This window comes from Oryctolagus cuniculus, chromosome 15, assembly GCF_051225735.1.
Source record: "Oryctolagus cuniculus isolate XC-2025 breed Fujian yellow rabbit chromosome 15, ASM5122573v1, whole genome shotgun sequence".
Lineage (NCBI taxonomy): Eukaryota > Metazoa > Chordata > Mammalia > Lagomorpha > Leporidae > Oryctolagus > Oryctolagus cuniculus.
In genome coordinates this window covers 39,310,987-39,586,190 of record NC_142881.1, presented here as the reverse complement: position 1 = coordinate 39,586,190, position 275,204 = coordinate 39,310,987, and the positions used below count along the sequence as shown (strand labels likewise).

The following is a 275,204-nucleotide window of genomic DNA, read 5'->3' as shown; positions in this document are numbered from 1 at the left end:
CATTCTCAGGTCAGATGTCCAATACTATGTCAGCACAAAACATGTAATTGGAATTGAAACAACATTGCTAAAATCAACACACACACACACACACACACACACAGCACATACCATACCAGAGTGAAAGTAGTTCTTCCTTAAGGGTATTTTTTCCTTTTACAGGAAAGAGAAATACAACTTTCTCAAGAGTTCTCATTCTTTGTAATTGCTTTGGTTTCCAGGAAATAATGGCAAGGAAAAATGGAAGTGTTTTATTATTGCCCAAAATTCTACAATAAGTAGAGAAAATGTGAAATCGATTTATTTTATGTTTACCACAAATTGAACATCTCATTGTTCTAAAAGTTCATTTCATTTATTCATTAATGTTGTTATTCAACATTATTGCAGGCAAGCTATGTCCCAAGTTATTTCCTATGTACTGGCAAAACATTGATTCCCAACACTGAAGCAGTTGGTTGTGTTTATATAACTATGAGGTAGAGAGATAACATTTTTCTCTGTGTATAAATGTAAAAACATTGCCGTAATGGCTACCACCACCTGTCAGACAGGTGCATCAGCAAAGCTGAGACAATGTGTGTGTTGAGTCACATTCCTTTTGGAAATATGCCTATCTCCCTAAACACTCATCACCCACACTCTCAAATCCATCTTTTCTTTTCCTTTTGGTACTTAAAAAAAGTTTTTTCTTCAACACAGCACTCTTCATCACTTATTTCTTGGTATCTGTTCCTGCCTCACCAATATATGCCCTCCTCTTGGCACAATTACTAGAACAGGACGAGAGATTCTTTTAAAGCTATGTTTTGGAATGAGTGAATGGTAATTCACAATCTCTGACTATCAGCACCTACCCTGGCAGGCAGTCTGGAGGTTGAGAAAAGCCTACCCTACCCCTTGATCAAGCAAGCAGCCTGTTGGCTGTATCAGTACCAAGAACAATGTCCACCTTTTCTTAACCTGAGAAAACTGACCTCTAACAGCCATTTTTAAGGCATCTATTGTCAAGGCATTTATTGGGTGTCATAAGTTAGCTTATCTATTATGCATGTAGTGTGTCTGTGTCATTCTCAGGGAAACTGAGAAAATGGCGAACCAAATCCATTCTTGTGTTTTGTGATTCAAAAGAGGAAGCCCACTGAGAAAGGCTGAGTGGACATATCTGCCCATGGCTTTGTGGCCAGCCTTCAGTACCATACATGCAAGGATGCTGAGGACTCTTCACTCTTAGCTGGTTCCCTCCACTTCCTTCCACCTGGTTTAAGCTCGACCAGGTTCATTCTGCTGTGTTAAATTAGAGTCTGCACTGCAACACTGCCACTTGACTGCATCTCCAGGAGGTAGCAGTTCTTCCCTCATTAAGTGTCGCTCCCCCTCTTCATGGAGGAACGACACTAAACCCTGCCTAGGCTTCATATCCGAGTCACGGCACCATTATGTCGCTCCCCCTCTTCGTGGAGGAACGACACAGGACCCTGCGCTGTTCTATTGTCTGCTCGGCCCTCCCCAGGTTTGCTGCTGGTTCTTCCCGGGTTGGCTACCAACCCTTCCACCTCCGTGGAAGGGCGGTTCCCCCTGGCCACTTTTCCCACTTCTGCAGGGGAGCGGCACACCGCCGGCCGGCTCTCTCGGGGGCTGCACAGGTGTTCCTTCAGATAGATGTTCCTCTTAGATGTTCCTTGTGCATGTTGTCTCTCTCCTCCTTTATAGTCCTCTTCACCAATCCCAACTCTGCTACCCACACGCCGAGTACGCTGCTCTCCTCCAATCAGGAGCAGGTCCTACAGTTTATTGGTTGAACTGGAGGCAGCTGTGTAGAAGCTGTTTCCTCCTCTCCCAGCACCATATTGTGGGAGAGCAGATGCATAGAATAAGTCTTAATTCCAGTAACTTAGTCTAGTCCGAGTTGCTCCCCACAATTAAGCCCAAACCCACTTTGTCAACTTCCCTACTGCATCACCATGGGTTCTATGCAGCAGTAGTTCCATGCTTCCAGCAAGTTCCTCACCTACCTTCTGAGATTTCTCAGTTGGCCATGAGGACAAGCAATGCCAACGACATCACAAGTCTGAGCGCGAGAGGAGCAGTGAAGCCTGTTGGAGGGCATGCTATAGACACTACTGTATGGAAGCTATGCGCGGCATTGACAGTGCTACAGAAGCTCACCTATGCAGCCAGAATATGAGGGGAAGGAGGAAATGAGGGATGTCAAGTGTTCCCCAGACTTGAGTGCCTGCTGGCTGGTTGACTCACCATCTTTTTCTCCTTTCATTAATCTCCGGGAAAAACAGGACTTCCTCTCCCTATGTGATGCTGCTTCTAGTGGGAGGTCAAACCTCAAAGTAGCTGGGACAAGAAAGAGGAAGCAAGGATGTCTGATCACTTTCGATAAATCCCTGATAGAAAGAGAACAGAGCCTTGTTCCTTCTGTTGCCATTAAACAAAATCTGGCTCAGCGGTTTGCTTAATCAGAATGCATCATCGCTGTTCTCTGTGCTAGTTCCTCATTTTAGTCTGCCAACCATTCTTTCAAGACAGATGTGACAGGAACACTGCAAACTGGGCCTCTCTCCAGGACCAATAAGTAGAGAATCATTATAGCTATGGCAGTGGTACATTTCCCATAGAACTTTGTTGGGCTAGTGAATTTCTAGAGTTAAGGTCTGTATCTAACATTCCAAACAGTATATGGAGCAGCCTCGAAACATTTTCTAATGCCACTCCAAATTCTTGTGGGCACAAGAGACACTGATAACTAAAAGGAATCATTCAGTTAGAGTTCCTCATTGTGCATGAAATACTTCCCAGTTTCACAGCTTTCAAAATAAAACCTCAGCCCTGCACTGACTGCTCCCTTCCTCAAAGGCCTGAGTTTGTTGAGAGCATGTAGAGCAGATAAAATTTTTCCCCACTTAGTGTGGGTTACTGAGATCAAATGTGCTTCCATAGTTCTTGATTACTGTGCTCTCTAGGTGAATAATTAGAATAAATTAACATGGTATAGTCCACTGTGCCCATGGGTTCTCTCTGCATCCACGAATTTAAACAACTCAAGATCAAAGATATAGTTAGGCCTAGAATTACATCTGAACTGAACATGTGCAGATGTCTAAAAATGTGTTGTCATTCTGTTAGGTAGTAAGTCAGAAATGAGCTTATGTGTGTGTGACAAAGGCCTAAGGAATTGATATCTATAGCAGTCCAGCAACCGCATCTCAAAGTCATCCCGATAACCTTCCAGGTGCAGCCCAGTATCTGCACCTCAAAGTCCCGCCCAGATCCTGATGACCTTCCAGGGGGTCCTGCCCCTTCTACCCGGCCTGATAACCATCCTTCCTCTAAGGCAGGGCAATGCCAGCCAGGTTTCCCCTGTCTGGTAACTTCAATGGGAAAAACTCAGAAAGGAATTTTTTGTATTGCAACAAGTCCTTTGTTCAGGAGGAGAAGAAGGAGAGGGGGAGGGAAGGCAAGACCCATCCCCTTAAAGACCCCAGCCTAAATGTGAACTGAGCATTCTCTCTCAGGTCCTGTCTGGAGTAGTGCCCATCCGTTCTTATGGATGCCTCTACCCTAATAAACTTTGCTATTTTCCTTTCCACTACTCTCTATCTCATGCCTGAATTCTTTCTTGCATGAAGACAAGAACCCTTTGCTTCTCCAGTAACATTTCCCTAAATAATAATTCTAGGCATAACCATTTACTTAGCACTTACAATGCATTGGGTACTACACATAATCTAGAGACAATTTAAAGGATGCAGGAGGATTGCAATAGGTTATATACTGCATTTTTGTAATATACGGGACTGGAACACGTGCAGCTTTTCATATTTTCAGGAGGTCCTAGAGATAATGCTCTCTAGGGATCAAGGGAAAACTATATTTATTACACATGGAATAGTCATAAAAGCAAATTCCTCTACATTCCTTACTATAAGCCGGCAAGTTCTAGTCCAAGCCTTTACTTATTTTAATTCCCTTCATGTTCACAAAATTCCGGGCCATACACGCCAAGGTTAACCTCATATTACACATCAGGAAACTGGGGCACAAAGAGCTAAAGTCCAGGCTCACACAGTGAATAAGTTCATCATGCAGACAATTAAAAGGTAGAGAAAGAGGAAAGTATCAGCCCCAAGTAGTCTCTTTGACAGACTTACTTTTTTTTTTTTTTTTTTTTTTTTTGACAGTGAGAGAGAGAGACAGAGAGAAAGGTCTTCCTTTGCCGTTGGTTCACCCTCCAATGGCTGCCGCGGCCGGCGCGCTGCGGCCTGCGCACCGCGCTCATCTGATGGCAGGAGCCAGGAGCCAGGTGCTTTTCCTGGTCTCCCATGGGGTGCAGGGCCCAAGCACCTGGGCCATCCTCCACTGCACTCCCTGGCCACAGCAGAGAGCTGGCCTGGAAGAGGGGCAACCGGGACAGAATCCGGCGCCCCGACCCGGACTAGAACCCGGTGTGCTGGCGCCGCTAGGCGGAGGATTAGCCTAGTGAGCCGGCCTCAGACTTACTTTTGAGTTACAGGCAACAGAGCAGCAGCAAACAGAGGACAAAGGATGGGAGGGGCTCTTGTCCTGCCTGCCTTTCCACCTGAGGGCAGGCTAGAAATTCTCCTTTCCTGGAGACAGTTCTTATCAGCACAGAGGACACAGAGGAATTTGCACACTGGCCCTATCTACTATTCATTTGCCCTTCTAGTTCCCTTCTCACAGTCTCCCACCCTGCAGGCCTAAAATAGCTCTTCTCTTCCCTATCACTCCTCTAAAATGTATTGCTCCATGTAGAAGTTCCCATATCAGAGTTTTAGGCCACTGCCTTGAGTTGCCTTACATTTAGATGTCTCTCCCATCTTGTGCACTGCATGGCTGAATAAACTGGCCTGTTTTTCTCTTGTAAATCCATCTTCTGTTACAGGGCTCCATCCACCTGCAAACCTGCAAGAGTTAAAGTAAAAACAGATATTCTGTCTGAAAAGGTAATGTTCTTGCATAAAGAATAATACCTTTGGTGACCAAAGTTTGTTTCCATTAATTCAACCTTGGCTCAGGAAATGATTTAACTTTCTCAAAAAAAAAAAAAAAAATCCCTTGCCTTAGGCGAGGCCCTCCGTCCTAGCTATTTGCAGTTTGTATATTATAACACATGGTGTGTCCTCCTGCTGACAAAATTAAATTGAGGCCAGTTCTCACTAAACAGCCTCACTGCGAGTAAAGAGAACTGCTGTCTGCTCATGTGGACTGTGTTATCTGCAGTGCTTCCAACTTCTCTTGCTGCATCAGAACAAAAAATAACCCGCAGATGGTTGTAGTACCCAAGAATTTCCCCCAAAACAGTCATTCTAGAAATTATCATCTCCCAAATAAAAGACTTATTAAGGAGCCGAGTTGTGGGCTTGGTCAAATAGGCATCCTCCCCTTGGCCAAGAGGTTCCTAGCTACAGCAGGCGACCATTTCCAGTCAGACTGAGCTTAACAAAGCTGATTCCTTACTGGGGCTTTGCCCTTGGGACACTGAAAGGCACAATTTAGAAAGAGAAGTAGCTTTTAAAATATGTTAGGAAACTGGTGCAGTTTTATCTATGGTACGATCTACACTATGATTTACATCCTATGCCCTGGTTCCACAGCCACTGCTGAAAGCCAGGTGGCCACATGGCCCAACTACCTGTGCCAAGCTCCATCCCCATCCTAATGGGATTCGCTGCTCCTGCTTCCCTGCCCGCCCTCCATCAAAGTTCTAAAAGGACCTGTTCCTGAACACGTGGCTCTCTTGGCTCCTCTCCTCTGCTCTCCTCTCCTCCTCTCGTCTCTCTTCTGTCTGCTCTCTCTTCTCTCCTTGCTCTCTCCTGCTCACTCTCTTTAGCCTCCTCTTCTCCTTTTTCACTCCCCTCCCTCCTCTCCTTTCTCCTCTTTCTCTCTTACTCTCCTTTTCCCTCTTTGCCCCTTCCCTCTGGTCTGCTGGCTTTTCCCAATAAACCCTTTTCCTTGCTATGGTGTTTGGTGTGTTTTATGACGGCCTAACAGAAATGCATAACAAAATACACTTATCACTGCTTCCCTTACCAGGTGTCTTGTGAATTCTCAAATCAGATTTGCTGTATTTAAAATCCCAGGCAACTTCAAGGCAACAAATAGCCTCAGGTCCCACGATGTACAACAAGGAAAATCTATAGCTCTTTTTGTTAGCCATCACAAAACACACCAAACACCAGAGCAAAAACTCAGTAGACAGGAGGGAAGGGGTGAAGAGGGAAAAAGAGAGGAGACTGTAAGAGAGAGAGACAGAGAGTAGCCAAGAGAGAGCCAAGAGAGAAGAGCCAAGAGAGCCACGTGTTCAGGAACAGGTCCTTTTAGAACTTTGCCGGAGAGCGGGCAGGGAAGCAGGAGCAGCGAATCCCATTAGGATGGGGGTGGAGCTTGACTACAGAGGTTGGGCCATGTGGCCACCTGGCTTTCAGCAATGGCGGCAGGGGCTAGGGCATAGGATGTAAATCAGGGTGTAGATCACACCATAGATAAAACTGCGCCAGTTTCCTAACAATTTTGCTTCTGTTTCAGTTCCTAAATTCCTCTGCCAAACAATGAGGCTATTTTAATCAAGAATTGAGGCTCCCTAGCTTTCAAAGCAATGGTCCATGTCATGATGGAAGGGGGGAGCAGCACACACCATTTCTCCTCTCTTCTCCCACCCCCCATCTGGGAGCCTCTCACAGACAATGTACAGAAGCGTTACAGAATGGAGCAAGTCACGGAATTTTCAGACTAATCATAAATACCCAGTTCTCTGTAGGGACCTACACATATTTGTCTGGGAGGATGCACTGAAGATAAAATTCAGGAAGATCAGAAGCACACACTGCACCATGGATGCATGCTCAACAGTATCCAACTTTGATTTAACATTTACAGTATTCCAGGAAGTTTTCTGAAAGATTTACATGTCTTAAATCACTTAGTCTTCAGGGGGAAACTATGAGGTAGGTATTATTCCTATCATCCTGTTTGTACAGGTTGGAAAGTTGAAGCACACAGAGTTTAAGTAACTGCCAAGGTCGCATTGCTAGCTAAAGGCAGGGCCAGGTGTTTGAAAGTAGCCATTCAGCTCCAACACCCATGCTCAACTGCCATCTCATAGCTTCCTCCAGGGGCAGCTTTGTGCTGTCTTGCTCTTCCTGGCCTCAAAGGTGAAAGAACAATTAGTTCCTGGCTTGAGGGTTTCTGCAGAGGACATATTTCAGAAATTCTCTGATTTGTTGCTGTGGGGAAGAGGAAGAAAGTAACTGATTGATTCTGATACCCTCCCGTAAACATCTAGCAATTAAGAAAAACTCACACTTTTCATATTTATCCAGCAGAGAATCTTGGGACACATCTCTCTGACCTTCCAAGACAGAAGTGAACAGTACTCGTAGTTAATGACTCCCACTTGTACTTATATGGATGACACTTTAAGAAACCAATGAAAAACAAAAGCGCCAGCGGAGTTCACAAACAGTGTAAGCAGAGCGGCATAACTGGAGAGTGATATCTGAGGCGATTTTATTCCTCTGTATCCAACGAGTGTGGATTTGTTGATAGAAACGTGTCAGTTTCAAGGCTGTCTCAGTATTCCTGACATTTATTTGGACTCAAGGAACAAAGAGAAAATTTCACCGTAGGCTACAAAAGCAATCAAGTCATTGAACCATCTCTACTTCAGAATTTCAAACTAGCAAACTCCACTCCCCTCCGAGAATTCAGGATGAATATGGAGCTTTCAGGGTATAGAATACAGACTAGATTATAAGGAGAGTTTGGCTTATTTTGCTCACCTGTATGATCTTAGTTGATCCACGTCACAGGTGTCTAGAAGTGAAACTAGAGAATGAATGTGTTGGAACAAAAACATTCACTTTCAGTCTGCTTCCCTTTCTAGTTTGAGGGAACCAATTACAACTTTTTAATCCAAATTTATTCGAGGACTCCTTCTGGAGAATTTGTAGCCTAAAATATAGCAGGAAGGGAAATCTTTGTTCACATTTACACACCAAGGCTTATCTTAGTTGCCCCATGTCTCGTGAACTACAATATCAAACTTTGGTGACAGTTTGAAGGGAAAGGCCAGCATCTACCCAAGACACATACTCCAAGCTCACAGGGAATGTGCTAGTACAATATCAGTGATGAAGAACTTGGTCTTTGGGATCACACCAATGTTTAAACCAGAACTCTATCTCTTGTAAACAGCATTTCAAACCTCCTATAACCTCAGCTTTCCCAACTTTAAAATCAAGTAATAATGCATACCAGAGTTATTATAAGAATAAAATTAGGTAATTTATCAAAAGGGCTAGCACACTGCCTGGACTATGAGATTTGCCTAATAAATGCACAGAAAATATGGAGCGGGAACTTGCTGAACACTCATTCTGAGACTCATTCTCCATGTAAAGTTTTTAAATCTTTGCTTTTATCACTAAAAACACATTAGACAGAAACCAATTTTTTCCTTCAAAAATTCTATCTGTGTCCCTTCAGGTCACTGAACCTCTCAAAGAAGAACTGTGATATCCTCTAGTGACTTGCCACAGGGGCTTGGCTGGAGAGTATCTCATCACAGTGGCATTAGGAAGTCTTGCCCTCATAATAAGAATACATTTCACCAAATGAAAGAAATGCTTAACTTACTTTCAGGCCACAGGGTCCTCATTTAAATGAATTTCAAGCTGTATTCCCTAACAAGTTCAGTGAAAAGAGCCCTAGACTGTTCCATGCCCTGAAGACAGCCACCTAAAGTGTTACTCTGAGTACAACACAAGGAGGAACCTCTCTGATTATCTTGGTATCATTAAAGAATTCTGTTGCCTGTATTAAGGGAATCTGACTTTGTCACAAAAGTATTTGTGTTTATTGGGTAATACGAGCTATAAAAGACAAGACACATGTTGGTTATAAAAACATTTAATTATCCCAAAATGATCATGGTTATCACCAGTAATATGGTTCCAAGACAAGGATACTGTTGGACTCAAGGCAGAAAGAAGAGAAATCGGGCTAATGTTTTTAAATCCAGTCAATGCTTCAGAAACTAGGATATTCAACTACCAGCATTTATGGACCTTAACACATGCCAAGTTCTGTGTTTAATACCTTTATATGTTCTCCCATTTAATCATCACACCTCCTCTGTGAGGTGGTTAAAACAGATGCTAATTAGGAAAACTGTAGCACAAAAGGGATAACTTCCCCCAGGTCCTTTATCTAAGAAGTGCTGATAGTTCAGAATGTAAACCCTGAATTCTGGATTCTAAGTCTAAGATTTCTTACATTACAATCCTTACTGTCCACATCAGATGGTAAAATCTTGAGCCTGATAGATGGAACAAATATTAGTACAGGATCAAAGTTTATGATTAGTATGCAGCATCAGATACTGTCAAATAGGAGGGCCGCTTCACAGGCACTCTATCCATACCAACAAGCAGAAAAAGATGCATTCAGAATCCTCTGTCAACTGAGAAACAAATGAGATCTCTCTGGAGATCAACTGGTTCTAACTGACCTCTGCAATTCCAGAGTTTTCATTTATAAGGATTTTGTTGTTTGTATTGTGGTCCAATTTCACATCAACTTGTTTCGTGTGGTTATTTCCTTACTCACTCTCCAACTTCTCCCAGCTTATAGCTCTTCTCAAACCTTTTCTAGATGTTGTCATAACTACGTTTCATGATCAGAAACAAATAAAGAAATACAACAATTCCAATGCTACCCGCTGTGACCAGCTGCCAAGGGAAAGCTACGGACCTTCACTTGCTTTTCAGATAAGAGTGGAAATAATTGGGTGACACTAGGTCTATTTTTATGAAATTACTCTGCAGAACAGTCTTTATATTGGGGAGATCCTATCTTACCCACCTCCAAGGGCTTACTAAATGAGGACAGAGATTTGTGGAAAGGCAATCATAAGCTTTCAAAGCCACCACGTTTAATACAGTTTGGTGTCCTACATACTTCAATGGGCCTGGACATCAAGTCCAAACTTAATACCTATCAGTATCTCTATTCTAATAACAATTGTTCACTATGATGTTTATGACCGTATGACATGTTCAGAAAAAAAAGTCCTTTTTAACACATAATTCACATATTGTACAATGAATGTCAGGAATATAAAATTATGAGATATCATATCCATTTGTGGACATGTATTTTTTATTAAATGTGTTCCAGACCGGAGGATAAACCTGTGCAGCATGTTTCCCAACACATTCTTTTATGTCCTAAGAGTTGCAGTTACCTCTGCAGCTTTCACATATGCAAGTGATTTAGAGTGACTGGAAGAATTTCCAGGTCAAAGACCTTGGCTCTAATCCTGGCTGTGCTGGTAGAATTACTTCATTTAGATAAATATCCCCATCTGCAAAATGTGTGAATTGAATTAGGTGATTCCAAAGATCTCCTGGAAGCCTTAAGAGGAAAAGTTCTAGAGCCTCCTTTTACTCCCTCCCATGCACACCCCACACTCGCAACACTGTGGAAACAGGAGTGAGTATTGGAATTAGTCTGTCAGACTCCACAGCACCCTTGGGGCCATTTTCACTCCTGGGTGGGGTCCTGGTGCAGTGGAATGCACGGGAGATGGCAGTGCTGCAGGAGTGAGGGGTGGGTTGGTCCAACCCTTCTTTTTTGCACCGCTCTGCCCCCTCTCTTCTCTGTCACAACCAAGCCTGAAGTCCTGGCTCCAGTTGCAAGCTAGGACATCTTAGTCCTTGGATTGGAAACAACTACATCCTTTCATGTGGTCTCCCTCTCCCCCGCCCTGCAGCTCCACTCCCCTACAGCTGGGAGACCTGATGGATTGGCTACCTGGCAGAAAATAAGAATTATTTTCATACAGTCCACTAGGCTTCACCAGAGTTCTATGAACTGGGACCTCAAGTCCAAAGCCAACTGTCAAACATGTAGCTTTGTCACTTTATACTCAGTATGTTTCACAGAGTCTACCTTCCTACAGAATTCTCCATGGAGGGCAGGAGGATAGGCCTAGCTGCGGGACACACATTCTGAATTCCTTGGCCCTAGCATTCTATTGTTTTCAACAATACCATATTAATGAGATGGTTTGGAGAATATTCTGATTTCAAAAATAACTATGAACCGTAACTTTATCAGAAACTAGTGTATGTTTTAATTAACGGATAAGCTCTTGCCTGACAAATGTATGGCAAAAGGTCCTTTGTATGAATCAGTTTGCTCAAACCTCTCTGTCTTTCTCAGAGTATCTTTCTCTCTCCTTTTCTCTCTCACACACATATACCCTATGTATGAACACGTAGGTGTTCATAGCAGCATACTAAAAGGGACTGACGGATTAGGTATAACTGGATCCCTTCTGGCCCAGCTATCTGAATCCAGGAGCCTTGTTTAATGGCCCAAAGAATAAATAATAGAACTAGCCCCAATTTTTTTTCTGGCTCCCAGATCTCTCTCTCTCTGTCTCTAACACACACACTAGCATTTTCCCAACCTCTGGGGTCCATGTACGTTATATAAAAGTTAGTAGAGCTGTGGAGCTGAGTTCACAAGGAGAGTCAGGACATATCCCCGGATGGACAAAACCTGCAGGCAAAGGGCAGCTGCCCTCCATGCCTAATGGAACTCAGTGAGCCCCTCCACCAGCAGCCAAGTCCCACGGAGCGCCCTTCTGCTTCTCTCTCAGGGCAGTGATTTATCAATAATGAAACTTTTCCAGGTCCTCAGCCTCCCATCCTGTCATAAGAATCCTATCATTTCCACACCATTGACTGGAGCCTAAATGCCGCTTCTGGTATAGAAGAAAAGGAAATAAACTTGAAAGAATAGTCAGCTGCCAACTCCCTCGGTGGTTAGAACACTCAGCCTAAAGGATAATGCCTGGCTTCCCAGAGAAGAGAAAGAGAAAAGAGAAACACTCAAGAGTTGTCAAAGTCCAGAGTTTCCTCTGGCAGTACTTCTCTCCCCGGTGCTAACAAATGCAGGCTATGAAAAGACTCTATGCTCTTCCTTAACACTCCCCGAGCAATTCAAGTGGTGCATGAAGCACCTTTAATGGTTTCTAATGTACAAGAGCATTTTAGCAACTAGACATGGGAAGTTTCCTACTGTTTCGAAACTGCCACGTGGGAAGCCTAATGTAGAAAGCTTTGGCTGAGTCTTCTGGGTTACAGCGGCTATTCTATAAGAAACCATCCATTTCCCTAAGGGAAGGGAAGTCCTGGGGCATAATGACAGGCTGGTTCCAAAACCAGGGCAGAGCTGACTTCCCAGAGTGGAGAGAGGGGGGATGTGCCAGGCGCACTGTTTGCACTGCTGAAGAGCAAGGAAAGGTGGGCGAGAAGAGGAAGTTGGGAGGATCAGGCATGTCCAAAGATGCAGGGAGAAGCAGTTAGAAGATGTGATGTGGCGAGACGCTGGTCCCTTCCCTCCTGGAGCAAGGAAGGAAATATGCAGAAAGGTGCTTGGTGACTCCATCTTCCCTGGGGTGGTGGGAGGGAAGGAGAAATGGGGTCAGCATCCTGGAGGGGTCACAAGCGCTCCTTACCCCACCTGGCTCCCTCTACCTCCAGAAAAAAATGTGAGTGCCTGCTTTTCCAGCACTAATATGCTGTCCTGGCCCACTGGGCCCAAATATTGAATATGTTTACTGTAAACATCTATGTACTAACAGTAACATCTTTGATCATGCAGAAAGGTATGTGATGGCAGGCAAAATTTCTCTCCCTCTCACCTGAGTCCTACCACGTGCCCTTGCCACAGGAAACCACACTGAACAGCTTATTCTAAATCCATGGGAAAATGATTTACACACATGCAACAGCATCTATATATAATGCTTTTTAAAAAAAATTCAAATGGGAATCACACAAAGCATACCATTTTGTCACCTGCTTTTTTAACTCAGTGTATTTGGACATTTTTTCCATATCAGTGCACTCAGACCTTATTCATTTTCTTTCAAGGACTAAACATTGTTTGGGCAGAACGTGAATTAATGAGTCTTCTCCAAAGGGAGCATTAGATGATTTACAGTTGCGGCATTACAACCCAGGCTGCACTGAACTGACTTGTACACATGTTCTGTGAACCTCTACAAGTGCATCTTAGAAGTGGAATCCTTGGACTAAAAATAGGCCCACTGTAAATGTGGATGCAGAATGTCAGATTGCTCTCAAAAAAAGGTCAGCTAGTAAAGTGTTTGCCTTCCCACATCCTTGCCAACACTCGGTATCCCCGCATAGGTAAACACTGTACTTCATGGTTGCAATTCACTTTTCTTTAAGTATGAATAAAATTGGAAATATATCTACTCATTACATATCCTAAGTATGGATTTGTAATGCCCTATTTTTACACATGTACAAACACATACATGGCAACTTCTTTACTCTATGAATGACCTATTTATATGCTTTACTTATTTTCTTTTGCATTACTCTTTTATTCTTAATTTGTAAGTATGCATGTAAATGTAATGACTGTGTCTTTATCGTACATTTTTATATTTCTCCTCTGACTTTTATTACTTGATGTACAGAATTATTATAACATTGAAATTTTACATATTTTAATGTAGCATAATTCATCAACCTTGTGACTGATAACTTCTGAGTGCTAGGTCAGGTACCAAGGGCTTACCCACTCCAGAATTACTTTTTAATCACTGTTATTTTCTTCTAGTACATTTATTAGCTAATTCTTTAAGTAAGAAATGACTGTTTTAATTGTTTGGAATTTATTTTGGTGCAAGACATATAGTAAGGATCCAGTTATCTATTCTTCCCAGATTTTCAGTTGTCTGAATATTTCTTACTAATTCAGTTTTTGTCCAACTGATTTCAAATACTATCTTGCGTGTCAAATTCCAAAACATATACAGGTCTATTTTGAGCCTCTATAATCTGTTTCACTGTTTTTTCTCTCTCTACCTGAGTTATAAACTGATTTAATTACTTTAACTTTATTATGCAGTTTGATGTCTGCTGAGACTAGCCGAAAACATTGCAAGCAAACTCTCTGCAAGGGTGGAAACTCTGGTTTGCTTTGAAGGATGACTGTGGCTTAGTTCTGTGAAAAGACACTTGAGTGGGTCCTCTGGTTATGTAATTCCCACCCACAACCCTGGGGAAGACCAAAATGCAAATTCTGAAGCAATCTGTTCTATCCAAAGCCAAGGTGCTTTTAGGAGTGTGACTTGGACAGATCTCCCAGCAGCTCCACGTTTCTACAGAGTATTTGTCAATAGAGAAGTCTTCCTTCCCTGCGTTTGGATTGATGATGTCCTGTTCTTGGGCAGGAATGCATGGCCAAGCAATGTGTCCCTGTGTCCATGTGTGTGTCCAGGAGTTTCAGAGGTGGAGGAGCCAGTGTGAGAGAGAGAGAGGCCTCGGTGGCATTCTGATTCTCTCTTCTGCCTACCCTGCAGAAGGGAGTGTAGAAAGAGCAGGCCAGGACGGGGGCAGCCCATCCTGGGTGGGACCTGTTATTCCATACCAGTGTCATCAAAAATTGAACAGGCTGAATTAGGAACGGGTATATTGTTAACCTGCAGACTCCTGATTTACTTAGGATCCTTTAGAGAAAACCTTATTCCTCTGGCCTTTTCCCTTCTGGGAAGGACTATTCTCAGTCATCCTAGTTGGAGAGTGGGGAAGCATGGAGATCTAGAGGCCTTTTAGGGTTTGGGGGCCTACGGTCCCAGGTAAGAAAGAGATGCTCCCGGGCTCTCCACAGTGAGTGAAGAAGCAGTGGACGGTGGCTACACGGAAAGGAGGATCAGGTGCACCCAGTAGCTGGCCTCACAGGAGAGCTTTAAAAGCCGCCGTTTCTGGCCTCCCCTGTGCACCCTCTGTGCAGTGACTCCTTTCTGCACAGGCGTGGAGGAGGTGGTCACATGGCCTTGGGGAAAGCGTTCAGGAAGCAGCTGCTGGGTGAAGAAAGGAGGGGAAGCGGAGGGCGGAGCCACAGCAAGATATCCGAGGTGGCCACAGCCACAACCCGAGATTTCTGTAACCACAGCCCATTTCCCCAGGGCATCTAAGAAACAGTCATACAGGGAAACCTGGGATATACAGGAATTTCCACAGCCTGGCGGATTTCAGCACCAAGGGGAAGTGTGACTTCCCCTCTGCTGAACAAGGATCGCTCCTCTAACAAATGCTTCGTTTGCTGTAAACTGCGCTTTTGCTGCCTCAAAGGAAATCTCCTTTTACTCATTACACTATTTGAGGTTTTCCAATAGGCCGACTTCTAGGCTTCACGCAACAGGCACGGTTTTCATACCATTCGAGAAATCCCATCAAGGCAGAAAGGTTCTGGACCCTAAACAACAGAGCCACCACAATGTCGTTCTCTAGGAGCTCACTCAGCTCCTTTCTCAGCAGACAGGGCCCTCAGCTTGCTCTTGGCTGCAATCTGCTGGTGAGCAGGAAAATTCTCCAGGCATGCATGGTCCTGGCATCCTTGTGAAGTGACCTACGGAGGAGGATCTTGCTCTTCCAGGAATCACCAAATGCAAATGACTAAAGAAGTGAGGCTCAGGGCTGGCAGCGTGGCTCACTTGGTTAATCTTCTACCTGCAGCACTGGCATCGCATATGGGCACCAGGTTCTAGTCCCGGTTGGGGTGCCAGATTCTGTCCCAGTTGCTCCTCTTCCAGTCCAGCTCTCTGCTGCGGCCTGGGAAGGCAGTGGAGGATGGCCCAAGTGCTTAGGCCCCTGCACCCATGTGGGAGGCCAGGAATAAGCACCTGGCTCCTGGCTTCGGATCTGCGCAGCACCGGCCATGGCAGCCATTTGGGGAGTGAACCAACAGAAGGAAGACCTTTCTCTCTGTCTCTCTCTCTCACTGTCTAACTCTGCCGAAGAAAAAAAAAAAAAGAAAAAAAATAAGTGAGGCCATATGAAGCCACACTCTCAGTCTCTAGCCCATCGCTCCTGTCCATCGGTGACCTGGGTGAGCACAGCTCATCCCCCACACCTGCCACACTGCCCTCTATCCCGTCTCTTGGGCCCTCTTTGCAGTACAAGCCACTTTTGAGATTCTCTTGAACTTTATTTAAACCAGACATACATTTGGATTTGAGGAAAGCCATGAATTCCACTACAGACAACTTTGTAATGGGATTTTCACTTAAGGTCACCCAGGCTTCAAGCAGTCATGAAAAGCCACCATTTGACTAATACTATTCGTTCTTAGGAGTTCATTCATCTTTTAATAAGCATCTACAGAGCATGAATCTTTCGTACTCACAACCCTCTACCATGCATAATAGAGAGGTGAAAGACAATATTAGCTTTGATTTATACAATATTATTCTAAAAATAATTTCCAAATTCATAACCTCATCTAATCCTATGAAAAATTAACACATGTGATTTAAAAGAAAATTAGTCTCCTTCGGGGTAACAATATGTCCCATACCAATATAAGAACAGAATGAACTTTATGCTGTTACATTTTACAAAATAAGAAAAATTAAATATGAAGTCAGCTCTATCCAAGGATTCTTGGAGGGGGTTGACATTTAGAGTAATTTTGTTTTTAATTTGGAAATGAATGTAAGTGAATTTTTCAAAACTGATTTTCATGTCATCACGGCTTGGAAATTTTGAAAGAAAAATACTGCCCTTATTAATATTAGCATACATAAAAACAGTGGAATAGGGAATATACTGAAATATTTCATTAATTTTCCCTTTATGTGCTATAGTTTTATATATATATTTATAATTTCATATTCTTATTTCAACTAACATTAGGGCATCAATATTTGTTATAGTGCTTATAAACATCATTTTAATGCTGTAACTACTATATGATTATATCATAAAACCATTGCCTTATTATTAGACACACAATCTTCTTTTTTTGACAGGCAGAGTTAGTGAGAGAGACAGAGAGAAAGGTCTTCCTTCTGTTGGTTCACTCCCCAAATGGCTGCTGCGGCCAGTGCGCTGTGCCGATCTGAAGCCAGGAGCCACGTGCTTCTTGCTGGTCTCCCATGCAGGTGCAGGGCCCAAGCACCTGGGCCATCCTCCACTGCCTTCCTGGGCCACAGCAGAGAGCTGGACTGGAAGAGGAGCAACAGGGACAGAATCCGGCGCCCCAACCAGGACTAGAATCCAGGGTGCTGGCACCGCAGGCGGAGGATTAGCCAAGTGAGCCACGGCACCAGCCTAGACACACAATCTTCTAACTTTTCAATCATTTTGTGTGAAATAGGTTTTTCATACTCTACTGTTTTTCCATAGGGTAGACACCTATAGGAAACCAATTTTTAATAACATCTTTCATTTTCAGTTGGGTTTTTGTTGAAGTTATAGTTCATTTTTGCAAAATTAAGAGGATCACAATTTTTAAGATTTTTTGCTGCAATTTTACCTCCAGTAAATCAATTCTTACTAGTCTTCCACAATGTTTTTCTGACTGCTATGTTCCTTTTAAAGTTAAATAACATATTTTCCTGTCAACTTTTTTTTGTTGGGTGTTAGTGGTAACACCAATAAAGTTGCAGTGTCTTTAAGAACTAAACATAAAAAGTGAATCAGTAATGAATGACACTAAGTATTTTTGCTATATTGAATTAAACAGTAAAATATCATGGGCCTCTGGAATTACCCCTGTGTATTGAAGACAGATTTAGCAACATGCTTTCTTGAATAATAGTCAGTTTGCACTGCCTCAATTTATTTTGTCTGTTTTCTCAAGGTCGGATTGTTCCCGGTTCCCACCTGCATAATGCCGCTCTGATGCTCCTTAATTAATCAGTCCCCTTGAAATCACCTCTCATGCTCCTGCCATCTGGGCCCAAATCCATCCATAGATCCCACTATTGAAGCATTCACAGTGCTTGCTAGCATCCCATTGGTGGTGGATTTTGTAAGAGAAAACAAATCTAGACTTCTATTGTATTTAAAGTTTCACACCCAAAAATGTTTCCTATGGGCTCTGGGCAATGACTCTCAGACTTTCAGTGAATTTCAGTACAGAGTATTTGAAAAGTGGAAAGCTGTACAATTTTTGGAGAAAAAAAATTGTAAGACCAAATCCCTCAATAAATAAATAGTTCTACAAGTCATATGCACTTCAAAATGTCTCTATATAAATGCAGGATGCTGGGGCAGGTAGTTGGGACAGCAAATGAGACACAGCTTGAAACACCTGCATCCAGCATCAGAGTGTTCAAGTCCAGGCTCTGCTTTTATTGCAGCCTCCTACCAGAGAGATCACATGCGGTGATCATATGTAGCGCCAGATTCTGTCCCGGTTGCTCCTCTTCCAGTCCAGCTCTCTGGTGCACCACTGCAGCTATGATCAACTCTATGGTCCCTGTGCTGTGCAGCAGATATCCAGAACTTACTTATATTATAACAAAACAACTTTGCACCTTTGACTAATATCTCCTCTTTCCCCAAGCCCCAGAGTCCTAAGGACCACATTTCTGTATCTAGGAACACAGCGTTGGTGTATTTCTTTCCATTCCGATCGATTTCTCTTCAGGATCATCCATACTGTCACAAATAACAGGATTGCCTGTTAAGACTGACTAATATTTTACTACATGTGTGAGGTCATCAAACACTTCATGGAAATGCAGATTATTAAAAAAAAGCTATGCATGGATTTCAAAATGCATTTGCACCAAAATAAATTCTTACTAAGTTTCTATAATATGTCCGAACAGGACCTAGTTTGAGGCGCCACAAAAAGTAAGACATCGAGGGGCCTGCGTGGTGACCTCTTTGCCTCCTCTCCTGACCCCACAGCAACCACTGAGACTCCATTTCTAACTTTGCCTTGCCCCAGATGTCATGGAGTTGAAATTATACAGCGGGTAATCTTTTCAAAGTGGCTTCTTACACTTAGTGCTGTGTACTAAGGTTCCTCCCATCTCTTCATGTCTTGATTGCTTATTTCTCCTTATCATTGAGCACTATTACATCGAATGATTACACAATTGGTCTATCCATTCATCTATTAATGGACACATTGCTTGTGTCTGAGTTTTGGCAATAACTTAGGCTATTATAATCATTTGCGTGCAGGGTTTTTGTGTGGATGTGTGTTTTCAACTAGTTTGGGTAAATGCCAAGGAGTGTGATTTCTGAATGATAGGGTTAGGATATGTTTCATTTTATAAGAAACCACCAAACTCCTGCAAAGTAGGTGTGCCATTTTGTATCCCCACCAGCAATGAATAAAAGTTTCTGTTGTCCCAAGTCATTGCCCGCATTTGGTATTGTCACTGTTTCCACTGTAGCCATTCTAACAAGCTTGTAATTGTATCTCCTTATTTTAATTATATCTCCTAATTTTCATGCAATTGTATCTCCTTATTTTCATTTGCAATTCCTTAGTGACAGATCGGATCATTCACATTTAAATGGCATCTATACAACTTCTTTGATGAGGTGTTTGTCCAGATCTTTTCTGCCTTCTAATTGGATTGCTTGTTTTTTTTTCTGCTGTGTTTTAAGAATTCAAAAAGAAAAATCTTTCTAGAACATAGAAACTCATCATTCAGGTTGAATACCAAATTAGAGAATATAAAAAGAGAATTAATGATGTGAAATAATTAGCCAGAATGCAGCACAGAGAGATAACAAAATAAAGAATAACGAACGAGGAAGGGTAGCAGGAGTTTTAAAACTTATCTATTTAGAGTTCAAGTACAAGAAAAAAGAGGCAATGAGGGACAAATTCTATTTTATGGATACAATGTTTAAGAATTTTCCATGGGAAATGAAATACCCCAATCCTTATAGTCAAGAAGTCTGGCAAACAGCGTGATAAACACAACTGTATATAACATAGATAAGATACAGTTTTGCAAAGATGAAGCTATCCCAAAACAGCAAGAGGAAAAGGCAAAATTGCCCGTAAAACACTAATTAGATTAATAAATAACACTAATAATTGAATTAATATTGTTTCACAACAGCAATTTTGATCGAGGTCAGATGGCTAAAATGACTTTAAAGTGCTGCAAGACCTATCCACCTAGACCGTCATCCCCAGAAATTCCTTTCAGTAATGAGAATGCAAGCAAAATATTTCTAGACAAAAACAGAATGTTCCACTAATTGGCAGTCACATGTACAAAATGTTTAGAATGGCAAGAAGAAAAATAACTAAAATAGACTATCTCCTTCCATTCCCATCTTTTTGTTGTTTAGGTCAATTGCACATCAGCGGTTGCAATATTTTTAAATAGGCTAGAATAAATAACAGACTCCAAATCATTCAAACACAAATCTTGTGGTTGATTTTCCAGAGTTTGGCTTTCATATGTGGCGTGTGACTACTTTTGCACTGAAAACATTCAGAGCCAGAACTGGGATTGGAGGCCTGTCTGCTCAGCATGGAATTAATTGGGTTTATTTGCATGGAAATTATCTGTTGCCTTTTCCTTGCTTTTAAATGGTACCTAAGCAGAAAGACTTGGGAAATAGAGCCACAGTACTGTATCACTCCTTTTTTATTTTTATTTTTTAAGATTTCATTGATTTATTTGAGAGGCAAAGTCACAGATAGAGAGGCTTAGCCTACTATGCCACAGTGGCAGCCCCACAATATCTCTCTTAGATCTGGTCCTCTTTAGCCTGGGCAGTGTCTGCACAGGGGCTGAGGGTGTTTGACAACTACTTCGGGAAATCTGCTTGTCATTATTACTTGCACAAAGGTAATGAAAGCAGCAGCTAATGGGGTGGGGGATGGGGGTGGAGGAAGTTCCTCCTTGCAGGGGTTTCTTGGGAATCAAACACTAAGGAGGGGCCAGAACAGAGGAATGGTGGGGCGGAGGTGGGGTTTGTCATGAACACATGTGTTAACATGCCCCCTGGGAAAAACACAGAAAAGAGGATTCTGTCAACAGCATACTGAGATCTTGATTAAATGCAGAAAGCAGAATTCAGTGAAGTATGGTAATGCCTCTGCAAATCCGCGGGGCCGTTTCCAAAGTTCGTGGAAAAATTGAATTAAGCAATAATGCACATTTTCCATGATTTTTGTAAGACACTTGGTACTTGCACATGGTGAGCATATATGAGATTAAGGACTTACTGAGCACTGCGTCATCAGTGGGCACTAGACCAGCTCACAGATATCCTTCACCATGGGTATCCCCTGTAGTTTCTACCAAAGATGCTTTCAATTCTTCCTGGAAACCAGGACAGAGAGTGTTTTTAAGAGGACACCAACTATTTTAGCATTTCCTGGGAAAAATAGATTAAAATTAAATTTATAATGAATTTTAAAAATAGAGTACAGGGGCCAGTGATGTGGCTCAGGTTGAAGCCGCTGCCTGGAACAACGGCATCCCATATGGGTGCCAGAGCGAGTCCTAGCTGCTGTGCTTCCAATCCAGCACCCTGCTAATGCACCTGGGAAAGCAGTGGAAGAAGGCCTAAGTACTTGTACCCTGGCACTCATGTGGGAAACCCAGATGGAGTTCAGGCTCCTGTCATTGGCCTGGCCCACCCCATTCCAGCCTTTTCAGCCATTTGGAGAGTGAACTAGAGGCTGAGAGATATTCTCTCTCTCCCTCTCTCCGCCTTTCAAATAAATAAAATAATTATTTTCTTAAAAAATTAACAGTATGGTTGAGTATCTTAGCACAGAGATCAAGATGTCTCCTGGGATATGCGCATCTCATATTGGGCTGTCTGGGTTCTAGCCTCAGCTCTGCTTCTATTCCAGCATCCTACTAATGCACACTCTGGGATGCAACAGATGATGGCCTTTGTATGTGGGTCCCTGCCACCCACATGGGAGACCCAGATGGAGTTCTGAGTCCCTGGCTTCAACCTGGCCCAGCCTCAACTGAACATGTGGAGAATCAACCAGCTGATAGAAGATCTCTCTCTGTCTCTCTGCCTTTCAAATAAGTCAAAAAAAAAAAAAGAAAGAAAAAAAAAAAAAGAAAGAAAGAAAGAAAGAAAGAAAGAAAGAAAGAAAGAAAGAAAACAAAAGCTCCCTAAGCTCCTAGAAGTACACAGTTATCCATAGCATCAAAACACTTTAGAAGAAAAGCACCCCAGAAAGAGCAGAGAGAAGTAGAAGGAGAGCAAGGAAGAAACAGAAGCAGCATTAATACGGAGAGGAAGTGGAGCACAAGGAAACAAGGAGAGCAAAGGATCAGGATGTCGACAGACCCTGTGTGATGGTCACCATCCACGACCACAGCTGGAGGAACTAGAAGAACAGCAACGGTGAGGCTGTGGGAGATGATAACCAGCCCGACGGGAGAGGTAGCAGCAGTGTGTGAGAGAGGAGATGAGAGACGCTTACACGTGTGCAGAGAAAGAAAGACCAAGATGGAGCCACTCCTCTGGCTCATCAGCGCTTGCCAGCTCCCTAATGGTTGAAACACAAAATACAGCATTTGTGCAGGTCTGCCTGTAGCTACAATGGCATAACACACTAGGAATTCGTTTTCTATCATCTTTTATGTGTGAGGTGTAGAAAAGAATGACTTATCTTTACAAAATTATACATTCTCATTAAACAATTCTAGCAGTACTCAATAAAGTTTTTAAAAGGAGGTTTTAGAAAGTACCCAAATTTCACCTGCTGGAAATAAGTATTAACACTTAAAAGACTCCATTTCAAATCGAGTCAATCAATCCCTCTGTGGATACAAACATGTGTAAAGTGTGTGTGAATGGATAAATAGAAGAATCTAAGGATAAACAGACTTTTGCAAAAATAAACTTGTGCTACATGCTATCTTAATTAAAATATTTAAGCATTTATTTCACATCCATATATACAACGGGCATTAGACTGCCCTTTTACCCACTTTCTCTTTATTGCCCCCAGTATAAAAGTCTCTTGTCATGCTTCCTTTGAAAGTGTCCTCTTTTGTGTCTTAACAGTGGATCTGGGTCTGATCATACCATTTTTTAGTCCCTACTTTGAGGGTGTGGCTACTCAAGTGCAAAGGAAGCCCAGAGCAGAGAACTAGGCACATACATCCTAATCACGCACAGAAGACAGACAATCTTACTGGCAGAACCAGAGAAGCCAGAGCAACACCAGAGCTGAGCCCTGTAGGAAGTGAGAGGCACCGGAAACATGGAAATCTGGAATGAAAAGTCCATCCACGCCATCCTGGCCTGATGACGAGCCTCTCCAGACAAGATGTGTCTTGCGGGCCACTTCCACATACGCACTTTCTCCTATCTCATTTATGAAGTTTTTCCCATCCCCCCGTTGGAGAGACAGACTTGAGACATATGGCTCCTGCTTCCTTACTGCCAGTAACAATACAGAAGCCTTTCTCTCCTCCAAAGAATGGCCCTAAGGAGCATGAAGGGAACCCTATAGCACAATCATTATACGAAGATACACACAGAGAGACAGAGAGGGAAAATGAAAGTTTATACTCTCATAGTGAGACAATTCAATTCACATGCTACTCACTCAATGATCTTGAGAGAGATTTCCATCTATTGCTGTTCATTCACTTTCACTGACAATGCGCCTCTTACAGTGTAAGCCCCTCACTGCACAGAATTTGAGTTTGGGTGTTTACAAAGAGGATATGTTTTGCATATATGGCTCCAAGGATAAACTTAACCACTTTACCTAGTTCTCCAGTGAGGAAACAAGGATCTCCTCCAAAGCTGGAGGCTGGATTGGCTGTGTTGAATTTACTATGTAAAAGTGGCCCTGCTCTTCATATACTTTCTTGTTTTCTTTAAAATTTTTTATTTATATAAGGTGAACAAATTTCATGTAATTCATATATACAGATTTTAAGAGTATAATGATACTTCCTACCCCATCCTCCCTCCAGCCAATACCACCACCCTCCCTCTTCCGTTATTTTTTCTTTTAATTTTTACAATGACATACTTTCAGTTTATTTTATAATCACAGTTCAACCCTCCATTGAAATAAAGAATTCAACCAGCAATAAGTAAAAAAACCACTGCTCCTCAAGAGTATAAACAATTTTGCCTACCTACGTATATTAAATTTTTTGTACTCCATCTATTAGTTATCACAAATCATGGAAAACATATGATGTTTGTCTTTTTGGAATGGCTCATTTCACTAAGCATCATGGTTTCCAGTTGAATCCATTTTGTTGCAAAAGACAGGACTTCACTCTTTTTTATGGCTGAGTAGTATTCCATAGTGTATATATACCATAATTTCTTTATCCAGTCATTAGTTGGTGGACATATGATTCCATATCTTAGGTATTGTGAATTGGGCTGCAATAAACATAGGGATACAGATAATTCTTTCATATGCTGATGTCATGTCATTTCCCGCCATATACTTTCTTAGGAGATTTTCAAAGAAAATTTTGGCTTGATGCAATGTTCACATACTAGAATCACTACAAAGCTTAGGTCTTGAGCAAGAAGAAGGTTTTCACTACAGATTTTCTCTTAATTTGCCAGAAGGTATTGAAACATTACTAGATCTCAGATCAATATTCATTTATAAGAGATTTTGTTTATGAAAAGTTCACCACAAAAAAAAAAAACCATGGGTTTGTTTTATAAAACTGCATGTGAATTTTAATTACCTATTTTAAGGTTGGTTATAATAGGTGCTTTGAAAGATATGGAAACTAACCCATATTTCCTTCCACATCATTCCTTCTTCAAGTTCCACTTTCTATTAGCTAAATAATTATTCTACATTGCCAGGGTTTATATTGCCCTGCTCTGTTATACAGTCATGCTGCCCATTGTCTGGTGGTCTCTGTTTCTGTGGGTTCTGCCAGTACTCCACATGTTATGACATGATTGATGTCTGGATTTTACCATCAGGTAGGTTTTTCAAGATTAGCTCTCAGAGAAAATGAATGGAGCCAATGAATGAAAGATTAGAATGGCTGTTTTTAACTTCTCACTTGAACGACCAAGCTACTTAGATATTAGCAGAAATTGCTTGTTGTCTTCAGGCTCTGCCTAGCGATATTAAGAAGAATGAAGCCAAATATATTTCTCATGGTTTATAGTTCTTTTTTTTTTTTGATCATTGAATTTTTCTCCCTAAAATTCAGTCATTTAGCCTAGATATAGCTTGATGTCAATTACTTTGCAACAAGGTTGTTCTTCTTTCTAGGATAAAATTTTTTTCTGCAATTTTGCACATTGATTTAGTTCAGGAAAGTTGTCTTCTACTTTATTTTTTTCATTAATTTTCCCTCTATGTCTAGAATTACATAACAGGCATGCAATAAATATTCCTTGAATGCATGGATGATATATTTGAATACTTTTTCCGCTCTATTTATTCTATTCTCTTCTTTAGGAAATCAGTTACCCTTCTACTGATTATGCTTCCTCTGTCTTCCAGTTTGATCACTCTGTATTTATAATTGTGAAAGTCAGAATTACAGGGGGCAGGGGAGAGGGAAATGTTGATCTTCCATCAACTGGTTCCCTCCCCAGATGGCCACAACAGCCAGGGCTGAGCCAGGCCAAAACCAGCAGACATGAGCTTCTTTCATGTCTCCCACATGGGTGGCAAAGGCCCATGCACTTGGGTCATCTTCCAGTACTTTCCCCAGGCCATTAGGAGAGAGTTGGATTGGAAATGGAGCAACTAGGACTCGAACCAGCATCACAGGTGGAGCCTTTAACCAACTGTGCCACAACAGCAGCCCCATAGTCTTTAGAAGAAATTGCCTCTAAAAAGCCTGCAAAACATTTGAGAGATACACCTGCTGAAACTTGTCTGAGGCGTGTCCCCAGAGATCTTTTCATCTTATTTACCATTGGGCTTGGGTGATGCACACATAGGGTTTGTTTTGTCTTAGCCATCTGAAGCAACCTTGTGCAATCCTTGCTGTTCACCTATACATCCCTTATCCATTTCCAGAAATGTCCTTCTTAAAATTAATCAGTATCCTTTTTTCAGTAACTTCTTTTTAGCGACAATACCATTTCTCTGAAGATGTTTGCAAGCAGTCATGTTCTAAAGAAAGCAATCTCCAACCTGAGAGGAATTCACCACCACCTACCTAAAGCCTACCTTTTCAGGCCAAGCCAACGTATGCTCACTGTGTAAAGATCAATGAGAATTACTGTTGAGGAATATGTAAATTCTGACTAGAATGTGACCATTTTAGAACATTTCCAAAACTTGTTAAAAGACACTTGTGTCTCCTGATTACTCAAATTCTGTCCTAAGTAAAGCTTATGTTAACCTTTTTATAGAGCCAGATTATTTCCATTGACAATCTTACATGTCCTTGCACTATCCATTTTGTGTTTGTGGCTGCTGAAGCCTGGCCATACTCATAGCTCTGGCTATGTTGCTCCTACAGTGTCCCCATCCATGTCATGGTTTTATTTTTTTGCAGTTCTTCCCCCCAGGTCTCCTGACACACTCTTCACTTACTACCTAATGCAATATATTTTCTTCTCAGAATCTTTTAAACTGTCTTTTAGATAAAATATTATAATTCCTTTTTTTTTTTCATTTGAAAATCAGAGTTACAGCAAGAGAAGCAGAGAGAGAAAGAGATAGATCTCCCATCTGCTGGTTCACTCTTGAAATGGCAGCAACATCCAAGTCTGGACCAGACCAAAGCCAGGAACCAGGAGCTTCATCTGGGTCTCCCACATTGGCGCAGGGCAGAGGCCCAAGCATTTGAGCCATCCTCTGCTGCTTTCCCAGGCACATTAGAAGGGAGCTGCAGGGGTGGGGGCGTCGCCATGGCTCACTTTGTTAATTCTCCGCCTGTAGCGCCGGCATCCCATATGGGCACCGGTTCTAGTCCCGGTTGCTCCTCTTCCAGTCCAGCTCTCTGCTGTGGCCCGGGAGGGCAGTGGAGGATGGCCCAACTGCTTGGACCCTGCACCTGCATGGGAAACCGAGAGGAAGCACCTGGCTCCTGGCTTCAGATTGGCACAGCGCTGGCCGTGGTGGCCATTTGAAGAGTGACCAACAGAAGGAAGACCTTTCTCTTTGTCTCTCTCTCTCTCACTGTCTATAACTCTACCTGTCAAATAAAAAAAAAGAAGGGAGCTGGATAGAAAGTGGAGCATCCAGGACTAGAATCAGTGCCCATATGGGATGCTGGTGCTGCAGGTGGTAGCTTAACCTGTTGTCACACAGAGCCAGTCCCCTAATTTCTTTGAAAATATACAGAGTTATTTATCAACTCCTCTTATGTTTTAGGGTAATTGCTTTCATGATGTATTTTTTAATCTACTTCTAAAATGAAAACAATGATTCTGCTTTAAACAGGGCCAACTAGGAGCTAAGGAACAACATAGGAAGGGAGACGATCTAGGGCCACTCACAGTGTAAATTCAGGTTTATCGTTGTGGGCACCATGTCACCCAGTCTGCCCCTACCTACACTGATGGGCTAGCAGCTATTGTGTAGTTTGTTAAGCTATCAGTTCTCATCACAATAAAAGGAAACAGCCATCTGGATGCCTTCATCCATGGCATCAGCAGTGCCCATCTCTAACATCCCTTGTTGATAAAACATATAGATAAAAACATATTGGACTATATGCAGTCCCTGTTGTGGACCCATCACTGCCAAATGGGTCCAAGTAAAACACTAAATGAAGACAGTTGGTGAATAATAAATCCAGGGATAACAGGAGCAAGGTTAGAACCATAAACTGGGTAACTGAAATGAATGCCTGAGAAACTGAGAAAGGAGATGACTCTTAAGAAAAATCATGCAGGAGAAAGAAGTGAGAGGGTAAGAAATTCTAAGTTGCGAGTATGGCAGAATTTCAGAACTTATCTGTGCCTCAAGTCACACAACCAGTTCAACTCTGATTACCCACGTGCATCCTCTGGACTCAGGTTTCCAGTACCTGCATGGAAAATCCCAAAGCAGAACAAGGATTCAAGTCACAGCCTTGATTACACCACGCTTTCCCCCCAGTACTTCCTCTTGCTGTTCCTGCAAAGCTAGGGATTGGGAAACCACCGTGGATTCAGATCAGGATCTGAGAAGCCCGGCGAAGGCAGCATGGAAGGAGAGCAGGTGTGCATGGCTGCTGCAATCTGCCTGAGGGCAAGTTCACACTTGAGGGAGCCCCTGCTTTGCTCCTGGAGGCTTAGTGTGGCTGACATAATCAAGCCATCTCCACACTGTGAGTAGATGAACACGGCTTCCCTGCCGTCCTTCACCCTGCGCTTGCCACATGGATCCTGGGGCATACACTCAGTCCGTGAGGATTCTCTCGTGATTCTCTCGTACGTATGCAGTGAGAGCCATTGAGAACGATGTCACCGGGCCTCTGGGGAGACATTGCTCACCTGGTGACCTGGGCCCTGCCTGTCGCTCCCCCTCTTCGTGGAGGAACGACACAGGACCCTGCGCTGTTCTTTCGTCTGCTCGGCCCTCCCCGGGTTTGCTGCTGGTTCTTCCCGGGTTGGCTACTATCCCTTCCACCTCCGTGGAAGGGCAGTTCCCCCTGGCCACATTCCCCACTTCCACAGGGGAGCGGCACACCGCCGGCCGGCTTTTCTCGGGGGCTGCACGGGTGTTCCTTCAGCTAGATGTTCCCCTTAGATGTTCCTGGTGCATGCCGTCTCTCTCCTCCTTTATAGTCCTCCTCCGCCAATCCCAGCTCGGCTGCCCACACGCCGAGTACGCTGCTCTCCAATCAGGAGCAAGTCCTACAGTTTATTGGTTGAACTGGAGGCAGCTGTGCGGAAGCTGTTTACTTCTCTCCCAGCGCCATATTGTGGGAGAGCAGATGCATAGAATAAGTCTTAATTCCAGTAACTCAGTCTAGTCCGGGCTGCTCCCCACACTGCCCAACCATGGACAGCTGACAAACCCTGACAATTGTAGGATGTGTCTGCAGGTTTCAGCGAAACTTGTGTCCTCTGCTACTGTTCCTTTCATTTCGAGTTGAGAATAGAGGTTGGGGCTGGAATGCCTCCCAGACTATAGATTACAGTTGGGCCATTTTATTGTCTTTCTGAATATGAAGAAGTGTTTCTTTTCCCTGTTTTTTTTATATGCTGGTTCCTTCTCCAAATGCCTGCAATAGCTGGGCTCCCAGGCCAAAGCTGGGAGACAAGAATTCAACCCAGGTCTTCCGTGTGAGTAGCAGGGACCTAAAAACGTGAGTCATCATCTGCTGCCTCTCAGCATGTGCATTGGCAGGCAGCTGGAATCAGAAGCGGAGCCAGGACTCAAACCTAGGCACTGCAACATGGGATGCAGTGTCTCAAGAAATGTTTTAACAATTGTGCCAACCCCCTGATCTTTAGTACATTTTTTGATACAATTCACAGTGTATATGCAAATGAAGTTTGGTGACTTAGAGTTTGGAGTTTCTAATCAGTGTAATTCCTGCCTCTATCACTTGTGAGATTTTCAGTTTCCCCATCAAAAAAAAATAATGATGGGATGTGCGAGCCAAGCCGGGGAGCCCGTGAGCCGGCGAGCCGGCGAGCCAGAGGAGGACGCTGCCGGGGGCTCTAGCTTCCCTCAGAGAATGTTTGTGCAGCCCAGGGGCGCCCGCAGGTGTGCTCCTGAGGCCGGCCGCTGCCTCTAGCTAGCACCTGGGGCCAGTTGGCAGCGCCGGCTGGGCAGCCTCCTAGTGCCAGGGCTCCAGCAGGCATAAAAAAAAAATGATGGAAATAATAGTATCTTACTGATAAATTATTTCCAGGCTTAAGCAAAAATGATACATTTTTAACACTAAGCAAAAAAAATACCACTTATTATAAATACTCCTCAACCATTTCCTTCTGTTAGAAAGTGCTTAACATAGCAATGGAGTTTTGATTGACTTGTCATACCTAAATCTAGGTAGACTGTACATCATCCAGTAATCATACTTAGGTCCAAGTAAGAAAAGAATGCATCCTTTTTCCTAGAAGGAAAGACACAATACTTCTCTGTAGTACTGTGCCCTAAATGTTATCAGTGGGATATAGTCCCAACCCTTTATAAAAATGTGGCACTTGGCAAGATATTTGCATATTCCTTACCAACTCCAATACTTCAGCATCACAGAGAAGCAGACATCCATGGTTCCCGGCCTGTTGATAGGAAACAGATGAGACCGGCCTGACATCTCATAGCAACAGTCTACACCTAGACCTTCTCTGCATCCTTACTCTGATGCATGCAGCCACCCACGGGGAGCACACAGATGCTGACGTAACATCAGTCGTCATCTGTCTTGCTAAGGTACCAGACGACCTAAAACATCAAAGTAGAACAGCAGACCTCTCTCCTTATAATTGGACAGCCTAGGAAGACTGAGAAGGAATTAAGGCAAATGTTCTCAAATCAGATATGGAATAAAGTGAAGTTGGAAAGAAGAAGGGAAGATAAAGCCTACCTCTGCCCTAAACAACCCAATGGCCAATCTTAGACTCCCACAGATCAGAATGATATAATTTAAGAATTTTCTTTCCTATTATCTCTGTGGAACCAACCTACGGTATCTGTTGGTTGACAGTATCTGGCTTTCAAATTAACTTCCTCAGGCATCTGAAAACAAAGATGAAGCTCAAATAGACTACAAGAAGAGACACTAGAAATGTAAGCTTACAAACTGCTCAAAGTCAGGCATTCCCTGGCACTTAAGAGCTGTTTTTGCTAATGGGTAGCAACTGAAACTGGCTAGGATGGTACCATTCCTGAGCTCAAGAAATAGCTTTGTAACTGAACTCTCATCCTTGGACTCCAAAATTCTTGACACCTATAGCAAGTAGGTTGAGTATCCAGATGTGTCTGCCCCAACAGATGGATGGGTTCTTTAACACATGACATTATGAAGATGCCATCCATTTTATGACAATGACTCATTCAGTTTCATAATAGTTAGCTGAAATACAGAGACATGTAGAACATATTTGAATGGGTTTCTCCAGAAACGATCTTCTCTCTAGCTCTTTACTTCTTCTTGGTGCATGTTCCTGTTCTGATGCATTTAACAGCAGAGAGGAAGGTACCATTTCTTAGCATTCAGCCAAGAAGTACAATTCCCAGTTGAGTCTGGGTTGAAAATGGTGTATTATAATTAAACATTTTCCAAGGAGGTCAACATTTTAAATGTGTGACTGTCCACTAATCATGTTTATTAATCAAGGAGGTTAACTGTAGAACTGTTTAAGAGATGAAAATGAAATAATGGTTCCTAGTAAGGAGAAAAGATGCTTTATTTATCCAGGTCTCAAGAATAGAACAGATTAGACTGGCTGGTGAAGAGGTAGCTTGGGGGCCACAGTAGCCTACTTGCTCTCAGCCCAGGCCGCAGTCCCTGGAAAGAAATACCAACCACACTTCCACCCAGCACAAGGTCCTTACAGCTGAGCAAAATCCCTTGTACAGCCACAGCATTGCTTCAAACAGCCCTTTTGGGACCCTCCTAACAGTCCCAGTTCTTCCAGGACCTTATGGAAAACACACTGAATCAGTCACTGAAAAGAACAAGACAGGACCCTCTACCAGCTGTTGAGGATTGCTCATAGATCCACCTTGAGGCATCTCATATTAGAACTTTGAGGTTGCCACTATTTTGCTCTTGTTCTGATTTTTTTAATGAGTGTGTTATTTTCTTTACATCCATTTATTTGAAAAGCACAGGTTGAGAGAGAGAGAGAGAGAGAGAGAGAGAAGAAAGTTCACCTATATGCTGGTTCACTATCCAAGTGCTCATAATGGCTCCAGCGGTATCTACCCTGCTACATCCAGATCTCCTCTATGGATAACAGGAACCCAGCTACTTGGGTCCTCACCACTGGCTCCCAGCATTTGCATTAGCAGGAAGCTAGAGTCAGGAACAGGAGATGGGTGTCAAACTGAGGCACTCCACCATGGAATGTGGGCACCTTGACTTCTAGGCCAAATCCCTGCCCTTTCTGCTCTATGCTTATTCCCTGGCATGAGGGTAGTGTACCCTTAAAACTCCTGAAATTGACACTGATGCCTCTACCATCCCATGATCTATCCTCCATCATTGTCTCATGCACTGCCCAGTCCACCCTAATCCTGGTTTTGCAGGCACAAAGCTCTATGAGAAACCAATACAGATTCCACCTTGCACCAAAGCTGAGGAACACTGGGCTAGAAATTAAAAATAAGAGTTCCCTTTTATACCAAAAGTGGATTCTAGAAATCACTTTCTTCATCCTACCTGTCCTGAGAGTACCTATCACCAGATGATAGTTATTTAAAATAATGTAATAAAAAAATGATGAGTTTGGGAAAGTCACCAAGTTAATCAAGGTCTGATGCAATGGGATGTGGCAACATGATGCTCAAAGAGTCGGGAAGAAGCTTGGGTTTAGAATCTAAGGAGTAGCCTTTGACTTGCTCCTCCTCCACTTCCAAGTTACATCTCCTTGGGAATTCCCATAACTACTCAGCGCCTTAACTTTCTTAAGTAAAAGGAGAATTCACTAGAATCACATCCTGCCTTTCCTTTCCAAGACTGAATCCATTGTTTACATGTAAGAGGACAAGAAGAGCAGGCAGAAGTAATTTGAGTTGTGCTTCTGCTACACTGAATGAGCACATACCTGGGATAGGTAATTCTCCTCTTTGGTGCATGCTCATTCTCTCACTCTCTCCCTCTCCCTGAGTTATTATTTCTCTGCACATAAACTCTTTATTCTGGAATGTACATTGTGAAACAGAGTTACTAAACCAGATGTAGTTCAGTATCTGAAGCCACGTTTATTTTACAGGCAATTTAAAGGATTTTCAAGAGTAGTTCATACTGAGAATGGTTTTAACTTTATATACTGCCACTAAAACCTAATCTTTATGTAAAGTGGGATTCCTCTACACAATGAGTTCATAGGGTTCTTGTGAAGATTACTTGAGGTAACTCCCATAAAACACTGAGCACGGTGCCTAGCACTCAAAAGGTACTGTTTTCTCTGTCAATATCCCAATTCTAACGCATGGACTAAATTCTGTCTTGTCATTGGGAATTACAAGTTTGAGATCAAATGAATCAATAGGAACACAGGTCACGTTTCCTTTTCTGAGATCTGTGTAGGGAACTTGGTAACAGCTTTGCTGTGAGTCTTCTCTCAAAACAGCTGAGGAAACGGGCCAGAAAGACTTTGCCAAGAACATCCAACTGGCCAAAATTCTCAGGAGTTGAATTTTTATCTTTAAATTCTATCTCAAAAAATAATTAAGGCCTATTTCTATATTCATGGCATCATAGATATCATGAAATTATTCATTTTCAAAGCTTCTGTCAATTTGATACAATGTCAAGACAATTTCAGCTTCTTAATTTTCTTCATATAGCAATCACTTAACTAATTGAAACAGATTTTCTAAGTGATATTCTTCCCTATTTATTCATAATTATCCAATCAGTTGAAGTACTTTCCTCTAACTTTAATCATAATAGAATAACTGTTTTAATCAGATAAGTTTAAAGTTTAATCAACTCAGACTTCTATGCTTATGGAAATGTTTTAATAATCTAAATTAAAATCCCCTACAATAATTCACGCACTCCTCTCAATGGCATTTCATAGTTCAAGGAGGGGCACATGCCATGGGCTTAGCCTTGATTGTATCAAGCAAAAGTCATTTTCCTTAAACACAGCATAAATTGCATCTTAATATCTATAGATTTCCATACTGACAAGAAATTTACTAAGCAAATTTTATAACTGTCTAATGTTATTAATCATTTTACCTCCATATTTTAAGGAGCTGAACTTGCATGTTTAAAAACCATCTGAGGAAATCTTAGACTTCTATATTGAAGGAATGGGAGAGCCTAGTTTCTGCAAGGTCCATAGTGAACAGCCAAGGGAAGCACATGCAAATTTTTTGCACTTAGAGAATAATCTACTCTGCTGTATTAATCCAATTAGATGATGCCATGTGGAAGTGATAGATAACCTTGAAAATGTTACAGAACAACAAACTATTACCACTGAGTAGGCAAGTAATTATAAGTAGGTAAATTCAGGTTCATGGGGTAATTGGAAGCAAAAATTTACTAAGTTCTCCCTCAAATAGTCTTTTGGTTCACAGTGATCTCAAATATTGTGAATTGATTGGTGTTTTTTCCAATTCTACATTCTACAAATATTTGTAAATTGCAGAAAACAATAATGAGAATAACTTGGAAATTGCACTATTAAATGTATTTGCTTTTTTTTTTGTTTTTGTTTTTGTTTTTTTTTTTTTTTTTTGACAGGCAGAGTGGATAGTGAGAGAGAGACTGAGAGAAAGGTCTTCCTTTTGCCGTTGGTTCACCCTCCAATGGCCGCCACGGCAAGTGCACTGCGGCCGGTGCACCGCGCTGATCCGAAGGCAGGAGCCAGGTGCTTCTCCTGGTCTCCCATGGGGTGCAGGGCCCAAGCATTTGGGCCATCCTCCACTGCCTTCCCGGGCTACAGCAGAGAGCTGGCCTGGAAGAGGGGCAACCGGGACAGAATCCGGCGCCCCGACTGGGACTAGAACCCCGTGTACTGGCGCCGCTAGGTGGAGGATTAGCCTATTGAGCCACGGCACCAGCAAAATGTATTTACTATTAACATTTTAAAAATCTATAATAGTCTAGAAAACTATAAAAAAGGAAACTCACCCCCTAATATTAATCTCCAGGGATAATCTCTTCTGAAAGTCTGATTAACACACGTGCATATATATCTACATATAAAGATTTAAATCGAGATTACACAGTGTAAGCAACTTCTTACCTGGAGTTTTTTCATTGGAAATTGTGCCATTTTTTCTTTGGATGTTATTAACCACACTAATATTTTCAAAGCATATTTATTGATGACTATAATAAAATATTCCTGTAATACTATAAGCTCCATGAGTATAGGAATGAAATCTGTTATTTTCATATATCCAGGTACAAAGTATTCCATCATTTATTTAATAACCTTCCTACTGTTTGATATTTTGGAAGTTTCCAAATTTCCACTGCCATAAATGTTAGAATTATTAATGTACAAATTTCTCCAAACTGCCCCCTTTCTCTAATAGCTATTCTCTCTCTCTCTCTCTCCCTCCCTCTCTCCCTCCTCTCTCTCCCCCTCCCTCCCTCCCTTTCAGCCTCAGAGGAAAGTCCTATTTTGCCTGATGAGTTTTGGAGTCTTTGTGATAATGACTCAGAAGGAAAGAGACAAAAATTGAAGAGGTCTGTGGACTAGGACTATAAGAATGTCAGAACACTGGAGGATAAGATGTGAGAGTACTTGTGTGTAGGGATAACATTGGAGGTTAAAAAAGACTGCAGTGGTCTATGTGAACTCCTCACTGAGTTTTTAAAATTCAAGTACAGAAATTGAAGTGGGATTTTTTTTTTGCCTAACATCCATTTGTGATTATTAGAGTAACCTGGCTTCTGAAACAAAGAACCCCCAAATCTCAGTGACTTCATCATTAAAGTTTGCTTCTTAGGGCTGTCTGTGCAGCAGGTAGGCATACAGTGCTGGACCTCATGTGATGATGTAGGGAACTCTGCTCCTTCTGTATGGTGGATTTTACATCCTACAGGGCCTGAGTCCTGCCCTGGTTCTCCCACATCCTGCCTGGAGGTGAGGAAGCAGAGAACACAGACGATTCTGTGGGAGTTCTAATGGCCAGACCTAGAGAAAACATACATCACTTATTCTCTTGAGACAGTTTTCCTCTTTCTTCCTAAGCTTATTTACTTACTTGAAAGGCAGAGCAATAGAGAAAGATAGAGAAAGATGTCTTCAATCACTGGTTCACTCCCTTAAATGCCTACAATAGCTGGATCTGGGGCAGGCCAATGCTGGGAACTCAATCTGGGTCTCCCATGTGGGTGGCAGGGACTCGAGTGCTTGAGCCATCATCTGTTGCCTCGCAGCATGCACACTAGCAGGAAGGTAGATGAGAAGGCGAGAAGTGCCTGAAACCAGGCATTCTGATATAGAATGCAGGAGTCCCAAGCGTGGCCTAAGCTAAGGCATCACAAAATCCATCCCGTGTATGCCTCATTCCATTGCCCGGAACTCAGCCATATAGCCCCCACCTAACTGCAAGAGAAATTAAAAAGATGCTTTGTTGTGTCCCTGCCTCTGCTATCAATCCCTACTCTATGACATCTTGGTAAAACTGTTACTCCAGGTAAACGTGCTCCCCTGGCCAAATGGTGGGTGCAGGGCCTGGGTGGAATGTCCTTCCTGGGTATAGTCATGAGCCACTGAACAACAGGCATAGGTTATGGGACATGCAGTGTGAGACAGTGTCATTGTGGGAATATCAGAAAGTGCGCTTACACCAAGTGAGATGGCTCTGACATCACCATGTATGTTGAGCAGAGGGTCTATTTGTGGCACATGACCAGATCTGAATCTTGAGAACAGCGACAGATGGCTGAATAGATGTGGAGCTGCTTTATCCTGATGGCAGTTCCCTATGAAAAGCCTTCATTTATTGCTATAACTTGGACTCCCACCTAGCCTCGGACCTGTCATTTCCAACAGCCTTCGGTTTTTCCTTCCTACCCATGATCTACCCACGTCTTTCCACCTGTTTTGCGCAAGCTTGCCACAAGGATTTTTTGTTCTTATGACCAAGGGATTCCCTAATACAGAACTGGGCTTATTTTGAAATTATCTTTTATCTCTATTGGTCTGTGTGTCTCTGCTGATAATACTTTAATGATGGTTTTTTAGATGCACACAAATAATATTGAGATCAATCCATGTATACATAAATCTTTACCCTATTCCTAATTATGCTCTTAGGTCAAATGCCCAGATAAAATATGCTTTTAAAAATATTGTAATATAATCTAGTCCCAGTTGCTCCTCTTCAAGTCCAGCTCTCTGCTGTGGCCCAGGAGTGCAGTGGAGGATGGCCCAGGTCCTTGGGCCCTGCGCCCTCATGGGAGACCGGCGGGGGGTGGGGGGAGAGGGCACCTGGCTCCTGGCTTCGGATCAGTGCAGCGCACCGGCCGCCACACGCCAGCCTTAGCGGCCACTTGGGGGATAAACCAACAGAAAAAGGAAGACCTTTCTCTCTGTCTCTCTCTCTAACTCTGCCTGTCAAAAAAAATTATAATACTAATTATCTATTTCAGTCACTCAAATATCAATATAAAATCTTTTCATAAGGATTCCATTTCAGCTTTAGAAAATGGTGCTTTCAGCACTATAGGTAACAGTGAACAAGAAAGCGCTCACTGCACAGTCCAGTGTTAATATTAAAGTTCAATCAACATACCTACTCACGCATCAAGTCCCTACAAAAATGCAAGACAGAGTATGAGCTCCCAGGAGAGTGGTGTCCTCACTTGCAAAAGGAGGAAAGGAGGGGAGGATGCAGCTGTATCATCCGCAGCCGTCAGCTTCCTAGTCAGTTTGGAGGACTTGGGTTTCATCAGAGGCCATCCTTCCCCCACCCAGCCCCTCCAGGAATATATTTGCCTCTGCACTGTGAGGTCTCTGGGCCTCCACAGGGCACCAAACAATTATCGGTAAGATCACTTTGTGAGCACATTTTTAAATAAATAAGTAACATTCCCTTACATGAATAAACTTCATTACCAATCCATGGAACAGTTTAGAGATTTTTAAAAAAGAAATAATTCAAATACATATCATAAGCATATGACACTATTGCCAAGTACTATTAAAGGAAAAGGCAGCTATGGACCAAGATTTTAAAAATCCTAAACACAGTTTTCAGAAACAGAATTAAGTGAGACAATGAATCATGGATAAATGTCAATCACTCTGCATTGCAAGGACAACTTTATGTTAGCAAGCGAACTAACATAATATACCCTCTTAACTGCCAAAACATTTGTTTAATTATAAGTCTATTTCTGATTTTAAAACAAATTGCAAAATAGGATGGGATGGATGCTTCTTGAATATTATCAAAAAATAACATAAGGCATATCTAAGACCAGCATTTTCATTAGTGGAGAAATAATGGAAGTAGTTCCATTAAAATCAGAAAAAAAGGGATGTCTTAGATCCTCACAATTACTTAATATTGATCTCAACATTCAAGCCAAAGCCATTAAGAAAATGTAATAAGAAGTATGCATACTTGAAGGAAGGAGGTAAAATTATTTCCAGCTAACAACATTTTATGTAATTCATAATGTCCTGCAAAGTCCAAGAAAAGAAACTAGAAAACTTTCCAAAGTATTAAGAGAAACGGTAAGATAGTTTCAAAATGCATGTATGAAAATACAATGGCTTTTTCACAAACCAGAGATAACCTATGGGAAAAAAAACCTGTGAGTTTTGCAATTAGAACAAATAACAAATAGAAAAATAGAAAATTAATTTGCAGCAATAAAAATTATAGAACTCTACCTAGAAATACAAAAGAATTATTCAATAGTGAAAATACACACCTAGGTTTCAGACAAAAAGATCTTGTGTTGTAAAAATTTCAGTTCTCAGGGGCCAGCGCCGTGGCGCTGTAGGTTAATCCTCCGCCTGCAGCACCAGCATCCCGTATGGATGCCAGTTCTAGTCTCGGCTGCTCCTCTTCCAGTCCAGCTCTCTGCTATGGCCCAGGAGGGCAGTGGAGGATGGCCCAAGTGCTTGGGTCCCTGTACCCGCATAGAAGACCAGGAAGATGCACCTGGCTCCTGGCTTTGGATCTGTGCAGCGCCAGCCGTGGCGGCCATTTGGGGAGTGAACCAACAGAAGGAAGACCTTTCTCTCTGTCTCTCCCTCTCACTGTCTGTAACTCTCTCTCTCAAATAAAATAAATTAAAAAAAAAATTTCAGTTCTCAGAATGGGTGTTCAGCCTTGTAAGACACCTGCATCCCACATCGGAGGGCCTGGATTCAATATTCAGGTCCAGCTTTCACTCCAGCTCCCTGCAGTTATGGCTCAAGCAACTGCATCCCTGCTACCCATGGGGAGAACTAGAAGCCATTTTCTGCTTGGCCCAGCCAAGCATTGTAGGCATTTGGGGACCTGTCTCTGTCTGTCCTCCCACCTAGGAAAAACAAGGTAAATTTTCTCTAAAATATGTATTCTCTAAAATATGTAATTCCAACCAAAATGCCAACAGGAATATTTAGTATTTAATAAAAATTATCTTAAAATTCATCTGCAAACACCATAACAAAAATTATGAAAAGAGTTGGGGAGGTACACACACTTCCCCTACTCAACAGCAACACCTTGTCACAAGCAAGAATAGTAATAACAACAGCAGTAAGACTGATGGCATTGGCCCAAAAAAAGACATACTGCCAAGGGACACAGTAGAGAACCTGAAAAACAGACTCAAGTACTATGAGAATTTAGTGTGTGACAAATGTGGCATTTCAAATCACAAGAGAAATGTTGATTATTCACTGAAGAATCTGGGGCAGCTGACTACTGTGTTAGGAGAAAAATTAAACTGCATAAATTAAACTCCAGTTAGATTAAAATGTATAATAAATGGAACACTTGAAACAAAAGTATGAGTAAACACTTTTAATAACAATAGAGTGAAACAAATCTTTCTTGACACCAAAGCCAGAAACCATAGAAGAAAAATGAATTTACATAGAATTTAAATATTGTTGGGCAACAAAAAACAGAAACACCAAAATGTATAGAAGTTTGAAAGACTCGGGAAAAACAATGTAGTAACACACAGGGTAAAGAGTTACCACTCCTCCTACCGCTATGCAAGGAGCTCTTGTGAATCAACTGTAAAAGGAAAGTGGTCAAAGACTATGAACAATCGATTCACGAAAGATGAAATTAAAATGGCCAAAACAGAAAAAGATGCTCAGTTGCATTATTTCCAAAATACAAATAGAAACAATAAAAAAGAACTTGCTTTAAACCATAACATTGGCATTAGATAAATAACAAAAAAGCAAATACAGTCAAAGGAGGAAAATACTGGCATTATCAAAAGTTGTTGATGGCATATAAATGAACACAACCTTTTCTGAGAGGAATTTTGTCAACTCATGTCACAATTATAATTGTAGTGATGCTTATAATCAATTATAAGTAAATCTCATTAAATCCAATACTCTTATGTTTGCAAATTCTCCACAAAGAGATAATCACACACTAGGGAAAGCATAGATGCACAAATATGCCTTCTCTGTTACCATCCACAATAGCAAAGTTGGAAAGACAAAAAAAAAAAAAAAAAGTCCATCATCAGATAACTGGTTAAGCAAATGAGATACTCATAGGATGTCATTATCTATTATGCAGAAACATGATGTCAGCATGTTTCTGAATAGGGAAAAAACAGCCTGCAGTGTAGGATGATATTTATATGTGTGTGCAAATACATTTAAAATCCTGGATATTTATTTCTAGATGGTAAAATTTTAGTGGCTTTTATTGTCTTTTCAGTTTTTTGCATTTCACATTTCTTGCCAATGAACATAAGCCAATGTCATTTTAACTAAAAAATACTCAGTTCTTTCAAAACAAATTGGTTTACCAACAAGTCCACTAATGCTTTTCACTATCTTTGTCCCACCCTCTACATCCATATTACAAAATTTCATCAATCCTACATGGCACATTTTTCCCCCAGATTTTCCTTCACTAGGTTGGGTCTTAAAATAGATGTATCTCACAACTGCTATTGGCTATGACATGACATAGCTGTCGTTGCCTATGTGTGTGCAAACTTGGCCATAGGTCTTCGGATTGTCATCACTTCAATTAATTGAATGCATTATTGGAACTACACTTGTTGAATATACATATTCCAACACGCAGATATACATTTACTTTGGTTACTGTTGCTGTATCATCGATCACCTCAAACCTTGGTGGCTTACAAGAATCATTTTATCTTGCACAGTTTCTGTGAGCTGAGTATTCAGGAAGGGTTTGGCAGGGTGGTTCTGGTTAGGAAATCTCCCCTAGACAGCACTCCATTTGTGGCTGGCACAGCACCAGCAGACGTGGAGGGAAACACAGCGACTGGAAACCAGCAAAGCCTCTTTCTTCACGAAGTCTCCAGGCTTGGCCACGTGACCCTTCTTCAGTTGGACCAGTCTGATCTTTCTCACAGTGTGGCAGCCACAAGGTAGTCAGACTTGTAGACACGGAGGCTCTGGGCTCCACAGAGACTGGAACCAGCAGGCAAGGTCAAAGTCACATCTGCTTTTCCAATCTGGTTTCAGAAGCCATTCAGCAGCACCTCTGCTGGGTTCTTCCAATTTACGTGCGAGTCCGGCTCACGTGAGGCGAAATCAGCCTGCCCCTCTCAGTGTGGAAAGGAGTGACATTCTAGAAACACGTGAGGAACAAGAGCCATTATTCACAGTCATCTCTGGGGGAAAAAAAGTCTGCCACACAAGGTTTTCAAAAGATTATGCCATTGTTTACACTGAAGTGCAATTGTAAACCCAGAAAGGGACATGATAAAAAATAATCCATTTCTCTGGGTAACAGAGTTCTTTCAGCAAGTGAAAAACGAAAATTGCAAATGAGGAGAGCAGCATCCCGCAGTCGAATTGCAACTATTCTTCCTTCGTAGCTATACCAGACACATCTTCTACTTGGCCTTGCGGGCCTGCTGGCCTCACTTCTTGTGGAGCTGAGGTGCTCCTGGACCCTTTGGCTTCAGGATGGCTGGGACCAGTGGACAGGCCTGGCAGGAGATGGTAGGGAGAGGGGAGAGTGAGAGCAGAGCGTTCACCCCCGGCTCCCCACCCCCCAGTTTCCTCCCTGGCTCAAGGATCCTCCTCCCCTCATCCTTCAGGGGTGAGGAGAGAGCTCCTTGGCTGCTAGCCCCTGGCTCCCTCACTTTGCTTTTTGGTTCCCCTACCACTTTGAAAAAAATAAATCCCCGTGATAAAGAGGTGCATAAAACGATGCCACGTCTTACAACCAGTGGCCTCTTAGAATAGATGAGGGGCAACTTCAGAACTGACCCACTCCCCTTCACTTCATGTGGTAGCAGAACAGATGAGCCTGCTTGAGGCCTTCCCACGGTGGGCAGGTGTGCTGGGGGGAGCCAACAGACACGTCAGGAAGCTTCCCTCCCAGAGGGGCTGGTGGCCGGACTCTGAGGAAGGCACCCCCTAATGGATTCTATGTCGATGCCCTTGTGCACACCTTCAGTGATGTCTGCTCCACGTGCAGCCTGACCTTATCTAGGACTTACGCAAGCCCCCAGACTTACCCTCGTGTAGTAGAAACAGAAGCGCAGCAAGGAGAAACTGGTTATCAGACAGCAAGGACTGTCCTACAGAGTGGGGAGAGTACCTACATGGAAAGAGTGGGTTGAGATGACAAGGAACAGAAGGAATGGGACGAGGAATCGCAACAACAAGAACCATAATCATACTCATAAAAGATGCCCTTGTGCCTCCTGTGACTCACAGGGTCCAAAGAGGGAGGTGCATCTGTGAAGCCTGGGGCAGCTGGGTTCCATACAGCATCCAATTTCGGAGAATTTATTTCATGAACACTTCCGTGCACGAGCCCAGTCCTAGCCACAGCTATGCATTTCAGTGGTGACAGCAGCCAGAACTTCCCAAATCATAGTGAAACCTGCACACACGATACTAGCTTGTACGTCAGATGTTCATTGCACTGAAAATCCAGCATATTCTTTTCAAGTAGAACTGGGTTAAGAGACACTGTCTTGTTTTCATTGGGTAAGTCACTGATTCATTTAAGTTACTGAGAAAAGGGTGCACCGGCTTTGATTGGATATAGGAAATCATTTTGTGAAAATTAAATTTTTGGTATAAAAATATTTTAAAAATGACTCGAATTAATTTCAATGAGTTCCAAAAATTTGTTATTAACATCTGACAAGAAAACAGATTTCTGCTCTCTGTTTTGCAGATCCTGGGAGGCAGTGGTGATGGCTCAAGTAATTGGGTCCCTGTCACCCACATGACAGACATGGACTGAGTTCCCAGTTCCTGGCCTTTGCAGGCATTTGGGGGAATGAAACAGAGGATGGAAGTTCACGCTTGTTCTCTCTCTCTCTCTCTCTCTCTCTCTCTCTCTGCCTTCCTCCTCCTCTTCTTTCTCTCTCTCAAATAAATAAGTAAATAAAATTGGAGGCACAAAGCATCACGAGGAGAGCCAGAGCTGTGTCACACCACACTGGGAAGCTCGGGGACTCTTTCCTTCTCTACTCTCTTCTCTCTTCTTGCCCAGACCTTGAGAACGATGAGAACTTCTACGCACAAAGACCCTCTGACTCGGCACTTCTTGCACTGGGGTATTGGCAGTGTCTCCTACATTAACGCAGCATCAGAGCTAGTCTTTCAGGATGCTGTGTGCTGCCAGAAGTGCCCACTCCCCTACACCATGAACTTCTCCAGCATACAAATCCCTTAGTATTTCAGACATAAAAATTCAGTGTATTCAAAATGAGGGTGATCTGATAATCCCATTCTGAGGATTTTCTGCTTTCAGCTGTTAATAGATTAGTAAACTCTGTGTGGAAGATAAGAAAGTAGATTTATCTTCATATTATTTGGCCCCAACCTAAAAATCACGCAGGTCTAGAAAATCCCACATGCCTACAGCTGCAAACCTGGGCAAACACTCCCAGGAATTCCAACTGTCCCCACGTGCAATGTTAGAGGCACACACCATATGGCATAATTTGTAGCTATAGAGGTATAAAATGTTGTATGACAGAGCTGGAGAGGGAAAATGGTCTTTCTTAAAAATGGGAACTTGGCGATATCAGAAACAGGAAGACAAGAGTCTTTGCAATGTTCCTTTCAATTCAGGTGCTCTATTCAGGATTCTCTCGATGGCTGGTGTCAGAAAGCCAATTTAAACTAACTTCAGGCTCTAATTTACTAGCTTGTACAACTGGAAAAGGTCAGGGTGAAGGGGGCCTCAGGCACTATAGCATTCAAGAACTTAAGTGGTTTTATTAGAACTCTGCTCATCTCCTGGCTCTGTTCCTCTATACAGACAGCTGACAGCTTCCCTGACAGAGTTACCACAAACTTTCCTTTTCCAAGCCTTTGCCATTCAAAGGCTTTGGAGAAACTCATTAACATCCAATTGGCAATAACAGATGCTCTTAATTTGGAAGGCAAATTAAAGGTTTATAGAGAATGGTCATGCATTGATGTTTAAAATATAAATAGGTCTAACCACTTTCTACAACTGTTAGGCAGTTTACTAAAGCTAACTACACATAGCATCTGTGGGCCAACAATTCCACTTCAGGGTATTCTTTCATAAGAGTTGATTGGTTGTGTTTTCAGCAAAACATGTACGAAAATGATCATAACAGCATTATGGTCTCCACGTGGAAGCAGCCCAATCATCTGTCAAGAATACAACAGATAAATTGTGCAGTATCCACAAAATGGAATATACAGCTTTGAGAGATAAAAGGCAAATGCTATATACACAGCAATAGGGATGACTATCACAAACGGAACACTGATTGAAAGAAACCAGATATTCTAAAAGTACATATTATATGTCTCTACCTGTATATAGCCCAAAAATGGGCAAAACTAACCGAGCAAGAGAACACTGCTCCCCGGTGTGGGTGGTTGAATGGTAGAGGTGTGATCTGTCGGGGTGCTATAAACACTCAACTGTGAAGGGGATGGCAGTTGCCTGGTATGCATACATGTAAAACTTCTTCTGCACCTTACCAAACATAAAATGTTTCACTAAAAAGTTTTCAAAAGGAAAAGTGCTCGGAGCATTAACAGAATTTGTATGCTCATGCTGGGCTCTTCTTCTGGCCATTCGTACAGTAATCAGAAGAGTACCTAGGCAATCACAGAGCAAAAATCCTTTCCTTTGAAGCCACTTTTAATGTACTTCATATATAAAACATTAGGCTGCATTTGCCAAAAAAATCAAAGTTCATATAATTTAGTATTTATTTTTTTGCTTCTCTCCATGTTTTATATTTGAATTTTTATTTATTCATAAAATATTTAGTTTTATATTGTTATTTCTTCTTTAGAATCTATCTAAAATTTTAATACCTGTAGTTTACAAACAGTCTGTTTCTGCTGTCAGTGTTTTTCTGCTGGTTCTTACTTATCTCCTGACATATTTATTTGTTTACTATGTACAGCTCATTGTCCCTGGAAAATTTTAAAGGGGATCTGTGAAGACTAGACTTAATATGTCTTTCTCCAGAGGGGATTTGATGTGAGAGTTCCAGGTGTCCAGAAGCATGACCAGCTCACCCTGACCCACATCAAACCAAACTGAGAAGCTTATGGTCCCCAAGATGATGCAAATCCAGGCTGTAAAACTGCATTAGGTTAGCTCCAGTGCCAACCTGCCAGGACAGATTCACCCTCTTATTCCCTGCCACTAATTCCAGGTAACTGTATTGGAAAACACCTTGGGCCAAAAAGGGGAGATGAGACTGAGGGTCAGATGGGCTTAGTTTTATGCACATGTACTATGGGGATATCTCAGCCCTCTGATATCAGAGACTAATAGGGGGAGGGTCTCCTATGACAGTACCCATCTTAGGAAATCCCTTCCTTCCTGTACCTCAAGTCCAACAGAAGTGAACCCTGTTGTACCCTACAGGCAGTCTGCTTATAGCAAAGCAGCTTAGGACTCACTGTACCTTTCCACATCTGTTTAATTCTCTGTTCCTCAGCCCCTTCCAATCCAACCCTTGCCTACCTCTTCCAGGCAAAAGGCTGGCATTAGTTAAGAGAGTTAGAGAGGACCCAGACACGAGTCCCCTGGTGTTTAGTGGTTAACCTGAATACATACGTCAGGATTTTCAAAGGCTAACGTGCCTAAGAATCACCTGGTGTGTCAGTCAGCTTTTCATCACTATAATGAAATGTCTTACACAGACTGCTTATGAAGAAGAGGTGCTTGTTTTCACTCAGTTTTGGAGGTGCAAGGGCATGCAGCTTGCATGAGCTCAGCCCTGGTGAGGGCCATCTCTCTTGACTGCAGCTCCATGGAGGGTCACAAGGGCAGAGTGAATGGGTCGGGGCAGGCGAGTATTTACATATCCAATCAGCGAAAGGCTGAGTGGGGCCCAGTCCAGGCTCTTTCTAACAACCCTCCTGCAAGAACTACCGAGGAGGCACAGGAGAACCACCTCCTGAGAGTACACCCCCAGTGACCCCACCTTCTAAAGCTTCCACAGCACTTTCCAACACCAACACTCAGTGGATGAAGCTGCCAATCACAGTGACTCTTGGGGGACACTCAGACTTCAGCCAACCATAGCACCTGCGGATGATGGTTGGAAGATTCCAATTCAGTTGTCAGGGGTTGGAACATGTGGTTCTGCTTTTCTAACAAAGTTCCACAGGATGCTGCTGATCCCTGGACCACACTTTGAGTAGCCATGGCCTAGGAGATCCTGAATGTGGGGGCCTGGCTGTAACAGACCTCCACAGCAAAGGGAGGAGAAAGTCCTAGTAACAGCACCTGCACTGGTAATGTTTGATGTGCCTGAGACTTGTGAGATTGCCCTGGAGCAAAACTGCTGTCACAGAAGGAGCTGGGCTGGAGCTGCCTAGAAGAAGACACCCAGCAGTAGTACTGCCTGCTAGAACCAGAAGATACAGCAGCAAGAGGGTGTGGTGTGGCCACTGGCACAAGCAATGGGAGTTTCACAGAAAAGTTATATGGAGAGCACAGAACCCACATAAAAAAAATATTTACAAAACCACCTTAAACTACCAGCACCAAGGACAAGTGCCATATCGCGGAACCATAAATGTCACCAACTAAGTAAAACTAATTTGTCTCTTTCTCTCATGCCTTTGTCTCCCCTAATCCCCACTTCTTTTCCAACCAGAGAGGAAAAGAGAAGATAGTTACAGACAGCAGGTCAGCATGGAGCTAGGGAATAGAACACTGTAACTGGCTTTGGAACTGAAGTTTTCTCTAGTTCACACTGGACTACTGAATCCTCAAAAGTGAATCTTCATCAAAGAAATTTTTCTGACCTCTACAACACAAGAAAGTTTTGAGCTTTCTCCAAGGTAGCATCCAAGGTCCAGAAAGGGAACCTGATAATCAAAGGGAAATTAGTACCATTTCCTGTGTGCCCCTTGAGGTTCAGCCCATTCCACAAACCAGTTTCATTCCCGTGACTCAGTTTTTGACCATTGCTTCGACCAGTTCAAATAATCACTGAATGACTCGGGAGGAGACCCTATATTTTTTTTGAGGACTTTCTTCTTGAATGTATTCTTGGTTGCTTTATGTTTCCAATAATTGTGAGCTGGTTCTTTAATTTTTTTTTTTAACTTTACTTGAAATGCAGAGTGACAGAGACAGGAGGAGAAAGAGAGTGTGTGTAGTGTCTTCCATTCTCTGGTTCACTCCCCAATGGCTGCAACCATCAGAGCTGGGCCATGCTGAAGCCAGGAGCCAGGAGCTCCCACATGGGTGCAGGGGCCCTGAGCACTTGGTCCATCCTCCCTCCACTGCTTTCCCAGGTGCATTAGCAGGGAGCTGGATTGGAAGCGGAGCAGCCAGGAATTGAACCACAGCCCATATAAGATGCTGACACTGCAGACAGCTGTATAACACTGGCCCTGAGGAGACCCTATTTCTACACAAATTTGGGTCAAAAAAAAATTCAGATCTTATTAAACTAATCAATATGACCCTAGGTTTTTATTCCGCTGACTAGTTGCTTTTATAATTTTTATGAACTTGCATTGAGTTACCTGTATATCTAGCCATATAGAAATATGTAGTTGTCATCATGTACTCAGAAGCGTCCAGATGGTTTGATGCCTTATATGCAAAAATAAAATCAGCAATTAACTCCTACAAAGGAAACCCTCTGGGGACAAATTAAAAATAAGAATGCTTTGTCAAGGGAAATATTTCTAGCTAATTAGGGACTACATTGAGAATTAGAACAGTAAAGGAAATTTAAAGGTGCTTTCCCCCAAAAATAAGCTGTAAAAGTCAACGTTATAAAACTAGCTTCTTACATTAAAAATGTGTCCATTAATCACAGGCAATTTACAGAAGGGGACATCCAAATGTCCAATAAACACATGAAATGTTCAACCTCACTGGTAATCAGGGAAGAGCAAACTTAAAATCACAAAGATATAGCCTTTACATCCTCAGGTGGACAACAGATTAAAGCTTTGAGAAAATCCAAAAAAGGGAACTCTCATACACTCTTGACGGGTGTAAAATGGGATAACCACTTGGAATCTGGCAAGATCTATTAAGGATACACATACCTTCCTACATAGCAATTCCACTTTGGACATACTGAAGAGTCATTGGGTATCTACATTTTTTTCATTTGTACTCCATAAAAGAATTTCAGAAAACTATGCATTCACTTACAAATTTTAAAGGTTTATGTATGTACATATTTATTTATTTACCTGAAAGGCAGAGCAACACAGAGAGAAAAAGACAGAGAAGCTAGGAACTCGATCTGGGTCCCCAATGTGGTGGCAAGAATTCAAGTATTTGAGCCATAATTTGCTGATTCCCAAGCATTTTAGCAGTGAGCTGGATCAGAAGCCAAGTAGCCTGGACTCAAACCAGCACTCCAATGCAGGATGCCGGCATCTTAGCAGCTTAAGCCACTGTACCTCAATGTCTACCCCACTTACAAACTTTTAAATAGATGTGTAAATGTTCAATCTTAAATTTTAAATACTTGCAAAAGATGTAATTTTCAAATTTTTATAAATACAATTATCATTGGTATCATTGGGAGTTGGGCCCAGGATCCCCAGAAAGTACTAAAATCTGAGGGTGCTCAAGTCCCTTATAATATGGCACAGTATTTGCCCAGAACCTCCCTTATCCTTTAAATCATAGCTAGATTAGTTACAATACATAATACCATATAAGCGCTATGTAAATACCTGTTATACTGTATTGTTTAGGGAATAATGACAAGAAAAGAAGCCAGTACACATCCAGGATAGACACATTTTTTTCCCAAGTATTTTCAATCTGTGGATGATTGAATCTGATAATGCAGATCCCTTAGATAGAGAGGATGAGCTGTCCTGACATTTTAAAATAAAACTGCAGTGTCATTCGTTTAAATCTGTTTAAAAGTGGTAACAGGTACTCATTACCAACTATTTTTTAAAAGTACAGAAAGCAGCTCTTTTTTCACATCCAAAAATTTTTCATTTTTTCCTATTTTTTACTTATATTTCCATTACACTTTACTATTGAGGCTTATCTTAACAATACATAGTTTTAGAGTTGAATGTCTCTTGTTGATCACTGTACATTTCTGTTACAGAAATGTGTATATAATGAAATATAGCAAAACTTTTTCTTATGACTTTAATAAGACTATGAGAATGAAAACATTTTTCTTGATTTAAAATTATCATCAATTCTATTTTAAGCATTTATTAAATTCACTTAATTACTACTAAATTACTATTAATCAAAAGCTAAACATGATATATTGTGATAATTGCTAAATATAAAAATGTAGTATTTTAATTTTTCTTTTAAGAGGTGGAGACAGACAGACAGAAGAGAGCTCCCATGTACTAGTTCAGGTTCCAAATTCCTGTAATAGCCAAGGCTGAACCAGGACCAAACCTGGGAGCCAGGAACTCAATCCAGGTAAGCACTCAGCAAATTGAGCCATTGCCTTCTGCTTCCCAGGGTCCGTATTAGCAGAAAGCTGGAGTTGGAAGTTGGATCCAGGAAGTCAGCTTCCAAGTACTCTGATAATAGGATGTGGGCATCTTAATCATTAGGCTAAATACCCACCCTGGAAATGTATCTTTTAATGAAATTAATAGATTTTTTTTGCTTTGTTGATGTATCTAAGAGACGAATACTAGTTACTGCCAAAATGTAAAATGGTTCGCTGTAAATTAACAGCAAAATAAAAGGAAGGAAGCTATTAGCAGTGCAAGGCATACTGATAGTATATTAATGACTAAGGGCACATTTTACAGCTAGATTCCCTACAGATGCCTGTCAAGTTGCCTAAGTCACAATAAGTAGGTAAGAATCAACAAATGAGCCAAGAAGTAGTTGATGAGTAACAATGAGCAGGAAACTTCAATCCAAATGAAAAGTGGACATGGATTCATAGTACACAACAGTCATCTGGCAAAGGTACAAGTCTGAGTAAATGTTGAAGGAACTAAAAAACACAAACCTATTTCCAACCTATGTTTATTTTGCTCCAACGGTGATGCTGTTCTGTAAGAAATGAATATGGACTTGGTCACCACCTCCAAATTGTGCAGGTGGGCAAAGGCAGAATCTCTGTAAGAAAGAGTCTCCCAGCTTTTTCTCCTTTCTCAGGGTGAAAAATCCAGAGGGTGCTTCTCAACAGAATTGTGCTTCTCAGTCTGAATATTCCCAAGTGGGTAAAGTCCAAGGCGCTGGCCTGAGTTCTGTGTTCCCATGACAAAAGACACCAATGCCTTCTATGTTTCTTACTCCTCCCTCCCAGGACTCCCTCTCCAGAGCAGCATGTTCCCAGACAATCAGGAGAAGGAACAGGAGAGATCATTCAACAAAAAATATCCTCCCCCCACTCTACTTGACTTGTGTATCTGAATTCAGATGATCCCAGCATGCGTCAAAATACCATTTCTAACTCTACTAGGGTTGCCATATTTAGCAAACTCACACACACACACACACACCTGCACACATGATGCCAAGTTAAAGTCAAATTTCAGTAAACAACAAACAATGTTTACTGTAGGTATGGGAGAAGATGACAGTGAGTGAGGCAGTGGCCACTTGCACATCAATTACAGGCTATGGAAATTGCTTAAGCAGCCACTCATACAGGAGAAGACCCTCAGCCTGTGTATGAGCATGCACAATGTGTGTAGGCAGTACTCAGATGCATGTGTGTGCACGTGAGTAGGTGGAGGTGGGGGCTAGTTCAGTGCACACACCCTAATTTGAAGAACAGTGCCCTGGGGCAGAGCATCCCAACAGGTTTGTATTAAAAGGAGAAAGGGGCTATGGCTGTGCCACAAGAAGTTAACTTCTTCAGCCCTTAGGGTAATCCTAATTTGAAGGCATGATGACATCCGGCAGGGTGATCTCAGAAAGGCTGGGATACCTTCTTACAGAAACAGAGGAAGGAAGGAAGGAAGGGAGGGAGGGAAGGAAGGAAGGAAGGGAGGGAGGGAGGGAGGGAGGGAGGGAGGGAGGGAGGGAGGGAGGGAGGGAGGGAGGGAGGGAGGGAGGGAGGGAGGGAGGGAGGGAGGGAAGGAGGGAAGGAGAGAAGGAGAGAAGGAGAGAGAGAGGGGGGAGGGAGGGAGAGAAGGAGAGGGAGGGAGGGAAGGAGAGAAGGAGAGGGAGGGAGGGAGGGAGGGAGGAAGGAGAGGAGGGAGGGAGGGAGGGAGGAAGGGAGAGAGGGAGAGGAGAGAAGGAAGGAAGGAAGGATGGAAGGATGGAAGGACGGAAGGAAGGAAGGAAGGAAGAGGGAGAGGGAGAAAGAGAGAGGGGGGGGAGAGAGGGAGGAAGGGAGGGAGGAAGGGAGGGAGGGAGGGAGGGAGGGAGGGGCAGGCAGGCCCATGGGAGAAAAACAAGTAAATGAACACAGTAGATCCAATTAGCCAAATACCATACTGGAATTGAAATAAATGGACTTGTTCTATATCCCCCAGTATAAAGAGATCTCAAACAACCTAGCACTGAGAAGAAAAGGTAGCAGAAGTATGTGCAGAGTATGTGAAAAAATTTGTACAATGATGCAAATTTTTGAAAGACATATTATAATTATGTATTAAAAAATATAAGCAGGAAAGTGCCTGTCTTTAGAGAAAGAAAGGAGGAGAACGGGTTGAGGAGGAGGAATATGAGAGATGGCAGCAATCATCAACTGGGCATCAGTGCATCAGGCTCTGTCCTCAGTTCTTGGCATTGCTAGTCATGAATCCTCTCAGTACACCTATGAGTACTGGATAGTGCTATCCCCATTTTGCAGGTGGAAGAACCCAGAAAATGAGACATTAGGGAATCTGTCCAAAGACATATGGCTTAAAAGGAGGGGGGGTGCATAAAAGAGGCTCTCAGCTGTGTATTTAAATTTCTCTTATTACAAAAGATTTGAGGGCCGGCGCCGTGGCAGAGTAGGTTAATCCTCTGCCTGCAGCACCAGCATCCCATATGGATGCCAGTTTGAGTCTCAGTTATTCCTCTTCTGATCCAGCTCTCTGCTATGGCCTGGGAAAGCAGTAGAAGATGGCCCACATCCTTGGGCCCCTGCACCCACGTAGGAGATGGGGAAGAAGCTCTTGGATCCTGGCTTCAGATCAGCGCAGCTCAGGACTTTGCGGCCATTTGGGGAGTGAACCAACAGATGAAAGACCTTCCTCTCTGTCTTCCCCCTCTCACTGTCTGTAACTCTACCTCTCAGATAAATAAATTTTTTTTAAAAAATCAAGATTTTGGTCACTTCTGTCCATGTCAGAACCCAAAATGGCTGCATTCTTGCTGAGACATGTTGGCCACCATTGCCTCCAAGCTCACCTTATTCCTAAACTTGGTATCAGAAATGCTGTTCCTTTGGGAACCACAGCCAAAGAAGAGATGGAGCATTTCTGGAATAAGAACACAAGGTCAAACCATCCTTTATCCCCCAATATCACTATCTTTTTTTTAAAGATTTATTTCTTTATTTGAAAGAGTTACACAGAGAGAGGAGAGGCAGAGGGAGAGAGGTCTTCCATCTGCTGGTTCACTCCCCAGTTGGCCACAACGGCTGGAGCTGCACCGATCCGAAGCCAGGAGCCAGGAGCTTCTTCCGGGTCTCCCACATGGGTGCAGGGGCCCAAGCACTTGGGCCATCTTCTACTGCTTTCCCAGGCCATAGCACAGAGCTGGATCAGAAGAGGAGCAGCCGGTACTAGAACTGACACCCATATAGGATGCCGACGCTTCAGGCCAGTGCGTTAACCCACTGAGCCACAATGCCGTCCCCCCAACACCACTATCTACAGTTGGTTTCTTTGCACGACAATATCCATTTGCCACTGTGGCACTGGTATTACCTTGAGGGCAGGGGTCTCTCTTTTTCACTTCTCTACCCTTTTGCTCCATAGGAGCTTTGAGTCCTATTAGGAACTTGTGAAGTCCCTGTGCACTAATCCATACAGCTAAGTTTGCACGTCTTTTCTCTCACGTGTCACACGTGGAATGGTATCCGCCACTTCTGGAACGGGAGTTAGGAGAAGACCTGAAGATTCAGCAGCCATACCAATCTGGAGTGATTATCTTGATTCTTACTGCGCTGTCCTCTGGAGGGCTGGCAGCTATGTGAAGAGTTGAAGTTCCTGACATCATCCTCCTACAAAGTATTGCATTGATTTATATGCTTGTTTGGCACTCATCTGAAGCCAGGGCAGAGTTCTCTTGATTTGCTAGATCCTTCTGTGCTTGCAGATCCCCTTGGAGCTCTGTAGTGGTAGAGAAGCTTATAGAATCACAGCACTGGAAAAGGATCCAGTTTTCCCCTTGTTTCTAAAGATGGAGTAGCTGCAAAAACTTGCTTTTCCCTCCCACAGCTTGCAGCCTACTCTGAACCTAAGAGACCTTAATCTCTCTCCATATCAGGTTTTGATATTTATTGAGGGTCAAGCTTTGGCTCCTTCTTCCTAGGACAATGGAAACAATGCCAGCTCTGTCTGTGACCTCTGCTCTGGGGACTGGGGTTGAGGTTGTAGGTACCATTGCCTTGGGTTGCTGGCTTAAAGGACAATTCTGTTCATTGGTCAGAGCCCAGGGCCTTTTGTATCCACATATAGTGTCTGAAAGGAAATGGGAGGTGGAGGGGAATTAGCCTGTCCCAACATGATGAAGACAAAATGGGTGAGTTCATTCTTGAGAGAGATGCTTTGGGAAGAAGACATATACCTTTGATGCAAGAGGAAAACCCAGAAAATTACTGTTGAATGTATTAAAGATTATTTCTTTGTCTTGCATTTCCAGAAAAACAAAACACTTAATGTTTTCTAATCCAAGTTCATGTACTATCTTTTTCTAAAGCTGAATTAAAATACTCATTTAAAAAAATAAAAATTAAAAAAGATGTGAATATGCCAAAATGACAGCAAAATACATGAGTGGGATTTATGACATTTTATTCTCATGTATTTGAAGTAACAAATTTAAAAGTTTTACTTTATTCTTTCAGAAGTTCAAATTTGTCTAATAAGATTATAAAAATTTGGTTATGATTTCTTTTTCTCAACAGCCCTCCCCAGTAGATAAATTAAACACATCAGTACCCTTCTCGTACATATTTGTCATGGTGAAATATAAATAACAAAAACATTTGTCTTGATTAGATGATTTTCTTGTAGAACTGCATGCTGTACTAGAATGCATGTTTCAATATTTAAGAACTGGTTTCCATCCAAAAGTCTGTGCCTTGTATGATGCACATGGATGAATGGGAATTAAGCCAAATTTCTCTTAATTGGTTTAATTAGGTAAATATATTACTTTTGAAGATAAGTTAAAAACCAGTTTATAAAAGCTTGCTGCAATTAAAATTGTAAGCACCACAAGAATAAGCAGTATGAAGATTCAGGCACCCAGAAATAGTTGCAGGTGCTACTTTTATCTCCACTTCCAAACTACAGTCTAGAATGTCAAACAAAGCCATTGATGAGGATGTTGATGGAATAATGAGGATGACTGTAAACATTCTTTCCTGGAATTGCTCTCTGGGGCCGGGAGAGCAGCTGAAGCTGTCTTGTACAAGCAGACCTCCACAAAGACCAAGAGCTGGGGGCAACTCGCCAAGTCTCCCTGACAAATCTCAGCTGTTACCTAATTACCCTCATTCTGTTTTTGTTTTAAAAAGCCAGGGAATTCCCTACGTTCTCCGCTCCAATGTTGGCAGGAAAGAGACCTGGCCCAAGTCATGCAGACTGGTTTGGATAACAGCATGCTTCCAGCTTCAGCGTCTCCTGGGAGGGTAAGTAATTAAATGACTGTAGGATTTGCAGAATCGTCTAAAAGGAAAGAAGTACACACAGTGCAGTTGGAGCTGCTATTTTACCACCAACTTGTCATGCTGTTGTGTAAATCTCCATCAACACTCATTAGGGATCAGCGGTTGATCCAAGAAGGTGCTTGCCTTGATGCAACTATATGCCTTTTAAGAAGATGATATCATCCCTGAGTGGATAAGTGTATTCCATTCACTGGCTGACAGTTAAAAGAAGGGAGAAGATGAGAGTGGGAATCATTAAAAAGTTTCTATGAGAAACACAGAGAAAGGCATACATTGCAGCACTGAGGGCAGAATACGGTTTTCCAAACAGAACAAACAGGGAACATACACACGTACACAAACACAGACATTTCAAAAAGTTCATGGAAAAAATGAAATTAAAAATGTTTATTGTGGTGTACAAAAATTTTTTAAATAGACAGACTTTCATAACGTGCATTTTCCATGAACTTTTTGAGGACCTGTCACACGTACATTTTGTGTGTGTGTGTTTATGCGTGTGTTTATGTGTTTATGCGTGGGTTTATGTGTATGGAGAGAGGGGGTATGTGTGAGATTGAGATTTACCATGAGGAATTGGCTCACATGACTGTGGCGGTCTGCAAGTCCCATGATCTGCTTCTGTGTAACTAGAAGACCCAGGAGAGCCGGTGCTGTAGTTCAGCAGGAGTCCAAAAGCCTGAGAACCAGAGGGCTGACCGTCCCCATCTGAGGTCAGAAGAGAACTTATATCCCAGTTCTAGTGGCACAGTCACTCAGAGAGAGAGCAAATCCTCCCTTCTATTACCCTATTATCTATTCAGGGGAAAGGAAGACTGAACAAATTAGAGGAGGTCCATGCACGTAGAGGATAACCTGCTTTATGCAATGTACTGGTTCAAATGGTAACCTTATCCAGAAACACTCTCACATACACACCCAGAAAGAACACGTGGGCAAGTATCTCAGTCCCACGGTCCAGTCAAGCTGATGCACACAATTAACCATCACCAGCACAGCCAGAAGAGAGCACTGGGACACCAGGAACTTGGAAACAGAGATGAGGAAGCAGGAATGATAACCTTCCTTCACAATTAGCTGGAATGTAACCTTGAATTTGCGGGATCTGCAGTCCTTGGTGTACGATAAGAGATATTTACAGATGCAAGAGTGAATGCCTCAGAGTTCAGCTGCCTACAAAACCAGTCAGTCACCACTGAGATGTGTTTTGTGGAATGGAAGACGTAATAAGATGCAACTCTGAGAGCTTGATTTTTCCACCTCGAGTTAATGCCACTGAGCTCCCTTAGTGTCAGTTCCTTCACCCATACAGGGGAGATGACAATAACCTTTTAGGGTTGCTGTGCAGATTATCAGAATAACAGATGAGTAAGAAATACTTACTAAATGTGAGCCGTTATTAACCAGTGCCATTATGTGTGTGTGTGTGTGTGTGTGTGTATGTATATATCCACAAATAATGGTGAAAATGTGCACTATGGCCAATGTCAACATCTCACACTTGGTAATGGTCCACAGATGTTTCACAAATATCTATTGTTTTATTGAACATTTGATCAGCTGTTTGGCTGTAAGAACAGATAGGTGATGTACTGATTCTCACCTGATCTGTGCTGGTGGCAATACTAATCATCTCATGTAAAGAGTCAGTCAATGATGTGGAAATTTTCCAGCTCTGCACTTGTCGTAATCTGTCTACTATAGTTGCCGTTCAGCATCCATGTTTAGGCCAGACACGTTATTTGAAACCCAGTTGTATCCCATCACCTTCATCTAGTTGAAACTTCCCTTTGGGGCCTGCACTGTGGCATAGCAGGTAAAGCCACAGCCTGTAGCACCGCATCCAATATGCGTGCCAGTTTGAGTCCCAGCTGCTCCACTTCTGATCCAGCTCTCTGCTATGGCCTGACAAAGCAGTGGAAGATGGCCCGACAAAGCAGTGGAAGATGGCCCAAGTTCTTGGTACCCTGAACACACGTGGGAGACCTGGAGGAAGCTCCTGGCTCCCAGCTTTGGATCAGCCCAGCTCCAGCCACTGCAGCCATCTGGAGAGTGAACCAGCAGATGGAAGACCTCTCTCTTTCTTTTTCTCTCTCTCTCTCTTTCTATCTCTCTGCCTCTCTGTAACTCTGCCTTTCAAATAAATAAATCTTTAAAAAAAATTTTAAAAAAACTTCCTATCCCTACATAGTTGCTTTCAGTAGAGCCCACTTGTTCCTCATCTCATGACCCCAAACCCAACACATCCCACAAAAAAAGTAATGGTCAACACTAAAGTCATGTAAGTAAACATCCTGCCTGTCTCAGGTATTTTCTTTAAACCAGCCAATCCACAACCCCAGGGGGAGAGCCTAATAAATAACCCTCACAGAACCTAATGAAAGCACAATCCTACAAATCCTCGCTCTCGCTCTCCACCCCTATGTGAGCTCCTAGCTGCCTCTGCCAGCACTGCCAACCTCTCCAGGACCTGTGAGTAATAATTTCTTGTTCCAGGTATTTTGGTTTCACTTCCTGTGTGTCTCACCTGACTGAGTCACTTGAACTTAACCTTCCTCTGGTCAGGGTCTCCTGGAGAGTGGCTTCTTTGGCTAATGGCCATTCTCAATAGAGAGATCTCAAGAGAAAAAAAAAAAGAAAGAAAGAAAGAAACCAAAAAAATAGAAATGACTTAAACATACACATCTACATTTACATGTCTTTAAATATCATATTTGCAAAATAAAATGATCTGTGTTTTAACTTCCTCTACAAAAAATGCTGGAGTTTTGGTGCCAACAATAAGTACTAATTCCTATTAATTCCTATCAAGGGTGGAGAACATCTGGCCCACGGGCTGCGGAAGGCCTGTGAAATCATTTGGTCTGGCCCTGTCAAGGCAAACACAGGTGAAACTTGAAATTCAATAAACCTATAGTCACTTAATTTCTAAGGTGATAATTTTGTATGCCCCGCAAAAGATGCTGCAAGTATCCGAACAGCCTTTGGCAGGAAAAAAAAGGTTCCCCATCCCTCCAAAGGTATGAAAGAGACAACTTGTGAGCAACTTGTATATTTCTTTGACAAAGATTCTATAACCACATAAAATGATTTTTATGTCATTTCCCATTCATCATACTTTTCCTCAGTAATAACACACAGAATTGGCTACAGAACTCTATCTTCCAGAATGTTTTGGAGCAACCATTCTCAACAATGGAATCCAGAAAAGCTATACTAGAATCAGCCAGTAGGCACTCTGCATCCCCAGCCTGGTCTCAAGGACAAAACAGATCTCTTGCAATGGGGCCCAAGAATCTTCCCACTTAACAAGCTGCCTAGGTCATTCTTACACCAAGAGGGACTTGGAAAATATTGGGTAGGCCACGATTGGACCCGGCCAAGGCCAGAAGCCAGGAGCTTTGTCTGGGCCTCCCACCTGAGCCATCTTCCATTGCTTTTCCCAGGCCATTGATGGACTAGCAGGATCAGAAGTGGAGTGGCCAGGAGCAGGGTCGGTACCCATATGGGATGCTGGCATTGCAGGTGGTGGCTTTACCTGCTATGCCACAACACTGGTCCCAAGAGGCTTTCATTTTTTTTTTTTTTTTTTGACAGGCAGAGTGGACAGTGAGAGAGAGAGACAGAGAGAAAGGTCTTCCTTTGCCGTTGGTTCACCCTCCAATGGCCACCGCGGCCAGCGCACTGTGGCCGGCACACCGTACTCCGATGGCAGGAGCCAGGTACTTATCCTGGTCTCCCACGGGGTGCAGGGCCCAAGTACTTGGGCCATCCTCCACGGCACTCCTGGGCCACAGCAGAGAGCTGGCCTGGAAGAGGGGCAACCGGGACAGGATCTGGTGCCCCAACCGGGACTAGAACCCGGTGTGCCAGCGCCGCAAGGCAGAGGATTAGCCTAGTGAGCCGCAGCGCCGGCCAAGAGGCTTTCATTTTAAATAGAAACTCAAATTTTTCTTCTGTAACCCATGAAATATCAATGTCATCACACCAGCCCAATGTTGCTAAGCTTTTCCCACATTTTCCCCCTAAACATTTTAAATTCACAATTATAGCTTCATATCATAACACAAAATATGAAGTGTTATTTTCAGAAACTGATGTTCAACATAAATAGAACATGTTTCCAGATAGGGTACTACCCTTTGTCCCTAATACCTTGACCAGTGCTCTAAATGTGCTACTATGTTAGCTAAGCCAGTTGCCAAGTCCAGCCTACATTTAAGGGGAACTAGTTTCCATTTTCAAGGTGGCAATAGAATGAAAATTTTGGCCACCTTTAACTACTGCGTATGTAATGGCTGTGATATACTTCCTCCAATAAACACCCTAATTTACCTGGAGATTTTTTTTCTCACACATTAATTATCCAGAAGTGTGTGACAATTTAAATATTAATGTTTTTGCTGATATTCCTTTTTCTTATTGATTTCAAACTTACATCCATTTGGTCAGTTAGGATCTCTAAGATCTCAGGCCTGAGACTTGCTAGCATAGGTTATGTCATGATGAGTATTCCCCAGAGTCTGTACATATTAACTAGATAAACAGAGTATCTTTGTGTTCATATTTGACTGAATTTTATGTTTGCTCCATCCATTACTTGGGCCCTGCACTCGCCTGGGAGACCAGGAGGAAGCACCTGGCTCCTGGCTTCGGATCGGCACAGCACACCGGCCGCAACGCGCCTACCATAGCAGCCACTTAGGGGATGGACCAACGGAAAAAGGAAGACCTTTCTCTCTTTCTCTCTGCCTCTCTCTCTCACTGTCTAACTCTGACTGTCAAAAAAAAAGGAGCATTAAGAAACTAACTATAAACATTTTTTAGTTTCTTGTTTAAAAAGAAAAGAAAATATTGGGTTTACAATAAAGGTGTTGTGGTTACTTGAAAATAACCTTTTAACATTACAATCTTTTGCCTACAAATTCTGTTGGTGATACCTCATTAAATTTATTCTTTGTTTGTTTGTTTTTGCCTTAAGAACAAGCTAGTTAATCATTCAAAAATTTTTATACTATCTTTATTCATTAGCTACCACCACAAATATTTGTCTTTCAGGGTCTGGCTTATTTCACTTAGCATAATGATCTCCAGTGGCATGCATTTGTTGCAAAGTCAGGATTTCATTCTTTTTTTAATGGCTGAGTAATCATTTAAAATTTTAAAACCTTTCAAGGTTTCCTGATCAGCAGGCAGGTAACTGGAAAGGAAAAACACAGGGCAAAAAATGGCAGTTGTCTCAAGACTCTGACTCTCATCTCAGGGCACATCTCCGTCAGGTTCGGTTCCCAGAGGCCAGCTGTTCCTTGCAGCTCCCCACCCCTCCTGTGCGGACACCCTCCCCACATCAGCTCCTCACAACGTGCTGTAGAAGAGCCTTGCAAAACTAGGGCCCCGTGTGCAACAGGGACGCCGGAATTTCTCACCTGGGTAACTACCTGCTAGGTTTTCACTGCGTGAGCCATTACTCATTTTTCATGAACAACGGTCAAGTTTTGCAATTTTTTGCTTACGTTGCATTTATTCTGATCATAATTCTTGAAATGTAATTTTTTGTCTGAACCTAATTAAAAACTGGACTTATATTTTGTATGCTTTTTCATTTTTATTATGATTTTTATTATATTTCTTAAATGCATAGCCATGTGACAGATTTAAAAAATAATTCCTTCACCTGATAGTTTGCAAATCCTTGCTATATACCACACTCCTTTAAACATACTGAAACATAACACAACTCTAGTTCAGTGTCTGAGTTTTTTCCCCTGCAAAACAGTAGAGCGTTGTATCAGACCACCCATTTGCCTCTCCAGCTCCGAGATTCTCTGTGCATCTTTTACTTACATTTTCCTACAGGCAGAAGACTGACTTTGTGAACTATCCATGACACATTTTGTATTTACAGCTGACTTCCTGCTGCCTCTCATAGCGGATCTGAACCACCTCTCCTACGGTGATACCGTATGAGTTTAAAGAATGAAGAGTGTTCTAATAATAACCTAATCGAAAGACAATACAGAAAAGGAATTTGGCACCAAAAATATTACATAATCCACCTCCAGGATAAATTCCAGATACTTCTTCCCATCTGCTACTTTGGATTACCACTGTTCGCCTCCACTAGGACAGGCACAACCCCTTCATCTTAGCAGGCTTTAAAGTGCCACAGTTCAACAGAACTGCTCCCTGGAGATCCGCATCTGATGCTCATCAACCTCTCCTACTTTCTGTTTCACATTAACCACAGAAAATTTTGGTCTTGCATTTTTACTGATGATCACATCATATCTCTGCCAGCTTCCACACAATTATTTTTATTATTTATCTCAGCAGGAACTTAAAAAAGCAAAGTGTTTTATGTTAAGGCAGGACTTTCCTTCTCCAGAAAAAGTATAGACAAAGCAAGTTTAAAAAGTCATCCAATTAGATAAACTTCCATCTCTAGATGTCCTGAGTTGGTTCTCAAAGTCTACACGTTTCATCATAGTATCTAACAAGGTTTTCCTTGCTGCGAGTTCAGAGTAAGTAACGCCATCACATTATGCATTTCTCAGGATGTTTTTAAAATGCACTGACCCCCCGAAAGTTTCCAGTGGCTTCTTTGTGTACAGCTAAGGACCATCTGGCTCTCTGCAGATAAACAGTTTCAACATATGGGCCATCGCACATACACGGCTCTGCTCTACTAGTGCAGAAAATTAAGAAAAGGTCGCTCTCTTGATATAATTCATGCAAAAGAAGCAGCTTTATGGAGTAAAGGGCCTGCCCCAAGCGCACACAGAAGCTTAATTCCAATTCCTTTTCCCACAATTACTGAGCATGCCAAGTCTCCTCAATTTCCTCATATGCAAACTTAAAAGGACGCCTAGTGAACTCTGGGCCCTCTGTCTCCTCCGCCCTCTTTCCTTCCCATTCAGAAATAGTTAGTACCTGCCTCCATTCACATGTCCCCAGCACAGCGCTGGGGAATGGGCATACTGATGTGGAACATGGAACTATGAACAATGATGAAGACATAATGAAGTAGCCACTGAGAGCAGGAAGAACACCCCAGACAGAGGCAGAAAGCATATGTAATGGTCCAGAGATGAGAAGGCGCATGGGCAGTTTAAAATAATCCAAGATTTGTAAACATTTACATCTATTACATTGAGGACCTTGTCAACAATTAAAACGCTGAAAGGAAAATTCCCACCATCTCCAGATGGTGATTAGTAACATAAAATACCTGAAAATTGCCAGCATTTTAAATTCATATTGTTGGTCTCATGCCTGCAGTTGACGAATCTAACAAAGCTGTACAAAAATATCATCACCAAACACATAGAGAAGCATTGCCAGCCCATGACATTGTGGTAAACGCTACAAGAGTTACGAAGCGGTTTCCAGAAAACCTAGGAACTGCGTGAGTGCCTCCTGTTTCCTATTTACAGAATAGCACTAAACACTAAAGCAACAGTGATTCAATTATCTCTTCCAAGCACCATCTCCCAGCACCCAGCCTTGTCAAAGGATGACAGCTGATACCCTAAAGTGAGAAGAGAGATTAGTCATAATAGGCATTCTTGCCTGAGCAATCATAACACATATATACATACACACACACACACACATAATATGTTTCTTTCAAAGATTTTCTCATCTTAGTTCAAAGCTGTACTGTTGGCACAGACTGTGTCACATGGGAAACCTATTAATTGACTGCTACTTTTCTCATTTCCTTTCAGTTTCTACTTTTTCCTTTCATTTGGCTGCAATACATTTCAAGCACAGCATACACATGAAGCTATAGCCAGAATGAAGCAGAGAATTCAATACTCAGCCATTCAAGTCAGGAAAAAAAAAAAGTCAATTTGAATAACTAAAGTCTTAATAAAAAATTAAACACATTTTAAAACCTAAATCAGTCCAACTCATCTTAACACCCTGTGTCAGACTACAGAAAAGAAAACTGTCACTCCCTGCAACCTACCCCAGCACTCGCTATCTTGCATTGTGACAGTTGGAGGGAGATGTACCTGCCTTCTGCCTGATGGCAAATTCCTGAACAGTAAAGCCTACACCAGACCATCTCTGTTGATGTTTCCAGTGCTGAACATAAAAGGAGCCCAGTAAATGCCCACTCATCAGAACCAGAAATGAACACTGCTTAAAAAATAAAAACTTACTATATGGACGACTCCTCATGGCAAGATGTCATTAAGTACAGAACCATCAGCTACCTGTTAGGATTTGGGCAGACTGGGAAACTGTGCCCTTGTGCAGTTCTGGGAAGAGCAACATGTAGGACATCAGACCTTTAACTGGAAAGCATTACTTAAGTTCCTTTATTACAGCTACAAATAAACTTTATTTGATGTAATGTAGTAAAACATTTTCAAATTTAACAACATGTATCTGACCATAATTCATCATTTAAATTATGAATATAAGTTTACACACAGTCACTTTAGCAAATCTGTGGTTTGGGAATTTGCACAAGCTTTGTCTGAAAGGACAGTGCCCACCGCCCCTCTTGGAAAGCAGCTCTTCCCTGCCTCTGGCACGAAGCAATGTCAGTAACAGCTGGAAGAAGTCCATAATCCAGGCTGGAATTGCACCGATTCCCATGAGAGGACCACTTCCTTTATTGTAGGAAAATAATATTCTCTTCCAGTTCTCTTTTATCAAATGAAGATTGTCATTCATTTCTCCCCTTACACTTATAGGTACTCTTCTGACCTCCTGTCTTTCTGCCGCCTTTGCTGCTATTTACTACACAGAACCATTTTGTAAAAAATACACTACCCGTGTGGGACCATTCCCATTTCCTTACCCGTTCTTAATGTCGGCCACTTTTTCTTTTTTGGTGGTAGTGGTGGTTGGGGTAGAGGGGTGTCAGGGGACAGAATTACCCAGACACAAACTTGATATAAGATACAAGGAACACAAAAAACAGATTCTTCAGAAGAAACAAAATGGGATTCTGGAGCTCTTCCCAGGAGACTCCAGATGCCCAACAATTCACACGATGGAGGCAACGCAGGCTGCCCAGTGAGGATGAGCGGGTGCCCGCTCCATCGCCGGGAGCACCACAGCCACTCGTGGACACCCCATTACTTTCTCACAAGAGGGAGCCGTGGGCCAGCCTGGGGGTCCGCAGCTCCCTTGTATGAACTGGAGTCACAAATATGCCAACAATCATGTTACCATACAGTGCAGTGAGGTCGCAATCGCTCTCCATTTGACAAAACAAATCCTCAAAGAAGGAATCCCCTTCACCTCTCAGGAACCCCTCCAAGTGTGAGCCCAGGAAAAGCTTTTCTCGAGTTTTATCCTTCTCTCCATCCCGAGGTCTGTTCCTGAGTTACACCATAACATGAAAGGAGGTTGCTGGGAGATCACAGGTACCCTGCAGAAAAGCCAAACTATTTGACAGAAGCTTTAAACAAACACTGCTCTGGGAAGTCGTTTGTATTAGCTGATGACTGCATTCTGTTTTCTAACATGGACATGCAACATGTTCAACACTATGCTTACTGGGGTTTGCTTGGAGAAACGCCCTTCTGTCATACAACTAAATACATTCTGTCTCATGAATGATGCCTGACTCGGAAGCAGGGGGCGTGTGCACTGGCACTTTCTCCCACTGGCATGGGTGTGGACATGACACAAAGCACCAGAAACCGCTTCCCTTCTGGAACTCAGTTCTGCTAGTGTGCTTAGTGCTGAGATGAACTGGCTGCCTGGCACAGAGAACTGTTTGCATTTGCACACAAGAGCACTGATCCACAACAAAAGGAGAGCTCACCATCTCCCTCGTAAAAGACTTTGTACAACAGATCACCCTGCTTGTCACATCTTAACCATCCCCAGAAAGGACGGGAGCCGCTTTCCATTCTGCAGTCTTGGCAAATGATTTCCTTCTGTTTCCACCTGTTTTGCCTTGTTTATTTCATCTCCATGATTCCGCTTTGATCATGAATCATGACCTTTTTTTCTACAGTAGTCAGAGTTTTGTCTATAAAGAAAGAGAGAAGACAAAGAGAAGAGAAAGAGAGAGAGAGAGAGGAAAATGATTTAGCAGAACCATAAATGTGAGTTTTCATTTTGTGGTGGGTGGATTTAATTTTTTACAGCAGTCAGTAATTTGAATCATTTGTGGCTTCTAAGGGTTTACGAGCACCTCCAGAGGGAAAGAAAAAGTGCTGTAGCTCTTTTCATAAATTTTATGATGTCTACATGTTGCCAAGCCCTTACTTAATATATTTGCAAATCAGCCCCAAATCACCCATTTAGAAATTTACTTTCATAATACAGCTGAAGCCAAAAATGACTTTGCTCCCAAAAATCCTTGCAAAATACTACAGCACTTACCCTCCTGGAAAAGAAGAATGACTACTACTGAGAAGCAGTCTCCTCTTCACCAAGGAAGGAGTATGATAGTAAACTCCCTGTGCAGAGACCAGTTCTCCTCCCCACACTTCCCCCTGCAGAGTCCTTTCTCTTGGTGTGAGTCATGAGTCTGATCTCTGCACCTGTGTGGTCCTTGACTTACCACACTGCCCAGACCTGGGACTATGCTCCCAGTCTCAGCCTTGCCAACCCCGGTCCTGTTCCTCCTCATCTGGTGTCCCCCTCCAAAGACAGCCTGGCTGGCTCTTCAGATGGGTGATTCAACAGAAGGATCTCCTTGGAGAAAGGGCCTATTTCCCCGAAAGACGCAGCCTCTGTTCCCCAACCTCATACAATAGTGCCTAAGGTCAGCTGCTACTCTTCAGCCCAGACCCAGCACTGCAGGCTCCTGGGTATCTGGGAGTGAGAATGGAACCAGGCGGTGTCCCAGCTGTGCTCCATCAACACCGACTCCTGGCCCAGGGCCTCCACAAGCTCTCCTGATCTCCAGGCCTCTGCCACAGCTCCACCTCCCTCTCCTTTCCACCTACCTTCCAGCTGGCTGCAGTGGTCTGGGGATTCCAACTCCCACACATCTCAGACACTTTTTTCCTAGTCTGAATGCTACCCTCCTAGTGCAGGCCCCCCTGACCTGAGACCGCTCTCTGAGGTTCTCCACCTAACCCATCTCCCATCTCCTGCAGCGAGGCCCTCCATATACCATGCATGCAGCAGCCTGGCCTCACTCCTGCTCAGAAACCCTCATCTCCCTGCCTACCCCAGTGTCCATGTGGCCCTGCAGCTGCCCCCCAATCTTTCCAATTTCCCCATATTCCTAAAGACATGCCCCAGGATCCTCAGCCTCACCCCTTCCTCAGCTATGACCCCTCTACCACAAGCAGTCCCCACTCCACCTCCACCCCCATCCCTTCCTGTAAAAATTCTACTGGTTATTCAGCACCCACCTCACATACCACCTCCTTCATGATTTCCACCTTGGACATTTTCATCCTTAGAATTATACCCCTTACAAACCTCCTCTTTCTTCTACATTCCTCTGTACTGCTTGGTTTTATATTGTGCGATGCATAGTTATTATCTATCTCTATTAGAAAAAGCAAAAGAGGGCAATCACCTACCTTTCCTACTTTAAAGAGACACCACAAAGTTAAAATGTAGGTCATTGTAAAGCAAGAAGAAAATTAGCTCTTACTATTATCAGTTAATGATTTCATAAGAATAAAGTGCTGAGTTCCAGCTAGTTAATGATGAGGGCCATACCACTGTGGGGAAAAAAAAACATCAATGAAAAAATGGCAAACATTTGTTTCTGTCTTTAAGACAATGTCCTCTGCAGCCACTCCGGGTTTCAAGGGCTTGTTGTTTCTTCCTAATTTCCTGTGAGATCAATCTCATTTCATTTTTTTCCCAAAACATTATTGGTTTCCATTTAAAAAGGATGAAATTCGCCCTGAACTCCAAAGGTTCAGCACAAACCCTGGAGCTGCATATCGACAGAATCCATGGCAGAAATCCAAGGTTACTCTGCTACGAGTCGCTGCTATGAACGGCTGCAATCGACAGGGATTGTAAAAGGCACTTTGAAAACAAAGACAATTCAGTCACCAAGGAGAAAAGAGGAAGAGGAAAGGAAGAGCTACTTCAAAACTATTTCATGCAATTCTTTCAATGTGGTAGTATTTTAAAATTGCTTTTCAACAGGAGTCATAAATGGTGTCAAAGACCCTGAAGCATCAAAATGTCATACTTAAAATTTATGGCAATTGAAAGCAAATCTACAGGTTAAGTCACCAAATTCCAAAAGAAAAAGACTGTCTGCTTATATCAGTTTATCACATTTAGTTTGGTATTGCCAGTATTTGTATTCTTGTGAAAAGGTAAAAAAGATTAAAATTGATACTAATGAATTACAATTACCAGTGCAAAAGTACTCATAGCATCCCCCCACCCCCATTTACTCTGTTGTCCTCAAGGAAAATTCTCAAGTGCCTGCTGGACTCCTGCAGCTCCGTTTATGCTGATCAAGAAAATGAGAGGAGGCCAGCATCCTGGCACAGTGGGTTGAGCTGCCCACTAGGATGCCAGCATCCCACATGGGCTCTGATTTATGACTTGGCTGCTGCTCCATTTCTGCTTCTGCTCCAGCTCCCTACTAATGCTCCTGGGAAGATGGCCCAAGTGCTTGGACCCCTTCCACCCACTTGGGAGATGCAGATGAAGCTCCTGGCTCCTGTCTTTCCTGATCCAGTGTGTGGCCATATGGGGAGTGAATCAATGGATGGAAGATTCTCTCTCTCTCTCCCTCTCCCTCCCTCTCTCTCTCTCTCTCTCTCTCTCTCTCTCGGGTGTGTGTCTCCCTCTCTCTGTAACTCTGCCTTTCAAATAAAAATCTTTAAAAAAAAAAAAGAAAATGAAAATGGGAAGAAACAGGTAAATGTTTGGAAGCAGCATACATGGTCTAGTAGAGTGTTTACATGGGGAAGAAAGCAAGCTTCTTTGTAGGACAAAGAGTAGAGTCAAGAAGGCAGATCCAAGAGCAAAAGACAAAAGGACTAGAACGCAAGCAGCCAGGGGGAATAAAGGGCTGGAGCAACTACAGGGAGGAGCCCAGAGACTTGAGGGTGGCCATGAGATAAGCAAAAGCTAGACAGACAGGTAGAGGCGCAAAGGACTCAGACTTGCTGTGAGCTCTGAATTAGACACCCTTTGTAATTCTTCCAGAGACTGGTTATGTCTTTCACACCCAGTAGTTATGGTAGTTATGAGTTTTTTAGGGTACCCAACTTGCATTTATTTGAATGAAACTGCAGAGTGAGGATTATGGAGGTTCTTATTCTGCTTTCAAATCCTTTACTCACTACCGCCAACACCTGTATAGCTACCCCAGCCCACTGAGTTACGAGTTTCCAGAGCTGAGGACTGTCACTCATCTTTATACCCTTACTATGCCTGGCACTTTGCCTGGTACTTAGTAGATCCACAAAAGATCTCGAAAAAGCCAGTGAAGACCATCTACCTCCATTCTCTACCTTCTGGTCCATCCCACAACACCACTCAGTCTTCACCATGTTGATGACTCCATTCCTCTGCATGTACTGACTCACTGATGACGTCCTATTGCCTAGACCAAGGTTTTTCAGATGTAGCATTGTGGCCTGGGTAATTCTTTGTCGTAAATGGCTGACCTGTGCACCGTAGGTCTTCAGAGGCAACCCTGACCTCCACCTAGCAGGTGCCAGCAGCACGATTCCCTCCCAGTTGTGACAAGAAAAATGCCTCCAGAATTACCAAATTCTCAGGGTAGGAAGAAGGCAAAATTACTCCTGGCTGAGAATCACCTGTCTCCAAATTCTTGGAGCTAGCATTAAGGGTTCTTCATAATTTTGTCTCAATCTACCTTTCTACCCTGGTCTCAAACTCTCCCCTCACTCCAGTGTTTAGCTTCGTGTAGGCTGTCCATTTTATAGGCTCCAACATTGGTGTCTTTACATAAAATGATGCCCTTCACACGGGATACCACTTCTGCTGCCACTCAGCTATAAACACCTTGACCACCTTCCTAGACATTTCAAGCCCATAGCCTCAGGATCTGCTGCTCATCACAGAGCATTAGCGTCAACTCTGAGTAATTTTCCTCTCCTTCAAATCCTATAGCTTTTCCTGCTTTCATTTTTACATTTTACCAAAAGGGTAGGTGTTCATACATCCCAGTCCATTTAGGCTGTCATAACAAAATACCTTAAACAGGGTAGCTTATAAACAAGAGAAATGCAGAGGCTGGGAAATCCAAGATCAACACATCACAAGATTTCAGGTTTGGTGAGGGGTCTTTCTCTGCTTCATAGATGGTACCTACTAGTTGTATCCTCACATAGCAGAAGGCATGAACAAGCTCCCTTGGGCCTCTTCCATTAAGGGCACTAATCCCATTCATGAGGGCCCTGCCCTCATGACCTAATCTCCTCCTAAGGCCCCATCTCCTAATGCTACTGCACTGGGGATTAGCTTGCAATATGTGATGTTTCCTACCCTTGTGGCATGTGTACATGTTTATGTATGGTTTCTCCTAAAGACATGTATGTACAAGGCCAGAAAAGACATCATATATTTTCTATATCCTTGTCAATGCACAACAGTTATACAAATGGCGATGAAAGATAACTCTTCCAATATTGGTACTGATGCAAAAACTGCCTGATACAGAGTTAGAAAAACAGCAGCTATTTCAATTTAATAGAATAGCTTTATCATTAGAAATTTCCTAAAGTTGATGGATATTTTAAGTCACCCTAAAAGATTTGAACATTTTATCATTATAAATTAAAACTGAAAAAGATATGAGAGGGATAGTAATATTCTTAGATCAGAGAACAGCAGAGTATAGCCTGTAGGCCAGATCCAGCTGCCTGCCTCTTTTTGTAAACAAAGTTGTATTGGTATAGTCATATCCATCTTTTTAATGTCAAAGAAAAGGGCAGAGATGAGCACTATCAACAGATGACTATGCAAACTGGAAACAGTTAACTATGTGGCCCTTCACAGTAAGCTTGCTGATCTCCAAGTTCGACTCACAGGGGAAAAAAAAATCCAAACCTCTGTACTAAGGAAAGATACAAAGGCAATGCCCTTGGACTTTATGTTAGCTGATTTATTTTTCTAAAAAGCACAGTAGAACGGAAGTTAAAAGCACTTTGGAACACAGACATCTTGAGCTTAAATGCAGCCCTAACCTTCTTTATCTGTATGACTGTGGGAAAATTATTCAACCTCACCAAACCTGTGTTCTTATCTTTGGAATGAAGATAAAGAAAAACAACCAATCATAAAGAACTGGGTGTTCAGTAATATAATTTGCACACGGTGCTTGTGTAGGATCTGACAGTGAACACTCAGTAAATATGATCAATATTGTTTTGAACTGAAAAGACTATTAGGGTTATATTTTAAAAATTATAATTTTGCAAGCTGAACAATTTGTGAATTAACTAAGATAATCAGTGAAGTTGTTCTCAAGTGCTTAGAGTAGAATGCATGCAAGTACAGTGATGGTTTCTGGTGCAAGATTTTCTGCCCTGGTTTATATGTTGGCTGCATAACTAGACTCCTTGCCACCTGTCTTTCCCTTATGTCTGCCCTTCTCACTAGTGCCAGAGACTTTCCTCCAACCCAGCCCTCAGCACGCTACTCCTAAAACCAGCATGCCTCTTTTTTCCTATGCTACACATTCCTGAGTCCTAGCAAAATAATCTGCTTGCTTCGTCCAGCAAACAGTTGCTTCCCAAAGGTAAGACTGTGTATCAACTCAAAGGACTCATTTATCAAGACTAATAGCTAGCTCATCAATGCTTGCTTCAAAGCCCTCAACATGCTGTACCCATTGATCTAAAGCTATTATGTCATAAGCTCTGCCCAGTCTTCACAAGTACTACAACATAAAAGTGCCCAGCCCATGCCCTAAAACTCTATCAATATCCTGGCCTTATGTCCTGCATCTGAGAAACTACTAAGACTGCCTAGGAGGTGTCCTCCCATAGTGCAGTTAAGTCTATAAACGAAACTGACAGAGTTTATGGGTCATCCCAGTTGTCTTCTTGGAGAGCTAATGGCTTCAGTCCCCAGCTCAAACATGTTCAGCAGCTCCTCATTGTGTGCAGACTGAAATCATTTGAAAAGTAGCAAAATGATAAGGGTAACAGCAGGTGCATCAGGGTAATTCACATCACATCTACCAATTAGGGGCCATGTGATCTCAGGTCACTTACTTTTATGTTCCTGTGCTTCAGGTTATTCTCCAGGAAACCAGAACTGCTAGACTCACCTATATCGTAGGTGGCATGTAGTAAGTAGTCAATCATTATTAGCAATCATCTCTATTATTTATCATCTATTAGGGGTCAGGCACTCTATTAGAGTCCCCCAAATACATATCTGACATGGTTCATTCCCTGAAGGAATTCACAATCTCATAGTCAGATACTAGTGGTCAATGCAGTAGAATATTATGGAAAGATTTCTGTGGTAGCTCATAGTATATATTCTAGAATTACATTTTTAAATGCTACTCTTTTTAGGATTTTATTTATTTATTTGAGAGGTAGAGTTACAGAAAGTGAGCAGGAGAGACAGAGAGAAAGGTCTTCCATCTGCTGGTTTACTCCCCAAGTGGCCACAATGGCCAGAGCTATACCAATCCAAAGCCAGGAGCCAGGAGCCCCTCCCGTGTCTCCCATATGAGTGCAGGGTCCCAAGCATTTGGGCCATCTTCCACTGCTTTTCCAGGCCATAGCAGACAGCTGGATTGGAAGAGGAGCAGCCGGCACCCATATGGGATGCCGGCATCGCAGGCAGAGAATTAACCTACTGTGCCACAGCACTGGCCCCTAAATGCTACTTTTTATACTGTGAACAATTACACTTGTATAAAACAGCATAGATGATAACAGAAGTAAAAATGAATACCTATGAAGCCACATCCCACTCAAGAATAAGTGTAGCTGTAGTCTTACAACTTGGGTTGTACATTAAAGGCACTCCAGTATATGAAACAGTATATATAACATTATATATACAGTATATATAACATTATATATACAACATAATATATATTATATATATATATATATAACAGTGTATTAAATGTGCACTGCTAGGATTCAGCTCACACAGGGCTGAGGCTTAGGGGTGACACCAGCTAAGTGTGGGATATCTCGCTCCCCAAGTCTCAGTAGCTTCCTCAATCCGGAGAGGGAGGGGCCCTCTCATCCAGGGTGGTCCCTGCTTCTCTGGCCCATTCTTTCCTGCCAGGGCCAGTGAGGCACACCTCCCTTCTCTGGCTCATGCCCAGCACCAACCTGCTCTCTCACACAGTACCTTCCATCTTCTCACTCTGACTTTTCTTTTCCCTCGACTTTCAAACACACAGCTCTAAGGACCATTCTATATCCTTCCCTCTTGACGATGCCAGATTTGTTAATGTGCGGGTTATTTATCGAGCTTCCATGTCCTTATCACTACCATGGCTTTACAGATCCCAACACTCCACTGCAATTGCTTCCTGGAAAGTCACCAAGACCCAGACACGCTAAACAATTTTGGACCTGTTCTCAATTGCCAGGAAGGTGGGCAGCACTACTCAAATGCTCCCGTGCCTTTGAAGACCTTGTCCAACTCTAGCATCTCCCCAGAGCAACCCTGCCATTCGCCCATGCTGCTCCTATTTAGCCTGCGTGAATACAAATGCACACTGGAAAGACCAGTTCTGCTTCCTCCTATCAAAGAAGGTCAAGGCCATCAAGAGTTTTGCTGCATAGAAGAACAACAGCAAGTGATAACGCTGCAGGAATTTGGCTATGAGGACCGATTTGTATACTTTTTACAGAAAATGGATGGAAGGTGTCACCACCCTCCTTGTTTCACTTACAACTACTGCAATTCATCAGCAAATCAGTCTGGTCTTCCAATCCATCTAAGCACGTTGGCTGTTGAAACTTACTGACTGGGGAACAGGAGACTATGCTATCCTGAATTCAAATTCAAATCAGATGTGCTTCTAGCTACTGGTTCGGGAATGTCCTACGATGTGCCCCCGAGGAGCTGCATAAAGGGGGTGAGGGGGCGAGAGGGATAAATAACAGTAAGGGACCTTACAGCGCAAACTCGGATCTCTCCGGCCTCTCGGCAAGCTTCAGGGCCTCGTGCATGCCTGCGGCCGAGAGCTTCCGGTTGATATTCCGGTACTGGCACTGGAGCAGGCTGCGATAGGTGGTCCTCAGGTCCCGGTTGAAGAAGGCATATATAAAAGGGTTAATGAGAGAGTTTGCATAGCCCAGCCACAGGCATGTCCTCTCCACCCAGAGCGGGATGCAGCTGCAGGCAGTGCCGCAGATGAAGGGTCTGGCTGTGGAGAGGAGGAAGAAGGGCAGCCAGCACACGGTGAAGGCCCCCACGATGATCCCCAACGTGGTGGCCGCCTTCTGCTCCCGCTTGAAGATGGAGATGTTTTTCCTTTCGTGTTTGAGGAGTCTCGAAAGGTTCGCACACTCTTCCACCTCCTTTTGCAGCTTCACCATGCCGTTCAGGGAGAGGAGGCTGCCGGGCTGCGCACGGGGGAAGCCGGGGAACTTGTGCTTGGCGGCGCTCTTCCTGGCGGCCTTGTAGATGCGGTAGTACATGAAGAGCATGACGGACATGGGGATGTAGAAGGCCACGGCCGTGGAGTAAATCGTGTAGCCGAAATCCTGGCTGATCAGGCACACTTTGTCGTCGTTCACGTTCTGAGCCCAGCCGAAGAGCGGGGGCAACGTGATGGAGGCCGAGAGAAGCCACACGGACAGAATCATTTTTGCCATGCATTTCCCATTCTGCCTCACGGGGTAGGTGAGGGGCCTCGTGATGCCAAGGTACCTAAGGAGAGAGACGCAGAGAACAGTGGATACCGGGACCATAATGAACACCTGAGGAATTAACACCGGCCGGGCACTACCGCCAGGCCTCACCACTGCCCTTCCAGGCCCATCTTTATTTCCACTTTGCAGAAAGGTAAGCTCGGGTTCTGAGACGTTGCTTCTTTTTTTCCAAGTCACCCTGTCAGTCCGAGACTCTGCCAGGACTCAGCCTGAGGACCCTCTGGCTCTAAGGCTGAGCCATGCTTTTCCCATCCCTAGCAGCCTGTCAGTCCATGGGGCCGATGAACAGATTACACACCTGCCTTCCCACCCCCAGAAGCCACCAAAATCATGAGGAGCAAGACATCTTGCTGCTGATGTGGAATGCTGTGCCACACCCTCACCAACTAACCTTGGTCTATTACACCATCACAGTAGAACACCCACTGATCACGGTGGCTGTCTTACTTCAAGCTCACTCGTAATTCATTTTACTTTTGCCTTGGCACTGATGTGAGGAAAAAAAAAAAATTTCTTTAAGATCACAGAGATATGTGAGATACTTTGGAAATTCTCAACTTTGAGAAAGGAAAGTAGGAAGAAAAAAATTTTTTTTAATCTCCAGAAAATTCTCACATGACAGCACTGAGAAACCATAGGGGAAAAAAGCCTGCCTCATCTCCAGATCTGGGGAGGATCATGAGTAAGGGCACATTTCTGAAAGGGATTAAGCAAGTCTAACATTTTCTCTCCACTGAGTTCCATACAGGGAATAAATATTTCTCCATTGTTACCGAGAATTTGTCATGCAAAAGAGATTCAGCAAACAGAGAAAAACAAAGAGAGTAAAATCCTTGTCCAAAAACTGAATAGTTTCCAAATTGCTTTTTTTCCACAATATTTAACTGCCTTAACTTCTCTTTTGGGGAAAAGCATTTGAGATGCAAAAACAGGTAAAAGCTGGCTACTATGTTTTTGGTACTGCTGCCTTTAAGTATATAAAAGACACGAGCTTGAAACATAAAAAGGACAGTTACAGAGAGTATCTGGCTCACCAATCTCTGATTTTTCTGAAAGACTGTCCATTGGGAGGTTAAAACATAAAAGAATAATAATAGTAATTCCTGCTGGAAACACGCTTGATGTTTAAATTATCCCATGGAATAAAAAGGCACAAGCGTACTCACTGGGCTCACTGGATCTGCTTACTCACTGAGAATACCCATTTATTCCCTCAACAGATATTAACAAAGCTGCTTCTGCGTGCCAGGCAGTGTTTACATGTTGGGAGCCTGGCAGTGATTTAAAGAGACCGACATCTTGAATGCAGACCCATGAAGAAATTGTGCGGAGGTAAGGACTGAGCCAGGGAGCAGTGGAAGGGGACTCTGATCCCTGCCAGGTGCCTCACTTCCCTGACCCTGCCTTCCCTGTTCCACAGGAAGCAAACCCACAAGCACTCTCCAGGGTTGATCTGCAGCCATGAGGATGTCTTGGCTCCCAAACAGAACAAAGGAAGGGAAAGATAGAAGTGTTCCTGATAATGCAAAAACAAAAATTTGAGACAGAGAGACAGAGAGAGAGAGAGAGAGAGAGAGAAGGAACTAGAAGGAAGAGAAGGAGATAAGGAATGAGGTGTGAGGGAAAGAGAAAGAAAAGAAAAAGGAAATATGAATTAGTGTTTGCTTTATGTGGAATTCTCCGAGTTTCAAGCCACGGAAATGAAATTTTTTTAAAAATTGAGAGAAAAAAAAGGCAGATGAGGAACCCTCTGAAGATGATGTTAAAACTGACCAGATGTCCACAGTTAAGCAGATCCTTGCCGGAAGCAGAATGCAAACCAGTTTTCCTATTAAGAATGTCTCCCTTCCAGACCAACATTGTGGCATTGTCCAGTTAAGGGACCATTTGTGATGCTGGCATCCCACATCAGAGTACCAGTTTGAGTCCTGGCCATTCCACTTCCCATCCAGCTCCCTGCTAACATAACTGGGAAAGCAGCAGAGGATGACACAAGTGCTGGGGCCCCTGACACGCATGTGGGAGGCCCAGAGGGAGTTCCAGGCTCCTGGCTTAGGACTGGTCCAGATTTAGCTATTGCAGCCAACAGCTAAGTCTCTTTCTTTCTCTCTCTCTCTCCCTCTTTCTGTTGTTCTATCTTTCAAATAAATAAATGATTTTAAATTCATGAGAAAATATAATTAAAACACATTTATTTAAGAAAAACAAAAATGTGTCCCTTCCCTTGCTTTGCTTTGCTTTGCTTTGCTTTAGGAGTATTCTCTAAATATTTCCCGGTGGAAGTCCCTTGTAGATTTGTCTCCTTGGATCTGTTCCTTGCTCTCTACCTGCTCTTGTTCCCAGCTCCTCCCAGCAGCCTTTCCCGGAACGTGGATGTTGATCCCCCTTCCATCTCTGTCGACACTGCAGGCATAAACTACCTGTTCCCCAACCTGGATCGGGCATCTAAGACATCAGGCCAGGCTGATGCCCATGGTCTGCCAGAGCAGAGGTCCAACACACAGAGCTTAGGTCACAAAGTTCCCCAGGTGGCCACCAGATGGCATCATCAGGCCACCTTACACACACCCACTGGGTGGGACAGAGGTTGGTATGGTAGATGGTTGGAGCAAGATAGTTGGAAGAACAAAGTAAGATTATTTACACCAATAAAAGAAGTTATATTTTATTTGTGGAGTATTAGAAAAAATTAGCAAGCCTGGAACTCACAACGTGGCACATGACTATTCTTGGAGTCAGTTTAGTCCTCCTCCCTTTCCCTCCCATTTTGCTTACTGGAAGGAGGTACTACTTCAAGTTTACTTAAAAACTCAAGGGTAGGTCTTCAGCCTAGTGGTTAAGATGCCCACAACCCATATCAGAGTGCCCAGGTATGATACCTGCCTCTGGCTAATGCAGACCTTGGGAGGCAGTGGCGATGGCTCAAGTAAGTGGGTTCCTAATAAACGTGTGGGAGACCTGGATTGAGTTTCCAGCTTCAGCCCTGGCCATGGGGGACATCCGAGAAGTTTTATCCTGCCTACACAAGTAATACAGAATTCCCAAAGATTAATCACAGGAGAGTATTAGTGGAATACCAAAGGATATCTCAGAATATTAGCTAACCTCATAACAACAGCATCTTCACTCATTCTAGTATTAATAACCTAACATATTTCAGTGATATGGATTGGCCCATATTCACTCTTCCCTGGATGTTCATATTCCATAAACTTTGTCCTATTTAAAGTTCCATTCTCTACTGATTTCAAATTACATCCTACAGTAAAGTAGTTCCTTAGTCTTCTGGGCACCACTTTATAAAAATTTAGGAGGCCAAAATGAACCAAAAGATTACTAGGAAAAAAATTGGCATGCTCACTAAAGAGTCTGGATGTAACAAGAAAAATAAACAAAAGTCAATAGCTTATGTGTTCACAATTAAGGAATATTTGGAGGAGTAAAATTCCATTAACAACAACCATAATTTCAAATATCTAGGAAAAAGCTTTAAGAATGACCAGAGTTCATTTGAAGAAAACATGAAATCTTATCAACATACATAAAAGAATACTTAAATCCTGAAATAAACCTTTTTCTTCAATACAAATATTCATTATTATAAAGGTGCCAATTTTCCCTCAATCTATAACAACCCCAATTGAATAACCTAGCAGTACCTTTAACAGTTTAATTAGACAATTTTAAGATTCATTAAGTCAAAATGCAAAAATGGATATTCTGAAAAAGAATAAAGAAAGGACATTTACTGTATTAAAGATAATGTAAAACCACAGAAATAAAATCTCAGTAACAATTATTCAAAAGTAGACAGATCATTATAATGGAATAGCTCACTTAAAAGGGATTCAAATATAAAAGAGAATTTAATATAAAGGGAGTCATTTTAAATCAGTAGTAAGAGATTAGAAATTGCAGAAGTCTGACAACTAGCTACCCCTAGGGTAAAAACTGCATTGCCTTCTGACCTTTCTGCTTCTTAAACATAAATCCCACAATGGAGTAAAGATTATCATGTAAAAAATGTAAATCCAGGGCAACTGTTTAATGGCTAAGATGCTGGCATCCCACATCAGAGTACCTGGGTTCAGTGGCTGGCTCTGGCTCCTAACTCCAGCTCCCTACAACTACAGACCTGGGAAGCAGCAGAGATGGTTTGAGTAGCGGGATTTCCATTACCCATGTGGGAGATCTGGATTGAGTTCCTGGTTCCCTGCTTTTGCCCTATCCAGTCCCAGCCCCTATAGGCATTTGAAGAATGAACCAGTAGAGTTGGTAGTTCTCCCTCCACCTTTCTGCCTCCCAAAAAATAGATGAAAGTTTTGAAGAATACCATAAGGAAATATAGGTATTTCTGCAAGCTTGTGATGACAAAGGCCATTCTTAACTATGACAGAAAAGCTTACAATTATAAAATGATACATCAAAAAATTTTAGTGACAAAAATTTAAGAAAACCAAATAAATATCATTTCATTTAAAAATCACTATGTGCAGAGGTAAAATCAAATAAATCAGGAATATAAATGACAATATCCCAATATTCACAGATCTCTTATAGGACAATTTTTTAAAAACCACAGGACTGGCGCTGTGGCGTAACGGGTAAAGCCTGCAGTGCTGGCATCCCACATGGGCACCGGTTAGAGTCTCGGCTGCTCTACTTCCAATCCAGCTCTCTGCTATGGCCTGGGATAGCAGTGGAAGATGGCCCAAGACCTTGGACCCCTGACCCACATGGGATACCCGGAAGAAACTCCTGGCTCCTGGCTTCGGATTGGCGCTGCTCCAGCCATTGCAGCCAACTGGGGAGTGAACCAGTGGATGGAACACCTCTCTCTCTGTTTCTACCTCTCTCTGTAACTCTGTCTTTCAAATAAATAAAATAAATCTTTAAAAAAAAAGATTAAAGCAATTAACCAAGAAGTAATACTCACAGCCAATAAACACTTGCCAATAGGTAGAACTTCATTAATAATAAAAAAGATAAAAATTTTTAAATGATGACATATATTTTGAACACCAGCCAATTTTTAAGATAAAACCCAATATTGGACACTTGTGAAAAAAAAATGCACTCTTATAATTCGCTAATGAGGCTGCCAACTGGGACAAAAATTCCAAAAGCCAGCTTTGCAATTATACATTAAAAATTATCCCTTGGCTCAGCAATCAGATGAAGGGATTTGTCTTACTAAGATAATTGTGCAAATCTGAGATAACTAATCTGCCAAGATGTTAACTACCTAAACAACAGAGGAAAAAAAGGTATAATCTAAGTACCCATCAAAAAGAGAGTAGATAAATAAATTATGGGGTGTGTGTGCTTGTTTGCATATACCATAATGTGCAAATGTGTAAACATGCAATCATAAAAATGATTACAAATATCTGTATTTATTAACATAGAAACAGAAGAGTAAATAGAAAAAAAATTGAGCATCATATAATATATTCATATCCTTATGTAAAAGTTGGCATGTGCTTGTGTATGTGTAGATGTTCTGGTATGTCTACAAGAATATCCACCAAAATATCAACAGAAGTTTTATCTAAGTTGTAGGGATTTTATTCATTTAAAATGTCATTGGATTTTTTATGCTTGATTTTTTAATAGTGTAAATGTAAAAAACATGCTATTGTATTTTTAAGAACAGAATAAAACATTTGAGAGAATTCTGTACTTTCTAAATTACATAAATGATTCTGGCAATAGAGACAATTTGTTTCATAAAATGCCTAAAAATCTAATAATTAAATTTTATATTGCTTTATTTGATCAGATTGTCAAAAGTACTTTATTACATTCATAAATTCACATAAAAAGAAAACTCACTGACATTTAAAATCCTATAATTACTATAGAAAGTAATACTGCTATTCAAGGAAGCAATTCATTCTACCAAATCTTATATGGGATAAATCTTACCTCAAGGCAAAAAAAGTAAAAAAACCCTTCATTGATTCTAACTATTCCTTAATAGTTATAGCTAATATTTATCACACTAACACTTATTTTATTCCAACTGTTAATCAGAAACCAGAGAGTTTATAAAGCTTCAAAATTTAACTTCATACAAATGTCAAAATACATCAAATTTTGGCGACAAAGACACCAAAGTACTATATAATTGAAAATGTATGCAATTCTCATTAGGGGTTCCATTGAAGTGGGGTTCCATTCAAGTAGAGGTTCAGAGAAACAGAGGATTAGGGAGTTATAATCTGCATACAGAGGATTAGAAGCAGATTAACTCTGCTGCCTGATTTCCATTCTAACTACTTAAAATTGTATTGAATAGTTCCTTAATTAAATGGTTTCGCCTGAGTTTTTCATTGCTATAGAATAATAATTTATGGAGTAAAAGAAACTAGGTGAAATTATGCTGAAATACAATGAGTTTTAGAGTGTCCAGGTTAAAAAAAATTTCACACACTTAGAAAAACTCTTCCAAAAGACTTTCCCTTACGCTAAGCAAAATCCACTAGAATCTCCACTCTCAATAAGTGGTTCCCAAAATTGCCACATTACTGGCATTCCCTGAGGAGCTTTTGAAATATGCAAATTTCCAATGAAGTCTTCCCTTTCAAGAAGGTCTGGAGATCCAGGACCTTGAATATAAGATTGACTGCCCTCCAGCTCTCTGCTATGGCCTGGGAAAGCAGTAAGAAGATGGCTCAAGTCCTTGGGCCCCTGCATACTTGTGGGAGACCAGAGGAAGCTCCTGGCTCCTGGCTTTGGATCGGCATAGCTCCGGCTGTTGCAGCCATTTGGGGAGTGAACAAATGGACAGAAGACCTTGCTCTCTGTCTCTCCCTCTCACTGTCTGTAACTACCTCTCAAATAAATAAATAAAATCTTAAAAAAAAAAAAAAAAAAAGATTGACTGCCCCGTGTACTGCTGTCAAGACAGCCTTCTCTAATTTGGTTACAAGGATGTTGCAATTATTCTATGAAGAGCTTTAGTTAGACTTTACACATTTCATGTTAATGGTTTGCTTCCAGCTTCCCAGGATGACAAAAGCATCATGAACAATATTTCCATTATCTCGGCTTTTAGTTTTGTCTCCTAACACTCTGCTCAATGAGGTAGGAATGGCTTTTAAGTCTTAATCAAGTTTTTTTTTAAGTGCCTAATATGAGGTTCTATGAGCTTTTTGGTTTATAGCTTGCAATAAGAGATATGTATTATGTACATAAATAAAAAATTGATGGTGCTTATATATTTATAAAAACAAAATTGACATAAAACTTTCACAAAATCATATTTATAACCATTATTTACTTTTTTTTTTTGACAGGCAGAGTGGACAGTGAGAGAGAGAGACAGAGAGAAAGGTCTTCCTTTTGCCGTTGGTTCACCCTCCAATGGCCACCGCAGCCAGAGCACTGCGGCTGGCGCACCGCGCTGATCCGATGGCAGGAGCCAGGCTCTTATCCTAGTCTCCCATGGGGTGCAGGGCCCAAGGACCTGGGCCATCCTCCACTGCACTCCTTGGCCACAGCAGAGAGCTGGCCTGGAAGAGGGGCAACCAGGACAGAATCTGGCACCCCAACCAGGACTAGAACCCAGTGTGCCAGCGCCGCAAGGTGGAGGATTAGCCTAGTGAGCCACGGCGCCGGCCCATTATTTACTTTCTTCTAAGCTATTCAATTTCAGGCTTTCCAAATACTGGTCTTCCACAAAACTGATCTCATAACACAACACTGTACCATGGTCCAAAGTATGAAAATTACTGGCCTTCAGTAAACAAATGAAAAGATGTTTAACATCATAGGTCATGAAGGACCTGAAATTTAAAAGCACAATGAGATACCCTAGCCATCATAATGGTTAAAATTTTAAACAATGATGTTAGTGATGAAAACTTTAATGACAAGTGTTCTGTAAGGATATGGAGCAACCAGAAGTTTATTACACTACTTAAGGAAATATACATTGATGCAATAACTTTGGAAAACTATTCTAATTCTTATGGAAGCTGAATAATATGTACTCCATGGCTAAGCAATTCTTCTAAGTATGTGACAAATATTAACCAAAATATAATGTATACAGGGAATGTTCATAGCACTATTGATAATAGTCACAACTGAAACAGGCCCCCATCCTAATAAAGAAAATCCGAGGACTGGATGGCTTCACTGCTGAATTCTACCAGACATTTAAAGAAGAACTCACTTCAATTCATCTCAGGTTATTCACAACAATTGAAAAGGAGGGGGGAATCCTCCCAAATTCTTTCTATGAAGCCAGCACCACCTTAATTCCTAAACCTAGAAAAGACACAACAGAGAAAAAGAACTACAGACCAAGTTCCCCGAAGAACATAGACACAAAAATCCTGAACAAAGTGCTAGTCAATTAATTTCAACAACACATCAGAAAGATCATTCACCCAGATCAACTGGGACTTACCTACCCCTGATATGCAGGTATGGTTCAACATTCACAAATAAATCAATGTGATACATCATATTAACAAACTGAAGAACAAAAACCATATGATTATCTCAATAGATGCGGAGAAAGCATGTGATAAAATAAAACACCCTTTCATGATGAAAACTATAAGCAAATTGGGTATAGAAGGAACATTCCTCAACACAATCAAGGCAATTTTATGACAAATCCATGGCCAGCGTCCTATTGAATGGGAAAAAGTTGGAAGCATTCCCACTGAAATCCGGAACCAGATACAGATGCCCACTATCACCATTGCTATTCAATATATTCCTGGAAGCTTTAGAGCCATTAGGCAAGAAAAAGAAATAAAAGGGATACAAATTGAAATGGAGGAAGTTAAACTATACCTAATTGCAGATGACATAATTCTATATATAGAGGATCCAAAAGACACCACCAAGAGACTATTGGAACTCATTAAAGAGTTTAGTAAATTAGCAGAATATAAAATTAACACACAAAAATCAACAGCCTTTGTATATACGGACAATGCCACAGCTGAGAAAGAACTTCTTAGATCAATCCATTCACAACAGCTACAAAAAAATCAAATTCCTTGGAATAAATTTAACCTAGTATGTCAAAGATTTCGACAATAAGAATTACAAAACATTAAAGAAAGAAATAGAACAAGATACGTAAAAATGGGAAAATCTTCCATATTTGTGGATTGGGAAAATCAATATCATCAAAATCTCCATACTATCAAAAGAAATCTACAGACTCAATGCAATTGCAATCAAAATACCAAAGACAATATTCTCAGATATAGAAAAATGATGCTGAAATTCATATGGAAACACAGGAGACCTCAAATAGCTAAAGCAATCTTATACAACAACAACAAAAAAAGCAGAGGTATCACAATACCAGATTCCAAGACATACCACAAGGCAGTTATAATCTAAACAGCCTGGTACTTGTACAGAAACAGATGGATAGACCAGTGGAACAGAATAGAAATGCCAGAAATCAATCTAAGTATCTAAAACCAACTTATATTTGACCAAGGAGCTAAAACCAATCCCTGAAGGAAGGATAATCTCTTCAACAAATGAAGCTGGGGAAACTGGATTTCCACATGCAGAAGTATGAAGCAAGACCCCTACCTTACATCTTACACACAAAAAAAATCCATTCAAAATGGATTAAAGATCTAAATCTACGACCTGAAACCATCAAATTATTAGAGAACATTTGGGAAACCCTGCAAGATGCTGGCACAGGCAAAGAGTTCTTGGACAAGACCCCAGAGGCACAGGCAATCAAAGCCAAAATTAACAAATAGGATTACAACAAATTGAGAAGCTTCTGTACTGCAAAAGAAACCCTCAAAAAGTGAAAAAGCAAATGACAGAATGGGAGAAATTATTTGCAAACTGTGCAACTGATAAAGGATTAATAACCAGAATATATAAAAATCGAGAAACTCCATAACAACAAAAAAACAACCCAGTAAGAAATGGACAAAGGACTTAAACAGACATTTTTCAAAAGCAGAAAATCAAATGGCCAAAAAACACATGAAAAAATGTTCAGGATCACTAGCTGTCAGAGAAATGCAAATCAAAACCACAATGAGGTTTCACCTCACCCCAGTTAGAATGGCTTTCATACAGAAATCAAAACAACAAATGCTGGTGACTCCACTATGGAAGACAGTATGGAGATACCTCAGAAATCTGAATATAGACCTACCATATGACCCGTCCATCCCACTCCTGGGAACTTACCCAAGGGAAATGAAATCAGCAAATAAAAGAGTTATCTGCACCCCCAAGTTTACTGCAGCTCAATTCACAATAGCTAAGACATAGAATCAACCTGAATGTCATTCAATGGAAGACTGGATAAAAAAATTACAAGTACTATATGGAATACTACACAGCGGTAAAAAAAAAATGAAATCTGGTCATTAGCAACAAAATGGATGAATCTGGAAAACATCATACTTAGTGAAATAAGCCAGTTGCAAAGGGACAAATACCATATGTTCTCCCTGATCTGTGATAACTAACAGAGCACCTAAAATGAAATCTGTAGAAATGAAATTGACACTTTGGGAAGCAATGACTTGAACAGCCTTTGTCTTGACTGTCGAGAAATACGCTTTTTTCTCTTCTTTGTACTATTTGTTGAACTCTTTACTTAACACAGAATTATCATATGTGTATAAAGTCAACTGAAACTAGATCTCAGTAAAAATAAGAGTAGGAATTAGAGAGAAAGGAGGAAGTTTGTACCTATAAAGCTGTATAGTTCTGCATACATTCCTACAGACTTACTTCTAAGAGTACAGTTTAAAAACTTGCCATGGGCCAGCTCTCTGCTGTGGCCAGGGAATGCAGTGGAGGATGGCCCAAGTCCTTGGGCCCTGCACCCCATGAGAGACTAGGATAAGTACCTGGCTCCTGGCTGTGGATCAGTGCGGTGCGCCGGCTGCAGCGCGCTGGCCGCGGTGGCCATTGGAGGGTGAACCAACGGCAAAGGAAGACCTTTCTCTCTGTCTCTCTCTCTCTCACTGTCCACTCTGCCTGTCAAAAAATAAATAAATAAATAAATAAATAAATAAAATTAAAAAAACTTGCCATGGGACCCCAATTCCCATTAGGCTGGGTGGTAAAAGCGTCATCTTAAGTGTTCAAGTGACCATATTAAGTGCTAGTGATCATATAAATAGGAAAAAGTGTTAAAGGAATCATATAAATAAGATCAAATGTCTGGTAATAATAATAGAATTAAAAAAGAGAGAAAGTTCCAACATGGGCAGCAGTCTACACAGCAGACTCAGAATGACAACCGCTTTAAATAGCACACTGACCTTAGAATCAGCCCTTAAGGCATTCTGGTCTGGCTGAAAAGCACACAAAAGCATCTCAGGCATGGAAAGCCAAGACATTGTGGCAAAAAAAAAAAATGTCCTACATTGTGGGGAGCAGGGCCTGTCTCCCGCAACATGGCGAAATAAGTACTGAGACTACCGAGACTAGACTAGACCACTGAGACTAGTAAGACTAACTCTATGCATCTGATCTCCCATCATATGGCGCTGAGAGAGAGTAAACAAATCTTACACAGCTGCTTTGTTAATTATCTGATTCCTGACCCAACCCCTGTTTGGAAGAAAACGGTGTGCTCAGCACGTGGGCAGTGGAGCACGGATTGGTGGGAGAGGACTATAAAAGGGAGAGAGAGACAACATGCGGAGGCCCCCTGAGAGAGTCGGTCAGAGAGCTCTTTGGTGCCGCTCCTCTGTGAAGGCGGGGGAGCGGCAGCAAATCCGGGAAGGACCGGGGAAAGAAAACAGCATCCGGTGTTGTTCCTCCGCAAGTAGGGGAGCGACACTACATAAAGGATCTCTGTGAAAGAGACCCCAGTGGAAAGAAGTGGCCACCAGAGAAGGATGTACTTTTCTTTGAAGGGAGGATGGTCTTCTCTAAATACTGATGGAGTTTACAGATTCAAAAGGCTTCCATAGCCTTGGCAGCTCATGTCAAGAACCTTGGGTGATCACTGATGTCACAGATAAAAGTGTTAATTGTTTTCAACAAGAATCACTGTGTACTAACTTCCCATGCAGGACCTCTGTCCTCAATGAGTTATATTATGAGAATTAATTGTAAAACTTATTCTCAGGTTTTTTTGTGTGTGTGTACAAATTTTTGAAATCTTTACTTAGTATAGAGTTGGTCTTCTATGTGCAAAGTTAATTGAAAATTAATCTTAATGGAGAATGGGACTGGGAATGGCAAAAAGAGGAGGTTGGATGGGAGTGGGGGTTGGAGGGTAGGTATGGTGGGAAGAACCACTATATTCCTAAAGTTGTACTTATGAAATTTGTACTCATTAAATAAAAGGTTTATTTGGAAAAATAAAAAGAAAATAGCCCATTCTACAAGAGTAAAGTACAGGGGCGAATACTGTGGGGCAGCTGTTTAAGCTGACACCTGCAATACCAGCATCCTATATAGGTGCTTGTTTGAGTCCCAGATGCTCCACTTCCACTCCAGCTCCCTGATAATGCACCTGGGACAGCAGCAGCAGATACCCCAGATCCTTGGGTCCCTACCATCCACATGGGAGACCTGGAAGAAGCTCCAAGTTCCTGGTGTCAGCCTGGTCTAGCCCTAGATGTTGCAGACATTTGGGGAGTAAACCAGCAGATCAAAGATTCTCATTCTCATTCTTTTTCTCTCTCTCTCCCTCCCTCTCCCTCTCCATCTCCCTCTCCCTCTCTCTCCTCTATCATTTTACCTTTCAAACAAGTAAAATAAAATCTAAAACAAAAAAATTCTGCCTGCAGCACCAGCATCCCATAGAGCTGCCAGTTCATGTCCCATCTGATCCACTCATGTAGGAGACCCAGAAGAAGCTCCTGGCTCCTGGTTTCAGATCAGCTCAGATCCAGCCATCACGGCCATTTGAGCAGTGAACCAGCAGATGTCTGTAACTCTACCTCTCAAATAAATAAATAAATAATTTTTAAAAAGAAGAAGAAATTACATTTCTACAATGGTAGAATGGGTACCTAGATTGTGATATATCAGGATGACAGACTTCTTTTTTTTTTTTTGGTGTCTTTTATAAATTTTTATTTCTTTTTTATTTTTATTTTTTATTTAGTAAATATAAATTTCCAAAGTACAGTTTATGGATTACAATGGCTTCTCCCCCCCATAATTTCCCTCCCATTCGTACCCCTCCCATCTCCTGCTCCCTCTCCCATTCCATTCACATCAAGATTCATTTTCAATTCTCTTTATATACAGAAGATCAGTTTACCACATATTAAGTAAAGATTTCAACAGTTTGCACCCACACAGAAAAACAAAGTGTAAAATACTGTTACAGTACTAGCTATAGCATTACTTCACTTTGGACAACACATTAAGGACAGATCCCACATGAGAAGTAAGTACACAGTGACTCCTGTTGTTGACTTAACAAATTGACACTCTTGTTTATGGCGTCAGTAATCTCCCTAGGCTCTTGTCATGAGTTTCCAAGGCTATGGAAGCCTTTTGAGTTCGCCAACTTCGATCTTATTCCAACAGGGTCATAGTCAAAGTGGAAGTTCTCTCCTCCCTTCAGAGAAAGGTACCTCCTTCTTTGATGGCCCCGTTCTTTCCACTGGGATCTCCCTCGCAGAGATCTTCTTCCATTTAGGTTTTTTTTTTTTTCCAGAGTGTCTTGACTTTCCATGCCTAAAATACTCTCATGGGCTCTTCAGCCATATCCGAATGCCTTAAGGGCTGATTCTGAGGCCAGAGTGCTGTTTGGGACATCTGCCATTCTATGAGTCTGCTGTGTATCCTGCTTCCCATGATGGATCGTTCTTTCCCTTTTTGATTCTATCAGTTAGTATTAGCAGACACTACACTTGTTTGTGTGATCCCTTTGACTCTTAGACCTATCAGTGTGATCAATTGTGAACTGAAATTGATCACTTGGATTAGTGAGATGGCATTGGTACATGCAATCTTGATGGGATTGTATTGGAATCCCCTGGCACATTTCTAACTCCACCCTTTGGGGCAAGTCCAATTGAGCATGTCCCAGATTGTACATCTCCTCCCTCTTATTCCCACTCTTATATTTAACAGGGATCACTTTTCAGTTAAAATTTAAACACCTCAGAATAATTGTGTGTTAATTACAGAGTTCAACCAATAGTACTAGAAAACAAAAAAAAATACTAAAATGGATAAAGTATTACATTGTACATAAACAGTCAGGACAAGAGCTGATCAAGTCATTGTTTCTCATAGTGTCCATTTCACTTCAACACTTCTATAAAACAAGAATGAAGCAAGTACTTCTTAATCATAAATATGGATAATTTTTACAAACATAATGTTGAGCTATAGAAACCTAAAACAAAAGAGAAAATAATGTCCAAAGCAGGCAAACCAACCAACCAATGGTGATAGAAGCCAGAACAGCAATTATTTTCAATAGCAGGGGCACCAATGAGTAAGAGCACAGGAGAGAAATGTGAACTTCTATAAAGTTCCATTTCTTTTCTGGATGTGTTAGAGGGCTAAGTTGACTTTGGAGAAATTAAGTGAGAATTTCTGCAGTGCTCTGGATGTATGTAAATGAGCTTATATATTAAAAGTAAAGTTTAAAAACACAATAGACTTATTAGCCATTAATCTAGATGCTGATCTGTTCTCTAAAACCATTATCATAATGGACTCTACTACACTTTTAAGCCATTTTCATCAGTGTTTCCAAGTTGCAATTAAAGTTAGGAACACTATATAATTTAAACTCATTCTGATCTCAATATTGAGAGAGAGAAGTGAGCAAAATGAGAAAAAAAGAAACAAAATTCAACAAAATTTTGAAAACAGAATAACAAAAGCCTGCATTTTACAAAGTATATTATTAAAAAACAAGAAATGAGAGTATCTCTTTAGAGAGACAAGTAGACACGATTAAAATAATGCAAATCGTTTAAATCTAAAAATTCATATACAGTATTACATTGTACATCAACAGTCAGGACAAGAGCTGATCAAGTCACTGTTTCTCATAGTGTCAATTTCACTTCAACAAGTTTGATCAGCTTTTGTCCTGACTGTTGATGTACAGTGTAATACTTTATCCATTTTAGTATTTTTTTTGTTTTCTAGTACTATTGGTTGAACTCTGTAATTAACACACAATTATTCTGAGGTGTTTAAATTTTAACTGAAAAGTGATCCCTGTTAGCAATTTGGAAAGCATTATGCTGAGTGAAATAAGCCAGTCCCAAAGGGACAAATAACATATGTTCTCCCTGATTGGTGACAACTAACTGAGCACCAAAAAGGAAACCTGTTAAAGTGAAATGAACACTATGAGAAACGGTGACTTGATCAGCCCTTGCCCTGACTGTTGATGAACAACTTAATACGTTATCCCTCTTAGTATTTTTTATGTTTGTTCTACTTAATACTTTTGGTTGAATACTGTAATCAATACACAGTTATTCTCAAGTGTTGAAACTTAACTGAAAAGTGATTGCTGTTATATATAAGAGTGGGAATAAGAGAGGGAAGAAATGTGCAATTTGGGACATGCTCAAGCTGACTTACCCCAAACGGTAGAGTTAGAGACATACCAGGGGATTCCAATTCAATCCCATCAAGGTGGCATGTCACTAGTCCCGGTGATCAATTTCTGTTCACAATTGATCATAATGATAGGACTAAGAGCCAAAGGGAGCACATAAACAAGACTAGTGTCTGCAAATACTAGCTGATAGAATAAAAAAGGGAGAGAACCATCCAACATGGGAAGCAAGATACACAGCAGACCCATAGAATGGCAGATGTCTTAAAAGCACTCTGGCCTCAGAATCAGCCCTTAAGGCATGCGGATCTGGCTGAAGAGCCCATGAGAGTATTACAGGCATGGAAAGCCAAGACACTCTAGAAAAAAAAAAAGACCTAAATGAAAGATCTCTGTGAGTGAGATCACAGTGAAAAGAACAGGTTATCAAAGAAGGAGGTACCCTTCTCTGAAGGGAGGAGAGAACTTCCACTTTGACTATAACCCTGTTGGAATAAGATCGAAGTTGGCGAACTCAAAAGGCTTCCATAGCCTTGGAAACTCATGACAAGAGCCTAGGGAGATTACTGACGCCATAAACAAGAGTGTCAATTTGTTAAGTCAACAACAGGAGTCACTGTGCACTTACTCCTCATGTAGGATCTCTGTCCTTAATGTGCTGTACATTGTGATTTAATGCTATAACTAGTACTCAAACAGTATTTTTCACTTTGCGTTTCTATGTGGGTGCAAACTGTTGAAATCTTTACTTAATATATGGTAAACTGATCTTCTGTATATAAAGAGAATTGAAAATGAATCTTGATGTGAATGGAAGGGGGGAGGGAGAGGGAAAGGGGAAGGTTGCGGGTGGGAGGGAAGTTATGAGCAGGGGGGAAGCCATTGTAATCCATAAGCTGTACTTTGGAAATTTATATTCATTAAATAAAAGTTAAAAAAAATTCATATACAGTAAGGAGGGTGCTTCAAAAAGTTCATAGAAAATTTAAAGTGTGAGTTTATTTTGATGCCAAAAAATGTAAATACATGCATAGATTTTTATAATATGCATTTTCCACATATTATGACAAAAGTACAAAAATAAAGTTTATTTCTGAATTCCAGTTTTCCAGGAATTCTTTGAAGTATCCCTCTTGTATTAGTTTATTATTGCTGCATACCTAGTAACCACACTTTCATGACATAAAACACCACCAGTTTATTATCTCCCAGTTCTCCAAGTCAAAAGCCTGGGCATGGCTCAACTGACTTCTCTGCTCCTTGTCTCCTTACCAGGCTGAAATCAAGGTGTTGGCAGAGCCTAGGCTATGATGAGGCCCACAGTCCTCCTCCAGGTGCACGTGGGTGTCAGCAGAATTCACCTCAGTGTAGCAGTAGAACTCACGGAGGCCAGGAGGAGAGCACCTGCTGCAGCTCTGAATCCCCGACTTTTAGATCTTCTCCTAAAGGGCTCAGGGGATTAGGTCATGCCCACCAACATTCAAGGGGAAGGCGTGACACAGGCCATGCAGAAGGGGTGCCACCTTAAAAATCTACCTACCACAGGCCCTACGTAATAACAGAAGCTAAGGACACAATTTTCCATCAAGGGGAGCTAAACAAAGACCTTCTTGCTGCCCACATGCATTCAGACAAGTCTCCAAGGAGATTATTCTGTCTGTGTCCTGCCATAAAGCAGTTATTTTATGCTATTTTTTATCATCCAATATTTCTCTGCCAACTCAAGCTTCTTGCCCACTGAATAGGTAAAAAATCTAAATGTCTAAGAAAAACCACAAAAACATTTTTAGATGATTACAGAAAGCCATGAAGGTTAATAGTTTAGGAGATTATATACACACAATAAATTCTGATTTTTCCACCAAAGAATTTGGCATTTTATTTCTCAGAAAAAAAAATACAAGAAATTAAAAAGGCAAAGACAGAGTCAAAGATTTTCCAGCAGTAATAAAAAAGGAATGACACAAAACCTTAGCTAAAAACTCCAGAAGTCATAGGCAGGATCAGAAAAAGAAGAAAGAAAGTCGTCTACTTTATGATGGCACCAAGTGGCTTCTACACCACCTGACACAAGCAGTGGGTAAACAGAATACTTAAAATTCTGAATAATGCTCTTATAGTTAGGGAGGAAAAGTAGCAAGAAAGCATCAAGATCAGAAGCCCTGAAAGACGATTTTGTCATTGTTAAGAAGGGCCACCAGAATTTGTCATCTTTCAGGACACTGGACTAAACTGGAGGGTGTACCAAGCACAGAAGATGAGAGAACCCTTAGCTCAGTGGAATGTGCTCTGGTCCAGGACATTTAATGAGCACTTGAATATGGAACAGTCCTCCAAGAAGAAATTTCCCCAGCTTCAGTGGGGCCTGGCCCCTTCCCTTCCTCCAACCCCCTCACACTCTAACACAACACACTCCAACATCAGTGAAAGTGTAACTCACAGTATGGAGTTTGGGCAAGAAGCAGGCACAGGAACAAAGGCCAGCGAGTCAGAAAGACTGTACTTGCTCGAGCTTGCTTTTCACGGGATGCTTCAGGAAGGCTTATCTTGCAGTACTGTACTAAAAGGGGGCCCAGACCATCACCACAAACGAGGAGAGCTGCCCGAAACTGATCTGAGTCAGAACTGTTTAAAAGATGTATTTCTCTGTTTGAAAGGCAGAGTTACAGAGAGACAGGGTGACCTCCCATTTGCTGGTTCATTCCCCAAATGGCCACAGTGGCCAAGGCTGGGCCAGGCTGAAACCAGGAGCCTGGAACTCCATCAGAGTCTCCCACATGGATGGCAGGGTGTGTGAGGTATGAGCAAGAAGGGCCCCACTCTCCCCCTCTTCTCCAAACCTAAGGCCTCTAACCCCTGCTATAAAAACCCTTGCAAACTGCTTCTCAGAAAGGCACTTTCTTTAGCTAACTATGCTCACCACTGTGTCCTTCACCTGTCCTAAGTACACAAAAGCTTTCCCCGGAGCAACTCCTGCTTGAGGTTGATGGTGTGGTGACACCCCAAGTACACAGATGCCTTGTGTCCATTGACAAAAGGCAAGAAGAGAACTGAATTAAACCACTGAAGAACAAAATCAAGGAGTAAACACAACCCTTGGAATTGAAGTAGTTTTCTTACAAACACCTTTCACTGTAACAGAACTTGACAAGGATATGTAATCACTAAGGCAAGAGTCAAAAGAGGTTAAAACAGCAGGATAAGACCAAAAGAGAGACAGAGAGACTATTTGAATTAAGGAAATAAATTGAGGCCAAAATACTATCAGTCCAGAGCTAATAAAACTAGAAGCAGCTAGGAATGAAAAGACACAGCTGAAAAGCAACCCTGTGAAGTGAAATAAAGTCTCCAGGCCATCATAAACAATTCATATGGAAAAATTTATCCAAGCAATTTGAGAAGCTGATAGATAAGGAAAACATATGAAGACAAGACAATGCAAACACAACTGATGTTCCTGAAGGAAAGAAAGGATTAAATGGAGAAAAAAAAAAAAAACATGTAAATAAGTAGAGGTGCAATGTGTGAAAAGTATATAGAAGCATTTTTTAACACAGGACATTTTTCTTGAAGCGATGAAAGAGCTCAATCTTTTGATCAAAGGGATGCATAACACAGTTGGGAAAATAATACAGAATTATTATCTACAAGGCTTATCCTGGTGAACTTACTGAACTTCAAGACATAGAAACACTCTGCAAGTGTTCAGAATGAAAAAGAAAAATCAAGAAATATACAAGGTAGGAAAATATCAGGCAGATTCCCAGCATTACATCATGCCAAAACATAATGGGAAATCTCTAGAAAGATCTGAGGGTATACAAATGCAAAATAATAATATGCTAGTTGCATAAGATTATAACGTTAGTAAATAAATATTCTCAAACATGAAAGAATCTGGGAAATATATTATCTATAAATCCTTTCTCTGGGGACAGCAGAATAAAATCCATTTGCCCAAGAGATGAACTGAATTTAAAACCAGAGAAACCATGGTTATCAATAAACCTACATAAATGTAGAACTAACACCTGTGAGAATCTTATTAGCAAAACAGGATGTAAATTTTCCTAAGTAAAAATAATGTAAGCCATAAGACTCAAGAGCTACAAGAATAGTGTAGAATACAGTGTAAGAACACTAATCACTTCAACTTTCAGAGAAGATATAAACTGATAATGTCTAAAATTTTAACATGTAATTCACATAAATCCAACCTCTTGGTGTTTTCCTATCTTGGCTATAATCTTTATACAATCTCTCAGGAGCAAATATCTCTTAAAATTAATAGCTTTTACTCAAAGTCCTTCCTTCAATTTCACTTTATTTTTCTCATTGTAACTTCAAGTAAACGCACTAAAACTATGTATATTGCAATCTCATTCTTATAATTTTATAATCTATCAACTTTCTACATATCTCACTGTTGAATCAACCAACCAGAAACCAGCCATCCTTCTAAGCAGACATAAGCATGAATTACACCAAATATTAACTCTCATTTTATTTTCAGCATTGAGCACTTAGATGCTTTGTTGCTTGCTTGTATTTTTTATCATCTCTTGAATTTTTATAATAACCACATATGCTCTCCAAAAATTAAATTATTACTTGAAAATATTATGAAGCTTTCTGAATTTTATCTTAGGGGCTGCTCCCACTTTATTACTTTTCATTTTGAAACATACATAAGCATAGTAAGATGGTAATCATAATCAAGTTAGCTAACACATCCATCACCTCACATAGTTACTATTGTGTATATGCAACTGTGTGTACAAAATGTAAGGTCTACTCTCTAAGAAAATTTCAAGTAATAATACAGCATTGTTTCTCAGCATACCTCTGCTCACAGCTCAGTGACAAGAAAGATCCATACTTAAGCCAATCAGGCAGCAATATTGACAACACTGAATAGCTGAGTGGGTCAGAACCACAGGCATAAAACACCGCTTGAACAAAATTAGGTCTTTAAGTGAAGAAGAGAGTGTGCTGTTGGTAGAAAGGAAAAGAAAATCAAAATTTCCAGTACTCAAAGAAGTCCACATAGCCGACTCATAGAATGACAACTTCTTTAAGTAGCACTCTGACCTCAGAATTATCCCTTAAGGCATCCTGGTCTGGCTGAAGAGCCAACAAAGGCATTTCAGGCATGGAAATCCAAGACACTGTGGCAAAAAATGTCCTACATGAAGGATCTTTGTGGGTGAGACACCAGTGGAAAGAAGTGGCCATCAAAGAAGGATGTACTTTTCTCTGAGGGGAGGAGAGAACTTCCATTTTGCTTATGGCTTTCTCGAAATACTTACATAGTCTGTGGATTCAAAAGGCTTCCGTTGCCTAGGCAGCTCATGTCAAGAGCTTCAGGTAGTCACCGACATCATACATAAGAGTGTTAATTGTTAAATTAACAACAGGAGTCACTGTGTAGTAACTTCCCATGCAGGACCTCTGTCGTCAATGAGTTGTATTATGAGAGTTAACTGTAAAACTTGTTCTCAGTTGTGTGTGTGTGTGTGTGTGTGTGTGTGTGTAAATTGCTGAAACCTTTCCTTAGTATAGAGTTGATCCTCTGTGTATAAAGTTAATTGAAAATGAATCTTAGTGGAGAGTGGGACTGGGAATGGGAGATGGAAGAGGAGGAGGGATGGGAGTATGGGTGGGAGGGCAGGTATGATGGGAAGAATCACTATATTCCTAAAGTTATACTTATGAAATGCATGAAGTTTGTATTCCTTAAAAAAAAAGGTTTCTTTGTGGGAAAAATGGTAAATGTATTGCACATGTCAAAAAAATTTCCCATACTCTCATGGCTCATAAGTAGGCCTTATTAATATTTTTGTGTATGTTCTTCCAATTTTCCCCCTTTTATGACTGCCTCACTTGAAGTCATTATGTCCACTCATTCATTTGTGTATTGAAGGGCTTACTACATTCCATTAGTGTTCCAGCTAATGGAGCTAGATGGGAAATGGAGCAGCCAGGACATGAGCCAGCACCTATATGGGATGCCAGCATCACAAGCAGAGGCTTAACCTGCTAAGCCACATCTCGGACCCCTTCACGCTTCTACATCTGCTAGGAAATACAACCTGAAGTGATTGTGAGAAGTGGTCTGTGTTTTGTACCAGAAAGGCACATCAGGAAGGACAGGACCCTCCCTGACTCAGCCCTTGCCTTTTGCTTCAACTTTATGGCAGGCCACTCCCTGGCTCTTGTTTCTCACATATTGTATTGAGCCAAAAACTTCAGGTTATGTGGCTGGTCATAAGAAATTCCAAAATGATAACATGATTCCACACCAAAGGAACACTTGCCTCTTTCCCTCTCCCCCTACTTCCTTTAAAGGCTTACTCCACAGCCTTGCCTAAGCACGAGAAGGTAGGGAAATGCAATTTGTCATGGGTTCAAAAGGAGAACCAACAGAAATCTGTGAGTAACAGCAATCCCTACCATATATTCCATGTTATTTTTCACTTCCATACTTCGGGGTAGTTGGTTCCCTGTTTAGGAAACCCCACTCCCCTACTCTTTCCTTGGTGAACTCCTACTCCTGTCAATCTTTCCTCACCCTCCAGCCCTCTATCCTGGGCAATGTTAGAGCTCTGTCCATATCATTGTGCTGGCCACATCATGTTATTAGTCACCTATTTCACTCGCAAAAGTTACAAGTTTCTCAAGGCGCATCATTCATCTTTTAATTTTTTTTAGGATTTATTTTATTTATTTGAAAGACAGAGTTACAGAGAGGTAGAGACAGAGAGAAGTCTTCCATCCACTGGTTCACTCCCCAGATGGCTGCAATAGCCAGAACTGAACCGATCCAAAGCAAGGAGCCAGGAGCTTCTTCCAGGTCTCCCACGTGGGTGGAGGGGCCCAAGCACTTGGGCCATCTTCCACTGCTTTCCCAGGCCACAGAAGAGAGCTGCATTGGAAGAGGAGCAGCCGGGTCTAGAATCAGCACCCATATGGGATACTGGCGCTTCAGGCCAGGGCTTTAACCCACTGTGCCACAGCACTGGCCCCATCATTCATCTTTTCAAAACTCAAGGATGAAGCTCAGTGCATGGAATGTGGTTAAAGCTTCACATATATATGTGATAAATGTTATAAAAGAGTACACACAGAGCTGCCCTGGGAGCCACGGAACAGTGAGAGGAACAATGTCACAGGGCAAAGGGGTATTACACATGAAGGGCAACTAATATCAACGGTGTATTATCCCATATTTTTGTTGCTGACAACTCAATATTATAGACCAGGTGAATTACTTCTTCAAAAGAGGTAAGTTTATTTGGGCTCACAGTTCTAAAGGTCCAAGATCAAGAGGCCATGTCTGGTGATAGCCTTTTGCTGGCAGAGTCCTAAGATGGCACAAGATGGCAAGAGGCAGGGAACACTCTGCATAAATGAGCATTCTTCAGACAGTACATGGAAAATGGAATTAAAAGTTTAGTTTTGTGCAAAAAAAAATTTTGAAATCCATGCAATTTTTTTTACAGGCAGAGTGGACAATGAGAGACAGACAGAAAGGTCTTCCTTTTCCGTTGATTCATCCCCCAATGGCCATTGCAGCTGGTGTGCTGCGGCGGCGCACCGCACTGATCCGCAGCCAGGAGCCAGGTGCTTCTCCTGGTCTCCCATGGGGTGCAGGGCCCAAGGACTTGGGCCATCCTCCACTGCACTCCCTGGCCACAGCAGAGAGCTGGACTGGAAGAGGAGCAACCAGGACAGAATCTGGCACCCCGACAAGGACTAGAACCTGGGGTGCCAGTGCCACAGGCAGAGGATTAGCTTAGTGAACCGTGGCACTGGCTGCAATTGTTTTTAAAATACACATTTGTCATGAACTTTTTGAAGCTCTCTGGTATGTATGCATTCCAAAATGTTTTGCATCAAAATAGACTCATTGTTTAATTCCATTTTTCCACCACCTGAAGCATCCTTGTATGTATCCTCTGGCCTTTCTCCCTCTTCTTGTAAAGCCACCAGGATTCAGTCATGGAGGCTCCTCCCTAATGACCTTCTCCAATTCCAATCCCTTCCAGAGGATCTCCTCGAGGTAACACAGTTGAATCAAGCTTCTACTCCCTGAATACCATATACAGGGACACACTCAAATTATATCCAAACACAGCAATCAGATATGACACAAATTCCCTACCTCTGTACATCTGCCAAAAAGTAAAACCTGATGGGGCTATGGATGGTGGTCTGTTCTTCTGTCCCAGCAAGAGGCAGATGTAGACAGTTCCCAATGCTTCAAACACTGTGGAGTTCCCTACGGTTTAGTCTCCTGATGCTCTGTTGGTTTGGGGGTAGGGGAAGGCAACAGACAAGCAAAACTCTTTTGCAAGGAATAAATGTTTACATCTACAGTAGATATGGCTTGAAGTTTTAAATTTCAATTACTTTCTCACTTCTTATAATAAAGAACAAGACATGACCACAGCAAAAACTTCAAATGATTTAAAATTGTATGACTCAAGAAAGTCAAAGTCCTCTTCCATCTGTAGATTTCCAACACTGCTCTTAGAAGTAGTGACCACTGGGGAGTCCAAGGTGGCAGAATATGTAGTGATGTACTATGTTAGGCTAGGAATAAATAGCGAGGAAAAAAGTGTAGGCAGTGCACTCTCTGGGGAGAATTAGAGAAAACCAGAGTGGAATTCTATGGAAGGAAGCAGAACACCATGGACCTGTGGAAGGTGAAGATGCACAGCATGAACAAGGACACAACCCAGGATCCCAGCAGCTGAGAGCTGGAGAGGGGGCCAGCTTGGAAACAGAGGTGAGATCAGACTGCAGCAACCTGTGCTGATATAGCTGGAGGGATAGAGTGGTATGAGTCGGGCCTGGAGCCCTAGGGACCAGAGGGTACACACGGACCCAGTGGAAGTAAAAGGGGCATGTTTCTCTCACCCCATCCTCCCCACAATGGCACATGGCACCTGGCTGAAAGAGGGCACAAGCGGCAGCTGCAGAAGCCCTGGTGCACCTGCACAGCAACTGGCTGAGACAGGACACCATCTTCTCAACAGTATGAGCGGCAGCAGCAGGGAGAGGCAACATTTGGCCAGTGGCTCTTGTGTATGCATGTGATCCAGAGATTCTAGCACAGAGAAAAATCCACAGTCCTCACTGACTTTGACCCTGGAGGGGAGGACTGACAGGGGGCTGGGCACTCACTTGACTGTGAGGTGCCCCCAGCCTCCCAACACACCACAGGCTCCTGGACTCAAGCTGCCTACGCAGAGCACTCACAGACAGCTGGCTGGGGGAATGTCTGCCCCTTTGTGGATCAGACAGGCTGGCAGGGGGGAGTGGACTCTCTGTATCCAGTGACTGTGGGAGGCTTGTGTGCTGAGACTGTGGAGACTCTGTGGCTGCATGAGAGGGTGCAGGGTATAGCTGGGTCTCTGTGCTATCACTGTGTGTAGCTCTCCTGCTTGGAAGTCTCTGATGTCTAGGGTGGGTCACTGAAGCAGGATCTATACCCAGAGTGACGACTGCACAGATCCTTTGTGTAGCTCATACAGTGGGGCAGACAAGTATAGCACACATTGGGAAATAACACCCAGGCATTGATCACCTTGGAGGAGAGGAGGTCAGGGTGTGATCACACCAATAGAGGTGACCACACACCTGCCTTCTGTTAACAGGAGATCTCCCATGCCCTACTTGGGTGTTAACCTGGATATATGCCCCATCCTGGAGCACTATCCAGAACTACCTGGCCACACCTAGCACACACCTCTTGGTATTCACTGAAAGTGCAGACATTCCACAAAGCCACAGAGACATAGTTCAAAGATAAAAGCCATCAGAGGAAAAAATCAACAAGGATCTCCATAAATGCTGAAAAATAAATACAGAAATTCAAGAAACAAGAATAAGGAAGACAACATGACCCAGCAAAACAAACACAAGATTTCAATATTAGAATGTGAAGATGAAGAAAACGAAAAAATGTCGGAAACAGAATTCCAAAGATTAATTACAGGATTACTCAGAAGAAATCCACAAAATTAAAGAAATCCATGGGGCCGGCACCGTGTTACAGTTAGGTTAACCCTCCACCTGTGGTGCCGGCATCCCATGGGCACTGGTTCTAGTCCCGGCTACTCCAATTCCAATCCAGCTCTCTGCTATGGCCTGGGAAAGCAGTAGAAGATAGCCCAAGTCCTTGGGCCCCTGCACCCATGTGGGAGACTGGTAGGAAGTGCCTGGCTCCTGGCTTCAGATTGGTGCAGCTCAAGCCCTTGCAGCCATTTAGGTAGTGACCAACAGAAGGAAGACCTTTCTCTCTGTCTCTCCCTCTCACTGTCTGTAACTCTACCTCTCAAAGAAAATAAATATTAAAAAAAAAAGAAATCCATACATGACATGAATGAAAATGTTTCCCGTGAAACTGAGATTTTAAAGAGAAACCAAATGAAATATTATAAATTAATAATTCAATGGACTGGTGCTGTGGCACAGTGGGTTAACACCCTGGCTTGAAACGCAGGCATCCCATATGGGTGCCAGTTCTAGTCCTGGCTGCTCCTCTTCCAATCCACCTCTCTGCTATGGCCTGGGAAAGCAGTGGAAGATAGCCCAAGTCCTTGGGCCCCTGAACCTGCGTGGGAGACCTGGAAGAAGCTCCTGGCTCCTGGCTTCAGATCGGCACAGCTCCGGCCGTTACAGCCATCTAGGAAGTGAACCAGTGGATGTAAGACCTCTCTCTCTGTCTCTACTTCTCTCTATAACTCTGTCTTTCAAATAAATAAAATAAATCTTTAATAAAAAGAAATGAAATGACTAATTTAATAGGTCAAATAAAATATGTGGTAGAAAGCCTAAACAACAGACTTGGTGAGGTAGAAGATAGAATTTCCAAGCTAGAAGACAAATCTTTGAAAATCTTTTAATCAGACCAAAAAATGAAGAAGAAATTAGAAAAATTAAAAACAAAGTTGGAAGTATGGAGATGCCTCAGAAAATAGAATATAGACTGACCATATGACCCAGCCATCCTACTCCTGGGAAGTTACCCAAAGGAAATTAAATCAGGATATGAGTTATCTGCACCCCCATGTTCACTGCAGCTCAATTTACAATAGCTAAGATATGGAATCAACCCAGATGTCCATCAACTGAAGGCTGGATAAGGAAATTATGGTATATATACACTATGGAATACTACACAGTGGTAAAAAAATGAAATCCTGTCATTTACAACAAAATAGATGTAACTGGAAACCATTATACTTAGTGAAATAAGCCAGTTACAAAAAGACAGATACCATATGTTCTCTCTGACATGTGGTAACTAATAGATTACTTAAAAGATAATCCATAGGAGCACATTGACATTTTGAGATATGATGATTTTGAACAACCCTTGTCTTGACCATTGAGGAATTTTTTTTGTTGTTTTTGGTTTGTTTGTTTTTGTTTTCTTTTTTCTTCATACTATTTGTTGAACTCTCTGCTTAGTGTAGGGTTAATCTTATGAACATAAAGTTAACTGAAAATAGATCTTTGTGAAAAATAAGTATGGGAATGGGAGAGGGAAGAGGAAGAATGGTGGGAGTATGGATAGGAGGAAGGTAGATTAGGAAGAATCACCATGTTCTGGCCAGTGTCGTGGCTCAACAGGCTAACCCTCCACCTTGTGGTGCCGGCACACCGGGTTCTAGACCCGGTCGGGGCACCAGATTCTGTCCCGGTTGCCCCTCTTCCAGGCCATCTCTCTGCTATGGCCTGGGAGTGCAGTGGAGGATGGCCCAAGTGCTTGGGCCCTGCACCCGCATGGGATACCAGGAAAAGCACCTGGCTCCTGGCTTCGGATCAGCACAATGCGCCTGGCTGCAGCACGCCGGCGCGGCGGCCATTGGAGGGTGAACCAACAGCAAAAGGAAGACCTTTCTCTCTGTCTCTCTCTCTCTCACAGTCCACTCTGCCTGTCAAAAAAAAAAAAAAAGAATCACCATGTTCCCAAATTTGTATATATGAAATGTGTGAAGTTTGTATTCCCTAAATAAGTTTAAAAAAAAAAGTGTTGGAGATTTATGGGATACTATCAAAAGGCCCAGCATACAGGTCTTAGAAATTCCTGAAGGTGTGATTAGAGAGAATGAACCAGAAGGCCTATTTAGGGAAATAATCTCAGAAAACCTCCCCAATTTGAAGAAAGGGACATCCAAGTACCAGAAGCACAAAGAACTCCTAATAGACATGATCAGAAAAGAGCTTCACCAAAACACATTGTACTCAAACTTTCAACAGTAAAACATACAGGAAAGATTCTGAAATGTGCATGATAAAAATGTTGTATTAATCACAGAAGATCTCCAGTTAGACTCACAGCTGAAACTCTACAGGTTAGGAGAAAATGGAGAGAAACAGTCTAACTCTCAAGAAAAAAAAAAAACTGTCAACCCAGGATACTGTATCCTGCAAAGATCTCATTTTTCAAAAGAGGTGAAATAAAGAACTCCATAACAAACAGAAATTCAAATAATTTTTCACCACTTGTCAAACCTTACAAAAGATGCTTAAGGATGTGCTACACACAGAAACACAGAAATTTGGTCATCACTACGAAAGAAGGTGAAGGCAGAAAATCTCCCAGTAAAAGTACAAAGGAAATCCAAAGTAAATAATAGGAATATTTATGGAAAAATGTCAGGGCCAAGTCGTTACTTATCAATAGTCACCTTGAAAGTAAATGGCCTCAAATCTCCAGCGAAAAGATACAGACTGGCGGAATGGATTAAAAAACAAAACCCACCTATTTGCTACCTACAAGAAACGTATCTCACCAACAAAGATACATGCAGACTGAAGGTGAAAGAGTGGAAAAAGATATTCCATGTTAACAGAAAACAAAAAAGAGCTGGTGTACCATCCTAATATCAGACAAAATAGGCTTTAACATAAAAACACAAAGGCCTGTTGGGTTTACCCCACCCAACAATAAACATTTCCTTAAAAAAAAAAAAGATACAAAGAAAGGCACTATGTAACGATTAAAGGATCAATTCAATAGGAAAATATGACTACTGTAAAAGTATATACACCTAATTACAGGTTACCTAACTATTTAAAAGAAATGTTAATGCATCTAAAGGGAGACATAGACTCCAGTACAATAGTAACAGGGGACTCCAACACTCCACTTTCATCAATGGACAGATCCACCAGACAGAAAATAAACAAAAAAAACAGAGCTAGTCAACCCTATGGACCAAACTGACCTAACTGATATCTACAAAATTATTCACCCCACAGTTGCAGAATATATATTCTTCTCATCAGTGCTTGAAACTTTCTCTAGGATAAACCAAATTCTAGGCCATATAGCAAGTCTCAGCAAATTTTAAAAAATCAAAAATCATACCATAAATCTTCTCTGATCACAATGGAATGAAGCTTGAAATCAACAACTCAAAAATAGAACATATGCAAATACATGCAGAATGAACAACATGCTCCTGAATGAATACAGGAAAAATTTAAAAATTTCTGTAAACAAATGAAGATGACAATACACCATATTAAAACTTATGCAAAAGCAAAAGCAGTGTTAAGAGAGCAGTTTATAGTAATTGGTGCCTACATGAAGAAATTGGAAAGGTACCAAATAAATGGGTTATCAATGCATTTCAAGGACCAAGAAAAACATCCAAACCCAAAATTATTAGGAAGAAAAAATAATTAAAGAAAAATAAACAAAGTTGAAACAAAAAATCAATACAAAAGATCAGTGAAATGAGGAGTTGGTTTTTTGAAAAAAATAAACAAAATTGATAGACAGCTCAATTAATCACAAAAAAAGAGGGAGAAGACTGAAATCAATAAAATCAGAGACTTAAAATGGAAATGCAACAACAGATACTGCAGAAATAAAAAGAATCATCAGGAATTACTACAACGAGCTGTATACCAACAAGTTGGAAAACCAAGAAGAAATATTTAGATTCCTGGACACATACAATCTACCAAAATTGAGTCATGAAGGCACAGAAAACCTAAACAGACTACCAACCAAGACAGAATTTGAATCAGCAATAAAGACCCTACCTACAAAGAAAAGCCCAGGTCCAGATGGCTTCACTGCTGAATCCTACCAGACATTTAAAGAAAAACTAATTCCAGCCGGAGCCGCGCCTCACTAGGCTAATCCTCCACCTTGCGGCGCCAAAACACCAGGTTCTAGTCCCGGTCGGGGCGCCAGATTCTGTCCTGGTTGCCCCTCTTCCAGGCCAGCTCTCTGCTGTGGCCAGGGAGTACAGTGGAGGATGGCCCAAGCACTTGGGCCCTGCACCCCATGGGAGACAGAATAAGTACCTGGCTCCTGCCATCGGATCAGCACGGCGCGCCGGCCGTGGCAGCCATTGGAGGGTGAACCAACGGCAAAAGGAAGACCTTTCTCTCTCTCTCACTGTCCACTCTGCCTGTCAAAAAAAAAAAAAACTAATTCCAATTATTCTCAAGCTATTCAAAACAACTGAAAGGATGGAAATTCTTCCAAAAATCCTTCTATGAAAGTCACATCACTTTAATTCCTCAACCAGAAAGATACAACAGAGAAAGAGAAATATACACCAATATCCCTGATGAATATAGATAGTAAAAACCTCAACAAAATGTTAACTAATTGAAGCCAAACACATCAGAAAGATCATGCAACCAGACCAAATGAGATTTCTCTCTGATAAGCAGGGGTGATTCAACATTCTCAAATCAATCAATTTGATACATCATATTAACAAACTAAAGAACAAAAACCATGTGATTATCTCAGTAGATGCAGAGAAAGCATGTGATAAAATAAAACACCCTTTCATGATGAAAGCCATAAGCAAATTGGGTATAGAAGGAACATTCCTCAACACAATCAAGGCAATTTTATGACAAATCCATGTCCAGCGTCCTATTGAATGGGGAAAAGTTAGAAGCATCCCCCCTAGAATCTGGAACCAGACAAGGATGCCCACTATCACCATTGCTATTCAATATACTCCTGGAAGTTTTAGCCAGAGCCATTAGGAAGGAAAAAGAAATCAAATGGATACAAATTGAGATGGAAGAAGTCAAACTAACCCTATTTGCAGATGACATGATTCTATATAGAGGGGATTCAAAAGACTCCACAGAGAAACTATTGGAACTCATAATAAAAGACTTTAGTAGCATGACAGAATATAAAATTAACACACAAAAATCAATAGCCTTTGTATACAGACAATACCACGGCTGAGAAAGAATCTTTAAGATCAATCCCATTCACAATGGTTACAAAAAAATTAAATAGCTTGGAATAAGTTTAATGATGTCAAAGATCTCTGTGATGAAAATTACAAAACATTAAAGAAAGAATTAGAAGACATTAAAAAATGGAAAAATCTTCCATATTCATGGATTGGAAGAATCAATATCATCAAAATGTTCACACTACCAAAAGAAATTTACAGATTCAATGTGATTCCAATCAAAATACCAGTGACATTCTTTGCAAATCTATAATAAATGATGTTAAAATTCATATGCAAACACAAGAGACTTCGAATAGCTAAACAAAAACAAAGCAGGAGTTATAACAATACCAGATTTCAGATATACTACAGGTCAGTTATATTCAAAACAAGAGAGGACATTCAAATAGGCAACAGATATTTGAAGAAAGGCTCAGGATCACCAGCCATCAGGGAAATGCAAATCAAAACCACAATAAGGTTCACTCTACCCCATTCAGAATGGCTCTTACACAGAAATCAACAAACAGCTAATGCTGGTAGGATGTGGGGGAAAACTGGTCCAGCCACTGTGGAAGACAGTATGGAGATACTTAAGAAATATGAATATAAACCTAAAATATGATCCAGCCATCCCACTCCTAGGAGTTCACCCAAACCAAAAGAAATCAGCATATTAAAGAGTTGTCTATATTCCCATGTTCATTACAACTCAATTAACAATAGCTAAGATATGTATATATGAAATACATAAAACTTGTATAACAAATAAAATTTTTAAAAAAGAATTTAGAAAATGCAACAAAAGTAAAACAAATTTATAGCCTACACATGCATGAAAAAAAAGTAATGACAAAAATAGTATATTCTTTCAGAAATTCTTTATGGATATTATATTCATATATGTCAATATAGAATGTTTTCCTGGATTTCACATAATGTACAATTTGCTCTTTTCTTTTCACAGTATATTTTGGCCACTTCACTGTCAGTACATATAAATATAACCTATTTATTTTAAGGCTGACCAGTAAGATAAAGAATTTAGGCTAGTTGACAAACTAATAATCAATAAAGGAGTTTTTTTAATGTTTTCGGTGTTTTTTGGTTTTTTTTTCTTGGCTTTTGGTTATAGTTCAAAGAGGAAGACTCTTTAGGACACTCCCCTCCAGAAACAGTGAGAACACTGACTTCATGTTATCCAGAAAACTCAGATGTCACTAGAAGGTAATGCATGGTCAACACAATGCCACAGTTTATCTCTGAAATGAAAATAACAGTCTGAGTAAAAAAATGTGTTCCCTAAAAAATGCTGTGTATCTGAGGAAAAATATGACTTCAAATGTCCTTATTTTAAACACTGTTTTGTTATATAACAAGATTTCTCCCTTTGCTACTCATAAACTGAGAATCAGAAAGCCTCTTCCCTAGCAACTTTAAGAAATACTCACACTCCAGATTATCTGATTCAAATATGGATTTAACTGGGAGAAGCCCACTTTCCACTGTTCTTTAACTATCGCAAGTTAGTTCCTGACACAACCTTGCCTGTGGACATAGGAAACACCGGCAGCAGTCATACCTCAACCTGCACCTTACCCAAGAACTTACCCCCAGCCCTGCTTCCTTGCTTTGGGCCCTTTCTCCTTTGGCTCCAGACCTTGGTTCGCTCACTCCCTTGCCTGGGTTGGATCAGGTTGAACTCTAGGACAAGCAATGACCTCTGACTGTGCTCTGATCCCACCTTGGGAGGCTGATTCCTGTCATTAATGAGACACAGAATACAGGTGAGGGCACAAAGCACAGAGCCACATCCTGAGAGACTCCTGGATACAACTCCAGCTGGGTCCCAGCAACTCTAATCCCACAGTTACGTGCCCAGACAGTACACCCAATGTGCCAGCCTCCCTGGGGTACCACACTGCGCCCTGCTTCTCAGAGAGGACATACAGCAGCATCCACAGGCAGCAGAGCTCAGGGACTTAAGCTCACAAGTCAGGCTCACTGATCACATCTGACTTCTCATTCTTATGCTTCAGGAGTCATTTAACCTAAGACTCCATTATCCAATCTGTAACACAGGGTTAGTAACAGTGCTTATGCAATAAAGCTATAATGAGGTTAAAGAGAAACAGTCCAAATTAAGCACACAGTGCAATGCATTACACACAGTGCCTGATTAACAGTGGATATATTGTGGCTGGTGCCACGGCTCTCTAGGCTAATCCTCCACCTTGCGGCGCCGGCACACCGGGTTCTAGTCCCAGTCGGGGTGCCAGATTCTGTCCCGGTTGCCCCTCTTCCAGGCCAGCTCTCTGCTGTGGCCCGGGAGTGCAGTGGAGGATGGCCCAAGTGCTCAGGCCCTGCACCCCGTGGGAGACCAGGATAAGTACCTGGCTCCTGCCATCGGATCAGTGCAGTGCGCCAGCCTCAGCACGTCGGCCGCAGCGGCCACTGGAGGGTGAACCAGTGGCAAAGGAAGACCTTTCTCTCTGTCTCTCTCTCTCACTGTCCACTCTGCCTGCCAAAAAAAAATAAAATAAAAATAAAAAAATAAGTGTATATATTGTGATGACAGCAATGATGAAACTAAAAGTATCCCAAAATGTCTTTTTTAAATATTATTTTTAAGCCGGCGCCGCGGCTCACTAGGCTAATCCTCCGCCTAGCGGCGCCGGCACACAGGGTTCTAGTCCTGGTCGGGGCGCCAGATTCTGTCCCGGTTGCCCCTCTTCCAGGCCAGCCCTCTGCTGTGGCCAGGGAGTGCAGTGGAGGATGGCTCAAGTGCTTGAGCCCCTGCACCCACATGGGAGACCAGGAAAAGCACCTGGCTCCTGGCTCCTGCCATCGGATCAGCGCGGTGCGCCGGGCGCAGCGTGCCGGCCGCGGCGGCCATTGGAGGGTGAACCAGTGGCAAAGGAAGACCTTTCTCTCTGTCTCTCTCTCTCACTGTCCACTCTGCCTGCCAAAAAAAAATAAAATAAAAATAAAAAAATAAGTGTATATATTGTGATGACAGCAATGATGAAACTAAAAGTATCCCAAAATGTCTTTTTTAAATATTATTTTTAAGCCGGCGCCGCGGCTCACTAGGCTAATCCTCCGCCTAGCGGCGCCGGCACACAGGGTTCTAGTCCTGGTCGGGGCGCCAGATTCTGTCCCGGTTGCCCCTCTTCCAGGCCAGCCCTCTGCTGTGGCCAGGGAGTGCAGTGGAGGATGGCCCAGGTGCTTGGGCCCTGCACCCCATGGGAGACCAGGAAAAGCACCTGGCTCCTGGCTCCTGCCATCGGATCAGCGCGGTGCGCCGGGCGCAGCGTGCCGGCCGCGGCGGCCATTGGAGGGTGAACCAATGGCAAAGGAAGACCTTTCTCGCTGTCTCTCTCTCTCACTGTCCACTCTGCCTGTCAAAAAAAAAATAAAAATAAAAAAAAATAAAAAAATAAATATTATTTTTAAGATTTACTTATTTATTATTAATTTGACAGGCAGAGTAACAGAGAGAGAGAGGGAAATAGAGGAATCTTCTATCTGATGGTTTACTCCCCAAATGGCCACAATGGCAAGGGCTGGAAGCCAAAAGCTCAGAACTCCATCCAGGTCTCCCAGGTGGGTCACAGTGGCCCAAGCACTTGGGCCATCACCTGTTGCTCTCCCAGGCACACTAGCAGGGAGCTAGATTGGAAGTGGAGCCAGACTTGAACCAAAGCTCCAATATAGGATGCTGGCATTGCAAGCAGTGACTCACCCACTGCACCAATCCTTTCAAAATTCCTGACTTCCTAGGCCAATCCAGTCCCTAGAATCATGTACCATACCTTCCCTACATCACAAGGAATGAGACAGTTTAGATCCTTCCAGGGCAAGGGCATTTTGAAAAACCTTTGACATATTCAAACAGACTCAAACAAAATCTTCCAAAACAAGCTAAACCCTCACCCCCTGAAGATGCTTCTGGAATACTGTTCATTTAAGTCTTGTACAATTTTCTAACATACACCATGGATTCTCTTTTTTCTCTTTTCCACAAATCTGCCCAGCCATGTTTGAGTTCTTTCATTCCTTGCTCATTCTTCTGATTCCATCTTTTATTCATTTAAGCACAATAAACATTCTTATTTTATATTCACCATTTGATATTTCTAATATCTAAGGTGATGCAAATCCAGACTCCGCTGTATGTAGTTTCTGCTGTTAGTACCTTGTAGCAGAAGAATCAACTGAGTTGGTGACTGCAAGCTCACATGGACTAGAACGGGAGCTACAGAAATCCTCTGGGGCCTGTGTTTCCCCAGTGACCACCTGCCTACAATTCAGACAGGCTGGGCAGTGCTGTCAACCCAGGACCCCTTTAAACCAAACTTGGATTTGAGGTTATTTGTTTTGTTTTGTTTTGTTTCTCCAGGGCCTTAGGGGTACTATGAACTCGACTCCAAGCCCCATGAGCACCTGCTGGGGTTACAGATTCTTAAGAAAAGCTTCCTACCATCCAGTGCCAGGATTAACAAAGGCAAATTTCTCCCATGAGGTCTCCTTCCCCAAGGGTCTAGAATCTGGGGGACAGCTGCAGCCTCACTCACCACTGTGTAAAACCCTGTGCTGATTTCCTGTCCGGGGAAGGCAGCCTGTACAGTCAAGGCTCTAGGTCACTAGCATCAACCTCTGTGCCCAACGGAAGCTGCCAGCTTCCAGCACTGGCTTACTCTGCCTGCTGCTTGCCTTTTATGTTTCAGCACTCTGCAGATTCCTCTGATTTTCTTGCCAATTCAGCTATGCAGTTAATATGATATATATATATATATATGTATGTGTGTGTGTGTGTGTGTGTATATATATATATTTTTTTTTTTAAATTGTATCCAGTATTTTTAGTGCTTTGCATCAGTCTGGCTTTTTAGGAGATCTAGACCATCCGTAATCCTACCAGAAATAGCCTGGATTTTAATTTGATGTTAAAATTGGCTCCATATTTTCTTTACCCAATTATCTGAATGGTTAAGTTCTCTCCCATGTCATCTGCTTAAATGGCTGTGATGTTCCTGCTGTACTTTGGAGGCCCCTGTAACTCAAAACAAGTCACCTCTACCTGAGTTTCCTCCTGTCAAATGCCATTAAGCTGGGGCTCCTCACCATGAATTTTGTCAACTAGATCTGCCCCTAGGAGAAAGGTTACTGTATAATTATTATTTTTATTCTATCGCCTCAAGCAAGATTTCTAGAAAATTTAGTTCCTGACAGGCACAACACAATTATATAAAGAAGATAGGGAGTAATTACATTCTCAACAAGTCACATTAAGCAGACGATATGCAACAGTACAGCATTTTATATGTTACCTGTCATAAAACACACCACACAGAAAGCCCTTTATTCATGAATTCCACCAGTTCTGGAGATACAACCAGGTACTCCTCTAAAATCCTTGCACTGCCTAAAAATTCATCACACAGGACTCTGAAAAGATCTGATAGTGACCCCTCCATTGAGTGCTAAATACCTGCAGATGATAGTCTTTTCTTTGAAGCTCAAGCTTTGGTGCTCCAGGTCCAGCCTCTGAGACAGACTGGGTTGACCTCCTTGCTCCAAGCCTTCAGAGGTAGAAGGCCAACAGCCATCATGATTCTCAGAGCTTCTGGGCCTCACTGACACCACAGGAATAGCAGCTCCTCCTTTACAGGACTGCAGCAGGGTCTAAATATGTAATTCCTAAAATCCTTGGTCCAGTGCCTGGCACAAAGGCCATCCTCAATACGTGGCAATTATAAGCACTACTACTGCCTAGTTTAAAAACATTAACCCAGCAATATCACAGAAGGAAAAGTATACATAAAATACATGATCCACAATTAAGCTGCTATCAGTAGAGTGACATGAAGCCAAAAGACTTGTTCATGGAATGAGATTAATGCATGAGGGCCTGACCCCCTTCTCTCACTTGACCCTCTATCGAGCCAACCACCCTCCAAGACAGTCAGTGAGAAGACAGCCTGAGATTTTCACCTTGATCAGGCAGTGGCTGACCATACAAGACAGCACCATCAGCAGTAGTACATACACTTCCATTCTGCTCCCAGCTCACTCAACAACCATTCATGCTGTCGCCCACTCTGGGAAAGTCTTGAACTCCCGCCACCGCACAGGCAGCTCTTCTGCCTGCAACATCCATCGTCTTCTTCAAGCTAAGACCCATTTATCCTCTGGATATCAGTTTGGATGCTGCTTCTTCCAGAAAGACTCTCTGGCCCCAGTGAGTCCCCACTCAGAATTCTCAGGACACCTCTTCATCACTTGTCCACTTACTGTCTATAGATGCATTAGGACAGAAACCATGTCTCCCTTGTTCAGTACTAAATCTGAATCCTTGCAGAATGGTTGATGTGACAAAGGCATTAAATAAATTAGTTGACCGGATGAATAAGCAAAGCATGCAGAGAATGTAACAAAAGACTTCTTTACCCTGTAGACATCAGTTAGAAGCTACTGGAAACATCAGACATGCCTGATTACTCAGATCAACCTAAATACCTCCTTGACATAATCTAACTAAACAAGTAGTGGAGACATACACTTTAAACCCTGTCTTCTCAGGGAAAGCCAAGTAGAGTCTAGGTGATCCTTAAATCCTAGCTCCAAATTCCTTTGTTATGTTCATAATGTCCCCTCTGTTCATCAGCCTCCCCACCACTCACTACATACATACATACATATACACACACACACACACACACTTCCCCCTATAACACATAACATGCAATTCAGCACATGTCACCCAAACCCTAAATAGACATGAGCTGCGCAGCACCACTGCATTTCACCCCATCATTGAATCCCCTCATGTTGCCTGGGGAAGCAGCCATTGCAGCCAAGGAGCAGCGCTGGATTTCCACCAATCCAGCTCCAGCCTCCACTTTCTGATAGATCTTTAACACTAAGGCTCATTCTTATTCTTCACTCGGTCTGTACACCATGTTCATTGTCTCCAACACGTCTCTCTGCTCCTCAGACTGCACCATAATCCTTGATGAGCACTGAGCCCAAATGCAGCAATACAAAGATCCTGCACCCCTTGGCGCCGCTTCTTGGGCCATCTGGAAAGCAGTGGCTGTGCTGCCTGCTAGGCAACCTGACACCAGAATGCATCTGCCCTGGAGTCTTGCCTACATTCACCTGACCACAGGGACCTGCTCTTTCCACAAGGCGCTTTCGCACCACCTGGCTCCCATCTTCAATACCGCTCGTTCCAGGCCCTTCTGAGGGGGGCCTTCCTCAGCACAGATGCCCAGGCTTCTCTCTGACCTGCACCAAACTGTTTTCATGACCAACAGATTTTGACAGAGCAGACAGATTAACACTTGACCTTCACCTAGCATTCTAAACCCCACACGTCTTGGCTAGCAGGATAACTACCACAGGGGTTTTAACACTCTGCACATGCCAAATGGCCAAGGGCAAGCAGAGGTCACCCACGTCACCAGCAGCAAGATGCCTGAGGTGCTTGCGCACATGTTTCTCCATGCAGGTCAGTACCTTGGTTTTCTTTTATTCCTCCAACCAAACACATTCTCTTTCTTTTTTTAAAGATTTGTTTATTTATTTGAAAAGCAGAGTTATAGAGAGGCAGAAGTAGAGAGACAGAGAGAGAGAGGTCTTCCATCCGCTGGTTCACTCGTCAGATGGCTGCAATGGCCAGAGCTGAGCCAATCCAAAGCCAGGAGCCAGGAGCTTATTCCGGGTCTCCCACGCAGATGCAGGGGCCCAAGGCCTTGGGCCATCTTCTACTGCTTTCCAGGCCATAGCAGAGAGCTGGATCAGAAGTGGAACAGACAGGACTCAAACCAGCACCCGTAGGGGATGCCAGCACTGCAGGCACCGGCTTTACCCACTACACCACAGCACTGACCCCCAAACACATTCTCTTTTGAATTTGAAAGCTAATGAGGAAACCAGATGTGGTGCCTTAACATTTCCATGCATGTGTTCTCCTGATATCCAAGTACATAAAACAGGAATGGGCTACAGAATACTCAAACAGATGGACAAGTGAAAAGACCAGGCAAGAATGAGAAAACCTGCAGGAGTTTAACCTCCCTTATTCTTGGTTATTACCTGAACTTTTATTTTTTAAGCTACAAAGTTTTGAGATTCATGAATAATACAGGAAATCTGTAAAATGCCAGTTTTCTGGAATAAGCAGGACATTAAAATGCAAATTGCAGTTCCACACACAGCTGTACCCAATGTGACAAATTAAGCTCTTCTTATTCCTAGTCTTGACATTTGCCTTCAAGATTCTGGTTCAATGCAGAGAGAGCAAGGAGAGGCAGACAGGAGTGGCGACAAGGAGCACTAGGAGGCCAGGCCCCTTAGGCGGTCCCCAGGGCGAGACAGGTCTTGGCGAGAACTCTCCTCTCCAGCAGAATACATGGGGAAGACCAGGCTCTGCATCAGTGCACTCTCTCGGGAAGACTTCTGATGAAAATAGCACTCTCTGGTGATAGAGACACCCCTTTAGAACGAGCAGGACAGGGATCTAGCAGAAGCTGAGCAAAATTAGAACTTCCACACCTCACTCTCTCAGCTAGACCCACAAAACCATCTGCCAGTCCTCCCTGCCTCACTCAACCTAGCTCCTCAAGAGCAGAGCGTGCCCCAGCGGTGCCAGGCACATCTGGGAAATGTTAGTAAACCACACGGACAAAGCTCACTGCCACCCCTGGGCTCACATGCAGGCAGCCAGGGTCTGGAGGGTGCGGGGGCAACAGTCAACACTTACCTGAGCTGCAGTGCCAAGTGCTCTGCGTATTTCATTCACATAAACCCTCTCAGTAGCCTCAAGCAGGAGGTAGCACTATTATTCACACTTTACAGATGAGGAAGCTGAGGCTCAGAGAGATTACGTCACCTGAACCAGTAAGTGGATGCGCTGGGATGTGAGCCCAGACACTCAGTTCCAGAATCACTTTACATCAGGTTGTCTCTCTTTGACAGCCTCCTCATTTTGCTCCCCTTCCTCGCTGGTTGTGTATAATAAGAGGAAATCCTCCCAAGGGCAAAGTCTGCTACCTAGTTATCTTTGTAACTCGCTATTCACAACTCCCATAGGGTCTGCTTCATGAGCGCCCAATAAATATTTACTTAATAAATGATTCACCTTTTATTACTACATCCCCCCTACCCTGGGCTACTACAGCAGCAACAGCAGGTATGAGCGCCATCTAGTGGAGAGAGGCTTAGCACGGGGGGAAGACTGCTAGGCAAGTGGTTGACCACACAGCCAAATACAGCCAGAGGTTACAGCAGGTATCTGGATTCAGGTGAACGTCCTCTTGTAGGTACTTTGCCATCATTCTGCAGACTCTGACAGCTGTGATAACCCCTAAAGGATTACCAAAAGCGAGTCACCTCACATATAAAGTAAATAATACTCCAAATCCCAAACAGATCAAGCTTTGGTGTTTTTAAGGGATCAACAAGCAGAACATTGATACAGAGCTCCTCTGGGGAATCCAAGGTTATGGTCACAATTAAAAAGGGGAGATCTCAGATTCTGACAGGAAAGAATAATGTTCTGTCATGCTTTGCATAGCAATGTTTCCGTCAACGAGAGACTGCATGTGTACCCCTGGCTATACGGGATAGCCTAGGTATTCGGTAGGTTTGTGTAAGAATTCTCTATGATGTTGGCACAATGATGGAATAGCAACGAATTTCACTCAACCTGGCCCCATAGTTAAGCTACATATGAATATATATGTGTGTGTGTGTGTGTGTGTGTGTGTACACTTTCAAAAGTTCATGGAAACTGAATTAAAAGGTAAGTTTACTTCCATGCAATTTGTTCATAATATTAATTTTCCAGGACCTTTTCACATACCCTTGTATGCATCTGCAAATAACTTCACCAGATTTGTGAAGGCAAATAAAACCAACTATTCGGATACTAGAATCAAAGCTGAATGAAAATGACTGCCCTTGATACCCACTTGTACATGAACTCAGCTCTCTTTCACTGAATACCAGCTAATCATGACATCACTATATTAGTATAAGATTAAATAAAGGCTCTATCTGCACTTCAGTTAGAATAAAACAAAACAAAACAAAGATTGTACTTTAAGACATCTTATCAGACATAACAGGAAAAACAGAAGAGTATTTTATTTTTTAATTAATTTTTGTTGCTTTTCCCCTTTGATATAAACAAATAAAAAAAAATAAAAGTAAATGAAAGGTACCCTAATAGACTGTTGGTGGGAATGTAAACAAGTAGAACCATTATAGGAGATAGTATGAAGACTCTGCCAAAATCTAAAAACAGATTTACCATACGACCCAGTCATCCCACTCCTAGAAATACACCCAAGGAAATGAAATCCGCATATGGAAGAGTGATCTGTAACCCCATGTTTATAGCAGCTCAATTCACAGTAGCGAAGATATGGAATCAACCCAGAGGCCCAGCAACTGCTGACTGCATAAAGAAAATGTAGTATATACACACTATGGAATACTACTTGGCCATAAAATAGAGTGAAATCCTGTCTTTTGAAACAAATGGATGCCACTGAAGAGCATTATGCTTAGTGAAATAGGCCAGACACAAAAGAGGCAAATATCGTGTTTTCCCTGATTCACATAGCTAATATATACAGTACAAAATATGTAAACGTACATATTACATATGTAAACTGACAACGTGAGATTTGATTATTGCTTGCAGTTCTTTCTATACTCCTGCAGAACAGCTGTCTTTCTACTTTCTACTTGGTAAACTTTTTATTTAGTAGAGGATTAAACCTGTGACTACAAAGTAAACCGAAAGCATGTTAATGTAAAAATTAAAAGAAAAAAGGAAGGAAGGAAAGAGAAGGGAGGGGTATGTGGGAGGGAAGTATCATTATGGGCTTGAAACTGTGTACATGAAATACACGAAATCTGTTCTCTTTACATAAATAAAAATGTGAAGACTTTACTTTTTCCCATTTAAGAAAGAAAGAAATGAAAACTGCAGAGAAACACAGTAATGGGCCAGACTGAAGTCAGGAAGAGTTTGTACTTAGTCTCCACTCACAACCTGGCAAACTCCCATTTATCCTTCAAGACCTTGCTCAGGTGTCACTTCCACTGTGAAGTTCTTCGCATCTGGGTTCCACCCCCAGACGCTTACTGCTGAGATGCTACAGCGCGTGACACAAACACTAGGCTACAACAGAATACCCTATTATACTTGTGCATGACTCGTGCTTCTAACCAGAGGCCATGAGGCCCCTCTTTAGTTTCTCAGCACATCTGCCACCTAAATGACTACTGGGAACTGACTGCAAGTATGATCTTTTGGAACAAATCTCATTTCCTTCTTCCTAAGCTACCCTTTGAATGGTTAAACAACAAAAATCTCTTGAAAGTACCATAAAGACCCAGCGATTCTCAAGGCCTTTGTTTTAACTCTTCCTTTTGTGTTTTTTCCCCCTATATGGTCTTCAAGATTAGACTTCCCAAGCCACAAAATCAATGGTCATGGAAATGTAAAGTAGAAGGGCCAGCATTGTGGCATAAAGGGAAGTGTAAAGTAGAGGGGCCAGCATTGTGGCATAAAGGGTTAAGTCATGTGGCATATGGGATGCAATGCCGGCATCCCATATGGGCAGTGGTTCAAGTCCCGACTGATCTACTTCCAACCCAGCTCACTGCACCTGAGAAAGCAGTGGAAGACAGCCCAAATGCTTAGGCCCCTGCACCCACATGGGAGACCTGGAAGAAGCTCCTGGATCCTGGCTTCAGCCTGGCCCAGCTCTGGCTGTTGCAGCCATTTGGGGAGTAGAAAAAATAACCAGTGGCTCTGGTTTTAAATATGGCTTTCTTCTCTTCCACCCACGATAAAACTAAGGCAAGAGGGAGGTTCCACGAACATCGCGCACCTGCCTGAGCCACAAAGAAGAGGAAAGGTTCCCAGGGGTAACAGCAGAGGCACTTCACAAATGCACACGCCCAGACACGATCTGAATCTTCAAATGCTGTTGGCAAATGTACAGCTGCAAGGTAACAGACAAGTAAGAATCATGGGAGTTCCGTGGAAATGACAAATGAAACAGAAAGCTAAGCCCATCATGACTGCACAGGACAGTTAAACAAAAATAAATCTCTAGGGAAAGCACTGTATTTGCTAATTGCATTTTGTTGATACACTGTGGTGGTTTAAACATTTGCATTTGGGAAGATCACAGAACCAGAATTCAAACCCATGTCGTGCAATGTATCAACCAGGTGACTTCATCTCTCTATGCTTGCTTTCTTATCGTAAAATGGAAATCATGAGCATGCAATCCTGAATTTGTCATGACCTCATAGCAGAGTGCCAGGCATATAGCAAGCATTCAATAAACATGAACAGTTACTACTCTTTCTCCTTTCTGAAGCACTTGTTATCCCAAGAAAATACATATTTAGTACACACACATTAGATACCATGCTGGAGACTTCCTCTTTCTTTAAGATTTTATTTATTTATTTGAAAGGCAGAATTGCGGACAGAGAAGCAGAGGCAGAGAGAGAGAGAGATCTTCCATCCGCTGGTTCACTCCCCAGATGGCCGCAACCGCTAGAGCCGCACTGATCCAAAGCCAGGAGCCAGGAGCTTCTTCCAGGTCTCCCACGCAGATGCAGGGGCCCAAGGACTTGGACTACTGCTTTTCCAGGCCATAGCAGAAAAGTGGAAGTGGAACAGCCAGGACATGAACCAGTGCCCATATGGGATACCGGCACTGCAGGCAGCAGCTTTACTTGCTATGCCACAGCACCGGCCCCATGGAGGCTTTCAACCTAACCACCATGGCCCCCTTTTTGGAGAGTGAGAGGGTCAGATACCATGAATCTTTCCCATACCAATATCCTATCAGTCTCATCACATGGCATTCAAACTGCACTCCCAGGGTTCTGCAAACATCTGACTCAAATTCCACTGTTAACATATATTAATCACTTTTAAACTTTGTTAATAAAAAGTATCACCCATACTCACTTGTGTCCTCTATGAAATTTTAACACAAGGGAGACTCTAAATGACTTAATTTATGCAGCATAGTTAACTCTGGAGCCCTCAGGATGAAGCTTTTCTGTGGAGACATTGGAACTTATTGGAAATTTGACACTGATTAAGAAGATGCAGATCTCTTTCTACCGATTTTTAAACTTCTAACCTGCATACATCTACTCAACAAAAAAATCACACAGCAAATACAATCCTGTGACATTTGGGTGTCCCACTCAATTAAATGACAAGATACATTCACACAGTATTTTACTGCCAAATGGTGACAAATTAAATTGGCTGAAGGATCCATTAATCGACTCTTTGAACATTTAACAATTAATAACTGCTTTGAACATTTAACAATTAATAACTGCTCGCACTTGTTACTTGCTGTGATTTTTATTTGAAACAAGCATTTCCTACTCTTTTGCGCTACTGTATCAGTTAAACCAAGAGCCAGCTATTAAACATACTGCCGTTTGCAACTACTCATCTGTGTGAATCCAGATATTCTCGATAGCACGCAGAGAGAGAGGGAGAGGGCAGGAGATGGAAGAGGGCAAGAGAAGCAAAGTAAGAGAAGTAAATTAAATTGGATGCCTAACCTGATGCGACTGCCAACTGTCTTCCATGAGCACAAAATGCACTGCAAGCTTATTAAATCAGCCTCCTTGCTCTTTTGGATGACCGTGCGAATCAAATGTCACAAATATGAGCTAATAAATTTATACTCATAAAATACTCCCCTTAATTTCTTCTAGCTCTTTTAATTCCTCCTGCATGGTATTTCATTATAAAGAGGGGTTCAGAAAACTGTGTTCCAAGTCCTACCCCTTTGTGAGCAATGACCATGGTCCACTACCTGCTATGGTTCCTTGGAGGGACATAGAGAAAAAAGTTGCCAACTTCCTATCAACAAGAAGGTAGAAGTCTGGAGCAGACAAACATATGCATATCTAAAATAAGGCACCAGGAAGCAAGTGCCATTACATGAGTGCGCCTGTCCACTCTGTGTGTTTGTATATGCCCATACACACATATAGAGGATATGTATCATATATGGATCACCTAAAAGAGTAAAGAGGAGGTGGATTGTGAAATCATTTATTTCAATTGAGAAGTTAAAGGAAGATTAAATATAGATAATTTAGTATTTAAGGTACACACTGAGTAAGTGGTAGAGTCAATTAGAGAATTGTATGAAAAGAAACAAGATCCTGAAGTCGAAGTTTTGAAAATGCTCGTGAAAGGTTAGTGGCCCAGCTGGAAGTGAAAGCTTTTGCTCGTGTATGTTGAAGGGGGAAGAGGAAGAGATAGTATAGCGAATTCTTATAACTTGGTGTTGCTTCAGCATCTCTTTTAAATAGGAGCTGAACTTTGCTCTTTCTTACCAGAAGCAGGGCTTAGTCAGCCGTGATGCAGTTTCCAGTTCCACACTCCACTTCTACCCTTCAGTTCCTCAATGTGGTCCATCCAGATACTGGCCTTGCACAACTGCCTCCTGGGGACTACTTCCCTTTGCAACAGTTGTACACAGCCTACTGATTCCCACACACTGCACACACAGGTGGTGCAGACACGCAACAGCAACCACCTCAGTCACTGCGGCTGCTGCAACTGATGCTTGCTCTGAACACACCGACCAAAACTCCCTGTGGGAACCCTGTTTGGACAATGCCCTGACCCCAACAAAGGTGCTGGCCCACCAGTCCCTTTCTCTCTCTGCCTCTCTCTGCCTCTCTCTCCCTGCCTGTGCTTCCTGACATCCAGGTATGTGGCTTCCAGACTGGCCTTGGCCATGGCCATGCCCCCAACTGGAACCTGTACGTAATAAAATCTTTATTCCATCTTGTGTTTCTCCCAGTTGCTTAAAGGGTGCTTTCCATCTTAAAGATTTAAAATTAAGACACTCACACAAGGGATTAAAGACTAGCCCAAGTTCAAATACCACAGCCCCAAAAAAGGTACTGGCTAAGATCAAGTGTACAATAACAGATGCACATTTTTTACTTATCATTACCATTTTATATCTAATGAGCCCAAACAGAAGAGTTTCTCAGGCTAATTTAATATTTCCCCAGTTTTTCACTCATTCAAGATACAATTTCCAGAGTGAATCTTGATAATCCTCCCATTTTTCCTCTTTCTTAACAATTTCTCACAAACATGACAATTGTTTCATTAGCTGACAGGACTTATGAATCCTCCGATCTGAACTATCTGACCAGCAGCTATTTCCTGCAGTTCTTTAGTATTTACCTGGGAAGCCTCTAAACCTGTTTTCAGTATAGTACAAAAAAGATCATAAAATTAAAGTATTTTGAAAAGAAAGTATAAAAATAATATATCTCAAACCTGATTTTTAAAAGTAGCCCAGAGAGATTAGGAGACTCTACTGAAAGGATGAAATACAAAAGAATATGAAGCCCTATGATTAAAAACACTAAAATTTCTAAGTGTCCACACAAGTTCATCAGATGAGGTCTCAGAAACAGGAATATAACTATGACTCCATGATTCAAATTTCTTGACTTCCAATCCAAATCACCCAGTGAAGGGTACCATGGAGGATTCAGAAGAAAACATCATCAGTCCCTAGTTGTGAAGACTTCGCTGTCCAGTTGGGCAGATAAAGGATAAAGCCTAAACAGAAGGAGTTTCTGGTTTGTGAATTGATTGCAGCTATCATAGAAGGAATTGATCATAATTCTTAATTTAGGATACATTATCAACATTAGTCCTATTTTTAATTTACTTATTTGATTAATTTTTTAAAAATAATACAACATACACCATGAATATACCACCTATCCCAAGAACCACAATGTCAACAATCACTTAAAGCATCTACCGACAGATGCCTTCCTTGTCTTTCCCTTGCTCTTCTCTAATACAAGAAGAAAGCCTACCCCCTGCTGTGAGAATTAGGGAAACTCATTGGAACCAGTAAGATTGGAGCAAAGAACAACCAATATGATTTGGACCAATGGGAAAAATATTCATATGTGACTAAAAGCTTGAATGAAATTCAAACATAAAAAAACTATAAGGGGGGCCGGAGTTGTGGCACAGTGGGTTGGGCATCCGCCTGCAGCGCCGGCATCCCATATGGGCACCAGTTTGAGTTCCAGCTGCTCTACTTCTGATCCAGCTGCCTGCTGATGGCCTGGGAAATCAGTAGAAGATGGCCCAAGGGTCTGGCACTGTGGCACAGTGGGTTAAAGCCTTGGCCTGAAGCGCCAGCATCCCGTATGGGCACCCATTTGAGTTCCAGCTGCTCCACTTCTGATCCAGCTCCCCAGTAACACACCTGAGAAAGCAACAGAGGATGGCTCAAATCCTTGATCCCCTCAACCCATGTGGGAGACCTGTAAGAAGCTCCTGGCTCCTGACTTCCATCAAGCTCAGCTCCAACCGTTGCGGCCATTTGGGAAGTGAATCAGCAGATGGAAGACCTCTCTGTGTCTGTCTCCACCCCTTTCTGTAACTCTGTCTTTCAAGTAAATACAATAAATCTTAAAAAAAAAAAAAAAAAAAAGATGGCACAAGTGCATGGGCCCCTGCACCCATGTAAGAGACCCAGAAGAAGCTCCCCAGTTCCTGGTTTCAAATCAGCCCAGCTTTGGCCATTGTAGCCATTTGGGGAGTGAACCAGACCTCTCTCTCTGTCTCTCCCTCTCTCTGTCTGTAACTGTGACTCTCAAGTAAATATATAAATCTTAAAAAAAAAAAGAAAACCTATATGGAAGGCTTAAGGAGGAATTGGAAGATACAAAACCTAATTCAGCTGGAGTACCAATTTGCATAAAGGTTAAAGAGAGACAATATAAAGTGTTCCTGTGGGTAGATAAATCACAATGCCAGATGAGGTGCCCTAAGTTTATTTTTGAAGGCAATGGAGAAACAGTGAAGAAATTTTAAGAAGGAAATAAATAACCAAAGCAGTATTTTGAGAAAACCAACAGGGTGGAAATAGCAGGGCAGATTTATGGGAGGGAAATCAAAAGCAGAAAGTTCAGTTCAGAGCTGTACAAGACACTGTCACTCAAAAGAACATCTGCATCACACTTCAGTAGCGCCACTCCCAGCATCCCACGAAAATGGCTGTCCATCATGAAATTAAAGATAGAACTTTCATAAAATCACTTAAATGAACAGTCTACCTACTAACAAAGAATTATCTCTCCAAACATTCAATAAGATGCAGCTTAAAATAAACACATCTATAAAAACCACAAAAAGTTGAAGGATGAACAATGATTCCTTAGGAAGACACTAATGAAAGAAAACACAGGTGACCACATTGATTTCAGGTAGAGTGCATGATTCAGCTAATCTGAAAAATATGAATTTTCCCAAAGAAATAGACAATGTAAATGCACCAATAATAACAGAAAAAGCTGAAAGAAAACGTGACAGTTCCATCGATGAGTCCTGACACCTTTCCAAGGCACACCAAAGCCAATGATTCTAAAAGAAAAAAAATTACAGATCATTTCCCTCATGAATATTAATGTAATAACCCTCAACAAATGACTAGCAAATTGAATTCAACAGCACATTGAAAGGATTATGCACCATGACCACATGGGATTTACCCCTGAAACGAAAGGATGTTTCAACATATGAAAGCCAATCACTGTAATATGCCACATTAAGGGATTCAAGGACAAAAACCACGTGACCATCTCATTTGATGCAGAGAAAGCTTTTAACAAAATTCAACGCCCTCCAATGATTAAAAAAAGAAAACACTCAACAGACTAGAAATGAATAGAAACCTCAACATAAGAAAAACTATATTTGAAAAGCCTCCAATTAACATCACATTCAATAGTGAAAGACTTTTCTTCTAAGATCAGGAAAAGGCAAGAATGCCTGCTCTTGCCAATTCTGTTTAACCTAGTATTAGATGTCTTGGCCAGAGCAATTAGACTAAAGAAGAAAAGCACTAAAGAGCAATTAGACTAGAGAGAATTACTATCTCTTTTTCCAGATGACATGATCTGATATGTAGAAAACTCTACAGATTCCACTGAAACAAACTTATGAGCTAATTCAGCAGAGTTTGCACCCTGCAAATATTAATTGCATTTTTATTCACTAAGAAGGAATAATCTTAAAGAAAATCAAGAAAACAATTCAATTTACAACAGCATCTAGAAAGAATACTTAGGAATAAACTTAACCAATGAGGCAAAAGGCTTATACACTTGACACCACAAAACATTGCTGAAAGAAATTAAAGAAGACACAAATGAAAGGAAAGACATTCTGTGTTCACAGGCTGAAACACTTAATATGGTTAAAATATTCGTACTGTCCAAAGTGATCTTCAGATCCAATGCAATCCCTGTCAAAATCTCAATGACATGTTTTACAGTATGAGAAAAACTCATTATAAAATTCACATGGATCTCAATATTCATAAAGAATAGCCAAAACAATCTTGAAAAAGAAGAACAAGTTTGAAAGACTCATAATTCCTGATTTCAAAAACTATTACAAAGTTATAGCAACCAAAACAAAATGTTACTGGCATAGAGACAGACCCACCGACCAGGGAAACAGAATAGACAACGCAAAAATAAACCCTTGGGGGATGGCGTTGTGGTATAGCAGGTAAAGCCACCGCCTGTGATGCTGGCATCCCATACCGGCACTGGTGCATGTCTCTGCTGCTCCACTTCCATTCCAGCTCCCTGTTAATGGCCTGGGGAAAGCAGCAGATAACCCAAGTATCTGGACCCCTGCCATCCACGTTGGAGACCCAGATGAAACTCCTGGATCCTGATTCGGCCTGGCCCAGCCCTGGCCATTGCAGCTACCTGGGAAGTGAATCAGCAGATTGAAGATTTCTTTCTCTCTCCCCCTTTCTCTAACTCTGCTTTTTAAATAAATAAATAAATCTTTAAAAAAAATAAGTAAATCTTGTCTATGTGGTCAAATCAGAGTTCAAGGGTGCCAGACCACACTATGGGGAAAAGACAGTCTCTTCAACAGCTGGTGCCAAGAAAAATGTATATCCACATGCTAAAGGATAACAATGGAATCTTATCACATGCTACATACAAAAATTAACCAAAATAGATTAAAGACAAAAACATAAGACTTAAACTCTAAAACTCCTAGAACACATAAGGGAATAGCTTCATAACATAGATTTTGGCAATGATGTCTCTGATATGACACCAAAAACACACATGACAAAGGCAAAAAACAGACAAACGGGACAATGTAAAACTGAAAAACTTCAAGGAAGACAATCAAGAGACTGAAGAAGCCAACCTACGGGGGCAGGCGCTGTGGCATAGCAGGTAAAGCCACTGCTTACACTGCCAGTATCCTATATGGGTGCTTGTTTGAGTCCTGGATGCTCTACTTCCGATCCAGCTCTCTGCTATGGCCTGGGAAAGCAGTAGAAGATGGCCCAAGGTCTTGGGCCCCTGCACCCACATGGGAGACCTGGAAGAAGCTCCTGGCTCCTGGCCTGAGATCAGCACAGCTCCAGTCTTTGCAGCCATTTGGGGAGTGAACCAACAGATGGAAGACCTCTCTTTCTCTCTCTCTTTCTCTCTCTCTCTCTCTGCCTCTGCCTCTGCCTCTCTGTAACTCTGCCTTTCAAAGAAATAAATAAATCTTAAAAAAAAATAAAAAGTTTTAAAAAGCAACCTATGGAATGGGAGAAAATATTTGAACATCATATATCTGATGAGAATTTAATATCCAAAATATATAATGAACTTCAACTCAGCAACAGCAAAAACCTCAAAAATGAGCAGAGGACTTAAATAGATGTTTCTCCAAAGAAGATACACAAATATCCAGTAAGCATAAGAAAAGATGTTTAATACAAATCATTAGAGAAATGCAAATCAAAACCACATGGAGATATCACCTATGCCCTTTAGGATGACCAATATCAAAAAAAAAAAAAAAAAAAAAACAGATTACATGTGTTGTAAAAGATATGAAGAAATGAAACTGCGCACTGCCAGTAGGAATGCAAAGCATGCAGCAGCTATAGAATGCAGCATGCAGAGCCCCAAAAATTTAAAATAAAATGACAGATCTCACCTCTGGGTAATACCCAAAATAGCTGAAAGCACTATCTTTTTTAAAAAAATATTTATTATTTATTATTTATTTGAGAAGTAGAGTTACAGACAGAGAGAAAGGTCTTCCATCCACTGTTTCACTACCTACATGGCCACAAGAGCAGAAGCTGAGCCATTCCAAAGCCAGGAGCCTGGAGCTTCCTCCGGGTCTCCCATGCAGGTGCAGGGGCCCAAGGACTTGGGCCATCTTCTAATGCTTTCCTGGGCCATAGCAGAGAGCTGGATCAGAAGAGGAGCAGCCAGAATATGAACCAGTGCCCATATGGGATGCCAGCACCCCAAAGCACAGGCTTAGCCCAAAATCAGGCCATGGCACTGGCCCCAGTACTGTCTTTTATTTTCCTTTCCAGAACTTATCTTTTGGCTTTTTTATTTATACAAAGAGAATAGATTTCATATATTTCATTTATACAGCTTTAAGAACAAAATTATACTTTCTCCCCTTTTCTTTTTCTAAACTTTCACAATCTTGAGGAGCTATTTGCACTCGTGGGTTCATTTAAGCATTACTTACAATAGTTAAGAGGTGAAAGCCAATCCAATGTCTATCAATAGATGATTTTAAAAAGTTATATATCCTAATATAATTTTTCTAATTTCATTGAAATAGTTGACACAAAGTGCATACATGTAAGGTGTACAATGATGATTTCAGACATTCATTTATTATCTTGATATGACTGTTACAAGTTGGTAACACAGCATCATTTTACATATTTCCTTTATGCATGCATGCATGTATTCAGACTATTTAAGATCTATTCTTGGCTGGCACCACGGCTCACTAGGCTAATCCTCCGCCTTGCGGCGCTGGCACACCAGGTTCTAGTCCCGGTCGGGGCGCTGGACTCTGTCCCGGTTGCCCCTCTTCCAGGCCAGCTCTCTGCTGTGGCCCGGGAGTGCAATGGAGGATGGCCCAAGTACTTGGGCCCTGCACCCCATGGGAGACCAGGATAAGTATCTGGCTCCTGCCATCGGATCAGCGCAGTGCGCCGGCCTCAGCGTGCTAGCTGTGGCGGCCATTGGAGGGTGAACAAACAGCAAAGGAAGACCTTTCTCTCTGTCTCTCTCTCTCTCACTGTCTACTCTGCCTGTCAAAAATAAAAAATAAATAAATAAATAAAAATTTAAGATCTATTCTCTTAGCTGATTTCAAGCATACAATATAGTAACTATAGTCACTGTGCCATACATTAGATCCTCAGAATTTACTCATTTAATAACTACATGTGTGTACTTTAACCCAACCTCTCTCTTCCCCACCTATACCCCTCAGCCCCTGGCAATCAACATTCTGTTTTATGAGGCCCCATTTTGGGGGGTTTCACATGTGAGATGATGTAGTATTTGTCTTCCTCTGCCTGGCTTATAATAATAATCTCCAGCTTCACTCACGCTGTCACCAATGGCAGATTTCTTTCTTCATTATGGCTAGATAATATTCCAGTATATACAAATATATAAAGAGTCTCCAATTTAAGACGGTTTGACTTGGGCTTTTTCAAATTTACCATGGCAAAAGCAATATGCATTCAGTAGGACCTGTACTTTCAATTTTGAAGTCCCAGTCTTTCCCCATCGAGCAAAATGCAATCTAATGTTCTCATGATATTGGGTAGTGGCAGCAAAGCACAGCTGACAATCAGCCGTGCAACCATGGGAAATGACCAGTGCTCCGTGCTGGACTATGTTGCTATTTCATCCACATGTTACTTATGAGACTTTGAGTTTATGATGGGTTTACCAGGATAAGAAGCATCTGTGAACATTTTCTTTATCTGTTCACCTGTCATTGGAAACTCGGGCTGTTTCCACACCTCGACTATTGTGAACAATGCTGCAATGAACACTGCAGTGTAGATATCTGCCACATTCTGATTTCACTTACTTTGATTACCCAGAAGTGAGACTGCTGAATCGTAATATTTCTATTTTTAATATTGGGGGAACCTCCATAGTGTTTTCCATAATGAAAATATCAACTAATATTCCCACCAACAACACAAAACGGTTCCCTTTCATACATGAAAAACACTAATATATAAAACTGTATCAATAGCATGAAATCACTCTTGAAAGACATTTTAAATGAGGAAAAAATTATCAACTCCCTCCACCACATCTACCACCATTTTCTAAGCAAAGTTATGACAGGAGCACAAAAGTTTAGAAGTTCTCTAATAAATAATGCAAGCCAAAGATCTTAGAAGTCTAGGAAAGAACTGGAAGTAAGGAGACAGTAGTTAGCAAGACAAGAATCCACAAAGGCAAGAGGAAGATTAAAAGGGACACTCAAAACTCTCTTCCCACAAGAAATTTACAGTATGAAAGAACTTCAAAAAAAACTGGTGGAAAATAGAATTTCTGGCAGCAAAAATACCTTTTTAAATCCATGCACACAGGGGGGTCTTCAAGAAGTTCACAGAATTGTATATTATGAAAAAAAAAAACTACATACACTTCAAAATTTTTTACAACAAAATAAACTCATCTTTTAATTTTATTTTTCTACAGACTCTCTGAAGCACCTTCATATAATTGTAACATACATTCACAACTATCTGAAGTATTCAACTAAGGAAAAAATGTCCCCTAAGATAATGAAAATATCTGGGAAACGCTCCCACGAAGTAAACTGTCCAATCACTGGATGTGTAGGTAGCAAGCAATTTTGGCATTTGTGAGTGAAACCTACCAAGTAATTTGTGTGTTTTCTTGCATACTGAAACACATCTACAAAACAGAACTTAATTTTTCCCTGATGACTCAGTGTCATTATCACAAACACAAGAATTGCATGATGATACAGTTGTACCCACAGCAGCAGCTGAATTCTCTAGGATTCTTTCCTCCATGCTGGGTCCAGATTTCTAGGTTTGCTTTTTTTTTTTCATTCTGTGTTTTTCTGCAGCTATTTATAGCTTTTTTCTTAAACACAGTGAATTTTAGAGCAGGAAGGGACCTCAGAGACCAACCAGTTCAACCTACTCATTTTTCAGAGGAGAAAACCTTCTTCCTCCTCCACTGCAGAGCTGTGCCTCCAACTTTTTGCTATTTTAATGTGTCTACCGTGAGCAACTCATCTCCCTTCCCTAATTTTCTGCTTCTAATCTGACAACTGGGAAACCAGATAAGCAGTCTTGTTAGAACTGCACCAAAAATAACCATAATCTAAATTAAAAAACTATTCTAAGAACACAAAGTAAGAGTTTTAATGTTCTCTGGAGCCGTACATTGTGATAACTTGGAAGCCGCTTTTCCATCCTTCTTGTGTTGGGAAGGTGTTTACAATAGGATACTACAGTCTCCAGAACTTCCACGTAAGAATGCTCATCCTCTGAGAATGAGGCGCCCAGTGTTACCCTGAGTAAGCCATTTAATGGCGCTCAGCCTCGGCTTTCCCACACTCCAAAAGGAAATGAACTCTACCTGGGAAGATAATTGATGGCTGGATTAAATGAGTCATGTGTTTTAAACAATGCTCAAAACATGGCGGTTGTCGTTTTCTCTTCACTTTTCCTCAAACAGCAGAAGTCATTCTTGGAAAAGCTAACATACTACGTTCATTTTGCATAGCTCACTCAGAACTGGTCGAACCAATATTGGGTTCTCTACCACATAATCACTAAAGGGCTTTTAAAAATTCTATGTATCTGGGGCCAGCACTGTGGCATAGCAGGTAAAGCAGCCACCTGCAGTGCCAGCATCCCATATGGGCACCTGTTCGAGACCCAGCTGCTCCACTTCCAATCTAGCTCTCTGCTATGGCCTGGAAAAGCAGTAGAAGATAGCCCAAGTCCTTGGGCCCCTGCACCTACGTGGGAGACCCAGAGGAAGCTCCTGGCTCCTGGCTTCGGATCGGCTCAGCTCTGGCTGAGCAGCCAACTGGGGAGTGAACCAGAGGATGGAAGACCTCTCTCTCTGCCTCTCCTTCTCTCTCTATGTAACTCTAACTTTCAAATAAATAAATAAATAAATAATTCTAGATGTTTGAGCCCCACCTGCAGCTATAGCACTCTGATTTTTTTAAAGATTATTTTGTTTACTTGAAAGGCAGAGTTAGAGAGAGAGAGAGAGAGAGACAGACAGACAGACAAAGAGATTTTCCAACCACTGATTCACTCTCCAAATTGCCACAAAGGCTGGAACTTAGACTGGGCGAAGATGAAGCCAAGAGCTAGAAACTTCTTTCAGGTCTCCCACATAGGTGCAGGGGCCAGCCCAAGCATTTGGGTCATCTTCCACTGCTTTCCCAGGCACATAAGCAGGGAGCTGGATCAGAAGCGGAGCAGCCGGGACTCAAACCTGTGCCCATATGGAATGCCAGCATTGAGGCAGCAGCTTAACCCATTCCGCCACAGCGCCAGCACCAAGCATTCTGATTTAATTGGTGGTCTGAGTTGACACCAGGTATGGGTATTTTTTTAAAAATTTTATTTATTTATTTGAGAGGTAGAGTTACAGACAGTGAGAGGGAGAGACAGAGAGAAAGGTCTTCTGTCCATCGGTTCACTCTCCAAATGGCTACAATGGCCAGAGCTGCGCCAATCTGAAGCCAGGAGCCAGGTGCCTCTTCCTGGTCTCCCATGCGGGTGCAGGGACCCAAGGATTTGTGCCATCTTTTACTGCTTTCTCAGGCCATAGCAGAGAGCTGGATTGGAAGAAGGGCAGCCGGTACTAGAACCAGCGCCCATATGGGATGTCAGTGCCACAAGCGGAGGATTAACCTACTGCACCACGGCACCAGCCCCAGTATGGGTATTTTTAAAGAGATTTTCAGAGGATCCTGCATTAGGGAGCTCGAACAAAGCCTCTGTACTGTCTGCATCAAATTAACAGTCCTAAAAGCCCCAAGTGCCCACTGACAAGACTTGGGATTGGCTTCTGGCTTTTTCATGCTGATACCTCTGGAACTCTCCCCTGACTCAATTCCTACGTCCCCCAGATTGCTTGACAATATCTGATGTCAGTCTGATCCCGTACCAGCTATATATACTGGTATGATGGCCCCAGTTGTTAAAGTATTACAATACTTCCACACTACCTGGCACACAGCTATAGCCCCAAGATTCCTTGGGAGGTCGCTCCTTCATCCTGCTTTAAGGTCCACATCTGTTCTGATTGGTCAGTAGTAGTCTATGCTTTTAATACCATCCCTGTACTTTGTGACCTGAGACTTGATTTCAGAAGATTATGGATGGGAGAAAATACCTACAAATCATATAAAGGATTGTGGTAAATCATATAAAGATAATATGATAGAGGACTTATGCCCTGAAAATATAAAGAACTCCCTCCTGCAAGTTAATAATACAATCACACATGAGCCAATGTAAAAACAGCATAAATTTCTAACAGGCATCTCACCAAATATGATACACAGTTGGCTAATAAAATCAACATCATGGGGCCGGTGCTGTGGAGAGCAGTAGGCTAAGCCTCCACCTGCAGCACTGTCATCCCATATGGGCGCCGGTTCATGTCCCAGCTGCTCCTCTTCCCATCCAGCTCTATTCTATGGCCTGGGAGAACAGTGTAATATGTCCCAAGTCCTTGGGCCCCTGCACCCACGTGGAGACCCAGAGGAAGCTCCTGACTTCTCGCTTCAGATCAGCCCATTTCTGGCCATTGCAGCCATGTAGAGAGTGAACCAGCAGGTGGAAGATCTCTCTTTCCCTCTCTCTGTTACTCTATCTCTCAAATAAATAAACAAAATATTTTTTTAAAAAATCAACATCCTTAGTTAGTAGGAAATTGCAACAAATGGCAATGAAATTCTACTACACACCCACCACAGTGGCTATCACCTGGCAACAGTAAGTAAGTGCTGGTGCACACATGATACACATTGATGTTGGGAATGCACAACCTCTTTGGAAAACAACCTGGCGATTTCTTAAAAAGTTAAATATATACTTACCTGAAGTGCCACTCATCAGTATCTCCTCAAGAGAAATAAAAGCAATCTCCACTCAAAGACTCATATACAAATGTCCATAACTATCCATAAGATGCATCCAAATGTCTTTCAGCTGTTGAATGAACACAATGTGGTATACCTATACAACAGATTCTATTCAGCATAAAAGGAGAGTGATGGGTTACAGATACCCAAAGCAATAGCAAAGAACCTCAGAAATATTATGCCACAAAATATGACATATTATAGAATCCTATTTATATGAAATTTGCAGCAAAGGCAAGTTAATAGAAAGCAGAGGAATGGTTGCCTGAGACTGTTGGACAGCAGAGTGTAATAAAGTATAAAAAGGCACTGGGAACTTTTGGGGATATTTGAAATATTCTAAAAGTGGATAAATATACTGAGAATTGGTCTATATGCTTACAACAAATTAATAAGGAGTGAATTTATATATATAAATTATACATCAATAAATCTGTAAAACAATTCTAGAAGTTGGGGCTGGCATTGTGGTACAGCAGGTTAAGCTGTGGCCTGCATCACCGGCACCCAATATGAGTGCAGGTTCAAGTCCTGGCTGCTCGCTTCTGATCCAGCTCCCTGCTAATATGCCTGGGAAAGAAGTAGAGGTTGGCCCAAGTGCTTGGGCCCAGGCCACCAACATGGGAGAACTGAATGAAGTTCCACCCAGCTGGCTTCCACCTGGCCCAGCTCCAACTGTTGCAGTCATTCAGGGAGCCAACTAGTGGATAGAATTTTTCCCTCTGCTTTTCAAATAAATACAATAAATCTTTTTTAAAAAATGTGGAAGTCTTTCCACTCCTCCCCAGAGAAACTCTTTCTTTGCTAGGGCAAGCAAAACTGCTTAGGGCTGGAGACCCAAGGTCATAGGAACGTGCTAGGTGCACATAAGAACCTCTTGTTAGACCAGAATATTCCATCCCCTCTTTTTTTTTAAGATTTATTTATTTTTATTTGAAAGTCAGAGTTACACAGAGAGAGGAGAGGCAGAGAGAGGTCTTCCATCCAATGGTTCACTCTCCAATTGGCCGCAACAACCGTAGCTGCGCCAATCCGAAGCCAGGAGCTTTATCCAGGTCTCCCATGCGGGTGCAGGAGCCCAAGGACTTGGGTCATTTTCTACCGCTTTCCCAGGCCATAGCAGAGAGCTGGATCAGAAGAGGAGCAGCCGGGACTCGAACCAGCACCCATATGGGATGCCGGAGCTTCAGGCCAGGGTGTTAACCCACTGCGCCACAGCGCCGGCCCCTCCATTCCCTCTTAACTTCACCTAAATATTCACTGACTTTTGGGTAACTCAAATGTTAAAGCTCCAAACTGCCCCAGAAGGGCTTACCCTGATACCTGGTTTCTACTTCTAGGGCTGACCCTCTCCTAATTGTCCTATTAGCTCCTGAGTTCACCTTTGCCCTGACATTGGCTTTAGTTTGGCCTCATTCCTCAGCACAAAACCTGAAAACAAAATCCCCAAATACCATCCCAGACACCAGGCCTCATTCAGACCGGTACCATCCGGCTTCCCCTAGCTCTGCTGAGGAGCAGAGTTCAGGCAGCACCTCACAAGCTAAAACGATTCTCCCGAGGATTCCCATGCTCTTTCAAAAATGAGGACCCCTTTTATATGTCAAAACATTTTTCAAACCCACACTTAGTAGTAATTGCACTTTTAGTATCAGTTGATTGAGAAAATATAGAATGACAAAAAGCTACTATGAAGGCTTAAACGTTCTTAAGGAAATTTGCATTTTATTAATCACAACTACATCGACGTTTATCATGAAGGAAAACCTGCTATTTAAAAAAAGGAGAAAATACTCGCAAGCTGCCTCTGCACTCAGGGAAAGTGCAGAATTCACCTCAGGGGTGCAGCTGTCATTCTTTGGCTTGGGATGACATGGGCTGAGGCTGTGGACGGGAGGGCTCTAAGCTAGTTTGATTGGAGAGTCAGGCTGAGGGAAGAAAACAGTCTTGAATGGAAAGAAAATAAAAGCCTTTTAAGCTAAGAGTGATGGTTTTTTGATTATGTTTTTGTATGTTGCTTGTTGTTGTTATTGTTGAGGGATGGAGAGGGGAGAGAAAGGACCTGAATACGGAGAAAGAAGCACTGGAAGTGTTGATAGGAAAGAGTTGTTGAAACATGAATGGATTCAGCCCTTCACTACTGCTTAATGCAAGTACCCGACACCCTGGCCCATGAGAAGGAGAAAGCTTGTTTCTCGTCATTTTCTTATCTATTTAAAAATCACAAAAACTAGAAGTGAGCATTCCAGCTGCTGCAAGAAGATCCCAAACAGCAGAACCAGAAAAGAACAAAATGTCAGCCTGTGTCACCGACACAGTCAATTCAGAGGACAACGGTGACATCCTTTCCCTAGAGTAAAAGCAATCATCTCTTCACAACTGACAAGAAAGCTCTCTTGCATATACATTTTAAAAATTTTAATCACTGAAGAACTCTATGAGAAAGGTAGTGTCAACCCAACAGAACAATGGAAATTCAAGTCCACAACGAATACAATGACAATTTGTGACATCTGAATTTTCACAGAACTAAAATCAGGGCCTCCAGACTCCAAATGAGGTGCTCTTTCTACTTTTTCCACAGGTAAAAGAGAGAAAACATTCATCACAGGAAACAAATAGATTTTTAAAAAACAAGACAACAACAAGATTTTAGTTAATTTTGTAAGGTTTAGCTATTCAACAAAGAACACCTCAAAAGTCAGACAGTTAAGCACTCTCCCCAGATTATGCACTATGGCTTATTTAAACTACTGTTTTCTACTCACTGACACATGAATATTCATTCATTTAATCATCACCAAATATTTATCAACTGCCTACCTTGTGCCAACCTTGGCAATCCTACCTTGAGCACCATTCAGTCACTGTTACCAATAACAGCATGACAATATTCCTCCCTGGATGCTAAGGCTCCATCCACTGCCATTTTGATTTGTGGGTGTCATTAAACTGATGAATATGTTGCATTTCTTACAGAACAAAACCATTTACCCTGCAAGGCATTAATTACACTTGCCCACAAGCCATCTGTCTACACCACTTTTAAATTTGCAACTAGATAAACACAGAAGGCCATGCATGGTATTTTGTATTCTGGAGCACCCAAGATAAGGCCAAAGTCATAGCCAAGAAGCTGCTCAAATATTAGCTATGGCCTGGGTAAGCCATTATGGGAAATTGGGCCCAGTGGAGATGCTTCATTCAAAAAGGAAACAAAATACACACCTACCCACAACTAATGGTGCGTTCACCAGTCTTCCCTCACCAAGATATGCAGGAGGATGCATGGACAAGAAGTCAGGGGGTGGTGTGTCTTCCAAGTTCTGATTCTACCACTTAACAGTGGATTCAAACAGGCACTTTAACTTTCTCAGGGCTTCAGGTTTCCCTTCCTAGAATGTGAAGGTTGGGCTAGATAATCTCTAAAATTCTGTACCAATCAGTTACCAGCAAGAGACAGACTGCTGGGGCTGGCACTATGGTACAGCAGGTAAAGTTGCCACCTGAGATGCCGGCATTCCATATGGGCACCAGTTCGAGACCCGGCTGCTCCACTTTCAATCCAGCTCCTTGCTAATGTGTCAGGGAAAGCAGCAGAGGATGGCCCAAGTGTTTGGGCCTCTGCACCACATGGGAGACCAAAATGAAGCTCCTGGTTCCTGACTTTGGCCTGGCCCAGCCCTGGCCATTGCAGCCATTTGGGGAGTGAACCAGCAGATGGAAGAACTATGTGTGTTGTCTGTAACTCTGCATTTCATATAAATAAAATGAATCTTTAAAAAAAAAAGAGAGATAGACTGCACACTCCCATTAGGAAAACTCAGCAGACTATTTACAGAGCTATGGGCTGCAGGGAGGGAAGCCACAGAGGGGAGTACAGCAGCAGCAGGACAATCACCATGCAGGCCCCCAGGGAGAGGGGAGGGGGCCTGGAAGGAAGAAGCCTCCTTGAGAGAAGCTGTGACTTCCAGTCAAGGGGCACAGCAAGGGCAAGGCAGCCCCACCTTCCACCTCCCTATGACACCCTCCTTTGAGCTCTCCACTGGCTGGGTCCAACCAGAAGCCGCACAGCAGGAAGAACACAGAGAGGAGGAGTGGGGAGGTGCGGCCATGAATTGGCACAGGTCCCCTCCCATTGTAACTCTCTGATTGGTGGTCTGGTGGACGTGTGGACTTCACCTGACCTCACACAAGGCAAGCTGGAACTTCTGGGGAATTAGGGATTGGGTGGAAGCCCATGTGTGCCAAGGTCAGCCCCTACCCTGTCACTGCAGAGAATATTTCAAGATGCTGAAATCATGTCTCTACATCATCCTCCATGATCCAGAAGTTTTATTTGATTTTCACCTTTAAAAGAGGAGACATGATTTTCCATAAATAGATCCCAGAAGCATTTTTCAATGCCTTTCTCTGAAAAGCTTAAGGGTTAAGACATCAGCTCTGAAATCAGACATACCTGGGTTTGATTCCTGGTTCTGACACTGGGTAAAATGTTTGAACTCTCCAAGCCTTTCCTCATTTATAAAATGGGGACTAAAGAACCTACCATATGGGGTTGTTGTGAAAAGTAAACAAAACATTTGGGGTGGATGTTTGGCACAGGCACCAAGACACCACTTGGGACACCTGTATCCCATACTGGACTGCCTGGGTTTCAGTCCCAGCTCCACATCCAATTCCAGTTTCCTGCTAACGTGCACCCTGGGAGGCAGTGGCAATAGTCTGAGTATCTGGGTCTTTGACACCCATTTGGTAGACCTTGATCAGGTTCCAGGTTCCTGGCTCTGGCCTGTCTGAGCCCTAGTTGTTACAGGCATTTGGGGAGTAAAGCAGAGAATGGGAGATCTCTCTCTGCCTGTCTCTCCATCCCTTTCTCTGTCTCTGCCTTTCAAATAAATGGAGTTAAAAGCTATGCTTTAAAAATAAACAATAATAAGGCTGGCATTGTGGCATAGTGGGTTAAGCTGCCTCTTGAGATACCCATATCACACACTGGAGTGCCCAGGATTGAGTCCCACCTCCACTTCCAATTCAGCTTCCTGCTAATGCAACTATGAGGCAGCAGATGGTGGCCCAAGTATCTGGGTTCCTGCCAGACATCTGGGAGACCCAGATGGAGCTCCTGGGTCCCAGATTTGGCCTGGTCCAGATCCAGCTGTTGAAGGCAATCAGAGTGTAAACCAGCAGATGGAAGATTGCTCTCTCCCTCCTCCCCGCACTGTCACTGAGCCTTTCAGATAACAAAGTAAACAGAATCTTTAAATAAAAAAAAATTGTCCAGCATGAAGCATAAGATTTAATAAATTGCAACATTCATTATTAATCCTTCACTGGTTTTTGAACAGCAACAACAACATCTTCGGTGAGCTATTAGTGACTTTCACTGGAGTTACCTTCCCTTTCTTTTATTGTGTCTCTGAAATCCTCCTTCATCAGACTTCCTGGGCTTCCCAAAATGCCACAAACCAATCAGCAGTTTCTGCTGAAGCAACACATTAAACAAATTTGAAGAGTTATCACCAGAGACAAGATGAAATTAACAGCTTTCAGTGGAAAAACTGTTCACTTTGAAATTATGAATCTTACACACTGAAAATCAAATCTAAAATAAAAATCCATAAATAAAATAAAAATCCATCATCACATAATGCCATTTGAAAATTGTAATTCAGAAAAAGGAAACTTGGATTCTTGCCAAAAGGCTTTATTGTGGTGAGTGTCTTTTATGACGACATAATTCTATTTTTTAAAAAAACTTGGGAGACTTTGTGATTATCTACAGACACACTAAGAAACTGCAAGGATGAGTAAAAGGCACCATAATGGTAAAAAAAAGAATGTAAAAACACGAAATTTCAAGGATATGGCACATATTAGGCTTTGTTCACCAAGCTAAGTGAGAAAGAAATAAAAGAACAGCTGCTGGCAGCACACCAGCCAGGATTCAATGACACTGCAGGTGAGCTACACACATTCGTCAGCCCACCCTTACTTCCCCAGGCATTCCTGGTGCCTGGCACTGGGCTGTGCCTTGGGTGGGCAGATCCCATTAGTCCTCCAGACACTGCTCCTGCCTGGGAGTATCCATTCTCCGAAACAGCCACCAGGGAACACAATGCATATTACGCCACAAGCCAATACCGAATGTAACCTCAGGGAGCTGCTGTTGTGTAACAAACTACTCCAGAAGCCTTGGTCCTGCAGCAGCAGCCACTGATTCAGCTTGCTATTCTGGAGTCGCTGGCCTGTTCTGGTCCAGGAAGGTTCTCTTAGGTGTCAGGGGATGGATAATCTGTGATAACTCCCTTGGTGTCTGAATCATTTACAAGAAACTCGTTCACCTGAATGGCAACCAGCAGCAAGAAAGCAGGATGCCTCGGCCATGCATCTCTCACTGTGCAGCCTGGCAGTCCCGGGTCCCCAAAATCAGCAAGAGAAGGAAAACTCCAACACACATCCTTTTGTCTCTCCTTGCATCTTGTTCACCAGAGTTCCATTATTCAAAGGACCAGGCCGACAGTCTGTGGGAAGGGCTGCAAAGTCACACTTCTACGGGCCTTACATATAGGAATGGGAAGAATTTGGATGATTTTCACCATGTATCACAAAGCTTCAAATAAGTGATAGTGGAAGGGAATACAACAGTCTCCTAGGAATTTTCCAGGGTAGGAGCTAGTCCCTAGAAGAGGAAGCAAGCCAGTGTGGAAATAGAAAAATGACTCTGACTCAGCCAAGATGTAGCCATGAACACTGTGTATTTGGGAAGGTACTGGAGAAAAGGTTAGAGCTCAGTACATGATTTCCCATTCTGTGCAGGAATATTCAAAATATCTGTGGCTTCAGTGGATCCCAGCACATGACAGTGTTGTCTCTGGAGCTTTGAAGCTAACCCAATAAGGCTGTTGGGGTGTTCATGTAATGAGCTGTGCACATAAAACCCCACTATACTGACTGCCCTTACAGGGAAAACTTAATCACAGAAAATCCTGGGAGTTAAATCTGCAATGTCTTCACAAATCAAGAGAAGCAGAACTGTGCCTTCAATGTTGCAGGACAAGCGCGCCTGACAGCTGTGATAAGGTCCCTCTCAGGGGTAAGGAAACAAGATTCACCAAGACAGAGCTGAGTCGTCCATGGTGTGCTTCTACAGCCCTCTTCCTTCCCCCGTCTACCCATTTCATACTCAAGTTCCCACCCAAATAGTTACATTGCTTGTGGTTTTTTTAATCATTCATTCATTCAATATTCACTAAGCACCTTCCCATGCCAATAAAAGCCGGGAGCAAACAGAAATCAGTAAGACGACCTTGTTCCCAAGGACCTCAGCATTTGATATGTGGTGGCAAAAAACCATAAACAACTACAATTCAGCATGAAGATAACAGAGAAGGAAGCTCAGGGTACTGCAGGAGAGCCTTGGAGGGGCACCTACCCAGACCACATGTCAGGGAGAGCTTCCCAAAGACACATGAGCTAACTCTCAAAGAATGTTTAATAAGGAAGGGCATTCCAAGCAGAGGAAACAACTCATGCTGTGGATGGAAGCAAGGAAAGACACACGGCATTCAGGAGGCACACAGGGAACGGGCCAAGCAATAGATAACTAGGATGTTCTCTGCCCACACTAGCCCTCCCCTTAATAAAATGTTAGAGAGGGCACCAAGTCTGTGTCCCTCCTGACTGATCTCACCCCTAGCACAGACGAGTTCCAGTTGCTGACTTGCCTCAGGCAGCACCTGATTGATTGTGGAATACGCTTTGGCCCTCACTTCTGAGTCCTCAGTGAACAAGCAGGGTGGTTGGGGGGCAGCATGGAAGTCCCTGAAGTCTCACCAACACTCCATTGTAGGAGTTCCCTAAAGGGGAGCTTGATTTACTTATTCTTTTGGTATGAAAGCGGGAGAGTCACAATAGGCATCAAATGAACCTCCCTTTCACGTAACTCTCCAGCCCCAGAGATGCCTTGACTGACTAGTAGAACCCACACCCCTGGTGCAACTCAGTACTCAACAATATTCACAACAAATACTATTAATAACAATACAACCTATCAGTATGGGTGTGTACATGAATCAGGCCCCTGTCTGAAGTCCTTATGTATATAATCTCATTAAATATTTGTAGTAACTCTAGAGAGAAATTTCTATCATTATGAAGAATGAGATTCAGAGATAAGGTATACCAACTCTGTAAGGTCATAGTTAGAAAGTCAGAGACAAACCTAAAAGAGGCCGGATTCTATCCTCTGGCTTCCATTTCAACAGAGTTCTCTGTGCCCTAGGATTCCAGTCCCAGGTCTCCAGTTGCATAGGAGCTTAATCTACACAGCATCAGTTTCTCCATGCAACTCTCCAGTTTCACACATTTTTTTTTTTTTGACAGGCAGAGTGGACAGTGAGAGAGACAGAGAGAAAGGTCTTCCTTTTAGTTTGGTTCACCCTTCAGTGGCCACCGCGGCCGGCGCGCTAACGGCCAGCACATCACGCTGATCCGAAGCCAGGAGCCAGGTGCTTCTCCTGGTCTCCCATGCGGGTGCAGGGCCCAAGCACTTGGGCCATAGCAGAGAGCTGGCCTGAAAGAGGGGTAACCGGGACAGAATCCGGCACCCCAACCGGGACTAGAACCCGGTGTGCCAGCGCCGCAAGGCAGAGGATTATCCTAGTGAGCCGCGGCACTGGCCCCACACATTCATTTTTTAAAGATTTATTTATAAATTTAAAGGCAGTGTTACAGAGAGGCAGGGGAGAAAGGGAGGGAGGGGGAGGGGGAGGGGGAGAGGGAGAAGGAGAGGGAGAGGGAGAGTTCTTCCATCTGCTAGTTCACTCCCCAGATGGCCACCAACGGCCGGAGCTGTGCCCATCCAAAGCCAGGAGCTTCTTCTAGGTCTCCCATGTGGGTAAAAAGACCCAAGGACTTGGGCCATCTTCTATTGCTTTCCCAGGCCATAGCAGAGAGCTGGATCAGAAGAAGAGTAGCTGAGACTCGAACCAGTGCCCATATGGGATGCTGGCACTGCAGGCAGTGGTTTTACTTGCTACGCCACAGCACTGGTCCCATATTCATTTATTTATTCACAGAATATTCTTGTGCTCAACTAGTGTGCACAAGTCTATAGAAAATGAATCAGACATGCTCTTGAACCCGAAGAGTTTCTATTCTAGTAAGATATTCATTATCCATCCATCCTACTCAACTAAAATGAGTAAGCACCTACTGTGTGCCAGTAGCTCTGTGTTAGGAAGAGAATAGTGATGTCAAAAAGTTCTTGCCCATTCTAATGGAATTTAAGATCTGTACATGAGCAATTATCCTTGTGGTAGGTAAAATGCATACACCTAGGTGCCCTGGCTCCCAGATGAGTGCCCACAAGCCAAACTATCTGTAAGAGCTGTTCCTGGTCTCTGCCTCTATTTATTTCCTCTCATTCTGTCTTCAACTCACTCCACCCAGAACTTCCACCTCACTGCTTCACTGAAACTACTCTTCTCAATATTACCAATGATTTCAAGGTCACTAAACTGATTACATTCTGTCTTCATCAAAATATTTCCCCTGAATTTCCAAGACAGTACACACTCTGAGTGTTCACTGCATCTCACCAACCACCCCTCATTGAACTTCATTGGCTCCTCCTCTTCTCTTAAGCCCCAAATGTTTTACCTCCCTCCTCAAGACTTGGTATTCAAACCTCGATTCCTGTCTTCTCTATCCCCTACCTTGGCTTTAATCTCATTTACAACACACTCAAGTTTGTATCTCTAGTCCTGACTTCTCTCTGAAAATCTAGACTCTTAGATCCAAATGTCAATTAACATCAAACTTAGCATTCACAAGGGAACACTTGATTTTTACCATCAATTACTCCTCTTTCAGTAGCTGCTCCATTTACTGAATCACTTGAGTCAAAAGCACAAGAAACACCTTTATGACTTTGTCCCTCCTACAGCCAGTCCATCAGGAAGCCCAGTCAATGCACCTTCAAGACAAATCGAGAACTCCTCCACTTGTCTCCACCTGCACTAGTCCCAACAGACCAGGCTACAATTACCTCTTGCCCTAATGATTCCAGAAACCTTCCAATTGGTCTCTGAGTTTTCCTTTTCACCCTTCCTTATTTCATTCTCCACAAAGTGTCACAATGAACTATTAAAATTATAAGTCAGATCATGTCATCATATGCTTAAATGGGTCTACTGTTAGAATAAAACCCAAACTCTACCTAGCCTGAAACCCAGTATAATCTGTGACTACTCTAATCTCATCTCTTCCCTCTAACCCATTAATACTGGCCCAGGGCCCTCACACCAACTTCTGCCTTTGTCTGGATGGTTCTTCTTCCTGCCCTGCACACAGCTGGTACCTCCACGTCAGTTACATCTCAGTTTAAATGTCGCCTCCTCAGAAGGCTTTTTATGATCATCCACTCTAAAACTTCAATCTGTTTTAACCTTCTTTGTGGCACTTTTACTGATGATTTTGTGTATATTTGTGTAACTTACCTGTTTCTTCTTGCTAAAAGATAAAATCCAAAAGTACAAAGCCCTTATTTGCCTTTTATAGAAGAGTAACTGACACATAGTTGGTAATTAATAAATGTTGAAGTAGTGTCTAGATGAATCCCCTGTAACTCTCAGAATAAGAAAAGGTGACTGAATGTGTTAAAGAATTGCTAATAAAGAGCTAACATCTTTGTGGCCCAGAATGCAAACCAGGGGCCTGCAGCCTCCAGAAAATTATCAAGTATGAAACCACAAGGCAATTCATTTATCAGCATGGAAGAATTTTCAGACTTTTACTGAGAACAGCAAAGACTTTTCAATCAAAACATATACATTTTCCAAAATAAAGTTCTGAAATATTCAGGCAGCTGGGCCAGATCGATTATGGATGGACTGGAGCATGTCATTTAAGTCTCCCCATGGTTAACTATAAATATTGATAGCCCCCTTAGGTGGATGGCTCTGCCTGATGTTCCAGATGAAAGTGGCATTTGGAAGAAAGAAAGCTATCCAGCTGCTTCTTTTTGAAAGACTGGAAAATATTATTAGGAATATAGAATGCTCAGAAATTTAAACCAGAACAGAGGCCAAAATGAAAGTGATAATGCAAACTGGATAAACTGACAATAATAAAGCTCCCCAAATAGATGGTCTAGAGATGTTCCTCCAAAAGACCACAGCTGCTCAGCCCTAGGCACTGGCATCCTTTTCTTTAACACACAACAAAACAGAGAGCACTGGGGCTGACCTAGGAGTCATCATTTTGCAGCAATCCTTACCAAAAATTCTTGAGGCACCGAAAGTCTGCTCAAAAACAGACCACAGAGTGCCTGGACTCTTATTGATGGAAGCACTAAAACAACCCAACTGTTTGCAACCAGACGCTAAATGACTCATAACTCCTTCAAGAAAGGTCACAGCACACAGGAATTAACCGCAAAGCAGTATCTGTACCTGAACTTTGTAAAACTCCAAATTTTCTGATACATGAATAAAATCACCCTAATTTATCCTCAACAATATCTGAGGATAGGGCTGCATCTTCACTCACCTTTGTAGCCCTACAGTACTTAAATACCTCCTGGGCAAGCAAAAAGGATTTGCTTACTAAATAAATCTCACCACAGCCTCTCTACCTCGCTCTTGCTTAATAAGCCTCTCTGTCCTCTGTCCTCTCTGCCCCCACCCTGATATACCTGGTGTCTCTGTCAGGGCTGCTGCTAGAGTGCCACCTTAAACCTGCGACAGAATGGATCTGACACTCCTCAAGGGCCACATCATAACCCTAACCAAAGGCAAACTGATGCACCCAAGTGGGGGATGTGCTGGATCCACACTGGAGAAGAGAACAGACAAGATGGGCCTCCCTTCTTCCCCCTAAACTCAGACACATGCAGAAACCCAGGGTACAAGTATCCTGACCACCCAAAACAAAGACAAAGGCACGAGTTTATCCTACCCTTTCAACTTTTTATATTCTCCAACACAAGTATGACTCTTCTGTTCACAGCATCCCTTACTAAACAGAAAAGCATAATATTAACACAACAACCCTAACCACTGTAAGGGCTCACACCACCACACTCTCTATGAGCCAGGCACACTGCAAAAGACTTCACATACACCATCTCCTTTACTGTTACAAATCTGTGAGGAGGGCATTATTACCACCTATTTTATAGATGAGTATCCGGTGTCTCAAAGAAAGTAAGTGATATCTCCATGGGCACAGAACTATAATTCATAGCTGTTGAATCCAGGTCTGTTGACTCCAGGGTCTAAGCAATATGCATCTATAATGTGTTCATCCTTATCTCCAGCACTATGTACAATGTGGAACTTGTCAAAATGTCAAGCTTCCAATCTGGGCACCAATAACTGCTTAGTCTAAGAGCACAGATCATGATGTGAAACAGCAGCCAAGACCTCGACTCCCAGACGAGCCATTTACAGCCCCCCAAGCTCGGGTATGCTTGCTAACCTCTCTGAACCTCAGTTTCCTCATTTGAAAATCAAGGATAATAAAAGCCTTTCGCATAGAGCTGTTGTGTGAATTAAGTCAATTTAGCACAGTGCCTAATGCATTGTAAGGCCAGTTACAGGTTCACAATCCCTTACCAGTATATAAGTCCAAACCTTTTTCTTAAACAGGGTATATTAGTTTACCATTACTGTTGGTTTAAAACAACATAAACATAGTATCCTATAGTTCTACAGGTCAGAAATCTAATGCCAGTGCTTACTGGGCTGAAATCAAAGTGTAGACTGGCTGTGATCCTTTCTGGAAACTGTAGGGAGAACCCGCTCTCTCAGCTTTTCCAGTTGTTAGATGGTGCTCCCATTCCTCAGCTCATGGCTCCTTCTATCTTCAAAGCCAGTATCAGTGATCAGGTCCCTCTCAAGTCATATCACTCCAACCTTACTTCCATTGTCACATCCCCATCTCTTTTTGTCTCCTTTTTCACATTTAAGAACGCTTGTGATTACACTGGGTACACCCAGAGAAGCCAAGATAAGCTATTTTAAAGTCAATTGATGGGGCAGGTGGGTGCAGTGAGTTGAGCCATGATTTGTGATGCCTGCATCCCACAACACAGTGCCTGGGGTCCAGTCCTACCTCTGCTTCCATTCCAGGTCCCTGCTAATGTGCATCCTGGGAGGCAGCAGGTGATAGCTCCAGTACTTGGGTGCTTGCCATTCATGTGGAAAACCTGGATGGAGTTTTGTGTTCCTGGCTTTGGCTTGACCCATCCCTGTCTGTTGCGGAAATTTGAGGAGTAAACCAGCCATAGAAATGGCCCCCCCTCCTCCCTCTGTTTGTGTTGCTCTGCATTAAAGCAGATGGAAATAAATATTTAAAAAATAAAGTCAGGTTATTAGCAGCTAAAACAAAATTGGTTGGCAGCTTATTCTACCCACTGCCTTTGTAATGTAAGATAACAATATACTACAGATTCTAAGAATTAAGACCTAGACATATTTGGAATTTATTTGTCTATCACACTGATGGCAAACTTGTTTGTTAGCAAAAACCTAACCTGAATTAATATAATTATTTACATTCTTCTCTACTAAATGCAAAAAATTCATACATTTGCTTATAAAATAAAGCTCCACACCCTAGTTGAGAAGTGTAAGACCCAGGGACCAGAAGGATTAGTGTCTGGTGAAAGCTACTATCTGTACTATTGGAAGTAGAGTCTAGAATTTTTAAGACTAATCAGATGAGACAGTCAATTCCAGAAACCCCAGAGCCAACTGAAGAAATGCATCCTTAAAGTTCTGCTCCTCTAGAACCACTCCCAGTACCAAAATCTGTATTAGTCAGGATTCTCCAGAAACAGAACCAATAGTATATACAGCACATACATGTCATATAGTATACATAGATATACACACACATCTATATCTAGTATATCTCCAATTGTGTGTGTGTGTGTGTGTGTGTGTGTGTTTGAGATGACAGGACATTTATAAGCAGGTTTGGTTCACACAGTTTTCATGGCTGAGAAGTCCCACGACAGGCCATCTGAAAGTTGGATAACCTTGAAGCTACATGGGAAACAGCAAAGTTGATGGTGTCACTCTTAGCCCAAAGCCCAAGCCTGAGTAACTGGGGGCTCTGCTGCTACTCATAGAGTCCAAAGGCCAGAGAACCTGAAGTTGTGATCTCCAAGGGCAGAAGAAAAGGGGTGTCCCAGCTCCAGAAGAGGGAGTGGGGGAGAGAGAAAATGAATTCTTTTCTTCTTTTTGCTCCATCTGGGCCCTCAGCCAATTGGACAGTGCCCATGCACACTATGTGAGGACAGATTCTACCATTGGGTCCACTGATTCAAACACCAATTTCTTCCAGAAACATTCTCGCAGACATATCCAGGAAAACACCTTCCCAGCTCTCTTGGTATCCTTAATCCATGGAAGCCAACACCTAAAATTAACCATCACGGGGTGCTGTGCAAAATGCACTCACTGGTTACAGTTCTAAAATCCAAAACTATGTGCCTTTTGAAACATATCTGGCCCTAAGGATTTTAGATATGAGACTGTGGGCTTATACAAATATCCTAATTATCATGAGCATCATTACTATCTGCTCTGAAAGGCAAGGGAAGAGGTGCCATGCTAAACATGGCTCCCAGATCACACTCACAAGGACAGGACCTCCGTGGGCCTCAGAGACCCACAGGCAGACCTTCCCCAGTCAAATCTGATCCCACTCCTCTGGGCAAGTTACTTAATCTCTTGCCTATCCACCTCCTGGGTCTCATCCTGCAGGGGTGAGGTTGGAGGGGATGAGAGGACCCCCCACAGTGACCTAAGAGGTTAAATGCGACAAGTCACATAAAACCCTGTGCACTGAGTTTCACAAGAAACATACACAATAAACAGCCTGTGGATTATTTTGCTCCCCTACTTGGGCGTCGCCTTCACGCCCTACACCTGCATCTTTCCTTCTGCGATGTGTTGGCTTTACCAAAAATGTGTTTCTTCAGTAAAGGAAGAAAGCTCTGGGATTTTCATCCAGCTTGGTCTGCATTTGCACTCTGCTCTGTGGCACACAATGATGATAACAAAGAGACAGCTTCTGGCTCTGCTCCCAAGGCTTTCGTGTCACTGCGGCAGACTCATTAATGGCACTGCTTTGCACCTGCGTGGGAAGCAGAAGGTGGCCTAACAGCCCACTGTGCTTTGCTAGGGCCATCCTATGGGACTGTCCTACAGCAGACCCCTGCTTCTGTGTTTACCAATCTCCTTCCTCATCCCAAATTGGTTTCCCAGGAAAACTTCTCCACCGTCACCAAGAAGAATGCTTTTTAGGAAGTTGGAGAATAAGAAGTCAAAGCCTGGCACATGGTTTCAAGAATCAGAGGCACTTTTTTTTTTTTTCACATTTTTTCCTCCCTTCCTCTCCTCTTCTTTCCTTCCACAGTCAATCCAGGAAGATTAAGTGAACACCTACTATGTGCACTCTCAGGTACTATGCTGGAAATGGGGGATTCAGTCCCTAATAACACAGACGCAGGTCCTGCCATGTAGACTGTATGGCTGATCCCATAAATAATGAACCCATACCAGTTAATTTCACAAACTTTAAATTATGAATTGAGGTGACTGATAAGAAAAACTAAGGAGTGTTGTAAACTATTTAAGGCAGTCTGGAGATACCAGCAATGCTTCCACGAGACAACAGCATCTAACTGAAGACCTGGAAGAGGGATTTAAAGAACTAAGCAGCCAGTCACAGGGAGAGTTGTGGTACAGTGATGCCTGCATCCCATATCCAGAGTGCCTGAGACTGATCCAGCTTCCTGCTACTATGATTGACAGACAGTAAATAAACTGCCCAAGTTCTTGAGTTCCTGGCTCCTAGTCTCATCCTGGCCCAGCCCAGCTGCTGTGGGCATTTGGGGACTGAATCAATGGATGAAAGATTCTCCCTCTCCTCTCTTCTCTCCTCTCCTCTCCTCCTCTCCCTCTCTTGGTCTCTCTCATTTGGGAAGTGAACCAACGGATGGAAGATCCTCTCCCTTTTGCTCTGTCACTCTTTCACATAAATAAATAAATCTTTTAAAAAAAAATACTCACCAAACCAATCCAACAGGTAGAAGAGTGATCCAGAAGAAAAATGATAAAAGAAACTTGTGAAGGCCAAAATGTGAAGGAACTGAAAGATCAGTTGACAGAACATAAAGGAAGCAAGAAGAGGCAGACAGGTGATCAGCTGGTTGGTAACTGAGGGGTGGAGTAGGGAGAGGAGGAAAGAGGGAGGGGAGGAGAGAGGAGATGAGGGGAGAGGAGAACTGAGTTGAATCTAGGGCAGAAGTTGGCAAACACCTGCAGAGTCAAATCTGATCCCAGTGTCTTATAAAAGTTCTGTACATTCTTCTAAAAATTCATGTAAATATTACCGACAGCTGCTTCCAGGCTGCAATGGCAGAGCTCAGCAGTAGCAAGAGAGACGGTATGGCCCACAAGCCTGAAATGTTTGTATCTGACTCATTACAGAAAAAAATCTGCCAACCTCTAACTTGGTGAGATAGAAGCCAGATCATACAAACTTTCAGGTTACACTGAAGATTTAAGATCTTATCCCAAGAGCAGGTAAACAAATTAAAGAGGCTGAAGCAGAAGAACGGCATAATCCAGTAGGACCAAGACTTTATCCACACATTAGATTAAGGAGTTTCAAAAAATATGGGCACATAAGTCCCGTTGCCAGATTGTGAATTCACCGGCTTGCATATGGCCATAGCTTTGGAATCTGAATGGCACTGCTAAGTGTCTCAGTCCATTTTCTGTTACTAATAATACAATATCACAGACAGGGTATGGTTGTTTTTTGTTTTCTGGTTTTTTTTTTGTTTTGTTTTTGTTTTGTTTTGTTTTTTTTTTTTTTTGACAGGCAGAGTGGACAGTGAGAGAGAGAGACAGAGAGAAAGGTCTTCCTTTGCTACTGGTTCACCCTCCAATGGCCACTGCAGCCGACACGCTGAAGCCGGTGCACCACGCTGATCCGATGGCAGGAGCCAGGTGCTTCTCCTGGTCTCCCATGCGGGTGCAGGGCCCAAGCACTTGGGCCATCCTCCACCGCACTCCCAGGCCATAGCAGAGAGCTGGCCTGAAAGAGGGGCAACCGGGACAGAATCCGGCGCCCCGACCAGGACTAGAACCCAGGGTGCCAGTGCCGCAAGGCAAAGGATTAGCCTAGTGAGCCGCGGCGCCAGCCAGGGTATGGTTTTTTAAAAAATAGTTTTATTCTGGCTCACAGTTTTGGAGGTTTGAAGTCCAAGATTGGGTAGGAGAGGCCCCACTGGATCCACCTTTGGTGGCGGCCTTCTTGTGGCATAGTCCCAAAGTGGCACAGGTATCACATGACAAGAGACAGAGAGTGCACATATGGATGTGTCTTCTGGGCTCTCTCCTTCTCCTGATAAAGCCATCAGGACTCAATCACAGAGCTTCAATCCAACAGTTTTATCAAATCCTAAATACCTCCCAAAGGCCCCCGCCAGTCAACATCATAGACAGATTAAGGTAGTACTTCACAATGGGAATCAACTCATGAAACATTGCAGACACACTCAACCACATCCAAACTACAGCTTCAGGTGATTCAAACGTGCAAGTAAGTTTGGGAACTATGGGTATAATTGCATTGGCATGTTTTAAAGATCACACCAGCTCAGGGATTGTCCCTCTGGATACACACTGAAATCATCAATGAGATATTTTCAAAAGACTTATAGAGCTAGTGCTGTGGTATAGTAGGCCAAGCCTCTGCCTGCAGCATCAGCGTCCCATATGGGCACCTGTTTGTGTCCTGGCGACTCTTCTTCTGATCCAGAGCTCTGCTTATGGCCTGAGGAAGCAATGGAAAATGATACTAGTGCTTGGGTCCCTGCACCCATGTGGGAGACTCATAAGAAGCTCCTGGCTTCTGGCTTTGGATCAGCTCAGCTCTGGCCATTGCGGCCATTTGGAGAGCAAACCAGCAGATGGAAGATCTCAATCTCTCTCTCTCTCTCTTTCTGTCTATAACTCCACTACTCAAAAAAAAAAAAAATAGATTTATTAATTTATCAAAAAGACAGAGATTCATCAATCTTCAATCTCTAGTTCACTCCCCAAATAGTTTCAGAGGCTGGGGCTGGGCCAGGTGAAAACTAGTAGCCAGGACTCCACGCTGGTCTCCTACATGGATGGCAGGAGCCCAAGTTCTTGGGCTGTTATCTCCTGCCTTCCAAGGCACATCAGCAGAGAGCCTGATAGGAAGCAGAGCTGGTGGAACTTCAACTAGTACCCTGATATCGGATGCCAGCATCACAAATGATGGCTTAACCTGCTGTGCCACACCACCAGCCCACAGGGGAATAGATGCTCAGGCCCACTCAGACCAATCAAATTTGGGTCTCTGAAGGCAAAGTGGGGGAGGCAAGCATTGATAATTTTAAGTTGCTCAGGTGATTTGAATGTGCAGTCAGGATGGTGTAGTAGGGTTGTGCATCCTGAATTAACAGGGGCCAAGGATAGAGACCTCAGCAGGCGATTCTGAGTTGTCCAACTGAGAGATGATGGGAGCTTGGGTTGAGCTGAGGACAGGCTGGTGAAATTCAGAGAGGCAATTGGCAGGACTTGGTGTTCAGGTGGTGGGACCTGGAGTGTGAAGTCTCAACACTGACACTCAAATACCTTGCAAAGCAATGGGGTACACACAGATGCTGTTTATGGAAATGGAACCTTGAAAGAGGCAAAAAGGTTGGGGAGGAAAAGCAACCGTTCCATTCTAATACAATGCTAAAAAGAAAGGTGCCAATAGGGAAGTTGGTCAGATTAAACAGAATAGATTAAAGTCAAATGGTAAAGGGCCTTGGATGTCATTTATACATTCAATTATTGCTTATAGCTATCTTCTGTATTCCCTAATACTAATACTAAACTAGGGTCTTTTTGCTTTTTAGTTCTTAAACTTCTTATTTGGTGAAGTAGTAAGCCTTTTTTACTCTAGTGTAAATATAAAATATTATCTCAAAAACTGAAAAAATATATAGGTAGAAAAAGGAGGGAGGGAGAAGGGTAATATCTTTATGTTCTTAGACTTGCATATACAAATCATATTGGATCTGTTAAAAATTGATTAAAATGAAAAATGAAAAAAAAATAATACTCTCCTCCTACAGCAGGCAATGGCTCAATGATGTAGCGGAACTAGGGCAGTCATTTAACTCAGACTCTTCCTGCCATATGAGCCTCGTACAACGCTGTCCAGTGGAGACACTCAGTGATAGACACTCAATGACACCTCTACAGACACGCTGTGAAGACTCGACAGGACGTCACGTGGAAAGTGCCTAGAAACTTAAGTATCACAAAAGGCACTCAGAAAATGACAGCATGAGCCCTGAAGGGCTTTCCAAGGGGAAATAACACAGGGACACCCTCACATTGATGCTGTAGGGTGTGCACGAGGACATCTGTGGGAAGAAGTGAGTGAGCTGGGGACGAAGCCAGTATGTAGGTGTAGCAGTTGGGATGGAGGTGTTTCACATGATAAACCACACAATGGTCTCCATTTGCCAGTTCATACGAAGTCAGGGCTCCAAACATCCTTCCTCCAGCACCCAGGCCACCCTCTCAGCACATGCCCTTCCTTCCCTCACCACGGCTCCATTTGTTCTCTTGACCAACAGGGCCACAGCTTGACCATCATATTTATAGTCCCGCAATGCGATGGAGGAAAGGACAATGAAAAAGTGGAGCAGGGCACACACCAACTGTCTTGCAGGAAGTTTCCAGGAGGCTGAAACATAACACTTCTACTAATATTCCCTAGGCCAAATTTAGTAGCATGTCTGTATCTCCCTAGAAAGGAAGCTAGACAACATATCTTTATTCTGGACAGACATATCCTGAGGTCAAAAACAGGAATTCCCATAACTAAGGAGGAAGGAGAGGTTAGAAGGGTAGACAACCAGCAGGATCTGCATCAAGGGGTGAAGTCTTATTGACTAGGGCTTTTCCTGCACCAGTCCCTCACTCAGAAAGCCTCCCAGCTCCCTCTTGGAGTTCACCGCCCCCCACGCTCTTGGCATCTGCTCTGTCTCCTTGCTTGGGACAGTCTCTGGCCTTTTCATCACCAGCCAAACTCCACATTTAGTATCTACATCAGGCTTTATCTTCTTCAAAGCCTCTGTCTCAGCTTTTATTATTTTCCTCAAATACATGCCCACATACACATTAACGCATTGTACTTGACTAGGGCTGAGCCCAGGCTCCATCCATACAAACGACACGCCCTTGCACTAGTCAACTTCTGAGGCTCTCTGAGCATCAGGTTTCCCCTACAGGGAGTGAGGATAACAATGCCCAGCTCAGGATGATGCACGGGAGATCAAAGATTCTACAATGGAAGTCGGCTGTACACAGCAAAGTGTTAATCATTAACTGTTGCTGCTACTTCCTGTTGGTTACGTCCCAAAAGAGCAAGGCAGAAGACCTGTTTCTTCTCCTCCCTCTCACCTTTCCATAACAGAGCCAGGAGAGAATTTTGTCAGTTCTTCAAATGTACCTACAAACAGCAAATTAATTTTAGAGATGAGCAAGAATGACTTCCTTCGAAGAGAAAGGCAAGCTGGAGAAGTCAGAATGCCCCCTGCACTGCTGATCTTAGCAGAATTAAAGCCAAGAGCAAAATTCAAAGCATAGAAGGGAATGAGTCACAGTACCTGGCGAGGAAACAAGCCTTCAGCCAGATGCCAGGCAGAACTAAATAGTACAGGCTCTTGCAAATAAGCCAGATGAGTTCCTGTAACTGTGTGTGACCCAAAGACGGCCCCTGTCCTCACACATGAAGCTAAAAACCAGTGGTTGCTCATAGTATGAAAAGCACAAATGCATCTGTACAGATAAATGGATATAAAGCCAAGTATTCCTGCAGCTCACACAAGATGTCGCCAAATGAGTGTCAGTACCCAATATTATATTTAAAAAATGCATAGGCCAGGAAGTGCCTACATTACACAGGGATGCTTCAACAATAATTTATAAAGTGAACCCTTGCATAATTACCATGCCAGTGATGAAACAGATTTTTCTACATCATCTCATAAGCACCTAGGAGTAATCACAATCTCCATTCTCATGATACATCTCTCTTTCCTCTTCTTTATAAATATTATCACTTATGTTTATCCCAAAACAATGTTGTGTGTTTCAAATCTCTCTATCTGGGTGGGGAATGTCTGGCCTATGGGCCCTGTATGGCCAGTGAAATCGTTTGGTCTGGGCCTGCCAAGGCAACAGTGGGCAGGACTTGAAATTCAATAAAATTTTAGCAGGGTAATTTGAAGTGGATAATTTTGTATGGGCAGAGAATGATGCTATAAATATCCAAATGGCCCTTGGCGGGGAAAAAAAAAGCATCCCCACCCCTGCTTTATATCAATGGATCACATATACGTATTCTTTGATATTTTGTTTCTACTGCTCAGCTTGTATTTATGGTCTTCAAAGTAGCTATCAGGGAAATGACAGGACATCTGAAATTTACTTAAAATTATGGAAAGTGGTGGGTATTTGGCCCAGTGGGTAAGATACTGCTGGGGACACAACCATCCCATGTTGGGAGTGCTTGGGTTCAAGTCTCAGCTCCACTCCTGATTCCAGCTTATTGCCAATATGTACATACCCTGCAAGGCAGCACATGATAGCTCAAATAGTGGGGTCCATGCCACCAGGTGGGATACAGGGATTGAATTCTAACTGCTGACTTTGATCTGACCCAGACTCAGCTGTTTGGGACATTTGGGGAGTAAACAGGCAGATGGAAGTGAGTGTTCTCTCTCTCTCTCTCTCTCTCTCTCTTTCTGCATGTGTGTGTATGCCTGCCTTTAAATAAATAAAAATCATTTATTTTAATAAAATAATAGATGAAGGGGGAAAACTGCAAAGTACACACTGAATAAAATGACCATAAACTGATCTCTGTTGAAGCTGGAGAATGGATATACTAGGCTCACTAGACTCAACTTTTCAATATGCCTCAAAATTTTTGTAATAGAAAACTGTTAATTATCATTTGTGAGATTGGTTTGTTTGCTGTGTTTCATGAGATTTTGTGTATTTTTGCTTTAAAAAATTGTGCATTTTCTCTACTGTATACCAATAGTTTTCCAAGTAAGATCCCAAGACCTAAAGTACCAGAATTGCTTGGTGAATTTTGTTTTTAAAGAAAATTAGTTGGGGTTGGCACTGTGGCATAGTGGGTTAAGCCACTGCCTGCAGTGCTGGCATCCCATATGGACACCAGTTTGAGTCCCGACTGCTCCATTTCCAATCCAGCTCTCTGCTATGGCCTGGGAAAGCAGTAGAAGATGACCCAAGTCCTTGGGACCCTGTACCCATGTGGGAGACCCAGAAGAAGCTCCTGGCTCCTGGCTTCAGATCAGTGCAGCTCCAGCCTTCATGGCCAATTGGGAAGTAAGCCAGCAGATGAAAGATTTCTCTTTCTCTTTCTCTCTCTCTCTCTCTTTCTCTCTCTCTCTCTCTGCCTTCCTCTCTTCTTCTCTGCCTTCTCCCTCTGTGTAACTCTTTCAAATAAATAAATAAATCTTAAAAAATAAAGTAAATTAGTTCATTAGTGGTTCTCAAAATATAAAGGACATAAACTGAGCAGGGCACTGTGGTGCTTGGGAGCATGAATTCTAAAGTCAGATTGCAAGTATTTACATCTTTACTCCACCCACTTTGAGCAAGTTCTGTGGGAGCAAACCGGACTAGACTGAGTTACTGGAATTAAGACTTATTCTATGCATCTGCTCTCCCACAATATGGCGCTGGGAGAGAAGTAAACAGCTTCCGCACAGCTGCCTCCAGTTCAGCTAATAAACTGTAGGACTTGTTCCTGATTGGAGGAGAGCAGCGTACTCGGCGTGTGGGCAGCCGAGTTGGGATTGGCGGAGGAGGACTATAAAGGAGGAGAGAGACGGCATGCACCAGGAACATCTATGGGGAACATCTAAGGGAACCCGTGCAGCCCCCGAGAAAGCCGGCCGGCGGTGTGCCGCTCCCCTGCGGAAGTGGGGAAAGCGGCCAGGGGGAACTGCCCTTCCACGGAGGTGGAAGGGATAGTAGCCAACCCGGGAAGAACCAGCAGCAAACCCGGGGAGGGCCGAGCAGACGAAAGAACAGCGCAGGGTCCTGTGTCGTTCCTCCACGAAGAGGGGGAGCGACATAATGGTGCCGTGACTCGGATATGAAGCCTAGGCAGGGTTCAGTGTCGTTCCTCCACGAAGAGGGGGAGCGACAGTTCAGTGGCCATCCAAACCTCAGCATCCTAGGCAATAAAATGGATAATGATACAGAGTTCACAGAGGTGTCTGTTACCTAAAACAGCACCTGCCACATAAAAAGCTTTGTAAAGATTCGGCTATGTTTAAAGCTCACCTTGGAAAGTGTGCTAAAAATTAGGGTACCCAGGATCCCCCTGCAGAGATCCTAATTCACTAGATCTGGATAAGAACCTTGCAATCTACATCCTTTTCTCTCTCTTAAATAATTGTTAAAATGTTTTAATTAACATTTAATACTTAAAGCATTTCTGGGGCACCGTGTGATACTTCAATATGTGTATACAATGTGTCCTGATCAAATCAGGATAATTATTCCCTTATTCGTGTCATTATTTTGTGTTTGATGTCATCAAGATCCTCCTTCCTAGTTCTTCATAAACCTATATAACAGGCTATTGTGAACTGCTGTCATCCCACTGTGGCACAGAACACCAGAACTTGCTCCTTGCAGCCAACTGTATTTGGGTACTGTGGTCCAACCCTTCCATCACCCTCCAACCTGAATGCAAAATCTTGGGTCCCACCCTAGACTCACAGAATCAAAACTTCTTGAAGTGGGGCCCAGGTATCTGTGTTTTAATCATCTCTCCAGGTAGTTCTGGTGCTCCCTCAGGTTTGATCATCACCCCTAAATAGTATTCACTTATGTGAATACACCACAATTTATTTGCCCATTCTACCATGAATACAGACATGTTCAAGTCTTGAGCTTTCAAGTCTGTGAAGATTATAAATACTCTTGGAGAAGACTTTTGGTAGACAGGAGCCTCTCTAAAACAAACTCAGTGGCGAAATGAGGCCACAGGGAGCATGTATCATGTCACACTATTATAAAAGCAGTTCACCAATTTACAGTCCCAACAGTAATGCATCAAAGCCCTCTTCAGTCTATACCTCTGACAACACTTGGTACTTTCCAGACACTTTCATTCTTGCCAATCTAGAGGTTTAAATACTGTTAAGCTTTCCAACTTGGGATTCAAAGACTTTATTCATGAAATTAAGTTTTGCAAATATAGTCATACACTATTCAATGATGGGGATATGTTCTGAGAAATGCATTGTTAGGTGATTTGGTCTTTTTGCAAATTCCACAACATCTATACAAACTAAGACAGCTACAATGTAAATAAGTGGTAAAATTTTATGGGAACCACATGATATAGGTGGTCCCTCATCGATTGAAATATTGTTATGGTGTGCATGGCTGTGTATTAGTTGAGAGGTTTTCATGAAGTAGGCCCCTTGCATTGATGGAATTTGGAATGATAGAGAAAGTAAAAAAGGTCAACAAGACTGGCATGTGGAAAACAAGATGTAATGTGGTTCAAGAGGCTGCAGGCTGAGGTAGGGACAAATCAAGGACCTTGGAGATTTGCTCAAGAGTTTGAACTTTATTCAAGTGAAATGCCAAGTCAGTGAAGGCAGGAAATGTATATGACTATATTTATATATTTGTGCATATTCAAAATATTTAAAGCATACATCCATTCCTAGCTTGATGCCACAGATCAATGCTTCTGCTGAAAACAACCAAAAAAGCTGGATACAGAACAAATACACACACACACACACACACACACGCATACACATTTGTATTTGTTTGCTCAAAAGCATCATAGGGTTACTGAGACAACTAGGACCTTAGGGGACAAAATCCTAAAGAAAGAACCATAGAGTGGCCAGAGCTATGGCACAGTAGGTTAATCCTCCACCTGCAGCACTGGCATCCCTTACAGGCATCAGTTCTAGTCCCAGCTGCTCCTCTTCCAATTCAGCTCTCTGCTATGGCCTGGGAAATCAGTAAAAGATGGCTCAAGTCCTTGGGCCCCTGCACCCACATGGGAGACCAGGAAGAAATACCTGGCTCCTGGCTTCGGATGGGCACAGCTCCAGCCATTGCAGCCATTTGGGGAGTGAACCAACAGAAGGAAGACCTTTCTCTCTGTCTCTCCCTTTCAATGTCTGTAATTCTCCCTCTCAAATAAATAAAAACCTTTAAAAAAATAAAAATAAGGAAAGAACCATAGAGAGGTGAGCCAGAATCCCACAGCCACTCTTTCCCTTGGAGCATTTGCCAAAACTGAGTGAGGGGTGCAGGGCTGAGGATGCAGACAAGAGTCTTAGTAGAGACTTGCAATGAAGATGCAAAAGTACCAAAAAAAAAAAAAAAAAAAAAAAAAAACTGCAGGAAATCTCTTGTGGCTACAGAAACAAAAATTAGAGACCTGAGAAACCAATATCCTAGCAAGAAGAGAACAGAGAACTAACTTATTAGCACTTGTCTGAAATTCCCCTCAACACCTGTGCAAATTCTGAAATACAAGGCAGGAGATTATGAATGCAAAGACAAAGTTTACAAAAAGGTCTCAGCAGGAGTTTTGACAGCCTCAGTTCTGACAGCAGAAAAATTAAGAGTTCTGAGCCTACCATGGGGAGAAGTCATTAAGAGTAACCCAAGGGTCTCATAGCTGAAATACCAAGACAGCTTTACCCTGGCAAGAGGCATCTGCCTTTGGCAAAGTCTTCTCAGAACGAAAATGTAGCCCACAGCTCCGTCCCTAATGGAATTAAAGAAATCATTCTCCCTATATGGCTGCCTAGCAGTTATTTTCTCTGGTGGAAAACAACACTATCCACAGCATAATTTTTTATACCAAATGTTGATACACAACCAAAACTTGCCAGGCATGCCAAGGCACAGACCAAAAATCTAGAAGGAAAACAGATCACAAAGATCACTGTAATTTAGATATTGGGGCTAGTAGGCAAAGAATCTAACTATTTGGCTAACACACTGACAAATATAACAAGATAAAGAAAATAGATGAAAACCTTAGAGAATTTCACCAGAAAATTAGAATTAAAAAAAAAAGATAGAGTAGGCAACTGATGCAGCACTTGAATCCCTGCTCAGGGATCTGCACCTAATATTCAAATGCCTGGTTTGAGTTCCAGGTTCTCTGCTTCTAATCCATTTTTCTGAAACTGTGTATCTGGGAGGAAGCAGAAAATGGCTTAATTACTTGGGTCTCTACCACCTATGTGGGAGACCTGGATTGAGTTCTAGGCTCCTAGCTTTGGCCTGGCCGCACCCTACTGTCCCTGGCTCCGAGGGAGTGAACTAGTGGATGGAAGATTCATTCTTTCTCTCTCTCTCTCTCTCTCTCTCTCTCTCCTTTACCCCCTCTCCCTCTCTTTGCCACCTTTCTCTCCCTCTCTTTGCCTTTCCTAAAGAAAAAAATACAATGGAATTTCTAGTACTATAAAATACAACAACGGAAATTAAGAAGTAAATTGATAAAACATTAAACATAGCAGAAGCAACAATAAACTAGAAGACAAGTAAAAATTTTTCAAAACTGAAGCACAGAGGAAAAATAAAATGGAAAATATAGAAAAGATTATAATAGACATATATGATACATATAAAAGTCTAAAACACAAAATCAAAGTTGATAGAATTGAAATTGAAAGATAAGTTAATTAAGGTGAAAAAAATTTGAAATTCATGCATAAATGTAGTTTAGGACTCAAAAGAAAAAGAGAATATAACAACAAAAGTGTTTCAAGAGCTAATAGCAGGGCCAGTGCTGTGGTGAAGTGGGTTAATGCCCTGGCCTGAAGCACCAGCATCCCATATGGGCACCGGTTCTAGTCCCGGCTGCTCCTCTTCTGATCCAGCTCTCTGCTACGGCCTGGGAAAGCAACAAAAGATGGCCCAAGTCCTTGGGTCCCTGCACCCATGTGGGAGACCCAGAAGAAGCTTCTGGCTCCTGGCTCCTGGCTCCTGGCTCCTGGCTTCGGATCAGCGCAGCTCCAGCCGTTGCAGCCATCTGGGGAGTGAAACCAGAGCATAGAAGACCTCTCTCTCTGTCTCTACCTCTCTCTGTAACTCCATCTTTCAAACAAATAAAATAAATCTTTAAAAAAAAAATAGAGAGAGAGAGAGATAATAGCAAACTCATTAAAGGCAGCAATATGCCAATACAAAAATCACTAAAAAGCCAAGCAGGGTTAAACAGTAAATAAACAAAAAATAAACAATTAAACCAGGACTAGGGACATCACAGAAAACTTATAAAAGCTAAAGACAAAGATAAAATTCTAAATGTAGCCAGAGAAAAAAGATATGGTACCTCCAAAGGAAAAACAGCAATATTGGCTAATGACTGATTTTTCAACAGAAACCATGAATGTCTGAAGACAATGGAACAACGTTTTAAAGAACTAAAAATAAAACTTTGTCAATATAGAATTCCATACCTGATGAAAACAAAAACACATTTTCAGACAAGTAAAAAAATGGTGATGGGAGTCTGGCTGGTCAGAAGAAAATCATTCTAGATGAAAGCATGTCAGTGCACAAAAATTAAAAAGCAATGGGGTGGCCAGCGTTGTGGTAAGCAGGTAGCAGGTAAAGCTACCACCTGTGATGCTGGCATCCCATATGGGCAGAGGTTCGAGTCCTGGCTATTTTGCTCCTGCATTTAGCTCCCTGCTAATGCACCTGGGAAAGCAGCAAAGGATGGCCCAAGTCTTTGGGCCCTGGCACCCACGTGGGAGACCCAGAAAAAGCTCCTGACTTTAGACCACCTCAGCTCCAGCCATTGTAGCTGCTAAGGGGGTGATCCAGCGGATGGAAGACCTCTTGCTTGCTCACTCTCTCGCTCTCTCTCTGTAAACTCTGCCTTTCAAATAAATAAATTGTTAAAAAAGGAAAAAAGCAATGGAAAAGGTAAACATATGGGTAAATAACAATGAATGTGGACTGTTTAAAACAACAATAATATATATAGTACACTTTAAAATCTATAGACTTAAAATCCCTGAAAGATGTGAGTAGACAGAATTAAAATACTTTCATGTTCCTTATGACTCAGTGTTATATTCACACTTGGACACAAATAAATGTTCAGTGCAACACTATTAGTAATAACCAGAAACTGGAAACAGCCCAAATGACCAGCCACAGGTGAATAGATAAAGAAACTGTGGCGTATTCATACAATGGGATTCTACTCAGCAATGAAAACAAATGGGCCACTGACAGGCTAAAATCCATGGACGAACCTCACAGACAGAAGAGCACATACAGTGCCATTCCGTTAACTGGAAGTTCTAGCCAAGCACTCTTCCGCCAGGCTAACAGGACAAACTAGGAAGGGACCAGATGGGACCCCTGGGAAGTTGGTCAAGTTCTATTTCCTGATGTGGTTGATTCAATCGATATGTTCACTTTTTAGAAATTCATCAAGGCCCACATTAAGGTTTGTGCACTTTTCTACATGTATTTGGCCAAAAAATTTTAAAATATAAATCAGACGCATAAAAGGTTATACCAAGAATACTAAGACTGAAGCTAGAGACCAGCGCTGTGGCGCAGTGGGTTAATGCCCTGGCCTAAAGCACTGGCATTCCATGTGGGTGCCAGTTCTAGTCCTGGCTGCTCCACTTCCAATCCAGCTCTCTGCTATGGCCTGGGAAAGCAGCGGAAGATGGCCCAAATCCTTGGGCCCCTGCACCCGTGTGGGAGACCTGGAAGAAGCTCCTGGCTCCTGGCTTCAGATCGGCGCAGCTCCGGCCATTGTGGCCATCTGTGGAGTGAGCCATCGGATGGAGGACCTCTCTCTCTCTTCTCTCTGCCTCTCTCTGTAACTGTTTTTCAAATAAATAAAATAAATCTTAAAAAAAAAAAAAGACTGGAGCTAACTCCAAGATCAAGAAATAAAAAATTTCCAAACTCGCTGACACGCGTACTCCCTGACTACACCAACTCTGAAGAATACGACCACTCTCCCAAATGTGGTGTCCACCACTCCTTTGCACTGTTACACTTGTCCTCCTTATGTAAGTACTCTAAACGATATCCAGAACTGGTATGCATGTTTAAAAGCTGCATTTAAAGGTTAATTCGATTTTTGTTTCTAAAAAATCATTCCAGAAAGGACACAAGGAATTTCCTGGGAACGACAAAAATATATCTCAACTGGAATGTTAATTACAAGGGTCAAGTTGGACATTTAAAATCTGTGCATTTCATTATATATACATCTTATCTAATTTTAAACATAAAAAAAAACAGATCATTCTAGTTTCTTCAACGGGTTGTGGGTAGATAGAAGTGGAATCAGAAAGGCCCATTTGAATATTGCAGTAGGTCCAAGGAGTGTAAAATTCCTGTGTCTGAAAAGTCAAGAAGTAGAGATAGGTCATGGACACTGAGCTGTGAGTACCATAACTGTGAAGTGGAACAGTCAATGGAGGAAGGAGTGAAGCCAAACAGGAGGCTGTTACAGAAGAGACGAAGCTTGACCCAGTAGAAAGGAAAACCAGCAGCCAGAGCAGAGATGAGAAATCAAGACACAAAGTCCTTGAGAAGACAAGAGGATGAAATATAAAGTCCAGGTGGTCTGGTTGTTATATAACTGCATCATATTCATATTTCATTTTAAAAAAACTCAACACAATGTCTTCTTGCCTTTTAACTGGGAAGGAAGTGAAAAAGAAGGGTACAGATGCAGAGAAGACTGGTGGGACAAAGATAAGGGAGTCCCCATCCAAGGGCTGCTACTTCTCCCATGAACTAGAGTCACTGTTGGGAAAGGGCTGGAGGTGGGAACTCTGAGACTGTGAAGAACAGCAGGGCCCTGCATGGGGAAGGGCTGGGAAAGCAGCCACAAACCGTGGGGAGGAGCCCAGAAAAAGCCAAAGTTGCTCTTCCGCCAGGTTAAAAACCCAGCAAATATCCACACTCTGACAAGACAATGTGAGCTTAAAAGAAGGATATTGCTATTCATCTCTGTGCTGCACAAAGTGTATCCTACAGTAGGTACTCAAGATGGAATGAATAAAGAATGAAGATATTTTTCATATTTTCATAGCACATTTTTATCATTTTTGCAGAAACAACTCACCTTTATATCAAATGCATTTTCTTTTTTCTCATTTTTAGTTCTGTGTGTTCTCATAAGAAAACCAACCTACCAGTTTTATCAGTTCTTCATTTTATCCAAAGATATGACATGCTGCTTTTCTAAAATAATGTTTAGGTACAATTCACCAACTGGTCAATTCTTATAGGAAAAAAAAAAAAAAAAGTCTACATGCCCATATTACCACCATTTGTGACAATCACAAGGATGTAGTTGATGAAGAAATTAAAGCTCTTGCCAGAGGAATTAACCTCTTCCCTGGATTCTGGAAATATCTGCTGGTGCTAAGACACATGGGCACAGCGTGAAAAATGCTTGTAGCTCATGTACAGGAATCACAGGACGATCTCAGCCAGACTTGAATGTGCCAGAGGAACAGACGCACAGGCTGTCTTAGGAGATGGGTTAGCACAATGTGCTATGTATTTATCGTTTATCCATAACGAAATGAAACAAGGGTTATAAAAGCACTACTTGCAGCCTAAATTGTTTTATGACATCAAGTTCCATTTAAAAGGACTCCATTCACGCAAGATGCACTGTTTTGATTGGCTGAGCACTCAGATTTCTGTGCTCATAACTCATGTAGATCCTTACTATGTATGTTGGGTGCACTCTCCTAATTCTTGTTGCCACAGCCAGACTGCAAATGCATCTGTTTTTGTCATCCTGAACGAGTGTAATTCCGAACTTCAGCTGCCAACTTTGGTGCTAATATCCTCACATAGGCAATTCACGCTCTGCTCTTGTCTGCTGTCAGAAGCTCCCACCACGATATATAAAACAGCAGAACCAATTTAAAAAATAATCATTAATGGCATACAGCTGCAATGAACTTTTTTTTTCCTCAAAAATATTCCCTGTCCTATCATTTCTCTTATTCAGTCATTCTAAACGCTGGTCAAACGATAAAATAACAGAACATTTTAAATCTCAACAGCCCACCAATAGCAGTGTTTTCAAGGAAGAAGAAAAAATAAAAGGAAAATCTCAGTTACACGCGAGAGCATCCTTGGTTGCATTGTCATTTCAAGTACAGAGGCATCAATCATTTCTCCTGTGCTGAAAGGTTTCCACTTCTCAGTGTCCTGTAGGTCCACTGAGAACGTAAGCAACCTTTTCTGGGGTCGTTAAACACCACAGGATACTAGTGCTGTGCTGGCTGCCCGGCAGCAGCCCCATTCAAACACAAGGGAACTGTTCTGTAGCCAAGGAGCACCGCGGCCATCCTTCAAGTTCCATGATGGTCTAGGATCACAGACCAGCTCGAGTCAAAATCCTGTCATCTGGGGCTCTGAAGGAACTCTGGGGATCTCCTCGCCCCGCATGACACCCAACGCAGTGACCCAGCACCCTCCCGGCAGATGGTCAGCCTGTGTTTCCATCACTCCGGCGGGGGAGCTCCCGGAAGACTCCCACTGGGTGTGATGAAGGCTAGGACCCAGCTTTGGTGGTGGAGCGGGGAGGGGAGGGCGGGCTGCAAGGCTCCTGTCAACAAGTCGCAGGGATACACTGAAAGCAGACTTCCACCAGAAACGGCGCTGGGAATTAGCAAGCACCGGGGCGCCACCTTTACTACGACGGATGGCCCCCCAATTCTGAGACCACCCAAGCTCCTTCCATCTGCCTGGGCAGGGAGTCAGCTAGCAGAACTGCGGGAGCAAAGTGGCTTTTCTCTGGTTCTTCAAAGTGGAACCCGCGTTTGTAATACGCTAAGTTGGGTCGTAGAAAATGCTCGCTACACTAAAAGCAGCACATGTCGGTTTCTCTCTTAATGACACTCGTGCGGTTGGCGTGGAGCTGATGCGCCCGGCTGCGCTTCATCCCGAGAGGTCTGGCTTGATCCTCCCGGCCGAGGCGAGCGCGCGGGGCTGAGCTGGCCGCCCAGCCCCGGCCACAGCCCCGCACCGGGCGGCCTAGCCCTTACCTGTCGATGCTGATCACGCACAGGGTCATGATCGAGGCTGTGCAGCACATGACGTCCATGGCGATGAAGACGTTGCAGAAGAAGTGGCCGAAGATCCACTGGCCCCCGATGAGGTCGGTGACGCTGACGAAGGGCATGACCGCCACGGCCACCGAGAGGTCGGCCAGCGCCAGGGACACGATCAGGTAGTTGGAGGGCTGGCGGAGCTTCTTGACGAAGCACACCGAGATCACCACCAGGCAGTTGCCCGCGATCGTCAGCAGCGTGATGAGCGTCAGGATGGAGCCGATCACAACTTTCTCCGCGCTGCCGTAGTTGATCTGCTCCCAGCAGCCCGAGGCATTGTCCGGGGGCGCGTCCCAGGTGGACGCGGGGCTGGCAGTTATCTCAGGGACCTCGCTCAGCAGGTGCGGCGCCCAGGAGCCCGCGACCCGCTCGGCACCCCCGTCGGGGCTCAGGTCCGGCAGCCCGCGCCCCACCTCGGGCAGGAGGAGAGAGCGCAGGTGCCCGTAGTCCGGGCGGCCGCTGCTGTTAACGTCCATCATCGCGCCGCGGAGGGCCGCTGCCCATGGAGCCGGGCGCCCCAGCCAGGCGCTCGGGCTGCCGGCCCCGGGGCTTCACCTCGCCGGTTCCGCTCCGCCAGGCCCAGCCATGGGGCCCCGCGCCGGCCGCTGGGGGGCGCCTGGCTTGGCCTCGCGGCCCCGCACGTCCCAGGCGCCCGGCCGCTCTGCGGGTAACGCGGAAGCGTGGCCGCGGGGCGGTGGAGGTGTGGGGGGGGACTCCCCTGAGGTACCCGCCTGCGCACCCGACGGACGCCCGGGGCGCGCGGGCTGGAGGGCCCGGCTCAGCGGGCCGCCCCGGAGCCCTCCGCAGCCGCGCGCGGTTCGGCCGGGAGCGCCCGGGCGGTGGTGGCAGAAGTTGCGGAGAGCGCCCCGCCCCTCGCGCCCGCCGCCGCCGCCACCGCCGCTCCCCTGCGGCAGCCGCGCCACGTCCCCGCCGCCGCCGCCGCCGCCGCCTCCGGCCGCTGCCCGCGCCCCTCGCGCTCCCGGGACGGGCTTCCCCGGCCGGGCAGTGCCCGCGCGCCTCTCACGCGCCTCCCCGCTGCGCTGGGGGCGGCGCCGCACGCGCCTCCCGGGATCCCGAGCCCGTCGGCCCGTGGCTCTCGCCTCGCCGCCGCAGACTCGGACCCCTCAGGCAGGACCCAAGCCCCCTTCGCCGGAGTAAACCCCAGTTGGGTGGGTGGGGGGCGCTTTGCTTTGGTGAAGCGGACTCGGGGAGCTGGCTGACGGTCGCGCTCTGAGACGTGAAGACCTGAGGGAGGAGGGGTTTTCTCCCCCCTTTAATTAAAAAAACAAAACGTCTTGTCGAGCACTGCCGCTGGCCAATCGAGATACTTCCGTTTCCCATTTTGACCACTTAGGGGAGAAAGCCAGGATCTAAAAGGAGAAGCAGCCCCGTGGGGTGCGGGTAGACGCCTGGAGGATTAGGGATTAGGGAAGAACGGGAGGGACGGGGATGCGCTGGGGCCCCGGCGCCCCGAGGAACTGCGCGGGCAGGTCTCTAGGGAGCCCTCCACCCCTTCTGACCGGCCCCCAGCTCTGAAAATAGGCCCTGGCTGCCTAGATATTCGGGCTCCGGAGACTCGTGCACTGAAAGGAGGGTTGATTTTCCCATGGTTTTCTTGCAAGCGCGGGCGTACGCGAAGAGATGAGCAATTGCGGTGTTGTGCGGGAGAGTCCCGGGAGTGTGTGCGGGTTTAGTGCCCACAGCCTACAATCCGCTTTGCTAGTCAACCCGTCGCAGAATGGCTAGTTCTGCTCTGTGAGACTCTTCGTTCAAAAGTTTTATTGGAAGACAGGGATTTCTGTTGTGTAAGGCTCTAAAAATAATCAAACTTGTTTTCTAGTTGGGCCCTGGTGGCTTATACACAAGAAGGAACAAAACATCTCAAAATGGGTTGACCTGAATGCTGATAATCCTCTTCTTCAAGGTGGGCATTAGCCCTGTTTTTCCGGATGAGAAAACACGGTTTCTATTGCAGTCGGCTGGCAGGTAATGCTTAGGTAGCCAACGCAGATTTATCTGATTACTAGGCCTAAAAGTGTATCTGCTACATATTAAAAAAAAAAAAAAAGTAGAAAAAAGAATCCCTAAGTCGTAGGTCACAGCTCTTTCCCCATGAGCAACATATTCAGGGGCCCTGCTCTGCTGGGAATGAAGAAAGCAAGCCAGAGTTAGAGGAAAAGGCCACAAGCGATGTTGTCAATATTCAGGAAGGTGAGGAAGCTTCTGGAGCCTTAGGTAGCATGAAACACATCTCAGACAAGAGAAAAATAGCTCACAGCTGGAGGAAACCAGGTGTCAATCCAGCGGGGCAGCAGAGGCTGGGAGAAGTTTCGCAACTTGTCCAAGATCGGACAGGACTATCTGAAATGTCTGTTTTGATTTTGAGATTTGTCTGCAAGCCTCTCAAATTCCTTCAAGTCGTGTGTTTCTCCATATACTTTTGACCATTCAATTCATTTTAATTCACTTTGACTTTTCTCGGTTTTTTTTCCTCGTGGGTACCCCTAATCAGTTCAGCATCCTGTACGGGCTCTTTTAAATACTACTTCGCATTAATTAAGTACCCAAAGGTTTTGTGATAATTGTTTTAAAGATTTATTTACTTATTTGAAAGAGTTACAGAGAAGGAGAAACAGAGACACAGAGAGATGAGTCTTCCATCTGCTGGTTCACTCCCCAGATAGCTGTGCTGATCTGAAGCCAGGAGCTTCTTCCAGGTCTCCCACGTGGGTGCAGGGGCCCAAGGACCTGGGCCATCCTCCACTGCTTTCCCAGGTGCATTAGCAGGGAGCTGGATGGGAAGTGGAACAGCCAGGACTCGAACCAGCGCCCATAAGGGAATGCTGGCACCACAGGTGGAGGCTTTACCCACTATGCCATGTCGTCGACCACTACCCAAAAGTTTTGAAAAGTGGTTGTTTTCTTTTTATTTGAAGGTATAATGCATGTAATTTGCCACCTACGTTCAATCCTTACCTTGCCCGCTTGCATTTCACAGCAGCTTCTGGTTTTTTATTATTTTTTTTTTTAGTCCATTCAGGCTGTTGTTACAAAAATACCAAAGGCTGGGTGGCTTCACAAGGTGCATTTAAGCCCCACAGTCCACGGTCAAGGGGCCAGCAGAGTCCGTGTCCGGTGCCGGCTCACTTTCTGCTTCTCACCTCCTCCAGTGGTAGAAGGTGGTGAGAGAGCTCTGCGCGGTCTCCGTCTCAATTTCCAGGGCACTAAGGGCACTAATCCCGTTCATGAGGCCTCCTCTGTCCCCACACAGTCACCTCCAGAGGCCTCACCTAACATGGCCACATCGGGCATTAAGATTCCAATGCAGGAATTTTAGAAGAAAGCCAATAGCCAGTCCATAATAACCACTTTTACACTATGTGACATAGAAATGCAGAAATGCTATTTTCAAAATTACTTTCTCTTCCATTGTCAATAAGCATTGGGTCCAAACTCCCCTTTTCATAGAGCAGGCACCTCTATTATGTTATCCCTAGTGATAGCTGAATGTGTTGCCTAAGACTTGCTGGGTTTTTAATTTATAAGCTGTCACAATGCATAAACATGGTTATTGAAAAATCTCAGCTTCTGCAGCGGTACCTTGCTTCTGTGGACTTGAAATTTCACCTATGATTGTGCTCTTCCAAAATCCTGACAGAACAACCTGAAATTCTTTCGGTTTCCCTGTAATCATCACTAACAAATAATTGCATCTTCATAAAAATGGGAGAACCTCCTGTCCACATCTGCATCATTTTCTCACAAAGGAAAACCATAGAGAGTCACAAAATATTCATAAAATAACTAAATGTTCAGCTAAATGTGTTGTTTGTTTTGAATTTCCTGATATTTTAAATCCTTATCAAGATGTTGTTCTTTCCCTCTCCTCCTCCCTGCCTGCTCTTTGGCAGTTACACTAGAGATAAGAAGTGAAGTGTTGGCATCTAAATCACATCATGTCTTCAGTTTTTATCCTTTTTATTCCTTTCATTTAAAAAAAAAAAAAAAGCCTTCTGCTTTGCAAAGCACCAATCCTGTCTAGACGCTCATTGCCTCTAACAGCAGCCTCATAAAACTGTCAGCGAGGGCACCTGAGACCACAGCTTTCTGATGTTTCCAACTGGCAATCTCCTGCTCCCAAACTGCTCCGGGGGAGCGGGCGGACAGCAGGGCTCCGCAACATGAATTGCTGTCTTTTTCTAAGCCCGTCTTCCCTCCAGGTGCTCATCTCGCTCATCTAAATGCATATGCTTAATCATATCTGTGCAAACCCACACATACCCATCCTTAGGACATAAGCTTCAGATAGTTTATTTTCCCGCAAACCAGCACACTCTGACACTCTAGATTTACTTAAAAAGCACGAGTGAAATCCAGTTTCCTATGCCGCAAGGTTCCTGGGCAGCTCACTAGTCATCTCCTGTGCTGCTCTGTTGCCTACAGAGTTCCAGAAACTCTCACAGCCCAGTGCTGCAGACTTCCTGAAGGGTGTGCTGTTCCATCTCCAAATGTTTTCAGTCTCTCACTTTTAGACCCCATTTTCTCACCCAAACAAACTAATCATGCGGGTGTTCCCTGACCCAGCACTGGATGCCTAGGGAAACCCAGAATGTTTAGATGGATGTAGGGCTAAGGTTATCGTACGTAAATGTCCGAATGCTACCACTTGAGTCCCCGTAAGGCTGTGGAGCAGTAGGACAGAGACGGAACACACATCCTGGACACAGGACTTAAAGCTGTCCACACATTCTTGAGACCCACTTGGAACAAGCATAACTGGTGTGGGACACAAAATGTCCCCTTCTTGGTGGCAAGCACCCTCACCATAACTGGTTTCATTCTTTCCAAGCTCTCAAGGCAATTTTTTTTTAAGATTTATTTATTTACTTGAAAGGCAGAGAGACGGGGAGATACAGAGAGAAAGACAGCTCTTCTATCCACTGGTTCACTCCCAAATGGCTGCAACAGCCAGGGCTGGGCCAGGCCAAAGCCAGGCGCCTGAAACTTCAGCAAGGTCTCTTATGTGGGTAGCAGAGCCCACGCACTTGGGCCATCTTCTGCTGCTTTCCCAGGTGTGTGAGCAGGGAGCTGGGTCAGCAGTGGAGCCTACAAGCCTCCATCCATCCAGTGCCCAAATGGGATGCCAGTGACAACTGAACTCACTGTGCCACAATAATGGTCCCAAAGCAATTTTTAGAAGTATCTTTGTTAGAGTAGTTCCTGTTGTACTCTGCTTTATAGTTACATGACTGTCTGTCTCTTTAGGCTATGAACCCCTCCTAAGGCAGGGATCTTTTCTTTCCTTTTCTTGTTTAAGATTCATTTATTTGAAAGGTGGATACAGAGAGAGTGGGGGGGGGGGGAGAGAGAGAGAGAGATACCTTCCATCCACTGGTTCACTCCCCAAATGCCCACAACACCCAGAACTGGGCAAGGCTGAAACCAGGAGCTAAGAACTCCAGCCGGGTTTCCCACAGGAATGACAGGGGCTCAAGCATCTGGGTCGTCTGCCACCTTCCCAGGTGCATTAGCCAAGTGCTAGATCAGAAACATGGAGCCAGTACGCTTCCTGGCAATCTAACAAGGAGAAGTTTAGTTCACTGAGCAACATTGTTATCCCCAAGGATATTTTCTTATTCCTGCCTCATACAAGGTGTTCAGTAAACATCTGCCAAAAAACTTGAGGATAGAATAATATCTATTTTTAAAAAAGAATTAATCAAATTTTAAAATAACTCACCTGCCAAAAAGTGAATTGTCAATTTTGCTTTAGTTTATCGTAGGCATTGTTAAACCATGCTTCATGCATTTGCATTATCCCCATTGCTGACTTTTTTTAAAAATGCACTTTTTCGAGCCGGCGCCGCAGCTCACTAGGCTAATCCTCCGCCTTGCGGTGCCGGCACACCAGGTTCTAGTCCCGGTCGGGGCGCCAGATTCTGTCCCGGTTGCCCCTCTTCCAGGCCAGCTCTCTGCTGTGGCCAGGGAGTGCAGTGGAGGATGGCCCAGGTACTTGGGCCCTGCACCCCATGGGAGACCAGGAAAAGCACCTGGCTCCTGGCTCCTGCCATCGGATCAGCGCGGTGCGCCGGCCGCGCACGCCGGCTGTGGCGGCCATTGGAGGGTGAACCAACGGCAAAGGAAGACCTTTCTCTCTGTCTCTCTCACTGTCCATTCTGCCTGTCAAAAAAAAAATGCACTTTTTCTTTGGTTTGAATTATTTATAAAATGTTCATTTTCATTACAAAATAACTTTTAAACAATTTTCCTGGAATTGGCATTGTGGCATAGCAGGTAAAGCCAGCTTCTTCCATGCCAGCATCCCATATGGCCAACAGTTTGTGTCCCAGCTGCTCCACTTCCAATCCAGCTCCCTGCTAATGGCCTGGGAAAAGCAGCAGAGGATGGTCCAGGTATCTGGGTCCCTGCCACCCATGTGGGAGAATTAGATGAAGCTCCTGGTTCCTTATTCAGCCTTGCTCTGCACTGGCTGTTGTGGCCATCTGGAGGGTGAACCAGTAGATGGAAGATCTCTGTGTGTGTGTCTCTCCTTCTCTCCCTGTAACTCTAACTTTAAAAACAAATAAATAAATCTTTTTTTAAAATTTCCCAAACTAGATGAGTGGAAAATTAGAAAGCAGAAATATACAAGTGTAATTAATTACTCAGTTTTCCCGTATGGGAACATTTTTGAAATATAAGTGGTGTATATACGCCCTCTAGTGGCAGAACTGTTTGGCAAAGCAAGTTCCACAAAAGATCTTTACATGGAAAGCTTTTTTCAAGGGACAAATTGGACGCTGACAGCTTCCACTGGCTAAACTTGAAGAATTTCTTTTTTTTTTTTTTTAAAGATTTTATTTATTTGAGAGGTAGAGTTACAGAGAGTGAGAGGGACAGAGAGAAAGGTCTTCCGTCCGCTGGTTCACCCCCCAAATGGCTGCAACGGCGATCCAAAGCCAGGAACCAGGTGCTTCCTCCGGTCTCCCACAAGGGTGCAGGGGCCCAAGCACTTGGGCCATCCTCCACTGCTTTCCCAGGCCATAGCAGAGAGCTGGATTGGAAAAGGAGCAGCCGGGACTAGAACCGGCGCCCATATGGGATGCAGGCGCTGCAGGTGGAGCATCAACCCACTGAGCCACAGCGCTGGCCCTAAACTTGAAGAATTTCTAATGAGGAAAAAAGAATAAATTTCTCTATTTAAAGTAAAACAGATAAACTGAAATGTGATCCCTGTTAAACATAAGAGTGGGAATAAGAGAGGGAAGAGATGTATAATTTGGGACATGCTCAAGCTGACTTGCCCCAAATGGTAGAGTTAAAAACATACCAGGGGATTCCAATTCAATCCCATCAGGGTGGCATGTACCAATGCCATCTCACTATTCCAAGTGATCAATTTCAGTTCACAATTGATCATAGTGAAAGGACTAAGAGTCAAAGGGAGCACATAAACAAGTCTAGTACCTGCTAACACTAACCGATGGAATAAATAAAGGGGAGAGTGATCCAACATAGGAAGTGAGATACTCAGCAGACTCATAGAATGGCAGATGTCCTAAATAGCACTCTGGCCTCAGAATCAGCCCTAAAGGCATTCAGATCTGGCTGAAAAGCCCATGAGAGTATTTCAGGCATGGAAAGCCAAGACACTCTGGCAAAAGATCTCTGGGAGTGAGATCCCAGTGGAAAGAACAGGTCTTCAAAGAAGGAGGTACCTTTCTCTGAAGGGAGGAGAGAACCTCCACTTTGACTATGACCTTGTCTAAACAAGATAAGAATCGGAGAACTCAGAAGGCTTCCATAGCCTTGGAAACTCATGACTGGAGCATAGGGAGACTACTGATGCCATAGACAGGAGTGTCAATTGGTAAAGTCAACAACAGGAGTCACTGTGCACTTACTCCTCATGTAGGATCTCTGTCCTTAATGTGCTGTACATTGAGATTTAATGCTATAACGAGTACTCAAACAGTATGTTTCACTTTGTGTTTCTATGGGGGTGCAAACTGTTGAAATCTTTACTTAATGTATACTAAACTGATCCTCTGTTAAAAAAAAAAAAGAAATTATCAACTCCCAACTTGACTCTCACTGGGGTTAAACATGACAATAGGTCTGATCTGATTTCATCATCATTTAAAAAAAATCACCTATTATTTTTCACTTTATGTTTCTGTGTGGGAGCAAACTGTTGAAATCCTTACTTAATGTATACTAAGCTGATCTTCTGTATATTAAGATAATCGAAAATGAATCTTGATGTGAATGGAAGGGGAGAGGGAGTGGGAAAGGGGAGGGTAGTGGGTGGGAGGGACGGTATGTGGGGGAAGCCATTGTAATCCATAAATCGTACTTTGGAAATTTATATTCATTAAATAAAAGTTAAAAAAAATAAAGTAAAACAGATAAAAGTAGCAATTATTCATTGATTAGGACAGTATTAATGAGAGTCTGAAACATACCAGGATTTTGTTCTAAGATTTGCTATTTATTTATTTGAAGGACAGAGTTACAGAAAGAGGGAGATCTCCCATCTGCTGGTTCACTCTTCAAATGAACGCAACAGCCCGGACTGTGCCAAGCTGAAGCCAGGAGCCAGGAGCTTCTTCTGGGTCTCCCAGCTGGGTGCAAGGGGCCCAAGCACTTGAACCGTCTTCTGCTGCTTTTCCAGGCATGTTAGCAGGGAGCTGGACCAAACCATTCCCCATATGTGATGCCAACATTACAGGGGGTAGCTTAACCTGCTATACCAAAATGCCAGCCTCCAAGTATTTGCTTTCATAAAAATGACAGATTAAGGGGCCCACACTGTGGTGTAGCGGGTAAAGTTACCACCTGCAGCGCCAGCGTCCCATATCGGCACTGGTTTGAGTCTCGGTTATTCCTTTTCCAATCCAGCTCTCTGTTATGGCCTGGGAAAGCAGTAGAAGATGGCCCAAGTCTTTGGGCCCCTGAACCTTCATAGGAGACCTAGAAGCAGCTCCTGGAGCCTGGCTTGGGATCAGCCCAGCTCTGGCCTTTGTGGCCATTTGGGGAGTGAACCAGCAGACAGAAGATCTTTCTCTTTCTCTCCCTCTCTCTGTCTGAAACTCTGCCTCTTAAATAAATAAATCTTTAGGAAGAAAGGAAGAAAGGAAGAAAGGTAGAAAGGTAGAAAGGAAGGAAGGAAGGAAGGAAGGAAGGAAGGAAGGAAGGAAGGAAGAAAGAAAATATAGGATCAGTTTCTCTCTCATTCTGCCTTTCAGATAAATAATAATTTTTTACAGTATAAATAAATAAGAATTTAACTGTGAATTCTAGAGTACTGTTTTATAAAAAATATAATTGATGCTGATATCTAATTCTAAACTATATTTAGATTTAAGAAAACTGAGGATTGTCAATACTTCCAATTTATATGTAGTACTCTGAAGAGGTAAATAGGTAGATATACAAAAATATACAGAAATATATAAATATTATAAATGTATCTGCTTATTTAAGAAACACAGATAATGTATATCCTTGTTTAAAACCAGATAATTCATATATAAACAGATTATATATTAAATTGTTTGTTTATATTTTGTGAGTAGTGTGTATATGGATGTATATATATATTAATCACCATAAAATTGCTGCAAATGCAGAGCGACATAGGTATACTGTATTGTCAACCCAAATAGCACAAGCAGTGTTGCCATGATGACATAATTTTTTCAAATATTTATTTATTTATTTATTTGAAAGTCAGAGTTACACGGAAGAGGTGAAGCAGAGAGAGAGAGAGAGAGAAAGAGAGAGGAGGTCTTCCATCCACTGGTTCACTCCCCAGTTGGCTCCAACAGCCGGACTGTGCAGATCCAAAACCAGGAGCCAGGAGCTTCTTCCAGGTCTCCCATGTGGGTGCAAGGGCCCAAGCACTTGGGCCATCTTCTACTGCTTTCCCAGGCAATAGCAGAGAGCTGGATTGGAAGTGGAGCAGCCGGGTCTCAACCTGGCACCCACATGGGATGAGCAGGCCAGGGCGTTAACCCCCTGCATCACAGCACCGGCCCCAATGACAATTTTTTTAGAATGGGCAACCACTCTTGTTCTCTTACAGTTTCTACCAACTTAAATTTCCAAATAGGTAAAATGCAATCTTCCCTCTACTTACTCAATAGTTACACCCTTGGAAATTTCTCTGCAGAATCAGGCTGTGGGGTAAAAATACTGAGCACTTACTTGTAAAACAAAGTTATGGTCTGGGCTATGAGAATGATAAACAGGTTTTCTGCCTATATAAATATCCAGCAAGACATTCAAGTCAGAATAGGGGTGGGCATTTGGCCTAGCAGTTAAGATGCCCACATCCCACATCTGAGTGCCTGGATTCCGGTCACACTCCACTCCCAATTCCAGCCTCCTGCTAATGTGTATTCTGGGAGCCTCAGGGGGCTCAAGCAACTGGCTCCCTGCACCCGCATAGGAAACCTGGGGGAGTTCCCCGCTGACCGCTTCAGCCTGGCCCACCCCAGCCATTAAGGGCTTTGGAAGTGAACCAAAAAAATGAGAGTGCTCCCTCTCCCTCTCCCTCCCCTCCCCCTCTCTCCCTCCCCCTCTCCCCTCCCCCTCTCTCCCTTCCCCTCACCTCTCTCTCTTCCCCTCCCCCTATCTTCCTCCCCCCTGTCCCTCCCCCTCCCCTCTCCCTCTCCCCCTTCCCCTCTGTCGCTCCCCCTCTTCGTGGAGGAACGACACAGGACCCTGCGCTGTTCTTTTGTCTGCTTGGCCCTCCCCGGGTTTGCTGCTGGTTCTTCCCGGGTTGGCTACCGTCCCTTCCACCTCCGTGGAAGGGCGGTTCCCCCTAGCCACTTTCCCCACTTCCGCGGGGGAGCAGCACACCGCTGGCCGGCTCTCTCGGGGGCTGCTCAGATGTTCCTCAGGTGTTCCTTCAGATAGATGTTCCCCTTAGATGTTCCTGGTGCATGTTGTCTCTCTCCCCTACTTCCTTGAAATTTGCTTCCACTTCCAAAAGAGGATTAGGTGGAAACTCCTTAACTGTATAGCTAAATTGATTTTGAACTATGAAATTTTTCTTCTCATCTGTGCCAGTGTCCTTAAAACATTGCTAGAACTATTGTCTGAGCTCTGAAAATATATTCGAAAATTTGTGTGGGAATCGAGAGTTCACTTCTTATTTTACGTTTGATAGCACAGTAAGTGTATATTGGCATTACTGGTGTTTCCAACAATGTAGCTGTCACTGAAATGACTTTACAGCAGTGTAAGTTTAACAAGTTTGCATAGTTTGTCTTTAACTTTATATTACATGCATCAAGTAATATTATCAAACTTACAACAAAACTTTTTTTCTAAAGTCATTTGTGTTTGAGAATACTACTTTAGAGAGGTCTCATTCTGAAAAAAAATTTAATCTTTGCACTGAGGTCAAAAATCATAATAAAACTTCGACTCTGCTGGGCCATTGAACAGTCTGCTGTGTGGTAGGACAAGGCAGCATAAACAGCTTCTGTTTCCATCTGACAAAAATTTATGGAATTGATGATAGCTTAAAACCACAAGAATGAACAAGTTCTTGATTAACATTCACACTACTTATTCAATAATACATTTGAAACTTCCCCCAGCATTTAAAAATGTAAGAATGGGCCTCAGTGTTGTGGTGCAGTGGCTAAGGCTGTCACCTGTAACGCTGGTATCTCTCTCTCCCTCTCCCCCACCCCCGCCATTTTCTCTGTCTCTTGCTTGCTGTCTGTAGCTATTTCAAACAATAAATACTTTTTTAAGACAAAGTGAGAATTATTCTTAGCTTGCTACTAGTCATAGCTTGTTAACCTCAAATTTAACCTGATTATATGCAAGATATTTATACATTTGTATCATTCAAATATTGCAATTTTTAGTTCTCAATTGAAGTTCTCCCTCCTGTAATTTTAATTCACAGTAACAGAGGCAATTTTCAAGGTACACTAAGCAACATCATTGCTATGGTTTGGATATGGTTTGAGGGTGCCCCCAGGATTGCATGTGTTGGAAGCTTGGTCCTTGGTGTGGCAATGCTAGGGAGGGGCGTGGAACCTGTAAGGAGTGTGGCCTAGTGGGAGGCGTTTAGGTCACTGGGGATGCTGCCCTCAGAAGATATTAACACGGTTCTGCTGGAACCTCTGGTGAGTTCTCATGGGAAGGTTGTTATAAAGTAGGGGTGGGAACGTCCAGCCTACAGGCTGTATAAGCTTGCAAAATCATTTGGTATGGCCCTGCCAAGGCAACTGCAGGTGGGACTGGAAATTCACCACATGTATAGTAAGCTAATTTTTAAGTTGATAGTTTTGTATAGCCCACAAATTATATTATAAATATCCAAATGGCCCTTGGCAGAAAAAAAGCTTCCCCACCCCTGTTATAAAGAACAAGCCTGATTGTTGAATTGCTCTCTGACTCCCGTCTGGCCACGTGATCTCAATTTCTAACTCTCTCTCTCTCTTTCTCACACACACACACACACACACACACACACAGAGGTGCAATCCATCATGATGAGATGCAGCCAAGAGAAGCCCCGATCAGAGCTGATGCCATGCTGTTTGGACTTCCAGCCTCCAAAACTGTGAGCTGAGTCAACCTCTTCAATATAAGTAACGGCCGCAGGTAATTATTTATAGCACCAGAAGATGGACAAATTATCACACAGTTATGGATTGAAATCAAATAACTATTTTTGCACCATAGTCTTCAACTCCACAATTTGATGTTGCAATATAATATTAGACTATGATTTACATGTATAGAAAGTAGTTTCAGTGCAGGAAATGGGCTGTTATTCCTAGCCAGGTAAGTTTCACAGAGACATGATTTTGCTATATGAGAAAATCAATTTATTGGTTTTCTTTTTTAAATAATAGAAGGGAAGTAGTCACAGTATTGATGGGAGTTATATCAACCACCAAAATAACAATCTTCAATCCAGTCTTCACTGGTAGGGCAAGATGGGGATTTTATCCTTGACAACATTAGCAAGTAAGTATCTTCCAGCAATTCAAAATGTCCTCAGCATCTAGTACAGCTATTTGGAGCATGAATTGTGTGGAGCCATGGTTAATGCCTCAGCTATTATTTGTATGGCTTTTAGATTCAGAGTGTAAAGTAGTTCCCGGTCAATGGTACAATAAATTGGCTTAAATTTCATGTCTTGATAAAGTCCTGTCACATTGTGCTTATGTTTCTTATGTCTGATGCTAATGCTGACCCCTGCAGGAAACCCATCTGTAGTCATGGTTACTGGTTCTGACAGATTTACTTTGAAATTCTTAAAACCTTTCTCCATATCCCAAAAATAAGCCACTTTCTAATGTGGCTTTGTGGAGCACCATTTCCGAAAGATTTTTAGCCATGTCAAAATTCTCAACAACACAAATAGCTTGTAGATCTTTATTCTTTTAACTGCTGCAATGGAAAATGCCAGAAATAACAGGTGGGTTTTTGTGTGTGTGTAACTTGTAACTTGTCTTGCAAGTTTTAAGCCGTATTTGCAACATACTGAGCAATACCGTTTATAGGAATTACATTTGTAAATGCTGTTTAGGAACTGGCCCCTCTAATAAAAATGCCTTGTGAGCTTGCCAGTGGTAAAATGTTTTTGTTGCCTGGGAAATTTTGTTCACTTAATGTTCCAGGCAGCATCACTGTGATGATTAATCTGATGTGTGCACCGGACGAGGCCATGCAGTGCTCAGGTATTTGTTCAGTTATGCTGGGTGTGTCTGTGAGGCTGATGGTTGGTGAGATCCTTGCTACCTAAGTCACACCTCTAGAGCAACTTCTCACCTCTAATCCCTGCTCACCTCCCGTGTTCCCTCTTGTCTTTCCACTCTTCCCACCCCTTCCTCTCTTCTTGCATCTCCTGCCTTCCCTTCCCTCCCTGTTCCCTTTCCTCTCTCCTTTTCTCCCCTGTTGCTCTGCCTTCCCTTCTTCAATTCCCTCTTATTCTCCCCTTTCGCCTTCCTCCACAACTCTCCCCTCTGTTTGGTTTGCTTAGGAGGTAGCACACTAGGCAAGAACTTAACCAAATACTTTGATTCACATGCAGTTCTACCATTGTTGCCTAAGCCTTAGATTTCTCCAATTTAAAAAGAGGATTTTTAATAGTATTTACACACCTTCTTTGAAAACTAAATAAGATACCTCCACAGTGATTTAGAAACCTGGCTGTCCTGGGTCCAGCATTGTGGCTCAGTGGATTAAATTGCTACTTGCAGTGCCAGCATCCCATATCAGAGCACTGGTTCAAGTCCTGGCTGTTCCGTTTCTAATCCAGCTCACTGCTAATGCACTTGGGGATAAAAAAGAGCAAAAGAGGATGCCAAGTACCTGGGCACCTGCCACCCACTCAAGGATCCAGTTCCATGCTCCTGGCTTTAGCCTGGCCCAGCCCTGGGTTGTTGTGGCCATCTGGGGAGTAAAGCAGCAAATGGAAGATGTTTCTCCCTATCTCTCTCCCTCTCCCTTTCCTTCTCCCTCTCCATTTTCCCATTCTTCCTTTCAAATAAATAAATACATCCTTTAAAAAAAAAAAGTCTGAGTGTTAAGTGTATGTTTAAAAACAAAAGATTGACCATCCCTGAGCATAATCCTTTCTCTTGCTTTTTCCCCTAAGCACAGGTGCAGAGGAAAAAGATGCCAGTATAGTCCTGCAAAATTAATGCGAGATTTTCTGATAAAAGCAAGGCTTAGTTTTGTGTGACCTCATTCCATTTGCAGGAATAATATCGTCTTCTGTTCTTAGGAATTACCGAGTATTGAAAGAGGCCAAAGGTAACCAAGAGGGGAAATGCAGGCTTCTACAAGGAACAGAGTCCTGAAAATTCCCTTGGGAGACCAATAAGGAACTCAAGGAGACCAGTAAGTAAACAAGTACTACATGAGGCGTGGGCCTAAGACCAGAGACTTCTCTGTGTACAGTTTGTGATCAACAAATACAGAGACTGAAAGCCTTTAGAAACGTTGGAGCGCTTTGGCATTGTCCGCATATCCGCGCTCCTGGTCAGTTGACTCTCCTGCAGCCGAGTTCGGTCGGGGAGCTTCCCTGCTGGTGAGTTGCTTAGTTCCTGAGGCGCTCACTGGGATTGCATGAGGAAGCGGGGTGGGGCACAGCGAGGACCTGCCGGGTGTCACGGACAGCTTCACACGCACGGATGTAAGTCGCACGGCAGTCCCACGACTCTGTGCTGTCGGCGAACGGATCCAGCAGTGTACAAAGTCATGGAACCCAAGTGCAAAGGAGTGGAAACCTCCGATGCGCGCGCTACACACTATCTCGTACACTTTTCACATAGAAAATTGCAAAACATTTCCAGTTTGCACTTTCCTACTCCAACTCGCCTTCGGCTAAGCCCGCGTGAGTGCTGACCGCTCCTCCTGGAGCGAGCCCTGCCCTCTTGTGGCTGAAGATCAGACAACAGAGAACAGCGCGCTTCGACCATTCAAAACTCCGAGACGCTTCCAACGCTTAGCAGAAGCGTCTGGTCCAAAGATTCACTTTCTACATCGTTTTATGGGAGTCAAGAGCTTCGACCCCCTACAGGGAAAACCAAGCTGCCTCATTCGGAAAAACACCAAGCATTGCGGTGAGACTTGATTTCAAGACACTGGTGATACTTGGAGGGAAGACAAATCCCTGCGGATCCCTAAAAATAAATGGTCAATCCGCAAGCTGGAAACTACAGTCCACGGCACACGTAAACTACAACTCCCAGCATGCCCCAGGGGGGCGGGCTCGGCGGCTGCGCAGAGGAGTGTGCGTGTGGGGTTTCGTGGGACTGCAGCATGGCGGTGTTTGCGGACTTGGACCTGCGAGCGGGTTCGGACCTGAAGTCTCTCCGCGGGCTGGTGGAGACCGCTGCTCACCGTGAGTTGCCCCTCTGGAGTTTCTAGGATGTTCCTGAAGATTTGCCTCGCGGCTGATGGATGGCAGAAGGCAGGGAGGCCGGGCTCCAAGTGTAGAGTCTTTTACGCTCAGCCCTTCCTGACCCTTCACAGTGGCTGAACAAAGGCGGGAAACGAGGGTCCGGACAGGGAGTGCTGTCGAGGCTCAGAGAAGAGGGAGAAGGTGGGAGAGGGGGAGCTGGGGCAGTGTTCTTTAGAGGGTAGGGGCGGAGGACATGGTGGGCGGGGGCCGGCGTGACCCGAAGGGCGGGACGCTACTCAACTTTTCAATGGAAGGGAAGCCCTAAGAGACGAGACCTGTGCAATGACTGAGGTTCGTCGTGGCTTCAGTTTTCTTCGAGTGTGGGACTGGCGAGGTTAAAGGGTAGAGGTGCGTGCGGTTGGATCTGTTCCTCCGGGGACCGTTCTCAGCTCCTGTGAGCGCTGATGACTGGTGCTAGAAACAACCACTCCTTGCCAAGGTGAATGGTGCCATTTCTTCGTGGCCCCTTACGAAGTATCGTAGGGCCAGGACCGTCTTTTCCGCGCAGCCATTGTTAGCATTGCCTCCCAAGGCATTCCTCCTCAGGCGGCAGGGAGGGTAGATAGGACGAGCCCGGCCAATTAGCACATGTATCTTTGATGGTTCCTCTGAGGTAAACTTTCCAGGGTGTAATAAGCGTTGCCTCCTCTAGGTGGGAGTCAGGTAGGTAGCCCAAACGTCCAGAACGGAGCTTGCTCTCTGATGAGAATGGTATGAGGATACTTCATGGAAAGTGGAATAAAAAAATGTATTGAGGCGCAAAAAACTTGAAATCCACGCATACTCATAAAGCGAGCCCCTGCTCCCAAAGAGTTCCTCGTGTGTTGGGGTGGGCAGTGGTGCGAGGGAATCCTCACTGCCTGGGTGAGGGGTCTCTGCAGGAAGCAGGCAGAGAGCCAAGTGAGAAAAAGGTGGCAGTGGAGAGCAGGAAGGTCGGCAGGATGAGAATGGACAAAGGGACGTGAAAGAGTCTGATGGGTGGACAGGAAAAGCGCAGCTAAAGGCCTTGTTGATAGTAACTCAGAGTGGCTGTCCATAGGCCAGGAGCTGTCTAATTCCCATGACGGGCGTAGGAGTTAGTGGTCCTGTAATCACCATGTGGCAGATGAAGAACCTGGGATTTAACATTAACTTGTTCAGGATAATGCTTGGATTTGCAAGTAGACAGTCTCACACCGGAGTTTGCAGCCGTAACCACGGTGCTAACCTGCCTTCTGGTCTTGAGGTCTAGAGTCAGCATGGGTCTGTGGGTACAAGGAGAGATTGCCTCGTTTCATAACAAGAATATTCCATTTTCTTTCCAGTCGGCTATTCAGTTGTTGCCATCAATCATGTTGTTGACTTTAAGGAAAAGAAACAGGTAAAATTATATTTCTGAAGTTAATATGTTGGAATTGTCATGTGTTCATGTGAACATATTTCTTATGTGTTTCAAAAGTGCACTGGTATTGACTTGAACTATAATCACAAGATTGACTCTTCTTTATTTTATTGTCATGGACTCATTAACCAATTTCCCTCTACAACATAAATTTTTTCTTTAGGCCGACAATTGTATCTTATAGATTATTTCAGTCTAAAAAAATCAGTTTTTTTTCCCTCCTGTGCATAGATTTCTCAGCTGCTTCTCTGTTCTCTGGCTCTTTTTCTTTACCATCTGTTTGTTTGTTTGTTTGATTATTTTTTCCCAAAGAAAAACTCCTTGTAAGTATTCCATGATGTCTTGTGTTGTTAACATGTACAGTCTTGGGTAACCACTTATCTTTTCTTGTAGGAAATTGAAAAGCCAATAGCTGTTTCTGAACTCTTCACAACATTGCCGATTGTGCAGGTTGGTGTTTTTTCTTTAGGAAGTGTAATAGTGAGTTCAGGCATACCCAGTCTGTGTGCCGTTCTCTGGCCTGAACCATGCCTTCCTCTCCACGCTTCTGTTACCTTTCCACCAACGCTCAACTGTTCCATGAGACATTCCAACTGTGGATTCAGTACTTGTTTGATTTCTTCTTTCCCGAAGCCCTACAACTTTTGAATAACCTCACTGTGTAGCTTAACATGTGTACATGTTTTTTCCTTTGGTTGCATTATAAATTCCTAGAGAGTAAAGATAACATCTTACTAATTTTCTCTATCCCTTATGACTAGTATGTTTTAATGAGTACTTTACATCAGTAAAGTAAAAAATCAGTTATCGTTCATAGTTTTTTGATAGCATGTTTTTGTTTATAGGGAAAATCAAGACCAATTAAAATTTTAACAAGAGTCACGATTGTTGTCTCAGACCCATCTCACTGTAATGTTTTGGTAAGTTATTTTTCCTCTCTCCTTCTGACCATGTAAGTAGTATTGATTGATTGATAACACCATTGCCTGAGGCGAGACAAAAGCAGATCTGGGCCGTGATGGGTTCCTGTGGCTGTTCCTGAGCTATGTGGCATTTCATCTCTCCGCAGCCCTAGATTTCCTGTATCCTTCTGATCCAGGGTACCTGCCTGTTCTTGTGTTCAGATTTCATATAGAAGAGCATATGTATATTCTACCCAGAGCACATATATAGTAATGCCACAGTTAATTCCTTGGCAGCTGGTATTCCTTGAATTCATGTTAACCAGACATAAAGTTGGTGCTGGGAGTTTTTCTGTAATAAACTTACAAAGCTTAATTGGGAAGACAAGCATTGAACAAATAATTTAAAATATGAAGAATATTTTAAAAGGAGATGATACATAGAGGGTGTTCTGGGAGTCTGTAACCTAAGTAAACTGGTGTTCAAACTGAGGCCCAAGGGTCAGTGTTAAGTAGAAGGAAGAGCATTCCCAGAGACAGGATGGCTCACCGAGGGTCCTGAAGCTGAAGAAGGCAGTTTGTGTTCTGGGAGGAGAACCGAGACCAGCAGGGCTCAGCCTCTCCAGCTGCTTTAGGGCGGTAGGCCTGGGAGAAGATTCCAGGAAGCCTTTAAGGGTTTAACCTAGGGAGTAAAATTAAGAGGTTTCTCTTACAGAGAATGCATTAGAAAGGGATAAGCGATGGAATTTGAGAGGCCTCCAGAAGGGAGGCTTGACAGGATTTGGGAATTGACTGGTTTTAGGATGATTACTCTGGGTGGCCTAAGCCCCCAGGTGGGTAGATAACACCATTGCCTGAGGCGAGACAAAAGCAGATCTGGGCCGTGATGGGTTCCTGTGGCTGTTCTTGGTGGTTAGAAGTAAAGGTGTGGCCCACAGAAGTGTGTGGTCACCTACAGAGAGTAATGGAGACTTCCTGGCTGAAGTACAAGGTGGGAAGGGGTGGGGGGAGCTTCCCCAGCATGGTGACATAAAGGCTGGGCTGGGATTGGAGACTGAGGAGGGCCTGCCCTGGAAGTGGAAGGACGGAGAGGAACGTGAACACAGAACAGGGCTAAGAAGAGGGCAGCAGCATCAGTACCTTTCAGTGGCCGCGCAGGGGTGGGGAAGGAGGGCCAGCAGAGAAAGAATTGCATTATTGACTGGGAAGCCTTCGCTGCCAAAGCAAAAACCACGTCTACAGATCTGAAAGAGATGTGAGGAAGTGTGCTACTGACACTGCTCGAGAAATTTGACCCCACCAGGAGAAGGGAACACACAGAGTGGTATACAAAAACCTGCCATATAGAGAGATTTCTTTTCCCTTTTTTTTTTTTTAATTTGTTTGAAAGGCAGAGTTGGGGAGGGAAAGATAAAAATGTGGCCGCAACGAGAGAGAATGACTGCAATAAAGGCAGGAGCCAGGAACTCTGTCTAGTGTCCCACATTGCATGGCAGGGGTCCAAGGACTTGGGCCAGCTTTTGCTGCCTTCCCAGTGCATTAGCGTGGAGCTGAATCAGAAGTAGAGCAGCCAGGACTTGAACAGGCGGCCTATGGGATGCTGGTGTCTCAGGCAGGGGGCCTAACTTGCTGCACCACGACACTGGTCCCACCAGATTTCTTTTCTTAACTGGGAGTGATTTGAGTGTGCCTGCTGTGTGCTGGACACAGGGCTTGAGAAAGTAAAATCCATGAGAAGGTTCTCTGTTGTATCTTTGGCTAGAATGGGCACCTCCGCCATAGAACAGGAGTAATCAAGGAAAGACTGGCCTCCATAATTGCAATTAGCATTACTAAAGAAATTGTGGAACACCAAATTTACTAGTGTTGCCTGCAGTTGCCTGGCTGTATTCTGTTTCTCTAGGCCCCGCGGGACATAAATGGAACTCTGTTTTGATAGGTTGTGAAGACTTTGATTTACTGTTTATATCCTGACCATCTTGGTGGCCTCTTTTTTGGTCCTCTTCTCAAGTTGAATTGAGCAGGGCAAGGAAGCTAGGAACTTCATCCGTGTGTCCCACGCGGGTGCAAGGGCCCAAGCACTTGGGCCATCCTCCGCTGCTTTCCCAGGCGCATTAGCAGGGAGCTGGATTGGAAGTGGAGCAGCCAGGACAGAAATCAGCACCCATATGGGATGCTAGCTTTGCAGGTGGCAGCTATACCTGTTACACCACAATGCCAGACCCCTCTTTATTGTTTTTATTTTGTAAATGTTTACTTATTTATTTGGAAAGAAGAGTGACAGAGTGGGAGAGAGAGAGCTTCCATATGTTGCTTCATTCCCCAAATAACCACAAAAGCCAGGACTGGGCCAAGTTGAAGCTGCAAGCCAGGAATCTGTGTCTCCCAGTTAGGTGGCAGGGACTCAAATACGTGCGCCATCAACTGCTTCCCAAGTGCATTAGCAGAGAGCTGGACCGGAAGCAGAGTAGTTGAGACTGGAATTGTTGCTCTGATATGGGATTCAGATGTCCCAAGCAATGGCTTAGTCTGCTCTCCCACAAGACCTATTAAGGAGATTTTCTTTTTTTAAACAATAACTCTTTAAGTGATGTGTTTATGTCCTGTACTAGGACTTTGAAGTGTTTTCTTGCACATCTAGCATTTTAATTTATGCAAGATTACTTCAAAAGATTCATGGAAAATGGAATTAAAAGTCTTCTTTTAATTCAAAAAAAATTTGAAATTCATGCATTTGGAGAATTCTTCCCAAAGTTCATGAAGAGTGAGTATTCTGGGAAAGTTATGCATGAATTTCAACTTTTTTCTACATCAAAATAAACTTACCTTTTGATCCCATTTTCCACTAGCTTTTTGACAAAGATTCATACTTAACAGTATTCTTGTGAACTTAACTGCAATCCATTTAAACATGTATGTTGCATACAACACATCATACTTAGTCATGTAAATTTTTGTCTCTGCCCCCTCCCCAAAAATGGTGACTTCCATTGAGGTTAATCATAAGGCTTATTGATGTTATGTCCCCAGTGCCTAGCACACAGCAAGTGGCAAATGTCAGGCTCCAGGACTGGCATTGTGGTGCGGTAGGTAAAGCTGCTGCCTATGACGCCAGCATCCCATTTGGGCGCTGATTCCTCTCCCAGCTGCTCTACTTCCGATCCAGCCTCCTGCTGATGGCCTGGAAAAAGCAGCAGAAGGTGGCCCAAATGTTTGAGCTCCTGCCGTAATCCTGAGAGACCAAGATGAAGCTCTTTGGCCTGGCCTGGTGCTGGCCACTGCAGCCATCTGGGAAGTGAACCAGAGGATGGAAAATCTCTCTCTGTCTCTCTTTTCTCTCTGTATCTCTGACTTTCAAAATAAATAGGGGAACAGTCAAGCTCCTTCAGTAGTTTGAGGGAGCCGGGCTTTGGTACATGCACTTGATCATAACAAATGGTGGGAGGGAGAAGGAGGAGGATTGGTGGGTCGGATGTTGGTATTAAATCCTCGTGCTTGGAACGTCTATTCTGCCAACATACAAAGCAAAGCAGAAAGGTCAGCAGCACTTGAGAAGTGTTAGATGACTGAACTGTAAGTATAGCTGGGTCCGTAGAAGTCTGAACTGTAAGTGTAGCTGGGTCCGTAGAAGTCTCTGTGTGTATTTTTTGCTACTGCACACCCTAACATGCTTTTTCTCTTACTAGAGAGCAACTTCTTCAAGGGTTCGACTGTATGATATCGTTGCTGTTTTCCCAAAAACAGAAAAACTTTTTCACGTAAGTTAACAGATAAAGAAAATAGTGTTTATTATTTTACTTAAAAAGTCTGGTAATGCCTTTCTAAGGGACTGTTCCTCCCCATCGAGAAACTTAGAGGATTTTTCATTTATCTTTGGAGTGTCAGATTTCCCAGTATATTTAAATAGTGTGTGTTTTTATTTTGTTTAGTTTTGTTATCCTGCTAGGCACACAATGGGCTGGTTTTGAAAGAGCCCATTAAGTTTTCTGTTGCTGTATTTGCTTCATACATTTGAATGTTCTCTTAGGTGAGTGTTGCTCTTTCTCTAAAATCACCTCAGTTTCTGCTTTTACTTCCTCACTGCTGCCTGTGATGGACGGAAGAGGCGAATACCTTCTGCAGCTTGAGGCTCCCACCTGTTTCACCTTCCCCCTCTGCATGCTCTGAGACGTGGTGCCTGTGTTAGCCCGAGCATGGCAGCCCTCAGTCTTCCAGAAACTGCTCAAATTATCATCTGCTGCTACGCTCCCCTCCCTGTTCTGAAATCCTGATGAATTGTGTTCCTCTGCACTTTTGAAATGGCTACTGCAGTGCCTTTGCAAGAAGGGAAGGACTTAGCATATGTGTTCACTTTGTAAACTGGAGACAGAACACCCCGAAATTTTAAATGATGACTTTAAAGCGGTAAAGAGTGAGTCAGACTACAATTTTTCAGGAGCATATTTTTTTATATAAAATTGAGATAAAACTACTTTTGTAGAAAGTTCTGAAAGTTATCTTTAGATTCAAAAAAGAATCCACCTGTCACAAGGCTTGTGCAGGAAAAAAATGTTGGTCTTAGATGCTTTAATTTTACATCCGTTCTTTTTTTTTTTTTTTTTTTTTTTTTTTTTTTTTTTTTTTTGACAGGCAGAGTGGACAGTGAGAGAGAGAGACAGAGAGAAAGGTCTTTTGCCGTTGGTTCACCCTCCAATGGCCGCCGCGGCTGGCGCGCTGCGGCCGGCGCACCCCGCTGATCCGATGGCAGGAGCCAGGTGCTTCTCCTGGTCTCCCATGGGGTGCAGGGCCTGAGCACTTGGGCCATCCTCCACTGCACTCCCGGGCCACAGCAGAGAGCTGGCCTGGAAGAGGGGCAACCGGGACAGAATCTGGCACCCTGACCGGGACTAGAACCCGGTGTGCCGGCGCCGCTAGGCGGAGGATTAGCCTGTTGAGCCGCGTTCTTTTTTAAGCAAAATCTGTTCCAAAATTGTAAGGAATTTTTTTCATCAGTTTGTCCAGTAGATGGAGCTGTTGACTAAGGAGGCTGATCATGGCAGACTGGCAAGTCTTAATTATTTATATTAATGAAGGGAATCACCATATGTCATCCTTGAATGCCTGAGCTCCCCATTTTTTGGGTGTTATCCTTTAAAAAATGCTCAAGTATAGCAATTCTCTTGAATTTTGTTTCAGTTGGAGGTATGAACCATGATTGGTTCTGTTTTTTCAAATTCCACAGAAACTTGCGAGTGATTCAGGGCTGAAACTATTGGTATTCAGTATGAGAAAGACCATGGACATTGTCAAACCACAGCAACTTATTTTTGCTATTATATAGTAACACCCCAGTCACAAAGATGGACTCTAAGTTGATTGATGTGGCAAGTTTTCTGTTGTACATTTGATTTCTTGATAATTTGAAGATCATAAAACTTACATTTCCTTAGTCCTTTACTGGTAATTAGAATGAGAAAACACTTAACTAACATTTTGGGTAGAAGGCGTACATTTAAATACCCTTCCAAACACTTTCACGTATTTAATTCCTTTCATCTGCACAGCAGTCCTGTGCTTTACAGAGGAGAAGACTGAGACTTGTGCTAAAATGATTAGCTACAGATCTCTCAGTAAATAGATAGTAGAGAGAGGATTTTTTAATTTTAATTATTCTGGTTATAATTCTGATTTCATATAGCAGTTTTATCATATTCATTTTTATTACTTGTTTTTCAAAGACTGTAAGTTTGAATTTGCTCAACACCTGCTTGATGATGGTGGGTATAGCAATCAAAAGCATTTTAGAAGGAAGAAAGCTATAAATAATTCAGAAGTATTTATTTGGAATTGACTTTATTGATATGTTCAAAAAGTTACATGAGGGACTGGTGCTGTAGCACAGCAGGTTATAGCCCTGGCCTGCAGTGCCAGCATCCTGTATAGGTGTTGGTTCGAATCCTGACTTCCAATCCAGCTCCCTGCTAATGCACCTGGGACAGCAGCAAAGGATGGCCCAAGTGCTTGGGCCCCTGTGCCCACATGGGAGACCTGGAAGAAGCTCCTGGCTCCAGACTTCAGCCTGGCCCAGCCCTGATCATTGCGGCCATTAGCAGAGTGAACCAGCAGTTGGAAGACCTTTCTCTGTGTCTCTACCTCTCTTTGTAACTCAGCCTTTCAAATAAATAAAATAAATATTTAAGGAAAATTCCATGAAAGCACATTTTTAAAAATTGGAATATCTTCCTCTTCTGTCTAAATTTTATCCATTCTTTAGGATTCAGATGAAATTAGAGCACTCCCTATTTTTATAGATAATCAATTATTAAAGATATCTTTCTTTTAATTATAAAGCTTCTGTGAGTGTATCATAGTTTGATTTTAGATCACATTCAAGCAGTTTGTTGCTTAACAGGTTGCATTCTGTACATTATTTTGTTGTTGGTAGCTTGATTATCTAGAACTCCCAGGCCTCCCAGTAGGTTAGATAGCTATTCCTTTTTTTTTTTTTTTTTTTTTTGAATTTTTTATTTATTTGAAAGTCAGAGTTACACAAAGAGAAGGAGAGGCAGAGAGGGAGAGGTCTTCCATCCGATGGTTCACTCCCCAATTGGCCGTAACGGCTGGAGCTGTGCCAATCCTAAGCCAGGAGCCAGGAGTTTCCTCCGGGTCTCCCACATGGGTGCAGGGGCCCAAGGACTTGGGCCATCTTCTACTGCCTTCCCAGGCCATAGCAGAGAGCTGGATCAGAAGTGGTGGAGCTGGGACTCAAACCAGCGCCTACATGGGATGCCAACACTGCAGGCAGTGGCTTTACCTGCTACGCCACAGCGCTGTCCCCAGGTTAGGTGTTCTAAGACTACCTAGGTCTCCAAGGAGGTCATAAGAGTGGACACACACACATTAGTAGTTAGTAGTATAAAAATCTAGCCATGTTCAATATCAGCATCGCTTCCATGGGAAATAACACACTGGTTTCTCCTCACAGTACCTGGAAAATGTCTCATAGGTAGGAAACCCTTTCTCCCCATAGCTACCCCGGGGGATGAGGTACAGATTAAAGGTGGTGAGAGGGCTTCACGGTGGCCAGGCTCCTTGGGGTGGAGGTAGCTGTGGAATATGGCAGAGAGAGAAAAATGCGTATACACTTCAGGAACTTCTGGGCCAGGTATTTCTGTTTAGGATCTAAAGCAGCACACAAAATGAGCAGCATCCAGGTTATTTAGCCCAGTAGTCTTCAAACTCCTTTGCTTGCCTTATCAGATAAAAACAGTTTGAGCCTGCTTCCCCATGCTTTTCTTATAAACTAATTTGTATGTACCATTATACCAGTGTGCTGTATAAAATGATATACACATACAAAACCGAACAGAAATTTCAAGAGAATTAAAAACTAAGTGGAGGTAGAAGTTGCGTTTCCTTCCTGCTCCAGGAACCAGGGCCTCCCCTTTGCAGGGCACTGCTGTGAAGTGTCCTGGGGAAGGGAGTATCTCTCAAGGCAGTGTTTCTGAGGGGTGATCCAGCCCCATGGCTTCCACATTACCTGGAGCATTTGTTAAAATGCAGATTGTTCTGCCCTGTTTACTGAATGAATTATTGGAGACAGGGCCTGGTGATCCCATTTTTAATCCCTCTTTAGGAGAGTTTGGTGTACACCTGAGGGTGAGAGGCACCGGCCACAGGCATATCTCTGTGCCTTTGGTAAGCTTGACTCTCCCCGACACGATATGTAACATAAAATACAGAGATGTGTTAACCTGACATCCAAGAGAGGGATGTCGGGAGCAGGAGAGCAACTGTGAACCCCTTACCTTCATGTTTCCTTTATTCCATAAAGGCAAAATTAGTGTGTTTCTTCATGGGAATATATATTGTCATAGAGGTCTGACAGCCCCTCCTCAAAAGAAAAAAATCCGTTAATGACAATTGATGTAAACTCATATACACCCTGTCAGTTGCCGGGGAGAATCATTATGAGCATCTTCACTCCAAAACTATTGGATATAATTTGATTTTTAATGATTGAGAAAGTATTTCATTATAGTGTGAACATTAACTCCTATTTTGTGGTTATCTAAATGTATCAGTTGAACATGTGGGTTAATAAAAAGCTAAATAACAGCAGATTTTGGTTTGGGACTTTTTTTTTAAGTTTGAAATGTCAGAGGAAGCCCAATGGACCTGACCTTTGTAACTAAAAGTTTATTATAATGCATGTACTTGAACCAGCAGAGATCCATTGTTTAATTGGCTACTATTGTGAGGAGAGGGGAAGGGAGGAATAATGTATTACTTATGCAACATAATTTACCTTTATTCTATGGAGAATGTTTCCTAGGCCTCTAAAAATTAATCAGCTCCTTTTTTGTTGTTGAAAAAATAACATATTCATGGAAGTAGGGGTAGGCATTGAAAAATAGACCTTCCTCCTGCCCAAAACTCCCCCTCCCTTCTCTCCGTGGGCACCCACTGCCAGCAGTTTTTGTGTAGCTTTAAGAAATAGTATTTACGTAGTCCCTCTTTCCTTCATTTTCCACTCTCCCTGCCTCTTTCCTTTCTAACACCACGCTCTTGGGCCTTACAGTATATCTTTGAGATTATTCCATAGTATCACTTAGAGATTTGTTTAACTGAAAGTGGAGAATGTTTGATTATGTCTAGTCTTTTGGGATTGGTATCATAATGGTTGTCCTTGTACTAATGCCCTTGAACCTTTGTAGGGTTTATAGCCGTAGAATAATATTTATATGCTGATGTGTCCGTTTAGATTTTTGCTAGCTATTGCTAGGGTCCATTCCAAGACCTAGTTTAAAAACCCTTAAGATCTGATTTATTCATCCCATGTCAGCAGTGTATTACTGAACTTTTTGATCTTTTCTATTCTGATAGTTTAAAAATGACTAACAGAAGCAGAATTTGTTATAGCTACTATTTAGAGCTTTTCTTCATCCATTCTTAGCAAATTTTCAATGATTCTTTCATGAGTTGGACAGCAATAGTGGTTGGGATGGTGCAGATTCTGTTTGAGCCAGGTATTTCTGCCAAAGCAACATTGCTTCACTGGCTTACTAAGTTACTGTGACTGTCTTAAGGCAGCCAGCTTCGATCGCTGTGTGCTTCCTAAAGCCCTAGGATGGGAGCAGGAGTGACAGGGATTTGGAAGAAACAAGATGTGGTATCGCAGAAATGCTTAAGGTCAGCACTGATCCTGTAGGCTTTATTTAGCTGCCCTGGCAACTCAGTTTTGTTCATCAGACCTCTACTCAACAGCGTGGTCAGTAAGGGTGATTTTTTTTTTTAAGTTTTATTTATTTATTTGAAAGTCAGAGTTACACAGAGAAAGGAGAGGCAGAGAAAGAGAGAGAGAGGTCTTCCATCTGCTGGTTCACTCCCCAGTTGGCCACAATGGCTGGAGTTGCACCCATCTTAAACCAGGAGCCAGGAGCTTCTTCCAGGTCTCCCACACAGGTGCAGGGGCCCAAGGACTTGGGCCATCTTCCACTGCCTTCCCAGGCCATAGCAGAGAGCTGGATCGGAAGTGGAGCAGCCGGGACTCAACCTGGTGCCCATATGGGATGCTGGCGCTTCAGGCCAGGGCGTTAACCCGCTGTGCCACAGTGCCAGCCCCAGGGTGATTTTTAATACAATTTAAAACAGTCAATTCTTTTTATCACTATAAGTCAAATAATGGCAAAATCAGGACTAGATATGCATCTTCTAGCAACATGTTCTGATTTGCACTCTATGCCAGTAACCTTTCACCACCTTTATTTTATTTTTACTTCCGTAGCTTTCCTTTTATCCTGATTTTATATGTGATTTTTTAAAAAGATTTATTTGTTTATTTGAGAGGTTGAGTTACAGAGAGAGGGAGAGACAGAGAGGAAGATCTTCCATCTGCTGGTTTACTCCCCAAATGGCTGTTCTGAAGCCAGGAGCGAGGAGCTTCCCACATGGGCGCAGGGGCCCGAGCACTTGGGCCATCTTCCTCTGCCTTCCCAGGCCATAAGCAGAGAGCTGGATCAGGAGAGGAGCAGCCAGGACATGAACCAGCATCCATATGGGATGCTGACACTGCAGACAGAGGCTTAGCCCACTATGCCACAGTGCTGGCCCCTATATGTGATTTTTTAAAGCAGTTTCAAATGTATTTTATTTATTTTTCAGAAGATTTATTTATTGAAGGTCTGAGTTACAGAGAGGCAGAGAAAGAGAGAGACAGACAGAGAGGGAGGTCTTCCATCTGCTTATTCACTCCCCAAATGGGTGCAACAGCTGGAACTGTGCTGATCTGAAGCCAGGAGCCAGGAGCTTTCTTTGGGTCGCCCATGTGGGTGAAAGGGCCCAAAGACTTGGGCCATCTTCTGTTGCTTTCCCAGGCCATAGCAGAGAGCAGCATCGGAAGTGGAGCAGCCGGATCTCGAACCGGCACCCATATGGGATGCCAGCACTGCAGGTGGCAGCTTTACATGTTATGCCACAGTACCGGGTAAATGTCTTTTAGAAGTAAATTCCGATTATTGATCAATGAGTAAAAGCAAAAATTAGAGCAAAGGAAAGGGAAATTATGGGTTGAAACAAACAACATATATTGTGTGGTTTGCAGCTGCTGTGCTTGCACTTTTTGTTTGGACTATTTCTGTTGGAATTTGCACAGGATGCCATCAGTGCCATGCAGTGTCTCTCAGCCCTTCAGTAGACTGATAGGAGCCAGAGGCGTGTGGCTCTTCTTGGCACAAAGATGCTCAGTAGTTTGTGGAACAAATGGATCTTGCGTGTATTCCTTTTGGCTTCTTGCTTCCTTGGATTTCAGAACAGTTTCTTCTTTCTGGAACCACCTGAAAGCCCGTAACTGAAACTGAGCCTCGCTATGCAGACGATCTTGGGAGTAAGAAAGCCTCCATGCCCGGTCTTTTGAGAAGGTTGTGGACACATCAGTCTGCTTCACCTGGATTGCAGTTAAGCTGTGCAAGCCACACCTGAAGGGACGCTGCCGGCTGACTCTGTAAAGGCTCGGGTGTATTTCAGCACAGCACCGCCTAATGGGGAACCACGCCTGTTGTGTTTCTCTAGATCGTGTTCGAGTCCATCAGTCTTGTGCTGATTTTCCTTTTGGCCTCACCTGTTTTTCTTTTTGGCAGGTGGCTTGCACACAGTTAGATGTGGATTTAGTCTGTGTAACTGTGACGGAGAAACTGCCATTTTACTTCAGAAGACCCCCTATTAGTGTGGTAAGTGTGGGCTTTCCATTTTATGGAGAATAAATCTGTAGAGACTTGCATGAGCAAATTGGAAGAGGAGCAGAAAGCAGTGTTCTTAGAAAAGCAAAAGCTGGAAAGAAAACAAACAACAAAAGCAAAAGCTGGGTGATGGGGGATAGTTTTAGAAGAGAATTTTATTTTTATAAGCTGACTAAGGGAGAAAGCTTAAACTAAGAAACAGCCAATAAATTATCCATTTGTTTTTGAAGGACCTTAGAACATTTGTGCAAGGCATTTCTTTTTTTATTAGTTATTTAATTTTGAGCAACAGACAGAGACAGACAGCTCCCATCTACTGGTTCACTCTGAATGCCCGTAGTGGCTAAGGTTGGGCTAGGCCAAAGCTGGGAGCTGGCATCCCAATCCAGGTCTCCCACATGTGTGGCAGGGACTCAGCTATTTCAGCCATCACTGCTGCCTCCCAGGAAGTACATTAGCAAGAAGCTGGAATCAGGAGTGGAGCCAGGACTCAGCCAGGCACTCCAGTGCCAGGTGTATATAGTCCCAGCTGGTGTCTTAACTGCTGGGCCGAATGCCTACCCTTGTAAAGGGTATTTCTTTTTTTTCATAAAGATTTATTTATTTATTTGAACAAGTTACACAGAGAGAGAGAGAGAGAGAGAGAGAGAGATCTTCCACCCTCTGGTTCACTGCCCAGTTGGCTGCAACGGATGGGGCTGTGTGATCCAAAGCCAGGAGCCAGGAGCTTCTTCCGGGTCTCCCACATGGGTACAGGGGCCCAAGGACTTGGGGCCATCTTCCACTGCCTTCCCAGGCCATAGCAGAGAGCTGGATCAGAAGTGGAGCAGCCGGGACTCAAACTGGTGCCCACATGGGATGCTGACACTGCCGGCGGCGGCCCTGAAGGGTATTTCTTAAGAGGTACCTTATAATGATGGGTACTGTAGCCTGTACATTGGGCATTAAGAGAATTGAGCAAAGAAGGTAGGAAAGGAATTTAAAAAGTATAACTCTGTAGCATCCGCAAACTAAGGAGCGACAGGAGGTGGCAAGGCATGTCATCATCTAGGCATGGTCTATGCATAATTAAAATCTGATTTGAAGCATGCTGGTTCACACAGCAGTCAGAGCTTTAACAGGGTGACCAGGTGTCAGGGGTACTTGTTTCTCCCTCTGCTAGTGCGTTTTTCTCATTACCCTTCTGCATAGCTTTCTCTCTTGTTTCCTTGTACCTTTCATCTTCCATCTGTCACACCTTGTTCTAAGTCTTGAAGCCTTCCGTGTACATTATGAAGGTGGTAGTATTTCCCACCAGGAACTGTTTTGGTAGCTGTGAGGTCAGTACAGCTGTTAACTATTTGCATTGCCAGCTGATCCTAACAAGCGTTAGGATGTTTCAGAATAGTGGCTTCCAAAATGATTTACTTAGTCTCCCATTCAAAAACTACTATCTAAGAGAAAAAGGTTTAACAAGCATGGTTCAGATTACATACTCATTCCTATCGTAATTGGAAAATGAGATTTGTGAAAGAATTTTTTGAAGTGGGTAACTCCCCTGTCCTTTGTTTACATGGAATCATAACTTCCTAAATTTCTGTTCATCTTCGCTACAAAGGGGTTGAGAATTCAGGGGAGACAATGAAGAGAGAAACAGATATATTTGGTGCATAAAAATTGAATTCAATATGAATGTGCTACTAAAGCCATACTTGAAAAGTACCAAAAATTTATAGTCACATATTTAAAGGGAAAACTATAAGAAAACTTTTCTGGTAGATACTGAGAGTGCTACTGAACAAATAGCAATATTCGGTATACTCAAATCGTAGGTTCCCCTTGTTGTTGCCAGACTTCTAAGTAAACAAGTAAACAATAGAAAGCCCCTGAATCCTCACATTTGAGAATTAGAGATCCGTATTGTTCAACAACTCATTTATCAAGTGTGTGGAAATGAAGGCTACCAAGAAATCATTCAGCTCCTTGCACACGGGATTGAGACAGTTCTGGTCAATTAACTGTCAAGGAAGATCTCTGGAGTGCCCAAGGACCTATGATACAAGCCACAAATTAATACAGTACCAAATTTATGACAGTCTTATACATTGTTCCTCTCCAGAGATAGAACCACTCTATTGTCTTTAGAAGTTGGCCAGGGCTTTTTACCAGCCTCAAGTGCCAACACAGGTACCATGTAAATAACACCCCCAGAAACAGGCAGTGCAGCCATTCTATAGATTGCCATTCAACTTACCAACTCTTTCTTCACTTTAATGAACTAGGAAGGTCTGTGTCTAGACAGCTTTGCCTGAATAAGTCCACACCCAATAACCCTGTCCTTGTTTGGAAGAGATAGTAACATGTGATGCTAATTCCAAGTCCAGGAACGGACAGCTATGCACAGCACTTAATTCCTCATGTCCCATTACAATGGTAAGATTCCCAGGGGGTTTTTGGTAAGGGCTTTATTTGGGTTTCTTGTGAACATGTTTACTGTTCAAGTCAGAATATGAGCTTCTAGAGAAAGCACCAACTATGTCATGACCCCGGTATCTTGCCTATAATGAGTCCTCCCTAAAATTTTTTGATTGAATGAGTATATGTCTAGCTTATCTGGGGAACCTCATCTAATTGTACTTGTTGCTAGTCGTTAAGTGGTTGTCAGCACTGGGCAGGGAGCCTGTGCAGTGGATTGTACAAACATCCTTAAATACATGAAAAAATGCTACAGTTCACCCAGAGTGGGCTCTCAAGGCTGCACCACTAGGACATCCCATCCCCCACACCATCTGGAAATTCAGGGAAGCTGCTGTTTGATGGATATTTTTGACTTAATTTGACAAGTGAGACAGATATGCAATATGTAACACAGTGTGGGCTTTTGAAAAAGAATCTGGTGTGAACATTTTACATATGTTATTTAATCAAAACTAAATGGTAAAGGGGAAGGAAGGGCTGCACATGACTATTTTTAGTCTTCATCTAATATTGAAATAGGCTGTGGTGTGGATTGGACAAAAATCAAAAAAGTCCTTGTGAATTCATTCACTTGTTTTTCATTTAGAAGAAAGCTGGAAACTTGAATCTATCCAGCTTGTTGTTCAATATACATAATAGTTGTTTATAGCTATATGTGTATTATTAATAATATAATACCTAATCTGGATATGGAGCTGTGTGTCTACACTAAAGTGTGAAAATATACAGGGGTACTTCAAAACAGTTATGGGAAAATGAATGAAAAGAGAACTTTATTTTGGTACAAACAATTTTGAGTTCCATGCTTACTTTTTTCACAAACTCTTTGAAGTACCCCCATAATCTCAGTGAAAGTGCAGAACAACATGTCACAGCTCAGTCTTCACTGGTCCTTGCATGTTAAGGGTGAATTTGTCTTTGGCCATGAGAAGTTGATAGGTTGGCTTCATAAGGATACCTTAATTGGGCATGCAAGAATACAGCCCACATCTTGATTTGATTAGGTTTTATGCCCTTTTCCTTTATTGTGGTGAAGGCAGGATTATTAAAATAAATGATTCACCAGTCTTTTTGCCCATAGGCCAGAAGCCACTGAGATATATCAGCTTAGAAGGCTGGAATTATGTAAGGCCCAGTAGCTGGAGCGGACCAGAATACTCCATTTGTGTAATTTACAACACTCAACCCATTTGTCATCTCACCACATACTCAGGGCACAGTACTTTAAATCATGCAATTCCTTCCAAAATCTCCTGTAAACCCTCTTGGAGTTTCATGTAGTTTATATGGGAATCTCAGCTGTATCAACTTGTAGACCCAGCTAATAGCTGGGTCTCAAAACTTAGATTCAGCTCCTGTTCTTGGACGGTCCAGTCATTTCTAATTATTTGGCACTTTATGGTTCATGTATGTTCATGCCTGCTGTGATGCCGTAACTTTGGGTTGGAGTAGGTGTTACTTACCTCCGCATGCAAATAGTGGAACTGAGTCTCAGGTAGTGTGTGGCTCACAGTTAGATGTGTGTCTGAGCATTGGCTGGTGATGTGTACTCAGGCTTGGATTCCACTATCATTTCCTCTTTGGAAATGCTATTTGAGGTTACTTTATAGCTGATCTCTGTTAAGTACAGAATAATTTCATATTTTAAAACATAATTTTATGAATTCAGTTATTAAGGATCATCTCAAGAAAGTATGTATCTTTGCCTCTGATCTTTTCACTTTTATTTCCCTTCAACAATGATTGCAAGTTTATTGAGAGTTATTTTCAGTGATTGTTTTACACTCATATTTTCCCTTAATACTTCCAAGGTCCAGTTAGTCCCCACTGACAAATGTCTAGTAAATAATGTCCAAAGCAGCACGTTGGTTGTAGGAATCATGCCATACAAATATGTACTTGACCTGGGTGTGAGTGCTCCGTAACCTTTAATTTTCAGCATACATATCATGAACTAAGTATTTTGTCAATCCAGTGATTGTATCAGCACCAGGATATTTGCCATTATCAGAAATTTCTGTGTGGAAAACCAAAACAAAAACAAAATTAATAGACAAATAACAAACTGGTGGAAACATTTTCATTCACGTTACAGAAAAAAGGCTAATCCCCAATGTTCAAAGAATTCCTGGGTGAACAGGAGGATGAGCAATGCCAAGAAAAGAATTAATTATGTTAAAAAGACATTTCACGGGGCCGGCGCTGTGGTTAATCCTCCACTTGTGGTGCCGGCATCCCATATGGGCGCCAGGTTCTAGTCCCGGTTGCCCCTCTTCCAGGCCAGCTCTCTGCTATGGCCCTGGAGTGCAGTGGAGGATGGCTCAAGTGCTTGAGCCCCTGCACCCACATGGGAGACCAGGAGGAAGTACCTGGCTCCTGGCTTAGGATCGGCGCTGCATGCCGGCTGCGGCGGCCATTTGGGGGGTGAACCAACGGAAGGAAGACCTTTCTCTCTGTCTCTCTCTCTCATTGTCTAACTCTGCCTGTCAAATAAAAAAAAAAGACATTTCACACAAAAGAAAATACAGATGATCCTTACACATATGAAAAGTGCTTATATTTCTAGTAAAATCACATTAAAATCACCTATCTGAAGGACAGGCATTTGGTGCAGTGGTTAAGATGTTGCTTTAGATACCAACATCCCACATCTCCTATATCAGAGTACCTGGTTGGAGCCCCAACTCTGCTTCCAGTCCAGCTTCCTGCTAATATGCACCCTGGGAAGCAGCAGATGATATGGCTGAAATAGTTGAGTCTTGCTACCTTCATGGGAGTCCCAGATTGAGTCTTTGTCTCCTGGTTTCAGCTTGACCTGGCCCTGGCTGTTGCAGACATTTAGGAAGTGAACCAACCAATGGGCAATGTCTCTTTATCTGTCTCTCTGCCTTTCAAATAAAATGAAGAAAAAAAAAAGAAAGAAAAACACTAGGTGTCTATATAAAGCTAACTATTCATCTACTATTAAAAAAAAAAAATTGCCCATCTCTTTGGAGTTGCCCAGTATTGTAAGGCAATTAGAAAGCTGGCATTCTCTTTGCTGTGTCACTGTAAATTTGGCAAGCCCTGTGGAGTAATTTCAAAATAACTGTTCAAGTACATTTACACCCTATCCTAGTGTGTTGGTTCCCTGGATTGGCTTAAACTAGCTAAAGTTGATTGTCCCCAGTTCTGTTGCTAGAAGTCTGAAATCGAGGTGTCGGCAGGGTCATGGTTCTTCTGAAACCTGTAGGGGCTTCCTTCCTTGACTCTTCCTAGCTTTTAGTGATTTGCCAGCACTCTTTGTGATTATTGCTTACAGCTTCATAATTCCAGTTTGTCTTTGTTTTTATAATGTGTTTTTCCTGGGTGTCTCTGTGTCTTCGTGTAGCATCTTCGGATAAGGACACCATTCATTCTGGAATAGGCCTAACCTAGTCCAGGATGACCTCATCTTAGCTAATTAGATGCACAGTGACTTTTTTCTTTCTTCTATTATATGATGAAACACTGGAAGAAAGCACAAGAAATTAATAAAAGTGATTGAGGAAGGCCGGTGCCGTGGCTCACTAGGCTAATCCTCTGCCTAGCAGCGCCGGCACACCGGGTTCTAGTCCAGGTCAGGGCGCTGGATTCTGTCCCGGTTGCCCCTCTTCCAGGCCAGCCCTCTGCTGTGGCCAGGGAGTGCAGTGGAGGATGGCCCAGGTGCTTGGGCCCTGCACCCCATGGGAGACCAGGAAAAGCACCTGGCTCCTGGCTCCTGGCTCCTGCCATCGGATCAGCGCGGTGCGGCGGCCATTGGAGGGTGAACCAACGGCAAAGGAAGACCTTTCTCTCTGTCTCTCTCTCTCACTGTCCACTCTGCCTGTCCAAAAAAAAAAAAAAAAAAAAAGTGATTGAGGAAATGAGAAAAGGGCAGATGGGGGCAGAGATATAAGATTTATTGTTTTCTTTTGTTGCTTTGGTTTGTGAATCATGTGAACATATTACCTATCTTAAAGATTCATACACCAAAAAGGTGTCATCCTCTTGAATTCAATAAAGAACCAATTTTTATGAAATTAACAGAGAATTAGTGTTGTCTTATAATCAACTTCCCATTTCCTTCTCTTTGTTCTCTAAAGCTTTGCTTAGTACTTGCAATTTTTTTGCCTATGTCTCTTGATTCAAGTGTCACATATCTGCCCTTGGTAGCATCTTTATAAATATTATTTCCCATTAGTAAAGAAATCTAATGATCCACCTGTTTCAGAACATTTGGTCAGATATACAAACAAAAGCCAGTAAGGCAGGCTCTGTCATTCTTTATCAAGAGGCTGTTATAAGCAATCATTTGATGAGCTTAAGGCAATGTGTGTTAAAGTGGTCCTAGAAGGAGGAGCCCAGGTCATGAGTCTATATTTTATCTATCTAAAAATTTAAAATATGATGTTAGAATATTAACAGCCTTCAATAGCACATTATCTGTAATTTCTTTTTCTCAGGAGTTTTCTTAGCCTTTTCCAAGTGAACTTGATGATCAACATAACTTGATGTATCAACATCAGAATGAGGAATTTTTTATTAAAAGTAATGAAGCGGAGAATTATGTCCTTTGTTTTCTTACCTTCCCACTAAAATGAGTTTGCATTTTTGATCTGGTCCCCCCAAGGGTCTAGAAATTCAGAATCAGTCAGTATTTGGAAATCTGGTCATCCAGCTGTCTCATCTTTTATTTCCTCCTCTCCATCCTACTGCCTTGTGTTTTTAGATTAGCATCTAGAAGGATGAGAGCAAGAAATATGCCACTGTCTTTGGCTTCTAAATAGTGTTGGTAAAACTAATGGCTAAGGAAATACTAATGTGGATAAAGGTAATGCTTTTCTTTGTTTGGGCAGATCAAGTTCATAGCCAAGTGAATCCTGACTCCTTTTATGATGGATAATCCATCATGAGCAGCATTGTCACATGTCCTCCTTTTCATAAGCTAACATTTGTTACCCCAAATATAAATAGATTACACACTTTTGTGTAAAAGGCAGTTATGTGATACCAGCTCTCCAGAAGTGTACAAGCTGAGCAGAGAATGTGTTGTATGTTTACGTGTAACACAAAGAAATTAACAGATGTCATTCTCAGAAATAATCAACCCAAGATGCAGAATTAGAGCTGGGAAAAAGTTGTCAAAAAAGGAGAGGGGAAGTTTGCAATGTGGAAAATATAAATTCCAACTGAACTAGTAGCGATATGTAGGAAAATGTAAGATAAAATCTAGAAACCTTAAAGCCAGGAAAACGTTAAGAAAAGGGAGGATGGCAGCAGGGCAGTGGAAGAAAGGAAGTCTATTCAGGAAGAGAACGTTCTCATGGAGTGGTCCAGCAAGGTGCACTTGAATTAAATCATAGTGCACTGCCCTAGAAGAAGACAGGCTTCACACTTAGTAGTAAACCTCCAGCAGCTGCTAGTTGCATCTGTCCCAACTTGTCCTCTGGGCACTAGAAACCCATTTGCCTGGCAGAGACAGCCATCCTATCTAAGCTGTGCTTGCCATCCTTGCTTTGAATATTCAAAGGACCCCAGCAACCTGAGTGGCTCTGCAAGTTGCAAGTCTGATTATCACCTGTGTGCCAATGATCCTTCAGATGTTTCCTCTTGCTGTTAGAAGCCCTCCCTGTCAGCATAAAGGCTTGCCCAGCTGGCGCTTCCTTTCTCTTCTCAGCTCCCACCTCTGCTCTCCCTGATTATTCTCCAGCCTTTGATCTTCCCTGTGTGGCTACCATGCTGCAGCTCCTAAGCCTTTCCAAACGCTCTCTGTCTCTGAAATTGCCCTTCCCTCTGCTGTTTAACTATAATTTCTTAGTATCCCCAAAATTACTCCCTCACTTATTCCCAAACTTCTTGCCAGCACGTATCATAGTTGAAGTTGGTTGTTTGTCTGCCGTCGTTCAATGGTCTCCTCCACTTAATTATAAGCTTTTAGAAGGAAGGAACTGTCTCACTTTTTGAACTTCATGAGCTTAAAGCCTACCTGTTGTGACTAGATGGTGGTTTCGAGTCATTTATCAGGGAAGCTGAATAGGGTATTGGTCAGTTTAAATATCACGTCCACTACTTCCAGGCTTTCTTACCTGTAGATCCCTACACATTAACACATTAAGAGGCCAGCGCTGTGGCACAGCAGGTTAAAGCCCCAGCCTGCAGCACCGGCATCCCCTATGGGCTCCGGTTCGGGTCCCGGCTACTCCTCTTCCGATCCAGCTCTCTGCTATGCCCTGGGAAAGCAGTAGAGTGTGGCCCAACTCCTTGGGCCCTGCACCCATGTGGGAGACCTGGAAGAAGCTCCTGACTTCTGGCTTCAAATCAGGTCAGCTCTGGCCATTGCAGTCATTTGGGGAAAGAACCAGCAGAACAGAAAACCTCACTCTCTCTCTGGCTCTACGTCTCTCTGTAATTCTGTCTTTCAAATAAGTAATTCTTAAAAAAAAAAAAAATGCAGGGCCAGTACTGTGGCACAGCAGGTTAAAGCCCTGTACTGCCGGCATCCCATATGGGCACCAGTTCGGGTCCCAGCTGCTCCACTTCCTATCCAGCTCTCTGCTATGGCCTGGGAAAGCAGTACAAGATGGCCCAAGTCCTTGGGTCCCTGCATCCATGTGAGAGACCTGGAATAAGCTCCTGGTCCCTGGCTTTGGATGGCGAGCTCCAGCCTTTGTGGTCATCTGGGGAGTGAATCAGTAGATAAAAGAACTCTTTCTCTGCCTCACCTTCTCTTCTATCTTTCAAATAAATAAATAAATCTTTAAAAATAAATAAATAAAATTAAAATAAAAAGAACATATTAAAGGGGCCAGCACTGTGGTGTAGTGGGTATAGCCACTGTCTGCAGTGCTGGCATCCCATTTGGGTGCTAGTTTGAGTCCTGGGTGCTCCACTTCCAATCCAGCTCCTTTCTAATGTGCCTGGGAAAAGCAGCAGCAGATGGCCCAAGTGTTTGGGCCCAGTGCCCATGTGGGATACATGGAAGAAGCTCCTGGCTCCAATCTGGCCCAGTCCTGGCCGTTGCTACCTTTTGGGGAATGAGCCAGTGGATGGAAGATTCTGTATCTCTCCCCCTTTCTGTATCACTCTGACTTGCAAATAAATACTTTTTAAAAATTACTGGTCATATAAAATTATCAACTTAAAAAGTAGCCTGCTATAGATGTATTAAATTTTGAGTCCTACTTGCAGTTGCCTTGGCATGTTCAGGCCAAATGATTTTGCTCACAGGCGGGCATTTCCTACCCTAGCTTTAGGTAGTTCAAGGAGTAGTAGTTCCTTTGCCGCCCTACAGGATCTTAGCTCTCCTTAGCTAATTCCTGTTAAATAAAGTAAGATTCCCCACAGGTAAGAAAACTCTGTTGATCAAATAGTGCCTCAGATCTGTTTTATTCGTGAATGGTGGCATTTGGGTGCAAATCTGCCTTTGTGTACAGCTGTACTTTGACATACAGAAGGTGAGGAGGGAGATGAGCGGGGAAGTGAGTGCAAAGTAAGTGGGACAGTGTTTGTTTATCCATGACAGTTTATTTTCTTTTTTTTCCTGTGAAGGCAATTGACCGAGACCTAAGCTTCGAGCTTGTTTATAGCCCTGCTATCAAGGACTCCACAGTAAGAAGGTACACAATTTCCAATGCGCTCAATTTGATGCAGATCTGCAGAGGAAAGGTATGGTTCTGTGCTTTTAGGACATTTTTCATATCTGCCAGTTTGTTAATAATTCACTAGAATTGGCAAACTGATGACTTTTTTCTTAAAGTAGGGAGCTCTGAAAGTACAGAAACAAATTCTTCCACTTCAATGAGCTCTAAGAATTAGAGGGAAAAAATATCAGGGAAAGAATAATGTAGGGAGGGGTGGAGGGACACGTGTTGAATGCCTTTCTTTTAATAAGGAATCTTCAGTTTACTATGAAAGGAATAGTCTAGATAACAGTTGTTTGTCATCAGTGAGTTGATTTAAAGTGATTAACCATTTTGACTAGTTTTTAAACTTAATTCATCTTCATCAAGATTTGTTTGGAAAGCTTATTGTGTTTTTCTGTTATAGGCTGCCTTTATCATTTGACTTTATTTTTAAAACAAGTTGGCATTTGGTATTTCACTTTAATCATTTATCTTTTAAAGAAGTTGGTATTTGAGCCTTAAATGTTAAAGTGTGATTCCTAGTTACTCGTTATTCATTTCAGAAGACTTGTCCGGTTTCTTTTACATTCATCTAAAATTAATAGTAAACACTCTTATTTTGCAGAATGTAATTATATCCAGTGCTGCTGAAAGGGTAAGTCTAGCATGAAGCTCCTTGTTTTGGTTTTTTAAGTTAGAAAACATTGCTAACTTCTAGGGAGGAATTCAAATAGTGATGTAATGAATTGGGTATTTTCTATTTTAACTGTACATTTGCTCATTGTAATTGTTGAAGAGTAGAACTTACCCCATTCATTTTGGGCATTGTCTTTATAGAATTAGTTTTCCTTTATGGTGTTATAAAATGCTTTGTAAGGTTTATAATTTCAAAAACTTATAAACCCATCAAAATTATAAGAACTTAAATTTATGTAGTTGATGTCCTTGTTTTTGGATATTTAAGTATCTATTAATTTACTCAAATTAAGTCACTGACATGTCATAAATAACCTCTCATCTGTTTTTTTCTTCATTTTATTTTTTAGCCTTTAGAAATAAGAGGACCATACGACGTGGCAAACTTGTATCCTTTTCTGAGAAATTGTCGGAATTTTCTCTTAGAAAACTTGGAATTTGAAGTGATTATATTTTATCACAATATTTTTCTCAACCTTTTCATGTAAATTTGTGAATTAATAGCTTCAGAAACATGTCAGTTTGTAAAGAGCTTCATCCTTCTGTTTTTCAGATTAAGCCCGAGACAGAAAGGGAAATGAGGGACTCTGTGTGATAAAAGCTTAGAGTTAAATTAGCCACCTCTTCCCAGTAGGGCTAGGAACTGTTCTAGAACTGATGAGTCTCCCTCAGGTGAGCTGGCAGTTTCCGTTAGGTTTGTGTTCGTCCTGTGAACTTGACTAACTCTGGGTTAAACTCTTTAATGGCCCCACAGAGGGTTGCTGTTTGGGCTCACTGAAAATACTGCCAAGGCTGCTGTGTCCACCAACTGCCGAGCAGCACTTCTCCATGGAGGTGAGCAGATTTTTCCAGTAAACACTGACTGCTCCTGGTAGCCCGTCATTTTGTCAAACAGTTGAGCCATATCTACTTTTATCATCCTACCTTCTGGACTTCCTTTAAGGGTCAGTTTTTCTTACCTTGTTTTACTTATATCCATCAATGCTTTCTCACCCTCACTTCTTTACTTTCTGTAGCTTACGAAATGAATATAGATTATATTAAAGAAATAAATATTAAACATATTCTCTCAAGCTATATGTGTGTGTTCCCCTGCCCACATTTTGACAGGCTTCCTGTCTCTTTTCTCCTTTCTCTTCTCCAGAAGGCATGCCTTCCCTGTTGAAAGTCACTGTTTTAGGACACCAATATGTTAAAAATATATGTTGTCATTTATTAGGAAAACAGGAAAAGCAATTGTGTTTTTCAAAATCTGGTGAACAAAACTAAGACTAACTTTTGCATTTATTACAACTCAGGATGTTTCTTATTTTTCTTTACATGATCAAATATGTACAGACTGTACGTTTTTAGGAGTTATTTATTTATTTACTTGAGGGGCAGAGACATAGAGACAGATAGAGGTACCTCCCACGCATTGGTTCACTTTTCAAATGCCCGCAGTGGCCAGGGTTGGACCTGAGCCATTGCCTGGAGCTGGGAACACAAACCAGGTCTCCCATGTAGATGGCAGGAACCTAATTACTTGAGCCAACACTGCTGCCTCCCAGGAGCTGTATTAGCAATATGGGACATAGACGTCCTATCCAGTAGGCTAAACTCCCACCCCAGTGCTGCTTGTCACGGGGCAGCAGGTCCGATAGAGCTCCTCAGGGCCAGCCTGGGGAGCTCAGAGGCCGAGCGGGATGATGAGGAAGGAACCACACCAGAGCTGGGAGATCAGTCAAGGCCCAGGGGAGGGGAAGAGCTTTTATAGACACAGAAAAGGAGCTGTCCAGGCCACAAGGGAACCAGCTGAAAGGTAAGGCAGGGCACGCCCTCAAGGGCCTATCACAGCCAAGGACACACACTGTTCACGACTACAGAAGTCTCCTGTCAGGCTAGGTACCTCCCCCGGGGTCCATCTTGGGTTGTTGGAAACGCTGAGTCACTGGGATGCGGAAGTGTGGCAAACTCAGCGGCCTTTTAACAACTTTTTTTCCTTTTCAATTGGAGCTCCCCCTACACCTCAGGCTGTATATCTTTTTTATCTATGTTTTACTTACGTATCTGTACCTCTTCACCTGAATTCCACTACTAGAATCCACTAGAATTTTATGATAAAAATTAAACTAAAAGTATGTGGTATGCCAAAACTTTGGAAAAATGAAGTTTCAGTAGAGCTTACACCCAGATGAATTGTAAGTGTCACAATAGGTTGCTGCAGGGGCTGATGCTGTGACCTGCACAGCTGCTTGCAATGCCAGTATCCCATATGACAGTGCTGGTTCGAGTTCTGGTTGTCCCACTTCCATTAGGAGTGAATTACAGGGTACTAATATGTGTGCTATCTGTGTATATCAAGAAAAACTATATTGACAGTGAGTGGTGTTGGCATTGGCACCCATAGCAGTTCACTTTGGTTTTATCACTTACTAGAGTGTAAGCCAGTATGATGTTTGTTAAACCATGTCTTTATAAATTATATCCTAATTTCAGGCACTATGGTTTCCTTGTTTGTTTTACAGAAACCAGAAAAACTGCTTTTGGAATTATCTCCACCGTGAAGAAACCTCGGCCATCAGAAGGAGATGATGATTCTCTCCCAGCTTGCAAGAAAGCGAAGTGTGAGGGCTGAAAACACACTCCAGCCTCCACAGCCTCCCTTGTGTCATTCATCAGCCACAACAAAAATAAAACCTGGATTGTCGTTTGCAATTCTCATTTGAAGCTAGAAATCAAGTCTCTAAAAAATTTTACATTCAGTCATTTAACAATAAGCAGAACCTAGTGCAGCCTTTTTAAAGGCTGCCGGCTTAATGAATTTAGAAACATTTTAAGAGGAAGACAGACTGCTTTATTCGTCCTTTGTGTATGTGGTAAATAACAGCAGTAGACTTGCATAAGATGTTTCAGTATTTCAGGACACTTTCAAAATGTTTCCTGTTCATTTAAAAACTCATGCCTTCCTACTTGTTATATACAGTGGCTTATTTTTTAATCTTACCACTCAAGAAGTAATTTTGAGGACTATTAAACCTTACATTAAGAGGGTTACTTAATTGATCTATTCATGTTTTAAGCTTTTCTGTCAGTGTATTTATCAAGTTAGAGTTCTTTCTAAAAGGAATTGCCATAGAATTTATGGAAGGAGAGAAGATACACATGTAAAATTAGACTTGGCCTCTTCCTTCACTGCTTACTTTGTGATATCTTTGAAATAAGATTACTTTTGGTTGGAACCCCTGGAGGCCTAATGCTGATTTCCCTAGTAGCTGTATTAAAATTATCAAAGCATAGGAGAGGCATTTGGCATCGCAAATCAGAGTGTCTGGCTCAAGTCCCAGCTACTTAGCTTCTCGGTCCAGTTTTCTGCTAATACACATCCTTAAGAGTCAGCAGCAAATGGCCCAAGTACTTGAATACCTGCCACCCCATGTGTCAGGACCTCCTGACTTCAGCCTGGCCTCTTTGTTATCGGCGTCTGGGGAGTAAACCAGCAGATGGAAGATCTTTCTCATGTCTCTCTGCCTTTCAAATCAAAACAAACACAAATTTAAAAAAAAATATGTATCAAAGCAATAAACTCAACTAACTAGAAATAATTCTTTTCATAATAGCAGTATCATCATGTTAAGTAAAAGTAGCCTTTTGTGCACATACTTGCATTTGTGCTATATTGATACACAATACACAGTGGGATAGAGAGATACAATTGAGTAAGAATTGTTTGTTTTGTTTTGTTTTTAAGGTTTATTTATTGGAAAGGCAGAGTTATGGAGAGGTAGAGGGAGAGAGAGGTCTTCCTCCGCTGGTTCACTCTGCAGATGGCCGCAACGGCCGAAGCTGTGCCGATCAGAAGCCAGGAGTCAGGAGCTTCTTCCTGTCTCCCATGTGGGTACAGGGCCCAAGGACTTGGGCCATCTTCTAATGCTTTCCCAGGTCATAGCAGAGAGCTGGATTGGAAGTGGAGCAGTTGGGACTCGAACCGGTGCCCATATGGGATGCTGGCACTGCAGGTGGTGGCTTTACATGCTATGCCACAGCGCTAGCCCCAGAATTTTTCTGAAATGAGAAAAAGAACATTATTTTGAGGGTCAGAGACAACGTACTTATGAAAAAGAGAAAAGTTGGGGCAGGTGTCTTGTCGTAGTAGGTTAAGCCTCCACTTGAGACATACATATCTCATATTGGAGTGCCTGTTCAAGTCCTATCTGCTCTGCTTCTAATCTAGCTTCCTGCTAATGCATCCTGGAATGCTAATGAGCAGATGATGTCACAAGTGCTTGGACCCCTGCCACCATTGTGAGAGACCCAGATGAAAGTTCCAGACTGCTGGCTTCTGCCTGGCCCAGCCCTAACTGTTGCAGGCATTTGGGGGAGTGAACCAGTGGACAGAAGATCGATTGATCAGTCAGTCTCTCTTTCTATTGCTCTGCCTTTAAGGTAGTTGAAAAATAAATAAATAATAGATGCCTTTTAAAAAGAAGGCTTTATGCCAATCTCTTATGAATGTAAATGCTTAAATAAAATGTTAGATAAGAGAAACCTTTAAAACAACATGACCAGGTAAAATTTATCCCAGGAATATAAGAATATCTCAGAATTGGATTATTTCAGTTCTTTTAAGGTAGTTTACTTTATCATATTAATAGGTCAGATGAGAAAAATTAGAAGCCTAATAGATGCCAAAAATACATTTGATAAATTTTAATACCTCCTATTTTTAAAAATACAATAGGGAGTAGGCATTTAGCCTAGTGGTTAAGATGCTTACATTCCATATTAAAGACCTTTGATTCAATTCCTGTCTCTGGCTTCTGACTCCAGCTTCCTGCTAATGCAGACTCCAGGAAGCAGCTGTGATGGATCAAGTAGTTAGATTCTTGTCACCCACATGGCATACCTGGATTGATTTCCTGGCTCCCAGCATTTGGCCTGGTCCAGGCACAGCCATTGCAGACATTTAGGGAGTAAGACAGTAGATAAGAATTCTCTATCTCTGCTTCTCTGTCTCTCCCTTTAAAAACAAAGCAAAAACAATAACAGTCCATGGAAAAATACAAATAGAATATTGTACACACATAGGTGGTCTTCAAAAAGTTTGTCTTATGAAATGTGTCTTATGAAAAAAGTGTGCATGAATTTCCAAAGTTTTTGCACCAAAACAAACTCACACTGACTTTTTATAACATATCTGAACAGGATCTACTTTGAAGTACTAAGAAAGGTAAGGCATCAGTTTGAAAAAACACCTCAGCCAGCATTGTGATACAGTGGGTTATGCCACCACCTGCAATGCCAGATCCCATGTGGATGCTGATACAGTCCAGCTGCTGCACTTCCAATCCAGCTTCTTGCTAATATACGTGGGAAAGCGGAAGATGGCCTAAGTGCTTGTGCCGCTGCCACCCATTTAGGAGATTGAGAAGAAGCTCTTGGCTCTTGGCTCTTGGCTTTGGCCTTGCCCAGCCCTGGCTGTTGCAGCCATTTGGGGAGTGAACCAGCAGATGGAGGATCCCTCTCTTTGCATATGTCTGTCTCTAACTGCCTTTCAAATAAATAAACAGATTTTTTTTTTTTTTTTAAACAGCTCCTACTGGTAGCATACTGAGTTCGGCTGAAATTGCAGCAAGAATAGGCATTAAAATTAGGGGGAAGCTTAGGTGGTAGAAGAGTGAAATTATTAATGATGCTTTATGAAAAGTTTATGGGGGTGATGCTCCACAGAAATCAGCAGTTTACAAATGGATATAGACAAGACAGTGTTGAAGATGAAGCCCACAGCAACAGGCTATCCACATCAATTTGCAAGGAAAAAGTTCATCTTGACCATGCCCTAACTGAGGGAGGTCCTCATGATTAACTCCGGAAGCAATAGCATAGATGTTTCAACTGCTCCAGCTGACGCAAGTCTGACTGCAGAGTTAAAATAGAGCAGACTTGCTGCTGTGTGAGCACCAGAACTGTCGCACCCAAATCAGCTGCAGACAACAGCTTTCGATGGACATTTGAAACAACTAGGATCAAGATCCTGAAGCATTTGTTTGAAGAACTGTAGAAGGAGATGGAAGTGCTACCTTACTGGTACAGTGTGGGCCAGGCAAGAGCAAAGGTCATGGTAACAGTCTTGGGTTGCTAAAGGCATTCTGCTTGATGACTTTAGAGCTAAAGAATAACATCTGTTAATTGGGAGGAAGTTTTGAGAAAGTTAGATAAAACTTTTTAGAAAAATGCTTGGGAAAGCTTCACCAGAGAGTCCCTCACCCTGACAGTGCATCTGCTCACTCCTCTTGTGACAAGGATATTTGGAGAGGAGTTTTGATGGGAAATCATTAGGTATCCACTCTGTAGTCCTGATTTGGCTTCTGACTTCTTGTTTCCTTAAAAAAAAAATCTTCAAAGGGCACACATTTTTCTTCAGTAAATTATGCAAAAACTGCATTGTGTAAATGCATGGTGCCCATATGTAATGTGCACAAATAGAGTGCCATGAGATTAGGAATCCTGTTGATTGCTTCCTTCATTTTTCATTTTTATATTGGGTTAATATTTAATATTCTTTAAGAGGAGAGAGGACATTTTTCCATTTGGGCTTTGGGTGGTAGATAAAGGCAGTATAATGAATATTATGACATGGGTGGGGGGAGTACAACAAGACACACCTTAGCGGAACCAAAAAGCAAAGGATTCAAGATTGGCTTCCTCAAGGAAATAATAGCTCGACCAAAGGGGAAAGACAAGGAGAAACGATATGATGGGGTCGGGTGCCAGGAGAACCTTCCACAGAGCTGGCACAGTGTGAGCGACTTGACCAGATTTGTGTTTCAGAAAAAGAACCCTGGCTTCAATGTGGAAAACAGCCTAAAGGCCAGGAGCCCTAACAGGGATGTTTGAGTAATCCAGCTGAGAAATAAAGGTCATCTGAGGCTGGTGCCGCGGCTCAATAAGCTAATCCTCCGCCTGCGGCGCTGGCACCCCAGGTTCTAGTCCCGGTTGGGTTGGGGCGCCGGATTCTGTCCCGGTTGCCCCTCTTCCAGTCCAGCTCTCTGCTGTGGCCCGGGAGTGCAGTGGAGGATGGCCCAAGTGCTTGGGCCCTGCACCCGCATGGGAGACCAGAAGTGGCACCTGGCTCCTGGTTTCGGATCAGCACGGTGCGCCGGCCTCGGCGGCCATTGGAGGGTGAACCAACGGCAAAGGAAGACCTTTCTCTCTGTCTCTCTCACTGTCCACTCTGCCTGTCAAAAATTATAATAATAAGGGTCATCTGAACTGGGTAACACATGCTTGCGATTGGACGACTCAAGACAGATTACACAGCTGCTGGGGTAGCATACTTGCTAAGACTTGGCAGTTGACCCAAGGAGAGGAGGGGCCAGCACTATGGTGCAATGGGTTAAGGCATCACCTGCAGCACTTTCATCCCATATGGACACTGGTTTGAGTTCTGTTGCTCTACTTCCAAGCCTACACCCTACTAATGGCCTGGGAAAGCAGCAGAAGATGGCCCAAATGCTTGGGACCCTGCAGTCATGTGGGAGACCTGGAGGAAGCTCCTGGCTCCAGGCTTCAGCGTGCCCAGTCCCGGCTATTGTGGCCATCTGGGAGTGAATCAATGAATGGAGGATCTCTCTCTTCCCCCTCTCCCTGTAAGTGCCTTTCAAATAAATAAACATTTTAAAAAAAAAAAAGAAAAAAGAGGAGGAGTGAGGAAAAGAAGGTCAAGAACAATTCGTAGAATTCTCCATTGGCCAATAGAAAATACCTCTCACTGAGTGAGCTCAAGATGAAACATTGTGGACAGAGAGTGTGCTCAGTGGGAAGGAAGGCAAGGATCTTATAGAAACTGAAGGTTTGCGTGATGGAAACTTGGAATTTTTCCCTGAAGTGTCAGTCATTTCCGTTAGCAGAGATAACTGGGAGTTGTGTTTTATTCTAATGAGTTTATTCCATGTTGTCTCTCCTGCCCTCTCTTTATTCATGCAAATATTTGGCTCTTCTTTACACCCTCCTAGCACTTGAGGGGAGAGGGACTTGAGGAAGACACCATAAAGACCTTGCTCACTTGATAACGTCCAAATTATGCCATGGGAGACAAAAGGACTAGCCAGAGAACTGTGCCTCTGCTTGGCAGAAATTGAAGGACCTCGAGCCTTACGGGTCTGGCATCCCAGAATCCGGGCCTGGCGGGGAGGCAGAGGGATGGCAAAAGGACTGAGAGAGAGCAGACAGAACAAAACTGCCCTGGAACTCCCAATGCTTGTGGGACATGGACTCTGGGTTGGAAGGGAATTAAATAGAAAAGCTTCAAACAACTTATGTCTCCATCACCAGATTATTAAAAGGTGTATGCACTCAAAATGTCAGTCCTGTCAAAGTCCTATGTGCGATCTGTATGGGTTTTGGGTGGTGACTTCTAGTGTTTCACGTTAGTCTCTATTAAATGCAAAACAGCAACTCGGTTATGTTTGAAACTCACATTGAATGTCCCCACTTCCACATGGGTGCTGGTTCGAGTCTTGGCTGCTCCACTTACAATCCAGCTCCCTGCTAATGCACCTGGGAAAGCAGTAAAAGATGGTCCAAGTGCTTGGGCCCCTGCACCTGCATGGGAGACCTGGAAAAAGCTCCTGGGTCCTGGCTTTAAATTGTCCCAGCTCCAGCCATTGCGGCCATTTAGGGAGTGAACCAGCAGATGGAAGACTTCTCTCTCTGCCTTTCAAATAAACAAATAAAACTTAAAAAGAAAAAACCCACACAGCACATTTATCAGGCTGATAACTATATTTCTGATTATTTCTTTAGTACTTAATTCATTTCAGGACAGCAAGGCAGGGACAATCTTGTTTTTTCTCATCACAAATAGTTCTTAGCACCTGGCAAGACAAGTCTCCCATTGAAGGCCAAAAAGCATTGATGCGGTGTGTTCTCATGAGAGGCTTTTGACAATGCCAGCCTCTGGCCACAGTTGTTTAACCTTTGATTGGTCAGGCCCTGATGGGAACTTAGGGAGTATTTGTTAAACTTGCCAGAATCATTCTGCCCAGCAGGGGTCTCTTTTCCCACACCAAAGAGATGGAAAGAACTTGAACTCCTTTGTATCTTTAACCTTCTTAGCCTTAAAGCTCAGAGTGCAGGTGGCATTGCAAGGTGCCATTGTTGCTTGGGAATTTCTCAGAAATGCAGAATCTCAGGCCCCATCTAAGATGGCAGAATCAGAATCTGCATTTTAACAAATTATCAAGAGTGCTGTTGTATAGGATATCGCCAATCTTAAAACCTTGGAAAACAATGAACAAACCCCCTCCCAAATGGCCTTTTTTCACACTTTTTAAATAATTTTAAAAAGAGACTTAGTGTCTGTTTGCTTTTATTATGAATATAAAATATAGATACAACACAATATACATTTACACATTTACACTTTGCATTGCCTTTCATCTTTTTTGAGCAAATTCAGTCCTGTTGGCCCCGTAGGCCACACCTTCCCCTACCCTGCACTTACACTTCACCTTGGAACTCTGTGTGATTTGGTAACAAAGCAAAACAAAATCAGGCCTCCGGGGAAAATGGTTGGCTTTCCCATCCTTCTCACAGAATCACTTTCATTGTCTCATTCCCTTCCTGTCACTACATGCCTTTCATTGCTTCATTCAATCTTCAGTATTAAAAATCAGAAGAAAAGAAGGCTGCAACAGTTGCCCCTGTCTTTTGAAAACATCTTGAAATGTCTTAGACGACAGATGACACCTACTTAGGCACTCCAAGCGTTGCTCAGTCACATGGTTTAAGAACCACCTATGGAAGGCTCTGAAAGTGTTGTATACAAATTAAGCTTTGCTTACCAAGTGGATTATCACGAAGGTCTGGATATCAATATCATCAAAGAAAGAAAGAAAGAAACTGGAATAAATTAAATAGAGTGAGTTTTGCTAAAGGAAACTTCAACACCAGTAACCCTGTGCTTTCTTGAATCTTCGTTGATTACAGCTTCACAGCAAGTTGACAGACACTGGACTCTGGCTCCTTGCTCTTGTTTTGGGCCATGCCTTCAAAATGCCAGCGAGCAGTTGCTGATGAAAGAATCTCATTTCCTTAGAACGTAGCTATGCGAGAGGTTTTGTAGGAATTCTCCTTGAGGCTGTCAAATATTGCTTTGGTTCCATTTTGCCAGTTTAGCACCAGATCCATTGGGGTCTTCCCGGCCTAATCAAAAAAGATGATGGAAACTTGACTTTCAGGCATGAGGCATCAAAACTCCATTCTCCCTGCATGTATGTTTAATGAGGGAAGGGCTGGGTATGTGTGATCAGTGTTCTGTGGTTTCTGTTATGAATGACTTGCAGTTTATATTCCAGCCAGCCCTTCACTCTTTTGCACTGGGATACTTTTGGCATTTTAAATTAGCACTAATTCTTTTCCTATGGGACTATCCTAGGTATTAGTAAAGTCCCTGGGCCCTGGACTGCAAGCAGCAAGAGTGCCCCCACATCATTTTAAATTCAGCATTGCCTCTTGAGTTCCAGGACCCTAAAGCAAGGGCCCCTGGAGGTGACAGTATCCCTCCTGGTCAAGAACCAGGTCCTATCAATCTGGAAAACCATTCTTTGATTGCTTAGGCCTTGTGATAAATGAGCTGCTTCAGCACCTTAGCCTAAGTAGTCAGGTGCTGCTCCGTTACTATTAGTGCTCCTGGGAGCAGGTTTTTCACAGTTGGCAGGAATTATGCTGTGAACCAGTAAATTTATTTTTCTTGGAGTTGATGTCTACGATGTGTGAATAAGTAATTTTTTGAGATCAAATTTTGATTTCCCTCATGCACACATCCTAAGATATTTACAAATACTACAACCATTCAGGTAGGAGAAGTCTTAGTATTTTCCATCTCTGTTCCTTCAGAAGTGTTTCCTTAATTCAAAGCGGAAGCTTTGAGATGCCAATAAGTCTACAGATATGTTTTGGTTTTGCTCAAACAACTTAAGCTTTTTTTTTCTTTAAAGGTTAGAATTAATTGGCAACAGTTGGATATCAAAAAATTTCCCAACTGGACCTGTGACCTCTGTGGAAATATCGGTAGAATTGTGCCACAGAGCAACAGTGGACTGAGTTGAGGAAGACCCACCATCTTTAAAAGAGTTACATGCACAGACCCCAGCAGCCACCCATGTAAGTCATGTATGTGACCTGCTCTGGGCCCCTGTGCGTATCTGAGATAGTGACTCTGTAACTCATGCTGGAACTTCCCCATCTCTGTAGTGTCTTTCCTAAAGAACACTCCTCAGTAGACGTGCCTACAGAGTTTTAGACAACAATGTGGTGTTTGCAATCCCCTTTAAGATATCACGTGATAGCTTCATGGTCCTCGGGGAGATCATCAGTCTACTGGGTCAGTGACCCTAATAGGTCCAGAACCCTATGCTGAGGCTGAACTGATAATTCAGAGCCATAAGCCCTTTGTGCATTTTGGGTTATTCTTCCATAAATTCCTTGCAGCCCTCTCTGTTAAAGTTTATCTCCTGTTGCACAGTCTCTCCAAATGTATGCTGTTTATCTCCGTTGCTAGTGTCTCACTGCCTGGGGAAAAAAAATCCTCACATGTACTGCAGTTGTGGAGACTTCATTTGGAATCTATTCTTTTTCTGATTGTTTTCAAAAATGACTTGGAGAGACCAATCCTAGTATCATGCACTAGGGAATCCTACTGTTAACACTTTCTCATCCCAAGGAGTCTCCACCCACTACTCCTCTCTGTTCTTGCCAGCGAGCCAGTTTTTGTTTTTTTTTTTAATAAAATATTCCTCTCAGTCTCATAGTAACACAAATAAAGGAAGGAAATTATGCGTGTTTGTAAGATGATTTGGTTCTTTCCCCCTTTTTGGAAGGTGATTCTCTAAAATCTTCAAAATCATTTCTTCAGTAATTTATCCCTGTTCCTCTGGGTGATATTTTGAAGCTCATATCAGATGACGTTTGTTTAGAATTGGTACCCTGAGGAGAAGTTGGTATCATTCCCTGCTCACAGATGAAGTTAAATTAATATGTACTTAGACAAGAATTTTCAGAGCCTCAGTATAGGAAATTATTTTGAGAGATAAGGCAGACAAACTAAAGTGGAGGGTGGACGGAAATTATCTGAAAACTTTAGGCAAAAGCATATTTTTCCCTGGAAGAAAATGGTAACATTGGCTATTAATCAGTTGGATATTGATTGGATATGAATTTTATTTCATTGGCTGCACTGTTAGGCCATTTCAGGAATGGTGAATGTCCATATTCCTAGCTCAGAAGAAAAACTGGACTTCTCCTACACAGGTCTTTCTGAAGGTGAAAAATTGGGGCATTTTTGTATATTTCTTTTTAAGATGAAATTTTCAAAGAACTATTAGCACTAAAGTCACCCAGTAACTATGGCATCTCCTGGCTCTGCCCATGCAACCTGTATTGCTGTGGAGGTTAACACCATCCTCATGGAAATGGGGAGGGGCATTTAAGCCACCCAGAGATCCCCCAAAATACTAGCACTGTGGGATATTGTTAAGTATTTAAGGGATGCTTCTGGAAATTAGGAAATCAGCATTCAGTGGCCCTTGTTTTGAGTACTCACGCTGTTCTTGATGGTGAGGTCGGCACCGTACATAATCAGGAGCCTTATCATCTTATAACGATTCAGTCTCACGGCATCATGCAGGGGCGTATCTCCTTCCTAGAGGAGCAGAATAGACAGGCTGCAGTGAGCCTGAAACCTGGAAGCGGCCCCGAAAGGGCACCCTGGCTTGTAGGCGTGAGTCCAGATAAGCAGTGGAGCTGTAGGAGGCCCAGCGTGGCCCGACTACTTACTCGGTCTTTGGCGTTCAGGTCTGCTTCACAGGCGATGAGGTGCTCCGCGCACTCGTAGTGGCCGGTCCTCACCGCCACATGCAGCGCCGTGCTGAGCAACTGGAAAAGTGGAAAAGGCTGCTGATGCCCTGGAAGTGAGGACAGAGCTGTCCCAGACCCCAAGGCATGTGCCAGCAGAAGTGGCCAGGGCGCCTGCTCGTAGCAGGGGCTTCCAGATGACCCCAATGAAGAGGTGGGGCTAGGAGGGAGAGGGGAAGGAGGAGGAGGGGCAATACCTTATCTCGGGCGCTGATTTTTGCACCTTTGTTCAGCAACAATTTTAAAACCTCCAGGTTTCCTCCACGGCATGCCCAGTGGATGGCTGTGGATTCAAGCTGTAGAGGAAGGCGAAAGGACACAGTGTAAAACCTGGGCAGGGAACTCGGACTTGGTCTTCCCATGCAGACTTTGTATTTGTTTCTTTCATTTTTTTTCCAGTGTATTTTTTCTTTGATTTTGGCCACTTCTTTTGGATTTTTTAATACCCCTTTTCCACTTTGCGATCAAGTCAAACTGAACTTCATTTAAATAAATGAAGCCTTTTCCCAGCTCAATCGTCAGTTCATAAAATGCGCTGTGTACTGGTCTTTGTAGATATCACAGCGGCTGAATTACTGTGGTCTGAATAGCAGCTACTTTCCATAAATGCAGTTCATTTAGAATGCAGCCTGCCCCAGATCTCATCCATGGCGATTGGCATCTATTGCATACAGTGCATAGCTAGAGAATTCTTCTATGTTGCTGGCAGCCAAGAGGCCATGAGCAGGCTGCCATGTTTAATGGAAGGACAGGGGTGTTGAAAGGCACGTGTCGACTTCAATGCTTCTCAGTAATGCTGCTGACTTGATAATGCCCCAACTTTCTTAGGATATTGAATTCTGTTCAACAGTTTTCACTTCCTTCTCTTCCCCGAAACCCTCCTCTCCTTTTCAGTATGTATGGAAAGTACTTTTCACTCAACCTAGCCTCATCTCCCAACTTTCCTTTGTATGGAGAAATGAGCTTTTGCCTGTTTCTCGCAGATCAATTTCAATCCAATCAGGCCAGTTTTTCATTGTCGGTTTTCTTGAGCTTCATATAGTTTACTTACTTTGGCTCATTTCCAAGCAAAGAAATATATTTACCATATCACGGAATTCGATCTGGGCTCCAGCTTCCATTAGCTTCTCCACAATTGCCAAATGCCCTTCCAAGCATGCTCTATGAAGAGCTGTTCGTTTATACTGTCAGAATAGAGATTAAAAAAAGAGATAGCAATGCATATAAAAATGTGCACAAATCCTTTAAGAGGTATGAAGCTGGGGTCTATGATGACCTAAGTGATAGAAATCCAAGTGCTTCTTTATGAATTAGAAATGTCTAAGTTAGCTAAAATTACAGAATTAGAACAATTATCACACAACCAAGATTTGAATTTCCTGCAATGTACATTTCTAAGTGCTCAAAGGTCAACATCGGGAAATGTGAACTTAAAGGCTCAAAACCACCTAAATGATGACATTTCCCATTCTTGCATTTTGCACCTTCCTGTAGCATTTCCAGTGCAGATCACAGAGTTTTCTTCGATCTGGGGTTATTGCTAGGATGACTATCAAAAAGTGTGCAATTCCTGTTTAAGAGAATGGGAGGCGAATTTTTGGCTTAACCTATCAAGTGCCCCTCCACCCCCATTGCAGTTCATGGGGGAAATAATACAAAAGGATTCATGATCTTTGGTAAATTGTCTTCGTATGGATGATGCTAATGCTAGAGCTGGACCAACTAAGGCTTTATTTCAACCAATGCCCTGTGCTTACAGATAAGGAAACTGAGGTCTAGAAAAATACACATTAGCTGCTCAAAATGAAGTAGCCAAGCAGCAGCGGGGCTGGCATTTGAACTCCACTCCAGAGTCTACGCCTAGTACTGATGTGTTTGGATCTAACCAAAGATGATGCTGATAATGTATTCCTCCAAAGATGGCTTTCTGGACTTGCCCTATTAACAGATTATCCCAAGGATCTACAAAGTTACAGAGAAACAGAAAAATCAGCCATAAGTATCTGAGTGCCAGTAACAAGCAACCCATAGTACTGATCTAGAATTTTTTTTTTTTTGCATCGTTACACTCTTCAGTTATGCTACTGGCATGTGTGGCAACATCTGGGGGAACTGCTTCAGATGGCAAGACTGGCACCATACTAGCAAGTCTGCCAGAAAGCCTAGGAAACACAAAATTAATGTGATGGCTCTTGCAGTGCTTTGGATGAGCCTTACCTCATCACAGACATCTGGATTGTTCTGGTCTGACAAGAACTTTTCTACGACCGCCAGTTTATTTTCCAGAGCAGCCTTTAGAAATCTAGGCACATCCACAGGTTCGGTCTAGAGCGAAAAAAAGAAAAATAAATAACTAAATAAATAAATGATGGGAGAGCTACCATGAGCTCTCCAGGATTCAATCAGACCCTTCACAGACATGTTTCCCCTTGTAGCACAGCACTGGGTATATGGCAAGACAAAACCAAACAGCTCTTACAATGATTTCAGGTTCCGGTTCCTTTGCAACAGGAACTTTAGTTTTCCTGTATTTTTTCCTTTTCTTCAGTTGAATGATTATTTCAAGGTCTTCTAAATTTTCAAGCTTTGATCTTTGTTCTAGTTTTTTCTTTTTAAGCTAAAAAAAGAAATCCATATTTCAAAAATGTGGGGAGTTCTGACAAGCATTCTAACGGTGTCTAAACAACATTGCATAGTCTGAGGCAAGTATGTGAACAGAAAAAAAAATCAAACATTTTAAAATAAATCTCTGACTTCCATTTAGTGATTTCAAGTTTTGGGGGATCAGATTTTCAACTAATTAACTTCATGTTTGCCATCCTTTACTTCTACAGCCCTTGACTAATTGGAGACACAATGGGGTCTCTAAGTGATGATTTTATGATTCATTCTATAAACAAGCCCCAGACTTCTGTAGTCTATTTAATCATGGTCAAAATTGGGTTTTATTAACCCAAAAGAATCTAATAATACATATTAAATGCTGCAATAGCAGTGCCCACTAAGCAGGATCTCTAAAGCAGACTGCCCGGGCACCACAGCTAACCAATGCGCATTTTATCTGTGTGAGTAGGTAATGAGAATTTCCTCAGCAGCACAGATTACGTCAACACAGAAAGCAGGCACAGCCCAACACTGAACAACAGGCTGCAAACCATGTTCTGAAGAAAAAGAGGGACAGAGTGGATGGTGTGTGACACTGCAAATTCACTGGATATGTTTACCTTTTGGAGTCTGTTTCTCAATCAAAACATGGTCATAGCACATTGAATAACTGATTCAGAATCCAAAAGTCATAATTTAGTTGAAGAATTATTTTCCCAAACCTGTTCCATGAAACTTGCCTCTCTGTGGGTTGGAATCTTTGGAATGGCTGCATTTATCTTGTGTCTTTCTCCTTCATCTCCGGCACCTCCATCCACACCAGCCCCAACCTCCCAGCTGTAGACTCAGTGGAAGGTTCTTACCTCTGCCTCTAGCTGTTTCTCCCTTTCCCACTGTTGCTCTGCCAGGCTCACATGGTGGGCCGGGAGTGTCTTTAGATCCTCTTGCTTCTCTGAAGTAACAGCAGCTTCATACTGTCCATCTCTGAAATCATCGGGAAGGAATTCCCCTGTTTCCCCGTTGCTGCTCTTCTTCCCTGTGACCTGTAGGGGAGGAAGATGGCAGGGTCAGTAGCAGCGGTGTCCGTGGGGGGATGCCGCAGGAGGCCTGCGGTCCTTCCTCCTTGGGGAGAGCCACTCACGTGCTGCACTCTCAGATCCCAGGCTGCAACATGGAGCTGCAGATATGCTCCGACCACATCCAGGGGCTTGCCTCCCCTCTTAGATCAAGGCTTATGCTGAGTTGACGGAGCTCCATCTACCATTAATCTGCTTAATCACAAATGCCCCTCTGCTTATTTAAAGTTATTTCATTGTAGAAAACTTTGATAGGTCCTGGCCCTGACTTATAGATTTCCCAAACATATCTACCTGCCACAAAATGTCTACCTAAGGCATTCTGATAACTACATGTGAGTCCACACCTTAGCAATAAAACCAAAGGAGAAAATAATAAATAGGAAATAGAGAATTAATTAGTCCCCTCCATTTTTTTCCTAATTTCACTTGGTTTATCATATAAACCAAAATTCTGTGTATATGACATTTTCAGAGTTCTCTTATTATGCCTGAAAGAAAAGGGTATTTCAATTTTCAAAGAAAAGCCAAGACAAACTAGTTTTCATTACATAAAAATAAGGCATCTCACGTACCAGCTCCTCTACTTTCAGTACCATCATGTTGGCTGGAGTGCGTCTGTGTGGTTTTCTCCTGTGGAATGAATCCCTGGAGATGGCCCTGCTGGTCCCCTCCACACTGCTCGGCTTATATAGTTTGGGCTGGGTGAGATAATCTTCCAACCTGGGAACCCAAGTAACAGCCCTGCCCCCCTGCCAGTAGCCAGCTCAGAGGCAGGTGAATTTTCATTCCAGACTCAGTGTCTGGGAAGCCCAAGAGGGAGGGGATGACAAGCTCCCCCACCTCCCCCTGAATATGTGAATCAGGAAGAAATGTGAGAGGGCCATGCCTTCAGCAGTGACCACACAGCTCAGCAATGCAAGTCATCCTATTTATCGAGAAGCCAGGGGACAGCTGTCTGTGAATATTGCACCACATCACTGCTCTTTTTCCTTCTTTGTCAGCTCTCATATGACTAACCTATCAAGAAAATGCGAATGCCCTGCGTATCACACTCCCAGTCATATCTTTCTGATAACCAGACTTACCGACACTTCGAATGGGGGAAGTGTTGCTGTGGGACATCCTATTCTGGGGGGTAAACAGCCCGAGAGGAAAGGGTTCGGATCCTAATGGCACTTGTCTATCTATATCTATTTGGAATTCTCTGGAGTGATGTCTGGGGCTAAAAAGGCCTCATGACACGACACCTTACCATCATTACAAGAAACTGAAAGCATTCAATAGTGCACTTTTATTTTAAGGTGTCACTGGCCATAATTAGCACATGACGTGCTCAGTGTGTTCTCAGGCAGCACACTCACTGAGCGTTTTCTCTCCAAAATGGATCAGAGTGGTCCAGAGATAGATTACATAAGACCAGACATTAGGCACGGTGTGACCTTGAGTTGGTCGTTGAGCCAGAGTTCTCGGATGCCTTTCTTGGAGTAAAGAATCCCTGTAGGAGATTTTCAAGTATGCAGACCCGAGAGTCCCACTCCAGGGACTTTTGGGTCAGTTTGGGTTGACACCTAGAAATCTGTCTTTTTCAGAGCACCCAGAGGGTACTGATGCATCCAGGTTTGCCAACCGGTGATGAGCTTTGCTTTGGAGAGGGATGAAAAAGACTTCTGTTTCTAGGTCCTCATGCCTGAGATGTTGAATTATGAAAAATAGTTAGGTCTCTTTATAGTTCAGGGGGAAACTATGGTTCCCATCAAAGTCAGTTTTAAATCCACCCACTTTTGGAGGGGAGGGGAAGACAAGTGCTAATGGATGGGAGTGTTAATTAGGGTGTTAATTGGCTTTTCTGTGTCTCTTTCTCCTTAGACCCTCCATTCAACAAAGCTGCCATTCTTGTCTTCCCTTCTTGAAGTGATCTGCTCATGGATGGTGTTTCTGGAACTTTCTGAGCGTGTAGTCGACCCCCTCTTCCCCAAAACCAAAACACTGACCACGAGGGACCCTTGCACCAATCCCATATCGTGGGTCCTGGTTTCCTAATGTTCTGTCCTAAAAGGGGTTAATGAAAGGAAACCTCCTGGCCTTCTGGAATGGACACAGCTAACACTGTTTCCTTTGGCCACTTCAGCTAAGAGAGAAGTAGCCAGGAAGCTTTTCTTGCCATGCATTCCTTTGCCTTTTGTTCCAGGCCTGAGCCACATGGAGTAGAGCATCTTTTTTTTTTTTTTTTTTTTTTTTTAACAAGATTATATGTATGTATTTGAGAAGCAGAGAGACAGAGAGAGAGAGAGAGAAAGAGAGAGTGCACAAGCCCCTGTTATCTGCTGGTTCACTCCCCAAATGCCCACCACAGGCTAGGCTGGGCCAAGGCTGGGAGCTGGAAACTCGATCCAGGTTCTCTCCGACGTGGGTGGCAGGACCCCAGCTACTTGTGCCGTCACTGCTGTCACCCACCAACTGCAGTAGCAGGAAACTGGAGTCAGAAGCCAGAGCCAGGAATCAGTGGGACATGGGCATCTTACCCACTGAGTTAAATGCCCAACCTTAGGAGATGCCTTTGAAGAAAGGTTGTGGGCTAAGGGTCTTCGGTATGGAGTTGTTTGCCCACCAAGTTTGAGCAGGAACAATGCCCCACTTTTACAGACAGGACACCAAGGCACAGAAATGTTAGGTAACCTGCCAGTGGGTGGATGCTACGTGGAAGAGGTTTGATCCCATTCAACAGAAACAGAAAATCACTGAACCCAGAGCACATTTCCTGGACCAGTTCCTAGACTCACTCAGGGCCCAAACAAGGCTGGTTAGGGTTCTTCAGAGTTCAGATCCCCTCAAAGAATGTTAAGTAGGGGACCAGCACTGTGGCATAGCGGGTAAAGCCACCGCCTGCAGTGCTGGCATCCCTTATGGGCCCTGGTTTGAGTTCCAGATGCTCCACTTCTGATCCAGCTCTCTGCTATGGCCTGGGGAAACAGTGGAAGGTGCCCTAAATGTTTAGAACGCTGCACCCATGTGGGAGACCCAGATGAGGCTCTTGTCTTCAGCTTGCTGCAGCCACCTGGGGAGTGAACCAGCAGATGGAAGATCTCTCCCTCTCTGTCTGTAACTCTTTCAAATAAATAAGTGTTTAAGAAGAGAGAGATTGAGATTCTAGTTACATTTAGCTCTCTCACAACATGTGAAACAAAATTGTATTTTCAAATAGTTTTACTCGTCGAAATTAAGAACAAAACTTCTCATCTATAGAAATGTTCTCTGTCATTTGTCTTTAAGGAACTTCTTCCCTGCACAAGTTCATCTGGTGGGGTAAATTCTGAAATTCGTGTGTTTGACCTTATCATAGCCTCAAACCAGGCACACCCTTTCTTAACCAATGTGGATGAAAACAAACTCCTTATTGGTTCTTTAGTCATTTAGAAGTCAATGTCAACCACCTGCAACCAGAACAAGCCAGGGATGGCCCCTGGGCTTCTCAGGTATCCTTCGTGAGCCTCCCACTACCCTCAGGATTCACACATGTAGATGGCTGAAATGATAACATTTCTCACTGGACAAAGGGAAAGGCAGAGAAATGGGGCCTACAGCCCTTATTGCGTTAACCCAGGGATTGACAGAGGTGGCCAGTCACCAGTCAGGTTCATAAGCTGTAGGTCAGTTGTGGGGCAACCTCGTTTTTTGTGTAAAATTTGAAATTTAAGACATCATACTTTGACTAAGACTTTTCATTTTTCTTCTTACTATGTTTTTAACTATGTAATATACACATTTATTTTTTAAAGGCTAAAATAATGTTGCTTATTCATACTGAACGGTGATTTGATGTTTGCTTTTTACCCAGTCCAGTAACATGTCTTAAAGGTTTTCATTAGCACAATCTCATTATTTTAAACAACTGCACCTGTTGACATACCTTTTCTTACATAACTGCTCTCCTATTTATGGACATTTTGGCTTTTTTCAAGATAATCACTTTTATTTGCTACAACCAAGGGTGTTTTATAGCACACCAAATTTTATTGTATTAATACTCCTTGTCCTTAGAACAACCACCTTGATACTAAAGAGAAGTGCTCCAAGGCAGCCAGATTCTGACATGGAAGACTCCATGTTCCGCCATTGTACTTGTAATTGCTCATCTTGCCATTGCTCTTAATAGCCTTCCCAGTCCCAGCTGCTACTCACCTTTCTTGGCTCAGAGAAATGGCTGACTTAGCCTGAGCGGGAATCCAAGTGTCCTGACAGCCAAGCCATGGCTCAGTTACTCGCTCGCAAATGCCAAAGAGAGGTCATAAACAAGGTTCAAGTTTGTTTCCCGTCCCCTGCCAACCAGGAATTGAATCACCTGTATTTGAAAAGCAGGAAAGGACTGAGCAGGACTGTGGCATCTGCTTTCACCTCCTCTCCAGGAAAAGAGTCAAGACTAAGATTCTTCTACCCGTGGATCTGGATAGGAAGCACACAAACTACCCTAAGCCACTTGGGCCATCCCCAGTAGAAGGCTCCTTTTCTTGGATATCAGCGGCCATCTGACACTAAAGGTAGGTGAAGGCCTTATGTCTCCCTCCCACACATTACAGCAGGTGCCGTGTTACAGGAATAATGTTTCCCAGCACAAACTCTGCCATATATCCATACTGGCGTCAGCCACCAAGCACAAACAGCCACCGGACTGCTGTATAGACACAACAGAGCCCAGCCCTCTGTCCATCCGGGCCTTTGGACAGTGCCTGGCATGACAGGCTCCCCTGAAGCCAACGAAACCACACTCGAGCAGCAAATTTCTGCTGATTTTGTAGTTTGCTCGGGCCACAGCTCCCTCCATGTGTGGCCTAACACAAGATCTGTCCTGGCACTCACTTTAGGCTTGAGAGTCCCAAGGCATAGAAAGTGCCTGACACACTGGGGCTGTGTAAATCTTTAGCTGAGACTCAGCAGGATTCTTGGGTTCCTTTCTACTAAACCACACTGTAGAGTTCTCCTTTCAAAGCAAAAAAATTTGTAGCATTTCTAATGTTAATGAACACCCCCCCAAATACTAATGGAGGTAAAGACAGTTAAAGAGCATGTGGTTGCCACCACCCCCACCCCAGTGGAGTGTGAGTGTTAGAGCCCTTCAAATGCTAACTAACCTCAACTGGTGTAATCTCCTAATTAAGGTTTCTCCGAGGTGAACTTACATTCCCTAGGGTAGAGGGTCTGAAGGCCAGGTGCATCTTGGAATCATTTGTGAGGGCACACTGGGTTCTAATATCCACCTAGCATTGAGAGTTCCACTCCAGGTTTACATGAATTTGTGTGTTCATGTACAGGAATATACTCTTGAAGTTGTAATAGACAGTCAAGCCATCCTTGCCTTGATTTTAGAATTTTGGGTGTTAAAGACTCTGCCTTTACTACCTATGACTATGGGAAATAAATGCATAAAACTCACTCATTCAATATTTAGTCCCATGATGTGTCAGATACTCTTCCAGAGCTGAGATAGATCAATGCTCTTAAGAGACAAAAATACCCCTGCCCTATTAGAGTTCACACGGTCTTAAAGGAAGCATTTAAGGACAACTGCCATGCAGGGAAGGGGATTGAGGGAAAGCAGCGGATGGGGATGAGCCATCAGGGAACCTGGCCACCAATCCTGGCTTTGCCCTGTGTCCACTTGAGCAAGTCCTTTGTCAACTCTTAACAATTTCAGATCCCAAAGCTATAAAAGGAGAGCTTTGGTCAAAGTGATTTCCAGGGCTCTAAAGTTTTGTTGATGTCTCATAATTACTGAATCGAGAGGTAGATACACATAATGGTAGCATTACAGGAAGACAGCAAACTTCCCCCTAGGCCTCCAAAACAGGAAAGGGTCCTTAAAGCTTTCACTAGCCCAGCGTATTTCAGCTATGCCCCCACTTGATAAACATACAAAGCTCATACCTTTTGTCAAGGGGAGTAAAAATTTCAAAATCAGCATGGGGCTAAAACCAAATACAAACAATGGCAATTATGAATATGCTCTTCCAAACTTCCTAAGCCCTTCCGGGTTTTGATAAGGCTTCATTCTTTCTCTTGCCCCCCCGAAAAGCCCCCTGCCAAAAGGCCTTTGCTGGCATCCATTCCCATGGAGAAGGTGTGATAAGTGGTCAGGAAGGTTGTCTGTGAGTTTCTATTAAAATTTTTCTTTCCCCAAACAATAGCCCCTTGTTTAGGCCTCTACACCAATTCCCATGGTCTTAGTAAGGCAGAGCTTCTGATAACCTTCTGAGACTCTGATAAGGATGGGGGGGGTCTGTTCAGTACAACTTCCGGTAGAATGCATGGGTGGGAGAGAATCAGTTAAACTGACTGCAAAATGATTCCTGCTTGCACCCCACCCCTCCCCCCAACTCTCGGAAAAGCCAAATTTACTTCATGAGATGAAATGTCACTGAATGGACAGTGAAATGACGGAGAGTTGGCATTGAAGTGGTTTCTTAAAATGAAGTCTGATTGTCATAGTAACACACTGAAAAGATTTTGAGGCAACTTTGGAATTACTTCACAGCCAATTACATAGGACATGTACTTGGGATGAGAGATAAGTGCTTCTGAGACTGCTAACACAGAGAGAAAAATCCATTTAACCTTTTTAGGCATTTATTAAAGCAGGGGAGAATTATTTTTAAAATGAAATGTCTAACTTCAAGAGAGAACATTGGAAAAAACATTTTCTTGGTGTAGTTTGGAGTTTTCTAATAAAAGAGAAGACTCTGTAAGACATCTTAACTGTGGATTCTTTGGGGGTCAGAGAAATGTAGGGCCAGTGAAACATTGAGCAGTCCACTCACTGACCCACAGAAAGGGCCAGGCTCAGACAGATGGGGCTCTCTTACTCCGAAGACTAAAACCTCCCTTTGCAAACATTCTGAAGCTTAAAATCTCACCACAACACAGCTTCTTACGGTTAACCTAAATCTGGGAGGTTGACTTGTTTGTCTCATTCAAACTTCAGGAAAGATCATCACCATCCAAAACATTCATTGAGTACTTTTTACAATGATTTTGCTAGTCGAGAGGAAAAACTAAAAGGGAAGTTGCTGCCATTGAAATATTACATGGACTGCTTTGCCCCCCTGGCCCAGAACTGTTTTCCTAAGTAGGTACTGTTAAGTGCTTCAGAACTTAGACTTCTGGACTGCAGGCAAGAGTTTAATGATATCCAGTCCTGTCCCCTGCTTATATACTTCAGAGCAAGTGGCATCTGAGTTGGTTATATCCATGTATGTAATTCATTCATTCTCTCATGTAAAACTCTCACCAGAAATGTTTTCCCTCAATCCAACCATGAGCCAGCATTCAGGCAAATCTCGAATGGAGGACATTTAATGAGGCACCCAGATCAATGACTAGGGAGGAAAAATGAAGAGAACTGAGGGACTGTTCTACATTTAAAAAACCAAACTAAAAAGAAACGAGCTTTGTTTGGCTCCTGAAATCTAAAACACAAAAGCCAGAGGATATATTTTGGGGATAATTTGTAGAAATGTGGGTGATGTTTATTTTTTTTCATTCATAAAGTGGGTGGTATTTTAGACAATATTATTGACTTAATGATAGTTTTCTTATTTGTGATGATGGTTTTGTTCTTAGGAGGTGCATTCTGAGGTATTTAGGAATGAGATGTCACACTTCCAAATGGTACACACACACACACACACACACACACAAGAATGGTATGGCGAGAGCGTGCACAATGTGAAATATGAACAATAGTGAATCTAGGTGCTCACTGTACAATTCCTTCAACTTTCTGCGTGTTTCAAAAATTTTAAAGTACACGTATTTGTAAAATAGGAACCGTTGAAAGTAATTTCCATGAAGCAAGAGATGTTGACTTCTCTCTCTGATGAGTGCCAAGCACTTAGAGCAGTTCCTGGTACCCAGTAAGCACTCAATAATAAATAGATATTTAGTGAAAGATGAACAAAGGGAAGACTGCCCCAGCTTGGGGGTGAGACGGGGAGGACAGAAGCCGGCCCGTGGGCCAGTCGACCCGGCAAGGTAGCAGACTGCCAGCGTCTTCGGGAGCGTCGCTGGAGCCGCAGGCAGGCTGCAGAGCAGCTCCCGGGGGCAGTGCTCGCTCAGCTGCATCCTGTCTCGGCGCCCCAGCTGGGCGGGAGGTTGGGGAAAGGAGACTCACCACCCGTGACCTGCCTTATGGCCTCTGCCACCATCAAGCTGCGAAAGGCACGGAGATGTTACTGTTCTAGAAACATAAGCATCAGTCTGCAAACACTGGTTTGGCCACGTGGAACGTCTGTTAAACCTCGAGGATCGCCAGGTCCAGCAGACCACGTGTTCTGTTTCCATGTGAGACGGTGACACTGGGAGTCTGACAACAAAGCTGCCTCATCGTGTTTCCTTCGGCACCACCAAAACAACACATTGCCTTCAAAAGATGACTCCCAGCTCCTGGCTTATTACCTCATTTCCAAATTCTGGGAATTAAATGATCTATTAAGAAATAGCTAAAATACGAGAGCACACAGGAGGCTCTGAGCAGGAGAAGGGTAGCAGCGAGGTAGGGAACTTCACATCCGGCTTAAGATGTCCTGGCTCAGCCCAAGTCCAACGAGCTGAAGGTCTCTTCCTTTCCTTCTCTTTCCTTTCTCTTCCCACTTTGCTTTTGATGATATCTCCTCCCTCCCCCCTCCCTTTTTAATTTCTCTCTATATAATTTAGGAAACTACCATGATTGAAACAAAAGTCGCATGCAGCTCCAGCCGACTATGACCTCTGCCAGCCGCCAGGGCAGGGCTGGGGGCTGCTTTGTCCTCCAGTCTACTCAGAGTGAAGCCCTACCTCGCCCAATAATGACAGCCTAGGACTCAGGCTCAGACCCTTCTAACCAGAAAAATCCCCCCAGGCAGGGCATCCCCTTCCTGTGCAGACCTCCGAGAGAGCTGATCTTGCCTCTCCCTCACAGGAGCCTGGCTATGCCTTCTTAACTGAGTTCACACACGCGAGGGGAGAGGCTGTTTGGAAAAATATATTCTGCTACCGCCAACCCAAGCAGATCCTTGAGGGAAGGAGGGGGACTGCAACCCCTCCAAGATCTTTGCTCTCCCTTCAGAGCAAAGCTCAGGTTTCACAAAGGAATTTATAGAGCAGACTGACGCCTCTGGGGTTGGAATGGGCTCAGGACTGAGGGGAGAGCGTGAAGAGGGACAGGCACCCTCTGGGCTGTGTGCAGGCTGGGGATTGTTTACCAGGGGATGAAAACGTCCTCTCACTGAAAAGGAATGTCTGGCAAGGAAGCGGCCTGTGGAGGCACAAGGGAACAGCTCCCTGGGGAGCCAGTTTGGGTTAGATGCAGAACAACCGACCTGGGCAGGCACAGTGCACAGTGAGGGGGTGCACTGGGGACCTTCCGAGCCACCCTGCCTTCCAAGGACAGCTGTCTGTCCTGTCGGCTAGGCAAAAGAGGGAAAGGGAGGACCCATTAGAGGTTAGAAATCACATTAGAAAGTGGAAGCCAAGTGTGGCTGCTGGGCTTTTCCTGATGGTGCCACTCAACTCAGCACTTGGCTCTTCTCCCGCGGGTGTTCAGGGGACGCTGGGCTGATATGGGGTGGGCTGCCTTGGTTGCTGACGTGTGCACTTGGGTGAAGCAGAGGCAAATGATGTCCTGCCTTATTTGGGGACTCTGGGAGCTACGGTCCACCCTCCTGTCCCTTCCCAGTCACTCAGCAGCCCCGGCCCTTGGCGTTTCCTTATCTAGGAGTCTCCACTGGAGAATTCCAAGGCCCACCCCAGTGCTCCGGATGTGTTTCCATCCCGGGCCTGCCACTTGGCTCTTCTCGTGATGACAAGCAGATAACATAGCTGACATGCTTTCTGCTTTTCCTGCATACCAGCCAGACCCCAGCTCCGAAAAGGAAATGAACCGCAAACCGAGAGAGAGGTTTTATTTTTATATGGGCATTGTGAAGACTGCAATAAGCCCCGAATTGTGGAAAGTGCTGTCCTTTGGGGCTCCAGTTAATCCTCTCCATCACGCTGGTATTTTTACAAAATAGGAAATTGAGGGTGCAGTGGTTAATTAAATATCCAAGGTTGCATAGCAAGTGTGTGTGTGTGTGTGTGTGTGTGTGTGTTTATGCTGGAATTGGGAGTGAGGGGTCTGACTCCAAATCCAGAGCACTTTTATTGATTTAAACCCCTCATTACTAAACTGGGCCCATGGCAATCCCCGTCAGGAAGCTTTACCAAGTTCTGACGTCATTAACTTCAGGACACGTATTCTTACTTCAAGGCATGCTATCAAAAGGTGCACTTTGGTCTTCATCAGCATCACCATGGTAACAACTACAACTCATCTGCAATTCGCAAAGACCTCATATCTGGGAAACAAGAAAGCCTAGGAAATATTTGCTGAATGTGTTGGTAAACAAACAGGTATAAAATAGGGAATTAAGTGGCAGAAATATTTCCAAATCAATAAAAACATATGAGTTAAATGCCTCTTTTTTTTCTTTTAGAAAATTTATTTATTTGAAAGATAGAGTTAAGAGAGAATAGAAAGAGAAAGAGAGATTTTCCATTTGCTGGTTCACTCACCAGATAGCTACAACAACAGGGCTAGGTCATCTTCTGCTGCTTTCCCAGGCACATTACCAGGGAGCTGCATCAGAAGTGGAGCAGCAGGGACTCGAACTGATGCCCACACTGGATGCCAGCACTACAGGCCATGACTTAACCTGCTGTACCACAGGGCCAGCCCCTAAATGCCTCTTTTAAAACACACTTTTTTTTTTTTTAAGATTTATTTGATAGAGTTACAGAGAGAGGTAGATAAAGAGAGGAGAGAGATTCAGAGGTCTTCCATCTGCTAGTTCACTCCCTAAATGGCCACAATGGCCAGAGCTGAGCCAATCAGAAGCCAGGAGCCAGGAGCTTCCTCCAGGCCTCCCACGTTGATGCAGGGGCCCAAGGACTTGGGCCATCCTCCACTGCTTTCCCAGGCGCATTAGCAGGGAGCTGAATTGGAAGTGGAGTAGCCAGGACTCGAACCAGCACCCATATGCGATGCAGGCTCTGCAGGCCCGGGCTTTAACTTGCTGCACCACAGCATCCACCCCTAAAATTCATTCTATGACCTAGTGATTCCATTTAACCAAAAGAGCTCAGAGCAGGAGCTTGAACACCTATGTTCACAGCAGCATTATTCAAAATAGCACTGTGGATGCAACCCAAGGGTCCGTTGAGAATGAATGGATACACAAAGTATGGTATGTACAGACAGTGAGATATTGTTCAGTCTTAGAAAGTAAAGAAACTCGGATGCATTCAGAAAACACAATGCATAAATCCTGAGAACATTATAGAAGTGAAATAAGCCAAAAAGACAAATACTGTCTGATTCCACTTAAATGAGGTACTTGCAATAGTGAAAATACAGAGACAGAAAGTAGAATGGTAATTGCCAGAGGGAAGGGAAACAGGGAGTTATTAATGGGTAAGGAGCTTCAGTTTTACAAGAGGGAAAGCGTTAGGGAGATGGATGGTAGTGATTGTAGTATATTATGAATGTGTTTAGCAGTGCTGAACTGTAGACTTAAAATGACTAAGATGGTAAATTTTATGATATGTGTATTTTTCTACAAAAAGGTGGTGTAGGAGGAAGAATTGCTAAAAATGAGTAAAAAATGGACTTTCTTTTAAAAAGTTTTATTTGGTGTAAAAACAGCAAAACCCCAGCAATATACTCTTTGTAAGAAATATACTTATTTCAGAATGATACAGGAAGTTTGGAAATAAAGGGATAGACAATGTGATACAATGAAAATGCCACCAAAATTGCAAAAGGGGCAATATTTGTATCAGGCAAAATCCGAAGCAAAAAGCGCCAAGTGGGAAAATTAGGAAAGGAAGATACAATGCAGGAAGCAATACTAATGATTTTTGTGCAATAAACAACACAGCACTGAAATCTCTAAATAGCAAATCTGTGTACTCAGGCATGTTAAGAATGGGTAAATATAGCAAAAAGTACTGTTTGCGCCCAATGACGAAATGGGAACTTGCTGTCTCTTCATTTGGATAATTTGTCTGCAGTGTATTTAAAGCAGGGAGCTCAAGCTCAGACTTCCAGATTGGAAAGATCCAAAGTATTTCAGACGGAGGTTATTTATGCTGCATGAGTATTTTACGTCAGGGAAGCATTTTAACAAATAGACCATGAAAATCACACCAAGTCCTAAGGAAAAGCAAAAAGCCACAGAAGGTTCTTGGAGTGTCTCTTCAGGAAATCCTCAAGCACTCCAGGTTCTTGCCAGTTAGGGTAATGTGTTCATAAATTTCCTCTAACAAACTCATTCCAGCATCAGAAAATGACAAATCTATCAAACTTTAGGGGAGCGATAGCTACACGCGTCCAGGACAGCAGGCATGTATCCAGGGAGGGAACGTGTGCAGAAAAATGACCCCTTCCTGCCAGAGTGGAAAGAAAGAGCACCCGTTCCTTCCTTCATCTCGACTCCTTTCAGTGGGATGAAGGTTAAGCTTCTCACAGGTGACGTGAAATCATGGCAAAGGCAAGGTCCGAAGGCACTCAGGTCTTGAACAGATTTTGTCTTCTTCCAGTGGGGGTTGGGTTAGTGAAGGGAAGGGCCCAGGGAGATCAGTGATGGGGAAGAAGTGAACCAGGCACCTGGGCTCCTAAGGCACACCTCTGGAGGATACATTTTGAGATGATGGTAAAGGAAAACTTGGTAAGTGTTCATTTAGAATATATTCATTCTAAACATGAGAAACAATGGGTTGGTTAGAAATGCTGGATAATTTTCCAAGCAACAAGGGCTTTCCTTTCCTGTGCTTTCTCAGATAAACTGAGGCAGGATCCCTGGTCTTGCAGGAGAGCTGAAGTAGTTGTGCTCACTGGCACCTTATGTTCCACAGGTTCTATATCCAAACCAAATAAATACCCAAAAACCATGGGAATGGGAGCGGGGACCCTACCGCGTCATTGTCAGCAAGAATTTTTGGGGTGTCAGTGGGTTGAATACACACACAAAAGTAGGGGGATGCTTCAAAAATTTCATGGAAAATATAATTAAAAGGTAAGTCTTAGAGTCTTAGTTTGGTGCAAAATTTTACAAAATACAATTATTTCATAATCTGCACTTTGCATGAACTCTTTGAAGGAGGTGTGTGTGTGTGTGTGTGTGTCTGTGTATTTATACAGGTAGATGGATATTTACTATTTCAAGCCTCATTCTCTCTCTCCCTCTCTATTTCATGTATTCTCTTGTTTTCTTTCTCCTCACTCTGGTCTGTGCAGCTGTCAGTCTGTTTCACTTTCTTTGTGTGTCTGCCAGTGGGAAGGTCTTGTCTCTCTGGGCGGTCTCTCCGTGGGAATCGGTGTAGGATGGCTGTCTGCCCCTCTTTCTTCCTCCCTCCGTCTCCCTCGTTTCCGTTCTCCTGCCTTCTGTTCTGGCAGTGACTGCTGGCCCTGCTGCTATGATACATTTTCTGTTGATGTAGTGAGTATTAAGGAGGCCCAAATATGGTCATGGGTTTCAGCCGTGGTTGAGAGCAGGTAGCTGGGCAATACTTGCACCCTGCATGTTCCTTGGGAAGTTTTGGACTATCACAAACACTGACCCACCTTGGATCTAGACACCTAAGGTTAGAAGGAGACAGATGGATTTTGCCAGAACTCTATAAGAGGCAGCTGCCACTTGTTACAATACGGTCAACTTTCCATCCCATAGTTACATCCACGTCTGTTAGGATCACTCTTGCTGTGCTCTTGCTAGAAGGAAACCATCTTCTTTAACACCATTTAGATAATTAGAGCAAATCCACTGGATAAGGAAAGCTCAGGTACAACAATGAAACTATGGAAAGATTTTTTAAAATCCACCCTAAAAAAAAAAGCCGCATCAAGGTTCTGAAATGTCAAGAATGCCTATCATTTCCTGCTGTGGCGAAAGCCAGGAACCTTCCAGAACGCTGTGCTTTCTTATTCCCGGGAGTGAAGGATAGAGGAAGAGTTTGTTTGCCTGATTTAACCCATCTGAGAAAGATTTTTCACGAGTGATCCTTGAGCAAAAGGCTGATTGGAAAACTTTCAGCCCATCTATGGGGAAATAACTTCTTTAATAAAGAGCTTTGATTAATCAAGCATATCTCAATGGCATTTCAGGGAATTCGTTTTGACTGAATCTTTCCCAAACCTGCAGTCTCCAAAGTGGGCAGCACCAACTTCCACACAACCAACAGTTGCAGGTGAGGATCAGAGGAGAGAGGTAAAGAGCCTAATATTAAGGGTACAGCTTGTTTTTTTTTCTCTTTACTCTTTGTGATTTGTGTCTTCTAGGAGAATCCAAGTCAGAGAAGCAGGTGTGCTTTTCCCAAAATTCTTGGCTTGTGAAATTGATTAGAGGAGGTTTCTAAAGTGTTGAGGAAGGGTAATACTGGGTGTGAAAACCCTCTCCCTAGGACAAATTCTAACTCTAATGGGACTTGTCCCTCAACCCAACATTTTCATTGTCATTTATTGAGAACTCATGACAGGCCCAGCCCTGGGGTAAGTGTTTAACTAGCTCATGTAAATCTCTGAGTCACCTTTAATGAAGAATTACTATTTCCCCCATTTTACAAAGGAGGAAACTGAGCCTGATCAAAATCACACAGCTGGGAAAGAAGATCTCTCAAATTCCCATACGGGTCTGTGTTTGCAAAACCTGCCAGACTTAGAGTCCTGCTAGAGGGAAATAAATTAGCTCTGAAAGCTGGCAACAAACATCCTAGCTGGGCAGGCTGCTTGCCCTTCCTGGACCTGTGGTGTAAGTATGTACAGTATATTCTGTACAGAATTCTATAAAGACCATAGCAGTAAGAGCTGTTTAGATTTGTCTAGCCCTGTACCATTTGCAATGCTTGGTGTCTAAGATCCTACATGATATTATTTTCTACAACTCTGTGACTTAGAGATTGTTGTTTCCATTTTAATAGAACAAGAGATTAAGAGCCAAGGTGCTTGAGTGACTGACCCAAAGTCACTCAGCTGGTAACTGACAGAGCCACGACTCAGGCCTAACGTGGGTGTCTCTGTCTAGTGCTGTTGGAGCTTCTTCTCTTGGACCAACGCTGGTCCATTGATCACAACTGGCTTGAAGCATTATTTTGAGCAACAGTCCCAGGATGCAGCAAGACTCAGCAAGAGAAGGTGTCAAGAGTGGTTAAGCATGTTTGCATGGACACCAGAATGAGGAGTGGCAGTGCTCTCTCCAGCGTTACATCCTCTCTGGTCTATGTCATGCCACTCCATGCTTCCATGGGAAAGAGATTCTGAGACTTTCTCAAGGTTCTCCCAGCAAATGAGTGATAGAGTCAGGAAAATCAGCGTTTTGAGATGTTACCCAGATCTCTTGTCATAGCCTTTTAAATATGAGATTTGTGCTTTTCCTGCTTATGCAGCTCTAAGTCCAAGAATTTCTGATGTGTCCGGGATGACAGATATCGAGCAAACTTCACTGGGGCTGCTTCCAGAGAGGACAGAGAGAACTAAGATGGGTGAAAGAGTTTGGTATTGGCACAGTAGACTGCTCAGCTCTCACTAAACAGGCACTTCCTCTCTCCTTTCCTCGCTCTCACTATTGCCAACATCAACCACTCCCACCCCTGCCCTTGGCTAATTCTTCTTGCCTTTAAGAGTCATATTCTACGTCATCTCTCCCACGAAACTAAACTGTCCAATATCAGCCAGTTATACTTTCTTGTTCATCTACGTGCCCCTCCTGGCCTGCTATCTCACTCTACATAGACTCTGCTCGTGTCCTGATTTATTTGACTCCAAGCAAACTGGGATTGAATGAAATCAAACTGAAGTGAATCACGTATCTGGTCCAAAGTAAGTAAGAAATTTGACCTGGTGATCACATTATTACACAATGAAAAATTGAAATAAAAGAAAAATAGAACTAGAATCGATAAGAAGGAAAATATAGGACATATCTTTTATCCTGCATTCCACAACATCTTCCTCCAAACTCCACTAAAAATTAATAATGGCAGTATTATTATGGAAGGTCCCTGTATCCCTTTTCATTCTATATTAATGACTATCAATTCTATCAACCTTCTCAGTCTATATTAATGACTATCAATTTTATCAACCTTATATCTCCTTATAACAACAAATATTATGCAATGTCAACTTGACATCAAGAAATGTAATTAACAGAAAATATAATCAGAACATAATAAAATTGCCCCCTCCCAATAACACAATGCCCAGGGGTAAGTTATGGTTAAAATACTATGCATTTTAGTAGATATTTCCTGGATACACTGGCAAACATAATATAGTAGTAGTCAGTTGTTGGGGCCTGCTTATAATGAAAAAAATTTGGATTTTTTAAAGTAATCCAAAATAAAGTTGAATATTATTGACTTTTTAAAAAAATTTACCATTGGAGTATGGGCTAAGTAAGCATATTTGTAATTTATGTATACATTTTTTGTTAATACAGATAAACTGCAGATTAATCAATTGGCCACTTAAACAGCACAACCAGCCTTGCCATTAGAGATTGTCCAAAACGGGGAACAATTCTTGGCAAATTCCCAAAAGACATAAGTACTGTATAATTTTTGCTTGATTTACATGCCAGTCAGGTTTCTGGAAAATTCAGTGTATTCAGTGTGTTAAAGTTATACAAAAGCACTTTGTGTTTTTTACATAAAATGCAATTAGGTTCTGGGCCAAGGTTATTATAAAACACCTGCCAGACACCAGAAAGACATGCAGGACGTGAAATGGTTCTTCTTGGTAGGGGTTTGTCCTGTACACTGCAGGATGTCTAGAATCCCTGGCTGTGTCCATCAAGTGTCAGAAGGTCTCCCCATCACTGTGACAACCAATAACAGCTCCGTCTATTCCTGAGGTGCTCCTAGGAGATGTGTTAGCTTTACTGAGGAGCACTACTGACTATAAAAAGACTGGGAGAGCAATGGAAGTCTAAGAGAGGGTCATTGGTCATGGCCACTACCCCGTTTCCTACAATACAGCTTTTCATCTAAGCCAAAAAGGGAGCAGGGCACCAAGAGAGCAGGAGATAGAGATCAGGGTTCCCTTCATGAAAAGGATATTCACAGGTGGATATTCACAGCAGAGTTAATTTTCTGCCTCTGCAATGACGAAAACTGGAGAAACATGGAGGGTGGGGAGAGGTGAGCCATTGTGATGCCTGGCAATGAGCTCGAGTTTCCCATGGGACCACTAGCTATGGTAAGGAACTGGGTTTGTACAATCCGGTTGTATCTTACCCTTAAGGCTTGTCTACCTGGTGAGGACACCCAATAAGAAGAGGATATTGCGCACGCTTGGTGGGTGCCAAGAGGGAAGGAGAGCAAGGGAGTAGAAGAGGTAGAGCTGGAATCAGATCTTCCAGTCAGGAAGTTGGGCAACAGAGCGAGGGGAAGGGGGAGCACTCTTGGGGCTTTCAAAGAACTGCCATAGAACTATCATGCTTGAGGCACGGACACTAGCTCATGTGAACTGGGCTAATTAGCAACATAACGAAGGGGTGGCCCCAACCAACCAAGTCAACCTTGCTGTTCCTCCTTCTTCTTGATCCTAACATAGTGAAGGAGCCAGAACCCTAAAGAGTAGAGATGAAAGGTGTAGAACTTTGAACCATGTAGGATATTGGCGTCTTACATTGAACCAGCCTAAATTTTAATAGCTAAAAGTAAAGAGAATGTTATTTACCTGGGATGTTGCTAAAGAAAAATGATTTGATGGAGTATGATTGGAACTTGGGAGCCCCTATTGAAAGAAATCAAAGTATTTCATGTCTATTCAACAAATTGAGACCCCTTGATAACCTATGTGAATACCCAACCCTGTACTTCAAAGTATTTAAAGATGCTTCTAATAAACCATCAAATAAAATAGAAAGTGAAAACTGGGATCAGAAAAAAATATTGACCAAATAGAATGACAACCAACACAAAGGGAAAGCCAGGGCAGAGACACAGAACTTCCCTAGAATATCATTAGAGTAAAGCCACACATTTGGTTCTGCTCTTCTTAGAAGCTAAAACAGAAAGAAAAACATGATCCATTCGATGACAACAGGAATATAATATATTTACAATTCTCAAAATGAAAATGGTCTTGTAGACACACAAAGTGATCAAGGAATGACACAAGTGACTATCACTCTCCCGTCTTCCACCCTGCACTATTAGAAAGGTTTAGAGGCCGGTGCCACGACTCACTTAGCTAATCCTCCACCTGCGGCATTGGCATCCCAGGTTCTAGTCCCAGTTGGGGTGCCGGATTCTGTCCCGGTTGCTCCTCTTCCAGGCCAGCTCTCTGCTGTGGCCGGGGAGTGCAGTGGAGGATGGCCCAAGTCCTTGGGCCCTACACCCCATGGGAGACCAGGAGAAGCACCTGGCTCCTTGCTTCGGATCAGCACAGTGCTCCAGCCATAGCAGCCATTTGGGGGATGAACCAACGGAGGGAAGACTTTTCTCTCTGTCTCTCTCTCTCTCACTAACTCTGCCTGTCCAAAAAAAAAAAAAAAAAAGTTTAGATAAGCCTTCCAATTAATATTGTGCTTTCAATGAATAATACTGGTGGCCAAGATTTGTTCAGAACCACTATATACTAGGTACAGTGCTAGTAATTCTGTTATCACTCCCACTTTATAGATGAGAACCCTGAGACTCATGGAGATTCAATAACAAGACAGTGTCAATCAAGCTAGCAAGTGGCAGAACCAGAATTTGAAATCAGGTCTACTAGTTCCAAGGCTCACCAAGCCTAAGCCTGTAATGGTCTATGAGAAATGAGAAAATACTGACAGTGTCAGCTTAGCATGAGCTGTTAAACACGGGAATATTCTGGTTAACTGAGTAGTGAACCCACTGGTGCCATCTCGCAGTTTTGAAAATGCAAAATATGACAGCAGTGAGTTAACAGTAGTCTGTCACACAACCACAGAATGTTCTAAACCCCTACCTGGGCAGGATATTCTCTAAGATAGCTGGCTTTTCTGACAATGAAATGAGAGTTTGTACCTCTTTTTCCATATCTGGGATAAGAACTTAAAGATTGGCTTGTTTCATTTAAAGAAAGCACAAGATTTTTATGAAGGTAGCTTTATACCTTACAATGAAACATTGATTTCCCAGCTTAAGCTAAATTTTCCTAATTCTGTGGCCTAACAGGCTTTAAGCTCTTAGATATATTCATTCAGTAGTAGGGAGGCAGCTGAGGTGCAGTAGAGGTAGGTTGAGTCTGGAATTTGAAGACCAGGGTTCAAGATTTTTCTGTGCTGTAGTGTGAACAAGATTTGGCTCCTAAACTCATGTGGTTATTAAACCCCAAAGTCATAAGTTAATGGTTCTAAGATGGTGGAAACAACCCAGTTATGTTGGTTACAGCTGAGGCATCATGGGAGGTCCTTAAGTCATTAGGTCCCAGCTGTCAGAGACAGCTCTTGTAACAGGATTGGTTACAAAAGCCTCAGTTGGGCCCAGCCACTCTCTGTGTTCCCTGGCTCACCATGTGATCCTTTCTTTGCCTGCACTCCATAGTACATCCCTGCCACCCTCATCAGAAGCCAAGCCAATCAAGTTACCTAATTTTAGACTATAAACCTTCAAAATCATGAACCACAATAAACCTCTTTCCTTCATAAGGACCTTGTCTTAGGTATTTCATTGTAGCAATGAGAAGCTAATACAGAAAACTGGCACTGAGAAATGGGAGTGTTTCTGGGGGAGACATTGGAATTGGATTACTGAAAGATGTTGAAAGAGTTTGAAAGAGCAGGATAGAGTAAACCTAGAATGTTGTGACTAAAGCATTGGGGGTGGTTCTGGTGAGGTCTTAGTTCTAGGTAAGAATACTGATAAAAATGCGGATGGTAAAGGTCACACTGATGAGGTTGCAGATGGAGATGCAGAACCTTGGGAACTAGACTAAAGGTCACCCTTCTTACATCAAGGCAAAGAACCTGGCCTTTTTGTGTCCTTGTCCTGATACTTCTTGGGAGGCCAAGCTTAGAGGTAATGAGATTTCAAGAAAGCAAAGCATTCAGGCTGCAGCATTCCGTGGTATTAGTCACTTTTAGTAAGTTTTACAGTGAAAATCAGGAGCCAAAGGGAGCAGGCAAAGATTTGGAAAAGTCTCAGCCTGGCCATGGAAGGAGCAAAGAAAAATCATGTTTTGTAAGGGCGCAATGTTGGAACTGCTTGCTAAAGAAATTACTGCAGGCCCAGCACTGTGGCACAGCAGGTTAAGCTGCCACCTGCAATGCCAGCATCCCATATGGGTGCCAGCTTTGCTGCACTTCCAATCTAGCTCCCTGCCCAACAGGGAAGTAGATGACCCAAGTGCTTGGGCCCCTGCACCCACGTGGGAGACCTGGACAGAGTTCCAGGCTCCTGGCTTCATCCTGGCCCAGCTCTGGCCTTTGTGGTCATTTGAGGAGTAAACCAGGGATGGAAGATCTGTCTCTGTCTCTCCCTCTCTCAGTAACTCTATCTTTGAATTAAATAAATCAGGAAGGAGGAAGGAAGGAAGGAAGGAAGGAAGGAAGGAAGGAAGGAAGTCAAATTAGTGCAAATAAAAGAAAACTGTGTGCTAACAGACAAAAAAAAAAAAAAATGGGAAAAATACCCCGAAGGCATTTTTCAGAGATCTTTCAGGCTACCTCTCCTATCATAGGCTCAGAAGTTTAGAAGTACAAATTTGCTTCAAAGATTTTTCAGGGCAAAATTTGTTTAGGAAAGAGGCTTGGGACATGCTGCTTGTCAAAGTTCTGCTCTGGATTCTGGCTTGTCAGTAAGGTGCTCCGAGGCCACTGCAGGCCTGGCTCAAGCAGGTCCAGACACAGTGTGTGTTGGTGGCAGCCAGGGGCAGTCATCCATGTGATGCTGGGTTTGCAGGTGCTTAGGATGTGTGACTTAGGAGGTTATGATGGCTTCCACAAAGATTTCAAAGCAAAGAAGGAAATCCTGGAAGGCTAGAGTTGTGCCATGGAGTTGGAGCCCCTGATGAGACAATGCATAGCGAAGATGATGGGGATACCCTGGAAAGGTAAAGTGATTGACAATGTGCCGCACCTGGCAGACATCTGTGTGGGACTTCAGAACAACTGTGTGGACAGAGGCCCCTGCAAGCCATGCAGACACTGAGGCTTCAACCTGTATTTCCAAGGATGTCTTGGACACCCTGCGGTCCCAGGCAGAGACCTGTCACAGGGTTGGAACTACTGCAGAGTCCTGACAAGGGCAGTGCCTAGTGGACATGAGCCTCCTATCTATCAGAACCGAAAATTTGTTTGCAGGAGTTCTGATTGGTAAAGCTATAAGGCTGTGGTTTCCCAAGTCCATGGGAGTTCATCCCATGCTACAGTGTGCCCCAGGTGCTAGCCCTGATGTTCTAGGATTTCATGTCTGCCCTGCTGGGGTTTGGTCTTGCTTTGGTCCAATTAATGCTTTCGAATTGACTGTTACCCTCTTTTGGAATGAACATACATACCCTGTGCCCGTCCCACCACTGTATCTTGGAAGTATGTAACTTGGAAGCTGGAAGAGTTCACCTTGAGTCTTAGATGAGACAATAGACTCGGACTTTTGAGTAACGCTAGAATACTAAGACTTTGGGACTTCTGAAGACTCAAGAAATGCATTTTGCATTGAGAGATGAACATGAGCCTTTGGGGACTAGGTGTGGAAGGCTATGGTTTTGGTAGTAGTTTGGGTGTTTCCCAAAGGCCCATGCTTTAAAGGCTTGGTTCTCAATGTCTTATGTTAATAGTACTAAAAGGAGGAAGCTTATTCCAAATATGGTATTTACAGATGGAGCTGTTGGAAAGTGATTGGACTTTATTAGTTTTTTTTTTTTTAAGATTTATTTTATTTATTTCAAAGGCAGAGTTACTGAGAGAGGTAGACAGAAAGAGAGGTCTTCCATCCTCTGGTTTACTCCCCAGATGGCTGAAATGGCTGGAGCTGCGCCGATCCGAAGCCAGGAGCCAGGAGCTTCTTCCAGGTCTCCCATGTGGGTGCAGGGGCCCAACCACTTGGGCCATCCTCTGTTGCTTTCCCAGGCCATAGCAGAGAGCTGGATCAGAGGTGGATCATCTAGGACTAGAACCAGTGCCCATATGGGATGCCAGTGCTTCAGTCAAGGCGTTAACCCACTGTACCACAGCGCCGGCCCCAGGACTTTACTGTGTTCTTAGGAAGAGTCCCTATTATAGAATCATGGTTGCTTTATAAGAGGAGATAGAGCAACACACTCCCTCTTGCTCTGTGATGCTCTGTACTACCTCAGGGCTCTGCCACCAAGAACATTATCACCAATGGGGGCTGCCTGACCTTGGATATGGAGTAAAAATAAATCTCTTTTCTTCCTAAGTAGCCTAAGTCAGACAATTCATTATAGTGATGACAGCTGATGAATGCAACCTACTGAAATAGATCTTCTTGAATGATCTTGACACCTGATTTTTCATTAAAAATTGTGATAATAAATATATATATACACACATATATCCTAAACTGAAATAGAAATAAACAGTACTACTACTCTTCTGAGTTGAATCCAAAGTGAGGAACTAGTTAGAAGAGTACTAGGATAAAGGGCTGGCGCCGTGGCTCCATAGGCTAATCCTCCACCTAGTGGCACCGGCACACCGGGTTCTAGTCCCAGTCAGGGCGCCGAATTCTGTCCCAGTTGCCCCTCTTCCAGGCCAGCTCTCTGCTATGGCCCGGGAGTGCAGTGGAGGATGGCCCAAGTGCTTGGGCCCTGCACCCACTTGGGAGACCAGGAGAAGCACCTGGCTCCTGGCTTCAGATCAGCGCAATGCGCTGGTCGCAGTGCGCCAGCCGCAGTGGCCATTGGAGGGTGAACCAACGGCAAAAGGAAGACCTTTCTCTCTGTCTCTCTTTCTCTCACTGTCCACTCTGCCTGTCAAAAATAAAATAAAATAAATAAATAAATAAAAAGAGTACTAGGATAAAGGTAAAGAGATCACAGTATCATAAAGTCCGGATCCCAGTACATGACCCACCACACTGATTTCCTGACTTCAGGTAACACGTACATATTTTTAATCATCATTTTTCTCTTATTAAATGAAGTTAGACCAGACGTTATCAATGGCCCCCTAAATATCTTCATTTTTGACTAACAGTTTGCTCTTGCAGTTTCTGCCTGCCTTTAATTCCAAGGCTGTCCTGAGACTGCCATAAGGAGAAGCTCTCAGCTTCCCAGAGGATAAGAGGCCCATGGAGGGGAGCTGAGGTGCCCCCAGCAACAGCCAGCCACAACCGCCAGGATGAGACCACCTTTGACTTGTTAAACTAATAGCCAGATGTGGCTCATTGTCATTTTTGTATGGCCCACAAGATGAGAAAAGTTTGTTTCTTTATTTGCCATTCTCATGGTTAGAAAAAAAAAATCAAAAAGCAACTTTTGTGACTTGTGTGAAAATCATAGGAAATTCAAATTTTACAGTCCAGAGAAAGTCCTAAAGCTTGATGGCAATACAGTCACAGTGTCGTTTATGGTTGCTTTTGTGTGATTGTGCAGACTTGAGTATGAGCAGCTTTCTATATCTGTGGGTTCCTCATTCACGGATTTGACCACCCCAGATGAAAAACTTTGGAAAAGAAAGTGCATGTATACTGCACATGTGCATACATTTTTCCTTGTCATTACAGCTATTTACATAGCATTTCCATTGCACTAGGTTGTAAGTCATCCAGAGAAGATTTAAAGTAGACGAGGAGATGCATAAGTTATTTGCAAATACTATAACATCTTACACAAAGAGCCTGACCATCCTTGGATTTTGGCATCTGCAAGAGTCTTAAACCCAATCCCCCAATGACACTGCAGGATGACTGTATTTGCAACAGACTATATGGCCAGCAAAATTTAAAATATTCAATATTTAGTGCTTTACAGAAAAATTTTTTTCAGTCCCCATCCTAAGCACAGGATACAGCTGCAGGAGTGAGCAAAGAGAGGCAGAGGAACTGTCCAGCCGGCTCATGGATCCAGATCCCAAAAAGGTGAATCCTGGCTTTATTTGGTTACACTTAAGACTGGTTTGTTTTGCAGCAATAACCACTTTCAGACAACTTACTTGGCTTCCAGTTGAGTAAAAAATAATTCTTAGTAGGAAACCAAAACAGAACATGTCTGATTTTGTATGTGTGTATGTGTGTGTGTGTGTGGGGGGGTGGATTTTAGTACTGGAGAATGTGAGACTGAAATTTCCAAAATATTTTTTCCTGTGCTGCAATTTTTTCAAGTAATTATTTTTACCTAACAGTTAAGAGAGCAAATGATTAGTAGAACCCAAATTATCCCTTAAATTATGTTAAATGTCCTCAGTTTACATTGGATTTCATCTTAAACACTGATTTCCAGAATTTTGTGCAGCCTAGTAGCTTAAAGTTTTGACAAGATCTGAAAAAAGCTTCCAAAGGCTCACCCCTACCTTGTCATATTAGTAGCAGAGTTGAACTGCTCTGAGATGAACCTGGGAAGACGTGTATTGCATCAGTTTGTTTTCTGAGTTCCACCATGGTTAACTGACTTCCTGTGTGGGAGACCCAGCCGTGGCCTAACCACAGACACGTGCTGTTTCCAGCCTCTCACAATGAGATCTGCAACTTGTGAGGTCTGGGAAAACCTGGACCTGAATCTTCCCACCTAACGTGGAGCTCCTGCCTCAACCACGGTGACCACCTTCCCACGAGGTGTCAGGAAATCACTGAATCCGGGAGAAAAGATCCAAGTTCCTATCTGTGCCACCTTAGGGATCTCCTTTGTTACAAACCAGGAGTGTCATAGTATCTACCGTGCCCTTCATTCCTATGTAGACAGTTAGGAATGTGCTAACTTGGTCTAGGGAATGAGCAGAAAGGAAAACCAAGTCCTTGCTCTCCTGGAGCTCCCTAGAGTGGGGAAGAGATAAAGGAAATAAACGATTCACATGTAAATAAGTCAGCACCAGACTGCAGACTGCATGGTGAGAAACCCCGTGAAGGAACCCACCATGAAAGAAGTTGCTGTGCAGCACTGGGTAACAGCTCAGCAGAGGGCTGGAGGAAGAGGGAGCCATGTGGGCTAGCTGCAGGGAGTGGCAGGCAGAGGGAACAGCATGAGAAACGTCCGTGAGGCAGAGGCACGCTTAAGGAATGGCAAAGAGACAGAGTGACTGCAGGGAGGTGAGAAGAGTAGAGAGGTGGAGAGGGCCAGAGCGTCCAAGGCTTTCTAGGTTAGTAGTGCTATGGATTATTCTGAAGAAGATGAGAGAACCCTGGTGAGCTGGAAATGGAGGAGTGACACTTTTTTAAGTTACCTTTTTATGTAAGTTTTAAAAGAGACGTCTGGCTTCCATGTTGAGAATGGATGAAAAGGGGGCAAGGGTGTTGAGAGACTAGTTAGAAGGCTATCACAGTAACATGTTCCAGTTATTGTAGCTTGGGAAAGTAGAAGGATGAAAAAGGCTATAACAAAAACAATCAAGATTTTCTGTCTTTTTTGTTTTTAAGACTTATCTATTTGAAAGTCAGAGTTAGGGAGAGAAAGAGGGGCAGAGAGAGATCTTCCATTCATTACTTCATTACCCAAATGGCTGCAAAAGCCAGAGCTGAGCCAAGCTGAAGCAGGAGTCAAGAACTCCATCCAGAACTCCTGCATGGGTACCAGGGGTCCAACTGCTTGGGCCATCATCCACTGCCCTCCCAGGTGCATTAGCAGGGAGCTGGTTTGGAAGTAGAGTAGCCAGGACTGGAACTGGCACTACAATAGGGGATGTGGGTGTCCCAAGTGGCAGTTGACCACTGCATCACAACACTGGTCCCTAAATCAAGATTTTCTGATGTGGAAGTGGTAGGATGTGAGAAAAAGAGAAGAATCAAGGATACAAGGGTTTCTTTTTCTTTTTTTTCTCTCTCTCTCTGTGCTGTTGGGTGGGCAGAGCTGTCTCATACTGACATGAGGAAGATTTTGGGAGAGAAGGAATCAGGGTTTGTTTCAAGAATTGTTGGGCTTGATCTTTCTATTTGTCATCCAGGAAGACTGGCTAAGGATGTAGTGTAGACACAGGAGCCTGCACTGCTCCAGGTAGTGCATATTGGAAGACACTTGACAGTTATGGGGATGGTGTTCAGAGCATAAAAATTACTGCTTTATTGGACTGGTTAGCCACTGTGGGCAACGAGGCCCCAATCCTGTGGGAGATATTCTGAGGAGCTGTGTATAAACAATCATCTGCCTGAGACATGATTTAGAGGAATAGCCAGGAGCTCTCACTGGTTGTTTCCTCAAACTTTCAGGTTTCTGTATGTACCAGAAGGCCTGGGCAGGTCTCCTTAGGCATCTCATACAATAATAGCTGTGGCAGACTAAACAGTGATCCCCCAAAAATCTAGAACCTTGTCTCTATAAACTTCAAATGTTACCTTGCATGACGAAATGGACTTTTCTCATATAATTAAGTGAAACACTTTAAAGTGAGGGAGATTATTCTGGATTGCCTAGATGAGTCCAAAGTAAATCACTAGAATCCTTAGAAAAGGGACATTTGACCACACGCTGAAAGTCTTGTGATGAAAGCAGGTTCAGAGAGAGAAGATTCTACACCATTGGCTTTGAAGATGGATGAAGGAGCCATGAGCCAAGAAATGTAGCCTAAGAATTGGAAAGGCAAGGACACAGATTGTCCCTTTAGCCTCCAGAGGAAGTGTGACCTTGTCGACACCATGATTTAGCACCATAAGACTTGAGAATTCTGGCCTCCATAACTGCAAGAGAAAAATCTCATGTTGTTTCAAGCCAACAAGTTCATGGTAATTTATGATAGTAGCTAGTTACAGGAAATTAGTACAGTGGCAAAGAATGGTGTTTTGAAGTCATATCTGCATGTGTTAGAGCAATGAATTGAGTAAAAAGTGGGTCAAGAGGATATGAGACAAGGACCAAGGCTGGAGTAGTTTAGTCCCCTTTTCCATTGCTTGGGTCCATTTGTGACTTATGTTACATCAAGTCCATCAGAAAGCCTTCGAATTGGTGGCCAGTTTCAAGCAGTCTCTGTTGCTATGACTGGTCCTTGGCTATTCTTGGATATTTGTCATTCTCTTCCTCTTCCATCATTTCTATATTTCTCTCATCCTTGGTTTCATTTCAGTGGCTATAGAATGCTTGCCTGGCAGGATGATCCAGGCCTCAGAGACTGAATCTCTTGCTTGTTTTATCTTTGTTGGATCATCATTCTTGCAACTGCCCATTTAAGGTCACCACTGGGCATGGAAATGCCAAGAGGACCTTTGATTTCAGGCATGCTCCTTCCTTCCCTGATGTAATCCTGGCTCCATAGAATCATCTGAGAAAGCAGATTATGTGATAATTCCTGTGTCTGCCTTTTAGTCCAGTGACTTTAAAAGCCCAAACTGACTAGATACTAATAGCAATTTCAGATTCTGTGAAACCCAGGAACATCTTTTTACTACCCACAAATAACGACTATGAATCCCATACAGCTTAAGACTGCAGGAATAGAAAGTACAAATCACAAGTAGGTCCTTGAGAATTATAACGAGAGTGGTCGATCCTACTTCTACACCCTTGGTTCCCAGTCATGTATTGTGGTGACTGGGGACACACAATATATCTGCTATTGGTTCCATGTATATAAAAAAATCCATAGCAAGTGCTCAGTGTCAGTATTTTCTGTGTTAGGAAGGATGTTCAAATAGCTAGAAAAGCTTTAATGAGAAGAATCCCATGATATTGGGCCCATCTATAGCTCTATCTCTGCCACGGTGGCCACTCATGGGCCCATCGCCACAAGTACTATGGTGGCTGAGAGGAGAAGCTGGCTAATAGCTCCAAGGCAACTTATCCTATTCAAAGATATATGTGTTGCTCCCGTTCCTATATGACTCTTTCCTAAATGCTCTTTTCTCTGGTCTCCCAAGATTTCCTCTCCCAGCATCCTCACCAACCAGCCAAACCATTTTCTACTTTTCTACAGTCTGTGTCCATCTGTACCTCAAGTTATTTCTTGCTTTATACAAACTCAGTGGCCAGGTACTTGGCTGGATGTCTTGATGACTGGGAGGATTTTCCTTTAGCACTGTTCTTTGGGGTTTCCCTCTGAGTGGTTCTGGAATGTGATAGCCATCATGTGCAGCTAGCATCCATCTGTGAACCAAGCTGGAGATGTTTTTCTGCTCTGTTAGCTGTGTACAAGGGACTCCCATAAGCCACAGGTGAAGGTATGCCTGCAACAGAGGTGGGTGAAATGAATGTCTGTGTTATCTGTTTACATAAATTTACATGTACCTTTTGGGTCTGCTTGTATCTATCTCATGACTTGGTGAAGCTGATAATACCCATCTCAGTAATTTTATGATCTATACTCAACCTCTTATTGGGCTCAGTACTATACCAAATGTTTCTTTGCAAACAGTTACTGGTCCTTTGCCACTGATGATATGGCCTTGATCCAGAACCCTCAGGTCTGTGCTAGGACTATTCTTCTGAGCCTTGGCAGAGACTCCACACAGCATTAATATCTACCATAGCTATTTCTAGCACTATTGAGTCATTTGGCCTGAATAACAAAACACTTTTCACTGTATCACCGCCCGGATCTGTTGCAGGCTCTCTTGCCCTTTTCCACTTAAACCTGAGAGCCTAAGTCATTCCATAAACACACTAGAGAAGTAGCCCCAAGTATGCTATGTGCTGCCTCTAGAATCCAAGGAAGCCCACTCAGTGCTTCTGCCAGCTTAAACAACACTTTTAAGTGATTTTTCTTGAACATATTGGCTTGTCTGGAGGTTTCTACTAAGTTGAGCTGGGATCAGTAGAGTTTGCTTACTCATGCATCTGTGGTTAGCATTCGGTCAGCTGCAGCTTGGTTAGATGGCTTGCTGGTCTTAGCTGGGCTCACTGGCATGTCTGTGAGCAACCAGGCTGCCTTAACTGTTCTCCACGTGTCTCATCCTGTAGTAGACTAGCCCAGGCAGAGTCTCATAGTAAAGCTGAAGAAACTATAAGATAAAGGCAAGAAGTATAATCTGTTTACATCCCGTACGTTGACAAATGAATATCAAAAGGCCCTCTGGCCAAGCGAGGTCATGTGACTGAGGACAGAGTCAGGTGGTACATTGCCCCAGCCACAATGAGAGGAACGAACAATCCTGGCCTCAGTGCAGGCAATCGACCACATAGAACTGAATTCAGAGCCCAGCCATGGTAGTTATCAGACGGATCACTCTTCTGAGCCCCAGTTTCCCTAATGACAACAATAACAGCTATCTGACAGTTTATTGTAAAGATCAGATAAGACTTCTATGAGACAATTAGTACAATGTTTGGAATGTGAAGCTCTTGTACATATTGGTGTTTCTGATTATGAGGAGGGTATCTGGACTGAGAGGCCATTTGCTACCTGCAGCTCAGGATGCCCTGGGGGATGCTCCCAAGGTATAGCTAAGCTAAAACCTTTCGCTGGGCATGTGGCCTAGGGACTAGGCCATTTAGTAACTGTGTAAATGGGCAACAAATGTAAGATCTTCAGCCTCAGTTTTGTCCTTTTCTACAGGCCTTTGGTGGGCACTAACAATGATATGACATTTGGAGACAGGCTCACACGGATAATGTACATGTGAGGGGAATGGAAGGCTAGGAACAGGGATAGTGAGCAGAATAGGCCTGGGCATTGATTCTGTTTTTCTTCCATGGAGGAAAATGTGCCTGACAGCCAGCAAGTTTAGTTCTAGAACCAGGAGAACCCAAAACCTATGAACATTTCGTTAAGTATAAGCATATAAATTAAAAGTGCCAATTTCTCCAGAATTTTTCTATATCTCAGTTGAGAAAGGCAATGGCAGGGCAGGCAGTGATCTTTTCCAAACTTTGAAGGCTTGGCTTTGTATGGACGCCGCTGCCCAAAGGTCAGACCTCTTGTTGGGGATGCTAGAGGTCAGAAGCAAGTCTACTTATGTAAGCTGCACCTGCTGCTACCCTGGAGAGCTACTGGCTTCTCAAAGTCTCTGGATCCTTGGCTAGTAGATCAGGCTCATAACATAAGCACGCAGTGGATTTGGCCTATTTCTCCTTTGTCTACCCATCCACAACCCACTGTAACTAATGCATCATAGAAAATACTTAGCATAACATAAAACTTAGCAAGTACAGTAGAAGGCGGCTCCTTCAAACCCTCCATCCCAGGCAAATAACATCATGGTTTGATTCCATACCTTCCCTTCACTTGCAGTAATCAGAACAGCTTCACTAGGTCTGAGAAATTTAGACCTACTTATTATAAAACACCCATCCCTGTTCAATTCAAAGCTCTCTTCCTCCTGGTAAGCACAGGCTGCCCTGGGGACTCTGGTTGTCTGGTTTTTGTGTGCTGTGCACTGGTAGAATGGTCTGCCTTTCACTTCTAATTTTTCTGGCAGGGTCCTCTCCTGAATCCATCCATGTTCCTTGTCACAGGTTGAACAAGTGGTGGTCACAAGGAGCCCACTGGCCTGTTATTCAGCCCCAAACAACCATGTCAGATATTTAAAGCAACCCTTTCAAAAATTCATTCCAGGGCAGGTGTTTGGCCTAGAGTTTAAGACACTGCTTGGGATACCCATATCCCATATCAGAATGCCTGGATTGGAGTCATGGCTCTAATCCCAATCCCAGTTTCCTGGTAATGCACACCTTGGGAGGTAGCAGGTGATGGATCAAGTACTTGAGTCTCTGCTGCCCGTGTGGGAGACCCAAATGTAGTTCCTAGTTCCTGGCTTCAGCCTGGCCCAGCCATAGCTATTGTGGGCATTTGGGGAGTACACCAGTGGATGGGAACTCTCCTTTTTTTTTTTTTTAAGATTTATTTATTTACTTGAAAGTCAGAGTTACACAGAGAGAGAAGGAGAAGCAGGAATGGCCAGAGCTGTGCCGATCAGAAGCCAGGAGCTTCTTCAGGGTCTCCCATACAGGTGCAGGGGCCCAAGGACTTGGGCCATCTTCCACTGCTTTCCCAGGCCACAGCAAAGAGCTGGATTGGAAGTGGAGCAGCAGGGTCTCAAACCCGAGCCCATATGGGATGCTGGCACTGCAGGCGGCAGCTTTATGCTCTGTGCCACAGTACCGGCCCCTGGGAACTCACCTTGTCTCTGACACTCTCTTTTTATCTTTCAAATAAATATAATAAAAACTTAAAAAAAAAAACCCTGTTTCCCTTGCCAGGTGGGGGCTTCACCCCCATTTTTGTAAGGCAAGCACTTCTGTGCCCCTCATGGGGTGGTCCCACACTCTGGGCCTCCCCTGGCCAATCTTCTTTGGAGAATTTGGCACAAGAGGGATTGATTTTCTGGGCCTTTAGAAAAAGAAAATTGAGGCCGGCGCCGCAGCTCAATAGGCTAATCTTCCACCTAGTGGCACCGGCATACCGGGTTCTAGTCCCGGTCGGGGCACCGGATTCTGTCCAGGTTGCCCCCCTTCCAGGCCAGCTCTCTGCTATGGCCCGGGAGTGCAGTGGAGGATGGCCCAAGTGCTTGGGCCCTGCACCCCATGGGAGACCAGGAGAAGCACCTGGCTCCTGCCTTCGGATCGGCGCAGTGCGCCGGCCGCAGCACGCCGTCCTCGGCGGCCATTGGAGGGTGAACCAACGGCAAAAGGAAGACCTTTCTCTCTGTCTCTCTCTCACTGTCTACTCTGCCTGTCAAAAAAAAAAAAAAAAAAAAAAAATTGAAGGGCTGTTCTCCCGCTGCTTTTCCCCCCACCCTGCCTTCAGTCTCTCCCTGTAACACACTGGGTAGACCAGCAAGCGGCTGGGCAGCCCTTCAACCTTGGATGGAAGCAGCGGTCTGTCAGCACAGTTTCCCAGAAGGCTCCGCTGGGCTTCCCTTCAGTGGCTCTAGGGAGCGACAAGTCAGGGTCCTCCTTGAGAGAAGTGCAGCCCCCTTTAAAAAGCAGGGGTTTCCCCAATGGTGATCTGCTCCCAGAGTCCAGCCCCTCCTGTGTCTCTCCTCCCCATGGTGCCCAGGGCAGTCTCTTTTGCACTGGGGGTGGGTGGCAGAAGATGCGACAGGTATCCTGTAGCCAACACGGGGCTTTGTTTGGATTCCAAGGAGTCTGGAGAACTTACTTATGTCTCAGTAGTGTATCTCTGCATGTACCATAAATCAACGTTAGAGGCAAAAGAACCCTCAGTTAATACTCCGTGACATCCCATTACATAAGAAACCAGTCATTGGCACTGAAGATACCCCTCTGCATCTGTCCCTTGGGATTTTTATCAGAGATGGAGGCCCCTCCCCAAAGCATTCAGCAAAATTCCTACCCACAGAGGAGATGTAGAAATATCTGTTTTCCCTTTGATGTCAAGGCCAAGGGTAGAGACACTGGCCTAAGACAACCTTTTCTGGGCCAAGTAGACTTATGGGATATTTAACCTCTCCAAGACTCAGTTTTCTGACCTGTAAAATGAGAGTTGAATGAGTGTGCTTGCTTTTACCCATGCATATATTTTAAGAGTTAAGATAGTGGAATGTGCTGATGTTGTATTAATAAAAGAAGCAAGCAATTTTTTTTATCTCTTTGGAAATCCCCTTCACAATTTGTGACAAAAGATAGAATTTTTAGATTTATAGCTGAAGATAAGGCTTACTGTTATATTCCATTGTGGATTAAGCCAGATGTATTTTGTCCTAATTAAACAAAAGGAAAATCAAGTAACTACTTCAAACAGGCAAATAAACTTGTAAAATCTAATAAGGGACTCCAGTAACAAATGCATAAAGAGCAAATGTGTCTTTGTCCAGGACCATTACATGATCTTAAGACTCAAAGTGGGTTTGTTGCAAGGGCACAGGGATCTCCGTGAGTCAAGGACAGGCAGGGCAGTGGCCCCACGGGGACTGACACCAGGAGTTAAGCTGCCGGTCAGTGAGCAGGGCGCTTCCTCTTGCCAGCAACTCGGGCACATGACCCCTTATCTCTGGTTCTCTCTGAGTATCTGCTTCCCTCTTATGACCAGAGAGTGGGGGCAGGGTGGAACCGATGAAAAGTCTGCTTCAGTGTGCAAATAGCCAGGCTATTTCCTTGTAACCCTGAGGTCTCGGTTTTATATATTTTTTTTTTTAAGATTTATTTTATTTATTTGAAAGACAGAGTTACAGAGAGAGAGAGGAGAGAGAGAGAGAGAGGTCTTCCATTCCATTGGTTCACTTCCCAAAAGACTGCAACGGCCAGAGTTGAGCTGATCCAAAGCTAAGAGTCAGGAGCTTCTTCCAGGTCTCCCACATAGGTGCAGGAGCCCAAGGACTTGGGCCATCTTTTACTGCTTTCCCAGGCCACAGCAGAGAGCTGGATCAGTTTGAGGAGCAGCTGGGACTTAAACCAGCGCTCATATGGGATGCTGGTGCTGCAGGCTGGGACTTCAACCCACTGTGCCACAGCGCTGGCCCCTAAGTCCTTGGTTTTAGTTAGTTGTTCCAGTGATTTTTTTTAAAAAAATTAATTAATTTATTTGAAAAGCAGTGTTATTAGGGGTGGGAGAGGTAGGGGAGGGGAGGGGAGGGGAGGGGAAGGGAGAGAGAGAGAGAGAGAGAGAATCTTTCATCTTCTGGTTCACTCCCCAAATGGCTACAATGGCCCGAGCTAGGCCAATCTAAAGCCAGGAACCAGGAGCTTCTTCCAGGTCTCCCACATGGGTGCAGGGGCCCAAGGACTTGGGCCATCTTCTACTGCTTTCCCAGACCACAGCAGAGAGTTGGATTGAAGAGGAGCAGCCAGGACTCAATGCCGGTGCTGCAAGTGCTGGCTTTACCTGCTATGGCACAGCACCAGCCCCACTTGTTCTGGTTTTAATGCGCTTTAATGCCATAGGGTGCCCAAGAAGTTTATATTTTGGGTAAGGATCAACATCAGTAATGGAAAAAAAATTTAAACCTGATAAAGTACTGGATAACCAAAAAGAGAATTGACTGAAAATTTTCACTTCCTGAAGGATCTAAACAAGACATGTCTCTATTTCTTCCTGAACATGGCATTAAAAAGCATCGGCCAGAAACAGTGGGAGTGTGTGGCAGGCCTAACCACACTGCGTTTTGAGAGTTAGCTTCCGGTGAAGAGAAGTGGACCTTTGCCCAGGCTCAGTCACTTTTGGCTTTTTCTTTCTTTCTAAACATAATTTCCAGACCTCACAATAATTTGAGCCAGAAGTCAGAGGCCCAGATTCCAGTCCAGGCGTTGACACTACTTTTTCCCTGGAGGCAGCCATTGGAGACAGGCAGCACCCTTGCCTGCTGCCTTCGGTGGTGGGCTGTTCTGACGATTCAGAGAGGGCTCCCTCACCAGCCGAGTGCCTTTGCCTTTGTAACTCATGCCCTGCAAGTTTTTCTCCTCCTAAAGACCTGAATTGTTGGGGCTGGCACCGTGACATAGTGGGTAAAGCCGCTGCTTGCAGTGCCAGCATCCCGTACGGGCACCAGTTTGAGTCCAGGCTGCTTCACTTTTGATTCAGCTCTCTGCTATGGCCTGGGAAAGCAGTGGAAGGTGGCCCAAGTGCGTGGGCCCCTGCATCCACATGGGAGACCCGGAAGAAGCTCCTGGCTCCTGGCTTCAGATTGGCCCAGCTCAGGCCATTGCAGTCATTTGGGGAGTAAACCAGCAGATGGAAGATTCTCTCTCTCTCTCTCTCTCTCTCTCTCTCTCTCTCTCTTTCTCTCTGTGTGTGTGTGTGTGTGTGTGTGTGTGTGTCTGCCTCTGTCTCTCTGTATTCTGCCTTTCAAATAAACAAATCTTAAAAAGACATGAATTGTTAGCTTTCTTTTTATGTCTGTGTGAGCTGTCATTTTGTTATCTTTTTAATATAGCAATTAAGGAACTCTTTGAAAGCTCTGTTTCTCATTTAGAGGATTTTGCCTATGCTTTCTGCCACTGTTTGCATAGTGCTAAGCTGGGAATCTGTGTTCAAAAAACATTTGTTATTTCCTTGACTTGGTCAAAAAACATTCATTATCATTTATTGACAGTTCACTCTGGGCAAGATATTGAGTCTGGTTATTAGCGTGGAGGAGGAGGGGAAGCAAGAACCAGGAATAAGTTTTCCTTCACAGAAGGTTCATTTCGGTGTGAGGGTGAGATGGGTGGACAGGCTGCTAAATCACGCGGCAGGTCTGTCCACTTTCCTCCCACTATGTGTGTGATTCTAGAGAGCTGTTTCGGGAGTAGGAACAGTTGGGAGTGGACGGAGCTGTTGCTATTTGCTGGATAGGCAACCCTGGCCTCCTGGTGGGCCACAGAGACACAGCTGCTGCCACTCATTGGCTGCCTGGCTGTCTTAAACTAATACACACTGGACATCAAGAAAGCTGTGCACCTGTTTTCTGAAACGTTGTTAATTGTCTGAAAGAGCCTGCATAGAGCAAGCAAGCATAGGCAGAGAAATTGTTTCTGCACCGCCCTCCTGGCCCACCCCTCCCTGCCCCCATGCCCGCCCCCACTCCTATCCCTATCATCATCCCTCCCTCCACCCAACACTTCTACCTCCTAATTTCTTGGCATCATGGAAAAGGTCCAATCCTCACCACCTGCAGGCCCTCAAGGCCTCTCCTATGGCTTCTCTGCTCTTCCTCAACTCTTTCTCCTCTGGCCTGTTCTAATCCTCCAGGGTGATAGGTGAGGTTGGGGGAATGGAACTTCTGGTTGCGTGATGCAGCCCAGTAGGAGCAGGGCGGAGGTGGAGGGAAGGAGAGCTATCCTCCATTTCAGGTTGCCCTTAGCTTCCATCTTAAACTGTGTGCCAGCAAGATTGGCTTTCTTCTGATAATACCCACCTGGGCAGCCTGGGTAAGCACTCCCTATTTCCCCTTTCAGCGGACACTGGTCCTGTTTCTTGTGAAATGATCATTCTGGCCATACGGGATTGAGTAAGTGCCTGCACCCTCCTGTGAACTGACAGTGACAGGTTCCTGCTACCCAGTGACTTCTCTCCCTTCCCAGCTAGGGCAGTAGGAGGTAGGTAGGAGCAGAGAGTTGGCCAGCCTCATCATGAAGAAACCCAGGTGCTAATGTTGATTTCTGCAGAGCCCTCCATAGGAGGCAGGGAAGGGGTGGTCCCCTGAGCGGTTGTGGACGTCATCAATAGACGGTGATGCTGGTCCTCAGACTTTGCCCTGATGTCTGGGGAACTGCTTCAGTCACGCTTTCCTAACTACTGGGAGGACAGCACACACCCAGGGTGACTGTCATTCATTTCTACCACTCTATACCTTAAACAGTTATCACTTGGTAGCGGCGACTCGGTCACCACCAAGAGCCAAGGGCACACCAACTGCCTTGCCCCCTCCCCAACCTACCCTGGCACACAACAGCATGTGAAAAGAGGAGAGGCCATCTTTTGTCTCCACTGTAAAAATGTAGTAGGTTCAGCGTCAACTCCCCGCCTTACACCCCTGCCCACAGTTCTGAGTTACACTATGAAGTCAGCCCATGTTCGATGAGGTGAGATGTGTAAAAAGAGAAATATGAGACAGATTGCCTTCCAGGCCCACAGCAGGAAGGCCAGGGAGTTCTAGCACCACCAGTGTGTCTAAAGTGGCACAGGGGGGAATGGTGTGCCATAACCAAGAAGGATCGGGATTGTTGGCCAATAGTAGCTCTGGAAAAGACTTGGGGTGGTAAGTGCCTGCAATGCATCACTGGTGCAGCTCTGCAGATGTGACCTGTCTGTGCCCAGATGTGCAAAAGATTCAGCACTGAGAGTCTGAGGCCATAAACCACCAAATCCTACGCACAGTTCCCTTGTTCAGATTTCACGATCACTCAGCAGTTGACAAATTGCGATTTGAGTCCCTATGCATTTATTAATGTCCCACTTTGTTCTAAAAAGGCTTATAAAAGTGCATGTGCTTCAGTTTAAAGAACAAGACTGAATGTAAATGGGTACGGTGGGCTCGGGTGTTGCCTGCCTTCTTTCCACTTCAGCCTTATTCTTCCCCCATGGTCTCGCAGGCAGCCACCCCTCAGGTGGAACTGCTATTGTCTCATCACGAGAGGCGAGAGAAGCTGCTGACCCACACCTGGCCACTCTGACGGCCCTCTCTGCTTTCTGTGTCAGCCAAGTCACTCAGAGAAACAACTCCGGGAGCTTTGCTGGACTTACAGGCAAAGAGAAGCTCTTCTTCCACTGGGCTCTCTGTAGGGTGATAGAAGTCTCGTGCTGGGGAGGCAGGGCTCTGAGCATGGAGTCAACACAGAAGTCAGCAGAGCTTTGAGGCCAGGGATAGACACCGAGTGCTGCTGATATTTTTCCTTTTTTTTCTTCTTTTTTTTTAAGATTTATTTTTATTTATTTGAAAGACAGAGTTACAGAGAGAGGTAGAGACAGAGAGAGAGGTCTTCCATCCACTGGTTCACTCCCCAGATGGCTGCAATGGCTGGAGCTGTGCCGATCCAAAGTCAGAAGCCAGGAGCTTTTTCTGGATCTCCCATGTGGGTGCAGGGGCCCAAGGACTTGGGCCATCTTCTACTGCTTTCCCAGGCCATAGCAGAGAGCTGGATCAGAAGAGGAGCATCCGGACTAGAACCAGTGCCCATATGGGATGCTGGTGCTTTTTAGCCCAGGGCTTTAGTCCACTGAGCCACCACACCGGCCCCCTTCTTTTTTAAAAAAATCCTGGATCTAGCCTTGGCTCAAGCTAGACTAACACCTAGCTTATTTTTTTTTAGTAGACATAATATGTCCCTCTTTTTTATCTGTTGAAATTGAATTTCTGGCCACTGTCAGCTGAGGGGCCTGGTTCATCCAGTGTATGATAAAAGTGAAGTGAGAAGAAAATGAGGCTAGAGAAGAAAAAATGGAACTGGTAATAAGGTGAGCACACACACCCACATCAATGCTTGTCATGGTTTTTAGGATACCTGCTGGTTTGGGCCCACCAAGTCAACTCAAAAACCTCATAGCTGTCAACACTGAGAAAACCCTGTTTCATCATGTTGATTAAAGTGCCCAGAAGAGTAAAGCCAATCAAACTGCTCAGAAGAAATACAACTACTCCTGCTTATAAAACTTAAGGGAATTTCTCTCTGGGTCTCCTGATAAAGAAGATGCTGTGGAAAATGCTAAGTCATCCCTCAGTGATAGTCCTGCAATGGATATGACAATGAATTCATGAATTTCATGGGACATTTCTTCTAATAGCCTGCAGAGTAGACTATGACATCACACCCAAACACCACACTATGAAGCCAGGTGACGTGGGGGAAATGGTGCAGGTCACATTTGCACAAAAGGTCTCTCAACAGTCACCCCTCCCGCACGAACAAGTGGCAAACTGTGCCTTGAGGAGACTGGACCGCTGGGCTGTAAGCCAGTTGGAATTGCTTGGGAAGCTGATCTCAGTCTTCCATTCCCTGGCGATTAGAGAAGAAGAATCAGCATTCAGTGAGGCCATTTTGACTCTGCGTCTGCTATAGGCCAAGGAGAGAATGTTTCTCTTTCTCTCGGGTATGATGTGAGTGAGCCATGGTAGTGGGTTTCCCACCTAGCGCTCCTCAAGGAATTCCTCTCTGCCTGAAAGGAGCCTTCCTGCCTTGCAATCTGGCTTAGCCGTAGGTTGCTTTGTTGCTGCTGTTAATCTTCCGACTATCAACACTAACTTTGTCACCATCACTAAAATAGCATTGTAGAGTTTAGGTAGTCCCTGTTTGCTTACCTAAGGTGTTGCTAAATGCATGTTAATTGAATGTGTAATAACTACACACTGCAATATATCTAATAAAGGCTTTCTGTTCCTACAGAAGTGGAAAAGCATATGAAGTCCTGGATAAAACTTTGCTCTCTGGATATAATCTTGGAAGCTAGGGTTTCAGCATTCATTTTCAGAGGCAGAGAGACACACAGAGACAGAGAGAACTCCCACTCGCTAGCTCACTCCCTAAATGTTAGCAACATTAGCACTAGGCCAGGCCAAGACCAGCAGATGCTCACAGTCTGGGTCTCTCTCCGGGGTGGCAGGGACTCAGGCACTTGCGCATCACCTACTTAGCTCCAGCGGTGCCCATTACAGGAGGCTGGAATTGGTAGCAGAGCTGAGACATGACATGGGAAGTGTTCATTCCAACTGAGGTCTTAACCACTGCCCCAAATGTCCGCCCTGGTGCTGTTTTGTAATGCGTAATATTAAGAATATTTGTTTGCAAATGGAAATGAGCCAATAGAGAGGAAAAATTGGTGATGCAGGAAAGAATAAGGAAAATTGCCAAGTAATCCAGGGTCCCAGTGGAAACATTTGCTTCAAGTATGAGCAAGAACAGAGAGAAGGAGAGAACGTGGTTACCCATGCAGGGAAGCATATGGATTTGGTGGGGATAACAGGAGGTAGACCTCATCTGGTCCACCTGTATTTTCTATACAGTCTAAGGAGAGTTTGGAGTCAGACTGGCCATTTCTAACTACTGGGCTGAGCCAAGAGAAAGCGTATTGGATATTTGAGGTTATTTGGTTGTTATAGATTGGCAGGACTTGGTTCACTGACTCACATAGGTGTTTGAATCTCAAAGTCTTCTGCTAATTGTTCATAGATTAAGATGGAGACTTGGCCTAATTATGGCAGCTGGAAGGTGGGGCCCGGGGGCCGGGGCTGGGGTTAGGTTGCCAGGCCCCTGTCCTCAGAAGGTGGTTCTAGTGAAAGGGTTGGTTGCTGAAGCTGGATTTGGCCCAGCTCGTCTCTCTCTGCTTCCTGGCTCACCATGTGCCTGTTCCCTCACCATGGCCGGCTCTCCTGGAGGCCAGACTAATGGGGCCATCTGATCCTGACCTGTGAGTCTCCTGTTATAAGCCAAAATAAACCTTTTCCTTCTTAAGAAGTTCCTCTTAGGTATTTTATTTAAACTAATGAAAAGCTGGCTAATGCTACGGTGAAGGAAGGAAGGAAGGGAGGGGGGGGAAGATAAGGAAACAGTGCTTGAGTAGAAAAATGAAACCCACCTTTGCTATTTGTGTAAACTCACAGGGGGAAGACCCCATTTGTTAACATCACTAGAAGCCTCTTAGTCAATATGGCGTCTTGCAGAAGGTAAGCCTCAGTACACTCCTGTTGGGTGGGGCATGGACTGGATGAGTGCGAAGAGCCTTGTGGGAGTCCAAAGAGAGAAATGAATGTGGAGAAGACTTCATCAAGTGCAGGAACGTTCGAGCGAGGGAGAAGGCTCTGTCTGGGCTGGCGGCATGAGTAAAGATGCAAGGGAAGCTTCCCCTGGAGGCACTTTGCCCTGACTCTGGCAGGGGCATGTGTGTTCAACAGGACAGGAGACACAATGGCCTGTGTTGGTAAGACAGACCCAGATATCTCCTGCCTTGGAGGTTATGTTAAGGAGTTGGGAGTCCAGTTGTGATTAGCATGTGGTGTCCAGGGTGAGACTCTTTTAGAAATGTTAATCAATACAACCCAAACAAATGGAGATTTTCAAACCACAAGTACTTTTCAGTCCCTCCAAAGGTAGAAACTTCAATTCAAAAGGCACAAATTTCTGTTTGCTGGGAAACCATCTGTATGAGTCTACATTATACAAGTGTTAAATAAATGTTACTTCTCAAGTGGAGATACTATTAACACCAAGAAGCTAAGCTCCTTTCTAGGATAATGGTCGTATTGGTGGTGCAGAAGGAGCTGCATCTCTGCAGGTTTTCCTTCTGATGCTCACTGGTAGATGCATGAGCACCAGGTGGATGCTTATGTTCTTGTCTGGGTGGACACGCACTGGAAGCTGGAAGGTAAAAGGGTAAAAACTGTGAGTGGACAAGGACTTCATCTTACCAAAGGGACTGGTTTGGATTCGGCAGGATTCACTCAGATTGAGCTACTATATCCTGCCATATTACTGAAGACTCATTCGCCTAGATGATATCAATATTAGACTACTAAGTTCTGAAATGGTTTCCTGGTAGGGAGTGGAGGGTGGACGGACAAGTAAAACCCCTGTAGAGGAAGGGCTTGTTTCTCTTGAAAAGCGTGAACATCACCAGTTTCAATCACCCTAGGCAGAAGTAGATCCCTGGATAAGGCATAACACAGACTAGAGAAGAAGACAAACTCCTTACTTGCCATGGTTTTAGCCAAGCTTTGAGTTTTGCCAGCAGTGGGCATGCATGACTTCATTGTAGGTGGGTCAATTTTTAGGCAACTGCAAGGCGGTGGGATGGCCTGAGTAACCAGAGAAATCACCTATTAGTGCTAAATTCTCTTCCTGTGCCTGGCTTTTGAGTTGGTATCAAGCCAAGCATTCAGCCTGGCCTAAGCAAGTGGTAGAAATGAAGACCAGTGCTGGGACACATTGGGTCCCAGGGGTGCAGAGGCAAGAGCGGTGACAGCATTAAGCAACCCTGCCCTGTTCCATGGAGCATGAGCACTCAGGACCTCAGGGGCATGGTGGCTTTACGAGGAAGTACCATTATTAGACATGAGACTTGTCTTAAGGGATTTTCTGAAACAAATACGAGAAACTCTATACATGCAGGTGGTGGTCAAAGTCATAGCTTAGTAATTTAAAGAAAATTGTTGGAGTTTAAGCAGAGTGTGATAAGTCATCCCTTTATCCCACCCTCTCCCCACCCCCACCCCATCAGTTCAGAACCGTTAGAGCTTCAGGTTCAGGAGTTCAAAGGTGAAAGCATCAGCTTTATAACTGATAGAAGGGACTTGACCTTGCTCTATAAAAATGCCAGAGGATCAGATTGTAGAACATACTAACTCTGCTGAGGCAATGTTCCTTGAGAAAAACACACAGACAGGAAGAGTAGTAGGCATTTGGGTCCCTCATGTCTCTAGCACAGAATAAAGAGTTCAGTGGGATCAGACATCAGAGTCCCTTGGGCTGTGAAGTTTTCAAGTTGCGTTATTAAAGAAATACCAATTCTCTGTCTGGAGTAATTAGCACTGAGAGTACAACATAAGGGTCTGGCATAGCAGAACCTTGGCTTGGGCTCTTTCCTGCCAGCTTAGGGCTAGCGGAGAGGAATCACAAACTCTGTCCCTTCCACACCAGGAGGCTGGGTTCAAGTCCAGCCATTACAGCCTGACGACTTAGCAGCAGGATGAGTTCCCCCAGGATTCGTGTTTAAGCAAGCATCACTGTTCTGGCCCATTCAGGAGGCTGGGTCCAAGCCTTGGTGTCAACTGCAGTCATCTTCAGCCATAGGTGTTCTCATTCACGTGGAGTTTTGCACCCAACCCCTTTTCTAGAAGGCTGATGAGTGAGAATCAGTCTTGGACAAAAATAAGGCATACATTTCTGAGCAATACCCAAATGAACTTGCTACCCTGTTCTCTTGAAATGACTGCACTTTCCCAGAACTGCAGGCCTTCGTCTGCAGGGGCAAAGTCTGTCTAAGTAAGTTAACTGGTTGGAGGAATATGAAAATGTATGGGTTCCCAGGCAGAAGGCTGTGAAGCAAAAAAACGCAGTGCAGTCTTTTTTCCAAGTCTCCAATCAGCTCAGTCATTCACCTATTCTGGGGAGAGGAGCAAAGGATCCAGGAGCTGTCAGAATCGTCCTACCAGTGCTTTTCCTTCCTGGAGAGGGGAGCATGTATTTCTTTTCTTCTATGGAAATGTGCAGCATCTATGGACAAAAAGTGAACCATATCTAAAAGTTCTGGAGATGGTGGGATGGGTGGTGATGGCTCCATGACAGTGTGAATGTACTTAATGCCACTTGAACTACACACTCAAGAATAGCTAAAACACTACATTTGATGTTGTGTGTGTGTGTGTGTGTGTGTGTATATATATATATATATAAATACAATAAGTAAACAAATGGAAAAGAATGAACTAGTTCTAAGGTCAGGGTGTTTGACGCAGCAGTTAAGATACCACTTTGGACGCCCACCTTCCATCGAAGAGTGCCTGGGTTTGAGGCCCAGCTGTGCGCCAGACTCCGGCATCCTGCTGATGTGCATCCTGGGAGGGAGCAGGTGATGGCTCACATAGCTGGGTCCCTGCTACTGACGTGGGAGACCTGGGTTGCGTTCCTGGCTCCTGGCTTTGGCCTGGCCCAATCCTGGCTATTGTGGGCTGTTGTGGAGTGAAACAATGAATGGGAGATCTCTCTTCTCTCAACCTTTCTTATAAAGTTTTTAAAAAGTTAAATGAACTGTTCTAATGATGTTCTTTAAGCTTTATTTTGAATAATTATCCACATTTTTAAATTTATTAAACATAAATGGGCTCTCCATAGCCTATACGTTAGCCAGTCTATTTCCTTCTCCACAAGCAAACAATAATACCAGCATTTTGGTATTCTTCCAGAAATATTTTATGCACTCACAAGCAAATATATCTTCCCACATTTTTTGACACAAATGGTTTCTTATTTTATACACTGTTCTGCAATTTGCTTTTTAACTTAGTGAAATTTTGAGGGGAATGTTTCATATCAGTCTATCAAAATTCCATTGTCATTACATGGATTTCCACAGTTGGTTCCATGAGTGACTCTTATACTGCAAGTCTAGGTGCTTTTTATCTTTTGCTCCTTCAAACATCAAGTATGTATCATTTCTCATATCTGTCTACTCATAGGACAAACTGTCAGACATAAAATTGTCTAAGACATTTTAAGGGTTTTCAACATAGGCAAACTTAGCCCTAGTACTGTTGAGTTGATGTTTGGAATGTGGCACTAACGAACCAATCTGATTAATCTGACTGCCCATCCAGAGAGCAATAATATACGTCCTACTGTTAGGCACTGTCTCTTGCTTTTGCATAGTTACTAAGATGGGAAAACTGTCAGATAATCCTTAAGAAAATGTCCATTTTCAAAAAGCAACCCTTTCTTACAGAAGTCGGGTCAGCCCACAACATGTAACAACCTGATTGAAAGTGAGCTTGCTTGAAATTATTCTTTTCATTTTCCCCGTGGTAATTTTCCATTGTTTCTACACTTGAGTACACTATCTATTTTGTTCTATGACAACTTAAGGATCCTACTAGGGGGAGGCAGCATTGTGGTGCAGTGGGCTAAGCTGCTGCCTATGGCCCCAGCATCCCATATGAGTGCTGGTTCCTGTCCCAGCTGCTCCACTTCTGATCTAGCTCCCTGCTAATATGCCTCAGAAAGCAGTAAAAAAATGCCCTGCGTTCTTGGGCCCCTGCTATCCATGTAGGAGACCTGGAAGGAGCTCCAAGCTCCTGACTTTGGCCTGGCTCAGCCCTGACCATCGTAGCCATTTGGGGATTGAATCAGCAAATGGTCAATCTCTCTCTCTCTCTCTCTCTCTCTGTGTGTCTGTGTGTGTCTGTGTGTGTCTGTGTGTATCTGTCTCTCCACCATTCTCTGTAACTCTGCCTTTCAAATAAATAAATCTTGCAAACATACAAACAAAAGAGTCCTAATAGGTTAGCCAGAGAAGATACGATTGTCTTCACATCATAGGTGAAGAAACAGAGGAACATTGGCCAAGAGAAGCTGCAATTTGTTCAAAGTCACCCAGCAAGTTAGTGGAAGAACCTAGGTTAATACCAAGGCCAACAACCTAATCCCATGCATATCCTATTAATCTACATTATTCTTTTTTTTCTAGTTTTCAAGGATAAGGGAGCAGTTCCTGAACCTACTGGGCCCAGGAGAGGTGTCAGTATGTGGGCATTCAATGATGGTCTCACTGTTTGGAACTTGTCCTGCTGGCACCCAGATGCTGAAGATGAACTGAGAGGATACCTCAGGCATAAAGCACACCTTCAAACCAGTGGGATCCAGGAAGGCTTCGTCTTCAACGCTTGCTTGTAGCTCACATGCCAAAATGGGAACAGGTAAGTCAGATTTTTTTTGAAGAATTGTTTTATTTATTTGAAAGACAGAGCTACAGAGAGAGGTAGAACTGGAGAGAGAGAGAGAGAGAGAGAGAGAGAGAGAGAGATCTTCCATTTCCATTCTACTGGTTCACTCCTCAAATGACCACAACGGCCAGAGCTGAGCTGAACCGAAGCCAGGAGCCAGGAGCTTCTTCCAGGTCTCCCACGTAGGTGCAGGGTCCCACGCACTTGGGCCATCTTCCACTGCTTTCCCAGGCCATAGCAGAGAGCTAGATCGGAAGTGGAGCAGCTGGGACTCGAACTGGCGCCCATATGGGATGCTGGCACTGCAGGCTGGGGCTTTAACCCGCTGTACCACAGTGGCAGCCCCAAGTCAGATTTTGATGTTTGATAATCCTACTCAGGGAAGAACCAAGGAAATGATTTATTCATTTATTTTGCAATGGGGAGGATTTTTCACATGGTGCATACAAAAAATGCTCTGAACTATGAAACCCCTCCCATGCAGTGTAACTCAGGGTGGTATAGAATGGAACAAAGAAATCCAGCATTGCATATAGAGCAACCATTCTTCTGATATTAGACAACAGATATCATACTGGATGAGAGAAAATCTGTGTATATATACAGTCAATGAGAAATTTACTTTAAGTCTAAAATCTGAGTCACAGTGGACAGAGAAACTATTTTGCTATTTCAAAGTTTACTCTGAGTGGTATAACAAGCTATCCCCAGATCTCACTGGAATAATGCAATCAAGGTTTATTTCTCACCCATGGCACCACTGAGTGAGTTTGCATTGAGTAGAAACATGAATGTGGCATTGTTCACCTCTGCCTTTATTCCATTGGTCAGGGCTCAGACAGTATCACCCACCAACCAGGAGGCTGGAAAATGAGTTTTCCTCTGTGCTCAGCAGAAATGGGGTTTGGGTGAATACACTGCAGTATCTCTGCTCCATCCACATAGACGGGCTCGGGGTTAAATGATGAAGGACACAGAAAACAGCAGCAAGCACACTTGTATGAGCACTAGGATGGTGAAATGAAGGAGATCTGAACAGGCCAGATAGAGACATTTCCTAGACACAGGTCTTCACTAAAATCTATGTGGACATGGATTCCAGAACCCACTCTATATTATTTGTGGCCTGCAAAACATAGAAGTGTGTTAAGGTGAACTGTAACAAACTGGACATAATTCTCATTTCATAGTTGGAGTCAATCATTCTCTGTTAGCATGTTTTGCCATGTTCATGAAGTCATGGGTTAAAGAATCCTACTTGGTACTTCTAACACAAGGTATCTCGGCTGGGAGAGTCTTACTGGTAATTGAGGTTGGGATGCTTGCTCCAGGGCCATAGATCGGGAAGAGTGTCACTTCAGACAGGGCCACCCTGGCTAGGCTTGCTCCTGTCTAGTGCATGCTATGTATTTCACTTAACTTTGTGAGTGAACAAGTGTTGACCCCAAGATCCCTGGTAGTGATTTTTCAAACCACTCACCATGTCAAATCTCAGGGAAGTGAAAAAACCAACAATCATAACCAAGGAAGCTCAAATATTATGAAAAGAAATGGAGCTTCATTACTTTCAAGCCCAAATCCCTGTGAGCCTAGCAAACCACCCTATGTCAAAATAAACATCTGTCTGTCAGCCCTGATGTTTAAAAACACAGGCAAGCTCTGTTCTCTGATGTGTCAGCTTTCTCCAGCATCAGGAGCAGGAATGTCTACAAGAGGGGGTGGGAATATGAGTGTTACCCGTGTGACAATGTGTCTAGGCTGTTACAGGTGTGTGGGCACAGAAGATTCACAGGAAGGTAGCTCAAGTGAACCCACGTTTTACATAACGCTCTCTGAAACTCTAGCTAATTGGCTGTAGAGAAATGGGAACCCACAAGTAACTGACATCCGGACCGTTGGAAGCTCCCAGAAGACCTAGCCCTTGCTGGCTCTGTAGTCGCAAGCACCTGCCAGCTCTGCCTTGCTAAGGAGTGAGCAGAGCACCCCTGTGAGCTGCCATCTGCCTGGGGGAAGAAAACACAGATCTTCAACCCTGAGCAGAAGAGCATGGGCTCCTGTGCTCCACTCAGCTGTCACGCTCAGTTGCACTGGGCAGGGGTCTGCCTGTCAGCCTGTGCCACATCCTATGGCGCTGTTCCCAAAGACCTGTTGCCCCTACCTGTGTGTTCCCAGAGGACTCTGGTTTCCATAACAACAGACCCCATCCCTGGTGTGGTATGCATGGCCACCTGCCAATGCACACTGACTTAGCCTGGCCCCTGCAGACCTGTTGCGCCCGTTCTCACCCAGACAGCAGAGCTGATTTTCAGTATTTTTCAAGATGGAGAAGAGGAAAATGAGACTCAGTAAATATGTAAATAAAATAGAGCTTTGGTAAGCCATTCTAATCTTGGCACAGTTTGCATTTCCTTCGCAGTTGCTTTAGGTACTTTTAAACTTGCAGCAAGAATAGGAAGCCAGCTGTCAATTGGCTTCCTATGATGTTTTCTCAATCGTCTTTCAGAAGAGAAGTTGAATTCAAGATATTTGAAAAGCTAGGAACAGAAGCACGCTGCGCTTATGGAGATGATACCATTTTGTATGTTTTCCCAAGAGAATACATTGGAGAAAGAGAATAGGTGAGGAGACACCCTTTGAGCTTGCTGCAACCTGGGAGGAATAAAGTGACACATAGCAACAGGAAAGTCTTCAAGGCTCTGATGTTAGAATTGCAGCTGGGTTTGTATTTGCAGTCATCCTTGTAGCCAGAAGAGCCACGTGACAAACATGTGCTCTGGAAGGAGTTAACAGAACTGTGTTTCCCAATGCAGAAGCAGGGGTGCAGGGCACTGCAGGCGGCAAAGCGATTGCCCCTTGCAGACATGAGGACTGTGGTGAGCATCGGTCCTCTGGGTGGATGCTGGGCTTGTTCCTTCTCTACCAATCTCAGTTGCTAAGAGCAGATGACCTCACACACTGTTTTAGCAATTGTTACTGCTGGGAATCATTCTCTTGGGAACCTATGGAGCTGGCACAATAAGTCTTGACACTCTGTTTATATTCTGACAACACTGGCTAACCCTCCTGTGTTGAAAAGGGAAGATTTCTGCCCAAGCAAATGCAACTGATGGAATAATTGTTTGCATGTGGCTTTGAAGGCGTTAAAATCATCATCATAGTGAGTTTTCACTTTGATAAGCTTTGTAGGTTCCAGAGATTTCTCATGAGCTCCACTTCATTTGATATTTGCAGTTACCACGTGAGGTAGGCCGGGATGACCTTGACCAGCGTGCCTATCAGAGAGGCTCAGTGTGATTAAATGGCTGGCCAGTGTCACAAGGTGAGTAGGTGGCACAAATTGCAATGCAAATATTCTGGCAAATAAGTTAGCAGCTTCCTATTCTACCATTCTGCTAAGCGTCAAAAATAATCCCGTGAATTTTAAAAGATGTAAAGGCCACTCATGCACCAGCCCCTAGAAAATTCACCGGCTGATGAAAAGGATCTATTTTGGTGATTCAAGGGAATATTGAGCGACTGACTTTGAGCAAAAGCAGCTGCTGCAAATAAGCATGATATATTCATATATTCATCCATTTGAAAGAATCTGATGGCAGGAGTTTGCTCCTAACAAAGGCGATTCTAGAAAATGCCAGCATCTGTATAAACGCACGTCATTTTCTGCAACTGCCATGCCTATAGGACCGCAGATTCTTCGAGCGTGAAGACCGGACACAATCTTGGAGATAATGTTTTTAAAAGTTTATTTTTATTCATTTGAAAGGCAGATAATTTTAATTCAGCCCCAAGTCACAGTTGAGGGAACCAGGTCCAGAAGCTTCAGAGAGCAGCCTCACTCAAGGTCACATTGTTATTACGTGTCAAGGTCAAGACCTCAGATACCACACTCGGTTCAGACAGAGGCTTCTGAGTCCCTCAGAGATTCCAGGTCAGTGCTGCACCACTAAGTTACACTCAGCACAGTCGTTACAAAATAGAGTGCAGGATTTAGAGCAATGAAGGCTGAAACCGAAGGTCTTCAACTTGCTTAAAGTTGTTATTCTGACAGTGGTCCCTCTAAAGAGCAGGCTCAGTGGAAACCAACTTCAACCCGCTTTGCCTGGGAGCCTTAGCATTGGAGTGTGACACCAGAGTTGGCTGGTGCTTGGTGTGGTGTGATGGCTGGGACAGGGTTTGGCTCCACGCTCCCTGGGCTTTCTACACAGCTTAGTTTATCAGCCAGGACGCAGTGCTAGTCCCAGAAAACCAGGCCAAAGCAATCCTAACCCATGTAGCCAGGGGCTATGATATTTATTTAAGGGCTTTCTCAGAGGCTTTCCAAATGGTCCAATGGGAGGTTTGTTTTCAAACCTCAGTCCAAGACCAAACCACTTATAGTTATGTCAGCAGCTTTGCCCAAGGTGTCCCTGAGCTGTTGTCAGCAGGCTTCTAAAAGAATCCTACAGGCTCAGAACCTGCGATGTGCCTCTGAAGGAATGGCCTGAGCGTGGGGTCAGTAAGCAATGTTCCCTCACATCTCTGCTCAGGGAACTTAATCGGACAGAACTGTTGGGGGATGGTCCCATCCCCTTAGCAGATGCTTTAGCGAGCAGCTTCAACCACAACCCCCAACCCAGGACCAAGGCACGTCCCCTCCTGCAGGTGGCCCCTTTGCTGAGCCCTTCCCCGGAGAGTACCCTCGGTCAGAGGTTGCTGCCTCACTCCAGATGGTAGCTGGTTCCCTGTGGACAGCCTGCCTCTGAAGACTGCTCAGTGTAGGGATAGAAAGGATTGGTCCCTTTGGGAGATCTTTGAAAGGCCGCTCTGGAACCCCCTGGGGGATTGGCTGACGCCTCTGTGCTACTGCACGGAAGTTCAATTCTGCCACCTGCCCAGGCCTGCTGCCCCACTTCCTTTTTTATTTTTTCAAAGGTTGTTTTAATTTATTTGAAAGGCAGAGTTAGAGAGAGAGAGAGAGAGAGAGATGTTCTATCTACTGGTTCACTCCCCAAATAGCCACAGCGGCCAGGGCTGGGCCAAGAACTTCCTCCAGATCTCCCTCGTGGGAGCAGGGGCACAGGGACTTGGGCCATCTTCTACTGCTTTCCCAGGCCATAGCAGAGAGCTGATCAGAAGTGGAACAGCTGGGATTCAAACTGGCACCCATGTGGGATGCTGGCACTTCCCATGGTGGCTTTACCTGCCACAGTGCCAGCCCACGTTTATTCTTTTATTTGTCTGGAGGTCAAAATGGGTCAGCTGTCCTGGGCTGCCTCTGCAGGCTCCACCAGAAAATCCAGTTCTTGTCTTTTCCAGTTTCTAGAACAGGATTCGTTGCATTCCTTGAGCTGTGGCCTCTCCATCTTTTTCTTTTTTAAAAAGCGATTTATTATTTTTTTTGAAAGAGAAAGAGAGAGAGAGAGAGAGAGAGAGAGATCTTTATCTGTTGGTTCACTCCCCAAATGTCTGCAACAGCTGGGGCTGAAGCCAGGAACCAGGAACTCCGTCAGGTCTCCCACATGGGTGGCAGGGGCCCAGGTACTTGGGCCGTCTTCTGCTGCTCTCCCAGGTGTATCAGCAGGGAGCTGGATGGGAAGCAGAGCAGCCAGGACTGCTCCGCTCTGGGAGGCAGGCATTGCAGGTGGCAGCTTAACCCCCTCTATCCATTTACAAAGGCAGCAACTTAACCTCTTGCCACAGGGGTCCATGTTGTAGTCACTGCGTTTTGTGAGTCACTGCGTTTTGTGTGTCAGCTCTGCTACTGCCTCCCTTTTGTGAAGATGCGATTACATTTAGAGTCCACCAGGGTAATCCAGGCTGCTCCCCCCATCGCCCAGGCTTTAACCTAATCAACTCACAGTCTCTTTCTGCATACAAAGTAACACTCACAGATTTTAGGGACTGGGGCCTAGATACCCCTGCCTGCCATTAATTAGTCTACTACAGAGTCAGACAGCAATGCCGAGGGACATCCGTTCTGATTTCAACCTGTAGCTTATCTTCACCCAGAAGTGAGGTAGACTCTGGGTTTTTTTGCCATCTCCTTGCAGCCCAGTCTCAGATGGGTTACCTACCCCCTGAGTCAGTCCTTTGCTAGCAAATATCAGTAATTCTTCCACCCTTCCTGCCGCTGCTAGCCCTGTTCCTCTTCCTCTCTCTCTACCCTCCCCTCTCCTCTCTCAATTGTGCTACTTACCAAATACTGCACCTGCGCTCGCCTTGCTGACGGTAAGACCTGCACCGGCATGGCGTTCTCAGCATGCTACCACACCAAGGTGGGGCAGAGCAATGGAGTAGTGGGTTAACCTAATTGGCAGATCCCTCTGCCACTTCCACTAAGCGCCCTCTGTCAGCTGCAACCTGCGCATAGGGATCTCTATAGCTGATCTTTAGGTGCTCACCAAGAGGAAACAAGGTTGACCTCAAAGTCTCTTGATCCCAAGAAATCCTGTGCAATGTCATTCTGTGCCCCTGCCCTCTGGTTATCCGAAGCGTGTTCTTGCCACCTCCTTTCTGGACCAGATAGTTCTATCTACATATCTGCCGCTGCCCCTAGCCTGTGAGGTCCTTCCTGCATCTTTCTATGCTGATACAGCGACTCTCCAGCGTCTGTTGGAGAGAACAGGGTCTCAGCAGAAAGATCTTGCTACCCGAAGTCCATGACCCGGTCCAGAGTGCCAGCATCCCTGGCTGGGCCATGCACACGAGGTAGACACCAATACCCAGAGACATCTTGGCAGTCAGAGAGAACTTGTTCCTGTTGCCTAGTTGTGGCTGCCAAGGATGTGACCCTGGGGAAAGCCCTTCACATGGCTTCTCTTGGTAATATTTATATTTAGCGCAAATGAAAAACTGCAGTTCTTTTCCTTGGTGGCAGGTATTAAACAGTAACCAAAACCAAAAAGGAATAATCGTTTCTTTTCTCCACTTTGGGGCATGTCCACTTTGAATTTGGGAATTTGGACCCCGTGTTTCTGACAACTAGCTCTCTCCTGCCTCCCTCTTGGGTGGTGCACAAATGTTTATTATATGGATGAATATTCAGAGGGAAAAGATTTGAATTCTAGTTCACGGCTTTTTTTTTTCAAAAAAGTTTCTATATTTGAATTTTTTAAATTGAGAAATACTGCAGACATATAAAAGGGTGCAGAAAATAAAACCACCATATGTCTACCACTCCTATTAAACAGCTGCGAACATTTTCCATATAGTTAGCTCCGATCACTCTTAACAAAGACAGACGAGAGACAAAGGCACCATTGCCATCACTCACATCCTTTCTCTTCTTCCCTCCTCAAAGCATCCTCTGCTTAGAATTGGTGTCTCATATTCCTGAGCCTCGCTCTGGGCTGTCACTAAATATCGCCTACCCAAGACAGCATAGACTATTGTTTGACATGTATTCAGAATTTACTTAAGTGGAATCATGCTGTAGATAGTCTCCTGCACTTGCTTTATCTTAGTCAACTGTGTGTAGTCTCTGGACTTATTCTGCTGGAACCTACTATAGTTTGTTTATTCATTTCCCGAGGGGAGAAAAATGTGTTGTTTGTTTTACGGTTGTTTACTGTTGTTTCTTGCAATGGACGTGTATATGCTTTCTTAGCATAACCTCCTGGAAGTGAAGTACTAATTAGTTGGAACGTGCTTCCTCACTTGTCTCAGCATCGCCAGAACACTCATTCAAGTGGTTGCACCTTTCCCAGCTCCCACTAGATTTGGAATTCCTGTTTTCCTACATGCTTACCATCACTTACAAGGCTTTTTTCCCCCTGCTGATAGGTACAAATAGTGTTTTACTGCTTAATGTACATGTCCTAATTACTTGAGACTTAAGCATGTATTCATGTTTGCTCATCCAGTTGTGTGTGTGTCATGTATGTATAAGAGGGAGGGAGAGAGGTTTGTAATTCTTTGCTCTTTTTTCCTAACTTGATTTTTTCTAAAGATTTATTTCATTTATTTGAAAGGCAGAGTTACAGAGAGGCAGAGGCAGAGAGAGAGAGGTATTCCGTCTTTTGGTTTACTCCCCAAATGGCCACAATGGCTGGAGCTGGGCCGATCCAAAGTCAGGAGCCCAGAGCTTCTCAAGGGTCTCCCACATGGGTGCAGGGGCCCAAGGACTTGGGCCATCTTCCACTGCTTCCCCAGGTGCGTTAACAGGAGGCTATATCAAAAGTGGAGCAGCCAGAACACAAACGGGCCCCATGTAGGATGCCGGGATGCGGGCACTGCAGGCGGGACTTTAACCCATTGTGCCACAGCACGGGCCCCATTCTCCTAACTTTACAACTGCATTTATTGTGAAGTTATTATTTGCAGTGCAAATAGTTTCTAAGCTGTATCTTGCCTTTTTATTTAGTTTTTTTTCTATTATAAACACCTTTAGATTTTTTGCATTGTCAAATTCCTATGTCTGTTGGAGGTTTGTAAGTATTCATTCTTTCTTTAACAATTTTTAACAAATCCGTTCCTAAATCTACATCCAGAATATTCTCCAACACTGTTTCTTGAAAATTCTAAGTTTCTGCTCTCCACATTTAAATCTTTGTCCATCTGGAATTTACTTTTGCTTATATCGTGAAGTAGGGATCTAATTTTATCTTTTTCCAAACAGAAAGTTAATTGTTAAGTGTAGTCTAGACTGTCCCAGTGTTTGAAATGCCATTTCTGTTAAATATAAATTCCCACATGTAAATAAGTCAGTTCCTAAGTCTTCTATATCATACGATTGGTTCATTTGTCTATCTCTATATTCATATTGGGATTTTAATATTATTATTATAGATAAATAGCAAATTATAATAGTTGATGACAAGTCCTCTTATTTTTTTTCTCTTATTTTTATTATCTCAAAGTTGTTCTGGTTTTCATTAGGGTCCTCACCCTTCCAGTATTTTAGGATCAGCTAGTGGCTTCCTGTGGAAAATACTATTGGAGGGGCTGGTGTTGTGGCATGGCAGGTTAAGCCTCTGCCTGCAGCGCTGGTGTCCCATATCCGAATGTTGGTTCCAGTCCCGGCTGCTCCACTTCTGAGACAGCTCCTTGTTAATGTGCCTGGGAAAGCAGAAGAATATGGTCCAAGTGCTTGGGCTCCTAGAACCCCTGTGGGAGACCCAGCTAGAGTTCCAAGCTCCTGGCTTAGCCCTGGCCCAACCTTAGGTGTTGCAGTCATTTGGGGGAATGAACCAGCTGATGGAAGATCTCTCTTTCTCTCTCTCCCCCTCTCCCCCCTCCCCCTCTCTCCCCCAACACACTCTGTCTCTTTTCTTTCTTTCTTTTTTTCTTTCTTTTTTTCTCTCTGCGTTGCTCTGCCTTTCAAATAAATTGAATAAATTAAAAAAAAACTATTAGAAATGATGTAGGAAGTGCAACTAAACAGATTAACTTGGGAAAATTAGCCATGTGCACAATTCTGAAGCTTCCCAATTATAAACATGACATCTTTCTCTTATTGGGCCTTCTTTTATCTTTATACAACTTAATGTAGATTTTTAATTTGTTCTGCAAAGATTTTGCATGTATTTATTAGCTGTATTGAGGTTTTCATGGTGCTGGTCACAACTATAAATAATATCTGTTTTTAAAAAATTATGTTTCCTAATAAAATATTGTTGGTATTCAGGAATTATTTTATTTTATTTTTAAAAAAGATTTACTTATTTATTTAAACAGCAGAGTTAAGAGAGAGAAAAAAAGAGAAGGAGAGACAGAGAGAGATCTTCCATCTGCTGGTTCCTTCCCCAGATGGACACAACAGCTGGAGCTGGGCTGGTCTGAAGCCAGCAGTCAGGAGCTTCTTCTGACTCTGGGTGCAGGGGCCCAAGGAATTGGATCATCTTTTTCTGCTTTCCCAGATGCTTTAGAAGGGAGCTGGATCAAAGTGGACAGCTGGGACATTACTAGATGCCCACATGGGATGCTGATGCTGCAGGAGTGGCTTAACTTGCTGTACCACAATGCCGGCCCCATCAGAACCATTTTTAAAAATCAATTTTAAATTAGGTAACTTGTTGAATTTCCTTATTTATTTTAATAGTTGACTGTTACTTCTGTTAGATTTTTAAAACAGATAATCATAGCATTAACAAATTATGGTGCTTTTATTTTATTCCTTTTGATTTTTTTCCCTTGGCTTTACTTTACTGAATTGGACTTACAAAGCAATGTGGATTAAGAGATTTTTTTTAAGATTCTTTATTCACTTATTTGAAAGGCAGAGTTACAGAGAAGCAGAGGCAGAGGCAGAGAAAGATCTTTCACCCACTGATTCATTCCCCAAATGGCCACAACGGCCAGAGCTGAGCGGATCCGAAGCCAGGAGCCAGGCTTCTTCCAGGTCTCCCACGCAGGTGCAGGGGCCCAAGCACTTGGGCCATATTCTGCTGCTTTCCCAGACCATAGTAGAGAGCTGGATTGGAAGCAGAGCAGCTGGGTCTCGAACTGGTCTCCATATGGGATGCCGGCGCTACAGGCAGTGGCTCTACCTGCTACGCCACAGCACCAGGCCTGGAATAAGAGCTTTTGATAAGTAAGCATTCTCACTCTGTTCCTGAACTCAAGTGAAGTAATTTTAGAGATTCACCAACTATACCCTTCATTGTAGACTTATGACAGATTAAAATGTATAGAGTTATTCTTTTTATTGTTAGTGTGCTCAGAGATTTTAGTTGATTGGTTGTTAGATTTTATCAAATGCATTTTGTACAATTTTTGAGATGATCATATATTTTTCTTCT

At 43.3% G+C, this 275,204-nt stretch overlaps 3 protein-coding genes and 1 pseudogene across 8 annotated transcripts; 2 read left to right on the top strand and 2 right to left on the bottom strand.

Moving 5' to 3' along the window:
* Positions 1-39,390: 39,390 nt before the first annotated feature.
* On the bottom strand, positions 39,391-163,438 carry HTR7 (5-hydroxytryptamine receptor 7). Of its 3 annotated transcripts, XM_008270184.5 has the most exons (4): positions 162,750-163,438; positions 72,899-73,654; positions 42,083-42,165; positions 39,391-41,548 (listed from the first exon to the last, which is right to left on the bottom strand). In XM_008270184.5, exons 1-4 carry the CDS (start codon positions 163,292-163,294, stop codon positions 41,418-41,420), a joined length of 1,515 nt encoding a protein of 504 aa, XP_008268406.3. In that variant the 5' UTR covers positions 163,295-163,438; the 3' UTR covers positions 39,391-41,417. The 3 variants fall into 3 exon arrangements, with proteins under 3 accessions (XP_008268406.3, XP_089170910.1, XP_002718549.3); XM_089314784.1 differs by lacking the exon at positions 72,899-73,654; XM_002718503.6 differs by lacking the exons at positions 39,391-41,548; positions 42,083-42,165 and adding an exon at positions 63,183-64,856.
* On the top strand, positions 52,166-53,292 carry LOC100339841 (succinate dehydrogenase cytochrome b560 subunit, mitochondrial-like; annotated as a pseudogene).
* Positions 163,439-178,609: 15,171 nt separating the features above from the next.
* Positions 178,610-205,735, top strand: RPP30 (ribonuclease P/MRP subunit p30). Of its 4 annotated transcripts, none has more exons than XR_011382373.2 (11): positions 178,610-178,704; positions 180,069-180,124; positions 180,539-180,595; positions 180,991-181,065; positions 184,734-184,805; positions 192,165-192,254; positions 202,269-202,385; positions 202,968-202,997; positions 203,389-203,426; positions 203,793-203,982; positions 205,546-205,735. XR_011382373.2 is itself a non-coding variant. In XM_002718504.6 (11 exons), the coding sequence occupies exons 1-11, from the start codon at positions 178,623-178,625 to the stop codon at positions 205,653-205,655; spliced, it is 807 nt and encodes a 268-aa protein (XP_002718550.6). In that variant the 5' UTR covers positions 178,610-178,622; the 3' UTR covers positions 205,656-205,735. The 4 variants fall into 4 exon arrangements, 3 of the variants coding, with proteins under 3 accessions (XP_002718550.6, XP_089170911.1, XP_089170912.1); XM_002718504.6 differs by having other exon boundaries at positions 203,793-203,872; XM_089314785.1 differs by lacking the exon at positions 192,165-192,254 and having other exon boundaries at positions 203,793-203,872.
* A 6,639-nt stretch (positions 205,736-212,374) lies between these two features.
* ANKRD1 (ankyrin repeat domain 1) lies at positions 212,375-220,432 on the bottom strand. The gene is made up of 9 exons (NM_001082054.1): positions 220,188-220,432; positions 219,400-219,579; positions 218,412-218,549; positions 218,150-218,257; positions 217,018-217,116; positions 216,130-216,228; positions 215,855-215,953; positions 215,622-215,720; positions 212,375-213,223 (listed from the first exon to the last, which is right to left on the bottom strand). Exons 1-9 carry the CDS (start codon positions 220,212-220,214, stop codon positions 213,113-213,115), a joined length of 960 nt encoding a protein of 319 aa, NP_001075523.1. The 5' UTR covers positions 220,215-220,432; the 3' UTR covers positions 212,375-213,112.
* Between the last annotated feature and the right edge of the window lie 54,772 nt (positions 220,433-275,204).

Excerpts from the sequence above, each read along its gene's own strand:
- HTR7 (XM_008270184.5), bottom strand. The coding sequence starts at position 163,294 with ATGATGGACGTTAACAGCAGCGGCCGCCCGGACTACGGGCACCTGCGC. Across the intron at positions 73,655-162,749 it reads TGCGTGATCAGCATCGACAG|GTACCTTGGCATCACGAGGC; the intron begins GTAAGGGCTAGG and ends CTCTCTCCTTAG. Across the intron at positions 41,549-42,082 it reads TCTGTTTCTACTACACGAGG|GCCTGTCCACTGGTCCCAGC; the intron begins GTAAGTCTGGGG and ends ATCTCCTGCCAG.
- ANKRD1 (NM_001082054.1), bottom strand. The coding sequence starts at position 220,214 with ATGATGGTACTGAAAGTAGAGGAGCTG. Across the intron at positions 218,258-218,411 it reads AACCGGAACCTGAAATCATT|ACCGAACCTGTGGATGTGCC; the intron begins GTAAGAGCTGTT and ends TTTTCGCTCTAG. Across the intron at positions 213,224-215,621 it reads ACCTCACCATCAAGAACAGC|GCCGGGAAGACCCCAATGGA; the intron begins GTGAGTACTCAA and ends TTTTTTGATTAG.
- RPP30 (XM_002718504.6), top strand. The coding sequence starts at position 178,623 with ATGGCGGTGTTTGCGGACTTGGACCTGCGAGCGGGTTCGGACCTGAAG. Across the intron at positions 202,998-203,388 it reads TATCCAGTGCTGCTGAAAGG|CCTTTAGAAATAAGAGGACC; the intron begins GTAAGTCTAGCA and ends TTTATTTTTTAG. Across the intron at positions 203,873-205,545 it reads AGCAGCACTTCTCCATGGAG|AAACCAGAAAAACTGCTTTT; the intron begins GTGAGCAGATTT and ends TTTGTTTTACAG.